This window comes from Lonchura striata, chromosome 28 (assembly GCF_050655825.1).
Source record: "Lonchura striata isolate lonStrDom1 chromosome 28, ASM5065582v1, whole genome shotgun sequence".
Classification (NCBI taxonomy): domain Eukaryota; kingdom Metazoa; phylum Chordata; class Aves; order Passeriformes; family Estrildidae; genus Lonchura; species Lonchura striata.
The window spans coordinates 6,035,368-6,242,707 of NC_140730.1; the positions used below are offsets into that span (position 1 = coordinate 6,035,368).

The 207,340-nt window shown below is 55.5% G+C and overlaps 5 protein-coding genes and 1 pseudogene across 11 annotated transcripts; 4 read left to right on the forward strand and 2 right to left on the reverse strand.

Annotated features, from left to right (window-relative positions):
* Nucleotides 1-17,999: 17,999 nt before the first annotated feature.
* LOC110469472 (AN1-type zinc finger protein 5) lies at nt 18,000-27,590 on the forward strand. The gene is made up of 7 exons (XM_021528241.3): nt 18,000-18,116; nt 18,391-18,668; nt 19,726-19,899; nt 20,920-21,013; nt 21,812-21,930; nt 23,355-23,465; nt 25,192-27,590. The coding sequence occupies exons 3-7, from the start codon at nt 19,749-19,751 to the stop codon at nt 25,338-25,340; spliced, it is 624 nt and encodes a 207-aa protein (XP_021383916.1). The 5' UTR covers nt 18,000-18,116; nt 18,391-18,668; nt 19,726-19,748; the 3' UTR covers nt 25,341-27,590.
* LOC146765068 (protein FAM32A pseudogene) lies at nt 26,227-29,133 on the reverse strand (annotated as a pseudogene). The gene has a single exon (XR_014950297.1). The product of XR_014950297.1 is annotated as a protein FAM32A pseudogene (transcript).
* A 1,181-nt stretch (nt 29,134-30,314) lies between these two features.
* Nucleotides 30,315-37,097, forward strand: ABHD17A (abhydrolase domain containing 17A, depalmitoylase). The gene is made up of 5 exons (XM_021528300.4): nt 30,315-30,389; nt 32,485-32,991; nt 34,324-34,518; nt 35,126-35,305; nt 36,152-37,097. The coding sequence occupies exons 2-5, from the start codon at nt 32,687-32,689 to the stop codon at nt 36,375-36,377; spliced, it is 906 nt and encodes a 301-aa protein (XP_021383975.1). The 5' UTR covers nt 30,315-30,389; nt 32,485-32,686; the 3' UTR covers nt 36,378-37,097.
* A 9,803-nt stretch (nt 37,098-46,900) lies between these two features.
* On the forward strand, nt 46,901-92,654 carry REXO1 (RNA exonuclease 1 homolog). Of its 2 annotated transcripts, XM_021528240.3 has the most exons (16): nt 46,901-47,201; nt 62,839-64,595; nt 68,100-68,201; nt 70,496-70,697; nt 71,335-71,498; nt 73,559-73,696; nt 75,528-75,651; nt 76,725-76,838; nt 78,702-78,839; nt 80,802-80,915; nt 81,511-81,584; nt 85,155-85,265; nt 85,578-85,693; nt 85,876-86,014; nt 89,173-89,293; nt 90,283-92,654. In XM_021528240.3, exons 1-16 carry the CDS (start codon nt 47,012-47,014, stop codon nt 90,369-90,371), a joined length of 3,693 nt encoding a protein of 1,230 aa, XP_021383915.2. In that variant the 5' UTR covers nt 46,901-47,011; the 3' UTR covers nt 90,372-92,654. The 2 variants fall into 2 exon arrangements, 1 of the variants encoding a protein (XP_021383915.2); XR_014950298.1 differs by lacking the exons at nt 80,802-80,915; nt 81,511-81,584.
* Nucleotides 92,655-99,917: 7,263 nt separating this feature from the next.
* On the forward strand, nt 99,918-128,475 carry ATP8B3 (ATPase phospholipid transporting 8B3). Of its 4 annotated transcripts, XM_085562607.1 has the most exons (29): nt 99,918-100,105; nt 100,710-100,865; nt 104,663-104,734; nt 105,243-105,334; nt 107,855-107,968; nt 108,776-108,874; nt 109,266-109,327; nt 109,882-109,954; nt 110,045-110,115; nt 111,249-111,331; nt 112,123-112,281; nt 112,872-112,960; nt 113,518-113,711; nt 114,426-114,634; nt 117,860-117,894; nt 118,733-118,889; nt 119,491-119,679; nt 120,077-120,189; nt 120,595-120,759; nt 121,021-121,132; nt 121,394-121,469; nt 121,864-121,996; nt 122,408-122,672; nt 123,136-123,359; nt 124,210-124,293; nt 124,698-124,940; nt 125,148-125,286; nt 125,526-125,656; nt 127,415-128,475. In XM_085562607.1, the coding sequence occupies exons 3-29, from the start codon at nt 104,683-104,685 to the stop codon at nt 127,826-127,828; spliced, it is 3,777 nt and encodes a 1,258-aa protein (XP_085418733.1). In that variant the 5' UTR covers nt 99,918-100,105; nt 100,710-100,865; nt 104,663-104,682; the 3' UTR covers nt 127,829-128,475. The 4 variants fall into 4 exon arrangements, with proteins under 4 accessions (XP_085418733.1, XP_085418732.1, XP_085418730.1 ...); XM_085562604.1 differs by lacking the exons at nt 99,918-100,105; nt 100,710-100,865 and having other exon boundaries at nt 102,496-104,734; XM_085562605.1 differs by lacking the exons at nt 99,918-100,105; nt 100,710-100,865 and having other exon boundaries at nt 102,499-104,734; nt 124,701-124,940.
* Nucleotides 128,472-166,098, reverse strand: ONECUT3 (one cut homeobox 3). 2 transcript variants are annotated; one of them, XM_021528239.2, is made up of 2 exons: nt 164,885-166,098; nt 128,472-138,396 (listed from the first exon to the last, which is right to left on the reverse strand). In XM_021528239.2, exons 1-2 carry the CDS (start codon nt 165,912-165,914, stop codon nt 138,104-138,106), a joined length of 1,323 nt encoding a protein of 440 aa, XP_021383914.1. In that variant the 5' UTR covers nt 165,915-166,098; the 3' UTR covers nt 128,472-138,103. The 2 variants fall into 2 exon arrangements, with proteins under 2 accessions (XP_021383914.1, XP_085418734.1); XM_085562608.1 differs by lacking the exon at nt 128,472-138,396 and adding an exon at nt 160,331-161,256.
* Nucleotides 166,099-207,340: the final 41,242 nt, after the last annotated feature.

A 207,340-nucleotide genomic window follows, 5' to 3' on the forward strand; every position in this document is an offset into this window, starting at 1 on the left:
CGCGAGGATCCCAAAAAACCCCGGCAGGACAGGACAGTGCCGGGGCCCTCTGCTGAAGGGGCAGCACCCGGCACCGGGGGCTGTGGGGAGCACGGGGACCCCCGTGGGGCTGCCCAACGTGCCCATGCCAGGGTGCAGATGCTGAGGTCTGGGGGCACATCCCTCCCGGGAGCCCTGCGGGTCGGGAATGGAGCCGTGGAAGTAGTGGGAAGCTTTGAAGCTGGCAGGGAGGCATTCCCACCCCGTCCTTCATGCTGGGATAGGCACAGGTGGTTTTGGGGCCTGGAGTTGTGCCCTGGGTAAGGGACACTGCCTAAGACGTGCAAGGAGATGGTGGCCTCGCCGTGCAGAGCCCGAGGTATCGGCATGGGGCAAAGTCCCCTGGCTGGGGTTTGTGGTGCACCAGGTCACCAGAGTCTCCCTGGTGCCACATCACAGGGGTGGAGGCAGCTGGTCCTGGTAATGTTGGGCCAGGGCTCAGGTGCCAGGGTCAGTGCCCAGCAGTGCCCAGAGATGCCTGGGGACAGTGGCACTGGCCTGGAGACCTGATGTGTGTGGGGAAGGCATCTGCCATAGGCATGAGCACTGCTCCTACTGCAGACACAGATCTGGCATCCACCATGGGCATGGATTTGGCATCACCACGGGCATGGATGTGGCATCTGCCATGAGCATGAGTGTGGCATCTGCCATGAGCGTGGCATCCACTCGTGGTCACAAGCATGGCACAGCCACACCAGCCATGGACATGGACACAACATCCATAGAGGCACAGATGCAGCCACCATCACCATCCCTACACATGGCATCATTGCCTCCTCCCTGGATACCCTCGCAGCTGGGCCCTGAGGGGACACCTCAGCCCCCCAACGCTCAAATCAAACAATTTAATGGCAACTGAGGGGGGGCAATTCCATCCCGCATCCATCCCAAACGCTGAGCCGAGCCGGCGTGCAGAGATGCCGACGGGCCGCTGGCAGAGGGGTTGCCCTGCTCTTCCTGGAGCTGTCCCCTGCTGTGGCAGAGGGACGCTGGCGCTGAGCCGTGGTGGCACTTTGCGTGCTGCCAGGCCGGCTCCGCGCCGGGGGAGGGGGCCGGGGCCGGGGCGCGGAGGGGCCGGGCGCGCTCCAGCGCTGCTGTCTGACTCGATCTCGCTGATGGCGATTGGGAACGGGCTCGCTGCTCTCGCCGGTCGGATTCGCTCCTTCCTCCCGGCTTCCCTGCCTGCTCCGCATGGATGGGCACGCAAGACGGGACGAGGGGCGACGTCTCGCCTCGCTCTTCGCAGGCTCTGCTTGCAGCGAGCGCAGCCCCGGATGGAGGCAGAGATCCCAGCCCGGTGCGCATCCCGAGCGGCCCCGGTCGGGGTCACGGGAGCTGCCCGAAGCAGGTCACCCTCATTAGCCCCATTTCAGATGGGGAAACTGAGACCGGGAGCAGCGCGGTGACTCCCCGCGGCACGCAGGGTCCGGCCCCGGCGGCCTCGCCCCTCCCAAAAGGCGCTCGCCGATTGCTGCTGTTGGGACAGTCGTGGCTGAATCGCGCCAGAGCGAGAGCGAAAATACTCCCGAGCGCTCAGCGCAACCCAAAAGTATGAGGTTACATAAGCGGCACCACACCTGCCGTGAGCAAGGCGGGACCCACGCAGCCATCCACGCACCCCTCCCGCCGCCGGCCCCTTAACCCTTCGTGTGCGGTGCCCGCCCCGGCGCCCACAGGTTGGGCATGGCCCGGGGAAAGGCCCAGGGCAGACGGGGATGCTGCAGGGTTACCTGAGCATGTGCTGGCTGCTGCAGATCTGCGACTCAGCCCCACGGTTTGGGGACCACCAGGGTGGAGGTGGAGAGGCTCTAGAAGAGCAGGACCTGTTTTTCTTTTGAGTGGGGTCTCACCCCGTGGACTTGGCTGGGTTTAAATTGGGGTCCTGGTCCCAGGAAAGCCAGAGCGAGGTGGAGCCGGTGCACTGGTGGCTGAGCCCCTGGAGTAACATTTGTTCCTATGAGAGGAGCAGCCTTGACCAGGGCTGTTTCTGCCGTGGCAGCAGTGGAGGGACAGAACGTCCCCTAAACCCCCTTTGCCCCTCCCCACGCAGTGACAGGAGCTGGTGCAGCTCCCTTCAGACCCTCAGCCCAGTATCTCCTGGTGCTGCTCCTGGTGATGGGAGCAGTGGGGCGGCAGGGCCAGAGCTGCCCTTGGTTCCTGCGTGGTGCCAGGCCCAGACTCGGCGCCAGCAGCTGCACCCGCTGGGGCAATGCTGGGGGACAGGTCCAGCGGGGCTGGATCCAGCGCAGCCCAGGTGGCACCAGTGGCAGAGGAAGGAAAGGGCCACCAGGAAGGGATGAGGAACCAAAAACTGACACTTGCCACTATCCAGCCCTTCTCCTCCTGCCCCAGCCTCGCTGCCAAATCTTTATGACCAGGGCCAGGGCAGACGGCGGGGCCGTGCCAGCCCGTGGCAGCACTGAAGTGGGCACCGCTGGCACGGCTGTGCCGCCAGGAGCGGCGCAGCCGGCCCCGGCCGGCCCGGAGGTGAGCAGGAATTCCGGATGACACCATCGCGCCTTAATCACTGTTTGCTCTCCCTCGAGCCCCACCCAGCGAGAGGGGAACCTTCTGCCAGCATCGCTGCCCCACACCCACCGCCCCTCACCCTGAGCCCCTCACCCAGCTCGGGGACCCCCACCAGGGCTGGGCCAGCAGCCCCGAGCTCGGCGAGCCCCGGGCTGGTCCAGCCGGACCCGGCGGTGTCCCGGCCCTGGGCTCCCTGCCAGGGGCACTGCCAGGTGCCTGCTGTGACTCAGTTTCCCATCTGGAATGGCTGACCTGCCCGGCAGGCAGTGGGTCACGGGGTGAACCCACCGACAGGGGCCACAGCACTGGTGTCCCCGCATCTCATCCTCAGCTGGGGGACATGCCCCACAGCAGCCCCCAGCCTCGGGGCTGGGCAGGAGTCCTGTCCCCCAGTCCCAGGGCTGGATCAGGGTCCTGTCCCCCAGTCCCAGGGCTGGATCAGGTCCTGTCCCCCAGTCCCAAGGGTGGATCAGGTCCTGTCCCCCAGTCCCAGGGCTGGATCAGGTCCTGTCCCTCAGTCCGAGGGCTGGATCAGGGTCCTGTCCCCCAGTCCCAGGGCTGGATCAGGTCCTGTCCCTCAGTCCGAGGGCTGGATCAGGTCCTGTCCCCCAGTCCCAGGGCTGGATGGGGGTCCTGTCCCCCAGTCCCAAGGGTGGATCAGGTCCTGTCCCCCAGTCCCAGGCCTGGATCAGGTCCTGTCCCCCAGTCCCAAGGCTGGATTGGGGTCCTGTCCCCCAGTCCCAGGGCTGGATGGGGGTCCAGCCATATCCCCCCATACTGGGCTGGAAGTGGGGGTAGCAATGGGGGGCAGGGGGGCTGCAGGAGATCTGCAGCACTTGCAACCACTGAGCCTTATTGTGCCCCCCTGGCTGTGGGGGTGATACAAGGGGCACCCCCTGCTCAGGGGTTGGGTCCCCACTGCTTTGTCCTCTGCAGGGTGTCAGTGCCACCCTTCCTCCCAAGCCTGCTGCTGAGGTGCCTCAGTGGTGCAGGATGAGGCTCCCTCAGCTGTGCCAAAGCAAACAAGGCAGTGCCCTCAGACATGGGGATGAGATGTGGCTTTGCCAGCTGTGCCAGTCCTGGCAGCCAGTGGGATCAGGCATGGTGCTGGGCACGTGGCCTCGCTGCAGTGCTGTGAGTCACTGCACCTCGCTGCTGCTTGTGCAAAGGCTGGCGTGGGCACGGGCTGTGCTGTGGGGCTGTGGGGCCATGGAACAGGACTGTGGTGTGGGGCTGTGGTGTTCAGGGGCCATGGCGTGGGGCTGTGGGTCCATGGGGCCTTGGGTGTCATTTGGTCACACTGTGAGTGCAGAGCATGGAGAAGGGGGAAACTGAGGCAGCAGTGGGGTGCAGCCCTGAGTCGTGCAGCCCGTGCAGGGCTGTCCCTGTCACAGCCCGAGGCTGGGAGCTGGGGGGCATCAGGGCCAGGTGTAACTGGAGCCCCGGGCTGGCCTGGCTCGCTCACGTAACGCCTGCCCAGCGCTTATGCAATGGCTGCTGCCATGTGGCTCTAAGGGACACCAAACGCCGGGCAATTACCCGGCCCCTAATCAGCAGCGACGCAGGATAACCAGGCTAATTGGAGCCGTGGCCAGCAGAGCTGCCGGGGGAGGAACATTCATTCTCCCCCCACACCCCGAGGGGTGTCCCAAGCAATTAGTGACTGCTGAGCCTTCCTTAGGGGCTGGGGGGGAAGGAACCATGGCCAGGCTGGATCCCACTGTGCCCTGGACAGCGGCTGTGGGTGTCCACTGGGGTGGAGCATGGCGTCCCCATCCCTGCCTGCATCCCTGTCCTTACCATCATCCTCATCTGTCTGCATCTCCATTCCCCTCTGCACCCCCATCCCTGCCTGCATCCCCATCCCTGCCTGCATCCCCATCCCTGCCTGCATCCCCATCCCTGCCTGCATCCCTGTCTCTTCCTGCATCCCTGTCCATCTGCATCCTCATCCCTCTCTCCATCCCCAACCCTGTTTCCATCCCTGTCCCTGCCCCTCTCTCCATCCCCGTCCCTGTTTCTCTCCCCATCCCTGTCCCTCTCTCCATCCCTGACCCTGTTTCCATCCCCATCCCTGTTTTCATCGCTGTCCCTCTCTCCATCATCCCTGTCATTGTCTCCATACCTATTTTCATCCCCATCCCCATCCCCAAGCCCATCCCCATCCCCATCCCCATCCCATCCCCATCCCATCCCCATCCCCAACCCCATCCCCATCCCCATCCCCATCCCCAACCCCATCCCCATCCCCATCCCATCCCCATCCCATCCCCATCCCCATCCCCATCCCCATCCCCATCCCCATCCCCATCCCCAACCCCATCCCATCCCCATCCCATCCCCATCCCATCCCCATCCCCATCCCCAACCCCATCCCCATCCCCATCCCCAACCCCATCCCCATCCCCATCCCTGTCCATCCCCATCCCCATCCCCATCCCCATCCCCATCCCCATCCCCATCCCCATCCCCATCCCCATCCCCATCCCCATCCCCATCCCCATCCCATCCCCATCCCCATCCCCATCCCCATCCCCATCCCCATCCCGCACTCCCGTGCCTCAGAGATGCTCCAAGTAGGTCAGTGGGCCGCGGCGTTGGGTGACTGTGGGTGGCTGCAGGGGGGCCCTGGGGGCTTTGCTCCCCTTGCCCCTGGTTTTCCGGGCCCTTGGCTGAGCCCACCCCCTGCTCCCCCCCGGGCTCTGTGGTCCCCAGGAGGGGGCAAAGGCGGCGTCTCGCTGGCCCGGGCTGCAGAGCCCCGACTCACCTCATTGCACGAGTGATGCCCAAACTGGCACATGAAGGAGGGTCCTGGCTCCCCCAGCGCCGTCCCCTCCCTCCCTGGTGCCCCAGGGGGCTCAGCCCAGCAGCGTGGGGTGCAGGGGCCTCCCCGGGCAGCCCCCCTGGCACTCGCCCCCGGCTCGGGCAGCGCCGCCTCGCCTTGGCACCGTCCCGGGCACCGCGCGGCGCTGCCGAATCTCCAGCGTAATAATTAGGAGATAAACAGGAAAGAGGAAAGGGGCAGATTTCATATTCCAACCTGATCCCCCCGGGACAGATAAAAGCGGAGTGGGGGGACTCAAGGGGGCTTTTTTCCCACTTGTTTCTGCTGAATCAAACATTTTTCCTCCTGCTTAGAAGATTTCCTGACTCCCCCCGTTCCCCCCGCTCCTGCCTTAATGAGGTTTTGCTGTAAAAGTCTCCGAGCCTCAACCATGGCCTTGAGTTAATCTCCAGGCACCTTCAAAGCTGCGTTGTTCCAGCCCCTCCTTCACCTCCATCTTTTTGAACTTCCCAGCCACAAAATCGCTGAGTTTCATGTGATGCTGCTTCTCCCGTGCCCGGCGTCGAGCACGGGGGTCCCGGGGCAGATGGGGGCACTTGGCAGTGACACAGTCCCTAGGGCTGGGGCAGGATGTGGGATGGTCCCTCCAGGTGGAGAAGCCACCTGCCTTCGAGGGGAATCTCCAATCTGGGGTGAAAAAGATGTATTTGGAGATTTTATTTTGCCCCCATATTGGAATGTTGTGGAAATACTGATAAAAGATAGCCCATGGCTGTCTTTACCACCAGCACTGAGGCTCTGGGGGCTGGTGGCACTGGGGCATCGCCCTGTGGGGCAGGCAGAGGATGTGGCAGGGTGTGGTGGCAGGTGCCAGGAGCATCATCCCCCCTCCAGGGCTCAGCTGGGGATGACTGTGGGACCCCAGGCTGGGCTGGCAGCAGGAAAATGATGCTGGTCAAGGTCTGGTCCTGGCTGCCACCCAGGGCTGTGCCACGGGAAGCAGCTGCTCCCTGGGGAAGGGGCTTGGAGGCTGTACAGCCCCTCGCTGGCATCCCTGCTGCCAGGACAGACCCTGGTCCTCAGAGCGCCCATCCATCCGTGCTGGGGGGCTCTGGGCACCCCACCCTGCCTATCACCCGTGCGGGTGCCCAGCCCTGACCACAGCAGGTCCAAATCCCTGGCAATGGGAGAAGCAGGAGCGGAGCTGAGAGCGGCTGAGCTGCTGGAGAGTGGGGTGCTGCCCCGTCCCACCCAGCGGGCACCGCCGGGCTCCCTCCTCCTGCCCCGCTGCCCCGGGCTGCCCGGGGTGCCCGTACCTGGGCGTCCCGGTCCAGAGCTGATCTGGAGGCTTTAGTGCAAGTTAATCCCAGCAATCCTTTAATTCCAGGGACCGAAATAGGAAAGATCAGTAGGTCAGTGGGAAAAGCTCTTGGCCAAAGTTAACATGTTAATGCAGAGAGAAGGTGAGGTAAGGAGCAGGGAAGAGGAAAGTGCTCAGAAATCCGCTGCTGGCCCTCCCCGTGCCCGGGCTCTGGTCACCCTGCGTCCCACTGGTTTGGGGATGCCAAGCACTGGTGGCCCAGGAAGGCTTGGCAGCTCCCATCTGGTGCAGTTTTGGGAAGGAAGGAGGGATTTTCCCTCAGCAAACCCCCCAAGCCCAGCCCCCCGAGGCGATCCCAGCGGGTTCGGTCCCGCTCTCCGGGGGCGAGGGCTGTGCATTAGCGCCTGCACCGCTGAGCGGCCCTAATGAGGGCTTGGCACGCGCCTGCCCTGGCCCCGTAAGCACCTTTTTGGCTGCTGCTCTGGAAAAAGCTGTGCCAGAGGGCTTAGCTTTTAATACAGCCAAAGCCCAGGTGAGCCACCCGCCGCTGGCCAGCACCAAGGGGCCGGTGCCAGCCCCGGCTGAGGGGCTCAGCTCTGGTGATGGCTCCCAACTCCAGCTGTGACCTCCAGGGGCTTCACCTGGTGGCCCCACACAAGACCCCCAGCCCTGTGGCAGTGCTGCTGCTGCTGCATCCCAGCTGGAACCTCCCAGGGCCTTTCCCTGCATCCTCAGCCGTTTTCCCTTGGGTTGGGTGCTTTTGGGCAATAATATCGCTATGGGAGCAGTTTCCTTAAATCCATCTTTGTTACCACAAGCAGCTTAGCACCAGAAACTCTCTTCCTCTCTGCTCTTTTAATACGATCCCAGCTTAGCAAAGCCCTGGGCTTAGCCACTGCCCCTGCAGTGCAAGTGAGGAGAGGAGAATTAAATAATATGAAAGGAGAAAACAAAGGGCTCTGCTTGGTTTAAGCAGCTGGAGGGGGAGTGGCAGCAACCCAGCCCTGCCTCAGGAGAGGCACTGGGGTTACCTGAGGAGGGGGATGCTCGGTGGGATGACACAGGGTGGGGTCCCTCTGGGATGCCTCGTTTTTACAGGTCACTGGGTCAGGGATGCTCTGATACTCTCAGCCATTGCTCTTGCTGACAGATCCCAAGGGAGACAAGGTTCCTCAAATACCTCACCACAATGGCAAATATTCCCATTTTCTAGAGCTCTTCCCTCTTGGACTCTGCCAGAACCAGTGAATGGCTCAGGAGAACTCAGTGGCCCTTGCAGGGGCAGCATCGCAGCAGGACATGGGCCTTCCCCACATTTCCCACCGCACCCGAGCGGGCTGGTGCTCCCTGGCTCCGGGCAGACCCTGACTCGCCCTGGGCTGGGGGTTCCTGCTCATCCCTGGCTCCCAGCTGGCCGGGCTGGCTCCCATGGCTGCCACCGTGGCTCACCTTGGACTCCGCTCCCGGCACAGCCCAGCGCCCGCCTGGGTTGCTGGGGAGACGGGCTGGTTTATTTACCATCGGCTGTGCGATAAGGAGTGTGAAAGGAGAGGAGGAGCACATGGTGTCCAATGTGCCTGACCCACTTTTCCATCGCCCGGGCATCGCTCGCCCTCGGCGATTGGATTGCAGCGGCCGCGGAGCCTCCAGGGCTTGGGCATCCTTCCTTCCTTCCTTCCTTCCTTCCTTCCCTCCTTCCTTCCCTCCTTCCTTCCCTCCTTCCTTCCTTCCTTCCTTCCTTCCTTCCTTCCTTCCTTCCTTCCTTCCCTCCTTCCTTCCCTCCTTCCTTCCTTCCTTCCTTCCTTCCTTCCTTCCTTCCTTCCTTCCTTCCTTCCTTCCTTCCTTCCTTCCTTCCTTCCTTCCTTCCTTCCTTCCCTCCTTCCTTCCCTCCCTCCTTCCTTCCTTCCTTCCTTCCTTCCTTCCTTCCTTCCTTCCTTCCTTCCTTCCCTCCTTCCTTCCCTCCCTCCTTCCCTCCTCCCTCGCTCCCGAGCCCCTGGGTGGGTTGGGAGCAGAGATGCGTCCCCGGGCTCCGGGAGGGCCGGGGATGGAGACCCTCGTGGGAGCTCCGTGGGCCATCGGTGGCTGCCGGCGGCGCTGGCCCAGTGGCCCAGATCTGCCATTCCGCATGGCTGGCCCGCTGTCCCCGGGGCCCGGGCCGGCAGGCAGGCCGCTCGCTCGGCGCCTCGCGCGCCCGCCCGCTAATCCGACATGACTCTTCCATTAGAGACGAGATGCCGGCAAAGAGCTTTTCGGTGTAGGAATTAACTCCTTCTCCCAGCCTGCAGCTCCCTGACCTGGAGTGTGGGCTCCAGCTCCGTGCCCGTGTGGCCCGGGGTCTGTGGTGGCCGACTGCCCGGGGGACCTGGCCAAGCCTGGCATGTGCATCTCCCATCCTCCTGTGAGAAGGTGGGATGCCAGCAGAGACCCGGCACTGAGGTGGCAGAGGGGGCCAGAGAGGGGCTCCGTGGACCCCCTGAGTGGCAGGAGGGGCCCCAGCCCAGTCCCTGTCCCTGGCTGCAGCACAGCTGCTTCCCTTATCGATCTTCTCTTGCTGTTAATTATCAGCTCCAATCGAGCCTGATCAGAGCCACGGCTCCCTGTTGTGGTTTTCACCATTCCTCCCCTGCCCCGAGGTGCTGGGGTTGCTGGGGAGCAGATGGGACCCAAAGGGGAACCTGGGGAGCTGAGGGCAGGGGGGATTTGGGGCGCATCCCTGGCCGGGGGGACCGGGGACACAGTGGGGACTGAAGGAGAAAAGCCCAAGGCAGGAGCCAGCACATGGACCCCTGAATGGCCCAAATGTCCCAGAGCAGAGGTGCCAGCACCTCACATGTGGCACTGGGGGACAGAAGGGTGGCTCCAGCACAAAAGGAGTTCACAACAGTGCAGGGTTCATTCTCCAGGACCAACCACTGCCCCAAGGACAGCCACCTTCCCACACCGGGGCAGAGCTGTCCCTCATGTCCCTGTGCCCCAGGAGCCATTCAGGGGAGGTGACAGCAGTCCCCAGTCCCCTGCTCCAAGAACAAGCCCCAACATCCTTCCAGAGGGGAAGCAAAGCTGATCCTGCCTGGTGCTGAGCTCAGGGGAAGCGCCCACACTCTGCCTCCTTGTGCTGCTCCATCGGATGAAGAGAAGGACGGGCACTCCTGTCCCCTGGCCACCCTTGCCATCAGTGTGCTCAGGGCTGGGGTCTGTCCCTGGATGGAGCCAGGAGCCCACTGATATCCCGTCCTCTTGCCTGAGGTCCTGGAAAATACCCTAGACAGAGGGCTTATCCCCAGGATACAGAGGGGAAACTGAGGCACGGAGTGAGGAGGGGACATGCACCATGATGGGCTCTGCAGAGGTGGTGGCTCTGCAGGAGCCACGAGGGTGCTTGAGCCCTACCCCTGCCATGAGGGGCTCTGCTGCCCTTGGGGGGTCCAGCTAAGGGGGCTTCAGAGGCAGCCACCCCCCAGCAGCCCCCAGAGCTGCTGCAGAGCAGGCAGGGAGTGCTCAGGAAGGGCTACACCGAGGGGCTGGGGAGGGGCTGGGGAGGGGCTGGGGAGGGGCTGCTCTCCCCCGATGTTCTCGCCATCACGTCCCCCCAGCGCGGTGTCACCGCTCTGGGGACCTTTTGCCATCCCGGGCTGGGTCAGTTTGGGTCAGGACCCTGCGTAACGCTGGCTGTGAGCTCCTGGCTCACCGTGGGGATGTCCCAATGGAGAGCTGACCTGGATCCCAGCCACCCCTGTGGCCATCACCTCCCACGCCTCCACACGGCCCTGGGACAAGGGCCTCTAGCAAGGAAACAACCCTGCAGCAGCCAGAGAGGACAGGACTGGGGACAGCTCCTGTCTCTGTCCCTTGCAGTGACATCAGGACAGCCCAGCCCAGGGTGGGCACTTGAGGCCCCTCTGTGGTGCTGTGGCACTCAGAGAGGGGGACATTCACCAAAGCCAGTTTGGGAGGTCACCCTGGAGACCCGAGGTCTCCTGATCCCCCAGAGCAGAGAGATGCTCAAAAGGACATGACCTCTCCTCCCACCCTGGGCAGGGGCCGGAACATGCACGGATTATTTCTGAGGGGCTCTTTGGCTGCAGATCAGGGTAACATCACCCTTCCTCCACACCGGAAAGCTCAGACTCTATGGCAGGGTGGGGCTGAGGTGGCAGTGGAGGAAACCATCCCCAAAATCCCAGTGCAGAACCCCCCCCCACAATGAAATATTCAGGCTGCTCTGCACAATTCCCACCTTGCTGCTGTCGAAAGCACCATGAATATTGCAGGTGGGCATTAAAGTTTCAGGGCTGCCATGTTTCAGGACACTGTCACCACAGGAAGTCCCTCCACCGGGACATGCCACACCTTTGCCAGGCTCCAGTGACCTCTTTCTCCCTGGTCTACCCCAAAAACTGGTGGTGGTGATGGGCTGGGTCCTTGAGGTGCTACAAGAGCAAACCAACACGAAGCTCCTCGCTGTGTCCCTGGAATGGATTGGCACAGTTCAGGGAAGAATTGCAGGAGGTCCCGCAGGACTGGGAAAAGCAGAGGTCGTGGTGACCCCAGCCCAAGGCTCAGCCATGGTCCCCACTGTCCTGAGAGCAGCATGGCCCTGCTCCTTCCCACTTCCAGGCACAGAAGGATGCCCTGAGCATCTCTGAGGGTCTCATCCTCCATGTCACGAGCTTTCCAGGTCAGTCCCCATCAGAAGGGACCATTCCCTTCTCATCCGCCTGCTCTCATAACTTGGCTCTTCCCGTGTTTATATAACAGTGACGTCTCCTGCGGACTGGGGAGAGAATTGGCCAGGGAGAAATAATGAGGATAATTCAAGTCATTTGGGAAGACGAGGTTTTCGAGGTGCCCAGCGTCTTCCACCTTTTACATGTTGTCTCTAATCATCCGCAATCGCGGATGGCCATTGATGGAGCTTGTTGCTGTGGTGACGGATGAATAGCCCTGGGATTGTACCATGCCAAAAAAGTGCTGTCCTTTCCATCAAAACAACAACAACAACAAAAATATCATTTTGTTCAGGAAATTAAGCAGTTTGCAACCAAATAGCAGAATCTGAAAAGGCTCCTGCGTCCGTCCCTTCCTCCCGGCTCCCGTGGCTCTGTTGGGTTTGTCAGGAACATGCCCAGAGCCCTGGAGGGTCCTTTGTGTGCACCAGACAAGGAGAAGGTGGTAATTGCAAGGGGGTTTCTAACCCACTGAGCCTTTGAAAAGGATTTGATGCCCCCCTACACCTCTCTGCTCGCCCAATGTGTGTCACACAGGCAGGGAGCGCGGGGCCGGGGGCTGGCGCAGCACTAGGTTAATGTGTTAGCTGTGCACAGCCAGGGAAGTGTGGATGACCAGTGACCAGGCAGGGTGTCGGGGCTCAGGTCCTGCTCGTTCCCCAGGGAAGCAGCAATTCTCAGTGGAGAGAGCCAGCAAGAGGCTCCTGAGCGGCAGAGAAGTGTGGCCAAGGTTAGACAAGGAGCACAGGGCTCCTGCCATTGTCAGCCTCCGTGGTTTTCCATATAAACTTCCTCCCAGGCAACAGGACCAGAGCCCAATTTTCGTTCCTCCCCAGACGCTCAGGAATCACCTTCTGGTGTGGCTGCTGGAGATGCTGCTCTCAAGCTGTAGCACTGGATGTGGATAGTGCAGCCCTTGGGGACAAGGCTGCCAGGCTGGGAGGGGGAGGCTTTGGGGTCTGCCCAGGGATTGACCCGGCTGTGGGTTGACCCTCCTGCTACTGGAATCACACTGGAATCACACTGGAATCACACTGCCACCTCTCAAGCCATTCACTGCAGGTGTTTGTATAACCCCAGCCTGCCTTGGGTTGGGAGGGACCTTAAAGCCCATCTCATTCCACCCCTGCCATGGCAGGAACACCTTCCACGGTCCCGGGTTCCTCCAATCCCTGGCCAACCTGGCCTTGGACACTTCCAGGGAATCCAGAGGCAGCCACAGCTGCTCTGGGCACCCTGTGCCAGTGCCACTGGGTCACTGTGCTGTGACACAGTGCATCGCCCACGTCTAACCCCCGGTACTTCTCTGAGCTGCATTTTGAGCCAGAGGTCTGGTTCCTGCTGGCATCTTTGGTGCTCCCAAGCACCACCCACCACTGATGGAATCATAGAATCATAAAATCCTGGAATATCCTGAGTGAGAAAAGACTAACAAGGATCATCAGCCCAGCCCCTGTCCCTGCCCAGACCCCCCAACAGCCCCACCCTGAGCAGCCCTGAGAGCGCTGTCCAAACGCTCCTGCAGCTCTGGCAGCCTCGGGGCCGGGACCATTCCCTGGGGAGCCTGGGCAGTGCCAGCACCCTCGGGGGGAAGAACCTTTCCCTGAGCTCCATGCCAAGGCCTGGCACAGCTCCAGCCCTCGCTGGGCTCCAGGAGCTGTCCCAGAGCAGAGCTCAGCCCCTGCCCCTCTGCCTCCCCTCGGGAGGAGCTGCAGCCCCGAGGAGCCTCCCCTCATCTCCTGTGCTCCAGCTGAACGAGCCAAGTGACAGGGACGGTGTCATTCGGAGCTGTGTGGCTCCGACGTCCATCCTGCAAGAGCATAAGAAGCCAAAACCATGCACAGGGCGAGTGCCCAGCTGGCAGCCTGGGAGAGCCCCGGGGCGCAGCGGGGTCGGAGGAGGGAGAAGGAGGGATGGGCACACGGAGAGAGAACATTTTAGACGACCCGAGGAGGAGAAATTCACGAAGTTCCCGCAGCTCCAGCCCCTCGTCGGGTGAGAGCCCAGGGCAGTGCTTTGCCAGCTGTCCCCAGCGCCCTCCACCCTCCCTGGGCTCAGCCAGGGCAGATGGAGGCACATCCTGGCTGCACGGGGAGCGAGGCAGCGCAGCGGGCCGGGGAGATTAACTCCACGGGGAAAAGAAGCTCGGCAGACGCCGCGGAGCTCAGGACCCCTCTGTGCGTGTGTGCGTGTGTGTGTGTGTGTGTGTGTGTGTGAGCACACACGTACAGAGGGAACGAGGCGCTTGGATGTGTTTGTGTGTTTGTGTGTGTTTGACAGAGCTGGTGAGCCCGCGCCTCGCCTCGAAGGGGCAGCCGGGTATTGGCGATGTGGCCTCATCCTTTAATTGCTCTGCTTTGATAACAGTGATAATTGGCTGGAAATCGATACTGTTTTGCTCCTGTTTTTCCCATCCTGTCTCACCCAGCCTCCCCTCCCTTCCCGGACGCTGTCGTGCTCTCTTTAGTGGGTGACATTTAAAGGCTCTGCCACAGCCATTAGATAACCCAGGCGGAGAAGATGCTGTGGAGAGGGCTGATGCCGGCAGGATGGAGGCAGCTCCCCTCTCCTCTCCCACGGCTCAAGGACAGATGGAGACGATGCTCCAGCAACACATCCTGGTGCTGTGGGAGCCACAGGGGTGGGGACACCGGTGGATCTGGGGGTGAGGGGAGAGTGAAGAGGGAAAGAGACAAACCCAGGCTGTGTCCCCCAGGATATTTGGCTCTGAAAATTGTGCCAGAACATCACAGGAAAACGTGTATTAACATCACACTGCCCGGCCTGGCCTGCTCTGCATGCCCCCGCCTCCCCAGCACGGTGTCCCCAGCTCCTGCCATGCTGCCCCAGCCACAGGTGGGACCTCAGAGCCCCCAGGGTCAGGGAACTCCCAGACCCCTTGCCAGTGCCCTCAGAGCAGCCCCTGTGCTCCACCTGCCCAGCTGGGGCTGCTGGGACTTTGTTCCCCAGTAGGTGCCCTGATCCCCAAAGCTGAAGGGCCTGGGGAGCAGGACAGCAGCACCAGAGGGTGCATGGGGAGCCCCAGGAGCCAGGGGCACATTGGGCTGGAGCTGGCACCCCAAGGCCCCTGGTCTGCAAGAGCCAAGGGACCTCCATTAGCCAAGGGAGCCTTGTTAGCTGAGTGACCCTCACCAACAAGGGCTGGCTGCAGCATGGGCTGGCAGTGAGTGAGGGATGCCTGGGAGGCTGCAGGTGTGTGAGTTACCTGTGCCCTCACCTTCCATGGGCACCTCTACACCCACCCCCCCAGTTAAATGTGCACACATCTTCCCTGGTAACTCCTGCACACACCTGCCCAGGGTACCTGTGTGTTCACCGTCCCATGGACCTGTGTGCCCACCTTCTGTGGTATCTGTACACTCACCATGGTGGGTATCTGTGATTTCACCTTCGCCAGGTACCTGTGCAGCCACCATTCCTGAGTACCTGTGTGCCCACCTCTCTGGCTACCTGTGCAGCCACCATCCCCAGGTACCTGTGTGCCCATTGTCTGTGGGTACCTGTGCAGCCACTGTTGCTGGGGACTTGTGTGCTCACCATTCCTGGGCACCTGTGCACCCACCGTTCCCAGGTACCTGAGAACTCACCTTCCCCAGGTACCTGTGCACCCACCATCCCTGGGTACCTACCCACCATCCCTGGGTACCTGTGCATCCACCTCTCCGGGTACCTGTGCACCCACCATCCCTGGGTACCTACCCACCACCTCTGGGTACCTGTGCACCCACCATCCCCGGGTACCTGTGCACCCACCGTCCCCGGGTACCTGTGCACCCACCGTCCCTGGGAACCTGTGCACCCAACTCTCCAGGTACCTGTGCACCCACCATCCCCGGGTACCTGTGCACCCAACTCTCCGGGTACCTGTGCACCCAACTCTCCGGGTACCTGTGCACCCACCGTCCCCGGGTACCTGTGCACCCACCGTCCCCGGGTACCTGTGCACCCACCATCCCTGGGAACCTGTGCACCCAACTCTCCGGGTACCTGTGCACCCACCATCCCTGGGTACCTGTGCACCCACCTCTCCGGGTACCTGTGCACCCACCGTCCCCGGGTACCTGTGCACCCACCACCTCTGGGTACCTGTGCACCCACCATCCCTGGGAACCTGTGCACCCAACTCTCCGGGTACCTGTGCACCCACCTCTCCGGGTACCTGTGCACCCACCATCCCTGGGTACCTGTGCACCCACCATCTCTGGGTACCTGTGCACCCACCTCTCCGGGTACCTGTGCACCCACCATCCCTGGGTACCTGTGCACCCACCGTCCCCGGGTACCTGTGTACCCACCATCCCTGGGTACCTGTGCACCCACCGTCCCCGGGTACCTGTGCACCCACCACCTCAGGGTACCTGGGCACCCACCATCCCCGGGTACCTGTGCGCCCACCATCCCTGGGAACCGGTGCACCCACCGTCCCCGCGCACCCACCCTCCGTGCCCTCACCCTCTCCGGGTTCCGTGCCCACGTCCGTGGGTTCCTGATGCCACCTGGCGGCCGCGCGCCCGGCCCGGGTGGGTGTCGCTGGAAATGTCCCAGCCTGTCCCCGCAGGGACCTTTGTGCTGCCCCAAAGGTTCCCCCAGGTCCCGCCCGCGCCTCTCTTCAAACCAAACCCGGGCCGAACCCCGCGGCCCGGCCCGCCGGAGCTCAGGGCAAAGCTCTTTGTGGAGCTTTGGGCAGGGAGTGTTGGGGAGATTCCCGAGCAGAGCTCGGCCGTGCCTCCCCGGGGGCTCCCCAGCCCCAGCACAGCCGGGAGTGGGAGTTTTCTCCTGCGGGTTTGCCCCCATGGCAATGGCAGTGGGGAGGGCTGGACCCCGGCATGGGCTCCGAGGAGAGTCCTGGACCCCAGCACGGACACACGGGTGTGGAGGGGAGTCCTGGACCCCAGCAGGGACACAGGGGTGTGGAGGGGAGTCCTGGACCCCAGCACAGACACACGGGCTCCGAGGAGAGTCCTGGACCCCAGCACGGACACACGGGTGTGGAGGGGAGTCCTGGACCCCAGCAGGGACACACGGGCTCCGAGGGGAGTCCTGGACCCCAGCACGGACACACGGGCTCCAAGGGGAGTCCTGGACCCCAGCAGGGACACACGGGCTCCGAGGGGAGTCCTGGACCCCAGCACAGACACACGGGCTCAGAGGAGAGTCTTGGACCCCAGCAGGGACACACGGGCTCCGAGGGGAGTCCTGCACACAGGCCTGGGCACACGAGCTCAGAAGGGAATTGGCCCCATGACCAGCTGGGCCTCCTGAGCAGAGCTTTGATTGAATAAACCCTCACATCACCCAGTGCTTGGTGAAGAGCAGCAGGAACAGTTTGTAGCTGGGAATCCCATCCAGCTGGAGGCCCCTGGAGCATCCCACCTTCCACACTATGGATGGTGTATGGCCCCAGAACCCAGAGCTGGGGGCCCCAGCCCCCCGCATGCTGCTGGGGCAGAGCTGGCTGCATCCTGCCCGTATGGATGAGGTGTGAGCAGAGCATTATCCACCCTCTTCCCCAGCAGTTACAGCCATGCCCCCAGTCCCCTGCCCTACAGCTGAAGCCCCCACAGTGTCCCAGCCTCTACAGCCAAGCAATACCTGTGTCCCAGCCCCTATAGCTCGGAGGACAAGTGTCTCACCCCCTTCCTACAGCCTGGGTCTGACTGTGACCCAGGTTCCCAGACTCCTCTCTCTGCAGAGGACTCTGGCTGTGTCCCACACTATGTCCCCACATGAGGGTCTCAGCCCCTCAGCTGCAGGTGGGGCACATCTGTAACCCCAGCCCTACAGCCAAGGGGGTCAGAGCTGCCTCCCCTACGGTCAGGGCACCCATACACTCCATTCCCTGCAACCAGGGGGTCACAGCCCTCATGTCTATTGCTGAGGCACACCTACACCCCAGCCCTGCCCTATGCTGCAGTCCCCCGGCCGGGGCAGGGAGGGCTCAGAGCCCTCTCCGCTATTCCTGGAGCCCACCTACACTGCTGTTCTCACAGCCAGGGGGTCACAGCCCCTCCGCTATTGCTGGAGCACACCCACACCCACACCCCAGCCCCCTCCCCTACACCCTGCCCGTGTCCCGGGGGTCTCACAGCCCCTGCCCCCTCCCCAGGGATGTCAGAGCCCCCTGCCCGTGTCCCCGGGGAATGTCACAGCCCCTGCCCCTGCCTGGAGGTCTCACAGCCCCTACCCGTGTCCCCAGGGAATGTCACAGCCCCTGTCCCCTCCCCGGGGGTGTCACAGCCCCCGCCCGGGGGTGTCACAGCCCCTCCCCGGGGGTCTCACAGCCCCTGCCCGTGTCCCGGGGGGTGTCACAGCCCCTGCCCGTGTCCCCGGGGAATGTCACGGCCCCTGTCCCCTCCCCGCCCGGGGGTCTCACAGCCCCTGTCCCCTCCCCGGGGGGTGTCACAGCCCCTGCCCGGGGGTGTCACAGCCCCTGCCCGGGGGTCTCACAGCCCCCGCCCGTGTCCCCAGGAATGCCACAGCCCCCGCCGCCCCCGGCTCCGCCCGCCGCCCCGGCCCGGTCCCGGGCCCGCGTCCCCCCCGTCCCGTCCCCCCCGTCCCGGGCCCTCCCCGGGGGAGGCGCTCGGGGCCCGCGCCCGCCATGTTTCCCGGCAGCGCTCCGTGCCCGCCGCCCGCCTGAGCCGCCCGGGGCCGGCCCGGCCCGGCCCGGGGCCGCCCGCCTGCTCCGCCGCCGGTGAGTGGGGCCCGGCCGGCGGGGCCCGCCCGGCGCTGCTGCTCGGCGCAGGCCGCGGAGCCCCGGCCTCGATTAGCGCCGCGGGCCGGCAGCGGGGCGCGGGGCCCGGCCGGGGCGGCGGCGGGCGGGGGCGGTGGGTCTCTCCGCGGCCGGGCGGGGGTCTCGGCCGCCCCGGGCCGCCCGGGCGCGGCGGCGGCCGCGGCTCGGCCCGTGCGGGCGGCCGGGCCCTGCGGCGCCCGGGGAGGGCTGAGCCCGCGGCCGCTTCTCTCTGCAGGGACTCCATCGACAGCAGCTGCCCGAGGTTTGTCCGTGTGGCAGCGGGGCCATCCGCGACCCCCGAGGGATCCTCCGCTACCGGGGCTGCCCTGGCTGCGAGTGCCCGAGGAGAGGCCGGTTCGGGCCGGGAGGGTCCCGGGGCGGCGATGGCAGCGCTGGTCTGAGCTCCGCGGGGCACCCCCGGGTGCGGAGCCGAAACCGCATCCCCCAGCTGAGGACGAGGAGGGATAAACCAGAGGTGATCCGGTTCCGGCCCACGGGAGCGCTCCTGGCAGGGTAATGATTTCGTGTTTGTCTCCTTTATTCCCTCGGTGGAGCAAGTTTTGTAGGAGCAGGAAGGGAAGCGGCAGGGCTGGCTGGGAGGTCGTGGGTACTTGGTGCACCCCACAAAGGCAGCACTGCTGGGAGCTCCTGCTACCAGCGCCGTGGCTTTGTGCCCGAGCTGGAGCCACCCGCGCCCACCATGGTCCTAGGCACATCCTCTCCCCTTGTTCTGTGTCAGACTTGGACTGGCTGCAGCCACGTTGTCCACACTCATTGGAATTGTGTGTGGTTTTTGTTTGTGCCTCATGGTTCTCATTTGGAGCACTGTGGTGGGTTTGGCCCTGTAAATGCTACACCATGTGTGGATGGAAGGGGCCAGTTCCTGGGGTTGAAGGTAACTGCATGTGATCCAGAGAGAAATTATTAAGATTAAATTTAAAATTAGGTTTCAGCATGTCAGCTGTTTTCCCCGGGAAGGTGTTCTGGAATCGCATCTTCCTGCTGGAAAGAAAACCTTATCCTTATTTCCAGCCTAACCATGCGAACGTTCCCCTTACCCACGTATGTCAGAGCAGAGCGTCAGTGGGTTCCTTCTGCATCGCTTGCGTCATCTTCCTGAGAATTAAAAAACTAAACCAGGCTCGAAATGAAAACCAAAATGTGACTGACTGGGCCTGCACTGGGCGTGTGAGGTGTGGGTGTTCAGAGGGGGCATCAGTAGTGCTGTGGGGGCACATTTGGTACCGCTGGAGAGCGGATTGTTGGGGTCTGACGCGCTCGTGTGTCACCGGGAGTTTAGGGAGCCTCGTGGTGCAGCAGGGAGAGCCGGGAGCCAGTTCCTGTTGGCTTTCCAGTCTGGCTCTGAGCAGCTCGGGGTGGCTTAGGGCTCCAGGACATGGATTTTAGGAGCCCCCAGTGCTCGAGGGCCTGGGGTCGTGTGGCTGTGCACGTGCAGGAACCGAGCTCTCTTGGGATCCTTTGTGCTCCTTCCTGATCAGCTGCAGCACACAATGCCCGAGCGCTCGGCCCTCACAGCTGTCCCGGGTTTATTTCTGATTCCTGGCTGCAGCTCGGTGCCTCGGAGGGGCGAGGATGGCTCAGGAGACGAACCAGACGCAGGTGCCTCTGCTGTGTACCACGGGCTGCGGGTTCTATGGCAGCCCCCGGACCAACGGCATGTGCTCCGTGTGCTACAAGGAGTTCCTGCAGAGGCAGCAGAGCAGTGACCGGATAAGCCCTCCAGGTAGAGGATTTTTTCCTGGAAATCTGTCTTGAATGGGTGTCTGGATACAAACTGTGTCCAGCATGGCACTGGTACCTGGCCACCAGCAGATTTACCCCCTCCTAGAAAAGTCATCTTTCCCTTTCCATGGATACCCAAAGCTCTAAATCAAGGATCCAAGCCCTCAAGCATTTCTATTCCCTGTTAGGAGGGGCACTTGCTTCCTTCCCAGTCTCACCAGTTTGTGAAGCCCTGTCCCAGCCAGCACCTTCCAGTAAACTGTAGAATTTCACATGTGCTAATGGTGATCCCAGCTTTCAGCTATTTCCTGCTCCCTGATTAGATGCTGACTGCTGGGAACCATGACAAAGCCCCACAATGAAATTTTATTTGGCCTATTTTTATAATATTCTTATCTTAACAGTGTGATATCTAAAAGCCATGACTTACAAGGTTTGTTTCCTGCACTTGGAGTGGGAGCAGGGGAAGGATGCTCTCTGCAACGTGAGCAGGGATTTCTTTTGCTGGGGGTTGTGCAGATGCCACATGTACAGAGTGAGAAATGCCTCTGAGAGTTCTTCCACAGTTTATTCCTGAGGGTCATGGAATTCATCATGGCTTGCCTTGAGTCACCCACACAAAATATGCTCAGGAACATGACTTTTCCTGACAAAGGCTTTTCCTAAGACCCCATCTTAGATCCTCAGCTGACACAAACCCATATGTGTCTGTTGAAGCCCGTTCCTTTCAGCAGATGAGGATCTGGTTCTTACACCTTGGAGAAGTTTACACAGTGCCATTGGGTGCAAGATCTAGACAGCCCTGGTGTCCCACGAGTCTAATGCACAAATTTGGAGAGGAGAGTGTAGGAACAGGGATATGGGAGTGATCCCAACAGGAGTGTGCCCTCCCAGCTCCAGTAGGGAACAGGAGTGTAAAGCCTGCTGGAAGTGCTTGTCCTGCTTTCTCCTTGGCTGTCAAGCACCTGAGGAATGTGCTGATATTTCCAGAGACTTGACCAAGCCTGCTCTTGTCTCGTAGCACCCAGCGGTCCCAGCAGCAGCCCCATGGCTTCCGAGGCCATCGCGGGACAGTGCGTGGAGGGAGACTCCACACCTGAGGATGCAAAAGCCAGGTAGGGGAAGAGTCTGGAGGGGAGGGGATCTAAACCCTGCTAAAATCCAGCTCTGGGACACAAGGGACAGGCTGTCATCCTTTATATGTCTGTGAACAGGCTGTGTCAAACTTTGCATTGTGTCTCTGGTTTATTTGGAAGATTGAGATGTCCCTCAATCTGCTGCTGCTGATGTGTAGAGTGAGGTATCAGAGGGTTGGTAGTAAGTTAAATGGCATCTTGGTTCTCCTGCAGCCAGTGCACCTTGTCTGTCCCTGGCTGTGTTCAACTGTTCAATTTCTGCTCAGTCCCAAGCAGTCGGATTTTTGGGGTTTTCATGTGCAGGGCCAAGAGTTGGACTTGGAAGGATCACGAGGATCATCAACTCAGAATGTTGTGTGATTCTAAGTGAAAGCACCTGCTGATGACCCAGTCTGAAAGCTGTAACAGCAGGATTAGAGGCCTTGGGCCTGTTTGATGGGAAGGAGGACAGAGCTGCACGGAGCTCTACCATCACATTACAGCCCTGACTCATAACTGTGTTTCCCTGCCCCTGGACTTGTTTGGATAGGCTCTTGCCTTGCTTTGAGATATAATTGGGTGCAAAAGGAAACTGAGATCATCACAGATTCATTCCATTTATGTCTATAAAGAACTTTGATCCCTGATCTCAAGGGGAATTGACCTGCTGTGCTCCTGACCTACTTTTGAATATAAGGAAATAAACTTTACGGGCTGAAGGTCTCTCCCACATAACTGTCTATCAAATGAAAACAGTTGTGTTTTCTCTTTTTGTTTGTCTGCTGCAAATGCTCCCAGTGCTCAGACTCCTGTGACCCATCAGATGACGGCCATGAGCATATCCAGAGAGGAAACCAGCAACGAGACAGAGGAATTCAGCAAGACAGATGAAGCTTCATCAGCTTCTTCCTCATCAGGTAGGGTGCTTGGTTTGTCCTTTGCACAGGCCTGAGTGACACTGAGCTCAGGAGTCCATTGGAGCAGCAGGGACAGCTGCTGACCCTGGGGTGTGTCCCCTCCTGGCAGTAAAGGCACACCTGAGAGCTGAGGAGGAAGCGTGTTTTGGTGACAGGGAGGAGAGCAAATGCTGTGCTCGAGGGCAGGCTGATAGAGATTGCTCTGTGGGCTGAGGGCTGAGTGGCTGCCAGCCCTCGAGTGGCTGGCAGGAGGATAATCTTCCATGACGCCTCTCCCAGCGAATGGCAGCGAGCCCGGAGCGTCCCACAGCCTGACGCGGCGGCTGCTGGCGGCACTCCCCTGCCAGCTCCCGAGGGGGAGGAAGGGAGATGGATCCATCCCAGGCTTCGAGAGAGGTGACTCGGTTGTGACAGTGCCTGGGGGTAGTGGAGGCCTGTTGTTGTCACCCTGTGTGATGGGGGAACCTGTCCCTTGGGGGTGTTACACAGCTAGTGCCCTGATGTGATTGAGGGGCAGCAGAGTCAATGCCCAGTGTGGCACATCCTCCAGCTGATGCCATAAGCAGGTGATCTGCATGCAGACACCCTCCTTTGCTCAGCTGACAGCTTCCTTGCATTGAAAGCTAAAAAAATCCAGGAGCTGTTGGTTGTTAATGAGCTAGGGCTTTAGTCACCACACATGGCTGGGCATTTTGGGTTAGGTAATCTCTTGCCTGCAAGCCCAGGAGACGATTTACAACAGGCAGGTGAGAGACTGTTAAAAGAGGCTTGGGAGAGCCTGCCCCTTTCATCTGCCTGTGTAATTTTGAGGAGGTTGTTTAGGGTCAGCTTCACAAAGCTGTCTCTGTTTTGTCTCCTCAGAGCAGCCTGCACTGCAGGTGCTCCAAGGAGCAGTTGGAGCTCCTCCCTCCTGTTGACTTCTCTAACCTGCTTAGGTACTGGAGGAAATCCTGCTAAGCATCAGTGACCTTTAACAATCTGGCTTTGAGAGCTCAGTTTTCCCTTTGGTAGATTAGAGGCAGTGATGGATATCTGTGTAAAGCATTCTAAGACCTACATTTGAGGAACACTTACATAAGAGTCAGCAAAAATAATTAGTAGTACTTACAAGGGGTTAACTTTTTTCTCCCTGTGAAGATTAACTGTGGGCTCAGCTGGCAGCTGTATTGCTGTACAGCAGCTGAGCTGTAGTGACTATCTAGTCACTGCCCAGTGACCACCTCAGCTTTGGATTTAAGACATTTGAAACAGAGAGAAAGCTGTGAGGTGGAGATCTCGGTGGAACAAGGCAAATCTCACAGTTTGGGGTATGTCAGCCAGAGCAGTGTGCACACAGAGAGTCATCAGAGCCTCAAGCAGCTCCTGTGATAAAATGAATGCTTGGTTTATCAAGAATGCCAGCAAAACTCTTGCCTCTGTTTCAGGTACCCTGCTTGAGATATCCCAGAGCACGGCTGAGGGCAAGACGGCTTCGGAAAAACCGAAACCGAAGAAGAATCGCTGCTTCACCTGCCGGAAGAAGATTGGGCTGACTGGTAAGTGCCTGGCTCTGGGAAAACTTCCCCGTGCCCTAAGCAGTCCCAGGGGAGAGCCCTGTGAGCACAGTGCTGTGGTGCTGCTGGGTTTGGAGGGTCAGAGGCTGGAGGTTTCCCCAAATCCATCCTGGAGCTGTGGTGCTGCAGGAGAGGAGGGAGGAGAACTCCGACCTGCAACAGCGCTGGTTGAGGCAGCAGCCTGGGGAACATCCCACTCACTGCCAGGGTCCTGGCAGCCCTTGGGAGCAGGATTGGATGTGGCAGCACCTCTTGGTTGTTCCTGCTTCTTGGCAGAAGCTGCTGCAGAGGAAGGCAGAGCTCACTGTGGATCAGAATCCGCTCCCGGTCAGGTCCGTGGTAGAGCTTTCGTAACAGTGACATGAACTGAGGTAGACCCAAATGGAAAATCCCTCTCCAAGACTCATCCCATTTGTTAATGCTGCCTGATTTCCACTGTTAGCTTCCTGAAAGTAGGATGGCTCTCAGCATGCAGCCTGTAAAGCTGGAGAGAGAAGTGCTGGGATGGTGTCAGGGCACTGCTATCAATGGGAAAACAGCTTCTGGAAAGTGAAGCAATTAATTTGGCTGTAGTTTGCTAATAAAAACATCCTTCCATTAAATTATCTCTGGCATTTAGTACTTCTCTGGAAAAAAGTTAACTCTGGAGCTGTGCAGGTCATGGTGTTCTGGCAGAGTACTTGCTTCTGTAGCCTGCTTGGGGCATCCAGCAGCCAGGGACTGGCTGTTTTCATGGCTATAAGAGGCTTTGGCAAAGTCTAGACTGGAAAGTTTGAACCTGAGCTTGCCTGGAAATCCATGGGTACTGTCCTAGAATAGGGGGTGGGTTTATAAACCTGGATCAGGGTTGGGCACTCTGTGCCCAGCCTTCAGGGTGCAGAGAGGATTGTTTTCCTGATTGAGGGTTTCCTTACAAGCTTTAAACTATGAGAAGTTCTCTTCTTTAGGATTCAACTTACAGAGAATTCCTGTGAATTCAGGGCATTTAGGATAAAATGAGTTTTCTCAACCAGGAGTAAACTGGCACCTTGGAGCAAGGTGTTGGTGGGCTTTACAGCCTGTAGTTAGAAAAAAATGAAGGGACAGAGCATGATTCCCTGCCAGCAAGATTTCCTGCTGTCCTGCAGCACATCCCCTGCTCGCTCCCTGCCTTGCTTTCCCAGTGTGCTGTGTTAATGGTAGCACTCTGAGCATTGTCTCAGAGTGAAGTGACTAAAGTGGGAGTTTTGAAGCCTAAATAGCTCAAACATAATCCTAAGGTGGTGACAGCTCTGCTGCTTGCTGCTGGTCAGTCCAGCTGCTGCTGTGTGACCCTGGGGAGCTGGACTGGCTCACAGGGCTGAGCTCCAGCTCGGGCTGCCTGGGGAGCCTGGTCTGGATTAGCAGTCTGGCACTCTGCAGTGCCTGGCACGTCCCTTGTCCCCAGGGAGCACGGACAGCAGCTGCTCTGGGAGCATTTCCCACATGACAGCTGGGGCTGCCCAAAGCACACGGAGCTCCTGAGCCAGAGGAAAGCAAAGAGCCACCCATGGTCTTCCCCAAATGAAGAGTCCCTTTGGCCTGTGGGGAACAGCAGGCACCCTCCCTTGCCCCTCTCTCTGCATTGGTGGCATTTCCTGGCGTGGCAGGAAGGAGCCAGGCCCTGACGCCTTCCTGCTCTGCTGGATGGGGTCTGATGTGGCTTTGTCCCCGCTCTTCCTCCCCTCAGGCTTCGACTGCCGCTGCGGGAACCTGTTCTGTGCCATTCACCGGTACTCTGACATGCACGCCTGCCCCTACGACTACAAGGCAGAAGCTGCCGAGAAGATCCGCAAGGAAAACCCCATTGTTATCGCCGAGAAGATCCAGAAGTTGTGAAGGGGTCCGAGCAGCTCGAACTGCAGCCAGGCCGCCTGGTGCTCCTCCCCTTCCTCCCGGCCTTCCTCCTCCTCCTCCCAGCCCCTGCGGCGGTGCGAGGGTGACTCCAGCAGTGCTCACAAACCGGCACCTGGACACGGGGACTCCTCGCACCTCTGGCAGTCAGCTGGTGTTCCTCCTCTCCCTTCCTGCCTGTCCGACAGCCACAGCTCAGCTGATGTGTTCTCAACCAGCTTCCCAGAGGAAAAGGGACCGTCCTGCCCCGCTGCTCCGGCGCTAAGACCTTGGCACTTGCCTCTTGCCGGGCAGTATGAGCGGCCGGGCTCTGCCGGGCAGCCTTTCCCTTCCCGGCGGCTCCGAGTCCTGCAAAGCACCCAGGGCTTGTGGCTGCAGTCCCCGAGCAGCTGCTGGACTCTGTTCCCTCTGCCTGCAGTCCCGGGAGCTGGGGGATCCTGGCAGCCAGGCTGCCGTCTGCTCCCCGGGAGGTGTTTGCTCTCAGATGCACAAAAGTTGATTCTGTAGTTCAGCACCCCAGACCCCTCTCCCCACCCTCTGCTGACGCTGTTGGAGAAGCACCAAGGGGGTTGAGCAGTGATGCTGGCACAGGGAAGTTATATTGTGGCTTGAAGTGATGTGGGCAGGGCAGGACCTTCCAGGAGGTTCTGCTTGCTGCCTTGTGCCTCTCTCACAGGGAGGCAGCCAGGGACACCCCTGCTCCAGCCTCCTGCTTCAGCACCCCTGGATAACCCCGGCTGCTTTCCCAGCAAGGTGTGTGTCCCTCAGCACTGCCTGTGCCTGCTCTCCTCTCTCCCCTCTTTCCCCTTTCTCCTCTCCCTTCTCTCCTCTCTCCCTGCCTTCTGCCTTACACGAGTCGCTCTCATCAGGGTTGTGCACAAAGCTCAGGTCCCCACGCCTCTGCTTCTGGACCTGTCCCTGCACCCAGGTGACAGTGGGGTCCCCTCCTCCCATGTGGGCCATGCTGGTACTGGGGAGAGCTCGGGGAGCCCACCCAGCTGCCCTCCTCTGCCTCCTCCCTCCCTGTGGGATGAGAGGCAGGGCCAGGTCCCCAGGAGATGCTCTGCAAGCCAGACAGAGGGAACTGGGGCACAGGGAAAGTCACGAGGAGGGTCCTGGGGTGCCCAGAAGTCCAGGTGGGGGCTCAGAAACGCCCATGGAGAGACCCAGGGAGCAGGGAGAGGTGCTTGGAGGGCTCTGGGCTCACTGAGACTCAGAATTCCCTGAGGTGCTGGAAGGCCCAGGGAGGGCTCTGGGGTGCAAGGAAAGGCAGAAGGAGAACTTTGGGGTACAGTGAACACGCTCAGAGGCCTCAAGCACCCTAAGAGGCACGTGGAAGGCTCTAGGGCTGCTCTCACGCACTCACACAGGAAGGGAGGTGTGGGAAAAACCAAATGCCACTCAGTACCACTCCAGAAAGAGCACCTGGAGGGCTCGGTTGGGAGGACCTGGGGCTCAGGGGTGCAGCACAAGGCAGGCAGAGGCTCCTGGGGCACAGCCACGGCCTCCTCCATGCCCAGGGGATTCCTGGGAACACCAGGAGCGGGGCTGTGGCCACGGAACTCTGGCTTTCTCAAGCAGAGAAACCCGGATGTGTCCCGGGGGACAAGCAGCAGCCTCTGTCCCACTCTGCTGGCCATCCCACGCTTTGGAAGCATTTCCCTTGGTGTCAGCACAGCTGCAGGGCCCAGCTGGGGGAAACCATAGCAGCTCCTTCCTTCCAAAGGCTGTTTTCCTGCCCTGCTTGTGGCAGTTCTGCCCAGGTGCTGGAGTGTTTGGTTTTTGCAGTCTGCTCCAGCCAAAGCAGCGTGTGCTCTGTGCCAGCTGCTATCCTGTGCTGCTGCTGGCAGCATCTGAACCTCCCAAACTGCTGCAAACCCCCCTGCAGCACAGAGAGGAGCGAGGCTGCCTCTTGCCAGCCTTTTCCTCAGGTTTTTCCTTCTGGATAACACTGACATGTCTGGAGCATGCAAGTGGCTGCACGTGTTAGCCCTGGACACACCTGGGCCAGCACAGAGCTGGTGGCCAGGCTGGGTTTGGCCCAGCTGTTGGCTGAGGATGATCCCTCACCCTCAGGGGATGCAGGAATTTTGGCCACCAGCCCCGAGGAAGTGCAGCAGCTCCCGTGGATCCTTGGGAAAGGCCACAGCCACCTGCTTCTCCAGCACCGCCCTTTTCCCTGTTCCTCCCTCCCTGTCCATGAGTGTAAATACAACACAGTCTAGTTTGCTTGGATGCTGTGGGTGCTTTGTTTCAGGCAGGATGCCTGGGGGGCTTGGCTTGGCTCTTTTGGGGTGGCTGTGGGGCTCTGTGCCTCAGTTTCCCTGTGGATGATCATTCACAGTACCTGGTGCTGGCTGGGGATCAGAGCACCCCAGACCTGCACCCCCCTGATCTCAACTCCACCAGGGGCTGGGCTGGATCTCCAGGGGTCACTTCAGCCCTGACAAGTCTGGGATTTTGCCTTTTGGCTCAGTAGGGAGCCCTGGCTGGGTCTGAGGGGCTCCGAGGTTCTCCCGGGTTCCCTCCTGTCTGCTGTCACCTCCGTGGGGCAGGAAAGGGAGTTTGGGACAGGCCCCCAAAGCCACCCCCCTCCCCACGTGGGGGCATTTGGGCAGTGTTTGGCACCAGGACTGACTTCAGCAAGGCTTTGGACGCTGCCTCCCGTGACATCTTTGCAGGTGGACACGGGAGATGTGGGAAAATGGAGTGGGGAGGGCCTGGCTGAGTGCAGAGCTCGGAGGGGCCTGGAAGCACAGCAGAGTTCCCAGAGATCCGTGCCTGCTCCAGCCCTGCTCAGTTCGTGTAGCAACCTGCGGGGGATAGAATGGACTGATCAGGTTTCAGGGGAGTGACTGACTCTCCTGAAGGCCCCTGAAGGCCGTGCTGCCATTCAGAGGGGCCTGGGAGGGGGCAAACCCAAGGGGGTTCAACAAGGGCAAGTGTAGGGTCCTGCACCCGGGGAGGATAAACCCCAGGGGCCAGCACAGGCGGGGGGTGACCCACTGGGGAGCAGCTCTGCAGAGGAGGGCCTGGGGCTCCTGGGGGATGACAAACTGTCCCTGAGGCAGCAGAGTGTCCTGGGGCCAGGGGGACACTGGGACCCTGGGGGCATCGGGAGGAGTGTGGCCAGCAGGGCAGGGAGGGATCCTGCCCCTCTGCTCGGCCCTAGTGAGGCACATCTGGGCTGCTGTGTCCAGTTCTGGAGAGGAAGGACAAGGAGCTACTGGAGAGGGTCCAGTGGAGGCCCCAGAGGTGATTTGGGGCCTGGAGCTTCTGGTGAGGAGAGACACTGGGAGCTGGGCTTGGTTAATCCAGAGTAGACGGAGAGTGTTGGATGTTTGGTTTTTTTTAAAAAAAAAGACTATAAGACATTATGAAGTCATAAAAGCTCAGAAGTTAAACTCAAGAATATAACTACGGAGAACAGCCAGACTGACATTGACAGAAACCAAACCCAGCTCCGGAGCCGTGCCGAGCAGCCCGTTCATTCCGTGCCGCTGACTTTGGGAATGTGGCAGTGCTCACTGTGCCTGCTGGACTCCTCCTCTCGCTGCTTGTGGCTTTCCCACGCTGCCTTCAGGATCCGCTCCATTTGCTGCTTCTCCTGCACCGGGGTCCGCTTGTCCAGCCCGCGCTTCTCCTCCTCCTCCTGCTGCTGCTCCTTGCTGCCCGGGATCTGCTCCGGGATCTGGGCTTTGTCTTTCGCCTTCTTCTCCCGCTTGCCGGCCCCCAGGGAGCCCCCGCTGCCCTTCAGCCGCAGGGGACCGCGCTCCATGATTTTTCTCAAACTCCTAGATTTTTGTCAAATTTTATACGGTCCCAAACCCATAGAAAAATCCATCGGTTGAATGTTCATTGGTCCCAACTTGTGCAGTTCTTAATGCTTGGTTTCCTCTTGGATATGGATTTCCTGGCCTCTGATGTTACCTAGTTCTTCACTCCTAATTTGCATTTCCTTATCGGCCTTTTCCAGGTGTCTCCAGCCGTGCCAGGGGGCAGGTGTGGAGCAGATGGTGGCAGATGTTTCGCCAGTGGCCCTTCATAGCCTTTATCTCTTGTGTATCTCTTGTGCCGCTCTCAGCCCCGAACTCCTCATTGCTCCTGGTGGAACAATGCTTTGGAGGGAAACTTCCCATCCCCCGGGGCCAAGGCGAACAAGGGGCCAAGGCAAACAAGCGTGACTAAAGTTAGGAAATAAAAATTTTAAACTTGGTATATTTTCCAACAAGAGGCGATCTCGCCAATCCGCATAAACATCTCCAACGTGAGCACCAGGCTCCTTGCAGTGCTGCAGTGGCCATAAACTAAACTAAACCACCAGAAGTCCCACCTCAAGGTGAGGAAGGGCTTCTCACTGCGGGTGGCAGAGCACTGAGCAGCGAGGCGGTGAAGCCTCCCTCGGGAGACACTCCAAGCCCACCCGCTGCAGGAGTGAGGCTGGGCTGGGTGATCTCCAGAGGTGCCTCCCAGCGCCATTTGGGATTTTGTGGCACAGGAGCGAAGCCGGGCTGGTGATCTCCAGAGGTGCCTCCCAGCGCCATTTGGGATTTTGTGGCACAGGAGCGAAGCCGGGCTGGTGATCTCCAGAGGTGCCTCCCAGCGCCATTTGGGATTTTGTGGCACAGGAGCGAAGCCGGGCTGGTGATCTCCAGAGGTGCCTCCCAGCGCCATTTGGGATTTTGGGGGGGAGCGAGGCCAGGCTGGGTGATCTCCAGAGGTGCCTCCCAGCGCCATTTGGGATTTTGGGGGGGAGTGAGGCCAGGCTGGGTGATCTCCAGAGGTGCCTCCCAGCGCCATTTGGGATTTTGGGGGGGGAGCGAAGCCAGGCTGGGTGATCTCCAGAGGTGCCTCCCAGCGCCATTTGGGATTTTGGGGCGCGGGAGCGAGGCCAGGCCGCGCTGCGCTGTTCCCATGGCAACGGGCGCGGGGCGATGGCGTCACTTCCGGCCGGGGGGGCAGCGCCGCCCCCGCCTGGGAGGCCGCAGCGGCCGCGGGGCCTCGGGCAGCGGCAGCGGGGCCGGGGATGCGCAGGTACCGGGGCTCGGGGGCACACGAGCACGGCACGGCACGGCACGGCACGGGGACAGCCTGCGGGGGGCGGGCTCCGCCGGCCGGGCGCTCGCGGCGTGCAGCGGGGGGTCCCGCCGCGCGGCCGGAGGTACGGGAGGCCCCGGCACGCGGGGGAGGCCGTGCTGGTCAGTGAGGGGGGACACGGGGGTCAGTGACGGTTTGGAGGGGACACAGTGGGCAGTGAGGGGGGACACGGCGGTTAGTAAGGGTTTGGGGAGACGGTGGTCAGTGAGGGTTTGTGGGGACAGTGGTCAGTGAGGGTTTGGGGGACAGTGGTCAATGAGGGTCTGGGGGGACGCAGTGGTCAGTGAGGGTTTGGGGGGACACAGTGGTCAGCGAGGGTTTGGGGGACGCAGTGGTCAGTGAGGGTCTGGGGGGACGCAGTGGTCAGTGAGGGTTTGGGGGGACACAGTGGGCAGTGAGGGTTTGGTTGCTGGCCTCCGGGGATACCCGTGCTGGAGCTGCGGCTGGCAGAGCCCAGGATTAACGTTACTTCCGTACCCGTGTCCCAGGTACACGGTGGTCAGTGAGGGTTTGGGGGTCACTGTGGTCGGTGTGGGTTTGGGGGGCCCACGCGGGTCGGTGGGGGTGTGGGACCCCCCCAGCGGGAGGTGCAGGCCGGGCAGGGTGTGTGAAACCCCCCAGAGGCGGGAGAGGCTCCCGGTGGGCGGCGTGGCCCGGGGCAGGGGCAGAGCCACGCGGGCCAGCCCGGGCTCATGGAGGAGGTCGGGTGGGGTCTGGGGACTTACACGGGCCCGGTGGGGCTGTGGGGACACGCACACAGTGATCGGGGAGGGTCCCACTGCTCCGTGTGTGTTTGGGGGTCCCTCAGCGATCAGTGAGGGGCAGTGTGAGTGGGGGTCTCCATTCCCGTCTGCAAGGTGGGAGGGCCGCGATGGACAGGGAGGGGGAGAACTCACCGCTCTGGGGTGGGGGTGAGTTGGGGGGAGGGGTCCGTGCTGGGGGTCCCGCAGCAGGCGATGGAGGGAAATGTGTGTGCGGTCAGGGTGTGCGGGTGGGGGTCCCACAGCCCCTGTGCGGTCAGGGTGGGGGTCCCACAGCCCCAGCCCGCTCAGCGTGTGTGGGGTGGGGGTCCCGTGCCTGTCAGAGGAGGGGGGAGCACCCACCAGTCCATGGTGGGGGCCGCACAGCGGTCAGTGGCTGGGTACAGCACGGACCCCCCTCGATGGGTGTGGGGTCGGCGTGTGTGCGTGGGTCACGCCCCACAGCAGGCGTGGGGCGAGGGCAGGGGCCGGGCGGGGCTGGCCACCCACGACGCGGTGTCCCCGGCCGGTGCCTGGCTTTGTCCCAGCGTGTGCGTGTGACACACGGTGTTAGTGGCCCCTGGTGCCACCTCCCCGCGTGGACCCCACGCAGGTGCGAGGCCACCGGACTCCCCGGGAGTGCCAAACCTGGGAGGGACGCGGCTGCCACGCGCCAGGTGTGGCACCGGCCCTGGCCCTGCTGTGGATGGTCACCGGCCCGAGGGGGCCTGGCTCCTACCGGGGCACGGGGCATCCCTTCGCTCACAGTGTTTTGCCATATTTCAGTGCCATATCCCAGCTTCAGTGCCATATCCCTCTTCCACCCTTTCCTCCCCTTTCCCAGGCCTTCGGAAGCAGATGGAGCGAATTCCTCGGGGTGTGGGCTGGTTTGACATTCCTCAGCTCAAGCCTGTGCCCAAACTTGCAGAAAATAGTTGCGTTTTTTTTTTTTTTTTTCCTCTCTCCTCTTTTCCCCTTCCTCTCCCCTTTCCCCTTTTTCCCGGGGAGCTCGGCACTCCCGAGCGCCTAGGTGGCCCCGGGGGATGGGTGTTCTTTGTCCCATCAGCCGTGTGGCTGCTGTGGGGGTGGTGTGTGTGGGATCCTGCTCTTGTCCTCGCCCCCTCCGCGTGGGCTGCCCGCGGGGGCTGGCGAATGTGGCAGGAGCTGGGACTTCGCGGGGGCTGCGTGTGCTGGGTGGGGGCTGCAGAGGTGCTCGGGGGGGGACACTGCGGGGAGCACGTTTGTCCCCGGCCGTGGGTGACAGAGCCCTCAGAGCCGCCGCCTGCCCGCAGGCCCCCGCCGCCGCCGGACGGACCGATGGACACGGCAGCCCCGCCGCCCGCCCCGGGCCGTGCTGCACGGCCGGCGCCCGCCGTGCCCCGGGCCGGCTGAGCACGGCGCGTCTCCGGGCCCGGCGTCGTTGCCGGCCTCTGTCCGATTGGGATCCTCCCTCGCTCCGGGCGCGGCCGCCTCCCCTCCCGCCTCGCCGCCGTCATGAACGGGCTGTCGATCAGCCAACTCTGCTGCCTCTTCTGCTGCCCGCCCTGCCCCAGCCGCATCGCGGCCAAGCTCGCCTTCCTGCCCCCGGAGCCCACCTACGCCATGGTGCCCGAGCCCGAGCCCGTGGGCAGCACGGGCTCCCTGCGCGGCGCCGCGGGCCGCTGGAAGCTGCACTTGAAGGAGCGGGCGGATTTCCAGTACTCCCAGCGGGAGCTGGACAACATCGAGGTGTTCGTCACCAAGAGCAGCCGGGGGAACCGCGTCGGCTGCATGTACGTCCGCTGCGTGCCCGGCGCCAGGTGAGTCACTGGGTGTGAGCTGGGGCACTGCTTTGCCCTGGAGCTGCCCTGGGGGCTCCTGTCCCCTTTTCCCCCTCAGCTGGGCCTCGCTGGAGGAGCTGGCCCTGCTTTGGAGGTGTCAGGTGGGATGGGCGAGCTGGGCTCCCCGACCGGTCCGGCTTGTGGCCGCACTGGGAGTGGGGCTAAACAGGAGCAGAGGCAAAGCCAGAGGCTGCAGGGGTGTGGGGATTCCCCAGGCCGTCTCACAGTCCCCTGCAGTGCTCCAGTTGTTTGCTCAGGGGACACCAGGGTGCACCAGCTGCTTCTGCCCATCCTCAGCCCTGCGGTGACCATGGGGATTGGGCAACTGCCAGCCAGGGGAACCTGGTTTAGTCAAATTCACAAGGACTTTTGGTTCCTCAAGGAAAAGAGTGATAGGAGTGAAAGCCAGGAGGGGTTTGGTCACTCTCGTGGGTCAGTGGCACCCTGGGGTGTGAGATGGAGACCCCCTCCTGCTGCCACTGCCTGGGCAGAGGAGACAGGAGGGGACTTGGCAGCTGCTCCCTGAGCAGTGGCACAGTTTGGGGGTTCAGGTGCAGAGGGAGGCCAGGTCACCCCAGCTGACCCCTTTGCTGTGTCTTCCCAGGAAAAACAGGTCCTCAAAGAGCAGCATCCCAGGCTGCAGGGCTGGAGGGGAGAACCTGGGCTGGGGGAAACCAGGCCTACCAAACCGTGGGGTATCAGGTGCTGCTGGATGTCTGACTTCCTGCAGCTCCTCCTGTCACTGACTTCCAGCTGGGGCTCCCTGGGCATCCAGGCCAGGATCGGAGGCTCAGCCTGGCCACAGACCACTCAGACCAGCTGCAGGGGCTCAGCAGGGAGTGGGTCCTGCTCCCTCCCTCTGGCAGAAGGGAGCCAAGCTCCCATCAATCTGCTATTAGTGTTAATTTTTATGATTAACATTGTTTTTCCCCTTATGGTGGTAATTTCTTGTGCCTTGTCACTCCCACAATTCACTTCTCTCTCAGCATCTGGTGTCTTGCCAGGCTCAGGAGAGAAAAAACCTGCTGTCAGAATTCTTACTTGAAATCCCCATTGGGCAAACAGCCCCAAATCCTGAGCTTTTAACCAAAAATAGACTCAAAAACTTGAACAGAATCATCATCCTGCCTTCATGCTGCCTGTTCCTGCTGGGAGCGAGCCCCTGGCTCTGGCAGCAGGAGGGTCTGGGTGTTCCTGGGGGTGTCACCAGGTGGCTGGAGGGGTGTTGGCCCTTCGTGTCCCGGGGTTTGGTTGCTGGAGCTCCGGCACGGCGGCAGAGCCCAGGATTAACGTTCCGTACCCGTGTCCCAGGTACACGGTGCTTTTCTCCCACGGCAACGCCGTGGACCTGGGCCAGATGAGCAGCTTCTACATCGGGCTGGGCACCCGCATCAACTGCAACATCTTCTCCTACGACTACTCGGGCTACGGCGTGAGCACGGGCAGGCCCTCGGAGCGCAACCTCTACTCCGACATCGACGCCGCGTGGCAGGCGCTGCGCACACGGTGAGCGGGGCAGGGAGCTCGCCCTGCTGGCCTCAGGAAAACCCTGTGCTCCAGCAGGCAGGAAAACAGGAAATCTCCCAGAAGGGGAACCCTGGGCCGCTTGAGGCAGGAAGAGGTTGTTGGAAAACTCTAGAGGGAGCAGCTGGGGGATGCAAGGGGCAGGGATGCTGCGGGGCATGACCTTGGCACAAGCTGTGCTTCCTGTCTCGCTGTGCCAGGCTCAGCTCTGGTTCCCCTGCCAGGTTTGGGGTGCAGCCCTGTGCCAGGCTCTGCCTCCTCTTCCTCAGGCCTGGTTCAATGTGTGACCCAGAGCTGGAGCTGCCCACATGGCTGCAGTCCAGGGTGTGAACACCCTATAACCCTGACCTGGTGAGGGCCTTGACATCCCCCAGAACTCAGCTGGCAGTTTAGCCCTGTCTGCTCCCTGGTGCTTCGGGAGGACAAGGAACTACTCTGGGCCCAGCCATGAGCGGCTGGGGGAGGATCAAGGGGACAGACCCCAGACCCTTCCAGGAGCCTTGTGGGCGCAGTGACCGGAGCAGAGTAACCCCATGGCTGTATCTCCTGGTGATGTGCCTGGCCCCTGAGCTGCCCTGTCCTCTGCCAGGTACGGGATCAGCCCGGAGAACATCATTTTGTACGGACAGAGCATTGGCACAGTGCCCACAGTTGACCTGGCCTCCCGCTACGAGTGCGCGGCCATCGTGCTGCACTCCCCGCTCACCTCCGGCATGCGCGTCGCCTTCCCCGACACCAAGAAGACCTATTGGTTCGATGCCTTCCCCAAGTGAGTGCCCCGGGCACAGGGCATGGGGGGTTTGGAGGGGCAATGCCCAGACCAGCTCTGGTCACAGCCAGGGGACATGTGACAATGTGAGCCATTTTTTGTGGTAAGTTTAAACATCCCCCTTGGCATCTTCTTGCCATTTATTTGGTGCCCTCCGGGAGTTGTAGCTCTCCCTGGGGTCACTGTGCCCCCTCCTGAGGGCTGTGCCATGTGTGTACCCCAGTCCCCAGGCATCACCTCCTGGCCACATTGTCCCAGTGACTTTGCCCACTGGCTTAGGGGCTGTGCTGCTGGCTCCTTGTCAGGTGTCACAAGCCCTGGGTGTCCCTGGGACCCCTCTGTCCCCCAAGAGTTATTCCTTGGGGATTTTCCTGCTCTTCAGATGGCAGGAGCAGTGCTGTGAGGACGAGCTCTTCCTTTGCCTCTCCCTTGCAGCCAGGCCCGTGGGGCCCAGGGGACAGTCCCCGGGCCGGAAGCTGTGGCTGGGAGCCACCAGCCCACGCTCTGCATCCTGATGGCCTCACATGGCCTTTGGGACTGGGCTGGGACCAGCCGTGCTTCCCTTCCTCAGAGCCTGACAGGGAAGGGCTGTCCTGCAGCAGTTCCCATCAGCCCAGCTGAAGTCCCACAGGGATGTTGTCACTGCTGTCTGCTCCTTGTCTGTCACACCGGGGCAGATCTTTTCCTTGGCAGAAGCTCTGTGTCTCCCCCTCTCCCTGTGCTCTGCCATGATCAAAGAGCGTTTCCTGGTCCCTCTCCCAGGGGATGTTTTGGGGGCAGGAGGAGTGGAAATGTCTCATTCCCTGTGCTTACCCCTTCTCTCTTCCCCATCCACCCTCTTGGCAGCATTGAGAAGATCTCCAAAATCACCTCTCCTGTCCTCATCATCCACGGCACAGAGGACGAAGTCATCGACTTCTCCCATGGCCTGGCGCTGTTCGAGCGCTGCCCCAAGGCCGTGGAGCCGCTGTGGGTGGACGGGGCCGGGCACAATGACATTGAACTCTACAGCCAGTACCTCGAGCGCCTTCGGAAATTCATCTCCCAGGAGCTGGCCAGCCAACGCAACTAGCCAGGGGGCAGGCAGGGGGGTTCTGCTTGTTTCTCCAGTTCTCCCAGTTGCTCTCCCCGGTCCCTGCTGCTGGAGCTGTAACAAGTTTGTTCAGCCTCGGCTCCGGGCTCAGGAGAGGGCGGGAGGCCCTGGAATGGACGGTGTTTGCCCTCGGACATGAGCACAGCTCTCCTCCCTGCTGGTGCCAGCCCCGGCGCTGCTGGCACCACCGGCCCGGCTGGCCAGAGACGGCAGCTCCCTCCTTGCCCCTTCCCAGAGACATGAGCCCACCCTCCGATGGTGGATCCTTGGCTTCAGACACGTCCTCGTCTCCTTCCCAAACCGGCGAAGTCCCGAGTCCCTCCCGGCCGCTCTGCTGCTCTGACCATAGCAATAAGGCGAGTTGGAGAGGGGCTGGGGCCCCGGCCCCTCCCCGCTGTCCCTGTGGGTGGGACACAGGAGGTGGCAGTTCCTGCTCTCCATGGAGCTTTCCCGGGACCAGCGCTGGTGGTGCCCGGTGTTCACCCCGCGGCTGGGGCAGAGCCGTGTCCCCACGGGGACTATGGGGATGCATGGAGGAGGTGCCCCCTGCCCCACACCTCCTCCAGTCTGGCGCTGCTCAGCCTTCCCAGAGCACTCCTGGTGCTCAGGTCACCCCTGGAAAACCTCTCTGGCCCACTTGCCCGGGGAATGGGGTGAGGGAAGCAGGCAGCAAATAAAGAGCAGAGGTTTAACGTTTCACCTGTGTGTGCCCTTTCCATGGCTACCCCTGGGGGCTCCTGACCCAGCCCCAGGATGTCTGGCCCCCTCTTCCCCCTGGTCAGCACCTTCCCTAGATTGCCCCGGGCCAGATCCCCAGTGCTTGTCACCCTCCTCTGGGGACTGGGCAGCCCCAAGGTGCCCACGGGAGGGGGAAGATGCCCTGGCTGCAAAGGCCTGTGTGACCTGGGGGCAACAGGAACCCATTCCCCTGTCCCGTGTCATTTGGGGGTCCCATGGGATCACGGGTGCAGAAGTAGAGGATGGCCTCAGCCTTCCAGGAGCTGGGGGGAGCAGGGTGTGCCACGGGGGAAGGGAGACATCCCCATGGCCTGCTCTGTACCAGGCCAGCACAGCAAGGGTGGATGCAGGGTGGTTCTGGGGTACGTGGGCTGGTCCTGGGGAGAGCAAACCTTATTTTTGACCTGCTCCATGCTCAGTTCTGACCAGAGCTGTGTGGGGACTTGAGTGATTCCGGGGGTGCACTGGTCATGGGGGCAGGTGCAGAGGTGTCCCACAGAGTCCTCCCGTCAGCACATGGGAAATTTGCCCCAGGGGAAGGCAGAGGCTCAGGTTGGTGATTTTTGGGACAGTGCGTGTTCTTACACCCCAGGAAGAGCTGTTTGTGTGTTTTCCTGCCCCTGGGACATCCCTGGCCCCAGCCCAAACAGCAAAACACTGCTCTGCCCTTCCCCTCCCTGTCCCTGTCCTCCCGGTGTCCTGTCCTGACACGAGGCCCTGGCCAGGCTCATGTGAGGAGGGATTTAATCTCCTTAGGGGCTCAGGGGCCAGGCAGGGGGGCCTCACTGCACCCCCACGCTCCGAGCACTCCAATACAGCTATTGTTTGGGACGGGGGGCTGAGGTGGGGGGCACGGGACCCGGGACCCCCTGCTTCCCACACATCCCTCCTTTCCCCCAGGAGAGGAGGGGGAATGGCCCTTCCTTGGTGCTGGGGCTGTGCAGGAGCTGGAAGAGGAGTGGATGACTCTGGAGGGGGCCTCATTCATTTCCAGGGGGATTTTGGGGTCCAGGAGCTGGGATGTCTGGCTTCTCCCTGCACATCCCCCCAGTCCTTCTTCCCCATCCCTCTGCCAGCAGTGGCCAGGTGGTTTGGGAGCCTTGGGCTCACAAGGGTGTGGGAAACCAAAGCTCCCCAGCCTGGCTCCCCCTGGCCCCACTGTCCCAGGGCTCCCTAATCCTGGCACAGAGACGTTCTGTGTGCACCCAGGGTATTTTTATCCTCTTACTGCTGCCTGTTTCCTGTTGAGCTGCAGATGCTTCAGACCAGCTCTGCCTGGCCAGCAGGATAGCTCAGAGTTTGTTGGGTCTGGGGGGATGTTGAGGTGGCTCGAGGTTGTTTTTCCTGTGTCTCTGTTTAAAACAAAGGCAAAAGGTCAGTAAAGTTCAACCTGATCCTCAAAGTCTAGAGCCAGGTCGGGAATATGAGAGTCCAAGGAGATGGACATTGCTGGGTGCCACCTCCATGGTGGGGAGCCCTGATGGGATCAGGGATCAGGGCTCTGGGTCTGGATCTGTCCCAGCATGGAGGCTCCATCCTTACTCAGCACCTGGAGCAGGGAGGGCCAGAGGAGCACTCACCCCTACGAGAGCTGTGGGGATCTTGCAGGACGTGGGCTGGGGGCCCTGGGTACAGGAACCCCCAGCTGGGGCCAAACTGGGCCACGAGTCACTGGGACAGCACTTCTGTCCCCTTTGGGATCACACTTCTGTCCCCTTTGGGATCACATTTCTGTCCCCTTTGGGATCACACTTCTGTCTTCTTTGGGATCACACATCTGTCCCCTCTGGAATGACAGTTCTGTCGTCTTTGGGATGGCACTTCTGTCCCCTCCACTGGTGCTGTGGTTTGGGGTGAAGGAAGGGCACTGGGTGCGGGACAGGGCTGGACAGTTTTGGTACCTGGAAGGGGACTCTGCAGTGTCCTTTCTCTGGAGGGGACAGGGAGAGCCAAGGCCCTGAGTGTCCCCAAAGTCCCTCCTGCAGCCAGAGCAGAGCAGGGTCAGGGCAGGTGTCCCTCTGACCGGTTTGAAGCCTCCAGCCAAGGGGGGCACAGGGGCTCAGGTTGGGCATGGGGGACATCGGGTGACCGGCCAAGAGGGGTTTAAATCTCATTTGGGGCATAAATGAGGCTTTTGATGGCCAGGGCCTGCGTGCCACAGTCATGAGACCTCGTTCAGAGGCCGAGCTCAGTCATGGGATCCAGGAAACTGAATTAAAGCATCTTAAGGAGCTTTTTCCCGAGCTCTGCTCTGGTTTTCCACGTGCTTGTCATATGAACAAAGACAGTATAAAAGGGCAGAGGGGAAGGATCCCATCGGTGGTCGGGCTGGGAGAAGGGACGGCGTTGGGAAAGGATGCCAGGGTGAGGGGCACAGCACGGCGCTGGCTGAGGTGGAAGGAAGGAGGCAGGAAAGGACAAGGAGAGGGGCTCTGCTCTGTCTGCTGAGTGATGTGGAGGCCTTGGAGACAGCAGGGACAGTGGGGACAGGTAGGGGGACAGATGTGGGGGAGCAGAGCCGGTGTCCCCCCGCCCCGAGCAGCGCAGAGCTGTGAGAGCCCGACACACCCACGGCTGCACCGCGACACCAGCGGCACCTCCTTGGTGAGACCCGGGCACGGGGACAGGGGGCACAGGGGGCGGGGGCACCCACAGCCCTGGGGACACCACAACCCTGGGGACACCCTGAGAGGGCACCCACAGCCCTGGGGACACCCACAACCCTGGGGACACCACAACTCTGGGGACACCCTGAGAGGGCACCCACAGCCCTAGGGACAACCAGAGCCCTGGGGACACCCACAGCCCTGGGGACACCACAACCCTGGGGACTCCCAGAACTCTGGGGACACCCACAGCCCTGGGGACACCCTGAGAGGGCACCCACAATCCTGGGGACACCAACAGCCCTGGGGACATCCTGAGAGGGCACCCACAATCCTGGGGATACCACAGCCCTGGGGCCACCCACAGCTCTGGGAACTCCCAGAACTCTGGGGGCACCCACAGCCCTGGGGACACCCTGAGAGGGCACCCACAACTTTGGGGGGGACAGCCAGAACTCATGAGTGGCACCCAGAACCCGGGGGGCACCCGGCCCTGCCCTGCTGGCTGGGGATGGGGACAGGGGGGGCAGGTGGTGGCTCCTGGGAGCCCCTGGGCTGGGTTGGGACCCTGGGCCTGGGCAGGAATCCATGGGATGGCCCCACCCGGCTCTGCCTGTGCACATCTGTGTGCACACAGCACACACGTGTGCATGCACAGGTGTGCACACAGGGATCTCTGCACACGTGTGCACACACTCAGGAGTGTGCGCACCCTGCTGAGACCTGCACACATGCACAGATACACAGGTGTCCACAGACACACAGGGACCTGCACACGCAGATGTGCACTCACACTCACAGACACAGACGTGCACACACACAGATATGTGCATTCACACACACAGATGTGCACTCACACACACAGAGGTATGCACTCACACACACACAGATGAGCACTCACACACACAAACAGATGTGCACTCACTCACACACACAGATGTGCACTCACACACACACAGATGTGCACTGACACACACAGATGTGCACACACAGATGTGCACTCACACACACACACAAATGTGCACTCACACACAGATGTGCACTCACACACACTCACAAACAGATGTGCACTCACTCACACAGATGTGCACTCACACACACACACACAGATGTGCACTCACACTCACACACGCACAGATGTGCACTCACACACTCACAAACAGATGTGCACTCACACAGATGTGCACTCACACACACACAGATGTGCACTTGCACACACACACACACAGATGTGCACTCGCACACACACACACAGATGTGCACTCGCACACACACACACACACACACAGATGTGCACTCGCTCACAGATGTGCACTCGCACACACACTCACACACTCACAAACAGATGTGCACTCACTCACACAGATATGCACTCACACTCACACACAGATGTGCACTCACCCCCGAGCAGCCCCACACCCCTCCAGCCCCTCTCCTCACCCTCGGGTTCCAGAGCAGTCCCTGCACCTCACACCCGCCCATCCCAGCCCCCAGGGACCCAGCACTGCCAGGGCTGTCCTTGCACCAGGGACCCAGGGGCTGCTTTTCACCTCCTGCAGAGGTGGAATCCCCAGCTCCCTCTGGCCCCCAGCTCCCTGGCTCCATGGGATCCCCGGGATCCCTCAGTTTCCTGGGATTACCCCAGACCCCCGGCTCCTCAGCTGCTGGGGATTTCCCAGCTCCCCAGAATCCCCAGCTCCCTCGGACCCCCCAGCTCCCCCTGCTCCTTGCTGTCCCCTCACGTCTCTCCTCTGTCCGCAGGCGCTCTCGGAGGAGTGCGGGGCCGGGCCCGCTGCCCCCTGTGAGCTTCCCTTTGTCATCCTATGCCTGAGCGATGCCTGGAGGCTGGGACGGCCAAGGGAGGCCCACGGGCTGCCACCCACAGCCCCGCGGTGCCAGCGCCTGGACAGCACACGTGGGACACCCTGTGCATCTGGAATGTCTGCTTGGAGGGCCAGAGCATCCCCGTGGGGGGCTGGGAGCAGCCTCTTGGTAGCAAAGCATTGTCTTGTAGGGGCCAGAGCATCCCCTCAGGACACCAGGAACATCCCGGGGGATGAAAATCCCATAAAGGGACCAGAACATCCTGGAGGAGGGCCTGGGATGCATCCCCTTCACGTACCAGGAGCACCTGTGGGGACCTGGAGCATCCCCTGGGGCAGGCAAAGCATCCCTTTGGGGTGCCAGAAGAACTGTGGGGAGGTGGAAACACTCCAAAGGGAGCTGGAGCATCCCCCAGGGTGGCTGGTACCCCGTGGGCTGGGGCTGGGGCTGGGCAGGGCAGGAGGCAGCAGCCAGGCCATTGCCCCAGGATGTGGATGGGATTATGGGGTGTCACAGAGAACCCCTGTCTGGGAAGGAACTGCCATGGGAGACATGGACAGTGGGGTGTTATATGTAGGGTGGTACCAGGATGAGGTACTGGGAGTACTGGGAGTGATGTCACCATCCCTGTGAAGATGTGCCCCCATGTGAGGAAGGCCCTGTTCTCCCAGCTCTGTTCCCTTCTCCAGCTTCACAAACCCCACCAGGCACCTCACGCTGAGGATGGAAAAGTTCCCATGTGGGTACAGAGAAAATCTCCCCCATGAAGAGCAGGAACTCTTCCTGGGTGCTCAGATGGGGTGATGCAGAGCAAGGAGCAGGGAGTGCGGGTCTGTGGGGGAGGCTCTGGTCACACCAGCATCTGGTTTCCATTTTTTGGGTTCTTCTCCCAAAACTCGACCCCATTCACCCAGCTGGGGGTTGATGGCAGGGCTGGAGGGTGGGGACGAGATTCCAGGGAGAGCCCAGAGCCCCAGGGCTGGATCTGGATCCGGGAGGTGACCCAGGAGCACTCCCGTGGCAGCCTGGAGCTGCTCCTGGGTCACACCTCGTGGTCCTGGACGTGTGGGGGACACCCAGCAAGGCCTGGTGAGGTCACCCTGGCACCATGGCAGGTCCCTGTGTCCCCCAGCACAGTGTGGTGTGTCCCTGTCACTGGGAACAGGTCCCTGTGTCACCCTGCGTCCCCCAGCACAGTGTGATGTCTCCCTGTCACAGGGGACAGGTCCCTGTGTCCCCCAGCACAGTGTGGTGTGTCCCTGTCACTGGGGACAGGTCCCTGTGTCCCCCAGCACAGTGTGGTGTGTCCCTGTCACTGGGGACAGGTCCCTGTGTCACCCTGTGTCCCCCAGCACAGTGTGGTGTGTCCCTGTCACTGGGGACAGGTCCCTGTGTCACCCTGTGTCCCCCAGCACAGTGTGGTGTGTCCCTGTCACTGGGGACAGGTCCCTGTGTCACCCTGTGTCCCCCAGCACAGTGTGGTGTGTCCCTGTCACTGGGAACAGCTCCCTGTGTCACCCTGTGTCCCCCAGCACAGTGTGGTGTGTCCCTGTCACTGGGAACAGCTCCCTGTGTCACCCTGTGTCCCCCAGCACAGTGTGGTGTGTCCCTGTCACTGGGAACAGCTCCCTGTGTCACCCTGTGTCCCCCAGCACAGTGTGGTGTGTCCCTGTCACTGGGAACAGCTCCCTGTGTCCTCCAGCAGCAGGAAGGGCTATGCCAGGGGTGGCTCTGGCCCCGATGTGGTGACATCCCCCTGCTTGGCTCTCCTGGGGAGGCGAGGGCCATCCCCCTGTCCCCAGTGTCCCCGCAGAGGTCAGTGACACCCCGCCCTGTGCCCACCCTGCCCCAGCTCGTCCCCCCCTCACCTGAAATCAGAGGCTCTGGCTGGGGGTCCCTCACTTCTCTGCAGAGGAGCTCTGAGGTGTTGAGTCAGTTTTGGGGGTCCCTTGGTCAGTCCAGGAGGCTGGGGGGTTTAGGTGCTGAGCAGGGCTGGAGGGATTCCTGTGCAGTGCTGAGCAGGATGGGGGAATCTGGGGGTGCTGCTTCCAGAGGAGCGGCCTCGGTGTGCAGAGGGACCCTCGGGACCTTTCCCAGTGCTCTTGACTGGGAGCTGAGTGGGCATCCCAGTTAGGTGAGCTCAGGTGAGGAGGCAGAAGCAAGACCAGCATCGATTTTGGGAAGGTTTTCCATGTGGGGTCCTCCAGGTCTGGGCAGAAACAAGTATTTTATTTTATTTTATTTTATTTTATTTTATTTTATTTTATTTTATTTTATTTATTTTATTTTATTTTATTTTTTATATTTTAAAAATTTTATTTCTTATTTTATTTTTTAACTTATCTTATTTCTTTATCTAATTTCATAATTTATTTTATTTATTTACTCTTTTTATTTTATTTCTTATTTTATACTTAAAAAATATTTCTTATTTTATCTTATTTTATTATATTTCTTATTTTATCTTATATTTATTTTAATTTACCTTATTTCTTTATCTAATTTAATAATTTATTTTATTTTATTTCTTTTAACTTATTTTTATTTTATTTTATTTCATGTTATTTCATTTGATACTTTATTTTATTTTATTATATTTTGCTGGTTTGTGAGTTCAGGAAGCACAGGATGAGAATGATAAAGCAGGGAAATACCCTGCGTGTCTGCACTTTTATGCGTGTGTCATTCTTGCAGCTTCTCTGTTACAGCTGAAGTTCTATAAAATCGATTTAACCACACCATACAAATAAAACCACTCTGTTTTTGTGGGGGGAAGATGAGCTTGCTCTCCCAGGCCTGGTGGGAGAGGGGAGGTGAGGCTGGGGGTCTCAGCACAGCCCTCCCCCAGTACCTGCAAAGCACCTCGTGCCAGGGCCAGGTTTCTGCCCGAGGGAAGGCCACTTGTCTCCTGGGGTTTCCTGCTTTTTAGAAGCTTTTAATGGATTGTTCAGGTGTCCCAGGGTCAGCAGCTGCTGGTTCTGCTCAGTGTTGGGTTCCTCTCCTCCTGGGCTCTGCTGGGATGCCGTGGGAGCGATGGGCAGGGAGGAGGCAGCAGCATGTGCCCAGTTTGGAAAACAAAGAGGGTTTTTTCACTTAAGACTATTACAAAACACAACTTTTGCAATCTTTCCCTTGTCCCTCCCTTTGGCCAAGGCCAACTCATCCTTGTGCACCTTTCTCTGCATCATGCAATTGTTCCTGGCATTGCCCTTGAGTTTCCCATCTCTCCTTGCACAAGTGGTGAGGCTCTCCTGGATCATCCTGTCTCTCCAGGCTGGCGTGTCCGGTTCCACTCCATGGGGTTTCCCCTCGGAGGGCTTGGTCCTTGCTGGCCCGAGAAGAGCCTCACCTGCTGGAGGTGGAGTCTCCCTGCTCTGAGCAGGGAGGTGTTGGGAAGGATGGATAAATATAATTATTCATAAATAACACAGCCAGGATGAGAACGATCCTCCCTGCTAGCTGGACAATGCCCCTGCCTACGGATGGGTCCAGGGGTCAAGTGGACTGTTCCATCTCACCCCCCAAAATGTACATTCACCCTGCACCTGTAACCCTCCCCTAAAACATCAAGTGCCTGTAACCCCATTGGCCCAAGCCTTGTTCCGGCCCACCTTGAAGCTCCCTGAGAAGGGGTCTCCGAGGGGCCACACCCTCTCTTGGATCTTCCCCCTCATAGGACCTCCACCCTCTCCTGGAGCATCCTCTTGTCTCTCCCCTCACCCATCCCCTCAAGCCTCGCCACGTGCTGCGTCTGGCAGCTCGAGGCAGGAGCTTTCTCCATCCCTAATAAACCTGATATCCCAAGAGCAGCCTGCAGAGATCTCTCATCTCCTTTCACCTAAACTGTCCTGGAGCCCAGCGCTCCCCGCAGGGAGGGGCAGTGCCAGGTGATTCCCAGGAGCTGTGGATGCCCCTCACCTTACTGATCCCCACAGGGCTGGCTCCAAGTCCCTGCTCTGGCACAGGCTCGGCTCAGCCAAAGTGCTGTCACTGCGTGCCTCAGTTTCCCCACTGGTAAATGCAGGTGTGGTGACTACCTGGGGCAAGGAGGGGGCTGGGCCCTCATGTGGAACCAGTTCTTGGCCTGGCCTCGGATCACTGCCCAAACCGGCCCAGTGTCCTGCTGCTCTCCAGGAGGCCCAAGCACTGCTGGGGGAGCAGGGAGCTGGTCTGAGGTGGTCCATGCTGGGACTGGTGGTCTATGGTAGCCCAAGCTGGGATATGCTGAAGCAGTGGGGTGTACTAAGACTGGGGAAGTGGTCTGTGCTGGGAAGGTGGTCCATGGTGGCCCATGGGGATTGATCGAGGCTGGGGCTGGTGGTCCATGCTGGAGGCAGCAGGCTGGGTGCTGGGCCAGTGGTCCATGGTGGTCCATGGTGGGAATATGGGAATGTGCTGGGCCAGTGGTCCATGCTGAGATCTGCAGACTCTCCTGCTGTGGTCCACGGTGCTCCCCCATGATCTGTGCTGGCGATGCTGGGCTGGTGGGCCACCGAGCAAGGAACCCATGACCATCACTGTGCCCACAGCCGGGGGTGCTCAGCTGCAGGATGGATGAGGTGGCTCCAGCCCTGGGGTCGTAGCCCCAGCCAAACCCGGACGAGCTTGGATTACAGAATCCTGGAACATCCTGAGCTGCGATGGAACTGTAAGGATCATCGAGTCCAGCTCCCGGCCCTGCAGACACTCCAACAATCCCCGAGCATCCCTGAGAGCGCTAGCTCCGGATGGCGGCTCTGGCCATGCCCCGAGGGAACGGGAGCGCCGCAGCTCGGCTGGAGCACAGGAGCCTGAGGGGAGGCAGAGGGGCAGGGGCTGAGCTCTGCTCTGGGACAGCTCCTGGAGCCCAGCGAGGGCTGGAGCTGTGCCAGGCCTTGGCATGGAGCTCAGGGAAAGGTTCTTCCCCCCGAGGGTGCTGGCACTGCCCAGGCTCCCCAGGGAATGGTCCCGGCCCTGAGGCTGCCAGAGCTGCAGGAGCGTTTGGACAGCGCTCTCAGGGCTGCTCAGGGTGGGGTGTTGGGGTGGCTGAGGGGACAGCCCCAGGTGCGGTTGTTGGCTGTCAGTGAGGGGTCAGCCCCAGGTGCGGTTGTTGGCTCTCAGTGAGGGGACGGCCCCAGGTGCGGTTGTTGGCTCTCAGTGAGGGGACGGCCCCAGGTGCGGTTGTTGGCTGTCTGTGAGGGCACAGGGCTGGATCCCGCCTCGCCGCGCGTTCCCCTCAGGGCGCTCCCGGCCCCCGGGGCAGCTCCCGCCCTCAGCGCCGCCCCGCTCTCAGGCGCGCCGCGGGCAGCCCTGTGCGGGCAGCGGCGTCGCGGGGTCCTCGCTGCCGCGCCCGGCGCTCCCAAGATGGCGGCGGGGCCGGTACCGGCCGTGTGAGGCGGGAGCGCGTCCCGGCCGCCCGCGGCTCCTCCGCCCGCCCGGCCCCGCTCCCGCCCCGCAGCCGGCGGGATGCTCAGATCCACCGGCTACTTCCGCGGCATCGACTGCCCGTTCCTAAACGCCGGGGGGTCGGGGCCGGGCCGGGGGTGCCGCAGGCCCTACTGCCACTTCCGACACCCCCCGGTGGCCCCGGCGCCGTGCGGAGCCTCCGGAGCCTCGGGCGACCCCAGCGTGGGGCTCCCGCTCGGACACGGCGCAGGTACGGCCCGGCCCGGCCCGGCCTCGGTGCCCCCTCAGCTTCCCGCGACCCCGTCCCGGGCTGCGGCTGTTCCCGTCCCTGCTGCCCCGGCCCGGTTGTACTTTCTCCCCCCGCCCCGTGTGTTTTCCCCCCGGCGAGGGCAGGCCCGTGCCTGGCCCGCTCCTCTGCCGCCTGCCCGCCGCTCAGGGCCCGGCTCAGCGCCCAGCGCCGCGGGATCGCCCCGCCGGCCCCTCCGCACTGCGGTGCTCCCGGGGGCTGTCGGTGCCACCGGCGGAGCCCGCCCGTGCCTCGGCTCCGGCTGCGTGTGCCGTGCCCAGCCCTGCCCGGGTCGGGGCTGTCAGCTCGCCCTCGGTCCGGGAAGGCTTTGGAGCAGCTTTGCGGCCCCGGCGGCGGTGGCTGGGCTCGGTGGGCCCCCGCCGTGGCCGCTGCACGCCGGGTGTTGGGGAGCAGCTTCCCGGGGGTCCGGAACGGCGCCGGCTGCAGGCGGGTTCTGCCCTGATCCCGTTCTTCGGCGCTCCGGGCACCGGGCTCACGTGGCGCTGGGTGTCAGCGGATTCCAGGCGCTGACAGCTCCCGTTAGATGCCGTCAGGAGCTGCCCGCCGCGGGGCGGCACGGCCCTGCCGGGCTCTCCGCGTTCTCTGGGGGGCTGCGGGCAGCCAGACCCCCCCATCAGGAGCTTGTGGGGCACGGGGCTCTGCCAGGCTTCTCAAAGGCAGCCTGGCACAAAAACCAGCGAATCAGGCAGTCCTGGAATATCCTGAGTTGGAACGGACCCACAAGGATCAATAGTGAGCTATTGTTGTCCGTTCTTCCAGCAGCCCTTGTCATTTTATTTATGCACATTATTTGCTGTTCTGCTGATTTATTGGGAGAAGAAAGCCTTCATTCTTCTCCCCAGAAGAACCCTGTTGGTTTTCATTTTCTCAAAGCTTTGTTATTTCTGTTAGGTATAATGGCATAATAATGCTGGTGTTGACAGTCTCAAATAATCTGAAGCAGAGATTGCCAAAACAAAGCCTAGCTTGTGTTTTTTGTGTGCTTACTTAACTTTGGGTTGCTCTCAAATTTGGAAGAGGATTAATGATTGATGTCTCCTGGTTACCAGGCCAGCTTACCACCACTACTAGTTTAGTCTAAAATCAGAGAAGCATTCTCAGGGCTGTCACAGGCAGATAATTGTTAGAAAGACAAAGGTTTTTTTGCCAATTTTGGTGTTCTTTTGAATTTTAAAAGGTCCCTAGAATGCTTTAGGATGGTTCTTTAGATGATGTTATAATTATCTTTCAGTATGCTCTTCCTGCATGTTTTTAAATATCTGAGTGGAGTGTCAGTTTTGGAACTGGAATTGCTGATTTTGGCCTGCACCAAGTGCTGCTGTGCTTGATAACAGCTGGGGCTGGGTTTGGAGTTTGAGGTGGGGAAGGGAAAACCTCTGTGTGCCCCTGGGAAGTGTGTGAGGCTCCCAGAGCTGCCTGGAAGTGCTGCTGTAAGCTGAGTGTGAAAGGCAACAAAAATGCCCCAATGCCTCGCTAGGCTTGGCCTGGGCGTGTCAGACACAGGAGAAGAAGCCTGAGTTTTGAGGAGTAAGAATTTCCTTACAATCATGGGATTGTTAAGGTTGGAAAAGCCTTCCAGGTTCATCAAATCCAACCTTCAACCACTGTGGTCACCACTAGCCCATATTCTCTAGAGCCACATCCACACGTTGTTTGGACAGTTCCAGGAATGGGAACTCCACCACTGCCCTGGGCAGCCCTTCCAGTGATGGACAACTTTTTCTATGAAAGAAATCTATTTTCTTAATTCTGTGAGAATTAAGAAATTCTGACAGGATTTTAATAGAATTTTAATAGAATTTTAATAGAATTTAAAATAGAATTTAAAATAGAATTTTAAATAGAATTTTAATAGAATTTTAAATAGAAATTTTAATAGAAATTTTAATATAATTTTTACAGACTTTTAATAGACTTTCATAATAGAATTTCTCAATAAAAATTCTTGTTCTTATATTCTTAATAGAATATTATTTTCTATGCATATTTCTTAATAGAAGTTCTTATATAGACTCTATTATATATTTTCTTAATAGCCAACCTAATCTACAGCACTTAGAGAAGAGGTTTTTTGGCAACTAAAGCCCCCAGTGTGGGCCTGGTTTCCCAAGGGGAAGTTTCTGCACTTGTGAAAGAGGCAGGATGATGAGGCTGAGCTCAGGCTCTGCCTGCTGCTCCCTGCAGCCAGCTCAGAGCATTCCTGCCTCTTTCCCAAACTCTTGGCATCCAGCACATGGCCTGGCTGGCATTACAGGGATCTGTAGTTCTGTCTCAGCTCAGGGCTCGCCTCCAGACATTTTTTAATGTTGCATTTCTGTTGGCTCCCACCTGCAGAGCTGCCCCAGCCTGGGGAACAGCAGCAGGAGGACGTGGAGCTGCTGGAGCCAGGCCAGAGGAGCCACGGAGATGCTGCCAGGGCTGGAGCCCCTCTGCCATGGAGCCAGGCTGGGTGAGCTGGGGGTGCTCCCCTGGAGAGGAGAAGCTCCAGGAGAGCTCAGAGCCCCTGGCAGGGCCTGAAGGGGCTCCAGGAGAGCTGGAAAGGGACTGGGGACAAGGCCTGGAGGGACAGGACACAGGGAATGGCTCCCACTGCCAAAGGGCAGGGCTGGATGGGAGATTGGGCAGGAATTGTTCCCTGGCAGGGTGGGCAGGCCCTGGCACAGGGTGCCCACCCTGGATCCCTGGCAGTGCCCAGGGCCAGGCTGGACGGGGCTGGGAGCAGCCTGGGACAGTGGAAGGTGTCCCTGCCATGGCCAGGTGGCACTGGATGGGCTTTGAGGTCCCTCCCAACCCAAACCATGCTGGAATTCTGGGATTCTAATTGAGAAATGGGAGATGAGCAATGGACTTGCTGCAATCTCAGGCTTTTAGAACAGACTCCAGCAGGTCACAAAATGTTCCTGATTCCTGTAGGAGCAGGAGACACTTTTGCAGTTATTTTGCAGTGCTTGGCTCAGCTTCCTTGGAAGGATTCTGGTTGAATTCTCTCATTCCTTGCCTGCCTGAGGCTCCTGGCCTGGAAGGATCTGTAGGATTTACACTAGAGGGTGTAGTAGCTCAGCCAGAACCAAGCAACCATCTTCTGGGAGCAGGTTCTCCATCCCCCAGGGCTGCTCCCTGCCAGGGGAACTGCCTGTCTTGTTTTGAAGTAGCCTCCTAACCATGCACGTGGGCAGGTCTGACCTATTTAATGATATCACTCGATTGAGAAGCTTTAAAACTGTCATTTTTTCTTGCCAAGGCAGGTGGGTTTCTACACCAAGAGCTACAGCACAGATTGGTGTTTTCTGGGATAGTGCCTAGAAAAAAAGATAACATCTAAAGGAGCAGCCTGCTAAGCATATTGATTCGAGGCTGGGGCTGGCTTTGATGTTTGAGGATCACCAGAGGATTGGCAGGAACCCCAAAACTCTTGGTGCAATTTCGTAGCTTTGAAAGGAGCTTTTGAAAACTGCAAGTGGAACTGGCCCTGGCAGGTTGTGGGAGGGGGGACCATGGACACGTGCCAGATGGAGCAGAGAGGACGTGGAAAGAGGAATTAGTGGGATGTAGCACTGTTCTCCCCCCTTTTTTTGCCCACCCTCACCACTCCAGACTTCCCAAGGTGTTCATGACATGATCCCTGTTTTGCACACACAGTACTGGTGTGCTCCCAGGCACTGGGGGACAGTGGTGCAGAGCCCCTTGGAGATCTGCAGGAGCAGGACTGGGTTTTCCCTGACTGCTGCTGGATGTGGCAGGAGTTCCCTTTCCTTCCTGTCTGGAAGAAGGTCTGTAAATACAAACATGTTGAGTGAGGGGCACGTTTGAGCTGGTGTCTGAAACATGGAATGCTTGGTGTGGGAAATATATTCCCATGTTTTATTGCAGGGATCTGCCTGTGTGGTAACAGAATGTGGGTGCCTTGGAGGTTTGTGAAAAATCTATGCTGGCTGAGCACTGAGGCTGATGGGGATTTCTGTCCGGGACTGGGAATCTGGAGACTGCAAATTCTCATCCTGACTTGGTTGAAGTGCTTTTTCCATCTCTGAGATGACTAAAACCCACCTGCTTCAGAGCAGGATGAAAAGATTATTGAATGTGTGTGAAGTGCTTTGAAAGCTTGCGCTGTAAGGAGGAGGGAAGAGCTGCCTTCAGTCCTAAAAGCGTCTTTTCAAGAGCTGTAGAGGGGAAAAATAGGTCTCTCTTTAAAGTCGAGGTCCTGAGTATGCTGAAAGACATAAAAGAGGTATAATACAGCTCTTCATAAATATCTTAAGGTAGGCAGCCCTGGTTTGCTGGTTTGATGCTGTCAGGGGCTGTTTTGGAGGTGGATGTTTTTGAACCCAGAGCAGAAAGCTGCTTCCAGGCCTGGAGCTCTGAGCTCTTTTGTCTGCACTGATCACAGAATCCTGGAATGTGCAGAGCTGGAATGGACCCCCAGGGATCATCAAATCCAGCCCCTGTCCCTGCCCAGACCCCCCAACAGCCCCACCCTGAGCAGCCCTGAGAGCGCTGTCCAAACGCTCCTGCAGCTCTGGCAGCCTCGGGGCCGGGACCATTCCCTGGGGAGCCTGGGCAGTGCCAGCACCCTCGGGGGGAAGAACCTTTCCCTGAGCTCCATGCCAAGGCCTGGCACAGCTCCAGCCACTCCCTCAGGTCCTGATCCTTGTGTTCTTGTGGGATGGGAAGAGCCAGCCAGGCTTTCAGCACCCTGCCTGAAGTACTTTGTTCTGCAGTGGAGTGTACTGAGCTGCTCAACAGTTTTCTGATGTGGTCCAAAGCTTGTGGAGCAGTTTTCTGGCTGTGTGGTTTTTCTGTCTGGGTTACAAAGCTTTGCTGGTTAGACTGGGATCAAATCTGTGGAAGGTGTCAGGGACAGAGCTGTGCTGCTCTGTGTGATTAACACAGTGAGCTGCTGCAACACTGTTGGGCTCAGGTCAAGTGTGGAGAAATCCTTGGGCTTCCTCCCCAGCTTTAACCCTTGATCCTGTCACTGGAGGCACTTCACCTCTCCCTTCTGCCCAAAAGTAGCCACCGAGGATGGCTGTGACCAGGATGATCCCCCCGAGGGTGCTGGCACTGCCCAGGCTCCCCAGGGAATGGTCCCAGCCCCGAGGCTGCCAGAGCTGCAGGAGCGTTTGGACAGCGCTCTCAGGGCTGGGCAGGGTGGGGCTGTTGGGGGGGTCTGGGCAGGGACAGGGGCTGGGCTGATGATCCTTGTGAGTCCTTTCCAGCTGAGGACATTCTGTGGTTCTGTGCTACTTGGTAAAACTTAAAGAGGCTCTTTAGAAGTTAAAACCCAACTTTAATCACCCCTCACTCAGCACGGGGTGAGGGCCATTGTCAGGTTTGTCACACAGCACTCTGCTGAGGGGCCGTGCCTGTTGGGTGGGAGCAGCCTTGGTGCAGGCTGGGCTTTAGAGCCTTGGTGTGACTCACATTGCAGGCCATGCTCACACTGTGTTGTAGAGGGCATGAAAAAACGTCTTTCCCTGTGCGTTTTCCTTCCTGGAACTGATGTGCAAGATCATCTCAGCAAAGAGCTTTTATTGCTGTATTTGCTACTGCAGAAGTGGAAACCAAAGTGTTTTCAGTATCATTTCACTAACAGAGCAAAGCAGATGTTCAGTGTTGGGTGCTCCAGTCTGTGAACTGGGAGGGGACATCAATTCTGCTTTTCCCGCACATCTGTCTTTAGGAGAATAATTACCAAAATGCCACCAGTGGATTTTATTTTTAACCAGGTTTTGAAATGAAGAGTGAAAAACCAATTGGTGGTGAGGTGGGGATGTATCTTTTCAGCAGTTTGGGATCTGTGGTGATTTCCCTGCACTGTCAGTTGGGGCGTTCCTGTGGGTGGGCAGGTGCAGGTGCCTTTTGTGCCGGGATTTCAGTGTGGCCTCACAGGACACTTCCCATATTTGATTTTTTAGTGGCTGTGGGAAGATTCCGCCCCACATCCGAGTCTCCCCACGTGTGGCAGTTCCAGATATGTGAAAAGCAGGAGGTGGGAGCAGATCTCCATCAAGCTAGCCGGATTTTGGGTTTGGCACAGCTGGAGTTGTGCCAGGGCTGGTGAGTCCCCAGCTCCTCTCTGCCCTCCCAGGAGCCCTTTGACTGCTCTCCTGGGACCTCCTTCTCTTCCCTGACGCTTGAACACTTCTCTGATTTATGTTTTTAATCTCCAGCCAAGCCCGCCACGCCAGTGGGAAGCACAATTCACTAATCCAGGGCTTCCCGGAGCGCGTTCTGTGTGCTGGGCGAGGCACCGGCGCCGGGTGGCTCCCGTGGGCTGGGGCAGGCAGCGACAGACAGGGCCGGGCTGTGTCCCAGCCCTGCCACCTCTCCTGCCGGCCCGGGCTGTGTCCCAGCCCTGCCAGCTCCTCTCCTGCCGGCCCGGGCTGTGTCCCAGCCCTGCCAGCTCCTCTCCTGCCGGCCCGGGCTGTGTCCCAGCCCTGCCACCTCTCCTGCCGGCCCGGGCTGTGTCCCAGCCCTGCCAGCTCCCCTCCTGCCGGCCCGGGCTGTGTCCCAGCCCTGCCAGCTCCTCTCCTGCCGGCCCAGGCTGTGTCCCAGCCCTGCCAGCTCCTGCCCTGCCGGCCCAGGCTGTGTCCCAGCCCTGCCGCCTCTTCTGCCGGCCCAGGCTGTGTCCCAGCCCTGCCACCTCTTCTGCCGGCCGGGGCTGTGTCCCAGCCCTGCCAGCTCCTCTCCTGCCGGCCCAGGCTGTGTCCCAGCCCTGCCAGCTCCTCTCCTGCCGGCCCAGGCTGTGTCCCAGCCCTGCCAGCTCCTCTCCTGCCGGCCCGGGCTGTGTCCCAGCCCTGCCAGCTCCTGCCCTGCCGGCCCAGGCTGTGTCCCAGCCCTGCCGCCTCCTGCCCTGCCGGCCCGGGCTGTGTCCCAGCCCTGCCACCTCTTCTGCCCTGCCGGCCCGGGCTGTGTCCCAGCCCTGCCAGCTCCTCTCCTGCCGGCCCAGGCTGTGTCCCAGCCCTGCCACCTCTTCTGCCGGCCGGGGCTGTGTCCCAGTCCTGCCAGCTCCTGCCCTGCCGGCCCTGGCTGTGTCCCAGCCCTGCCAGCTCCTCTCCTGCCGGCCCAGCGGAGCTGGGGTTTCGGGTCGGGCAGAAGGCACGGCACGGCCGGGGATGGATGTTTGGGGAGCCGCTGCGCACTCCGGTGAGTGGAGCTCAGACCGAGCCAACAGCACCCGCAGGTGGGGAGTGGGGAGAGGAGGAGGAGGCGGTCAGGAACTCCCCCGAGGTGAGGCAGCAGCGCTAGGAAGGAGGAACGGGCTCGGGGGAAGGGGAAGCGTTGCCGGCTCTGAGCCCGCCGCGCTGGGAGCGCAGGAGGGCGAAGGCGGGACCGGGCGGGTCCTGCCCCGGTGCCCGCGCAGCGCTGTGTCAGCACCGCGTGCTGCCTCCAGCCCGGGCCGGGCTGTCTCGGCAGCTGCGGGCAGCTCCAGCATGAACAAATATCTGCAGTGTTTATCCACCCCGGGCAGCTCAGGTAACTCTTCTTGGAGTTTTCGGCGGGGTGAGGTCGAGGTTTGGCGGTGCGGCTGGGAAGGAGCTGCTGGAGAGAAGCGATTTCTCCAGGGAGGCTTTCACGTGGTCACCATTCACTGAGCAGGAGTCTGGGGTCACCTGCCTCTGGAATATGTGCGCTGTGCAAAAAGCCCAGATTGGCTTTGGAAGGTTTGGTTTACGAGGCTTTTCATTTCCCTGTGGATTTTGGATTTTTACTGAAGAGAGGATTGTGCTGGGGTGTTGGGTTCTGTGGTTGAAAGTGGCTGTGGAGCTGCAGGTGTCCGAGACCTAAAGGAGCTGCAGAATTTTAATTCCAGCTTTTGAATTGTTTAAAGCCAGACAGGTTTTAAAAACAGTTTAAGTTTTGCTTTTAGCTTTCCATACATCACAGCTGAAGTATTTTAATGTAATACAGCTTGAAAGCTGTTTTTCTTTAGCTTTTAACTTTGTTTTCCAAGTGTGCAGTTGTGACTGAGTTGAAATAAGTTTTGGGGTTGTTTTTTTTTTTGGTTTTTTTTTTTTTTTTTTTTTGTTTTGTTTTTTCCTTAAGCAGGAATATATCACCCACAGTAGTTAAAGAATCAGACAGGTGTTGAGAAGATAACTTATCTGGAGCATGCCAGAGAAAGGCTGGAAAATTAAAGGACTGGTTGGTGTTGCTACTTGTGACTCTGCTGGTTGGAGTAAGTCTTTAAGGTGAAGTTGAATGGAGAGGAGTCACCAGAATACTTGAAATATTTAATTTTTTTTTCTTTGAAAAGAAGACTCGCTCTGCTAATTGCATTCTTGAGTAGATCCTTAGTTTTATCCAGCACTTTACATAGGAGATATGGAAATTGTTTCTGGGCTTCTTCTCAGAGCTAAAAAACAAGTATCTGTTAAGTTTATTTTGTTGGATTTTTTTCCCCCAAACAGAATTTCAACTTTTACTCTATTTGGAGGAGTAACTTTATAGCTAAAATGACAGGGGAAATGATCTCCAAAGAACCGAAACACTGAATATCCAGACTTCCATAATGGTGAGACTCCTTCCAGCCTGTGCATGACAGGGGTCAGGGTGTATTTTAGGTGCCAATCTTTGTCCTCAGCCTGTCCTGGCCAATTCAATCAGTTGGATTCTCACATTCTTTCCTAAGTTATGGGAGAAATATGCCAGTGGTGTGATTTCCTCTTGGGAAAATGTCTCACAGACCTTGTGCTCTTTGCTGTTTTCCACCAGAGCGGGTGGGACTGTCAGTGATTCTGGGCAGAGAGGGAAGGCGGGGGTGGGCTGCTGTGGGCCAGGTCATCGTGTCCTGGCTTTGCCTCCCTGGATTTGAGTGGTGTGAGGCAGTGACAGCCCCAGGTGTCCTTGGGGACTCCCTGTGAGGCCATCAAGAGGGTGAAGCTGCCATGCTCAGTGGCTTGAGGACCTTTCAGATTCTTGTTTTGCTGCACTGGAGACAAAACTGCCTGTGAGAAATGATACTCACTTCCAAAAATTTAACAGGTTTATTAAAACCTTATCAAAAATACAGCAGCAGACTGAATAGAGAAAATATTACGGCACCAGGAGCAGAGGATTTTCCCACCATGGGCTCACCCACACAATGGAGGTTTTACCTTTTAACCCTTTGGTCCCTCCCAAATTCTGTCCATCAGCTCCTCCTTCTCTGTCCCGTGGTGGAGATCACTGCCTTAAATCTCCATTGTAGGTCAGGTGCTGCCATAGTAACAACTGACCCTCCCAAATGTCCCAAACGCAGGGCACCCCTGATAACAACACAAGGGGGGTAAAACACAACTATAAATCTATAAAACTTCCCTTAACACATATACAGGATATTTGCCTTTTAATGGTGAGAGTCAAATATTGCATTACTCATCTATCACATGCCCAAAGTTGTGTTGCCTTGAATAAATTAAGGAGGTGGGTGCTGCATCTCAGTTTGTTTCTGTCTGAGCTGCTTTGTGGGATGTGCCCTGATGAGTTTCCTGCTGAGCTGTTCCCACTTCCAGCTTTGGAAGGGCACTCTGGAGCTGCCCTGGCTGGAATGAACCCCCTTGGGCAGGCCCCTATCTCAGGAGGTCAGGACTTTGGACAAGGCTTGGAGGGACAGGACACAGGGAATGGCTCCCAGTGCCAGAGGGCAGGGCTGGATGGGAGATTGGGCAGGAATTGTTCCCTGGGAGGGCAGTCCCTGGCACAGGGTGCCCAGAGCAGTTGTGGCTGCCCCTGGATCCCTGGCAGTGCCCAAGGCCAGGCTGGACGGGGCTGGGAGCAGCCTGGGACAGTGGGAGGTGTCCAGGAATGAGATGGGCTTTGAGGTCCCTTCCAACCCAAACCATTCTGGGATTTCTTGCTGGGCATTCCTGCCCTCAGTCTGGGATGGTTGAGCTGAGGAGACAGCTCAGAGTACAGTACAGAGGTGGTGTCTGGCTGCTTTTGTCCCTTGGTGTGACCCCCTCCCTGTGCTGTGTCATCCCTGGGCTTCAGCCCATGGGGACAAGTGGCCCCTTGGCCACAACACCTGGAGAAACCAGCACTGCCCTGCCTGGGTTCCAGCAGGGCTAAAAATACCTTGGAGTGAGAGATGACTGTTCAGACTTTTTTCAGCCTTGCTAATATCAGACTTTCTTTTCTCATATTTGCATTCTTTTTTCCATTAAAGAAATGACTCTAGAGTTTCATGATGTACTTTGAGGCTGTGGCACTAAATACCTCCCCTGGAGGAACAAATCAAAGGAGTACACAGTGATTCTTCTGCCTCTAATGCCTCTCAAACCTTGCTTCCTGCTGTTCTTTGACCAGCACAAGGTTATCTCTGCTTTTAACACTTAATTTTATAAGTAGATTTACTTTTCAACAACAACAAAAAAAAAGGAGCAAAACAAATCCTTAGACTAGGGTTGAATTTAAAGTTGAAGAAACATTTCTCTTAGTTCTCCTTCCCTGCTCTCTTAACCCATTTCCTCTGGATGATTATTTGAACTGTACTATTTTAAATCTCAGTGTTAATTATTTCCAAGTGGTTGCCTATTATTGTTAAATTAATTGTTGGAAATTTGCTTTGGGTCCTGGCAAATGAGATCTGTGCCAAAACCTGCCATTTCTTGTGTGCTCTTTAATTCTGAAGAGTAGCAGAACTCAGGCTGCTGGTAAAACCTCTCTGAAACATTTTGTTCTTGAGGCACCACTGTCCCTTCTGTGAAGTGATAAATGCAAAGCTCAGAATGATTTTCCAGTGGTGATAATTTTTCTGCTATCACAGAAGTTGTCCCTTTGCTGAGTGCTGGCACTGTAAACACAGCGAGCTCTTAAGCCAACAAAGCTGTTCCGATGACGTGAAATACAAATGCCTTTATTTTTTCCTTTTCCAAAGAGTCTCCAAACAGCTTTCACCTTCCCCACCTCCCCATGAATGCAGCTTTTGTTGCTGCAGGTGACCCAGGGCAATGGGTGACTTCAGCAGCAACAGCAGGGCTTGGAAATCAAAAAGAGCTGTAAGATCATTGAGTCCAGCAGTCGGCCCAGCCACTATGGTCACCACTAAACCAGGTCCCCAGGTGCCACATGCACATGGTTTTTGAACACCTGCAGGGACAAGGACTCCATCAGTACCCTGGCAGCCTCTGCCAATGTCTGACAACCCTTTCTGTGAAGAAATGTTCCCAATAGCCAATCTAAACCTCCCCTGGCCCAGCCTGAGGTCGTTCCCTCTCCTCCTGTCCCTGTTCCCTGGAGCAGAGCCCAGCCTCCCCAGCTGTCCCCTCCTGTCAGGAGCTGTGCAGAGCCACAAGGTCCCCCCTGAGCCTCCTTTTCTCCAGGCTGAGCCCTTTCCCAGCTCCCTCAGCGTCTCCTGGTGCTCCAGACCCTTCCCCAGCTCTGTTTCTTTCCCTGGACACGCTCCAGCCCCTCAGTGTCCTTCTTGTGGCTTCACTATAAGAAATATTCAATGTCTTTTGACCCGTGCTGGTCCCTCTGCAGCTTGGCCAGCAAAGCCTTTTGATTTGAATTCCTAATTGCTGTAAAAGTGAAAGTTTCTAATTTTTGCAGCCTTTTTGTCTGGCAGCAGCAGCTGTTGGATCTGGAAGAAGCAGTTGTCATCCAGTTGTCCAAAGCAGCTGTGACTGCTGCGTCCCTGGAGGTGTCCAAGGCTGGATGGGGCTTGGAGCAGCCTGGGACAGTAGAAGATATCCCTGCTCATGGCAGGGGTGGCACTGGATGAGCTTTGAGGTCCCTTCCAACCCAAACCAGTCTGGGATTCTCTCTCCCACATGCATTCAAGTGCTGGACTCCAAAACCTGCAGGTTTGCATGAGCATTACAGCTCACCTGTCACACATTTGGGCTTTTCTGTATTTAAAGCATCTCAGCTATGTGCTGTGGAAGGCCTGGACAGAAAAAAAAAAAAAAAAAAAAAAAAAAGACTTTTCTCTGGAATGATTCACTGTAAAATAAGTTTTAGCTTCACACAGGTGACCTTGTCCTCCCACTCTTTAATGTCAGCTTTGTTTACTGCCCTTGCCTGTTGCCCAAACTAGAAGGACCAGTGAGGAGTCTGGCTCAGGGAAGCTTTGTAATAATCCAGTTCCACCTTGGAACTGAGGCCTCATGTCCCTCAATCAACATGACAGTAACCAGGAAAAAAAACCATCAGCCTGTTTTTTTAGGTAGAATATTGTTCTGTGTTTCTGTATTTTCTGTGCTGCAATGGCTGATTTAAGCACAGCTCAGCTGGGTGTGTTCTAAAGCAGTTCTGGGTTAAATGTAATGTTCATTGAGGTTCTGCATAGAGATCTCTGTGTCTTTATTAATCTAATAGATATAATTATTAATTATATATTAATAACATTAATGTTAATAATTTATTTTCTGTGATATTGATGGTAGCCTCACTTTTTGTTTCTCAGGATGGTTATTTCATATGTCTGAGGTACACTAATTTATTAAAATAGTTTGTACTTTGAAAAGTGTTTAGTTCACAATCCTTCAAGGAGTTGCCATCTCAAGTCTCATTATCTCCTGATTCCCAAGGGTCAGAGCAGACTCTGCTTTCCATCCCTCCAAAAAGAGTTATTTCCCTGTGAGTGCCTCTCAGTCCTTTTGCTCCCTCAGGAGCTGCAGCCATCTGCTACACCAGAGCAGCAACTCCAGTGCAGCTCATCCTGTACACCCCGAGTGCCCAGGGTAGTGAAGGGAGGAGGAATAAAGGAAAACACGAAGCAGACTCCTTTGAGTGTCAGATCCCAGTGGCAGGAAGATCCTTCCCTTTCCTGCTTTCTGGGAGTGTAGTTTGGCAGCTGAAAAGTTGATTTCAGAGGCAGGTTGAACATCTCTGGTTTGGAGACTTGTGTGTTTATGCCTCGTCATATCTGTATGCATATAAATATATATAAAATAGATACAGATACAAATATAATATACAAAGACAAATATATAAACATATTTTTGTAGAAATAATATATTAAAAATATAAATGTTATATATAAAAAGATATATTTTTATATATATGTTTTTGTATAAATAAAACCTCTCCTGCCATGTTTCTGCTGCATTGTCTGCAGATGCCTCCTGGCCAGAGGGGATGGTGCTGATGGGCATCCTGGAGCCACTTACACAAGTCTTTCATGGCCAGGCAGCCTTTGATCAGCAGTGCTGGAGAATCCATCAGGCCTCCCTGACACTTCCACTAGAGCTCTTTCCCTGCCCTGTCTCACAGCCTGTGGCATGTCCTGAGGTTATAATGTGTGTTTTCATCATTCCAGTCACAGAAAATGTGCCAGCAGTTTTGTGTAGACGTGAACAGCAGCCACCACGTCTGTGCTGGGGTTGCCCTCTGCTTTCCCTGATCCTGATATATTTAAATAGTTTGGTTTTCTGCATGTACAAAATGGCTTTTGTTTGGTTAGGGTTTGTTGCCTTTTTGTTTTGGCAAGTCTCTAGATCCAGACTCTGTGTTCTCTGTTTGCAGGCCATCTGATATTTAGCTCTGCATGAATTATCAGGCTTTCAGTTGTTCCCTTCAAATATTTGTGCTGAATTTTAGGTCTCAATCCAGATTAGAGAGTAGTAGCTGACTCCTGCAGGCTTCAGTGCACTGGTCCTTTCTGCCAGTGTGGAGCTGATGTTTCACACCATGGTCAGAGATGAGCTGTCTGCTCCTTATCACTTCTTAGCCTGATACTGCCCCTAACAATTCTGATAATCTGTACATAGCCTTGCCTTGATGCTGCTGCTGTTTGCATATGGGTTTGTTCATGTTTTTACCTTGTTACCTGCTTTTCTTCAAGGTTTCCAGTCAGGAATTGCTCTGTCCAGTGCCTGCTCCCTCCCTGTGTCCCTGGCTGTGCTGGGTGTCCAAGGGAGGAGCATGCCCTGGGTTTGGAAACACTCTTTGTGTCATCATTACAGGTCTCTGCAGTAGCTGGAGGGGAGCTGGTTTTAGAAATAGCACCTTGTTCCTCTTTCCCCACGTTTCTGGCTCTGAGCAGGGCTCACACAGGCCTGTGGAAGGTGGTGACATCATGCTGCCATTGCCCAGAGTCCCTGTTCAATCAGGAGCTAATTGATTTGGCAAAAAACCTTGCAAACCCAAAGGGATAAAAAGTATTTTCTGAAACTGCTGCCTTTATTTTAACCCAGCCTCTTTCATTCTGCTTCCTTGGGGGCCAGTTCTGCCAACTGCTAGACAGATTATTTTCCTATTGCCAAAGGAAGCTCTGCATTTATGTATCCTCTCTAAAAAATCCCAAACCTACCCCTGCCTCCTCCCCAAAAACCCCAAACTCCTCAGTCTCACGAGAATGGTAGAAAAGCTCTTTTAACACTGTCTGTTTCTGACTGTTACAAGAAATTCTGTCATCGCTCTTATACCTGAGACGTTTTTGATTTTCTGTTTTCTGTCTCTTTTGCTTTTTGTTTGGTTCTTATGCATATCCATGCTGGAGAGCCAATTTTGTACTGTCCTTGTAGCAGAGAACAAAAAGCTCCTCTGGAATGTCAGCATCCAGAGATTCTGTGATAAAACAAGGATTGAAAACAGTTCAGAGTCAAAAAGCAGCTGTTAATGTTCCTGAAGCTTCTGTCATTGTTAGAGTCCTGGAATGGTGTGGGTTGGGAGAGACTTTAAAAATCATCCAGCCACCCCCCCACCATGACCAGGGACACCTTCCACTGTCCCAGGCTGCTCCCAGCCCTGTCCAGCCTGGCCTTGGGCACTGCCAGGGATCCAGGGTGGGCACCCTGTGCCAGGGCCTGCCCACCCTGCCAGGGAACAATTCCTGCCCAATCTCCTATCCAGCCCTGCCCTCTGGCACTGGGAGCCATTCCCTGTGTCCTGTCCCTCCAGGCCTTGTCCCCAGTCCCTCTCCAGCTCTCCTGGAGCCCCTTCAGGCCCTGCCAGGGGCTCTGAGCTCTCCCTGGAGCTTCTCCTGTCCAGGATGGATGTGGAAGGAAGGCCATCAAAGGGACTTTTCTGGAGAGGGGAGTGTGGAAAAGGGAGATGTTTTGGGTGTTCAGTGTTCTTGGTGGTTGCTCTGAGTGGTTGAGTTGTGTTGCCTGTTGTAGCTTTTCCTTCCTACCAGCAGCTCTCAGTTTTTCAGTTCAGATCAGAGTGGTTTTCCTGCAGCTGCCATGAGAAACACTGAGCCTTGAAGAATACTGGAAGCTTTCGGTGGCCTTTACATGTTGGCATTGGGAAGTGAGAACCTAATCCACAGTTTCTCACTGGAATCCTTTTTCCTCCTTGGTGGCTTCATTGAATTAAGCAGATAGTTCTGTGCACAGTCAGCTCCCCTTGGGCTTAATAGAGTGATTATTCTTTGACGCCCTGAAGAATATTTAATTTATAGAGCTTTTCCATGAGTCTTAACAGCATTTTGTTAACAGATCTTTAGTCCTGGTAGTAAGTTGTACAATCTGGTTTAGGCCCAAGAACATCACTGGTGGCTTTTGGTATCCAACATTATTTATTCTGTGGTGCAAGAGTGTGGCTTTTGGTTGTGTCATTCAGTGTTGGGGTTTGATCAGAGCAGACCTCAAAAGGACCTCTTTTAAATTTTACTTGAATTGCTGGCAGTAAATTATTCTTTTTCTCTTTCCAGAGCGAGGCTATGATCCCTACAACCCTGAGCTGCCCAGGCCCTCGCTGGAGGTGGAGGATGGCTTTCTGGCTGACATCACAGATGTCACACCTGGAATTCTGGAGCTGGAGCTGGTCAACAAGGCCATTGAGGCAGTGAAGAACGAAGTGGAGAGGGAGCAGAAGAAGTATGAGGAGCTGCTGGAAACCACAAAGGAGTTTGGTGCTTCAGAGGGCTCCTCACTCATTTCAAACACACCTGTGTCAGCTGCTGGGCCTCAGAATGATTCCTTTGCCTCATTGGAGTACAATCCAGGGAGCTACAGCTTCAATAATAACTCAGACTACAACCCCACTCCTCTGGCTGCTGCTGGCCGATCCAGTAAATACACTTTGGATTCCTCCCGCTCCAAAGGGAGCTCACTGGAATATGTCCCCAAGGCTGTAATACAGAATAAAAAATACAGCAGCACTGTCACTAACAACAAATACGTGATTGATGACTCCAAGCCTTCCACAGACTTGGAATATGACCCCCTTTCCAATTACTCTGCCAGGCTGTTGGGCAAAGCCACAACCAAGGGCTCCAAAAGGGAAAGGGCCTCTGATTATGAGGACTCCTACTCTCCATCACGGAAGAAGCTCTGCGAAGATCCCGATGATGACGAGGTGTTGGCCAGGTTCTCCTCCTCTGAAGATGAGGCTGAGGTAGAATATAAAACAGCTTCTTGTAGTTCACCCTCAAAAGCTAGTTCTGAGAGTGAGTCAAACGAGTTCTCCAGCAAAGAGCAGAGCACAAAAGTGGATGGCTCTGCTTCCCAGGAGAGCAAAGAAGCAGCACAGCACAGGGAGGACCTTCCAAATTCACAGAAAAACCTTGCCAAGAACTCGTCCGATAAGAACTCAAAGGCAGCGAAGTTGTGTTCTGGTAAGAACAACAAGGAAATTGAAAATAAAAACAAAGACTCCAAAGACAAAACAAAAAAGAAGAAAAACGATGTTAGTAAAGCACCAGGCCTCGGTGAGGCTGGGAAGAAGGAGAAAAATAAAAATGCAGACAAAGACAAAGCGCTCAAGAAAGAAGAAAAATTAAAAACCAAGAATGAAGAGAAAAACTGCAAAGACAAAAGCATCAAAATGAGAACAGATGGGAACTTAAAGAAACCTGAAAAACAGAAGTCAGAAAAAGTGGATGGGTATAAGAAAGAAAAATCCAAGTCCACCACCAGCAGTTCAGGGAAAAGCAAGAGTGAGGGTGTCACCAAGGGCACAGAGAAAGTGGGGAGCAGCAAGAAGGATTCGCAGAGCAGAACAGCTGATGTGAAAAATGGCAAGGAAAGCTCTGGTCGTAAAAACAAGGAGAAAGGAACCAAGACCTCCCTGGAGCGAAAGAAAGACAAGGTCAGTTGTGCAGGAGAAGGAGACCCCAAGAAGGGTCGGAAGCAGCAGAGTTTGAGCCACGTGGACCTGTTTGGAGATGAGAGTGGAGATGAGGATGACAAAGGCCGGCCTTTGTCTTCCTCGTTGCTTGATGTGAGCTCGGACTTGGATGGGACTGACTCTGGCTCAGCCTCTGACAGTGACAAGGACAGGAGGAAGAAAGTGAAGCGCTCAAAGTTGTCCAAGTCATCATCATCTTCCTCAACATCTGATGACATTGATTATTCCATCCTTGAGAAAGATGTGGACTTCGAGACGGATCCCATGGAGGAGTGTCTCAGGATCTTTAATGAATCTAAAGATGTGAAAACTGAAGACAAGGGAAGGCTGGGCAAACAGGTAATGCTGGGTTGGGGCTGTTGGTTCTCTCCCCTCCTAAGGTGGAAGGATTCTGGTTTGGTTTAGTGGTGCTGCTTGTCTCAAGCAGCTGAAGAGGGAGACTCCATGTGTTGGAAGAATGTCTTCCTTGTTGTGACTGAGTGCTTGGAAGTGAATTTGCACCTGCTGGATTGAAAGCTGCTGTGAAATGCAAGGGTTCAGTCCCCTTTCATGTGGAAGGCTTTCAGCTTTCAGGGATATCAATTACTTCTGTCTCCATCTGGCCTGAGAACCTTGGGAGTGTGGATGGCTGGAGAAGAGGCTACAGGGGAGTGAGTTTGGGGGTTTCAAAGCCAATTTAAGGTTGCCAGTCTGGGCACTGCCTTCTTGTTGCAGCAGAGTTTAAGGAGCATGGGGGGCAGGTAGAACCTGACAGGTTGTTGATGCAAGTCCAGTATTTGTCAGACACTTTGGAGACTCCCCAAATTCATCTTTGCTATTCTAAATGCATACTAGAGGTAGTTCCTCAGGATCTCTGGTACCTTGTGGGTGGTGCAAGCAAGAAATGGAGGGCAAAATTTCTTCAATGGTACCAGGGCCTTTAGACTAAGGAGGTAAAAAAGACAGTATTGACATAAAAATAAAATAGTTGAAAGACACATAATCTGTAGCAGGAATTACTGATCAGTGAATTCAGAAAGTGCAGAGCCAGGGACTGCCACTCACAGCCAACAGTGAATTGTGGCCTGGAGTGACAGAGCTCAGCTGTCAGCAGCTCCTTTGCATCCCTGTGCTGAGGTAAGGAGGCTCACTGCACCCAGCTCACAGGGATCCTTCTTTGGGAGATGGGTGTCTGGGGGTGGGATTGGCCATGGGGCATTTTTTTTTTGTTTATGAAATGATTTCCTAGATGGACCCATTGTGGTTTGACACTGGCCAAACACCAGGCACCCACAAAAGTGACTCCCTTGCCCTGCCCTGCTACAGCTACATGGAGGAGAGAAAAAATTCAAACCAAGGGTTCATGAATTGAGACAAGGACCAGGAAAGAACACTCTGGGGGCAAAACAGGCTCAGCTTACAGGTCCAGAGTGAGTTTATTGCTAACAAAATCAGAGGAATATAATGAGAAATAAAATAAGCCCTTAAAACACCTTTTTCCACCCCAGCCCCTCCCTCCTGCCCACTGACAGCACAGGGAGACAGGGTATGGGGATTTTGTTCAGTTCATCACCAAGATTTTCTTCCACTGCTCTGGGAGAGGAGTCCCTACCCTGTGAGACTGTGGGGCCCCTCCCAGGGGAGACAGTTCTCTGAACTTCTCCACCGTGGGTCCAGTCTCATGAGCAGCAGCCCTACCACACCTGCTGCAGTGTGAGTCCCTGCCATGGGCACACAGCCCCCCAAAACTGCTGCAGTGTGGTCACTCTCCCTCAGCGTGCACTCCTCCAAGGACAGGCTGCTCCAGCCTGGAAGCAGGGCTCTCTCTCCACAGGGTTTCCACTGGAGCACAGCCCCCTCCAGGTACCCACGGCTCTGGTGTGGGCACCTCTGCCAGGGGCTGTGGGTGGATCTCTGCATCCCCTGGGGATCTCTGCATCCCCCTGGATCCCCAGGGGCTGTGCATGGATCTCTGCATCCCCCGTGGATCCCCAGGGGCTGTGAGTGGATCTCTGCATCCCCCGTGGATCCATGGGCTGTGCATGGATCTCTGCATCCCCCATGGATCCCCAGGGGCTGTGGGTGGATCTCTGCATCCCCCGTGGATCCCCATGGGCTGTGGGTGGATCTCTGCATCCCCCATGGATCCCAGGGGCTGTGAGTGGATCTCTGCATCCCCTGGGGATCTCTTCATCCCTTGGGGATCTCTGCATCCCCCATGGATCCCCATGGGCTGTGGGTGGATCTCTGCATCCCCCGTGGATCCATGGGCTGCAGGGGCACAGCTGCCTCAGCATGGTCATCACCATGGCCTGCAGAGCAGCCTCAGCTCTGGTGCCTGGAGCACATCCTGCCCTTCCTTCTCCCCTGACCTAGGTGTCTCCATGTTGTTTCCCTCACATGTTCTCACCTCTAGCTGGAATTCAAAATGCATGCCACACTTTATTTTGATTTTCTTCTTAAATCTGTTATCACAGAGGTGTTACCATCTCCTCTGATTGGCCCAGCCTTGACCAGCAGCAAGTCCATCTTCAGAGCCACCAGGGATTGGCTCTGCTGGACATGGTGGAAACTTCCAGCAGCTTCTCACAAAAACCACCTCTGTGCATCCCCCCACTACCAAACACCAGGCTGTGCAAAACCAACACAACCCTGTGTTGTTTGGTCTCGGTAATGTGCCAGGCCTTGGCATGGAGCTCAGGGAAAGGTTCTTCCCCCCGAGGGTGCTGGCACTGCCCAGGCTCCCCAGGGAATGGTCCCGGCCCCGAGGCTGCCAGAGCTGCAGGAGCGTTTGGACAGCGCTCTCAGGGCTGCTCAGGGTGGGGCTGTTGGGGTGGCTGGGCAGGGACAGGGGCTGGGATCAATGATTTTTGGGGGTCTCTTCCAGCTCAGGATACTCTAGGATTCTGTGATTGCATGTGCTTTTCTGCCTGGGAGAATTGCATTGTGAGAGAGTTTATTTGGAGTGTAAATGAATTAACAGACTCTGGGGTTCCTGGGGAGCCAAGTGATTCAGGGTGAGCTGCTCATCCATAGTGCCCTTGTGGTAATGAACACAGCCTTATCCCAAGTGGTGCCTGAGCTCATCCCTGAATCTAGCCTTGGCTCTGTTGCTGAATTTCAGAGATTGTCAGGCTCATGTCAAAGTTGCCAGGAGTTGTTTTGAGAAACTGAAAACAAGATGTCTGGAGAGCAGCTGGAGTTGTGAGAAAGAAACTTGTGAAGTGTTTGTGTCAATTAACAACTGAGTCAAATTTCAAGCAGATTTCCAAGTGGTTCTCCTTGTTCAGGAGCGTGTGTGAGGTGTCAGCTTGGAGTAGCTTTGGCTGGAGAGGTGCTTCTGCCTCCTGCTGAGTTTCTGGATGTGACCTGGGCTGTGTCACTAGAGTCTTCCTGGAGTGACAGCTGTGACTGAACCTGCAGAAAATGTTTCCCTAAATGTGGGGTGAGGGCAACATGGTTTGGTGTTGAGCAGGTGTCAGCACCTGCCCAGGGCAGAAATGAGTCAGTTCCCAACTTCTTAAAAAAACCAACCCACCCCAAACCCTCTGGAGTGTGAAAATGCCATGGGAGGTGAGGGGTGTGAGTGGCTGGCAGGGGAGGGCTGTTCCAGGCTCCTGTGGCAGGTAAGGCTGATCCTGCCCCATGCCAGCTCACGGAGCTGCTGCTGGGGTGGGAATGTCCTGCTGCTGTTCCCTGGCTTCCTTGGTGCTCCTGGGCTCACAACAAGGTTCTTGTCAGTGGCCCAGCAGCTGGCCACGTGTTCTCACCTGTTCTCTTCAAGGTTAACCCAAGAGGAGACTTTCCACATCTCCCTCTTGTGAGGGATCTTCAAATCTGTTCTCCTGCTCTTTTGTTTTCCAGCCTTCCAAAGAGGAAGCAAATGAAGAAAAGACAGAAGATAATTTAACTACCTTGTTTCCTGGACAAAAAAGAAGGATCTCTCATCTTGTCAAACAAGGAAATGTAAGTGCAGATTTAGAGGCAGATTAGTTTAAGTTGTTCCAAGTGAGGATTTTCTGTCCTGACCCTGGAAAAGGCTGCACTCCCAGGGCCAGGCAGCAGTGTGAGAGCTGTTTGTGCTGGAATCAGTCTATGGCAGTTGTATTTCCTCTCTTTCCAATTTCTCAAAAAACTCCCATGTTTAGGATCTGTTAAAAGTGGCAGCAGAACTGTCAATCAACCTTCCTAAAACCAAGGGTAGGCTGGGAAGAGTGGATTGTGCTCTTGATAACCCCTTGGGATAGGTTGGGGTGTTCATTTTTCTCCAGTATAGCTTAATTTAGAGTTTTCAGTAAAAATCAGCTAGTCACAATGTCACTCTGTGCCTGCTGGTGTTTTTCTGTGCCTTGTGGATCTAGAAGATACTGCAGGAATTTGGTCAGATGTTTAAAACCATTACTTTACATCTACTCTGAATCAGCCAAGATCTCAGCAATATTTGTTTGGATATTCTTCTTTCCCATTTGTGCAAATACAGAGAAAAAGAATTAAAAAAAAAATGCCAAGAATACATTCTGATTTTTTAGTCCTTTCTCCCTGGGATTTTAATTCATGTTTTCTCTGAGGGTTTAATGTGTTTCCCTCCAGGTGCTGATCACAGATTAGTTTTATGTTGCAGCAGGATAAGAGTGGAGGCTTGTGCACTAATTTGAGCTGGGTAGTCCAAATTAATTGTTCTGCCTTTCCTCTCTGTCTAGGGAAGGTTTTTTTGCCTTTAATAATTTGAAGTCCTGGAGTCAATACAATGGGTTTTATTTAACTGCATATCTCCAGCCAGTTCATGTGGTTTGATAAGGGCCCTTTCTTCCAAAGTGAAGAGATAAGAGACTGAAGCAAATGGCTTGGAAATTCATTAACTCAAATATTTATTGCAAAGAGGTACCTTTTCGACACGTACAAATCTTTAAATATGTTTTTTTAATGTGACAGCTGATCCCAAAATGCTTTCCAAAGATGGGAGCCCCAGCACAGCCTTTGCTTGGGCAAACAGAGCTGATCTGGTGTGCTCAGCTGCCAGGGCAGCTCCAGGACCTGCATTCCCTGCAGTATCTCAGCTCAGAGCAGCTCCCAGCTTTGCCCAGGAGATGCTGTAACACCTCAGCTGCCACTTTTCACATCAGAGTGTGCTTTGCTGTGTCCCTCCAAGTGGAATATTTGCTCAGTCTTGCTCATGATTTATGGCTCAAGGACTGAGCAGGAGAAGGGGAGGGAGCTGAGTTTGGGGTTGATTGCCAGGGGAAATGGGGGCCAAAGGAATTGCAGGTGATGCAGAAAATGAGTGGCCTGTCCTGCTTGGAAGTCTGTAATTATAATTTAATGTCTGACTGCACCCAGTTTGGTATCCAGAAGCTGTCAGCATCAGAGGCCAGGAATGCAGGAGGTGCCAGCTTGCCCCCAGGTGTTGCACTGGGCCATCCTCCTCCAAGGGGATTTCAGGAGGGGAGGCCTGTTCCTCACATTTCAAAGGCTGTTAAGTAGAGGGAGAAGTTTGTACTACTGCTGCTTCTCTTGCACTTCTGGTGCTAGGAAACTTCTCTCTTTGCTGACATAAATTCTGGCACTTTTCCTGCAAAGCTAAATTTGGCCATCAAAGGAAACGCGTGTGGAACCTGTTTGTGCTGTAACGGCCGAGGCAGTGAGGTGCCTCCAGAAATGGGCAGGGACAGAGCCTGTTTGAAATTCAGAACTCAGTTTATGTAAGGCTCTGATCCCATAAATACTTCTCTGTGAGGCTTTTAAACAGTTCCAGGGCTGCAGAGAGGTGGGAGCTGCTGTGGTGCAGAAGTGGATGCAGGGGTTCCTCAGGGAGAGAGCAGTGGAGCTCAGTGTCGTGTGGCAAAGAGGAGTGGAGAATTATTGTCACTTTTTTATTGCAGTAGAAAGCAAAGTAGGCAGCACAGGGCTAGGTCAGTGTGCTAGGGCAAGGCTGAGGGTGTTGGTAGAGCCCAGGGCTGGGTTGGGCACAGCCACGGGGAGCATCACACCACTAAAAGCAGTTCACGAATCCCACCTGCCCATTGAGGAACGTGCCAGTGAGCTGGGAGGCCTTCCCAGAGCGTGAATCATTAATGCCGTGTTTGTTGAAGGATGACTCCTAATTATTTTGTTCTGGAGGACACTTGGGATCTTGTCCTCTCAAAACCCTGCACTTGCTAAGGGAGGGGTTGAGGAGAAGAGACCTTTCTGGGGTGAGTGGAGGGCAGGGGGTGTGGATGGAGCAGGGGAGCTGCTGGCCCTAATGCTGTTTGTCTGTGCAGGCAGAGGCCCCGAGCAAGCCGGTGGTGCGGCCCTACCGTCCCCCCACGGCCCAGGAGGTGTGTTACCAGAGGATCCAGCTGGCTCAGCAGCAGGCAGCACAGCTGGTTGGGACTGTTCAAAAGACCTCTCTCTGTTTGCCAGGAGAAAAGAGGAGGATTGCTCACGTGCCAAATGCAGCCCTCACCGCAGCAGCCAAGCAAAGTAAGCCAGCGGCGGGATTTGGGATCGCTGTCCTGTCGTCCCCTGGTCAAAGACTCTGCTGTGTGCTTACATTCCCCCTGAGCACGTGTGGAGCTGTCAGGGGATGTGTAGGACTGGCCGTGACCTGAATCTTTGCTGAGGGTGTCCAGTGGAAATTCCACCTTGTTGTGAAAAGCAACGGGTTAGATGTGTACAGCTGCATCTATCTCACACAGCCTCCCTCACTTCAGCTCTCCTTTTTCTGTTTCTTCCTTGGATTGTGTTTGCTCTTCATTCCCTCTTCCGTTTAAGCCTGGAGGTGGCAGGAGCAGGAGGGAAGTGCTAATGAAGGCTCATTGCTCTGCCTTTGTAGTGGAAGGACTCAGAGCTGACGTGTGGGGTGTCAGAGCCTCCAGCTGACAGAGTTACCTCTGCTGACTCAGTCACCCCAAAACAAACCCAAATGAGACACGTTTCCTGGCAGAAGATTTCTTCATCCTTGCCTGCAAGGTGGCAAAATTGCCCAATTTGTATCCCTTTGGAGACCTGGATTTGAGGAAATCACAGCTTGCAGTACTGGCCTTTGATAGTGAGTTCATTCTGGCAGCCTGAAGCCCCGTGGCAGGATTTGCACCTGAGTGTTTTGTGTTCCCTGCAGGCCTCGGGAGCAGTAAGGTGACTGTTGGTGGCAGGAGTGTCACACCTTCCAATGACTCTGAAGCCCCCACCCTTCCTCTGAAGCCTTGCACCTTGGCTGGGATGGCTTCCAAGACCACCAGCACCATCGTGCCCAAAAGGGTAGCACATGTTCCCTCCTTACAGGTAAGGGGGATTTGAATTCTTTCTTGTCGTTCCCCAGGGAGGGTGGAATGTTTGATCCTGCTGTTCCAAACTTAGCACTCCCTGAGAGTGGTGTTTTGATTATGTTGATTGAGTGGGTTTGTTTCTTCCTGTGGTTTTCCTAGATAGCATTGTATAAAAAATTAAACACTCAAGGCGTAGGAGCTTAAAAAGGTAGAAATGCTTAAATGCTGCTCTGATCTCTGTGAATATTGATCACTTGTCTCCAATTTGAGCCTTCTCTTGTGCTGACTGGCCTGGGTGTGTCTGGGTCAGGGGCTTGGAACCTCCCGTGCTCAAAAGCCAGGGATGGATTCATGGCCTTCCCAGGCTCTGTGGGCCACACTGGTGGTGATGAATAATGTCCCTCTGTGACCTAGATAGTAAAATGTGAGCACTGAACTTCGTGCTGCTGCTGGTGTTTAAAGAAAAGACTATTTTGTCTTTGTTAGTTGCTTTTGTTTTGTTTCTCTTTATCCACTGGGATCTCTGCCCAGCCTTTGGGTGCCTTTGCTATGAATTCCTCAGCAAAGTGACAGGACACAGGGAATGGCTTCCACTGCCAGAGAGCAGGGACAGATGGGATATTGGGAAGGAATTCTTGGCTGTGAGAGTGGGGAGGCCCTGCCCCTGGATCCCTGGCAGTGTCCCAGGTCAGATTGGAGGGGCTTGGAGCAACCTTGGACAGTGGAAGGTGTTCCTGCCCATGGCAGGGGGTGGGAATGGGATGATTTTTAAAGCCCCTTCCCACCCAAACCATTCCATGATTGTGTTAAGTCCCTCCTTTCCACGAGCACTGGGAAGCTGTTACTTGCTAAGACAACTGAGAGCAGATTCCTCCTGGAGCAGCCTGGGGATGGCATAAGGAGCTGTTTGCTGGAGTGGATGGCAGAACTGGGTAGTGCCAGGACTTGATTAAAGATCCCTTTATTGATGATGGTTTGTGTCAAGATGTGTCAGAACTTGCTCTGATTATTTCTGGAAGAGTGAAAAGTAATTCTTTTCCTTTCCCATCCAAACTGCCGCCATAGTAATGTAGAACTTGAAGCTGATTCAAAATAAGAGAAATAACTGAAAGGATGAAGTATTTAGCAGAGTTACAGAGGTGCTTAAGGGTATAATGTTAGAGATTGAGAATTTATATATTTAATGAAAAGGACCAAATCCCCCTGAACAGGGCATCAAGGTGAGAGTCTGGGGAAAATGAGCACTTTTCCCATTAAGATAGGACCAGTTGCTCCCCTTGGAACAAGCTCACATCTTCCACAGAGCTGTCTTTGTTCCAGGTTGCATCAGATGGTTTGGTTTATGGATATCTCTTGGGTGGGATGGAGAACAACTGACAAAACAATTGGGTATTTTAGAGATGAATGAACATTTTCCTCTCTGAAAAAGAGGCGAGTGTGCTGTGGTGTGGAGGATAAACTAGTGTGAAATGGAAAGCTGCAGTGGCTGGTCATAGCTCAGTCCAACATGCAGCTTTTGAGGAACATGCTATTAAATTGAAGGGGTAAATCCTTCTAGGATTTAAACATCATGATTGGCATTAAAAAAGGAAGAAAATCCCCAATGCAGTCAATTTGTAGGAATGCCTCAGGAAGTGGGGGGTGGGATAAGTGACAGGAGGGGCCTCCTGTTCTCTCTTCACAGCCAGAGAACCAAACCTGTCTGTGCAGCCCACAGCTGGTGTTGTGTGTTCATGGCTCCAGCTCAGCCTGTGGTGCTTGGTGCCATCCTAACCTTGGATCTCAGTGGAAATGTCAGCATTTTCTGCTCTGGAATGCTGTGTGTGGCTAATGCCATTGCATCCTTGGCTCCTGCCTGACTTCAGAGTGAAATACAGCTGTTTCCTAAAGGAAAACACTGAAGGTGGTGAAGCCTCAAGTGGTATTTTTAGTACCAAAAGTGCTGCGTGTTAAGTTTGGCTTTGGGCAGATTTTCGAAAAGGAAGTCATCCCATGATTAGTAACAGGAAGTGGGAGAGCCTCAGAGCAACCTCCTGGAGCCTGACCAGCCTCTTTCTCTCTCTGTCTCACCTCCAGAGCACCACTTTACAGAGGCCTGTTATTCCCACAGAATTTGGTGCTAAAGTCCCAACCAACATTCGCCAGAGGTATCTCAATCTCTTCATCGATGAGTGCCTGAAATTCTGCTCCTCATCCCAGGAAGCCTTCGACAAGGTCTGTACAGATCCTGCTTCTCAGGAATATCCTTTGCAGCAGGGAATGACATCCTCTGCCTTGGCCAAGACCTGCTACAATGGTAGCAAATCCAGAAAACTGAATTGGACTTATGTTTGCAGAAACTTGGGGGTGGGAACTAGATGATCTTAAGGTCCCTTCCAAGCCAAACCATTCCCTGATTCCCTGAAGACTCCCCTATCCACAGCTGAGGAAACTGGCATTAAATATTACCAGACTGGGCAACAGAAAGTGTCATTCCAGTGGGGGCTTCCAGTAGGAAATCCCATCTTTCCCTTCATTTGGAAAACTTGCCTGATGCCTTTAATAACCCCAGAAGAGGAGTGCAGAGGAATGTGCATTGTGGTCAAAGATGTTTTGCCCTGCTGCAGCCAGAAAAACCTCCTGGAATCAAAGTGTTGAGCACAGGAAGGTGTTTGGGATAGATGTAATTAGTTGGGAATTGGTTCTTTGCTGCTTCTGAAGGCTATTAAGGAGACTTTAAGGAACCTTCTAGCAGGAGGGACAGTATAGTAGGATTTCCAAAAGCAGAGTGGAGAGAATAATACATTTTATTGGAAAAGCTTGGCTGTTAGTTGGGTAAATGTGGGACATTGTGTGGTGTGTTCCAAAACAAAGCAGACACCACAAGGATTTCTTTTGTGGGATTCCACCTTCCCAAGGAGTCACCATTTGCCAAACCTCCTTTTCTTACCAGTTAAGAACTTGCACTGCACCAAGGTGAGGAAAGCAGCCTTTCCCAGGCAGTTCCAAGAACAAGAATTACTTGATGAAAACATGGCAAGATTAGATCTTCCTGGGAGCAAGAGCAACTCTGGAATACTTAAGCCAAGGTGGCAGCAGACTTTATATTAGGAAAAAGAGAAGGGATTCTACCAATTTAAAATACGTTTAAGCTTGAAAAAAAATTTTTTTTGCTAATTAGGAAATTTTTGTTAATCTCTTTGGGAAAGTTTCACATGAAGAAAAAAAAAGTGTTTTTCCAGCACTTTGTTTAAAATAAAACAACTTTTTTCCTCTTACTTTCCTGAGCAAGTACATATTGGTGCCATGTTCTGATTTATTACTCAGTTCCTTGTCGTGCAGCTTTTTTTTGGTTGATGCTTTGTGCAGGCTGACCTAGAACAGAGACTAGCCAGAGCTAAAGAATAAAATAGGGATTTATTAAAAGGCCTCAGTGGATCTACCTTGGGCAGCACAAGAGCCCAGCCAGGGCTGCACCCAAGATGAACCAAAATGGTCACAAAATGCACAACTGCTCACAGGGGCTCTCACTTTGATCAGTTCTGCTCCATTTACACTTTGGAGTTCATTGTCCAATTCCAGCTCCAGCCCAGGCAGTCCCATCCTGCTTGTTCTTCTCTCTTCATTCCACGTTGTTTGTGCTCTTGGGCTGAGATTTGGATCATTTGTCCTTGGTGCCCAGCTGGAGCAGGAATTGTTTTGTCTCCCTGCTCTGTGCAGAGAGTTCACCATCCCCTCATGTGAAGCCCAGACCCACACACTAAGCACACACACTAAATAGCTTTTCTATTTTTCAGCACAGAACCTGAAAAATAGAAAAGCTAAATACTGAGCATCACTACTTGGAATCTGTATTTAAGAGCCAAACACTTATTTTCTCCAAAAGCAATGGAAGCTGTGGCTGCCCTATCCCTGGAAATGTTGAAGGCTAGGCCAGATGGGGCTTGGAACAACCTGGGATAATGGAAGGTGGAAAAAAGTGATCTTTGAGATTCCTCCAACCCAAACCATTCTGGGGTTCTGTGGACAGTGGAGGGAGTGTGGTGATGACTTGTGCTGTTCCCAGGCCCTGGCAGAGGAGAAGGTGGCCTACGAGCGCAGCACCAGTCGCAACATCTACCTGAACGTGGCTGTGAACACCCTGAAGAAGCTCCGCAGCCTCGTGCCCAACTCCCCAGCCAGCACCAACAGTAGGTACCTTGCACCTGAACAGCTGGAGCCCTGCTGGGGTTACAAACCACAGAGAGAAACTTGTCTGAAAAGCCAGAACCCATTTCTCAGCAGCATTATGCTGAAAGGCAAACAGCTCCAGTTTAGCTTTTTATAGCCTGGCAAGCCTTAATGGGCCTTCAAGAGGCAGGTCCTACAATGCTTTGTTGGCTTTCTCAGCCTAAATGGAGATAATGCCACACGGGTGGGTTTTTTTTTAGCACAAGTTCTTTCAAATGAAAAGCCCTGCTAATGGAGTAACTTTCACATGATGCCTTCAAAGTGATAGACTCGTCCATCACCACAGAAATCTGCTACACACATTAAGCTTCAAGAGAGAAACGAAGAGGGTTAAGACATTTCATTATTGGCTCTCGAGAGGGTACATTAAACAATCAATTTGTGCTGTTCTTGTGAATTTTTTTTCCTCTGGTCTCTTCCTTTTTCTCCCCTCTGTCTTCATTACGTTCCTGGCCATTAGGCAGAGCAGCTGAACTTGGAGGCTGGCCTTTAGGAGAGGGCTGCCAGTTAATGATTAGTAAAAAGCCCCTCTCTGCCATTGTCTGATGTGTTGAGCATATTCTAGAGCTCTGAAGCTCCTTTCTGAAAGGAGCTGAAGGATCCTGCGTGGGAGGTTGGTCTGCAGGGCCCCAGAATCAAAGCTGCTTCCTGGGGGTGGGTGATGCCCTCACACAGCACATGAAGGGGTCAAGTTGTTCCTGTGCTGGCTCCTCTCTTTTGGTCAGTTGGAGGGCTGGCTGTGCAGAGTGAGCAGGGAGAGCTACAAGTTTCTAGCAGAACTGGAAAAGTGTCTTTGCTGCTCTTAAAATTGCTGTAGGCTGACAGTGTGAGCGGAATACTCTCTGTGGTGCTGGAATGGAAATGCTGGGCCAGCATGTGACACAAAGAATCCATTTCTGGAGCAAAACATGAGTTAAAGAGAACAGACACAGTCCTCCCTCCTCTTGCCCATGTATAGTGTCCCAAACTAGGACTGAAGTCACCCACTGGGTGCCTGATCTCTGTCCCCTGTGCGGTTCCCTTCTCCTTGCAGAGACAAGTAACAAGAAGGTGGTGTCCCACGAGGCTGTGCTGGGAGGGAAGCTTGCTGCCAAGACCAGCTTCACTCTGAACCGCTCAGGGAGCCTGAGAGCCGAGGATCTGACAGGTCAGACCCTGCTCCTGCTGGGCTCTCACTTGTGAGGGGGGAGCTGAGCTGTGATATTGATTGGGGGGTGCAGGATCGGGCTGGTGGCTCACCTCGACTTGTGGGGGCAGTTTAGCCACCACACTGTCAGAAGGATCTAAAGCTGTTGGAGAGTGTCCCAAGGAGGGACACGGAGCTGAGGAAGGTCTGAGGAGCGGCTGAGGGCACTTGGCTCGTTCAGCTGGAGCACAGGAGATGAGGGGAGGCTCCTCGGGGCTGCAGCTCCTCCCGAGGGGAGGCAGAGGGGCAGGGGCTGAGCTCTGCTCTGGGACAGCTCCTGGAGCCCAGGGAGGGCTGGAGCTGTGCCAGGCCTTGGCATGGAGCTCAGGGAAAGGTTCTTTCCCCCGAGGGTGCTGGCACTGCCCAGGCTCCCCAGGGAATGGTCCCGGCCCCGAGGCTGCCAGAGCTGCAGGAGCGTTTGGACAGCGCTCTCAGGGCTGCTCAGGGTGGGGCTGTTGGGGGGTCTGGGCAGGGACAGGGGCTGGGCTGATGATCCCTGAGGGTCCATTCTAACTCAGGATTTTATGACCTGAAGAGCTGGGATTTCTCTGTTCTCTGGCTGCATCACAGAGCTGCAGGGTCCCTTGGGGGATGGTGACACCACTGACCAGTGCCCTCCTTCTGTCCTCGCTGGGGCTCTGAGGTCACTGCTGCAGCCTGGCTGGCTTTGATGGAGCATCAATAACCATTCAGAGCTGCCTCTTGTGCTTTGGGCATTATCTTACTTCAACTTTCTTGCCCTGAAGCACTTCTTTACAATGTGCCTGTCAGATTAAAAGGCACACTTAAAAATCTCCATCTCTGCAGTGCTCAGTTTCACTTTTACCAATGTCACAGTAAGGTCGTATCATAGCCAAAGGGTTGTGCCACGAGCATTTTTCATGTGGGCTCAAATCAGTTATGGGTATTTTGGTTGCCAAGAGATGTAGGCAGATTGTGGAGGAGATCAGAGAAGAGCCAGGGAGGCCATGGAGCAGAAGGAATTGACATTGAGAAAGCTTAAAAGGGCCAGTATAGCTCAGCTAAGCAACATCAAAGGGCACCCAGGAATATTGGAAGGGTTTAATGCAGCAGCCAAAGGAGATATTGAGCAGAGTGCAAGAAGTTATTATTATTCTGTGAAACAAAACAAGCAGCCTGAAATCAGTAGCAGGAAGAAACTCCTGATAATGAAGTTTTTAGGGAGTTATTCATGGCCTTTGAGGGGTATTTGAGGGTTGTGTTACCAGTTATCAGCTGTTGAATTTAAACATTCAAATGGGAGAAATTTCACATTTAGTGACAGGACAAGGGGGAATGGCCTCCCCTGCCAGAGGGCAGGGCTAGATGGGATATTGGGAGGGAATTCGTGGCTGTGAGGGTGGGCAGGCCCTGGCACAGGGAGCTCAGAGCAGCTGTGGCTGCCCCTGGATCCCAAAGCCAGGTTGGATGGGGCTTGGAGCATCCTGGGATATTGGAAGGTGTCCCTGCCATGGCAGGGGGTGGAATGGGATGATCTTCAAGGTCCCTTTCAACCCAAATCAGGTTGGTTCTATCAGTATCAGCAAGGCTGAAGATGGGCCTTTTGGAGGAATTCTGTTCTAGCTATGCTTTCCAGACTTAATGCTCCTTGTTCAAGGAGTTTAAAAATCAGCTTGTACAATAATGGCCAGATTTTAAAAATGACCACCCAACACCTATTCCTCTGTCCATCCTGAGCTGAGGCAGTAGAAGCAAGTTCAGAATAGGGAGGGAAGTTCAGTTTATCAAGGCAGGAGACTTGGTAAAGGCAGAGAAACAGGCAGTGCTTTGGTGATGAGAGCTGAGCTCTGTGTTTGTGTGCAGGAGCTGCCCTGTACCGGCGCCTCAAGGAGTACCTGATGACTGAGGAGCAGCTCAAGGAGAACGGGTACCCAATGCCTCACCCTGAGAAGGCTGGACGTGCTGTGCTCTTCACTGCAGAGGAGAAGAAAGTGATTGACTGTAAGCTCTGCTGCCTCTTTCCTTCTGCAGGATTTGCTGGATACAGCAGGAGCTGCCCCTTGGTCCTGTTGTGATGGGGAGTGTGGCTGCAGAACTCTGCTGCATGGAGAGTTTCTTCAGCTTTCACATCCTGAGAATGCTGGTTTTGGGTTTATAGTCTATGGTGCTGAGGGAGGTTTCTAATTTCTAATTCCCAGGTTACAAGCGACAGAATAAAAGGAAACAGCCTCAAGTTGCACCAGGGAAGGTTTGGATTGGATATAAGGGAACATTTCTTTGTGGAAAAGGTGGTGAAGCATTGAACAGGCTGCCCAGGGCAGTGGTGGAGTCATCTCCCCGTAAATGTTGAAAAAATGTGTGGATGTGGCACTTGGGGACATGGTTTAGTGGTGGCCATGGTGGTGGTGCTGGTGTTTGGATTTGATCTTAAAGGTCTTTTCCAACCTCAGCAATTCCAGGATTCTGTGCTGCCAAGGAACAGCAATCGAACAGGTTGGAAAGAGGCTCCTGTTCTGCACTTGGTGACCCCCCCTCTCCCAGGGGAAGGATTTCTTTTCTGTCTCTGTCTGTGTGAGCTGCTCTTATGGTGGGATAAGGACTGACACTGGGCCAGGCTGGCTTTGCAGTGGCTCCTGCTGTGATGCTCTGAATTGCTGAGTTTTCTATTTGATCTCATGGCACTGCTGGGCCAAATAGTTCCTCAGAGCCCTTTTTGCAGCTGGACAAAATGATCATAAAATCACAAAATAGTTTGGATTGGAAGGGACTTTAAAGCCCATCTCATTCCACCCCCTGGAACACCTTCCACCAGACTGGGTTACTCCAAGCCACGTCCAACATGGCCTTGAACCCACAGGTTTTCTCAGGACAGGATGGGATCTTCCTCTGAATTTTCTGAACTCATGCAAGATTTCTGCTCCTCAGCCCGTTAATGAGGCAGGCTGTGCTGCAGCAGGGATAAAATCCAGACTGGTGATTTCTGTTGAGGTGCTTTGCCACGCTCCCCTGAGCATCTCTGTGGAGAGACCTCAGTAAAGTGTGTTAAGTGCTCATCCATGTTAACACCTTGTGCCTACATTTGTCCTGTGGTTGCTGAAGCAACCTGGGCAAAAGCTCTCTTGCATTAACACTGTCAAGTGCTGTATTTGTGAGAGCCCTTTTTTCCCAGGAACCAGCCAGCTCCTTTATATGAACCTGAGCTCGTGTTCCTGGTTTTGTTCCTGTAGTTTCCTGCAGATGTTGCAAGATCTTTGAATTTCTTCTTGTTTAACTAAAGCTGTTGCTGCCAGTTGTGACCAGTTGGGCAGGGCTGGGAATGTGCTAACAGCTTTAATGCTGACACCAAAACTCATGGAATTGTATGGAGATCAGAAGCTAGCTAGATGATAGCTCCTTCCCAGTGGCTTTTTGCATCTCCCTTCCCCAAATTTTGGGCAGTAAAAGCAGAGGTGGTAGGAGGGAGCAGTTGCCAGGCCCTGCCCTATGTGCTTCTGTGTTTAGCTGCTGGAAAATCCTGACAGAAAAGCTGTGCCCTAGAAGAGCTAAAATGTCATTTGGAAGTGACAAGGCACAGATCCCCTGGAAACCAGGCTTCATTAGCTCTGGTGTCCAAAGAATGACTTATTTTTCCTGTTTCTTAAAATAACTGTGTTAGACTCCAACGTAATTTGCTGTGCACAGAGAAACAATGCAGCAAACCTTGACAGAGCTGGGGGCAGCTTATGAGGACCAAAGCCACTGGAGAGTCTTTGTGTTTGCCTCTGGGAAGTGATTTCAGAGGGATTGCTGTGCCTTTATAGGAGTTTGCAACAACATTTGGAATCCTTTTTAACAGAAAACATCATTTAACAGCATTTGAGGCTTGAGTGATTGTGATTGGCTTTGTTTTGGTCAGGTTAAGGAGGTGAGGGGTAGGAAGGGCTGCTTCCAGTGACCTGGCTGTTGTTTCTCTCCTGTCCCAAGCCTCGTGCAGGATCTGCTGTCGCTGTGGCACCGAGTACATGGTCTCAGCCTCGGGGAGCTGCATCCGCAAGGAGGAGTGCGTGCATCACTGGGGGCGGCTGCGCAAGCAGAGAGGTACAGCCCTGCCAGGGGGATGGCCCGTGCTGCCTGTGCTCCAGTCCAAACACAGAGTCTTCCTCAGCTTGGAGCTCGATTCTGGGGCGTGTCACGCTCCCAGGTGGTGGCAGTTCCTGTGCCTGTCACTGCAGTGACCTCACAAAGAGCCGCTGGGCTTGGCGGTCCTCAGAATGTGGCACTGGGGCTGCAGCAGAGCTGCTTCATCCTTGTTCAGAAAAGTGAGGGAAAAAACCTTCCTGTGCTTTTTGAAAAGAATCAGCCTTTTAAAAGGCTGACTGGGAGCACTAGAGGTCTGTCACTCCCAGGAGAGTTCACTGATCTTGGCTGAATTCATTTGCAGCAAGGCACTAACCTAGTTTGAGCTCTGCTCTGGTTTTCCACCAGAGCATCTGAGTGGCTTCTGGAGTTTGTCTGGCTGAGTACCAGAGACTTAAACTCTTTAGATTGCTGCCTATGAATCCACAGTTCCTTTTCCCCTGTGTCTGACACATTACTGTCATGCTTATCCAGGGGATCTGCACGTGAAAGTCAAAGTTCAGGTCTCTTGTTAACAAGAGTCTTCTCCCTGACCCTTCATCTCTTACTCTTTCAGTGCCAGGTGGGTGGGAAACCCACTACAGCTGCTGCTCTGGAGCTGTGGGGTCACCAGGCTGCCAGGTTGCTAAAGTAAGTGATGGAACAACACCTTTTTATTCTCAGTGACATTTGTGCTCTGCTCACAATGGCAGTGCCTGGGAAATCCTTGCTTAAGCCTTTAGAAGAACAGTGGGTTCCCTTAAGGGGATAAAACAAGTGCAACTTAAATTGTTTTGCTCTGAAATGGAAGGGAAATCCAGTGTTTGACACTCAGCTGTCTGGAGTGAGCTGGGTTCATTTATCCTGAGCTGCCCAGCTCATCATAGAAAAGCTCATGTTCTTTAGTGAATCACCAAAGGAATGAGAAATAAGGGATTTCCTTTTAAGAAGCAGTCTCAGGGCCTTGGCAACAGTGTGCCAAACTATTTTTCCCATCTTTCCCTTTCCAGATTCCCATGCTAAGGTAATTTTATCCTGGTGGACAAATCTTTTCTGACAAGTTTTCTGTTTGTTGCCTGTCCTTGGTTGTCATGAGGGGAGGAATCTTTCCAAGGAGCCTGTTGTAACACCACAGTATCACAAAACTTCTTTTGAGGGAGCCCAGCATTAGAAAAAAGAATGAAGAACCCTCTCAGATGTGGAGTTAGATAGAGCAGAGCACTGTCTGGGGTACCTTAGCACAGGTGCTTTTTTCTTGCCCTTAGGCAGCAGGAGAGTTGGTGTGCCAGCCCAACATCCCCAGTCTGTTTTGTGCCTTTTCTCAGGTCTCTGGGCATGCTCCTTGTCACTTGTTTCAGTGGCATTTTTATATTTGGCAGCTGCCACACAGGGGAGAACCAAAAGCTAGAGGTAGAAGTTGATTCTGAGCAAAATTCAAGGTTTGTTGCAATAGGAAGAGTTGTCTGGGCACTATAAGAGCCTGCCCTGCACAGTTGGATTGGATGGGATTGGATTATTATTTTTCTTTTTTTTTTTTTCCCAATGAGTTTAGGATTTTTTTTTTTTTTTAATCAGCTGCTCTGGGCACCCTGTGCCAGGGCCTGCCCACCCTCCCAGGGAACAATTCCTGCCCAATATCCCATCCATCCCTGCCCTCTGACAGTGGAGCCATTCCCCCTTGTCCTGTCCATCCATACCAGTATAAAAAGTCCCTCTCTTTCCTTTTTATAAGCCCCCAGTTTTCACATCACCCTTTGGTAGATTTAAGGTTGAATCCACAGCCTGCTCAGCATCAGAGCATGCAGTAAAATTTTGGGATACTGGGGAGCACAGAATCCTTCAGTGTTGAAGAAGGGCTTTGAAAGCAGAAAATATTTGTAATGAGACACCATTCTCAGTAACTGGAGCAGTAAGCTGTTTAGAAAAGCTCATGTGTGTGTCCAAGAACAGGGTGGGAAATCCTTGCTTAAACCTTTAGAAGAGCAGTGGCTTCCCTTAAGGGGATAAAACCAAGTGCAACTGAAATGGTTTTGCTGTGCAGTGGTGGGAAAGTGCAGTATTTGACACTCAGGTGTGTGCAGTGAGCTGGGTTTGCTGCAGTTAGGCAGCGAGGCAGGAGATGGCAGGAGGGAGCTGTGCTGCTCCAGGGAGCCTGCAGCGCCTGCTCTTTGTGCTTCCTCGGCTCTCAGAAACAGGAGCAACTTCCCTGCCCTCCTCCCAGCCAGGAAGAATTGGGCACTTTCAGGACAACAAAAATACCTAATAGGGTTTGTTATACCTAATAGGGTTTGTTTGTTTGTTTGTTCGGTTGGTTGGTTTTCATTTCACTTCTCAGTTCTGTTGTATTACCCAGGGAGGGAAGGGCTGAAGCTGCAAGGGAGAAGTGTTTGGTGTCTCCTGGCTGCTGAGCTGCTCTCCCCATTCCCTCAGCAGAGCTGCAGAGTGGACAAGTGCAGCCCCTTGCACCCGGGCAGCAGTGATCCATGAGGCCTTTGAGCAGTGCTGGCTGTGGAATCAGGGAGAGACTGGCCTCAGTGTTGGCCCAGCTGCCTCATTAACTTCAAATGATGCAGTTCCTGTGCTCTGGGGTCACCTGCAGTAGTGACCTGTGCAGGAAAATATGCAAATCCTGCTTTGGTTTCCTCTCTGCCCACACATGTCAGCTTTGCAAGGGCCTCAGTTCCTTGTCTCTCCTGCCTTTAATCCTGAGACAAACCAGAACAGTTTCATTCTTTGTAGGGTGAGACCTGTGGGAATCCCTGTACTGTGCTGGACACTGCTGAGGCCCCACCTCAAATCCTGGGGTCAGTTTGGGGCCTCTCACGACAAGAAGGACACTGAAGGGCTGGAGTGTGTCCAGAGATGAGAAGAGAGCTGGGGAAGGGTCTGGAGCACCAGGAGCAGCTGAGGGAGCTGGGAAAGGGCTCAGCCTGGAGAAAAGGAGGCTCAGGGGGGACCTTGTGGCTCTGCACAGCTCCTGACAGGAGGGGACAACCGGGGGGGTCAGGCTCTGCTCCAGGGAACAGGGACAGGAGGAACAACCTCGAGCTGAGCCATGGGAGGTTGAGGTTGGGTATTAGGAAATTTCTCCACAGAAAGGTTTGTAAAACATTGGAAGGGGCTTCCCAGGGCAGTGGTGGAGTCACCATCCTTGGAAGTGTTCAGAAAACATGTGGGTCTGGCACCTGGGGACCTGGTTTAGTGGTGACCATGGTTGCTGGATTGACTTGATGATCTTGAGAGTCCTTTCCAACCTTAAGGATTCAGTGATTCCACGACTTTGAGCATGGTGAAGGAGGCTGTGCCCAGATTGCTGTGGTTGTACACAAATACATGGAGATTTTGGGACAGACAAAACTTAAAGACAACAAAAAACCTCACTGGGGAATAAGGGAGGGAGAACATCACTTCTGGGTGTGGTGCAGGTTGGTTTTACCTAAAGCCATGTCAGCAGGCAAAAGGACAGTCCCAGCTCTGCCTTGCTTTCTGTTACCTGTTCCTGCTTCTTCTCCTTTAAAGTTCCTCCAGCGTAGAACCCCTGCTTGCCAGGAAGGTTTCAGGGTAACCAGTGGGATCTGTGCTGTGGAGGAGTGTGGGAGTACCTGTGTTGCAACAGCAGCTCAGTCATGCACTGGCTAAAACCACTTGTGAAAACACTCCCTGAGTTTTCCTGCTGGATCTTGTTGACCTGGAGCTTTAGCTGGGAACAATGCAGAGTGCTTGGAAATGCCCTTTATTGCCTCAAGTGCTGGTGGGCTGGAGCTCCTGTGGGTGTGGACTGGCTGGGTGTGGATGCACACATTGCTCTGGAGCTGGCTGTCTGCTCGTGCTCACCCAGGGATGTCTGGGGTTGGGATCCTGCACCTGGCCTTGTCTTGGCCACAGGAACCAGGAGCTGGAGTTACACCAGAGTCAGGCCTCAGTGTGACCCTTCCTGACTAATTCTGCTCCATGTTGAAAGCTCCTTCTCCCCAGACACGTGATGTCCTGATCCTCTATGTGCTGTCAGTACGATGCCACCAGCCCTGATGTGCCAATGGAATTAGGACTGCCCTTGGCTGTGTTTGCTGTGGTTGTGAACTTCTCAGCCTTACTGCAGGCAAAACTTATTCCTCATTAAGAAATGATTAAAACCCCACTTTTGTTGAAGTGGAGGTTTGTCGGAGTGGGCTCTTTGGGTTCTTGTTCTGATCACCAGCTCTCCCTGTCTTTTCCTTTCAGCAACACGTGCACGACGGGCGCAAGGAGAGCCTGGATGGGTTTGTGAAGACTTTTGAGAAGCTGCCCACGACTGATGGCTATCCTGGGATCTACGCCTTAGACTGTGAAATGGTGGGTCCCAAGCCAAAATAAAGCTTTTTGGGACTGGCTGAGGTGTGACACAAGTGGCTGAAGGGAAGCTGTTTCCTGACCTCATTCTCTCTGTTCTGAATATTGGTGCTGGAGGTGTAAATGAGCTCTTATTGATTGGTGTGTTTGGCTTGAGGGCTGTGCAGCCCTGGCAGGCTCTGACTGGCCCATGCTGTGCCTGGCCTTGCTGCACCAGATGTGCTGCATTTTGGGAGCTGCAGCATGGGGTGAGGGGCTCCACAGATCCACACTGTTTTGGCTGCACCTCTTACCACATCTGTCCTGTCCTTGCAGTGCTACACTAAGCAAGGACTGGAGCTGACAAGGGTAACTGTGATCAACTCGGAGCTGAAAGTGGTGTACGACACCTTTGTCAAGCCAGACTCCAAAGTGGTGGATTACAACACCAGGTGAGGGCTGTAACACCAGGTGAGGATGGTCTTCCTTGGGACAGAGCTTTGTGCTCTCTCAGGAACTTGGTGTGGCTTGCAGCACTTTTTGAAACTCCACTGCCCACCACTCCCTAAGGGCTTTGGGCCTTGAGGTGTTTCTTCAAGTGAAGGACCCCCACCTGTGTCCTGTTGCTCTGCAGATTCTCAGGTGTGACAGAGGAGGACCTGGAGAACACGAGCATCACCCTGCGGGATGTCCAAGCCGTCCTACTGAACATGTTCAGTGCAGACACCATTCTCATAGGGCACAGCTTGGAAAGCGACTTATTTGCACTAAAGGTAACCTGGGCTCTTGCCTTCACATCTCCCTGTGGTGCTTTCCCCCCCTGGGAGGTGTTGGATGTCTCCTGCAAATTTAGGAACTGTTTCTTTCCAAGGACCAGCAGTTCACAATAGTGGGGTGGCCTCACCTTAGGTTCTGTGTGCTGTTTTGGGCACCACAATATAAAGAAGCCATTAGAGAGTGTCCAGAAGAGCTGTGAGGATGGGGAAGGGTCTGGAGGAGCCTCATGAGGGGCAGCTGAGGGTACTTGGTTTGTTCAGCCTAGAGGAGACTGAGGGGAGACTCATCATGGTCTTCAGCATCCTCCTGGGGGAAGAAGAGGGACAGGGGCTGATCTTTTCACTCTCATAACCAGGAACAGGACCCCAGGGAGTGGCTGGAGCTGTGCCAGGGCTTGGCATGGAGCTCAGGGAAAGGTTCTTCCCCCCGAGGGTGCTGGCACTGCCCAGGCTCCCCAGGGAATGGTCCCGGCCCCGAGGCTGCCAGAGCTGCAGGAGCGTTTGGACAGCGCTCTCAGGGCTGCTCAGGGTGGGGTGTTGGGGGGTCTGGGCAGGGACAGGGGCTGGGCTGATGATCCCTGAGGGTCTCTTCCCACTGAGGGCATTCCAGGATTCTATGGTTTGTTCAGTCTTTGAGCCTGTGTGAAGCTGGTTGTGGTGGAAGTGCAGGGGAGTGGGGTCATGTGTGTCACTCGTGGTGTCACCTGAGCTCTTAGTGGCTGCTGCTGCCCTGGACAGAGCTCTGAACAGCCTGGTCTAGTAGAAGGTGGAACAAGATGGTCTCTAAGGTCTCTTCCAACCCAAACCATTCCATGATTCTATGACTGATCCCAAATCATTTGCCTCTCACCACTGCCTGTTCTGTTCTCTGTTCTGTGCCAGCTTTTCTAGGAACTGTGGTGTTGCTTTGATGAAGTTATGCTGACCTTTTACCTGTCCTGTTTCCTGCCTGGCCTGGTGTGCCCATCCCTCTGCCAGCTCTGCTGTCCTGCCAGGGTGTGTGTCCTGCCCTGAGGCCCCAGGGGTTTGTCCTGGGTCACCAGGAGAGCGTGTGGCAGGCAGGAGCCAAGTCTTTGTGCTCACATGCCAGAACTTCCCTCAGCCATTCTTTGTCCCACAGCTCTCCTGCTGAAGCCTGTGTGGCTGCCAGCTCCCAGGGCTGGGTTGGAAGCAGGAGCTTTTAATGCCTGTAAAACACTTTACCTCTCCGTGGCACCCTTTATCCCAGCCTTGGAGAGGCTTCATCATAATCAGAAAGACATTATTTCCAGTTGGATCAGCTCGAGATGACTGCCTTGGCCTCTTAGAGGCTTGATTTTCTCTTAGCACCACAGCTGCTGCCAAGAGGAGCCCAGAGCAATCCAGCAGAGCCGTGGAGTGTCACAGCAGAATGGCCGAGGGCTGTGCCACTAAAGCCATATCTCACTAATGGCTGTGGCAACTTCCAAGTGCTGATGACATTTCAAGTTTTATTTAAAGCTTTATTATCCTGTTTCCTCACTCTTCCTGATCTACATAAGTAATTACCACTGTGTCTGGGAGGGTGCCAGGGCTGAGTGCAGTCCAGGGGAGATTATCCATAACGTTGGCAGTTTTATATTCCGAGGAGTGGAGCAGGTTGTTCCTGTTAAAGTGCAGCTGTTCTGGGGCAGTTGTGGAGCTGTTACTGATGGAGTTATGGGTTGTCCTGCAACATGGGCTGGTGCCTGGGGGCAGAGAGGAGAGGGGATTATCAGGGTTCTGTTGGAGTCATGTGTATTGGGACAGGATACAGGTTTATCTCTGAGGCCCTGCCCTTCACTCCTGTGCTTGGGATATGGGATTGCCTCCATCCACATTCCTTCAGCTCCCACTGAATGCAGCTCATGACAGCAAAGCATTCATCTTGTCTTAGCCTGAGAGGAGGAAATCAGTGTTAAAAAGAGCCAGCCTGCCCTATGATGATTGGCTTTATCAGGAGGGGCCTTTTGGCTGTCCCCAGCCCCTGGTGCAGGGCCTGTTCAGCATCCTCAGTTCCTCCAGCATGGTGACAATTCATAGCTGAGCTGTTGGATTAGAGGGCTGAAGCCCCTCTGCTCTGGAGCCAGGCTGGGAGAGCTGGGGGTGCTCCCCTGGAGAGGAGAAGCTCCAGGGAGAGCTCCGAGCCCCTGGCAGGGCCTGAAGGGGCTCCAGGAGAGCTGCAGAGGGACTGGGGACAAGGCCTGGAGGGACAGGACCCAGGGAATGGCTCCCAGTGCCAGAGGGCAGGGCTGGATGGGCAGGAATTGTTCCCTGGCAGGGTGGGCAGGCCCTGGCACAGGGTGCCCAGAGCAGCTGTGGCTGCCCTGGATCCCTGGCAGTGCCCAAGGCCAGGCTGGACAGGGCTGGGAGCAGCCTGGAACAGTGGGAGGTGCCATGGCAGGGGATGGAGTAGAAGCCCTTTAAAAAGTCCCAACTTGAAACACTCACTGATATGATTCAGTGATAGAATTTCCTTGTCCCATTCTACCCCTGCTGAGCTGGTGCTGGTTAAAAACTTCCTGTTGAGTCACTGCTGGGAGCTGGGAGGATTTGGGGTTGGTCTGCACCCTAAAGGCCAGGCCTGCCCTGCAGCAGCAGAGGGATGTACATCCTGCCCACTCCTGTCCCCATCTTAGAATCCCACGATGGTTTGGTTGGAAGGCACCATCAAGATTACCCAGTTCCAATCCTCTGCCACGGGCAGGGATGCCACTCACTGGACTGGGAAGCAGTTTGAAAGGTCGCTACAACTCACAAGGGGCTGTTGTGCAGTCAGCTGGTTCTTCAGTTTAGTTTTTAACTGGGAGAAACTCCAGAGCTATTCCTACTTCTCTGGGCTGGGGGCTTAAGGAGTTATATGAACAGGATCAGCTCCAAATCTCTGCTGGGATTCAGGAAACCTGAATGTGAGGTTGCAGGGCTGTGGGGGCAGGCCTGTGGCTGGCACAGCAGTGGGAATGCCATGTGCCCACACCCTGCCAGGGAATCATCCTGGATGCAGCCAGAGCCTCCTGCCAGACTGGTTGGGTGGGAAGCTGCCATGGGCGCTGCACGCAGCCCAGGGGTGACCAGGAGGTTCTGCAGCGTGGCAATCCCGAGGAGTGCCTGTCCCTGTGGGGCTGGGGAAATGACCCTGTTGCTCTGCCCCTCCCCAGCTGATCCATGGCACCGTGGTGGACACAGCCATCGTGTTCCCCCACCGCCTGGGGCTGCCCTACAAGCGGGCCCTGCGCACGCTGATGGCCGACTACCTCAAACGCATCATCCAGGACAACGGTGAGACCTGAGGGAGCCGCTTCCTCCTGCTTGGGCTCTCCCCAGCCCTGCCTTCCTCTGCTCTCCCCAGTCCTCTTGCTCCTGGTGTTCTCTGCCCTGCGTGTGTGTGGTAGATGGGAATGTGCTGGCGTAAGAAGCCTCAGCCGCAGCTTCAGTGTGAGCCCTGTTCTGAGGGCAGAGCTCTCCCTGCTTCCCTCCCTGTGCTGAGTGGGACAAAGGACGTGGTGTGGGAGGGCTGAGGGAGGGTGGCTCTGCCAAGGCCAGGTCCTGCCCTCCCTTCTGTCTCTGGCCAGCTGAGAAGGGCTTTGCTGTTGGAAGTGGGGCCTGTCCCCTCCTGTCTTCCCTGACCACATTGTAAACACTGCTGGGGGAGCTCCCATAGATGATGGTGTCAGGCTCAAGCCCAGAAAAAAGTGTGGGTTTAGTGGAAAAATATACACGTTTAACATTGGGAGTGTTCAGCCTGGAGAAGAGAAGGCTTTGGAGACTCCTTAAAGCTCCTTGCAGGGCCTGAAGGGGCTCCAGGAGAGCTGGAGAGGGACTGGGGACAAGGCCTGGAGGGACAGGACACAGGGAATGGCTCCCAGTGCCAGAGGGCAGGGCTGGATGGGATATTGGGCAGGAATTGTTCCCTGGCAGGGTGGGCAGGCCCTGGCACAGGGTGCCCACCCTGGATCCCTGGCAGTGCCCAAGGCCAGGTTGGACAGGGCTGGGAGCAGCCTGGGACAGTGGAAGGTGTCCCTGCCGTGGCAGGGGTGGAATGGGATGAGCTTGAACAAACCATAAACCACAAACCATTCTGTGATTCTGTGGAATTCTTTAAATCCCTACCTGTGGCTCGGGGTGCTCCCAGGTGTGGCTGTGGCTGCAGGGGCCAGGGAGCAGCTGGCTCTGCCTGGGCAACTCCCTGTGCTGAGCTGAGCTGAGCTGAGCTGAGCTGAGCTGAGCTGGCAGAGGGGTCACTGCCACGCCTGTGTTTGTGTCCCCAGTGGAAGGACACGACTCCAGTGAGGATGCCAGAGCCTGCATGGAGCTGATGGTGTGGAAGATCAGAGAGGATGCCAAGGTGAAGCGATGACCTGCGTTGTCTTTCTGCTGTTCTCCTGCACCTCTGTGAAGAAGCAGTGCAATAAATGCCCACAGCCACCCTGTCCCCGTGCCAGCATGTTCCTGCTCCCCAGCCATCCCAGCAGGACTCCTGGGCGCACACCTGCAGTCCCCCTGTCCAAGTGGTGGCTCTCGGATCCTCAGACTCCACCTGAGGGATTCTCTGTGCTCCAAGCACTGCCTTTTGGGCCTGGCAAGGTGGTTTTGAGTAGCACAACCAGAACTTCTTGGTTCCTAGGAGAAGCTTGTTAGAGGTAGGTTGGAGATGTGCAGAAAGATCTTTCTGGTTCAGTTAAAGGTAGATTGTTTACTACTTTTTTTTTTTCTCCCAAATATAACTTAAATTGCCTCTGTACTCCAAAGCAGTGTTTGGAGAGGGGGGAGATGGAAGAAGGTTGGGCAGGAAGCTGTGAGTGGATTGTGTAGCTGGTGTGGGAAGCAAGAGCTGAGGGTCAAGCACTTGGGAAGAGATCCTGGTGCAGTCCCACCGTGGAACTGCAGAAGAGGGAGGCCAGCTCTGAGCAGCTGGAGGGAGAGGAGTGAGGTGGGATCTGGGATTTGCCACCTGCTGTAGCCCAGGTGGTCCCCTTGCTGAGAGCTGGCTGGCACCTGGTTCTGCAGTCAGTGCAAAGGGGGAAACCACGAGTGTCCCACCTTGCCCAGACCTCAGGGAGCCACGAGGCAGGACAGGGACAAACAGCTCCCAGAGCCAGGGAGAGCCTGCATCCCATGACTGCAGGGTAGGACAAGGGTCCTTCCCTGCCCCTCAGCTTCCAGCAGGGCCCCAGTGAGCTTGTGTTCAGGGAACAAGGTTTTTGGGTGTGCAGGTAAGGCTGCACCTAAGGGTGGCCTCAGCAGCCTGTCCCTGCTGCAGGGATGTGGTCCAGGCAAAAGCAATAGGGGAAAATCCTTCATTTCACCTCATTGACATGTTGGGAGTTGTGCAGAAAGCAAAGGACTCAGCTGTGTGTCTGGCACCTGGACTAAAGCAGCTGCTGAGTGTGACTGTCACTGGGGTGGCTGGGTGGCACTGGGGGGTCCCTCTGCCCCACCCCTGCTGCTGTCTGGGACAGCAGAGCTGAGGGGAGCAATCCCCATGGACCCCGTGGAGCACCTTCACCCCAGGGCAGTGACCCCCCAGCCTCCCTCAGCACTGGGGTTGTGTCCCTTGGTGGCTGCTGTGTCCCTGTGTCCGTCTGGGGCACTGGGGCAGAGGAGCTGCTGGGCTTTGGCTCCTGTCAGAGCCAGGCCCTGCTCACTCCTTGTACCCCTGCTGGGCTCAGGGTCTGGGGACAGCTGTGTCCCCTGCGTGTCCTGCTGAGCTGTCCCAGCCTGTGGCAGGAGTGTTGGCCGGGCTGTGCTCCAGCACAGGGGTGTCCTGCTCCAGCCCCCCGCTGGCCCTGCTGAGCTCTCCCCATCCCGCTCTGCCCTCGGAGGCAGGGACGTGGCTTCTCTGCCAGGAGCCACCAGGAGAAGTGGGGCTGTAAAGACTCCTGCTACTGCTGAGCCCCTCTGTGTTTGCTCTGGCAGCAGTTCCTTACCCCAGTTTTGGGGATGCTGCTCCCCCAGTGCTCCACATCCAGCTCTGCTCCTTCCCTGCCGTGGGGCTCCCACCCCAAGCAGCCTTGGGCCACCTTGGGCTGTCCCCTGTCCCCCTGCCTGCAGGGAACACTGCTGGTCCTGCCAGGCTGTGGGAGAGACAGAGTTCAGCACTTCCCAGCTGGGGAGGGAAGGTTTGTTCCTGCTTCTGCCTCTTTCCCATGTTTATCCCCCATTTATCTTCACCCCTGGCTGCAGCGGTGGAATGTCCCTGGAGCAGCCACGGCAGGCTCCGATCTGGCTCTTGCCTCTCTGCTGTTCCTCAGCAGGCAGCCCCTGCTTCCAGCTCCTTCCCTGGGCCTGGCCACGCTGTGCTGCTGCCCTGCTCCGGGGCTGCTTGGCTCCATCCCCCTGCTGGGGCTGGGCAGGCAGGGCTTCCTCCCGGCCATGGCACCTCCCTCATTCCCTTCGTTCCCCACGCTCCAGCCTCAACTGAGGTTTTGGGGTGGGGGTGTGGGGGGGCTGCCCGTGTCAGGGGATGTCCCTGGGAGGGTGGAACCATATCCAGCCACACCATGGGTGTGCTCAGAGCCAGGCCTGGCCCCGGGCTGCCATCACATCCCCAGGCAACAGAGGTTTGGTTGGGTTGTACAGAACGATTGTAACCTGTAACTTTTTGTAATTGTTTTTAATAAAAGAGTGTTGACTAGATGCACATTCCCGAGTCTGGGACTGCTCTGCCTGTGGATGGGTTGTGGAGGGGAGGTGCTGGAGAGGCTTCCCAGGGGATCCTTCCACAAGCTGGAGAAGGTCCAACACATCCAAGGTCCTGTACATGGGTCTGGGCAGCCCCAGCCCTGAGCACAGACTGGGAGATGAACACAAGGAAATCAGCCCTGGGGGAGGGTTGGGGTGCTGGTGGGTGAGAGGCTCAGCCTGCCCCGGCCATGGGCACTGACCCCAGAGCCCCCCTGGGCTGGGCTGAGCCCAGCGTGGGCAGCAGGGGAGGGGGGATTCTGCCCCTCTGCCCCGCTCAGGTGAGACCCCACCTGCAGAGCTGCCCCAGCCTGGGGAACAGCAGCAGGAGGACGTGGAGCTGCTGGAGCCAGGCCAGAGGAGCCACGGAGATGCTGCCAGGGCTGGAGCCCCTCTGCCATGGAGCCAGGCTGGGAGAGCTGGGGGGGCTCCCCTGGAGAGGAGAAGCTCCAGGGAGAGCTCAGAGCCCCTGGCAGGGCCTGAAGGGGCTCCAGGAGAGCTGGAGAGGGACTGGGGACAAGGCCTGGAGGGACAGGACACAGGGAATGGCTCCCAGTGCCAGAGGGCAGGGCTGGATGGGAGATTGGGCAGGAATTGTTCCTGGCAGGGTGGGCAGGCCCTGGCACAGGGTGTCCACCCTGGATCCCTGGCAGTGCCCAAGGCCAGGATAGATGGGGCTTGAAGCAGCCTGGGATAGTGGGAGGTGTCCCTGCCATGGCAGGGGTGGCACTGGATGGGCTTTGAGGTCCCTTCAAACCGAAAGCATTCCTTGATTCTGTGACAGTGGTGGGGACAGAACCCCATTCTGCTGCTTGGGGCTGGGGGTGACCCTGTGGGATCCCCACTTGGCCCCTCAGGTGTGTGTCTCCCCCCCCCCCGCCCCCCCCACTCTGGCCCAGGGTGAACAGGCACCCCCCGGGCACAGGCTGAGGGGTCAGTGGGGTCCCAGCCTGTTCCCCCTCTGCCCTTTTGGAGCCCGGCTGCTGCCCAATCCAAACCATTCTGTGTCTCCTGACCCCTTCCATTCATAGCTGCTGGTCACAGAATCACAGAATCACGAGGTTGGAAAAGACCTCCAAGATCATCGAGTCCAACCCAGCCCGAACACCTCAACTGAACCCTGGCACCCAGTGCCACATCCAGGCTTTGTTAAACACACCCAGGGATGGTGACTCCACCACCTCCCTGGGCAGCCATTCCAGAACTTTATCACCCTTTCTGTAAAAAAACACTTCCTAATATCCAACTTGTATTTCCCTTGGGGCAGCTTGAGACTGTGTCCTCTGGTGATATTTCCCCCTCTCAGCCCCCTAAATTCTCAGGCTAGCCCAGAGATCCGAGGCTTTGAGGGGAGGAATATCAAGAGATGGCAAAGATTACCAAAAGAGGCTCTTACCCTGATATATGTTGGTGCAGCTCTCTTTATTCTGTGATGTCCATGGGGAGAGCGATGCAAAGAGGACGAACAGGAAATGTCAGGGGTTTATCCAGGCTTTGGACAGGGTGGGCTCCTTGGCTCTCCACCAGCCCTGTCAGGGCAGGAAGGAGGGTCCAGGGTTATCTGATCAGAGCCACAGGGTCCCGGGGAATGGGGAAAAGCCTGTCCTGAGCGCACTGTAACTCTGGTTCTGTCCGTTCCCTGCTGTGTGTGCCCCGGCCCAGCCCAGCCCAGCCCGGCCCCTCCAGCACATCCCTCCCGCCGGGTGAGCCGGGGAACCGGGATGGAATCCGTGCCACTCCTGGAGAAAACCCCATCCCAGCGCCCCGGGCTGAACGAGGAGGGCTGGCCGTGGCCGGACCCCCGCTCTGTGCGATCCCCCGCGCCCCGAGGGGTGCCCGGGCACATCCCGGCTCCTCCTGCCCCACCCCGATGGAGCCTCGGCATCCCCCAGCCCCGCCAGCCTCCCCCGGGCCCCGATCAATCTCCCAAATGGGGCAGGAATTCCAGCGCCAAACCGAGGAGCTGATTCAGCACGCAGGAAGAGGTGAAGGTAAAAAGTTCAAATAAAAAAATAATGGGCCATTAGATGACCTCACTGGCAATGTGTTTTATTTAACGCCGCTGATGGCTCGGCGGTGGCAGCGCTGCTCCGAGCCGGGGAAGTCGCGACTTTCTCGGTCACCTCCGCGGCTCCGGTGGCCCCGGCTGCTCCGGCAGCGACCCCAGTCCCACCCCAGCCCCGAGGGTCCCTTTGCCCCTCCTTGCAGGTCACCGGATGGCCCGAGGTGACATTAGGGAACCCCTGCAGTGACAAAAACATTTTGCTTCTTTTTTTGCTCTTTTTTTGCCTTCTTTTCCCCATCTTGGAACCTGGAGGGTGACAGGGACGCTTCGAGTCTCCTCCAGGGTGAGGGTGGAGGCAGGTGGGAATTTTAGGGTTATAAGAGCCCAGGTGCCAAGGGAGCAGCACTCACCCAGCCCCATGTGGAGGGACAGGAGGACACAAAGCCAGGCTGGAGGGGGCTTGGAGCAGCCTGGGACAGTGAAGGTGTCCCTGCCATGGCAGGGGTGGCACTGGGCGGGCTTTGAGGTCCCTCCCAACCCAAACCACCCTGGGATTCGATGACACCAGAGCCAGTTCAAGATCTGTCCCAGAGCTCTGTCCCTCCTGGTTCTCCCTGGAAGATCTTGTCTCTGGGCACTGCCAGGCTTGGGGCATCACCAACAGAAGGGGTTTTCTTCCCTCTGAAGCCTTTCCCCCTTTTGGGTGCCTTTGCCTCTGGCTCTGAGCGTGGCTCCAGGGCTTGGCACTGCCCTTCCCCACCTTGGTGTTCAGATGCTTCAGCTGAACTGGGGAAGCAAAGGAGCAGAGAGAACCCCAGAACCCCATTCCTTCCCCTTCCCAAAACCCTCAGGGGTGAGCTGAAAGCCGGGAGATGAAAGGGAGCAGCTTGCTGGGGAAAAGGCTCCATTTTCACCCCAGCAAGAGGAGAGGGGTGAGCTCAGAGGTGCTGGTGGCTCATGAATCCTCCCACAGAATTCACGGAATTCACAGAATTCACAGAATCACAGAATCACAGAAACACAGAAACACAGAAACACAGAATCACAGAATCACAAAATTCACAGAATTCACAGAATTCACAGAATCACAGGATTCACAGAAACACAGAATTCACAGAATTCACAGAATCACAGATTCACAGAATCACAGAATTTACAGAATCAGAGATTCACAGAATCACAGAAACACAGAATTCACAGAATTCACAGAATCACAGAATCACTGGGTTGGAAGAGACCTCCAAGATCATCGAGTCCAACCCAGCCCCAACACCTCAACTGAACCCTGGCACCCAGTGCCACATCCAGGCTTTGTTAAACACATCCAGGGATGGTGACTCCACCACCCCCCTCAGCAGCCATTCCAAAACTTTATCACCCTTTCTGGATATGCAAACTATATTTATTTCCCTTGGGGCAGCTTGAGGCTGTGTCCTCTGGTTCTGTCAGTTCCTGGAGAAAGAACCCAACCCCACCTGAGCACAGCCACCTTTCAGGGAGTTGTGGAGAGTGATAAGGTCACCCCTGAGTCTCCTTTTCTCCAGGCTGAGCACCCCCAGCTCCCTCAGTCATTCCTCACAGGGTTTGTGTTCCCAGCCCCTCTCCAGCCTCGTTGCCCTTCTCTGGATGCACTCGAGCGTCCCAACGTCCTTCCCAAACTTGTCCTGTGTGGGAATCCAGAGCTTCCCTCTGGCTGCCCTGGACCCTGGCAGGGCTCAGGAACCCCCTGGACAGAGCCCCCAGAGACACTGGCTGTGATCTCTGTCCATGGAAAAGAGTTTTCAATCTTACAGGGTGAATTACCAGCTCTGAGTGTTTGATATCAGTAATAATTAAGTGTGGCACAGGTGCAAAAGTAAAATTTTAGGGTTCTAGATAAGGGGTCCAAAGGGGACAAGATGGAGGAAATTGGGTGTGCCTTGTCCTTTTTCTCCTTCTTCATGCCCTCCATGTTTCACTGTGGTGTTGGCATTTTTCTGTTGGTTCAGGCTGGGGACACACTGTCCAACGTAGGTGACAGATATTGGCACGTTCTTGTAAATCCAGCCCAGGGAGTTTCTGGTATTTAATGTTTGTAAATATTTTATTTTTATTTTTATTTTTATTTTTATTTTTATTTTTATTTTTATTTTTATTTTTATTTTTATTTTTATTTTTATTTTTATTTTTATTTTTATTTTTATTTTTATTTTATTAATTTCCTCACGAACGGGGCTTTGGAGCTGCTCGGCTGCTCGAGGAGAAGGAAAAACCTGGCTCAGAGGTTGAACCCTTCCCTGGGAGCGCAGGGGCTGCCAGGGGGAACTCCTGGAGAGGGGACACACCGGGACAAAGCCCTCGGTGCCGGGACACACCGGGACAGCCACCGTGGCACCCCAGGGACTCCCTCTGCCCCGGCCTCCCGGCGCTCGCTTAATTACACTGGACGGGAGGGGGGGTCAGCTAATTGCAGAGGGTGATTGATTGGGAAAATGTCATCTTCACTGGCCTCGGTTGCCAGGGTGACCTCGGCCGTTCCCGTTCCGGGCACCCAGAGCCACCCCGCCCGCGGGGACACGGGAGCGGGATGGGAAATTCCTTCCTTCTCCAAAGAGGGATGGGGAAATTCCTTCCTTTCCCCAAAGTGCGGGATGGGAAATTCTTTCCTTCCTCCAAAGTGCGGGATGGGAAATTCTTTCCTTCCTCCAAAGCGGGATGGGGAAATTCCTTCCTTCCCCCAAAGAGGGATGGGATATTCCTTCCTTCTCCAAAGAGGGATGGGGATATTCCTTCCTCCTCCAAAGAGGGATGGGGATATTCCTTCCTCCTCCAAAGCGCAGGATCGCGGCGGGAGCGCCAAGCGGTGATGGGGAGGAAGGAAGGACTCCAGGAAGGACTCATATGGGGACATGTATGAGTTGTTTTCTGTAGATTTGGTTTTTTTTGTTGTTGTTTGTGTTTCTGTGTAGAATTTTTTGTCTTCCTTCTTCTTTGTAATAATAGAAGTGGTTAGAGGTGGTGTTGTAGTAGGAGGTTGGTAGTTTTGATAGTTACAAAATGGTGCTGGAAGGAAGGAAGGAAGGAAGGAAGGAAGGAAGGAAGGAAGGAAGGAAGGAAGGAAGGAAGGAAGGAAGGAAGGAGCCAGATTAGTGGAAGGTGCCCCTGCCCACTGTCGGGATGGGATGGGGATGAATTGGGATTCAATCTAGGGACGTCGGGACATCGGGACATGTGTGGGGACACGGGTACACATCTGGGGGCATTGGGACATGTGTGGGGACACAGGGACACATGTGGGGACATTGGGACATGTGTGGGGATGTGGGGACACATGTGGAGATATCAGGACATGTAGAGGGACACAGGGACACAGGGACACGGGGACATGGGGATATGTGTGGGAACAGGGGGATGTGAGGGCATGGATGGGGACACAGGCCCATCAGGACACATATGGGGACATGTATGAGTTGTTTTCTCTAGATTTGGGGGTTTTTGTTTGTGTTTCTGTGTAGAATATTTTGTCTTTCTCTTTCTTTGTAGCAACAGAAGTGGTTGGAGGTGCTGCTGTAGTGGGATGTTGGTAGTTTTGATAGTTACAAAATGGTGTTTGTGGCGCTGTGCATGCTCGTGTTGGGGGTTGTTATTTTGTTGTGTGGTAACTCTTTGTAAGGTGCTGTTATTTTGTTTTAAGGGAGTGTGTTTAGTAACGATGCAAGGTTTTGTATAACAGTTTTTTTGGTTTGGAGTTGGGACTTGTAAGTTTTTACTGGAATTTTCAGTTAAAAGTTCAGGAGGTTGCTGTTCGGTTTAGGACTGTTACTTTGGATGTAAAGTTCGTGTACAAGGCTGTACATGTGGACAAGGGGACATGTGTGGGGACACCAATGGGGACACGGGGACACCAATGGGGACACGGGGACACCAATGGGGACATGGGGACACCAATGGGGACACGAGGACACAGGGACAGAGCAGGCAGCGCTCAGGGAGCTCCTGGCTGTGCTGTAAATGCTTTACGGGCTGCGGGGCTGGCGCTGGGTGATCGCCTCCAGGTCCCTGCGGCTAATTGCAGGCAGTAATTAACGAAATGACGGCAATGGCAGGACCACTGCGGGTGTGCAGGATGCGTGGGGGTGGACACCAGGCTCTGGCCTCATTAGCTGCCGTCACTAACGAGGTGCCCTCTGTCCCCAGCTGCGCTGGCAGTCCCGGTGCGGGCACTGCCCGGAGTGGCAGAATCCCAAAGGGTGGAAAAAGGGACAAGATTCCATGCAAGTAGTAGGTGCAAAAGGAGAGGGGTTCAAAGTCTCAGTTATGAAGGAAGTAAAGTTTGAAGGGGCAAATAAAGTAGGAATTGGGGATGTTCTGTTATTTCCAGAAGCAGGGTGCCATCTATTAGGGAGGGATTACAGGTGCAGTTTGACATTGGAGTACTCCTAGAGGAAGGAAGAATGGTGGTTAAGCTTCTCCAGTTAAGGGAAGAGAATGAGGACAAAATTCATGAGATGGTGTGGGCAAAACTGAAAAATCGAGGTAAATTGAACATAGTAATAAAAAGAGTTGATGAGAGCCATCCAGTTCAACAATACCCTCTTTCCCTGGAGGGGAGACGAGGACTGCAGCCGGTGAGCCAGGACCTACTCGAGGAGGGGACCTTAGAACCATGAATGCCCCCCATAATACACCCAAATTAGCAGTAAAGAAGTCAGATGGGACTTCCAGGCTTGTCTAAGATTCAAGAGAAGTAAACCGAAGATCAGTGAATCAGTACCCAGTAGTGCCTAACCCCTGTGCACTGCTGAGTAACATCCCCCCAGCACACCAGTGGTTTAGTGTGAGGGACCTAAAATGTGCTTTTTGGGCAGGTCCACTGGCAGGAGAAAGTCGGGATATATTTCCCTTTGAACGGGAGGACCCCGATTCAGGGAGAAAGCGACAGCTGCGGTGGGCTAGGTTACCACAGGGGTTTCCGAATCCCCAAACCCATTCGGTCAAGCCTTGGGAGAAGTACTACGAGTGGCTGATGTGCCTTCGGCCTCCTCTTCCTCGCTGTCCCCTTCCCCTCGGTGCCCAGGGCACGGCCCGAGCCCCCCGAGCTGCTGCCACAGCCGGGGGCACTCGGGGCCCGGCGCTCCCCAGTGCCCCCAGTGCAGTCGGGGGCTGCCCGACCCTGCCCCGTGCCCACCGGCCTGTCCCCGGGACGGCGGCAGCGACACCGTGACCGGGTCAGGCCCGGGCAGGCCCCGCGGCAGCGGCTCGGGTCGGGCAGGGCGGGCGGGACGGAGGCGGGCAGGTCCCGGGAGGTGTGGCATGGGCTGTGCCCACGGTCCCGCGTGGGGCAGGACGGTGGCAGCAGTCCCGGCTGCCGGCGGAGCTGGCAGGAGCGCGGCGCTGCCCGGGGCCGTGCCCGGGCACCGGGGCAGGTACGGGGACCGCGGGGGCAGCGGGCACGGTGACAGCCGCGGCCGTGGGGTCCCGGGAGGAGCGGGGTGCCGGGGCCGCTGCCGCCCGGGCACGGAGCAGCGTTTGGGGATGGCGGAGCGATCCCGGAGCGCATCCAAGCGGCTGGAAAGCAGCGAGCGGAGCGAAACTGGCGGCTCGGGCACGTCCCGGGAGCCGGGCAAACAAGCCCGGAGAGGCTCTAACGATCCGGGGAGCGCGGGGGCGTTTCCGGCGTGCCGGGCACGGGAGGGGACAGGGGGACAGCCGCCCGCCCGCGCCGCCCGTCCCTCCCGGCCGCTGTCGCCTGTCGCCGTGCGGGACAGGAGCCGGCCGGGCCGCGGGGCTGGCTGGGGTCCCACCGGGACACGGGGTCAGGAAAACAGCAGCAGCACCCCCGGGACCGTGTGCCAGCCCGGGAGGGGACCGAAGCCAGGCTGGTGCCGTCCCCGCCGGTTTTGGCGTGGGAAGGAGCGGGAGGGCACAGTGGGCACCGGGAGCTGCGGGCACTGCCCGGCGCTCCCAGAGCTCTGCACGGAGCGGGAGCCCGGCGCTGAGCCGGTGATTTCAGGAACAAAACCTCCACAGAATTCCCGTGGCAGCGCTCGGAGCAGGCGGGGACATAAATCTCCGCGGCTTTCACCAGCCTGCGCCAAACCTTGGTGGCGCCGTGCCCGGCCCTCCTTCAACCCGACTTCTGCTCAGCCGTGCCAACCTCCACCAGCCCAGAGCGGCACTTGCGGGGTGAGGAAGCTCCGCTTTGGGGCGTCTTAGCGCCCGGCAGCACCGCGGGGATGCTCACAGCTGGAGCCCTCCGGGATGGGACCGTCCTGAGGGATGGGACAGACACTCCGAGATGGAACCTGCGGGATGGGACAGACCTGAGGAATGGGACCTGCGGGATGGGACAGTCCCTCTGGCATTGGGACCGTCCCTGTGGAATGGGACCTGCGGGATGGCACCTGAGGGATGGGACAGTCTCCGAGGGATGGGACAGTTCTGTGGGATGGGACAGTCCCTCCGGGATGGGACAGTCCCTGCGGGGCCGGGCAGAACGGCGGGTCCATCCCAGCTGTTGATCTGGGGGAACATCCCGTGGGATGGAAGTCCCAGCTGGGCTCGCTGAGGCGCGGGGCAGTGGTGGCAGGATGTCCCGTGCCTTTGGCCATCACCAGCCCTCCCTGGCCCCCGGGGAGCCCCGGGCCGGGGCCAGAGCAGGGTTTGGCTGCCCAGGCTGTCCACCCGTGTGGCTGGGGCTGGCAGGGAGCCCTGACACCAATTCCAGCCTGTTCCCGCCTCCCCAAAGTGCAATTTTTACCTCTAATTACTGAGCTGATGAGTGACCTTTGTCAAGAGCTTTCTTGGAACTGAAATTTCTTGGATACCTCCTTGAAAATATTTTTCCAGTGCTTTGATTCACCTTTTTTCCCCTTTCCCTCTGCTCCAGGCCCTGGCAGGAGGCAGCACTCCCGGCTGCCTTTGCAGGGCACAGCCCCGTGGAGTGTCCTGCCCGTGCCAGCTGCAGGTGCCAAACAAGCTGTGCTTTTCTTTGGCACCGTTTGGGACCGGGGAGGCTGTGGAGCTGCTGAGTGCAGCCCGGTTGGGCGTCCTGGTGATCCTGACCGGGCACAGAGGGGCTCAGAGATGCCCCTTTGTGGGTGGGGCATCAAGGGTCAGCATGGTCATGGTGGGGATGTGATGGATCAGCAGCTTGAGGCCTGATCCTGAGCACGAGGGGACCAGGATAACCACACACAACGCCAGGAATTCCAGTGTGGAGCTCAGGTCTGCAAGCAGAGCCCAGGAAAACACCTCGGCATGTCTCACTGTCAGCCTCACCCTAAATATCGTGTCCTGGAGTGAGGGCAGGGGATGCTTTGAGCCACTGATCAGAGCTCCCCCAGGGCACAACCAGGGTCACTGGGCCTGAGCAGCCCCCTGGGACCCCCACCCATCCCCCTGGGCTCGGGAAACTCAGCCAGGGCTCAGCTCCAGACCAAGCCCCCAGGGTGGGTCTGGCTCCAGCCTGGCCACACGCTGGGCTGGAGCTGTCCTGTCCCAGTGGATGGGCCGTGTCCCACCTCAGCCTTCATCCCTTTGCAGTCCTGGCTCGACTTCCCAGCCTGAGTCTGGACCTCTCCATCAGGAGCTGGGCTGAGGCTCAGGGCTTGTCCCAGCTGCCACCCCTGGCTGGGACCTTAGAATGGGTTGGGTTGGACCTTAAATCCCATCCCATCCCATCCCATCCCATCCCATCCCATCCCATCCCATCCCATCCCATCCCAACCCATCCCATCCCATCCCATCCCATCCCATCCCATCCCATCCCATTCCATCCCATCCCATCCCATCCCTGCCATTCCAGGGACACCTTCCACTGTCCCAGGCTGCTCCAAGCCCTGTCCAGCCTGGCCTGGGACACTGGCAGGGATGGGATCAGGGTTTGTGAGCAGGTGACTCAGTGTTCTCCACCCTGATGCCCTGAGGTCCATCCTGTCTCCTGCAGGATTGTCCCTGTGGAGCAGCTGCCTCCACTGGGCCTGTATCCCTATTTATGGTCTTGGAGGAGATCCCCACATCCCAATCCCAGGGGAGCCCACCCCTCTGGAAGGAGGAGAGAGGGCAAGGTTCTTGCCAGGAGCAGGGGCTTTGGTGTCCCTCCTTTGTCCCTTTGTGCACAAAGAGATAGTAAAACACATGAAAGCCAGCTGTAAACTCTATAACAATACCTTATAAATAATTTTTATCACAAAAATCAGTGATTCACACGATACAATCAATATATTAGCAGCAAGAGTTTGAACGGTTAAGACAGAATTTTGTAAACATTCATGTAATATTAACAACAATCACTATTTATGGGTATTACCTACAGAAAACAGAAACAACAGAGGTTGCAAGCTCACTACCAGCAATCCCCAAAACTCTGAATCACTGGGGGGCCAGTGCAGATAGGATCTGATTAAAGTTCCCCAAATGTTCTATTTTCAGAGACATTTTGGGTACTTGAATCATCACTAACACTTGTATCGTTACATGGTGGTTTCACTTGTTGTGAAACACTTTTCACAGTAAAAGATTTCCATCTCTGTCATATTTGGAATGGCACTGATTTGCCAAGTGTCTCCTTTTTCTGCACCTTGGGCAACAATTCAGTGCTGTCACGTTTTCCTCAGACCCTGGGCAATATTTTGTTATACGCCCAAATTTTCCACGCTTTAAATGCGGCCTCTTGGCGAGTGCTGCTGCCGTTGTTTCTGTGGAATTGTCTTGTTGAGGAGGTCCATGGAGAGCTGTGAGGGGATTTTTGTCCTGCCTTTGTCCCCCTGCAATCAGATCCAGCCCTGTCTGTGCAGGGAAGGGTGTCCCCAGCTGGGGACAAGGACAGAGTGGGGCACAGGAGGGAGGAGGGGGATTTTGGCATTGCTCTGTGTCAGATTGGGCACTGAGGAGCTTCTGAGGGATTCCTGTGCGGGAGAGATCTCATCCCTCCAGGAATCCCCCTGCTCCTCCTGCTCCCCCTTACCTGTGGGACAAACTTTTGGGAGTGTCCCACCACCCCAGCAGCTCCCTGAAACCCTTCCTCCCTCCTCAGCCGTGCTGTGAGATCAAAGAAAGCAACATTTGGGGTCCAGATGTGCCCAGAGCAGCTGTGGCTGCCCCTGGATCCCTGGCAGTGCCCAAGGCCAGGCTGGACAGGGCTGGGAGCAGCCTGGGACAGTGGAAGGTGTCCCTGCCATGGCAGGGGTGGCACTGGGTCCCTTTGAGGTCCCTCCCAACTCAAACCATTCTGGGGCTGTGTGGGCTGAGCTCAGGGGTGTCATTTACACTCCCAGGACAGGGACAGCACCAAGTCCTGGCTGGTGAAGAAGGATTTTGTGGATCAGAGCTTCTCCTGGGCAGGCTCTTGGCCGCAGAGGCCGAGGTGCTGTTGGTGTTTGGGTCTCTTTGACCTGGAATGAGCATGGATGCCCAGCCAGTGGCATCTGTGAGGTGTTGGGACAAACCAATACCCACAGGAGCAAGAGGGAAGTTGGTACTTTGGGTAAAAAAAATGGAAAAAATGATCAAAGGAGTGAGAGAAGAAACAATGGCAGGGGCTGACTTGTGCTGGGATTATTTAATAATAAGGTAATTAATGCTTTATCCCTCACTGCCTCCTTTCACGTGAGGATCACAAAGTGCTTCACAAACTTAATTAATCTTTCCTATCATCCCTGCAGGTAGGTCCCGGGGCCACCAAGCGTGAGGGAAATCTTGTCATTGCTGGAGGTGGCTGCTCCCCCAGCAGGATGGGAGCTGGGGTGGGGTGGCAGGACAGGGAGAGCTCCAACTCCTCACCGGTGACTTCAGGGACCTCCTGCAGCTTCCCCAGAGGGCAAAAATGTCTCGGAGCTGTCACAGGCAGCTGGGATGGGAGAAGGCTGGTGGGAGAATGTCCCTCGCACAGGGTGTCCTGCCCTGGAGCCTTGGGGAGCTGGAGAATCCCAGGGGATGGTGCTGCTCAGTGTTTCACAGGCTGGGGTTGTCCTTGTCCCCAGGTCCTGGCAGCGGTGGCAGCATGGCTGAGCAGGACCCAGCCACAGGCTGCCCACGCGGGGAGCAGCAGCCAGGTCAGTGTGACGAGGGCGTGCTTTGGGGATTTTCCTGCTTTCACTTGGTTTATGGGCAAGTTGGACGTGGCACACGGGTGTGAAATGGGGAAGAGAAGATTTGGGGTGAGCAGGGACCGTCAGCTGGGGCAGGTGCCGGGAACAGGGCTGGGATGTTCCCTGCTTGGAGGGTCTGCGCTGGGATGGCAAAAACGGAGCTGGGAGAGGGAGAGGAATGACCTGACCAGAACCCCAGAGACTGGGGCTCACCCTGCACCGGGCTGAGCCCAAGGGGCGACCCTGACACTCGGGGGAGGCGTGGGCAGCGCTCCTGCAGCCCTGGGATGTCCTGCTCTCCCTGTCACTGTCCCTGTCACTGCCCCTGTCACTGCCCCTCAGACCCAGCTGTGCCCGCAGCCCTCGAGGTCCCCGTGCCCCAGGGAAGCCACCCCAGCCGAGGCCACCACGGGTCCCTGTGCCCTGCCAGGCTGGCCTGGCTGCCACCGGCGATGTCCCCTTGCCTCTGCAGCTGCCACCTGGGAGGTGAGGGCCAACGACCGCTCCTACCACAGGCAGGCCAGGAAGAAATTCGCCTTCTGCCTGAGCAAGAGGAAATACTCAGTGAGCGCCGAGCCTCCCTTCCCTTCCCTTCCCTTCCCTTCCCTTCCCTTCCCTTCCCTTCCCTTCCCTTCCCTTCCCTTCCCTTCCCTTCCCTTCCCTTCCCTTCCCTTCCCTTCCCTTCCCTTCCCTTCCCTTCCCTTCCCTTCCCTTCCCTTCCCTTCCCTTCCCTTCCCTTCCCTTCCCTTCCCTTCCCTTCCCTTCCCTTCCCTTCCCTTCCCTTCCCTTCCCTTCCCTTCCCTTCCCTTCCCTTCCCTTCCCTTCCCTTCCCTTCCCTTCCCTTCCCTTCCCTTCCCTTCCCTTCCCTTCCCTTCCCTTCCCTTCCCTTCCCTTCCCTTCCCTTCCCTTCCCTTCCCTTCCCTTCCCTTCCCTTCCCTTCCCTTCCCTTCCCTTCCCTTCCCTTCCCTTCCCTCACGCAGCTCCCAGGGACGACTTTGCACTCTGCTGGTCTAATCAAAAGGTTTTTCAAAATGTGTTGAGTGAGCAAAACCAGATTTATTTTTTATTTTATTTTATTTTATTTTATTTTATTTTATTTTATTTTATTTTATTTTATTTTATTTTATTTTATTTTATTTTATTTTATTTTATTTTATTTTATTTTATTTTATTTTATTTTTATTTTTATTTTAATTTTATTTTATTTTTTCAGCTAAACAGCATCGAGGTCAGTGAGCTGGGCTTAGATCAGAGTCAGAGTCACAGAATATTTTGAGCTGAAAGGGACCCACAGGAATGCAAAAGTGCAGCTCGTGTTGAACGGCACATGGGGAACGAAGCCACAAGCAAATGGTTTTATTCTGAATTTTATGCTGCCCTTGGATCAGATAAATCCATTTTCCTGTCAGAACCCGAGATTATGAGAATTTTAAACTTTGTCTACTCACAAACATTAACCCCCCAAAAACCTCTACATTTAAGCTAAAGCCGTAAAAAAAGCTTCCAAAGTTAAATAATAAAATGAAGATTATAAGTGCGTAGTTTAATTAAAAGTGTGCAATATCACATAGTAGAACACTTAAAGTTTAAAGTTTTAAAATATAGTAATATATATAAAACAAAAGTTTTAAGGCCAACTTCATAAGTTGAAGTAGTATTTTGGAATTAAACAGAAAAGTTCTCCTTACAAGACATCAGTAATTAGTTAAGTTAAAAGTAAAAATAATCTAAGTGTAATTTCTTAATTAAATAGTTTTTCTTTAAAAAAACTTATAAAAATAGACACAAAGCTATTTTGTAGCTTGTTAGTAAAATATTATAAAATTAACAGCTTGTAAAACTATAATATAGATAAAAAATAATAAACATCTAAATCTGAGCACAAAATACCATCTCAACACGTTCACTCCCAACCCTAACCAAAGCAGAAAAAGAAAATTAAAAATCAACATTAGCGGTGGCCCATGTGAGGGAAAAAAATAATATTAAAATAATATAATATAAAAATAGTATATAATGATATTACAATTAAAAATAAGAAGAAAATAATATATTTAAATAAAACTATTAAAATTAATAAAAAGTAATAAAACCCAAATATATGTAATATATATGTGTATATATTATATATATTAAATATATATATGCATAATAAAATAAGATAGAAAACTAATATGTATAATAAAATAAAAATAAAAATAATATACAAATAAAATAATATATTAAAAATAAAACTGAATAGCGATAATAATATAAAATGTATAATCATATTGAAATAAAAAGAATATTTTAAATATTAAAATATATAACATTGATGATAATAATAATAATTATTATTATTGTAGAAGTCAACATTTTCTATTTTATTTTAGAATAGCAATAATAATGAAATACAATAATATTAATGTTATTAATAATATTGATAATATTAACAATATTGATAATATTTATTATTATTATATTTTTATTTTTATTTTTATTTTTATTTTTATTTTTTATTTTATTTTATTCTAATTTCAATTTTAATTTTAATTTTAATTTTAATTTTAATTTTAATTTTAATTTTAATTTTTATTTAAAAAAATTTTTTAATTTTTTTTTTATTTTTTATTTTATTTTTATTTTTATTTTTATTTTTATTTTTTTTTTTATTTTTATTTTTATTTTTATTTTTATTTTTATTTTTATTTTTATTTTTATTTTTATTTTTATTTTTATTATTTCTATTTTTATTTTTATTTTTATTATTTTTATTTTTATTTTATTTTTATTTTTATTTTTATTTTTATTTTATTCTAATTTTAATTTTAATTTTCATTTTCATTTTTACTTTTATTTTTATTTTTATTTTTATTTTTATTTTTATTTTTATTTTTATTTTTATTTTAATTTTTACTTTTCTTTTTATTTTTATCATTATCATTATCGCTATTGTTATTATTATTATTTAGGAACCAACAAGGTCGATTTTATTCTTTAGACACTTTCCCTTCCAGCTCTGCTATTTCCCGGCCCTTTGCCCGGTGGGGTCCCGGGGCGCGTTGGCGCCTCGGGCGCCCCCGACGCGTCCGCCCGTCCCCGCAGGGCAACGCCATCAGGACGGCCAAGTACAGCGCGCTCAGCTTCCTGCCCCGCAACCTCTGCGAGCAGTTCCACCGCGCGGCCAACCTCTACTTCCTCTTGCTCATCCTCCTGCAGGTGGGCACCGCCACATCCCGCCTGGCGGCTCCCCCGGCGCTCTTCCACCTCTCGGGAATTTCGGACGGGTTCGACCGTGCCCAGAGCGGCCACGGGGAATCCCGGCCCCGCAGCGGCGGCGGGACGTGGAGCTGCTGGAGCCAGGAGATGCTGCCAGGGCTGGAGCCCCTCTGCCATGGAGCCAGGCTGGGAGAGCTGGGGGGGCTCCCCTGGAGAGGAGAAGCTCCAGGGAGAGCTCAGAGCCCCTGGCAGGGCCTGAAGGGGCTCCAGGAGAGCTGGAGAGGGACTGAGGACAAGGATGGAGGGACAGGACACAGGGAATGGCTCCCAGTGCCAGAGGGCAGGGCTGGATGGGAGATTGGGCAGGAATTGTTCCCTGGCAGGGTGGGCAGGCCCTGGCACAGGGTGCCCACCCTGGATCCCTGGCAGTGTCCAAGGCCAGGCTGGATGGGGTTGAAGCAATCTGAAGTTGTCCCTGCCATGGCAGGGGTGGCACTGGGTGGGCTTTGAGGTCCCTCCCAGTCTAAACCATTCCTTGATTCTATGAAATGGGTTTGGTTTGTATAGAGGGGAAGGTCAGATTAACCACACCAAAACAGAAATTCATCCCTGCACATTCAGAGATCCAGGAGAATTTCACACGTCTAAAAGAAGTGGAAACCCACCCAAAGAGGTGTCTGTAGCAGAGGTTTGGTGATTCTGAGATGGGTCCCTGCCACCCTCGGGCTCTGGGAGTCGCTCAGTCACCTCAAGTGCCCCAAGGTGGGACAGGAGCTTTGTCAGTGCTGTAAAATCCTCTCTCTCCAGACCTTCCCTGAGATCTCCACGGTGCCCTGGTACACTCTGCTGTTCCCCCTGAGCTGCCTTCTCATCATCCGGGGGCTGCGAGACCTCGTGGATGACATCGTGAGTGGGGGTGGCCCTGGGGACACGGGCGGGGTGGGGCCCTTTGCTGCGAGCTGGGCTGAGCAGCTCAGGGGCTGCTGCCATCCTCACTCCCTACTCCACCACATCCAGAGGGGTTTTAATTTTCCTTGGGAAAGCTGTGACACCCTGGATGCTTCCCTGAGGTCCGAGCCCTTATTTCTGTCACCTTTAATACCTTGGTAGTGCCAGTTGGGTCCCCAGAAGCAGCTGGGGGGAATTCAGCCTCTTTATTGATCAGAACACGCCTTCCCACGGCTCAGAACGCAGCTCTGGCGCTGAGGAGGGAGGTGGTGGCATCAGGGGGTGTTCTTGTGGGACACCACAGCTGGCATGACCCATGCCTTCCCCTGTCCGTCTCTCCCGTGGGCAGGGCCGTCACCGCAGTGACAGGAGCATCAACAGCCGGCCCTGTGAGATCCTGGCTGGGAGGAGGTGAGCGGCTCGGGGGCTGTGCCTGTGTTTGCCAAGCCGGGAAAATCCGTGTTCCATCGAGCAGCTGAAGTGCTGGGAACCCTGGAGCAGCTGAGGAGGGGTTTGCTGGGGCTGTCCCGGGCTCTGCAAGATTCCATCACCTCCCGAAACATGCCACAGGTCCTCCTGTGGGATTGGTGGTGTTCCAGGCATGGGCAGCAGGCCTGAAAATGCCCCAGTTTGCTGTGAAGTGCTGGGGGAGGTTTCCTGGGCCACAGAATTCCTCCAGGCCATCAGCACGGAGCCGTGTCCCTGCTCTGCACTGCTCCAGGGAAAGATGAGCTTTTCCCAGCTGTGCTCAGGGTGCTGAGAGCCCCTGTCACCTGTGGGTACAGGGACACGGATGTGGCACGCGGCTCCTGTGCCACCCTCGGTGCTCTGCCCTCGCGAGGCGGCACAAGAACCCGGAGACCCAAATCCTGCAGGAATTTGGGGCAGGCATGGGCTGAAACAGCCAGAGCCCCCAGTCCCACTGCTCTGCAGGGACACAGAGCTGTCCCCTGGATCCCCCACAGGTTCTGCTGGCAGGAGTGGCGCGACATCTGCGTCGGGGACATCGTGCGGCTGCGCAAGGACAGCATCGTCCCGGTGAGGGGAGCCCAGAGCTGGCTGTGCCCTGGGGGACATCTGTGACCAGGGGCTCATCCAGCTGCTCTCTCCTGCTCTTTGCTCCCCAAGGCTGACCTGCTCCTGCTGTGCAGCTCCGAGCCCAGCAGCCTGTGCTACGTGGAGACCGCTGACATTGATGGGTGAGGACAGGGACAGGGACAGGGACAGGGACGGGGACAGGGACGGGGATAGGGACAGGGACAGGTACAGGGACGGGGACAGGGACACAGACCCCTCTGGCCATGGGGGTGATGCCTTAGGGAGCTGGAACAGAGGCTGGATGGAGTTCAGAGCAATAAAACTGATATTTTTTGCAGTCCCTTCAAAGGCCACACCCTGGCAGTACCACAGCCACAGCCCAGATGGCTCCAAGATGGAAGCAAAAAGGGCTTGGTCATGAGATCTCACATTTTTATAAGTTTTAGTTCATTTGCATTTCGGAGTTAACTGTCTAATTAATAGCTGCAAATGATGAAGGTTCATCCTCCTTGCTTGCCCACCCTCCTCTTTTCATGCTGTTCATGTTTTGGGCCTGAAGTTTGAAGAGATTTTCCTTGAGTCTCCAGCTGGAATAGGAATGGTTTTATATTCATCAACCTGTGAAAAGATCCTAGTATCAATCCTATATCCCATTATATATTCTATATATAGGAGATATATATATATATAGGATATATATAGGACATAGGAGATATATATATATATACACATATATATATATATCTCCTATATACCCTATATATATCCTTAATATAAAGCTAAAAGCTGCATATCAAAACAGAACAGAAAAACTTAAAACTCAAGGTATCAAGGGGACAGGGCCAGAGACCCTGGGGGTCTTGGGGACCCCCAGCGCTGGGGGGGTTCAGTGAAAACCACAGGATTTGGGAGATCCTCCAAAACCCAAACCTGCAGACTCCCCAGAAATGCGGATTTGACCCAGAAGTTTTGAAAGTGGGAGTCCAAAAGTTCTGGTGAGGGTTCTACAGAGCAGCTGGTGACCGAAGGCCAGTGTCTCCATCTCCCAGCTCCCTCCTAGCCCGTCCTCCCTGTGCAGGATGATTTAAGGGCAGGGTCCCCAGGCCAGCCTCTTCCTGCACGAGTGCTCCATGTCTGGCATGACAGGTTCCCTCTCTGGCATTTCACTGCCACCTCTTGTGTAATTAGCTGATAATTAATGGCTGGCTGTATCCCGTGGGCCTGACAGGAGGATGAACAGCTCTGTCACCCCACAAAGTTATTTTATTTTCCTTTCCCTGGCTCCTGCTCACAGGGAAACCAACCTGAAGTTCAGACAGGCCCTTCTGGTCACCCACCAGGAGCTGGGGAGCGAGGAGAGCATGGCTGCCTTTGATGGTGAGTCTGCTGGCTGGGGAGGACGTGGCCAGTCCCACTGGGATGGGATCACTCAGCCTTGGGAATTCTCTGCCCCCCTGTCCCCATCAGTCCAGAAAAGGCACTTCCCATCACTTCTGTGGTGGATCCATCAGGGTTGGGCACCTTCCCCCTGCCCTGGATCTTGATTTTCCTGCTGGAAGCAAGATCTTGGTTCCCAAACCTGAGCTCAGCCCCTGCTGCTCCTCCACAGGAAGCAAAACTCCCCTCTCCAAGGCCTTGGGCATGAAGGGGGTTGTGTTTGGACCTTCCCCAGTGAGGTTCCTGCACTGACCAACCTCCCAGCACCTCCATTAGCCTTAATCTGAGCCATCCAAATCCCACCTAGAGATGCCCTGACAAACCCTGGATCTCCCTGAGGCCCTGAGTGTTGGATTATTCTCAGCTTTTTACAGAGATGGGGTAACTGAGAGGTGTTTGAAAAGATTTTATTCCATTATCAGTCTTGATGAAGGGTGAGACATAGGAGATGTACGCCATTCCATCAGAAGCCAACATATTTCTTGGTTATAATGATTGATACATTTATGTTAAAATTATAATTTTTTTTAAATGTTATAATATTTTATAACCTTTTCAGCCTGTCACCTTTTGCCACACAACCCCGCTAATACTTCTAACAGCAATAACCTATATTTTTACCATTACAAACCCATCTCTCGCATCTTTGGGGGGGGGACGGACACGTGAGGCTGAGCGGGGAGGAAGGCTCTCGCTGTCTTCCCCCTGTCCCCTGACGTCCCCTGTGGCAGGGCGGGTGACGTGCGAGGAGCCCAACAGCCGCATGCACAGCTTCACGGGCGTCCTGCGCTGGCGGGGCCGCACGCACGCCCTGGATGGAGACCGGCTCCTGCTGCGGGGCTGCCGCGTCCGCAACACCGCGCTGTGCTACGGCCTGGTGCTCTACGCAGGCGAGTGGCGCTGCCCGGGCCGGGAAGGGCAGGGATCCCCGGGCAGAGCCGGGATTTTAAGCTGCCCAAGCGTTTCCAGCACCTCCAGGTGCCCTTCGCAGCTGGCACGAGGTGGAGGAGCTGCCGCGGCGTGTCCCGGTGGTGCTGGGGTCAGTGGTGGGAGGTGAGGTGGTACCAGAGGTCTCCTCATCCCGGGTTATCCCCCAGCTAAAACCCAAAATAGCTTGGGTTTAACATGTTCAGAGAATCAGAGAATCCCAGACTGGTTTGGGTGGGGAGGGACCTCAAAGCTCATCCAGTACCACCCCTGCCGTGGCAGGGACACCTTCCACTGTCCCAGGCTGCTCCAAGCCCCGTCCAGCCTGGCCTTGGACATTTCCACTCATCCTGGGTCCAACCAGGATGGGAGAGGGGTGAGAGCTGCTGAGATTCACATTTTGGAGTGTGCAACCACAGCTCCATGGACACCAATGGAGGGAGGGTCTCCTCACGGGAGGGGACGTGTCAGCATGGAGGGAAGCAGCCTCACTGACCTGCAGGTGAACCTTCAGAGGACTTGTATTTTTACTTTGGAAATGTTTTCTGCCCAGGGTTTGATTCCAAAATCATGAGGAACTCTGGGAAGATCAAGAGGAAGAAAACCAAACTGGACCATCTGATGGACCGGCTGGTGATCGTGGTGGGTGTGGGGCCAAGACTCTGCCCTGCTCCTGGGCTGGCCCACAGGGCTCCTCATGAGAGGCCTCTTGCTTGGGTGGTGCTGCTTTTCTTCACCTTGCAATATTCGGTCCAAAATGTCTTGGGTTTAACGTGCTCAGAGAATCCCTGAATGGTTTGGGTTGGGAGGGACCTCAAAGCCCATCCAGTGCCACCCCTGCCATGGCAGGGACAACTTCAGATTGTTCCAAGCTTCATCCAGCCTGGCCTTGGGCACTGCCAGGGATCCAGGGCAGCCACAGCTGCTCTGGGCACCCTGTGCCAGGGCCTGCCCACCCTGCCAGGGAACAATTCCTGCCCAATCTCCCATCCAGCCCTGCCCTCTGGCACTGGGAGCCATTCCCTGTGTCCTGTCCCTCCAGGCCTTGTCCCCAGTCCCTGTCCAGCTCTCCTGGAGCCCCTTCAGGCCCTGCCAGGGGCTCTGAGCTCTCCCTGGAGCCTTCTAGAGAAGATTCTGGTGGGCTCTGTGATCCTGGGGCTTTCTCATCTCGGGACCTTCTCATGCTGGTTTCCCACCAGATCTTCTTGCTGCTGTTGGTGACATCCCTGGGCCTTGCTGTGGCCTCTGGGTTCTGGGCCAGGACGTTCCAGGAGAAGCACAGCTACCTGGCTGCCCTCTACCAGCACACCAGCCCTGCCCAGCAGGCCTTCCTCAACTTCTGGGGCTTCACCATCCTCCTGAGCATCATCATTCCCATGTCCATGTACATAACGTAAGGACCACGGAGCTTGGCAGGGACCAGGGCCCAGCACCCACCCCCTGCCCTCGCCCCTCACCTGGAACTGGGTCAGGGCCCCAGAATGAAGGTCCAGGTGTGGCCAGGTCATTCCCAGGTGCTCTCTTAGCCAGGAGAGGGGAAGGGTGGGTGGGGTGTGTATCCCACAAACACCAAGGGTGTGCTTTGAGATCTCCCAGGGCAAAAGCAGAGCAGGGATGCAAGCCCTGGGCATCCCTGGAGAGGGATTTGGGACAAGGGATGGAGGACAGGGCACAGGGAATGGCTTCCCTGTGAGAGCAGGGATGGATGGGAGATGGGGAATCATGGGCAGGCTGAGGATGGCTCTGAGGAAGGTGCAGCTCCCTGGGAGCAGGATCTGAGATATTCCTGGGCTTCCTATGGACAGCAGCAGGGATGGGGAGGAGAAGAGCACAGCTGCTCTGTGCAGCCAACAATCACAATTTAGGCTGGAAAAAGCTGTTTCCAAACTTTTGGGCCCTTTACTGGACCTCCAGATCGGTGAATTTGGTCACCAAGGGCCACAATTCCAGAGAGAACCAGTGGGTGATGAAAACCCTCTGGCCTCACCCAAACCCAGAGCAGTGGGGATGTCCACCTGCCTTTCCTTCCTGCCTCAGGTCCCCAGCACCCTGGGCTGTGAGGAACACTGCCTCCTTCTCCCTGGTTTTCTCCTCCTGGACTCCCTAGGTTCGAATTCATCTACCTGGTGAACAGCTGCTTCATTAACTGGGATCTGGAGATGTATTATGGTGCCAAGGACATCCCGGCCGAGGCCAGGAGCACCAGCCTCAGCGACCAGCTGGGCCAGATCCAGTTCATCTTCTCGGACAAGACGGGCACCCTGACCCAGAACATCATGAGCTTCAAGAAGTGCTGCATCAACGGCACCATCTATGGTAACCACAGCTGGGATGGGCTTGTGGGGGCTCAGAGGAGCTGGAACTGGCTCTTTCCACCCCTCCTGAGTGCTTGGGACAGGGGGATTGGTGTTGGTAGGAATTATCCTTGTCCTCATCCCCCACGTTTCTGGGGCTTTGCAGGTGCACTGTTTATTATTGTGTCTTGGTTTGAACAGACAGGTGTCTGCTAAGCAAGGCAGGAGCCTTCCTTGAAATGCAAAATGCAAACCCCCTCCATCTGAATTATTATGATTTTGAAATTCAGGGGCTCTCAGGTGAAGATATGGGAGTAGGAATAACAGTTCTTTATTAGGGAAGAAAAAAAAAAGATAAAATAAAAATGCAGCAATACAAAACAACCCTGCCAGAGTCAGAGCAGCCCTGTCCCCTGTGGGTCAGGGAGGTGGCTCAGCCCCATCCCAGGGGGGCTCAGCCCTCCTGCAGTGCCAGCTGTGCTTCTGCTGGAGCAGGATCCTGCACAAGGGGGGAGTTTTCCTCTGGAGCTCCAGAGCTGGGGGAGATGGGCCTGGGCTCCTCTGGGAATGCAGGGGGAAGGAAGCTGCTCCTCTGGGAATGCAGGGGAAGAAAGCTGCTCCTCTGGGAATGCAGGGGGAAGGAAGCTGCTCCTCTGGGAATGCAGTGGGGAAGGAAGCTGCTCCTCTGGGAATGCAGTGGGGAAGGAAGCTGCTCCTCTGGGAATGCAGTGGGGAAGGAAGCTGCTCCTCTGGGAATGCAGTGGGGAAGGAAGCTGCTCCTCTGGGAATGCAGGGGGCAAAGGCTGCTGTGCTGTTCCCAGGTCAGATTGGATCCAGGTAGGAATGTTTGGCTCCTCTCCTGGGCGGAACCTCTCCCACTGGGATGATGGAATTTTCTCAGCCATGCAGGGACACTCACTGGCCCATGGAGAGAAGATAATTAATAATTAATGGCTCATTAACAGAAGGGATCTCCTGGAGGGAGGATTGTGTCCTAGACCGCAAGGCCAGATGTGCTCAGTTGCCATCTGTTAGAGGTGTGGCAGTTGTCTTCTCCTAAGTGGGCACTTTCCTTCATCTCTTCCCCAAACCAATCCTCTGTTCATGGGCTATTGAATGTCACTGTGTGACTGATAAAAGCTGCAGCATCCCACTGGGAGATGCTCTGCCCAGAGGGAGGAGCCAAGCGTTCCTACCTGGATGTAATCTGGAGTTTCTGGAGCACCAGCCCGGCTTTTCCTGCCCTGGATTTCCCAGAGGAACAGCTGCCTCTTCCACTGCAAGGAGACCACCCCCTTTTCTACAGGATCACTGCTCCAACAGAGCCACACCTGACACTCCCGGGACTGCAGCCACAATTCCCAACTGGACTGCAGCCAACACCCTGTCCAACAGGGTGCCAGGCTGTACCCTGACTCTGTCAGTGTTGTTTGGGTTCACTGCGTTGTTTATTTTATCTTTTTCTTTTCTCCCCTAATAAAGAACTGTTATTCCTGCTCCCATATTTGTGCCTGAGAGCCCCCCTTAATTTCAAATTTACAACAATTTGGAGGGAAGGGGTCTACTAATTTTTTTTTTCCATTTCAGGGGAGGCTCCTGCCTTCCTTAGCAGACACCTCTCTTTGCAAACCAAGGCAACTGGTTGTGGGAGAGATAAAGAAAGCTGCCAAAAACCCAAAAAAACCAGAAGAGAACTGCCCCACCCCTAACAGATGGCAATAGAATTCACACCCCCAGCCACGTCTTCCAACCTAAGACAATTGTTGTTGTTTTAATGAAGGAAAGGGATAATTGTTGGGTTAAGAATGCTTTATTCTTTAGATAAATATTAGTTTTAGAGGTTGTGAGATTTTAAAAGGGTAAGTAGTTATAAGGTTTTTGTTATAATATATAATTTCTAACAGATAGTTGTTATAAAGTTTATTTTGGGTTTGTTTTACTATTTTTATTTAATTTTGTTGTACTGTGGATATTTTGGTTTAATGGGTTATTGTTATGTTTATATAGATGTTTTTATTATAATTGTTAGTTTTTAGTTTATTTTAAATTTTTATAGTATAAATTTAAAATTATTTTATTAATATGTTTTTATTACAAGATAATATATAATTTTATAATTTTTATATAGTTTTTGTAAGGCTTATTTTGTTTTTAAGTTTGTTATTTTTATTTAATTTTGTTGCATTGTGGATATTTTGGTTTAATGGGTTTTTGTTATATTATATATATGTTTTTATATATATAAAAAACTATATATATGTTTTTATATATGTTATAATTTTTAACATTTTAGCTTATTTGATATAATTATATTTCTATATTATAATTTTTGTTATTAATACAGTTTTTATTTATTTAAGATATAATTTTATTTATAATTATAGAAGTTTAAGTTCATGATTTTTTATTTAATGTTTGTGTATTTTATTTTTCTATTAATCTAAGGTTTTTTAAGCTTGTAGATTAATTTTTTTTCTATTTGTGGAAGTTTTTATTTTTTATTTTATTATAAAATTATAATTGTCCTTAAGCTATTCAATTAGAGTGAATATATGTAATTGCCTTTTTTTTTTTTTTTTTTTAAATTTGTCTGGTGGGGTTTTTTGAGTTTATTTAACCTTTTTTGCAAATTTAAAAATTTATTATTTTTAATGATTCTTCTCAGTTTTCCCCATAAAACCTTGAAAACTGCCACATCCTTCCTCTTCTCATTGCTGCACTTCAGCTCTTGGCTTACTTTGGGAGCCATCATGATGCTTAATTAGTGAAATTTAATGAGCAGGACAGGCCCAAGCTTTAGCCTGAATCCCTGTTTTCCTGAGATAAGTACAATGTGCTTGAGACAAATGGACTGGGATAAAAAGAAAAATGAAGGCAAAAAATCCCTAGCATAGCTTTTAGGCAGGAATAAACCAAATTTTCCCTGCCTGGCGTAGCCCATCCCACCCCTGTGGAGCAGCACGGCCTCATCCCAGCGGGCTTTGGCCAAATGCAGAATCTCCCAGGAAATGCAGCTGAAAGTAGACCTGAATTTTTAGCATTAAAATCAGGGTGAAAATCTGAACAAAAAGCCAAGAAGATGAGGATATCTGCACTGGAGATATCCCAGTGGAGTCTGAGCCTGAGCAGATGCTGAGCTGGTGCCCTTTGATTGCTCTTTGGCCAGCAGGAGCCGGAGCCCCTCCAGAGAAGCTGCTCCGAGCTCCCTGCCAGCCCTCCTTTAACAGGATTATTTTTATTTTGGCAGGTCCAGGCACAGGCCATGGGAACAAACAGGCACCGGTGAGTAAACCCCGCTCCCAGGTGCCATGGGGCTGTCACTGGTGACACTGGTGACACTGGTGACACTGGTAATTCTGGTGTTTCTGGTGACTCTGGTGACTCTGGTGACACTGGTGACACTGGTGACACTGGTGACACTGGTAATTCTGGTGATTCTGGTGACTCTGGTGACTCTGGTGACACTGGTGACACTGGTGACACTGGTGAATCTGGTGACTCTGGTGACTCTGGTGACTCTGGTGACACTGGTGACTCTGGTGACTCTGGTGACACTGGTGACACTGGTGATTCTGGTGACACTGGTGACACTGGTGACACTGGTGATTCTGGTGACTCTGGTGACTCTGGTGACTCTGGTGACACTGGTGACACTGGTGACTCTGGTGACACTGGTGACTCTGGTGACTCTGGTGACACTGGTAATTCTGGTGTTTCTGGTGACTCTGGTGACACTGGTGACTCTGGTGACTCTGGTGACACTGGTGACTCTGGTGACACCAGGCACAGCCTGGTATTGAGGAGCTCAGCTGGCTCCCAACAGGGTCCAGGCTCTCAGAGGAGCCTGGTGAGTTTGCCCCTCCTCAGCTGCCATTCAGGGTCATGAAAGGATGCAGTTCTATTCTGAGGGTTTTTTCATCCCCAGCTCTTTTACACACACCCCCTTGGCGTGGGCAGCGCAGAGCTGGGCTCAGCCCCTGGCCGGGGGCTGTGCCCAGGGGGTCTCACACTGGCAGGGAGGGGAGGACACCTTAGGACACCAGAGTCACATCCTGGTGCTCCTGGGGACACGGAGTGCTCGGTCCCACCGGGCTCCTCCATCCTGCCCGTGCCTCTGCAGGGCTCGGGGCTGAGCCGGGAGCTCCCTGAGGAGCAGAAGTCGGATGCTGGCGATGTGACCCTGCTGGAAGCCGCCCGCAGGGACGAGGACCCGGTGCTGAGGGAGTTCCTGAGGCTGCTGGCCCTCTGCCACACCGTCATGGTGGAGGACAGGGGCGGTGGGTTGAGCCGCCCCTCGGGGCTGTGGGGCCAGCTGTGGGGGGGGAGAGCCCGTGGGTGGCTCCTGCCACTGTCCCTGTGCCATGGATTTGTGTTTGGGGGTGTTTTAAAGCTCACGGGTGGGAACAAAAGCACAACGGGGATAATCCTGGCTGGGGCAACAAGCAAAAAGGGTCAGAGAATCCCAGAATGGCTGAGGTTGGGAGGGACCTAAAAACTCATCCAGTGCCACCCCTGTCATGGTAGGGACACCTTCCACTACCCCAGGGTGCTCCAGCTCCAATGTCCAGCCTGGCCTTGGGCACTGCCAGGGATCCAGGGGCAGCCACAGCTGCTCTGGGCACCCTGTGCCCTCCCAGGGAACAATTCCTTCCCAATATCCCATCTAAATGTCACTTTTTCAGTGGGAAGCCATTCCCTGTGTCCTGTCCCTCCACCCCTTGGCCCAGTCCCTCTCCAGATGAGATGAGCAGGACTGAGTTTCCCCAGCCTGGCAGCTCAGGCTCAGGGTGTCACAGCTGGGCAAGAACGGGGCACTGCAGCTGTCCCAGAGGTGTTTGCTGGGAGTCTCTGTGCCATCCTCCTCCTCCTCTCCTGCAGACCAGCTGGTTTACCAGGCAGCCTCCCCGGATGAGGAAGCGCTGGTGCTGGCAGCCAGGAACTTGGGCTACGTCTTCCTGGCCCGGACTCAGGACACCATCACCATCAGGGAGCTGGGCAGGACCAGGACGTACGAGGTGCTGGCCATGCTGGATTTCAACAGCGACCGCAAGAGGATGTCTGTCCTGGGTGAGCGGGCTGGGCTGGGCTGTCCCAGGGTCCCTCTGTGCTCAGCCCCACAAGGGGTGGCACTGGGATGGCTGCAGCTGGCCACAGCTGGCTCCTAAGGGTCATCCTGGTCATCCCTGTGGATTTGGTCAAGGCAGCCAAGAAGGGTTTGAGCAGCCAAGAGAGAGGAATTAAATCCAGGGCTCAGAGGAGCTGTGTGAGGAGCTGACAGTCCCTGATTCTGCCCCGTGCTGGTGCAGATCTGGGGATATTGCTGTGCTTCCCATGGCCGCAGATGGAAAAGCACCAGCGAGCCTCTGGTGCCTTCTGGGGCCAGCACGGGCCAGCACTGTGTGGGGACAGCCACGAATGGGAGCCGTCTCTGAGGGGACCTGAGGTGTCCTTCCCTCCCTGGCAGTGCGAGACCCCCAGGGCACCATCCGGCTCTACACCAAGGGTGCTGACACCGTCATCCTGGACAGGCTGCGCAGGCGAGGGCCCGAGGAGACCCTCACCGAGAGGGCTCTGGATGTGAGTGCCACACCAGCCCGGGGTGACAGGACTGCTGTCCCTCCTCCTGGGGTGACAGGACTGCTGTCCTTCCTGCTGGCTTTGGGCTGGGTGTCCTGCAGTCCGTGCCCTGCTGCTCTTCCTCCCTCTGTCTTAGCGATTTTAGTTCTGCCTTCTGCTCTAGGAGCCTCACCTGCTTGTGGGATGGGGATAAGAGGCATGGAATCCACCTCTGGTGTTCTGCATCCAGCTGCATGCAGGGATGCTTGTGGGGATGCTGCAGGATGGGGGAAGGGAGAGAGACGCCCAGGTCCTGGAGTGTCTCTGGCTCTGCCCATGGCTGGCCTGGGGTGATGCCCTGGTCCTGTGAGGGTCTCACGATCCTCTCCTGGGGAGGGAGGAGAGTGCTGACGTGTCCTCCCTCAGCGCTTTGCGGAGGAGACGCTGCGGACGCTGTGCGTGGCCAGCAGGGAGGTGAGCGAGGCCGAGTTCCGCGCCTGGAGCCGGAGGCACCGCGAGGCCGCGGTGCTGCTGCAGCACCGTGCCCAGGAGCTGGACAGGCTCTACGAGGAGATGGAGCAGAACCTGCAGGTGGGATGGGGCTGGGGTCAGGAGGAGCTGTCTGCGCCCCAGAGCTCAGGCATGTGGGGTTTGGCTCTCCAGAATGAGGAGGTCCAACCCAACACCCATTCCCCGGAGGGAGGAGTTCTCCCTGAGGGGTGACTTTGTGACATGCCAGTGGACACTGGGGTGTCAAGCTGTGTCTACCCCCGGCTGGTTGGATCCAGGGGTGATTCCCACCTCCGTGTCCTGCCCTGCCCCGTGCCATGACACCCAGTCACCCCCCTCCAGCTGCTCGGGGCCACAGCCATCGAGGACAAGCTGCAAGATGGAGTCCCCGAGACCATCCAGCTGCTGAAACTGGGCAACATCAAAGTGTGGGTGCTGACAGGAGACAAACAAGGTCAGTGGAGGCACCCCCAGACCCCTCAACACGTTTCACTTCTCCCCTAACCAGGACCAGAGAGGAGAAAGGCCACTGGAAGTAGGCAGGAACTGGTCATGCTGCTCCCTTTACCCTCCAATAGCAGCACATCCCACCCGCCAGGGGAAACTGAGGCAGGGGAAGGAGCTGCTGCCCACCAAGGGCTTTTGGAGCCAAGGGCTGGGGGCTGCCCTGGGCTGGGGGGCAGCACCACGGACCATTGAGAGCTGGGTGTTGCAGAGACGGCGATGAACATCGGCTACGCCTGCAGGCTGCTGACGGACGACATGGAGATCCTGGAGGAGAAGGAGGTCAGGTGAGGAATCGTCCCCTCCTGGCTCACAACATTGCTGTCCCTGCTGGGGACACCCTAGGGCAGAGGAACTGCGACAGGGTGGGCAGAGCCTGACTCAGCCAGAGGAACTTCTTCCCTGTGCCAGCCTGGATGCCCATGGTCTTCCTCTGGTGTTTTTCCAGGTCTCCCCACCTGTTTCTTCTCCCACCCCACGCTCCTCCTTGGCAGGCTTTGCCCAGAAAGGCTTTAAGCTTCTCTCCAGCCTCTAAACCAGGCTGATTTCTGATATGAGTGAACCTCCTCTTTGTTCTTCCTGTTCCCACCACAGTCCCACCTCCCTAGCTTTGAGATGCCCAAGGCCTCACCAGCATTCCCAGTTTCCCCAGCTCACGTCCAACCCCCCTTCCTCCCCCAGCGAGATCCTCCAGGCCTACTGGGAGAGCAACAACAACCTCAGTGGTGGTGGGGACGCCCCGTGCAGCCTCTCCCAGCAGCGCCCAGAGACTCCGTGCCACAAGAGAGCCATCATCGTCAGCGGGGACTTCCTGGTAAGGTGGCACCTGGATGCTGTTCTCCTGCCTGATGGTTGTTCCTGCCCTGTGGTATCACAGTCCTGGCTGGCACCAGGATGTGGTTCTCCTCCTGCCCAAAAAGTGGGAAAAGCCCATTTGGGGCTGGGGAATGAAGGGTGGAGAGGAAAAGAACCTTTCACTGAGCATTTGGTGCTGGGGGGCTTTGGCCAAAGCTGCCCAGGGTTGAGGGGTGACGCGGGCTGGGTGGTGACCTCAAGCTCTTGTGGTCACACTGGGACATACTGGGCTCATGGTCACAGCACCCCCTGTGAGATGGGCTTGGTGAAAGCCAGAGCCACTCTTTGGGGGCACTTGAGAGCATTGCTGAGGAGCTGAGGGCTCTGAGGGCCGTGGGTGAGGTCCCAGCCATGTCTGCTTTCCCCCAAGGACAAAATGCTCCACACGGGAGAGGTGCTGAAGGAGAAGGGGTGGCCATGGCGGTGGCTGCGCTGTGACGGGGCCAAGGCCTCGCAGGACCAGGGAGGTCTGGTGGAGAAGGCCTTTGTGGACCTGGCCACCAGCTGCCAGGCTGTGATCTGCTGCAGGGTGACCCCCAAGCAGAAAGCCCTGATGGTGCAGCTGGTGAAGAAGCACAAGAAGGCTGTCACCTTGGCCATCGGGGATGGGGCCAACGATGTCAACATGATCAAAAGTGAGGCTCGGCCAGGGGGAGGTCTGGGTTCTGTTGGTGTGTCCCACTGGTGATGGTGGTGCCCCATTTGTCATCTCCACCATCTCACCCTCCCCTTTGGGGTGAGGAACTGGGAGGGGAGCCCCAAACCTTGCTGTGCTGGGAGGGGAGCAAGAGGCACAGGACACGGGCCAGCCCAAGGCAAGTGCAGGGTGGCCCACGTGCTTTTGGCATCTGGGATGAACCCTGATGAACCTTCAAACCCCAGCGTGGGCAGCTGGCAGAGCCACCCCTGCCCCTCGCAGCAGCCCTGACACGGGGCTGTGCTCTTGGCACACCACGCCTGGAATATCCAGGACGTGGGATAGAGGGGGCTTGTTCCCTTTGTCTGTCACTCCTGGATTCACATTCCTGGGGACGACCCATGGGGAAATCAAGCCCCCAGCTCCCTCCAAACCTCCCGATGTGCGTTTGCCACCCGCAGCCGCGGACATCGGGGTGGGCATCAGTGGGCTGGAGGGGCTGCAGGCCGTGCAGTGCAGCGACTACGCCCTGGCCCAGTTCTCCTTCCTGCAGCGCCTGCTCCTCGTCCACGGCCGCTGGAATTACCTGCGCATCTGCAAGTTCCTCCGCTACTTCTTCTACAAGACCTTCGCTGGCCTCCTGGCCCAGGTGTGGTTCGCTTTCCACAGCGGATTCACGGCCCAGGTGAGGGGTGCAGGGGTCACATCCATCCTGTGGAGGTCTCTGCACCAGAGTTACAACTCCCCTGCAGGGATCGTGCCTGGGGCTGCCTGGAGGACATCACCACCTTGGTCCCCTGTTCTCCCTCACCATGTCCAAATTCTGACTGAGACACAACTGGTTATCCGTACTGGTTATCTGCTTTTTGCCTGGCTGGACTGGGAAAGAACCTCAGGGAAACTCAGGATCTCCTTGTGTGTCGTAGTTGAGATGGAGACAATACAAAGCAACACTCCATTTTCAGAAGGCTTCAAAGCATTTTTTATTATAACATGCATGCTTTTTATACGTCCTTAAAAAACTCATAAGTTTACACTGTACTCATTGGTCAGGAAAGACAAACAAAGTTCTTATTGGAGTAGACAGCTGCAGGTTTTTCTTATTTATCCTTTTTTCTTTCTTGGTATCTCTGTCAATGTCCTTGGTAGGAAATTCTTTGAGGGGTAAATATGGATCCTCTTAACAAACTCCTCTCTGGCTCACAGAACTGGCTGTAAAACCTCTTGCACACTTGTGAGCTGTAGTTCAGTCTTGGACAGATGCAGGATCCCACGTGCATTAAGCTGCTCTCCTCCAAAATGGGAGCTTTGATCTCAAGGGCCAACATCAAGTGTGACTTGACCAGCAACATGTGGAGCTCCAGCCCCATCTGTGTCTGCAGCATGACCCTACAGACAATGTGGGGCTGATGCAGGGGATGGGGGATGTCCAAGGGGACTTCCCTGTTTGAATCTGAGCGTCCTGGGGCCTGGACATCCTTTGTGAGTCTTTCCAAAGCACCTCCAAGCTCACAGCTTCTCCCTGTTCCCTTTAGCCTCTGTATGATGGCTGGTTCCTTGCACTCTACAATATTTTCTACACTGCCTACCCCGTGCTGTCCGTGGGCCTTTTGGAGCAGGTACGGCTTCCCCGGGCTCACCCAGCCCTGTGCCACCCTCGGCAGGTGGGAACCACCCAGCAGTCCCTGCACCCACCTGCACAGCCCTGTGTGCCAGCACACAGCATTGGCAGCTGGGTGGGCATTTGGAGCTCACCCTCCATCCTGGGGTGCCTGTCCCCAGTCACCCCAGAGCCACTGGGCAGAGGGTGTGTGGGGTGGGGTGGCCCCATCCTGCTCCCCCAGTCCCTGCATCCCCTCTTGGATTCTCTCCCTGTCCCAATCCCTGCATCCCCTCTGGGATTCTCTTCCTCCCCCAGTCCCTGCATCCCCTCTGGGATTCTCTCCCTGTCCCAATCCCTGCATCCCCTCTGAGATTCTGTCCCTGCCCCAATCCCTGCATCCCCTCTGAGATGCTCTCCCAGCAGGACGTGAGTGCCAAGAAGAGCCTGGAGTTCCCCGAGCTCTACGTGGTCGGGCAGCAGGATGAGCTCTTCAATTACCGCGTTTTTGGTGTCACCCTCCTGCACGGGGTGGGCACCTCCCTTATCAGCTTCTACATCACACTCTGGGCCTTTGAGGATCGTGTTGGCACCAAGGCCGTGGGTGACTATGAGTCCTTCTCTGTCACAGTGGCCCTGTCAGCGTTGCTGTCGGTCCTCGTGGAGGTGAGCACTGATCTGCTCTTCCTCATCCTGCCCCACGGCAGATCTTCAGGGTCCCTGGGCTCTGGCACTATCCCCAGTGCCTCCATGGCTGGGGGAATGATCTCCCTGGGATGGAGGAGGGATTTGGACAAAGCAGCTGAATGGAAGAGGGTCACCGTGACCCTCATGAGACTGTGTGCTCTGCCCACTCTGTCCTTGTCCCCACAGATTGTCCTGGACACTCAGTACTGGACAGTGTTGTCCTTCCTGATGGTCACAGCCAGCCTGCTCTTCTTCTGCCTCTTCTCCTTCCTGACCCAAAGTGTTGATGCCTACAGGATAGCCCCTGCCATCTTCCGTTTCCCAGGTGAGTGCCCTGGGGACCCCTCGGCCCTTCCCTTCCCTGGCCTTGGTGCTAGGAGCTGTTTCCCACCCTGCAGATCATCTCCCCGTTCTTGAACTGCTGTCTTGACTTTTAACTCCAGTCTTGGTGCCATCTCCTCTTTAGAACCCTCAGCACCTTCCTGGCTGGGGGCCTGTCTCCCAGCACTTGTTCCCTGCTCCCTCTCCGTGTTCCCTACCCAAACACCACAGCTGTGTTGACAGATGCCAGCTGGAATGCCCTGACCGACCCCTATGTCCTGCTCGTGGTCCTGCTGGCCCTGGTGGTCAACACCCTCCCCTCGCTCACCGTCCACGCCGTCCGTGCCACCCTGGGCACAGCCACCACCCAGCAGGTGAGGGCTGGGGACACTGGCAGGGCAGGGCCCTGCTTCCCAGGGCTGCTGGTGTCTGGGATTGGTGATGCCAAGGGGAGGTTCCCCAGGGAAGCCTGGACTGTAGTGCTGGGACATGTCCCCTCTCCTTGGTGGTCCCACTCATGGTGGTCCTTCATGACACTGGTACAACTCTGACTCCAGGGGCCTCTCCCAAAATTGTTCCATGGTTCAGCAGCAACAAGGGCGAAGACAGCTGACCCAGCTGTTGGAGAGGGTCTGCTTTTGGCTGCAGTAAGGACTTGTCCTCCAGGACCCCCCAGGAGGGTCGGGGGTCTGCTGCAGGTCCCCAGCCCTGATGGAGCTCACCCCCACCAGGGTTGTGGGTTATACCTTCAAAAGAGTCCAGGTGGAAGCAGGGCTTGAGATTGTGCTCCAGAGCTCTATGAGCTTTGCAGCCCCCTGGGAGAGCCCCCACATCCCCCATCCCCTCATGGAAAAGGATCCATCACGGTGGAGCTGGGATCCAAACCCTGTCCTGGTGGGGACACCTTGTGAAGGCTGAGCTAGAACAGAGACTGACAGAGCTAAAGAATAAAGCAGGGATTTATTAAAAGGATCTCCTCCATGGATCCACCTCGGGCAGCACAAGAGCCCAGCCAGGGCTGCACCCAAGATGAACCAAAATGGTCCCAAAATGCACAACTGCTCATGGGGCCTCTCACTTTGATCAGTTCTGCTCCATTTGGATATTTGAGTTCATTGTCCAATTCCAGCTCCAGCCCATGCAGTCCCATCATTCTCATTTTTCTCTCTTCATTCCACATTGTTTGTGCTCTTGGGCTGAGATTTGGATAATTTGTCCTTGGTGCCCAGCTGGAGAAGGAATTGTTTTGTCTCCCTGCTCTGTGCAGAGAGCTCGCCAGCCCATAACGTGAAGCCCAGACCTGAACACTAAAGCAGCACAGAACCTGAAACATAGAAGAGCTAAACCTGAGGCACCAATGGAGGGTGTCCCTGTGCCTACTGTGTGTCCCACCTTTGGCTGAGGGCTTGCCTGGGAGGTGTCCACAGCCCGTGTGGGAGCAGGCGCTGACACTGTGCTCCAGAGCTCCCGGAGCTTTGCAGATCCCCTGGAGAATCCCCACATCCCTCATCAAATGGAAAATCAGGTCATTGTAGAGCTGGGAGCCAAGCCATGCCCTGGTGGAAGTGCCCCTACACTCCCTTGATGCCTCAGGTTTGAGCTTTTCTATTTTTCAGGTTCTGTGCTGCTTTAGTGTGAGGGTCTGGGATTCCTGAGGGGATGGTGAGGGGGTGGGCACAGGGCAGGGAGTCAAAACAATTCCTGCTCCAGCTGGGCACCAAGGACAAATGATCCAAATCTCAGCCCACGAGCACAAACAACGTGGAATGAAAGAAAAACAAGAAGGATGGGAGTTCATGGGCTGGAGCTGGAATTGGACAATGAACTCCAATGTGCAAATGGAGCAGAACTCCAAAAATAAAATAAAAGTGAGAGTGATAAAAGTGAGAGACCCCATGAGAGGTTGTGCATTTTGTGACCATTTTGGTTCATCTTGGGTGCAGCCCTGGCTGGGCTCTAGTGCTGCCCAAGGTAGATTTATTGAGGCCTTTTAACAAATCCCTGCTTTATTCTTTAGCTCTGTCAGTCTCTGTTCTAGCTCAGCCTTCACAAGGCATCCCCTTCACGTCCCCCCTTGGGCTGAGGGCTCTGCTGGGAGATGTCCCCACCCTGACCTCTGTGTGTCCTTGCAGAAGATCCACCTGAAGGCCAAGCAGGAGTCCCCGGTGGAGCTGCGCTCCCACGTCCCCCGTGGCTCCTTCCGCCGCCGCTCCGGATATGCCTTCTCCCACCGGGAGGGCTACGCGGGGCTGATCACCCGCGGGGACAGCCTGCGTGGCAGGGACAGCCTGTGTGGCAGGGACAGCCTGCGTGGCAGGGACAGCCTGCGTGACAGGGACACTCTGTGTGACAGGGACAGCCTGCGTGACAGGGACAACCTGCGTGACAGGGACACTCTGTGTGACAGGGACACTCTGTGTGACAGGGACAACCTGCGTGACAGGGACACTCTGTGTGACAGGGACAACCTGTGTGACAGGGACACTCTGCGTGTTGGGGACACTCTGTGTGACAGGGACACCCCGGCAGCACCACGCGTGCCCTGAGCCCCTGCAGGACCCCGGCCGTGCCCTCCGTGTGCTGCCCCTCGGTGTAACTGCTCCTTGGTGTATCTGCCCCGTGGTGTAGCTCCTCCTCAGTGCAGCTGCCCCCTGGTGTAGCTGCCCCTCGTTGTAGCTGCTCCTTGGTGTAGCTGCCCCTCGGCGTAGCTGCCCCCTGATGTAGCTGCCTCCTGGTGTAGCTGCCCCCCGGTGTAGCTGTCCCTCAGTGTAGCTGCTCCTCAGTGTAGCTGCTCCTCAGTGTAGCTGCTCCTCGGTGTAGCTGCCCCTCGGTGTAACTGCTCCTTGGTGTAGCTGCCCCCTGAGTGCAGCCCCTCTGCCCTGCTCGTGCCCACCCATGGGGACTGAGCTGCAGCGCCTGCAGGGAGAACCTGTGGGACTCAGATTCAGTCAAAGAGAGAAACGGAGAGTTTCTGGCCAGGCAGAGGCCTGGGAAAGAGCTGGGAAAGAATGTAAATAATTCTTTCTCTCTCTTGTTTTTCACATTGTTTACAGTTAAGTTCTATCACTGTGCCTCAAGCACTCTGCACCAATGCTGTGGGTTGTTTTCACTTCAAAACCAATGGATTTGGTCCTTGTGAAGCTCTGTATAAAAGAGCAGTGTATTTTGAATAAATCTGAGTTTTACTCTCACAGCCTTCTGAGTCAGAGTCTTCTCATTCCCGTCCTGCCTCGACAGCGACAAGAACCTTGCTTTGTGTTCTCCACCAAGGCCTGGGGTCAATCCTGTGCCTTTTCTGTCAGGTCACAGGATCCTGGAGTGGCTGGGGTGGTGTTGGATTAAGGGGTTTTTTGTTTGTTTGTTTGTTTTTTGTTTTTTATTTTTTGATTTAGAGATGCAGTAACTGAGAGACATTTTTTAAACTTTCATTCTATTTTTAGTCTTATGAGAAGAGTGAGACAATACAGATGTTATAATTTATGCTATTACAAACAGAAGCCGACTATTTTGTAATTACAATGGATTATAAGCGTTTCTTGGTTTATCAGCTTTTGCAACATTCTGTTCTAAACGGCTTTAGAGCCAATCATCTAAATTACTCCTCGTGGGTCTTATTACAATGCATCTTTCATAGTCCTATTTCTTTGAAGTATCTAGTCTTATTTGAAAGGCTATCCTTTGAAACTTGTTTCTAGTTCTATTTTTCTCTTAACAACGCCTGTCCCATTCCATGGCATTTCTAAGTCAACATTTCTTACCTCAAAGTTTGCATACACGTGCACACTATTTTCTACAACTTTATTTCCCACATTGTGGGACCTTAAAGCTCATCTCATTCCACCCTCTGCCACGGGCAGGGTCACCTCCACCAGCCCAGGTGGCTCAGACTCAAGCAGTGTAACTTTAAAATATCTCCTAATTTCTGGAGAGGCAGCCAGCTATGATTGATTGATTGATTGATTGATTGGTTTTTCTTCTCCAGCCAGACCAGCCTGGCTCCTGCAGCCCTCCTGGTCACTCCCCAGCCCTCCCAGCTCCTGCCTTTGCTGTCCCTGCACAAGGGGCAGTGTCCTCTCTGTGCCCTGCCCCACCTCCACACCACTCCCCCAGGTCTGGTGTCCCCATCTTTGGGGACAGCTTATGGTCACGGGCTCTGCAAAGTCCCAAAAAGCACTTTTGGGGGGGATGTGGAGAAGTGCTGCCTGCTGGGCACAGGGGACATGTCCCACAGAGCCAGGGCCACCAGCAGTGGCTGCTGGAGATGTGTGAACAACTGACTGGTGACTGGGTCACCCTTTTTATGGGTTTTGGTTTTTAATTAAAAGGACTTTTTAGCTTTTCTCTCCTCTCCTGGAAACCTCTTCTGTGCCACGAAGGGTGAAAGCAGCACTGAAAGGTCCCGTGGTCCCTCTGCCTGTGCCAGCTGTGCTCGTGTCGTGGCAAAAGGCACAGTAGGAGAAGGAATCTGGGTAAAAATATGCACAATTAAATCGTCCACGGGTGCTTGGCCCTGCCTGCAGCACACGTGATTCCATGGGTTTGTTTTACAAGTGCTTTGGCCTCATCTGCACCGGGTTTGTGAGAATTAAAGTGTTTCCCTTGGGTTCTGGCCAGAAGGGATTGGATGGTGCCAAGAAATCAAAATCTTTCCTTTGGGAAAGCTCTCACTGCTGCAGCTGCCAGGGGGAAAAGAGGGGGAGAAACTTTCCCTGGCATGATCCCGGAGCCTCCCAGGCCAGGAGGAGTGAGGTGCTGGAAGGGGGCAGGGGAGGGAAGTGACCCCTCACCACCACAGGACACCACACACGCCAGGGTGAATGACTAGAAAATAATTTATTGAAGAAACAGAAAGCTGCAGAAATACAACACAGTCATGACCAGTAGAGGATGAACAAATAGAGATGATTTTTTTTCTCTCTTTTAAAACCTGTTGACAGGCTGGAGTTGAGTTTCCTGATAGCTTCCCCTGCGTGACTCATTGCAAAGAACAAGGAACAAACTCCAGAGCACACAGCACATTTTGGATAAAGTGCCTGACACATAAGACTCTTTTTTATTTTTTTTTCTTTTTTAACGTTTGTAAATAGCTTAAACAAATATAGTTGCAAGACACAGAGGAGTAACAATTGCATTTTGCTGTAGAATAAAACTTATCCCATGAGAGTAACAATGAAGCAGCAGCAAAAAAAAATTAAATTAATTTAATTAGAAGGAAAAAGTCATTTAAAAACTCAGAGATGTGGCCCTCAGACTGCATGGGACGAGGACGAGCATCACCTATTGCTGTACAGAAAAATGAGCAATGTTTTCTGGAGGAGGCTGGGCTGGCAGAGCCGAGGTTGTGAGTTCTCCCTGGCCAGGCTGGATTCTGTCTGACTCCTTTGTTTCCTTTAGAAATCAAAGGGAAAAAATACAAAGAAACCAAACCAAAACAAACCCAAATTTTACTCTTTGCATTTTTAATCTCCTCTCTTTAAAAACGCCAAACAAAGATGTGAGAGGAAGTGGGTTCCTTGTGGCAGCTCCTGCAGGTCCCCACGGCTGGGTGTCCTCTGAGACAAGGTCCGTGCTGGGGACATGTGGTGGGGACAGGGACAGGCAGATGGGGCAGTGACAGCCCAACAATGCCCACGAGAGAGGTAAAGTGTGGGTCTCAGATTCAGTCAAAGAGAGAAATGGGAGTTTCTGGCCAGGCAGAAGCCTGGGAAAGATCTGGAGAAGAATATAAATAATTCTTTACCTCTCTTGTTTTTCACACTGTTTATAGTTAAGTTCTATCACTGAGCATCAAGCACTCTGCACCAATGCTGTGGGTTGTTTTCACTTCAGGACCAATGGATTTGGTCCTCATGAAGCTCTGTATAAAAGAGCAGTGTATTTTGAATATACAGTTTTACTCAGCAGCCTTCAGAGTCAGAGTCTTCTTATTCCCGTCCTGCCTCAACAGCGACAGTAAAGAGGAGCTCCAAGTCTTCCCCACCCAGACTTGGGATGTTTAGAAAAAGGGTGAATGGTGAATGGTGAATTTTTGGCAAAGCCACTTCTCTCACCCTGTGCTGATGTCCTACCTGCACAGCTGATGTTAGAGCAGGGAAAGATTGGCTCTGAGTGGGGTAAAAATGTTCAGAACCGACCCCAGGAGCCTCCTGCTTTCCCAGTGGGACGAGGACGGCGCTGCCCCACTGCTGGCAATGGGGTTTCAAAATATAAAAGCCATCGTTGGAAAACTTCCACTCCAGGAAGAACTGGAGTGACTGGGGGCATCACAGGTCATGGTATGACCCAAATCCCTGAAGACTTCCACAGTTCAAGCAGGAGACACTGGCCAGGATGAACCAGTGGTTTTAGTGGGAGATCCCAGGTCTCCTCCTCTTCCATCACCCTCGGAGGTGTCCCCAGGGCCCCGTTTTTGCTCCTGCTCCCCACAGCACAAAAATGCCCTTTGGGTGCAACCCTGGTCAAGAGAATTGTCTTTAGGACAGAGCTCAGATTGTCATTACCTGCAGGGGAAAAAAAATCTTTGGTATCGTGGCAAGTTGCTCCTCAAGGCATTTTGGTTGGTGTGGGCAGCAGGCACGGCCAGATCCGGGGTGGGCAGGGCTCAGCCGAGGCAGAGTCCTGGTGGGCCAAAGGACAGGGAAGAGGGCTCAGATCTTGGCTTCTCCAGGCTTTCCCAAGCCATCACTCGGGATGGAACCCAGCTGGTCTCTGTAAGCTCCAAGGACCTGTGACTGGGGCTGTGTCCAAACCTTCTTGCAGTTTAATTGAGGTCTTGGCCTTCAAGCTTGTCATGGTGGAAAAGGTCTTGGAGGAAGAAATGGGGCATGGTGGAGATGCTGAGCTCCCCAGAGGACAGAAGGGTTGGTCAGCAGATGGGTGGTGCTGCTGGCACCAACATCTCCTCCTAAAAGCCAGGTCCTTGGTCAGTGGGTCTTCCACCACCACCTGGTGCTGAGCATCGTGGTGCTGGCATCAGACAAAGGCTGCAGACTGCAAAACACCTTCCTTGGCTTTTGGGGGCCACTTTGGTGGGGCCTGAAGGAGCTGAGATCTCTTTCCTCATGGTGAGCTGAGCTTTGGGTCCACCTTGAATGGTAAAGAGGTTGGGAAGGTCTGAGGAAGCGGCAGTTTCAGGGAAATGCTCTCCTCCAGGTCCCCATCACCCTCCTGGCCCCCAAAGATGTGGCTTCTCAACGCTCCTCTGCTCCTGTCTGTAAGCAGGGAGAGAAGGAGGAGCAGGGGGAGGAAGGAGCCACTCAGGGGTGGAGTCTGGGCATTCCAGAAAGCCCCAAAGCCCTTCCAAAGTGCCCTGAGGCCATCTGGTGGGTTGGGGTCCTCCAGGGGCTCTTCCACTGCCTGGACTCTTCTTCTTCCACCAGGGCAGGTGTCTTTGCACAGAGTGAGAGCCAGGCTGGTGGCACAGAGTGCTGGTTGTGCCTCTGACCCAAGCCACATTGCTGAGGCCAAAGACCCCAGAAATGGGTCACTCCAGCCCATGCCTGGCCAGCTGGGCCTTGGTGCAGCAGCACTTTCAGCATCTCTTTCTGTGACAGAGGCAGGGCTGTGAGGTTGTCCCAAGGACGGGGATTTGGGAGCATCACCTGGAGAGGTCTCACCCTGAGGGGGGTTTTGGGGTGCCCAGGGCTGTTTCCCTTGTCTCAGAGGACACGAGGAGCCCCATGGCTTTGCCAGCTCAAGTCATGGTGGTGGCTGATTGTCTCTCCTCCTCTTGGCTGCACTTGGGATTTGACCCACAGAGCTGGAAAAGCAAAAGAACCAAACCCAAAAACCACAATCTCCCCCCGAAACAAACAGAAACAAAGCAGAGTGAGGAGCCAGACCTCAGGGGGAGGCAGGAGGGGCGGGTGGGCACAGCAGGGTCCCGTGTGCCAGATTCCCTTACCCTGTTTGCTGGGCACGGGGCCAGGCTGTGCCCCCCGCCCTGCCCGGGGGACCCCGAGCAGCCCCCGCCTCCCCCGCGGCTGCCACGCGATTTTCAGGGCGAGGAAAAGAGCAAAAGAGGTGAAGGAAGAAACCGAGGGGGTAAATGATGACTTTCCCGTGGTTGTGAGTTGGAACAGAACCATGATCCATGCAGAGAAATCTTCATCAACCAAAAACTCGTGGACAAAAAAAGCACAGTTTGTCCCCTCCCGCTCCCACCCGACCACCCCTCCCGCAATAATTATTACATTACTTCAAGAAAGAGTATATTTTTTTCATGCATAAATCAAATTCTCATCTCGTCTTTTTTTTTCTTTTTTTTTGTCTTCTTTAAATTACATTTGAACACAGAACACATATAATAAATACTCTCATACGACATGACTCAGAGAAAAGTAACACATCTGAACGCAAAGGTATCGTCATCATTATTAGTTTTTCTTTTTTTTTCTTTTTTTTTTTAAAAGGACTTGTTTAAATATGAAATCTGTAAACTCCAAGGGTCCTTTTTTTTTAATCTTTCTCTCTCTCTTTCTCTCTCTCTTTCTCTCTCTTTTTTTTTTAAATCGTGAAACTATCCAGCTTTCATTTCCTTAACATTCAATATGTCTCCCATTGAACGCATCAAAGAAATAAGAACATGCCGTCTTCTGCAAAATTATAATTTAACAGTATAAAGCTTCAAGTCACAAATTCCAAAAACTAGCTAAGTAATTTTTTTTTATCACATAAACTATACATTAAATATTTTGAGGTATTTCAGAGAACATTGTCAAAGGCTTGTAAGGTCTGTGCTGGGTGGCAATGAAGGCTTTCTCCTGCATAGAGAACATCTTTGGTATCACAAGCCAGGTGGGACTGGGGACAAGGGGGTGGCGTGGCCAGGAGGGCAGGCAAGCCCTGGCCAAGGCAATAGTGTGGAGGTGGACAGGGGGGACAGGGAGGTGACAGGGAGGTGACAGGGAGGTAACAGGGAGGTGACAGGGCCCTCTCAGGCTGCCCAGCAGGATGGGTTTGCTCTCACCAGGGCCGTTGGAATCCTGGAATAACTTGGATTGGAAGGGACCCCCCAAGGATCACCAAGTCCAGCTCCTGGTCCTGCACAGGACAACCCCAAGAATCACACCAGGGTTGGCCCTGGGCAAGTTTGGTCCAACTCAAAGGAGTCGCCTTGGCTGGAGCCTGACCCAGGCAGGTACAATTCAACCCAAGTTTCCCTAAGCTGGGCGTTCTGGAGATTGCTGGAGAGCTCTGGCAGGTCCTCCTCTGCCTTCTGCTGAAGCCAAGGGGCAGAATGGAGCAGACCTGGCTGCACAGGACTTCCCCAGTGAGCCAAAAACACTCCTCTGAGGACTTAGAAACAGCTCCTGCTGGAAGGATTCACTGCTCCAACCCTTCCCTAAGGGAAGAGTTCGGAGAAACCTCAGGCTGAGGCTTCCCACTGCTCCTGCCTTCATCTTTCCAAACAGAAATGCCACAAACTGTGCTACCAAAATTGGGAACCGAAGTTCAGGTCTGAGCTGAGTGAAGCAAGAACACCCTGTGAGGAAATTCAACTTTGTCACTTCATGAGGAAACTCAGCTTTGTCACCTCATGAAAAAACTCAGCTTTGTCACTTTGTGGGCTTCTGCAGGGTCCAGCACTGAGGCTGGAGAAGGACATGGAGCAAAGCCTTTCCCTGGCAGCAGCGTCCCTGGGCACCAGGTCTGTGCTCCTGGGGCAAGAGGGGCTGCACGGAGGGACCCTGGGGACCAGGTTGGGGGGGCACAGGGACATCTGAGAGGGGGGGACATGCTGGGGAACCAGCACCTTTCCTTCAGCCAAGGGGATGTTTTGTCTTCAGCTGGGACAAGGGTTGGGTTTTCTTTCCTTCATCCCAACACCCAGAGACTTTGAGAGCCCTGGGAATCTGTCCCTGCCGAGAGCCGAGGTCACACTGAATCTTTAGGATCAAAGCAGAGGAGCAAAGAAATGGCCACACACCTTTGGTACAAGAAAAAGGCACTCATCTACCACGCTGCCATCCCGGGGTCGCTCGCTCGCCTCCTCCCTCGCTCTCGGGGACTGGACAGGGCTGGGGCTGGGGCTGGGGGTGGCCAGGGGCTCTCTCGGCCAGCCCGGCCACGGGGAGCAGGGAAAGTGGCGTTTCCAGCACAGACCAGACAAGGCAACAAAATCTTTGGTATCAGACGTGATTTTCAAATCACAAAAATTGAAAACTCAAGTGAGGTAGCCTTTAGTCTCGGGTTCTCACTAGAAATGTCTTTGCATCCTTGAGGGCCTGTGGCATTTACTCTTTTTTTTTTTCTTTTCTTTTTTTTTTCTTTTTCTTTCTTTTCCTTTTTTTCCCTTTTTATTTTTTTTTTTTTTCCTTTTTTCCTGTTGTGTTTTTCACTTCCCAAACCAAGGCCCCCTTCCTGGCTTTGCAGCCCTTGAATACTACTCGATGGGGTTCGGGAATCCACCACCATCATCACCACGTCACGACAAGACGAAGAAACAACATTAGGGGAAAAAAATCAGTGGCGGGGAACGGGGTCCTGGGGGGGATGAGATTCCCATTAGGTTTTGGGTTCTGGTTGGCAAAACACGCTGCGGCACCTGCCCCTCCCCGCTCTGCCCGCTCTCCTCCCCTCTGTCCCGCCCTCTGTCCAGCAATGTTGGTCAGTTTGGTGTGACCGTGTCCATCTGACACCCCCAGCCCCTCCACCGCCCACCTACCCCAGGAGCTCTTTGGTTCAAGACGTCCTCTGACCCTGCCCGCTCAGGGATTCGTGTGCAGGGCTTCTTTCTTTCTTTCTCTCTTCATTCTTTTGTCCTTTCTTTTCTCTTTTTTTTTTTTTTTCTTGTGGGGGGTGCTTCTTTTTTTGGTTTTGGTTTGTTTGTTTTTTTTTTTTTTGGTGAACACATACCCTTTTCTTTTTTCTTTGTTTTCCTTCTTTTCAACAAGGTGCCTTCCTGTGACACAACTGATCACTCTCAAAGTAAAGTGAATCGAAGAAACCATAGAACACAGATGGTACTTTTTACCCGCATAAATTCAAGAGTGTCCCTTTTTTTTTTTTTTTTTGGTTGATGGTTGGTTTTGGAGGATTTTTTTTTTTCCCCAACTGGTGGGGGGAAGAAGGGGACCTTGCCTCCCTCTTCATCCCCAAGCCTCTCCCAGCCCTTCCCTGTCCCCAGCGGCACCTCCTGCTCCTCCCGAGGAGCCCTTGGGGGCTGGGAGAGGGCTGATTGTAAAGGTTTGGCCTCGTGATTGCTTTTTTATATGGCACAAGTCACCATCGAGAGCTCGGAGGAAACGATCCCTTTGAAGCTAAGTACCATTGCTCCAGAAATTCGCGTTTAAGGCAGGTTGTTAATTGGCACAAAAAAAAAAAAAAAAAAAATCTGGTGTCTTTTTGGTAAGTTGCCGGTCTTTGTTGAGCTTGTTTGGTTGTGGTTTCTGTTGTTATTCCCTTTTATTTTTTGGAGGAGGGTTGGTTTTTTTCCCTTTCAATCTCGTTGGGGAGCTTTCCCCCTTCTCACACCCAGGGCTGGATCTCACCACCAGATCCCTCGGATTTTTCTTTTCCCACCGTGCACCGATGTCGGCTCCCAGGAGGGAAATTTTATTTGGTTGTCGTCGTCGTTGTTGTGTTTTTGGTTTTGTAATTTCTTTGGTAACAGAGATGAAGAGGAGGGATGGGAGGGGGCAAGAGTGTGTCGAAGGGTGGATGGGGTGAGAGGCAAAGCCAACACATGTACTTTGTCTGTGTCCATTCCTCAGCCGAAAAGTGAGCCAGAAATCCAGAGGTGAAAGGTGGAGCCAGTCACCAGGAAAGAACAGATCCTTCGCTCCGAGTCTCTCCTCCCGTCTCCTCTCCAACAATTGTTATTTTTAAGTACCCGATTTCTGTAGCTAAAATGTGCTTCTTGGACCTGCTGGGGCGCCGGGCGGCGCAGAGCAGTGGGGTCCCCTCGGGGTGGGGGTGCTCGGGTCCGTGGAGGCAGGAGGTGACTCCTTCACCACAGAGCTTCTCTGGGAGGGATCTGGGAGCAGGGTGCTCTCGTGGGTGGGGGGCTGCGAGGGGCCTGGGCTGTGGGTGCTGCTGGGGGTGTCCGGGGGGATCAGAGGAGGATGCCCATAGAGGAAATGGGGGGTTCAGGGATGTCCTCAGCCAGGTTTCCAAAACCCTCAAGGGACAGAAGTGCCACGTGGCGATGGCACAGAGGGTCTGGCTGCCCTGGGGAGCCCACTGCACCTGAGCAGGGAAAGCCTCCAGCAAGGAGACCTGGCAGGAGCCCGGGAGCCCTCCAGGCACGCCGGGAGCTCTTCCCCTGCTCGGTCCCCTTTGAACCACGGCAGGTCTGGCCCTGGTGCAGTGGGGCTGTGCCAGAGCCCGGCCTGGGACACTGCTCCTTGTGTCACCCCCACCTCTACCCCTCCCCTGTGGGAGCCACAAGGATGGCTGGGACAGAGACCAAGGCTGGTCGAGAGGTCAGCACAGGCCCCTCTCCCCCAAAACCTTCATGGGCAGGGGGAGACGGGGCTCTGTGCTCCCCAAGGACCAGGGATGCTTTCTTCCGAAGGGATGCCTCCATCCCACACCACCCACGGGTTTCCTCTGAGCCCTCCCGGGGATGGAGTGACCTGGCCACAAACCCTGTCCCTGCGCCACGAGCTGGCAGGAGCTGGCAGCAGGAACTGGCAGCAGGAGGTGGCAGCAGGAGGTGGCCCGAGGCCCACGTCCATGGGTGCCACCCAGCTGAGGGTTTGGGAGGCGAACAAACCCACCCCGAAAGCACCCACCCCGCTCAGGCCGTGCGTGCGAGTCTGGGGTTGGCTTTGTCACGAGGGGGACATCCAGGAAGGGGCAGGGAGGGCTGGGGGACATCATGCTTTGGAGAAAGTGCTTGTAGACGACGAGGGGACCCCGGGGTTGGCGCCCGGCTCCTCCTGCCAGCGGTTCATGCACCGCCGGCGGGCGTTCATGAAGAAGTTGCTGACGGTGTTGAGCTCCAGGCCCAGCTGCTGGGAGATGGTCATCTGCATCTCCTTGGACGGGCGCTTGTTCTCCTTGAAGATGGCGATCAGGGTGCGGCGCTGCAGGTCCGTGAAGACCAGGCGCTGCTTCTTGGGCTGCAGGCTCCGGTCCTTCTGCTGCTCCTGCTCCTTGCGTTTGCAAGCTGGAGATGTTCAAAACAGAGGACAGGGATGTTAGTTTGGGGTTCCCCACCCTGGCCCGCTTGCAGCTTGCCCAGCTTGCCTCCCGAAATCCAGGCCCTTCCCACCAGGAAACTCGCTGGCTCGTGTCCCACCACTCCCTCCTCTTCCTCCCTGTGCCTCCTGAGAAGGGACAATGGCCTCTTGTGACAGCCCAGGAAAAGTCTCAGCATCTCCAGCTGACCCTGGGACTGAGGAAAGCCCTGGACTGCTCTGTTCCCAGAGACTGTCTACTGGATTCATCCCTAAATTCTGGGGGTTATCCTTCGGCCTCACTCGCCTCCTCATCACACCTGTGGATGGCCCTGGAGGACTCAGGGAACCGGTGGCTCCTGGCCACCACATCCAGCTGCCAGCCTGGAAATGCAGGGCAGAACCAGGGACATTATGGAGAGGTCGCTCTGCAGCCTTAATCCCACAGGATCAGCTTGGCAGGACCAGTCATGGACCCACCTGCTCTGGGAAGGGTTTTCCTGCCTGAGTCACTGGAGGCTCCAGGAAATTCTGTCTCCCCTGTGTGCCTTTGCTACCGGATCCTCTGGCACATTTGTCAGCACTGAATTAAAAGCCTTCCCCACAGGTTTGGCTGGAGGCAAAGGTCAGCACAGAGGGGCTGTCGTGAGGGAAAGCCAGGAAAGCCCCCCTGACCCCAGCACGCTGCATGAGGGCAGAGAGGGAAGTGAGTGAAATAAATAAATATATGAATTTTAATTGTGGGGATATCAAGCACACTGTTGGTGGAAGAGATGGGACAAGGGGACCTTTGCTATGATATTTTCCTAGAAAAGCGTAAAATGGTGGAGGTGGCTGATCCAGTCCCTGCTCAAAGCAGGGCTGACCCTGAAGTTGTCAAGGTTTGATCTGAGTGATCAGGGACTCGAACAGACACGGAACTGCAGGAACCTGAGATGCCATGGACAAGGCAGAGCATGGACCTGACCCTACAGGGCTGGGGACAAAGCATTTCCTCCTGGGAAGCTCAGCAAAGAGAGAGCAAACTGTGGGCTGAAGACTTCCCAGAGGAAGTCTCACTTTTGCCTGGGGCAGCAGCAGTGTTCAGCCTTTGGGCTTTCTGGGTTCAGATCTTCTGAAGGATTTTGCAGGGTCCCTGAAGACATTTGCTGTCTGGGTGGCAGATTTCAGCTTGCTTCTCTCAGGCACTTGAAGGCACTTGAACCTCTTTGGCCTGGAGGGCTCAAAGTGAGTTCCAAGCTCCAAGCACAGAGCCCAGAGGCTCCAGAGGCCGAAATGCTGCAGGGGCACGGGACAGGTTAGGGTCAGGGTCAGGGTCAGGGTTAGGGTTAGGGTTAGGATTAGGGTTAGGGTTAGGGCTAGGGCTAGGGTTAGGGTATTCCCCTTGGGCTAAATTCCTCCCTGCTCTCCAAACACGTCCAGAGCCACAGGGAAGGCAGGGCTTAGTTCAGGAGTAGTGGGTGGGTGTTTGGAGTCATTTCTTCCTGACTGGAAAATAAGCAATCTTCTCCTCCTGCAGTTTTTCAGCTGCCTGCACTATAAGCCCTCTTCACTTCAATTTGAAGTGAGTGGGAAGGATGACTTCCACCCGTTCCACCCAGAGCTGTGGGACTCTGGAGCTCACTGAAGGATACCAACTCTGCAACAGACTGAGCTCTGTGTCCCAGCTGCTGGGCTCAGTCCCCACGCCGTGCTGGGAGCCACCAGCTCTGCTCCCAGTGGGCAGGGGATGGGAGGCACCGAGCTGGACACCACCAACCACTCTCAGTCCAAACCAGCCAGCCCTGGTAAAGCCACTGGAGAACTTCCCCTCCCCTTCTCCCCCCTAGTCAGGGTTGGCTGCTCACCACCATCCTTAGGGACAAAGGGACACTCTGAGTGACGCCAGGGGACCCCCTTACTCAAACAGCCAGCAGAGAATGTGGAAACCTACCCTATGACCATCAGATGCTTGCAAAAAGAACAAAAAAAAAAAAGCCTTTATAGAAAATTTGACTTTTTTCCCCCCAGACATGAATTTAAAGAAAAGAACCCACCCTAAACATCCCCCCAAACCCAAAAACAAACAGAAAAACTCCCCCACACTTGTGCCCCAAGCCCACCCTCCCCAAGCCCTCCCAGCACCCCGGCATGCTCATCTCCTCCTGTGTCCAGGGTGGGCTCCTCACACTCCACCACGGGGCTTTTGCCCTGCAGGATCTGCCGTGGAATGTCTCCCATGTGGATGGGAGATGTGACCCAGCGGTCACCCTGGCAATCCTTGCTCTCCTTTCTGCTGGCACCCACTCCCACCGCTGTGCTGGACATCCAGCCCAAGGCCCAGCCTTTCAGCCTGCCAGCCTCCCGTTCCTTTTTTAGCAGTGATTATTACACCCCAGTCTCCCATTAATAACCCTGAGCTCTGAGGCAAACACAACCCATCAGGGTAAAACTGGGCTCCTGCAGCAGAACCGGTGCCATTATCCAGGCACAGGTGACACCCTGCTCCTCACCCCTGCTCTTTTGGGTTATTTCTGGCCTGCGCTGCTGCTGGCGGCCGCATCCCACATTTCCTGTGCTGGTTTGTTTATTTATTAATTTCCCTTTCTGCTGACGCAGCCCCACGGCCCTCTCCCCCAGCTCGATCTAATTACAGCTCCGCACAGCAGCGATCGATGGCCACGCTGCTCTGATCTATTTACGGCAGCCATCAGCCCCTCGGCGGAGGATCTTTTTCCCATTCCCCATCCCCTGGGCGCTGCTTTGCCAGGCAGGCTGGCCGTGGCTGTCCCCACGTCCCCGCAGCAGCCAGGGCCGAGGGGCAGCCAGGGGCACGGCTCTGCCTCCCTCCCGTATCAGCCGTGGGTGAGGTGTTTTCTTTGTGCTCCAAAATCCCTTTTCCCCCCAAGTTCCAAGAACCAAACAGCCCAACCTTGGGTTAATGTTGTTCCTCCATCATGTCCTTCCCAACTCTCTGGAGTTGGCTGTGGGGATGGGGACATTTGATGGGGACATTTTCCCCCCTGCCTGTGTGTGTGTCCCCAAAGGCCGGGGTTTGCTTATTGCTGCTTCTCCTGTCCTCCTGGGGCACAGAGGGACCTGGCAGCACCAGGAGCAACCACCCCGGCCCCGAGGCTCCAGAGCTGCAGGAGCGTTTGGACGGCGCTCTCAGGGCTGCTCAGGGTGGGGCTGTTGGTGTTACGGGTAGTAGATATAACTCGCGCCATTTCTAGTATGATATATGTGATATTGAATATTTGTTAGAGTATACACATTTGTATTAGGATTCCCCCCCACCCTCGCAGGCAAAACTGGGTGTATATTGGAAACTGATTTACAAGTAAGAAGGTGTGGCTCGGCCAGGAGATGGGGATGAGCCATGTCTGGAGAGATATGAGGACCCCAGGCACTGATCGTCACGTGAACGACCCAAGATGGATCTCATGGAAATCCTCGGGCAGATCCATGTGAATGCAGCGTTCCCATACATTTCATCAAGGGATTTAGCAACTCTGGACACTGAATTGTTCTCCCTCATCACCAAAAAAGAAAATCTTATTAACTTATAAATTCTAAATGGAAGAAAAGACTGACTGCCGAAATCTTGGCCTCAGGAGGAATTTTCCCTTTAAAAACCACTTGCGCCAGGATGGAGGTGTGGGCACAGAGGAAAACCTCTGCTGAGGCTGACTTCTGGTGCTGACCCCAGGCTCGGCTCTGTTCTTTCCTTGTGGCTGGCTAGATAGAATCTGATTGCAAAATAAATGTTTTATTTTTTCATATTAATTTGGCTGGACAAATTTTCATGTATAACATTGGGGTGTCTGTGCTGCTCAGGGGCTGGGCTGATGATCCCTGTGGGTCCCTTCCAGCTCAGGATATTCCAGCCTCCCACGGCTCTGTTGGCCACCAATGGGTTGGGCTCACCCACAGGGGGGTTTGCTCCTCTATCAAACCCTCCCCTGCTCCTTTCACGCCCTCCAAACCCAACCAAGGAGCCCAGCAGTGACAAGGGGGGATGGCAGACGCAGTGGGACGGGGTTGGTGGCGGCACAGATCCCTCCACACGCCAGGCACAGAATCCAAACAATCCATCCCCAAGGCGGCTCTGAGCTGGCTGCAGAAAAAACGCAGCGAGCAAAGCCAAGGAGGAACCTCGAGCAGGGAAAACAGGAGGAGAGAGCTCCAAAAAGCAGAGGCATCCCACCCTCCTCCCCCCCAGAGCATTCTGCCCGGGTTTCTGCCTCCCGGGAGCCTCATGTCACAGGCAGCGCGTTTTCCTTGACTTAACCTTGACAGCTCTGAGCAAAACATCTCCCAAATCATTTCAGAGGGGACATAATGGAGACAATCAAATGGCTGCTGCTCAGGAACTGCGATTATGCCTCGCAGCGTGAACCCCGCCAAGCATTTAACTAATACCTGATGGCTTTGCAGGCTTCCACAGCCTGTCAGACCCTGCTTTCTCTATTATACCAGCAAACCTCTGCTTTTCGGCCCCAGCGTGCTCTTCCCTCTCCATTCACTTGCAATACAACCTGTAATTTTCTGCCCACTTTGCTTAAGTGCTGGTGATTTGTTGAAATCACAAAAGACAGCCAGGGGCTTTCAGAGCCAGCACGGCGGCTGTAAGCAAGGTTGAGGGGGGGAAATTCTGCACAAAACCCACCAGTTTCTCACTTTTTCTCCTTGTCAAATCATCTCCCAGGGGTGGAAGAGGACTGAGGAGCATTTATGGGCTCAGAGGGAGGTAGAGGAAGGGATGGAGAAGGGGAACCTGGATGTGGTTGGCCAGGTGGGAACAGGTTTCCCTAGTGCAAAGATGGGATGGGCTGATGTGGGAAATGGATTGATAGAAAATTCTCAAAGCCTGACAGGAGGCACACACAGAGTGCACCTGTATGCAAACCTTGAGACAAGAAATGCTGACTTAGAAATGTCATGGAACAGGACAGACATTGTTGAGAGAGAAATGGAACTATAAAATTTCAAAAGGTGGCCTTGCAAAAAAAACCCAAAAAACTAGATACTATAGAGAAATAGAACTATGAAAGATGCATTGTAGTAGGACCCAGAAGGGGTAATTTTAGTTGATTGGCTTTAAGGTATCTACACCATAGTGTGGCAAAAAGCTGATATGTCAAAAAACACTTGGAGTATATTGTGATTAGGAGGCTGGCTTCTGATTGTGATGGTGTGAATTATAACATCTGTATTGTCTCACCCTTCTTATGACACTGAAAATGGAATAAAAGTTTTTAAAACACCTCTCAGTTGCCCTCAGTTGCATCTCTGGGTCAGAAAAGGAGCCTGGAATCCAACAGGCTGATTCCACTGCTGGGCACTGGGTGGGAATGGCCCTGAGCAAAGCTGGCTTCTCTCTGTGCCTTCACAACCCACCCAGCCTCAGTTCCTCCCTCTCCTTGAAGCGGCAGAGGGATCTGAAAGGAGGTTGGACTCAGGTGGGGCCCAGTCTCTTCTCCCAAGTGACCAATGGCAGAAGGAAATGACCTCCAGTTGCACCAGGGGACGTTTAGATTGGATATCAGGGAAAATTTCTTCATGGGAAAGGCTGCCCAGCCCTGGCACAGGGTGCCCAGGGGAATGGTGGAGTCACCATCCCTGGAAGTGTTCCAGAAAAGTGTGGATGTGGCACCTGGGGCCGTGTTTTAGCAGGGAACATGGCAGTGCTGCTGGGTTGGGGGTTGGACTTGATCGAAGAGGTCTTTTCCAGCCTTGACAATTCCATGGCTCTGTGATGTCACTCCCTTTCCCAGAGAAGGGGGCTAGCTGCTCTGGAAGGTTTTGGGAGCTTCAGCTCTGAGCAAACAGGGGTGAGCCCAGAATGAATCTCATGAATGAACCCCGTGGTGTTCCCTGGAGCAGAGCTCAGGGAGCTTTATCTCAAACCAGAAATCCTTTGGTTCACAGTGGGGCTGGCCAGGTGCTGGGGCAACTCTGAGAGCTTGGTTTGATTTCTCTTTGCACCGCAGGAAAAAGGAGATTTGTCACAAATAGAGGTCTCCAGCAGAAATTCAGCTCTTCTCCAGCTGGGAGAACACAATGCTGACAGGACAGGCAGCAGTACAGAACAAAGGAAAAGTGCTCAAAAAACAAACCTCAACTTTCTTTTTCCCTTTTTTTTTCCTTGAAACCCCACTTGGTTCCAAACACAGACAGACAGATGGGCACAGGGGATGTGGTGGTGGGATAGATGAGTAATGTGGACTCTCACCATTAAAAGGCAAATATCCTGTATATATGTTAAGGGAAGTTTTATAGATTTATAGTTGTGTTTTACCCCCCTTGTGTTGTTATCAGGGGTGCCCTGGGTTTGGGACATTTGGGAGGGTCAGTTGTTACTATGGCAGCACCTGACCTCCAATGGAGATTTAAGGCAGTGATCTCCACCACGGGACAGAGAAGGAGGAGCTGATGGACAGAATTTGGGAGGGACCAAAGGGTTAAAAGGTAAAACCTCCACTGTGTGGGTGAGCCCATGGTGGGAAAATCCTCTGCTCCTGGTGCTGTAATGTTTTCTCTATTCAGTCTGCTGCTGTATTTTTGATAAGGTTTTAATAAACCTGTTAAATTTTCGGAAGTGAGTATCATTTCTCACAGTGCCAACCATGGAACGACCTGCAGAACCTGCCCTGCAGTGCCCACTCCTGGGATCCCCCAGCCTTCAGCTGCACACGATTATAAAATCACCCCCTAGGCCTCCAAAACTTGTGGGGAATTTTGGATGCCGTGGTCCCAGAGTGAAAAAAAAAGATACCAGAGGCCACTCAGAGTCTGAGAGATGCGGTCAGGAGCTGCAGAGCATCCAGCCCTGCTGGGCAGGACTGGCACGGCTCAGCCAGAGCTGCCAGCCCCACTCGTGTCCCCGTGGCACGTGTCCCCTGCTGGGCCAGGGATGCCACGTGTCCCCTGGTGTGGCCAGGCTTCCCCGCCGGTGTCCCTGGGAGGATGAGGAGAGCCCCTGGTCATTGGTATGCAGCCAGCGCTGCAGGGGAGCCGCTTCCCCAGCCCAGCAAATTCAATCTTCCTCTGAGCGCTGAGAATGAGGAGATGAGATGAGATGAGATGAGATGAGACAAAGCACTGCCAGTTGTGCTTCCCTTCCCTCCTGCACTTCCCTGCTCTTCCTTCCCCTCCTGCACTTCCCTGCATTTCCCTCCCCTCCTGCACTTCCCTGCTCTTCCCTTCCCTCTTGCACTTCCCTGAATTTCCCTCCCCTCCTGCCCTTCCCTACTCTTCCTTTCTCTCCTCACACCGAGGTTTTGGTGGCTCAGCTCAGGGAGCAGCTCTGAGCTGGATCTGGCATTCTTTTTGCACTATATATTTTTCTATGTGTACTTTTCTTAGAGGTTAGAAATTTGTTATCGACCTTAGCAGGTGATCTTTCGGTTTTAAAACGATGATAGGTGGTGAATTCTTGGTTGGAGACTTCGCAAGTGAAATTTGCCTATGAAGTTAGGAAATTAATGTTCTGTGCATGTGCTAATGGACCTAGGATGTTAAGATGATTATATTCTTTGACTCTTCCACTTCGATCTAGAAATAATGCAATGAATCTGGCTCTGGCAGCCGCTCACACCAACCACCCCACACATCCCCCACAGCCCCAGGAGCTGGCAGGAAGGAAGGGGCTGCAAAGGGAATCCCCTGCTCCGGTGACAAGGGTCCTTCCCGAGATGGGGGTCCCGATTTGGGGTCATCAGAGCTGCCCCACCACGCAGAAGAGCCCCCAGGAACAGCTCATTTCCTCTCCTGCACTTCTCGAGCTTGGCCTGCTCTTCCATTGTTGGAACTCAAAATGTCCCTCAGACATTTTTGGAGGTTCCAGGCCCTGGTCAGAAGCATTTGAGACCCTGGCAGGCAGCTGGAAACAGCTGTGATTTTGAGTTTGAGCCATGGAATGAGTTACCAGCTTTGGAGGTGGAACAAGCAGTCACAAAAGGTTAGATAATATAGTAAAAGTAGTTACAAAACAGAGGGGAAAAATTTTTAGTATTGTACAGGGGGGTTTTAACACTTGTACAGGGGGGTTTTTACTTTGTACATGGCCGTCAGAAGTTCTAAGATGGAGGAAAGTGGGCTGATCCTGTTCTTCCTCCTTCTTTTTCCTTACCTCCATGTTCTTGGTGATGTTGGCACTCACAGATTGGTTTAGAGTAGGAAAGCACTTTGTAATATAGGTAGTAAGTATTGGGGGAAAACTATAAACATGTAATACGTAATATATCATATAAAAGATAGCAGCAGCCCTGGGCGGGGGGAGAGAAGAAGAAGACACAGACAGGGAGGATGTCAGGGGGTGTGTGTGCCTCTGCCCAGGCCGCTGACCAAACAGCTGCAGCCTGAGAAGAAAATCTTTTAGATAACTCGCAATAAACTGCCTTGAGACCGAACAGCAAGAGCCTGCACAGTTTTTCTTTGGAAGCACGGGTTGGAGGAGAAATTTCACCACCATATGGGAGCCCAGAGCAAGGCTGGGGTTCCCACATTCCATGGGTGGCATTTTCAGCTTTGCCAGCACTGAAGCAGAGGAGTTTGCGTGGTTTGAGGGCAGCTGAAGCGATACAGAAGAGCTGTGGCTGCTGCAGCTCTGCGTGGCTCCATCCCTCCACATCCACCCTGGCTTTATCCTTGTCCTCTCCTGGTGAGCTGTTCTGGCCCTGGTGGCAGCCACAAACCCCCCTCAGGGACACCAAAACAGTTTCACATGACTTAAAAAGGCGAGTTTGCTGTTAAAAGCATTTCCTCTCTGCACAGGTTTCATTTCCCAATTGCTTTTCCAGACACCTTTGTGAAGGCAGACCTGGTGCCCCTCTCTGCTCTCCCCGCACCCAGGGGAACCGGGATCATCTCTGCTGGGAAATCGCAAATCGCTTCGCCCATTTGTCCTGTTTCCTCCCCTTCCAGGCCTTCTTTTGGACCAGGATCAGCTGCTTTTGTTGTTCCGGTGGGGAGCCGGCCATGGGGGGCTGCAGGAATGGGGCTGGAGCGGCCGCTGCGCTGGGGCAGCGCCGGGCAGGAGCCCCGGAGCGCCGGCGGCCGCTCGGATCTCCTCGCTCCTCTCCGAGTCAGCAGCACTTAGCGTGACGAGAGCAAATTGGTGCTAATGAAGTGCCGGAGTCAGCGGCAGCGCCCGGAGGGATGCAGCGGCGGAGGGATGAGGCTGGAAAAGCTCCATCCCCTGCAATGAGCTTTCCTTGGAGCCGGCGGGACTCGCTTGTGCTCAGCGTCGGTGCAAGAGCCCCAGCTACGGATTCTGGGGGGAAAAGGGGAGTTTGGGGGTTGGTTCGGGTCACGGCTGCAGCGGGGGCTGCTGTTGGGTCAGACATCAGGGAAAGTTCTTCCCGCGAGGGTGCTGGCACTGCCCAGGCTCCCAGGGAAAGGTCCCGGCCCCGAGGCTGCCAGGACAGCACTCCCAGGGATGCTCAGGGTGGGATTGATTGTTGGGGTGTCTGTGCAGAACTGGGACTGATGATCCCTTCCAGCTCAGGATTTTCCAGGATTCCTCCAGCCTGGGAGAAGGAGGCAATGCTGGACAAGGAGCCAGTGATGGGAGCCCGAGTGCATCCCTGTGACACTGAATTTTTAACCCGTGGGTTTTCATTCAGACTGATGGTGTTGCTATGCTGCAGGATGTGTTCTGCCAGCTGAAGGATCCACTTCCAAGTTTACTTCTGAAGGACCACTCCTGCAGTTTGAGTTGTTCCAGATAATATTTATAGAATAAGCCAATAAATTGTAAATTAATAAATTAAAGTGTTAATTAAGCACAGGGGATTCACAGATCTTCATATCAGCATTTGGTCTACGCACTCTGAATTTCAGATAAATGCAAACTGTGTGAAAGACAAACATTCGTGGCTGAGGGTCCTGGGCATTCCACTCTGTCCTCACCCCTTGACCCAGGAGAGGAGCAGCAGAGGGGAATCCTTTGGGATTCCCACCAGCCTGCTCCTCCAGCTGCTCCTGGAACCCTCAGCAGGCACAACGAGCAGTTCAGTGGCAATGGCACATCCTCATCAGCGTGTGCTGGCCCCGAGCTGCTGCCAGCAGAGCCGGTGTCCAGAGCGGGCCCGGAGCCATCATCAGCCACAAAACGTGTGCTGGATGTGGGAATCCAGAGCTTCCCTCTGGCTGCCCTGGACCCTGGCAGGGCTCAGAAACCCCCTGGACAGAGCCCCCAGAGACACTGGCTGTGATCTCTGGCCATGGAAAAGAGTTTTCAACCTTACAGGGTGAATTACCAGCTCTGAGTGTTTGATATCAATAATAATTAAGTGTGGCACAGGTGCAAAAGTAGAATTTTAGGATTCTAGATTAGGGGTTCAAAGGGGACAAGATGGAGGAAATTGGGTGTGTCTTGTCCTTTTTCTCCTTCTTCATGCCCTCCATGTTTCACTGTGGTGTTGGCATTTTTCTGTTGGTTCAGGCTGGGGACACACTGTCCAACGTAGGTGACAGATATTGGCACGTTCTTGTAAATGCAGCCCAGGGAGTTTCTGGTATTTAATGTTTGTAACATCCCACTGAGGGCAGAGCCCCACACGCTGCCCTGCAGGACAGAGCTGGGCAGGGCAGCAGAACATGTGAGAGATAAACAGAATAAACAACCTGGAAACCAGCACAGACCAATTATGGCTGATTCTTTGGCAGTGGGCTGACAGACAGAGACTTTCTACAGTCTCTGGATCATCAATACCACGGATTCCAACAGCTGGACTCAGAGAAAAAGCAGTGGAGGGAAAAACCCCAAGAGTTTCCTGCATGTCCTGATGAAATCTGGTCCCGGGTGCATTTATGGGGTGTGAGGTGGGTAAGTCCCTTGCTGCTGGGTTTTTCCCCGGGTGCAGGGACAGCCAGGACAGTCTGTAACCCTCAGGGTTCGTGTCTGCAGGGGGCAGGACGATGTGCACGGGGCCATCGCTGCTCTGGGTACCCCTGAGCGCCAGCAGCGCGTGGCAGGAGGGAGACCCAGCCCGGAGCCCCTCAAGGGGTGAGGCCCCACTCCAGGGGACCCCCGGGCATTCCCAGCCCTCTGCCAGCCCACGGCACAGCCCGGCTCCAGTGTGACCCCAAATCCCAGGTGTTCCCACCTGGCACAGAGCCAGCACAGGCAGCCCCAGCCCTGAGCACGGAGTGGGAGATGAACACAAGGAAATCAGCCCTGGGGAGGGTTGGGGTGCTGGTGGGTGAGAGGCTCAGCCTGCCCCGGCCATGGGCACTGACCCCAGAGCCCCCCTGGGCTGGGCTGAGCCCAGCGTGGGCAGCAGGGGAGGGGGGATTCTGCCCCTCTGCCCCGCTCAGGTGAGACCCCACCTGCAGAGCTGCCCCAGCCTGGGCAACAGCAGCAGGAGGACGTGGAGCTGCTGGAGCCAGGCCAGAGGAGCCACGGAGATGCTGCCAGGGCTGGAGCCCCTCTGCCATGGAGCCAGGCTGGGAGAGCTGGGGGTGCTCCCCTGGAGAGGAGAAGCTCCAGGGAGAGCTCAGAGCCCCTGGCAGGGCCTGAAGGGGCTCCAGGAGAGCTGGAGAGGGACTGGGGACAAGGCCTGGAGGGACAGGACACAGGGAATGGCTCCCAGTGCCAGAGGGCAGGGCTGGATGGGAGATTGGGCAGGAATTGTTCCCTGGCAGGGTGGGCAGGCCCTGGCACAGGGTGCCCACCCTGGGTCCCTGGCAGTGCCCAAGGCCAGGCTGGGCAGGGCTGGGAGCAGCCTGGGACAGTGGGAGGTGTCCCTGCCGTGGCAGGGTGGCACTGGGTGGCTTTAGGGTCCCTCCCAGCCCAAAGCAGGCACAGAGCCCGCTGTGCTGCCGGCCCGGCCCCTCAGCCGTGTCCCGCTCTGCCCCACGGTGACCCCGGCCCGCCTGAGGGTGAGGAGGGGTCCGGCCCGGCCCCCCCCGCCCCGCCGGCGCGCTGGTCGCGCCCGCTCCCCCCGCCGCCGCCAATGGTTCGCTCCGCAGCGCTCGGGGCCGTCCCCGCCGCTCTGGCGCCCCCCCGCGGCCGGCCGCGCTCCCCCCGCGGCGGGCGCAGTGGTACGACCCGCCCCGCCCCCGCTGCCCCATGGAGCGGCCCCGGCTCCCCCCGTCCCTCGGCGCCATGGGCCCGTCCGGCCGCTCCGCACACACGGGATGGAGCGGTCCATCCGCGCCCCGGGGGGGGGACGGAATACCCCCGGGAACCCGGGAATGGAACTGCCCGGCCAGGCGCGGGGCAGGGGAGCTCCGTGTGCCCCCTTTGCTGCCCCATTAGTGCCCCAGTACTGCCCTATTAATGCCCCATCCCTGCCCATCCCTGCCCATCCCTGCCCATCCCTGCCCATCACTGCCCATCACTGCCCATCCCTGCCCATCACTGCCCATCACTGCCCATCACTGCCCCATCACTGCCCCATCCCTGCCCATCACTGCCCATCCCTGCCCATCCCTGCCCATCCCTGCCCATCAGTGCCCATCAGTGCCCATCACTGCCCCATTACTGCCCCATTACTGCCCATCAGTGCCCATCAGTGCCCATCAGTGCCCCATTACTGCCCTATTAATGCCCCATTACTGCCCCATCACTGCCCCACTTCTGCTCCCCACATAGGAGCAGTAAAAGCACCCCAAAACCCCCACCCAGCCCCACAGCCGGCACCCCGCGCCCCTCCGGGACCCCGCTGTGCCCGGGGTGTCCCGGGCGGGCCAGGCGGCAGTGGCACGGCGGTGGCACGGCGGTGGCACGGCGGTGGCACGGCGGCGCTAAGCCAGTGACTCTTAATCCACCGGGCCGGCGTTATTAGTTCAGCTCCCCAGGCATTTCCCGCAGTAATTGCGCTGATCTGCCAGGGATTATGCGCTGCCACTGGAACGATGGATGATGTTTTAATTTGAGCTGGGCATCTCCGGGGAGGGCAGGGCAGGACCGAGCCCCCCTGAGCGCTGAGCCTTTCAAAGTCCCGCTGTGGGGCGAAGGGGCTGCTCGGGGCTGTTTTAGGGTGGGGGGCAGCCGGAACCCGCACCCTGGTGGTGCGTGAAGCGATGCCCTGGCTGGGAGCGGAGCCAGCACTGGGACCCCAGTGATCCCAGCTGGATGGGGATGGGGTTCAGCTCTCCCTGCGTGCCTGGGGAGGGCTCTTCCCAAATCCCAAATCGCTGCCGGGCTGGGGTGAACGATCACTGTCCCGGCTCTATCCTGCACAGAGGGAAACCCACGGGAAAAGGGCTCCTGCCTCCTCCCCTCCAAAGGCAGCAGAGAAACTCCCTCCTCAACGCTACCTTTAAAAATGACCCCCACCCCGCGCTGTTCCTTCTGGTAACGCAGCAATTAATCACGGCGAGGATGGGATAGATTTGTAATCAGCTCCCCGCTCCCACCGCCCCCATTTCGCAGCCCTGGGTGTTTTTCCTGCCCCCCCCCCCGCGCTCCCCCGCCCCATTCCGTGTGGGGATGGGGCCAGCGCAGCCCATTGATCTTGCCCGGTCGATTTTATTGAAACTCCCACGAGTGGCTTTAGCTGCGTGTTGGATATTGCTGGCACATCGCTTTGATGGCGACGTGACCGGCGGGAGCTCGCGGGCAGGTGTGCGGGGAGGGTGCGGGAAGGGGGATCCATCCCGCAGGAACTGCCCCATTCCCTGATGCCATTCCCTGCCCCATTCCCTGATGCCATTCCCTGCCCCATTCCCTGTCCCGTTCCCTGTCCCGTTCCCTGTCCCATTCCCTGTCCCATTCCCCGATCCCATTCCCTGCCCCATTCCCTGTCCTTATTCTCTGTTTCTGTTTCCTGCCCCATTCACTTCCCCCATTCTCTGCAATATTGTCTGCCCCATTCCCTGTCCCTGTTCCCTGCAATATTCCCTGTCCCATTCCCTGTCCCTACTCCCTGCCCCATTCCCTGTCCCCATTCCCTGCCCCATTCCCTGTCCCCATTCCCTGCCCCATTCCCTGTCCCAATTCCCTTCCCCATTCCCTGCCCCATTCCCCCTTCCCTGCCCCTTTCCCCATTTCCCGCCCCATTCCCTGCCTCTATTCCCAGCTCTATTTCCTGCCCCCATTCCCTGCCCCCTTCCTTTCCCCATTCCCTTCCCCATTCCCTGCCCTACTCCCTGCCCCATTCCCCGCCCCATTCCCCATTCACTGCTCCATTCCCCATTCCCTGCTCCATTCCTCATTCCCTATTCCCTGCCCCATTCCCCATTCCCCATTCCCTGCCTCTATTCCCAGCCCTATTTCCTTCCCCCATTCCCTGCCTCTATTCCCTGTCTCTATTCCCTTCCCCATTCCCTGCCCCATCCCCCATTCCCCATTCCCTGCCCCGTTCCCTGCCCCATTCCCCATTCCCTGCCCCGTTCCCTGCCCCATTCCCCTTTCCCTGCCCCATTCCCCATTCCCTGCCCCGTTCCCTGCCCCATTCCCCTTTCCCTGCCCCATTCCCCATTCCCTGCCCCATTCCCCATTCCCTGCCCCGTTCCCTGCCCCATTCCCCTTTCCCTGCCCCATTCCCCATTCCCTGCCCCATTCCCCTTTCCCTGCCCCATTCCCTGCCCCATTCCCCTTTCCCTGCCCCATTCCCCGTTCCCTTCCCCATTCCCCGTTCCCTGCCCAATTCCCTTCCCCATTCCCCATTCCCTGCCCCATTCCCCATTCCCTGCCCCATTCCCCTTTCCCTGCCCCATTCCCCGTTCCCTTCCCCATTCCCCGTTCCCTGCCCAATTCCCTTCCCCATTCCCCATTCCCTGCCCCATTCCCCTTTCCCTGCCCCATTCCCCATTCCCTGCCCCGTTCCCTGCCCCATTCCCCTTTCCCTGCCCCATTCCCCGTTCCCTACCCCATTCCCTGCCCATCCCCAGCGCTTTCCCCCCAGGGTGGGCCGGTGGAATGGGGCAGCAGAGCTGGGGAAGGGGCTCGGGATGGTTACAGGGAATGGTTTCTCTTGGAAAGGGGTTTGGGGTAAAATGGGCTGAGAAGGAAAGGAGAGAGTGAAGGGGGGAAAGAGGGCAGCGAGAAATGAGGCAAGAGGAAAAGGAATAAAGCAAAGAGAAAGAAAAGGAAGAAGAGGAAAAGGAGGAGTTGCAGAAGGAGAGAGAAAAGGGAAAAAAATAATAAAAAAAGATAAAAGAAAAGGAGAAATATAAAGAAAAGGAAAAGCTAGGAAAGGGGGAAAGAAAAAGGAAGAAGTAAAAGGGAAACAAAGGGAGAAAGAGTGAAAGAAAGGAGGGGGGAAGGGAGAAAAAGAAAAGGTAAAGAAGAAAGAAAATGGAAAAAGAAAACAAGGAGGAGAGGAGGGAGCGAGGGGACCCGCGGGTGGCACAGCTGTGCCCGAGGCAATGCCCAGCAGCCCCTTGTTTCCTCTTTCCACTCCTGCCTCTTGTCTGCTGTTCTTGCACAGCAGGAGACACTGCCAGGGCACTGCCAGGGGACACTGACACATCCAGGGCACTGCCAGGGGACAGTGACACTGCCAGGGGACAGTGACACTGCCAGGGGACTGCCAGGGGACAGTGACACTGCCGGGGCTCTGACAAGGGACAGTGACACTGCCAGGGGACACTGGCACATCCAGGGCACTGCCAGGGGACAGTGACACTGCCAGGGCACTGCCAGGGCACTGCCAGGGGACAGTGACACTCCCGGTGGTCTCTGCCAGGGGACAGTGACACTGCCAGGGCACTGCCAGGGCTCTGCCAGGGGACAGTGACACTCCCGGCGGTCTCTGCCAGGGGACAGTGACAGTGGCACTGCCAGGTGCTGCCCCCTCCCCCCGGCAGCATCCCGGGGGTTCCTGGGCTGGGCTGCAGCTCCGGGAGTGAATCCCTCATCCAGAGGAAGCACAAACCCTCCGCAAAGCCCCTGAGAAGTGCTGGGGTACGAGGCTGAGGGGGGTCTGAGCCCCCAGGGCCCTGAATGTCCCCCAGGGTCCCTCTCCCGAGGATGGAGAACCTGGCTCACCCCAGCTGAGCACAGCGGTGCCACCGCCTCGCCGTGTGGCAAAAACCAGAGCAAAGAAATCAGCTGGGTTCCTCGTGGAGATGGTGAAGGCAGAGGAATCGGCAGTTTGGAGTGGAAAAGGCTGTCACGGTTTTGGGTGATGCTTTCAGACTTTTTCCAGGAAAAGCGAGCTGGTTTGGAATCATCTTTCCCCAAATAAATGCCCTGATTCTGATGACTTGTTTTCAATTTCTGTTTTCTGGCTGCCTGTGTGTGCAGGGAAGTGAGTGGGTGGCTTTGGGCAGTCCAGGAGAGAAGCCCCCAGGGAAACACCAGGGTAGGGATTCGCTGCCTTCCACTTGAGAAATGTCACCAAAATCCTCCAATTTGGCCCCAAAAAGAGGATTAACATCAGGCATTGATCCAGGCATCCATTTCCAGAGGCTTTGGGGTGACTCTGAAGTCTGGCAGGGCAGTGTTGGCATCGCACTTTCCCTCTGTTCCTATTCCCTATCCCCATTCCCTGTCCCATTCCCTTCCCCATTCCTTGTCTCCAATTCCCTGCACCATTTTCTATCCCCATTCCCTGCTCTATTCCCTGTCCCATTCCCTGCCCATTCCCTGCCCCATTCCCTGTCCCGTTCCCTGCTCTATTCCTTTCCCCATTCCCTGCCCATTCCCTGCCCATTCCCTGCCCATTCCCTGTCCCATTCCCTGCTCTATTCCTTTCCCCATTCCCTTTCCCTATTCCCTGCCCATTCCCTGTCCCATTCCCTGTCCCGTTCCCTGCTCTATTCCTTTCCCCATTCCCTGTCCCGTTCCCTGCTCTATTCCCTGTCCCATTCCCTGCCCATTCCCTGCCCATTCCCTGCCCCATTCCCTGCTCTATTCCCTGTCCCATTCCCTGCCCCATTCCCTGCCCATTCCCTGCCCATTCCCTCCCCCATTCCCTGTCCCATTCCCTGCTCTATTCCTTTCCCCATTCCCTGCTCCATTCCCTGCCCCATTCCCTGTCCCGTTCCCTGCTCTATTCCCCGCCCCATTCCCTGGAGTTGGGGGGCGGATGGAGAAGGGACCCCCCATTCTGGGGAGACCCTGGAAGCACAAACCCCTTTGGCATCGAGCATCACATCCAGCCCCGCTGTGCCAGCTGCTGCTCCATCCCCGCAGGGAAACGCAGCCCAGATCCCCCCAAGCCGGGCTGGGATTTATCCGGGATTTATCCGGGATTTACCCCGGCATTTATCCGGGGGTGCCGCGCCAGGCCTAACAAGAGACGCTCGGAAGATGGGAAAATCGCGGATCTCTGGGGAAATGGCAGGGTGGGCGCTGTCGCTGCGCGGCCCCGCGCCGGAGCAGCGCCCGGAGCGCTGAGATCTGCCGGCCCCCGATGCCATGGCCCGGCAGCGGCTCCCGGCGCCTTGGCGAATTCAGCCCCGATGGAGAGAGAGACTTCGCTCCTTTCCTGCTCCTTCTCGGCCCTCGGCAGGAGCGCGGCTCCCACAGAGGGACCTGGAAAGGCGCCGGGGCACCGCGGCGTTCCTCGGTGTCCCTATTCCCTTGCGCCATTCTCTGCCCCTTTACCTTTCCCTATTCCCTTCCCCCGTTCCCTGCCCCATTCCTTGTCCTCATTCCCTGCCCTATTCCCTGTCCCATTCCCTTCTCCCATTCCCTGCCCTATTCCCTGTCCCATTCCCTTCTCCCATTCCCTGCCCTATTCCCTGTCCCATTCCCTTCTCCCATTCCCTGCCCTATTCCCTGTCCCCATTCCCTTCCCCATTCCCTTCCCCATTCCCTGCCCCACTCCCTGTCCTATTCCCTGTCCCATTCCCTGTCCCTGTTCCCCTGGCACTGCCAGAGCTCTGCCCCACGCTGCCAAAGCACCCTCATCCCCTCTGCTGCCCGGGGAAACTGAGGCACGAGCGGGGTTGTCACCCCATGGCTACCTCACTGCTCGTGTCCCTCCCACGTGGTGGCACTTGGTGTGGGGAGGCCTGGGGACATTTCCTGGGGTCAAAGCCACCCTTGCCATGGCCCTGGGACTGTCCCCTGCACTCCTCGGGGACACCACCCCCGTGGCCCGAGGTGTTTCCCCGCTGTTGATCCATCTGGGGGTTTTGTAGGGTCCCTGGCAGCCCAACCTGACATTTTGGGTTCCCGGTGGTGCCCTCAGGGCTGTGCCACACACCGAGCCCCCTCGGAGCACCCAACCCCGCGGGCCCAAATGTTTATTTTGGCTCTCTGGATTCGTTCTGCAGCAGGAGAGCTCCGCTCCCCTCCAGCCCGCTGGGAGAGCTGCAGCTCCCTGCTGAGCCCTGAGCTCAGCACAGTGGGCTTGGTTCAGACCAGAAAAAGCTGCAATTTGCTCTTCCTTTTTTTTTTTCTTTTCTTTTTTGGGTTATTTTTGGTTTTTGTTTTTGTCATGATTTTGGTTTTTTCTAGTTTTTGTTGTGGTTTGGTTTGGTTTGGTTTGGTTTGGTCAAGATGTTGGGATTTTCCTCCCTCCTCTGCAAGCAAGGAGAACACAGCCAGTCCCAGCCTTCCCACAGCCCCTGCTCCATGAGAGATTTTCCATGCCTTTTTCCCAGGCTGGGCAGAGCTGAGCCCCCCTCAGCCTGCCAGGGGTGACGAGGTCCCAAATCCCAAAGTGAACCCAAGCAACACGATCAAGCCTGCCAGTCTCAGCCCAGCATCCCTGCATCCCCCCTGGGCAAGGCGTTGACCCCCAGCACCTGTGGAACGGCTCGAACCCAACTCCTCCAGACATAAAACACCTTGAACCCCGTGGAACGGCTTTTAAATCACTGCTGACACCTTGAACCCCATGGAGCAGCTTTTAAATCACTGCTGAACCTCCTCTCCATGCACTGCAGAAACCACTGCTTTCAGTGTTTAGAGCATTGATGCAGACCTTTGATGGAATGTATATATATTCCATCATATATATTTCAAGAATGACCCTAATAACTTAGCAAATTTTTTTTTAAAAACCTTAACAAATTTATACATACATATATGTAAAAAATAACATAAATACACGCATACACACACACACACACATATATATATGTGTGTGTGTGTGTGTGTGTGTATAAAATTTTGCTAACTTATTAGAGTCATTCCTGAAATCCTACCCATGCTCTCAGTTTTCATATTTGGTCCTTATTTTTTAAATACCCTGGTCCCTCCTTCCAGCACCAGAGAACCCACGTTGTCTCTTTGCTTTGCTATTTTTTAACAACACCAAACATTTAAAAAATCCATTTCTCCAGTCCAAGCCTGACTTGCATTACGTCTTGCTGGATACAAAGATCTCCCAGTATCATCTGGGGTATTAACAAGATTTTTGGATTTCCATTAAATCAGCAAATTTTGCCTCTCAGTGGCCAAAGTCGCGCACGGAGCCAGGATTAAACCCAGTCCAAACGCTGCCAGGAGCTGCTGCTCGCCAGCAGCCTGCCCCAGCAATGCCCACCTGCAGGGAGCTGCTCTGGGCCCCACCCGCCCCAAGCCCTGCGAGCTGCCCCTGGGCTGGGCAGGAGCAGGGCCATGGCCAAGTGCTCATCCATCCCAGCTGGGCCAGACCATACCCCCGGCTGGTGGGACACGTCCTGGGCTGGTGGGACATTCCTGGGCTGGTGGGACACATCCTGGATTGGTGGGACTCATCCTGGGCTGGTGGGACACGTCCTGGGCTGGTGGGGCATGTTCTGGGTTGGTGGGACTCATCCTGGGCTGGTGGGACACGTCCTGGGCTGGTGGGGCATGTTCTGGGTTGGTGGGACTCATCCTGGGTCAGTGGGCCACATCCTGGATTGGTGGGACTCATCCTGAGCTGGTGGGACACGTCCTGGGTTGGTGGGACACGTTCTGGGTTGGTGGGACATTCCTGGGTCGGTGGGACTCATCCTGGGTTGCTGGAACACGTCCTGGGTTGGTGGGACACGTTCTGGGCTGGTGGGACACGTTCTGGGCTGGTGGGACATGTTCTGGGTTGGTGGGACATGTTCTGGGTTGGTGGGACTCATCCTGGGTCAGTGGGCCACATCCTGGATTGGTGGGACTCATCCTGAGCTGGTGGGACACGTCCTTGGTTGGTGGGACACGTTCTGGGCTGGTGGGACATGTTCTGGGCTGGTGGGACACGTTCTGGGTTGGTGGGACATTCCTGGGTTGGTGGGACTCATCCTGGGCTCCCTTAAGCCTCAGCTTCATGCTGAACTCCAGGAATTTGGACATCTCAGCTCAAATCCAAAAAAGCCAGGCCAGAGCCATGAACGTGGATTCGCAGTGAGAGCAGATCAGAGCTGCCCGATGCCTCCATTCCTACTCAAGGTGGGCTTCCCTCTGCTCGAACCTTTCCAAAAACCTCAGGGACCCTCAGGAGACCCTTCCTCTCCTGGGGAGGTGACTGGTCCAGTTCTGCCCGAGCCAGGGGAGCAGCAATTCCCGCAGGGAACACGGCCCTGCTGAGGCAGCAGCATCCCAAATCCCAGCCCAGCTCTGGGGCAGGAGGACACTCGGAATTCCCACCGAGCTGCCAAGGCTCAGCTCTTCCAGACCAGGCTCTGATGGAGCTGATTTCATTTCCAATCTTATTTTTCTGTTCCTGTTTCAGCCCTCGCCGCCCGCTCCGAGCCCAGGAGAGCCTCACAGCAGGAGCCCCTGTGGCAGGAGGTTTCTGCGGGGATTTTGGTTCCTTTACTCCCAGGGGCAGGGCAGGACATTCCCTGGGCAGGAAAACACAGCCGGGGCCTCTGCTCTTCTGCCGTCTCCATCCCTCTCCTGCCTCTGCAGCGATGGGAGCAGAGCTTCCTCCTCAGCCCCTCAGTGCGGCACCGCTGCCCCCCCAGAGCCACAGGGCCCCGCAGCTGCCTCTGAGCGGAATGAGAAAATATTGGATTTGTTTTGTGAAGGGAAAAAAAAAAAAAAGAAAAAAAAAAAAAGAAAAAAATAAAATCCAATATTCTGTCTGAGATCCCAGACTCCGTGCCTGGTTATGGCAGGAAAATGCTGTAAATCTCCCCTTTCCCCACCAGCTGGGAGAGAAAAACCCATTTTCTTTTAATATTCTTATTTTTCTCCTGGTCTAAGCCCCATCATTTTGCAGTCAGCTCTGCAATCTCTTTGTTGACCAGGGTTAAACCTGCTCTCCCGGCTCCCCCGACCCCGGGAAGTCGCCTCGCACACCCTTCCCAGCAGCTCCCAGGCAGCGGCAATGAGATTTTAATAGATGTATTTTCAAATTAGTTCTGGGCCTTTCAAGACTTATCAGTTAAATGAGGTTTTTCAAATTGATTCAAAGGTCACTCCGAGAGTTTTCTCTTCTCTGTTATCTCTCCCTTATGGTTTCAGTGGCGATTGACAGGACAAGGAAAAAAATTATCACCCGCGTGTTGTACACCCAGAAAAAGATAAACCCAACAAAAACCCACCCAAAATGCGAGCCCAAATTAAACGGAGGCGGCAAGAAAAGCCCGAGGCGTGGCCCCGGGGGCTGGGGCGATGTGCAGAGCCCGTGCGGGATTCGGGGAGCAGCGTCTGGGGGAGCAGAACCCCGCGGGCGCGGATGGGCGGCGGGCGGCACCCCCGGGGAAGGGAGGCTGTTTCCTGCGGGGTGGGGGCGAGGAACCCCATTTAATGTTTAACCCGCGGGAGGTTTATTGGCCCCTTCGGAGGCGCAGATTAGGAGCAAACAGAAAAACAGCCGCGGGCGGAGCGGGGCGGCCCCGCTGCGCTGATAAGGCGGCGGCGCGGAGCGGGGCGCGGAGGGTGCGGGGAGCTGCGGGTTCGGGCGGGACACGGGGTTCGGGCAAGGAGGGACACCAGGAGCTGCGGGACACGGGGTTCAGGCAGTGCGGGACACGGGGTTCGGGCAGTGCGGGACACGAGGAGCCGCGGGACACGGGGTGCGGACAGTGAGGGACACCAGGAGCTGCGGGACACGGGGTTCAGGCAGTGCGGGACACGGGGCTCAGGCAGTGCGGGACACCAGGAGCTGCGGGACACGGGGTTCAGGCAGTGCGGGACACGGGGCTCAGGCAGTGCGGGACACCAGGAGCTGCGGGACACGGGGCTCAGGCAGTGCGGGACACGGGGTTCGGGCAGTGCGGGACACCAGGATCTGCAGGACACGGGGTTCGGGCAGTGCGGGACACGGGGAGCCGCGGGACACGGGGTTCGGGCAGTGAGGGACACCAGGAGCTGCGGGACACGGGGTTCGGGCAGTGAGGGACACCAGGAGCTGCGGGACACGGGGTTCGGGCAGTGCGGGACACGGGTGCGGGACACGGCGCACGGAGAGGAGCGGAGCGCGCAGCGGCCGCCCCCGCGCAGCCGGGGACACCGGCGGCAGCCGCTCCGCCCGGGCGGCTCCGCACAGGCGGAGAAAGTCGCCCCTAATTCACGGAATCCTAAAACGGGTTGCTTCAGATGGGACCTTAAAGCTCATCTCGTTCCAACTATATTTACGAGCTAAAAAAAAAATTTTTTTAGAAAAATCAAATAGTGATTTAAGGAAAAAATTAAGAAATTCAAGTTTAAAAAAAAATACATATAACCCAAACCAAAACAAAAAAACACCACACTTGTTAAGGTTTGGTTTGTTGGTTTTTGTTTCCCAACTGGGACAAAGCTTTGCCTCCTTTCCCGAATCTTTCTCCGACTCCCTGCGCGGGCAGCTCTCCCAGGCTGGGAGGAACCACTGCGAGCCGGGACCCCCAAAATCTCGTTTTTGCCCATTTTACGGCGATAAAAACAATTGTCTCCCGGTCTTCCAAAGCTCCCCGCGGCTGCTGCGCCTTTTCCCCGTCGCCTGCGGCCACGCGCGGATCGAAAGCAACGAAACCGTCCGCGATTTTCTGCCGCTCTCCCGGGCCAGAGCCGGGCCGGGGCCGGGGCCGGGGCCGGGAGGAGCCGTCGTTGGGCCAAAGTCGTTTGAAAGAGGCTGAAATTAAAACAAAACTCGTGAAAAAAAAAATTAAATATATATATATATATATATTTTTCCAAAGGTCTTATTCAGCGCCATCTTGTCCTTTTTTCTATCAAGTCTGTGTATTAATTCGCGGTATTAATTAGTGACATTAATTATTGGTATTGTCAAAGCTCTCAGGCATTTGCCTTGACCCAGCCCCGCGGTCGTGCTCACAGTTCCGGGGTGATTTTGGGGTTTGTGTTGAAAAACGACACTTGGGAGACAGGATTCATAGGAGGAGAGGAAGAATTTAAAAAAGAAAGGAAAAGGAAGCAAAAGAATGGAAAAGAATGGAAAAGTAAAGGGGAACGAAGGAAGGAAAGAAGGAAAGAAGGAAAGAAGGAAAGAAGGAAAGAAGGAAAGAAGGAAAGAAGGAAGGAAAGAAAGAAAGAAAGAAAGAAAGAAAGAAAGAAAGAAAGAAAGAAAAGAACCAAACAAAACGAACAAAACCAAGTTAAACCAAAAAATAATTAAAATGGAGAACGAAAAAGCGGGGCTGGGGGGTGAGGGGTGGAAGTGCTAATGGAAAAATAAAACGAAAGGTTGGAGAGGGAAAAGGAGAAGCGAATGCAGAAGCAGCAGGAGCTGCCCAGCTCTGAGGGCTGCCCGGGCCCCACGCGCGGGGTGAATTCCACGCACAGCCGGGGGAAGCACGGCAGGAGACCCCGAGCGCCCCTCGGAGCTGGGCGTGAAGGAAGCGGCGCAGGGAGCGCCGTGCCACGACGGCGTTGTCGCCCTCCCGGGAAATAATCACGAGCGAATTTCCTGGTCCTGAGTGTCGGAATAAATCCGTGGCGGGCAGGGGGTTCCCGCTAGAGGCGGGGAGCTGGGATGGGAGCGCATCCACAGCCACGCGAGGGACACGCAGGGCGGCGATGCACCCCCTGCGCCCGCGGACACGCGGGGACGGAGGTGCGGGAACGCTCCCGCCGCCCCCAGCACCCCTCGGGTGCCTTTTCCGCCCCCGGGGCACGAGGGGGTTCAGCGGGTGGGGGTCACACCCGTGCAGGGACCCCAAAAGTGCCACCGTGGGAGCTGTGCGTCACCCACGGGCCCTCGCAGGCCTCGCGGGGCGGTCACAAAGTTGGTGGAGATGAATCTGGAGCGGGCCCGGGGGTCGCGGAGATGAATGGCCCGGGGGGACGGGCTGGGCACCGCCAGCTGCTGCCCAGATGTTTCTCCGTGGGACCCCTCCTCTTCTGCGGAGCCCCTTGGGGCGAGCGGGGCCGGAGGGAGCCCGGGGCGGCCGGAGCTGCAGCCCCCTCATCTCCCAGCTGAATAATTAATGGTTCATCTGCGGAGGGACGGGGGGAACTGGGGTGGAAAGAGGAGAAAAGCGGCGGGTGCCATTTCTAGGGGCCCGGCGTGGTCATCGATCCGCGACTCACTGACTCGGACTAATCCATCAGATGGACTCCTGCGGCCCCGGACCGGGACCAGGGCTAGGATCAAAAATAGGAACAAAAAAAAGACAATAGGAATAAGAATAGGACCGCGACCAGAACCAACACCAAGAATTGGAATAGGAATAGAACCAGGAGCAGAACGAGGAATAGGACCAGAAAGAGAAACGGGAATAGAACCAGGACAGAAGCAGGAATAGGATCAGAATCAGTACCAGTCCTTGCCCCGGCCATGCCATACGTCGAACAATTTTTTTTTTTTCCCCCCTTTTACCAGGAAGGAAAAATTCCTCTCGCCGCCCAGGTCCCTCCCTGCTTGCCGGGGGGCGAGGGTAGCAACCATCCGGACCCCTCCGGGCCGGGGCAGCGGGAAGAACGAGCGGGCTCACCCCGAGGCCTCGGGCCGGGCCGGGCCGGGGATTCACCTGCATCGATCGGGGGGCTCGGGCCCGGCCCCCAGCGCGACCCCGGCCCCCGATGCCGCCGCTCGGGGCCGCCGGGCCGGGGCCGGGCCCGGGGGGCTGGGGCGGGCCCCAGGAGCGGCCCCGGGCGGGGGAGACGGCGGCAGGAGCGAAACGAAAGCGGGACCCAGCGGGGCTCGGGGCCGGAACAAAGCGGCAGGACCGGGGGGGAGCCTCGGCCGAGCCCCTCCGGAGCGGCCCGAGCCCCCGTGGGGAGCGAGGCGCGGCAGGGCAGGCTCGGGACGGGAGCTTGGGCTGGTGGTGGGTGGAATTTTTCCTGTTTTCACGGACAGCAAATGAACAAACCCCGCTCCCCGGAAATCTGGGGGGTTAATTCCTGTAAATAATGGGGACATGGCGGCCCTGGCGTCGGAGGAAACGGCGCCGGGGAAGAAAACTAATTTGGGGCAGAATAAATCCCCCACGGCGACGTGAGGAGCAAAGAGGCGACAGCAGGGACAGGGACCCTACGAGCCGGTTCGGGGACAGGGATCCCTGACACGGGCCGGGGACAAGGACCTCTCGAGGCGGGCCGAGAAGAGGGTTCCTCCTGAGCTTCCTCCAGCTGCGGCCGCCTTTTTATCACCACCATCACGGTTATTTTCAATTATTATTACTATTATTATTTTTAAATTATTCATTATTATTTCCAATTCTGGCGAAGCAGAAGCCCAAACCCGCTGCTCAATTAGCCCAAACAACGGGGGCATTAAACGGCCGATCGCGGCAGTGTTTAAATCTTTATTTACCAGAACCTTGTAAAGCCAGGAACAATTTGCATTCTATTAACTGCTTTTCAATAGGGCATCGACTGGAACTAAAAGATGCCACTACCCTGCCCTAATTAAAGAGCAACTGAATTACACTAAATACATATGAACGCTGCTCTTCCCCATAAATAACGGCGGGTCCTCGTCGCTGGCTTTGCCCGTCCCCACGGGGAGCTCGGATTTCTTAAAAAATAAATTTAAAATCACTAACGCGTGTTTTGTCCGCCACGGCTCGGCCCGGCGGAGCCAAGAGCTCCAGCGGTGTCCGGGGGGAGCGGCTCTGTGCCGGGGCCGGCGGGGAGCACCGGGCACGTCCCCGCTCGCCGCTGTCCCCTCTGTCCCACCCTCCGGCCCTTTCCCCGCGACCCCCGCCCGCCCTCGGCACAGATCGCCGCGTTCCTCCAGCACAGCCCCGGCCCGAGCCCGCGGGCAGCGGCGCCGCGGGACCGCGACCCAGCCGGGGATTGAGACACGGGGCAGCCGGAGGGAGCGGAGCGCGGCCCCGGTGCCGCAGCCCCGGTGGGGTGGCCCGGAGATTGCCCTGAGCGCGGCCCCGGTACCGAGAGGCGGCGGCCGAAGCGACCGCGGAGGAGTTCCAGGGTTCTGCCGGCGCCACGGGGCCGGTTCGGCGGCACCGAGAGGGAAATCCCCGAGGCAGGGGGACGGGCGGCGGCGAACGGACGCCTCTCGGCTCCGTCCAGCCGCGATCCCGCATCTCTCGCGGGCAGCAGCAGGCCCGGAGAGGCGGGAGGTCGCCTTAGGTATAACTCACCTTAAATAAAAATTCCTTCCCTTTGGTCTTAAGGTCGCAAACCGGGTCGGTAACACCGCCCGGGCCCGACCCCAGTTCGCGACGGCAACCCCGGAACCCCCGAGGGTTCCCACGCGCGTTCGCAGCACCCCTTGACCCACCCGCCCGGGGGTACGGGGCAGGCGGCCCGAGCCGCGCCGCGCCGTGTCCTACCTGCCAGTCTGAGCGCCGACATCCTCTGAAATTCCGGCTCCTGCAACCATTTCCACATCCTGCGGAAAGTCTCCCGGCCGGACTTGAGCTTACTCCAGGGCTTGGGGTTCCGCAGCAGGTCCGAGAGGGTCCCCTGGGAGCGGCACAAGATCCTCTGCGCGAAGATGGCCTGCGGGATGCTGTACCGCTTCAGCTCGGCCGTGATCCGCTGGGCCACCTCCTTGGTGTTGATCTCCTCCACCTGCCCGGAGCCGCCGGGCTGGGAGCCGGGGCCGGGCGCGGGGCGCTCCCGCTCGCCCAGCAGCGAGGCTCCGGGCTGGCCGTGCGGGTGGCCGTGCGGGTGCATCCCGTTGAGCGGCGGCATCATGGCCGAGCTGGGCGCCGCCAGCCCCCGCGCCAGGTGCTCCTCGCCCCGGGACAGCATCGCGGCGTGCGAGTCGAAGCCGTTGGGCGAGAGCATCTTCTCGTTGGGCAAGTGGCCGGCGGGGCCGTAGGGGGCCAGCGGCTGCTGGGCGTTGTGGAGGCTGCCCAGCCCGTTGGGCAGCGGCGACAGGGGCTGCCCCATGGCCGGCATGTCCTTGGGGTAGTGGCTGTAGAGGTTGCCCATGGAGGCCAAGCTCCGCTCGTCGCGCATGAGGGTGAAGCTACCGCTGACGTTGCCGGCCAGGCGCTGGTGTGGGTGGTGGTGGTGGTGGTGGTGGTGCGGGTGGTGGAACTTCTCCGAGACGGTGGAGATGGGCGGCAGGTGCTGCAGGGGAGTCAGCGTGGTGTAGGTGCTGCTCAGGCTCATGCCGGAGGGCGACTCGCAGGACATGCTCATGGCGGGGTGCAGCGGGGCTCCCAGGCTGTGCTCGCCGCGGTAGTCCCCCCCCTCCAGGATGGAGGCCATGCCCGAGACCATGGCGGGCCGGCCGTGCGGCACCAGGTTGCGGTGCGAGCTCTGCCGCCCGTGCGCGGGGCTCAGCAGCTCGGCGGGCTGCGAGTGCGGGACTCCGTGCAGGCTGCCCAGGTTCTCCATCGCCAGCTCCATGGTGGCCGCCGGGCTCTGCCGCTGCCTCGCCCGCTCGCTCGCTGCCTTCCTCCCCCACCCCCCCGCCGCCGCCGCCGCCGCCTCCTCCTCCTCCTCCTCCTCCACCGCCGCCCCCCCTCCCCGCGCCGGCTGCCCGGATTAATTCAGACTCCGCGCCCGGGGATCGATGTCCGCGCCCCGCGGTCAGGCCGGCATGGCGCGCCCGCCGCCCGCCCTGCCGGGCGCGGGGCTGGGGGCGCGGGGCTGGCGCGGGGCGCGGGGCTCGGTGCGGGGCGGCTGCGGAGCCTCGGCCGCCGGCTCCCGGCAGCCTCGCTCTGGCCCGCGGCGTGACGTCAGCGCCGCCCCGCCCCGCCCCCCCGGCGGACCGAGCCGCCCCCCCGCCTCTCCCGGTGCCGCCGGGCGCGGGGAGCGCCTTCCCCGGAGCCCCGCCCGGCTCACCTTCCCCCGGCGCAGGGGTGACCCCTTTGACCCTCCCCGCACCGGCGGCCGCGCCCTCCCCGCCGCGCCCGGTGCCCAGCGCGCACCGCAGGTGGCGAGTGCCCACCTGAGCCCCCGCACATCTGGCTGGCCCCAGGCCACTCCCTGTGCGCGCAGCTGGCTGTGCCAGCCGCCCCTGGATGCGCCCGTGCCCCGCGTCCCCTGCCTCCCGCTGCCTGCCCCGTTCTCGACCCCGTGCCCCTCCCAAGGGTCTGGCTGTCCTGCCTACCCCAAATATCCTGTCCCGCAGCCCCGGGGTTCCCCACGCGTGTCCCCCCGTCACCACCTTTTCCCTGCCCCTCGGCGAGCGCTGCCTCGGGAATGGAGAGGTGGCCTTGGCACGGGGAGGGGAGGTGACAGGGACACGCTTGGAGAGACACACGGTGCTGCAGGGCCCTGAGCAGCGGTGGTGGAGGAGGAAGAAAAAAAAAGGAGGAAGGAGGGGGAAAGAGAAAGAATAAATGGAAATGGAAAGTGGAAAACGCGAGGGGAAAATGGAAAATGAAATGGGAAAATGGAGAACGGAAAGAGAAAATTGAAAGGGAAAAGGGAAATGGAAAGGTAAAGGAACGGAGGGTGAGGAAGACTGGATGAAGAGCCAACGGCAGCCGGTTTTAGGCCACCGGAGGGGCTGGTGCTCGGTCTCCTTCCAGAACGGTTTTCAGCTGCCCCCGGCCCCGTTATCCCGGGCTGGCTCCCCGGGCAGTTCTGGCCTTTCCCGGCCGTGTCCGCTCACCCAGGTCGGCACACGCCGGTTTCCCAAGCCTTATTGAACAGACCGGGAAAATAAAAATAAAATCCAGAGCTTCCTGCGGGTAGGGCCCTCCAGCCTCGCGTGGACTGCTCAGTTCCCGGCCACGGCCGGGCTCCAGGCGGCTGCCACAGCCGAGGGGCGGCCGGGAGGAGCTGGGAGCTCCGGTGCAGGGTGGCAGCGGCGGGAGAGCCGGGCCCGGCCCTCCCGGGGGTGTTCGTGGTGAGCCACCCGGCACCCGCCTGCTCAGGGAGCAATTCAGCCCAATTTCACATCTCGTCCAAATTCAGTGCTTTTAACACAAGCCATCTCAAGCCACCTCACCCCATCTCAAGCCATCCGTTCCATCCATCTCATCGTATCCCCTCCATCCCACTGTTTTCTATCCCATCTGGCAGCCTCTCCGGGAAGTCAATTAAGTGCCCAGTTCATTAAAATAAAGCCCCGCAAATTCCCGGGACGTGAGAGCAAGGGTAGATGACGATCGGAGGGGAGGGGGCCCTCCCTCCCCTCAGCCCATTTTCTGCCCCTTTACACCTCGAGCCAGCCCCTGGAGCCGGGACGGGCCCCGCGAGCCGGGATGTGGAAGGACTCCAGCCCCTCTTTGGCCTCCCCCTCGGTTTGTGCCTGCCTGGAGGGCCGGGGGGGCCCGGGCAGGACCCCCGGAACGGAGGGAACCAGCCGGGCGGGGGGCTTTGAGGCAGGTAACGGGACCGGAGCCGGGCAGGGATGGGCAGGGGAAGGCTCGGAGCTGGGCAGGGATGGGCAGGGGGCCTGGAGCCGGGCAGTGCCAGAGGGTGCAGAGCGGCGGTATCGAGGAGGAGGTGGGGAACAAACCAGGGATGAAGCATCCGCGTCTGGAAGGGTTTCATTGAGTGTAATAATGGCGATAGCGCATCGACCGCCCATCGATAGATCTATCCCTGCAGCTGCCGTCCCGCACCGCGGCCCCGTGCGGGGCTCCCGACGCCCCCTCCGTCCTCAGCCCCGCCCGGCCCGCGGCACCGGGAGCCCCCCGGGACGGGCGCGGGACTCTGCCCTCCGCCGAGCCTCACACCGAGCAAACAGCAAAAAAGAGAGAGACTTTTTAGTAATTAGTACGGCATAATTGAGTAATGCGGTAGCCCCGCGCCCCCCTCCTGCCCCCCCCGGCCCTTCCCCGATCGATGCAATATCATTAGGGCGAGAGGCACCGAGAACGCGGGGCCGGGGCGCGGGGAGGCGGCGGGAGCTCCCCGGGCCGGGGCCCCGGGCCGAGCCGCTGCGGTCCGTGAGAGCCGCGGGGTTCGCTGCCTGCGAGGCGGCTCCGGCCCGGGGAAAGCCCCTCGGAGCGCCCGGAGGCTCTGGCGATGGGCCGGGACGCAGCGCGGGGGAGAGGCCCCGGCTCCATTCGCCAGCTGGATGTTATTGATCCCTTCCCTCGCCACCTCTTTCTTCCTGAGCTCCCTCTCCCTATTTAATTCCCTTCCCTCTGCTCCTCCGCAGCCGCCCGGACAGCGCTCCGAGCGGAGCCGGGCAGTGCGGGCACCGGGGGCGCAGAGCGGTAAGTGCGGAGGGGGAGGGGGGTCGGGGCAGCCCCCACCCCCCCACATCCTCGCAGCGACCACGGAGCAGAGAGGCGCGGACCCAGCAGCCCCCTCCCCAACCTCCCGGCTCCCCAGAGCTGCGCTCGGTGTCCCCGTGCCTGCCCCGCTGTCCCCGGGCCGTGCGGGGCTCCTGGGGCGGCCCGCACCGGGGGCTGCGCGGCCCCAGAGCCGGGGCATTGCTGCCGCTCCCCTGCAGGTACCGTGCCCGCCGGTGCCGCTGCGCAGCTCCAGGGCTGTTTTGAGTTCAACTCTGGTTTGGCTTTATTTTATTTTATTTTATTTTTCTTTTTTCCCATTGCACTTAGGAACAGCACGAAGGCACAAACCCAGGACCAGCCCCAACGGAGGGGCCGCACCGCGGGCGGTGCTGCCGCCGAGCAGGCACCGGGCACCGGCCAAGCCGTCGGGTTTTACCGGGCAAGGGAAGAAAAGGAGCCGGAAAGTGGCTCCACGCACCCCGCCGGGAGCCAAAAAGTTCCTTAAAGTTCTCTAAGGCTTCAAAATAACAGCACCATCGCCTGGCAGGTGAATTATTTAGTGCCTATAGATCCCTCGCAAACCCTTTCATTTCGGTTCCAAACCTTCCCCAGCCCAGCCTTTGCCTATGGATGTCTCGATTTTCCAACAATCAAGCGGGAGGCAAAGAGCGTGGCAATTCCTGCTAATCGATTTTCCATACAATGGGCCCCAGATGATGTTTTAAAATGTGAGAAACTAAAATGTGTTGGTTTAAATAAGACTTTTGCAATCAATAGCTTTTAAAAAAAGAGTCTTTGATACCGGTTCTTGAAGGGGATTCAAACGCTTTCGCTTCCAAAACAAAACAAAGCAGGAAAAAAACCAGCCACGCCGGAAAAGTTCCGCCTGGATTTGGGGTCATTAAAGCGGGATATGGAGAAAGGTGCTCGGGGGGCGCGGCGCCGGCACCGCAGCCCCGGCCCCGCCGTCCGCACCGCGCCCCCTCCGCGGGGCTCCGCTGCCCCCGGCCGGCCGCGGGCTGGGCCAGCCCCGCGATTCTGCCCCTTTCCCTCCTATCCCGCCGGTTCGGGTGCGATTTTCCCTTCCCCGCTCTCCCGGCGGCGCCCAGTCGCGTTGCACTGTGGTTTGGTGCGCCCCGGGAAGGAATCCAGCCGAGAAAAAACTCCGGCCCTTTCCCCACCGACCGCTTCCTCGGCTTGAAATTCCGGCCCCCCTCGGCCGAGCATCGAGATCTGCACCCTCGCAGACTTTTTTTTTTTCCCCCAATTTTTTAAGTCAGTTTTAGCTGCAAGATCAGGCCCTTTCCCCACCCCTCCCGACTTCTTTTCCTTTCTCTTTCCCTTTGGCGGGATAGAATATAATTGTTTTAATGCCCTACCCGCGTGAAAATTTTCATTCTCTCCGCAGATTCGGCCGAGGAGCTGTTTAGTGACCGGGCCGGAGCGGGGGTCCGGCCGGGACCTGTCCCTCCCCCGGCCGGCTCCGCCGCCCGCCTCGCCCCGGTCCCGGTGGGTCGGGCCTGGCCCGCGCCGGGAGGGGGAAAAGCAGCAGCACCGGGGGGAAGCGGAGCGGGGGGTCGGGAGGGAGAGCTGGGGGGTGACCCGGCCCCTCCACGGCCTTTCCGGAGACTTTTCTCGTTTACCCGGAAACTTTGGGCGGCCTCGAAACTCGGCGGGAGGCAGCGGCGGGGTCGCGGCGGCGGCGGGGAGTGGGGACGGGGGGGTTCCCATCCGATTTCGCCCCTGGGGGGCACTTTGAGGACGGGCCGTGTCTCTTTTCGATGTAACCCCCGCAGGTTTTCCCCGAACGGAGCGGCCCCGCAGCCGCGGCGCATCCCGGGCCGGGCCGGCGGCCCCGGGGTTCCGCACCCACCTCGGCCGGGGAGCGGGGCCCGGGTCCCCCCCGCTGCCCCCGCGCCTCGAGCAGCCCCGGGAGCCTCCGGGAGCCTCTTTCAGCCGCAATTTGTTTTCAAAAGTTCCCCGCAGAGCACCGCTGAACTTTACACCCTGGCAGCGGCACGGAGAAAGCTCGACCCCGTCGGGACTTTCGGGGGAAAAGCGAGGAAATATCTCTGGGACTTCGCCCAGCTGCGAGATAGAGAAATTATACAATCGAATTTTTTTTATTATTTCTTTTTTTCCCTGATTTTTGCCCTTCCTCCCGTTGTCTGTCTGCCTATCCCCGGTCAGGCCCGGCCATCCCCGCGCCGGGTTGGGGTGCGGGTGTCCCCAAGTGGGACACACGCAACGAGTTCGCCCGTGATCTACGGGACGGGACCCGGGTGTCCCCCAGTCCCCGAGATGTCCTTGTTCCCCCTGCTCTGCCTTCTGCCACTTCTTGTTCCTTCTGCATTTTGGAAACCTTCCAACCCGCGTTTCTGAGCGCCCCAAAAGCTCTCGGGGGCTCGGGGAGTTGGAGACAGAAACCGGGGGGGGGGGGGGTGGGGGCCGGTAAAACATTGAGGGAACGGGAGGAACCGGGGGTTTTCTGCCGCGCCGCATCCCCCGTGCACCGCCAGCACACGAGCCTGGTGCAGTCATCTTATACACAATATCGGCAATCTATATCCTATACATAATATATATAGAAAGCGAGAGGATTTATTTTATATAAATGCGATTTTTAAAATACATACTATATACTTTTAATTTTCCCCTTTCTGTTTCTCTGTTTCCCGCAGATATTTCCCTGTCTCTTCATGCTGCTTCACCTGGCTCGGGAGAAGCCGTCTCTGCTTTTTCGCTAAAATCCCGGCTTTGGACTTTTCTCTCCCCGCTGCCGAGGGCAGAGGGAAGGCAGGGCCTTGTCCGATCTGCAGAGCTCCCGGGCCCCGCAACAGGTACCGGGTACCGGGTACCGGGTACCCCTCCCCGCCTGCGGGACCGGCAGGAAGGGCTGGGCAGGGCTGAGGGAAAATGGGAAATGAAGCTGAAGGGACAGGCAGGGACAGAGACAGGCACTGATGAGGGTGAGGGAAAACGGGAGAGGAGACAGAGACGGGGACAAGGCGAGGATGGAAGGGGACACGGCGTGGGGGGATAAGGAACATGGGAAATGATGCGGGAGTGATGACAAGGCAGGGATGGGGATGAGGGAAAGCAGCAATCAGCGGGGACGAAGCAAGGACAAGGCAGGGACCTGCCACCCCCAGCCAGAGCAGGCAGTGCCCCGGGGGACAGGCAGGGGGTCCCTGCAGGTCGGGATGCCCCTCGCCCAGCCGGGCTTGCTTGGGACACCGGGTGCTGGTCACCAGAACAGTCCCGAGCGGCTCAGAGCCCGCCGGGGCCGTTCCCGGAGCAGCCAGAGCCGAAACCACGGCACAGACCCGCCCGAGGGCACCGCGCCCCCACCGCCCCAAACCCACCCCTCCCACCGAACCCCGGCACCCCCCCGCGCACGAAGCCACCCCCGCTGGCAGATGCCACCCAAGAGCCAGCCTGGCTGGGGCACGAGGTGCTGGCACCCCTTTCCCCGGGAGCTCCTCTCTCCCTCAGCAGTAATTGCTGCTGTATTTATCCAAACTGGGAGGGGGTGCCAGAGAAAGACTTCGAAGAGTAATTTTCCGGGAATTCTCCTCGGTGTAATTGTCTTGATAATAAATCCAGACGCTTAGCCTGTGTATGAATTGCTTTTTACCATTTTCATTTATTATTGAACACAGTGGGGAGAGGGGGAAAACGCAACATGGCTCTTTCTTGTGAGAGAGAAGGGGCGAGGGGGCTGAGGAGACAATTTCTCTGCAGATCCGGGAAACCTGGATGTGTTCATCATCCTGCTCTCTGCTTTGCTGGGTTTTTTCTCCCCTTAATACTTAGCCCATTTCCCCACCCCCCACTTTTTTGGGGGGTTATTGAAAACTAATTAAATAACCCGTTAGCTAACACGTTAAATTAAGATCCACTCTCGGATTTAATGATGTCTCCGGAAGAATTGACAGAAATGTGAAGACAGACTGTCAATAGATTCCTTCCCCTGGTTAAAGTGTATAAATGTGATTAAAACAGATCTCCAAGAAGGGTGTCCCGACACACAGGGATGGAGCCAGCGGGGCACCTGTGAGCTCTGGGAGGAAACATCTCCTGAAGTGGCTGCTGAGCGGGGACGGGGATGCTAGGACATCCCGGGAGGATGAGAAACCACCCTGAGCCATGATTTGGGCCGGAGGGAGAGCCTGGAAAAGGCTCTGGAGGAGAAGGGAGCATCTCCCAGCCGTCCCCAGGCTCGGTGCAGCGCCGGGCAGCTTGGTGCCAGCAGCACGGACGCAAAGCTGAGCCCAGGCGTGCAAACAGCCGGCGTGGTGAGCACACACCCAGCCTTTCTGCCTAAGCTCTCAGGTAAAGGTTACCTTAGCATCCAGGCTGGAAAAAATCAATGCCTGATCCAGCATGAGACTCCGAGAGACAACATACATCTATCACTTAGGGATTCGATGGGCTTAGAATAGTCTTGTCAACAAATGATTGTTTAAACAGAATATCTCGACTGTTTATGGCACCCTTAATCCATACATCTGAGCACCGCTGGAACAAGTCGGGAGCGTGGATTGCTCGGTGCAAACCTCTGTCGTTAGGTCCGCGGCTGCAGAACACTTAAGCATGTGCTTAAGTCTCTTAGACTTCAAATTAATCATGCACTTAAGTGTTTTGCTCGGCCAGGCCTGGCTTAAGAACAGGGAAATACCTGTCATTCTGTTAATGGATGAAGTTTTTGTTTCCTGCTCTTCATTTGCAAAGGGCTGTGCTCACACGTGTGCTCCGGACACGGAGGCTCCTGGCGGATTTATCCAGTGTGCAAACAGAGCCGGAGCCACTCGGTTTTCCAGGTTATTCCACAGCTCTTCCTTCTCCGCCGGGCGCTGGGGTCCTTCAGGGGGCACCTCAGGGAGGCCTCGGGTCAGTGGAAAAGGGGGTGGTGGGAGAAAACCCCCCAGGGCTGGGAGTTAAATCATGTGGAGAGGGCTGCAAAAAAAGCTGCAGGAGCGAAGAAAGGAAAAAGAAGCTGAAAAAGCACCACAGACCTGGAGCAACAGCTTGGATGTTCACAGGAACCTGAGCAGGGAGAGAGAAGTTCCAGATCTATCCACCCTGGAGATCTTCTGTGGAACCCCCCAGAACCCCCCAGAGCCCCCCAGCCCCGGGAGGGACCCACTGGGGGCAGACAAAGCTGCTGAGGAGACGCTGGCACAGGGTCCTCGGTCCCCAGCTGGGTGTGATGCCTTGTGAAGGCTGAGCTAGAACAGAGAGTGGCCAGAGCTGAAGAATAAAACAGGGATTTATTCAAAGGATCTCCTCCATGGATCCACCTCGGGCAGCACAAGAGCCCAGCCAGGGCTGCACCCAGAATTAACCAAAATGGTCCCAAAATGCACAACTGCTCACGGGGCCTCTCACTTTGATCAGTTCTGCTCCATTTGCACATTGGAGTTCATTGTCCAATTCCAGCTCCAGCCCAGGCAGTCCCATCCTGCTTGTTCTTCTCTCTTCATTCCACATTGTTTGTGCTCTTGGGCTGAGATTTGGATCATTTGTCCTTGGTGCCCAGCTGGAGCAGGAATTGTTTTGTCTCCCTGCTCTGTGCAGAGAGCTCAGCACCCCCTCATGTGAAGCCCAGACCCACCCACTAAAGCAGCACAGAACCTGAAACATAGAAAAGCTCCAACCTGAGGCATCAGGTGGCCTGGCTGTGACGTGGGGAGCCCAGGGAAATGGCAGAGTCACTGCCCCTGAAAGTGTTCCAAAAACCTGTGCAGATGTGCCCAGGGTTTAGTGCTGGGCCAGGTTAATGGTTGGACTGGAAGATCTTGGAGAGCTTTGCCAGCTGAAATGACTCCACGAAGTGCCAGCAGTGCCACTCCGTGCACCCGGCCCCTGTCCAGCCTGGCACGGGGATCTCTCTGTGGGCTCAGCTCCCAGCACTCGTCTCATGTTAATCACACAACAACTCATCACCTTGGGAAGGTGAAGCTTCTGTTTCCTCCCTCAAGCTTCCAAGTGAATTTGAAAGGAGTCCCTCAGGTGTTCAGGGGCTTTGCAAGGGAACAGGAACTTTTAGAAACAGTGTCTGAAGAACAAAACCTTCAGTGTTACTCCTAAAAATGTGGAATGAATTTTCTTTTCTGCAAAACAATCTCACATTGTCAAGGGTCTCTCTCCTTCCCACTTGCAGCCCTCCTCTTCCTCCCTCTCCTTGATGTTCTCAGAGAATCCCAGGATGGTTTGGGTTGGAGGGGATGTTAAAGCCCACCCAGTGCCACCCCTGCCGTGGCAGGGACAACTTCCACTGTCCCAGGCTGCTCCCAGCCCTGCCCAGCCTGGCCTTGGGCACTGCCAGGGATCCAGGGTGGGCACCCTGTGCCAGGGCCTGCCCACCCTGCCAGGGAACAATTCCTGCCCAATCTCCCACCCATCCCTGCCCTCTGGCACTGGGAGCCATTCCCTGTGTCCTGTCCCTCCAGGCCTTGTCCCCAGTCCCTCTCCAGCTCTCCTGGAGCCCCTTCAGGCCCTGCCAGGGGCTCAGAGCTCTCCCTGGAGCCTTCTTTTTCCCCCAGTGAACACCCCCAACTGTTAAGCCAAGCTCCTGGTTAATGTTTCACACCCAGTGGTTTCACTGGAGGGGATTGGGGTAATTCTGTCCCAGGAGATCACCTCCCTCTCTTCCTACAAAATCCACATCCCCAGCTCCAACCCAGCAGCAAATCCCTGAGCCCATGGAGACCTTCACCACCCGCAGATGAACCCTGGGCTGGTGCCCATGGAGCCGGGGGGAGGCTGGGCAGGGATGGCCACAGTGGGGCCACACCAAGGGCTGGAGGCAGGAACCAAGCCCAGCCCCAGCCCTGGGATGCAGCAGCTGCTGGAGCTGCTCAGAGCCAGGGCTGGGAAAGGTGGCCAGGGGTGCTGGGCAGCTCCACCCTGCCTGCTGCTGCAGCTGAGGACCAGCCCTGGAGGTTCCCGGGGCAGGGAGGACCAGGAATGGTTCCTGAGACACCGCTCAGCTCTGGGGGCCGGCGCAGAGCTTGTCAGATATCGAGCAGGGCCGTCAGTGCTGCAGCTCTAAGTGGAACAAAAATCAGTTAATGGTGCTGCCGAGCCCTGCTCTGGGCGTGGGGAGTCCTCCCAGCACCTGGGGCGGGTGATTTGTGAGGGGCTGCTCAGTAAAGGGATCATTCAGCAGCCCTTACCCTGTGTATAAAACAAAATATCCCAAAATCCATTTGTGAGGGGCTGCTCAGTAAAGGGATCATTCAGCAGCCCTTACCCTGTGTATAAAACAAAATATCCCCAAAATCCATTTGTGAGGGGCTGCTCAGTAAAGGGATCATTCAGCAGCCCTTACCCTGTGTATAAAACAAAATATCCCCAAAATCCATTTGTGAGGGGCTGCCCAGTAAAGGGATCATTCAGCAGCCCTTACCCTGTGTATAAAACAAAATATCCCCAAAATCCATTTGTGAGGGGCTGCCCAGTAAAGGGATCATTCAGCAGCCCTTACCCTGTGTATAAAACAAAATATCCCCAAAATCCATTTGTGAGGGGCTGCTCAGTAAAGGGATCATTCAGCAGCCCTTACCCTGTGTATAAAACAAAATATCCCCAAAATCCATTTGTGAGGGGCTGCTCAGTAAAGGGATCATTCAGCAGCCCTTACCCTGTGTTTAAAACAAAATATCCCCAAAATCCCAGTGGGAAGAGGGAAATCACTGCTCTGAATTGAGGAAGTGCTGCTATTCATCAGAGCCTGTAAGTACCTGCTTAAACCTCCTGGGAATTTGGAGAAGAGGTTTGGGATCTGACAGGATCCTCCTTCTGTGAGGATTTATGGGAATTTGAACGTCTTCACACAGGAAAAAAAACCAAGAAATTGAATAAAGAAATTCCAACCATTACAGACATTGTCAATCAAGGCAGGGGGTTCTGACAGGCTTTAGAGTAGCAGCTAAATTTAAGTTTGGGCGGTTTTTCAAATTTCCTTTTAGTGTAAATTAATCATGATTTTAAAACAAAAATAAAATCACAGGGGGATGGAAGAGGAAAATGATTCCTTTGCAAATGCTGAAGTGGGATAATCTGATGACTCCTGATCTTTTCATATAGCCAATGAAATGTTTGAAAAGGGAGAGTTCGGGAAGCAGTGGCTTCTTTGGAAGAATGATTTCTTTTGATAAAGTGACATTTCTCTGATTTTCCAAACTTTTGGAGTATCCCTGACCTTTGCTTGGTGTGGGAAGGTTTCAGAGGTTCCCAGGGACAGAGTCCTGCATCAATGGGGCTCTCAACCGGCCCTCCAAGGTTTGTGTCCTGCCCTTCCTCTGGGTGGAAGAAATTAGTGCAGGACAAGGAAATTCCAAAAGGCAGCTGCAGAGGAGGAGAAAATCTGCTGCAGCAGAGCCAGGAGGACTCCTCACAACAAAGGATTTGCTTCCTTTGGCCACCCAGAATGGGGAATTCCACCCTGCCTGGATGCCTGGGTATAAAGTCTGAGTAACTGCCTTGGCCTGAGTTATGCTCAGCTCTTCAGGATGAAAAACGACTGGAATTTTTAATCTACATTAAGATAATAATTCATCTTTCAGTATAATAATATATCTTTAAAATAGGAGAATAATCTATCTTTAAGATGGGGTAATAATACTCATGTCCTCTGATGCTTCTTCCCTGGGCTGAAGGTCAGATGAGGGTCCATAAAGCTGCCCACGGTGTTCAGGGGTGCTGATCAAAGCCCCTCCAGGTGGATTTCTTGTCTCCACTGCGAGCCAGATCCCACCCAGATGTGAGGCAGGACCTTGTGGACTCACCTTTCTGTGGATATTCCCATTTTAGTCTGAGAGAAAAAGAGAAAGATTTCTGCCAGGCTAAGCAGAAAAGTCTGAGAGGAATGTAAACAATTATCTTGTTTTCTGTTCATATTCTTTATAGATATGTCCTTCCACACTGACCTAAGTCCAGAGTACCAATCAGGTGAAATGTTTTTATTTAACACCAATGGAATTAATGTTCATGATGTTCTCTATAAAACAGAGAGGTGCCTTTGAATAAACACTCATTTTGCCTGCTGAAACTGTGCAAGTAATTTCACCTGTCCCTGCCTCAACAGCGTCACCTTTCCAGCAGGAAAAAGCTTCTCCCCGCAGTTTGACCAGGAACTGCTGAGATGCAGAGCCCCAGAGTTGAGTGTTGAACCCTAAAATCAATCCCAGGGGTGACCCAGGGAACAGCTGTCCCAGTGCCAGTGTGGGGAGCCTGGGCTTTACTGGAGTCAGAGCTTGTGCTGAGCGTTGGGATCAGAACTCCCCCGAGCCAGCTCTGAGCTCCTTTTCCCTCTGGGGAGCATCTCGGGGTGTGAATCACCTCCTGTGCGAGCGGACCAAAGGGGATGGGTTGGATGGCCCCACAGAAATGTGGCTTTCCCCAGCTTTTGTGGGAGCCCATCTGCACTTGTGGAAATGAAGCCACTTCCCACGGATGTCTCCCAGGGGGAATCATCCACTTGGAGCACTTGTGGTCCAGTATTGACCCCTCTGTCCTTGTGAGATAATCACACCACCAGGGCTGCAAACCCTGCCAGGAGGAGTTTGGGCTCTCAGTGCCACCTCCTGCAGAGCCTGCAGTGACAAACACACACCAGGGCCTCCATCTGGAGCGGGGTGGAGCCAGAGCAGCAGCAATACCTGCGCAGCAAATGCTCTGCAGCACCTGGGAAAGCACCTCCCCAGCCCCGACCTGCAGCTGATGGAGGAGCAGCAAAACCTGGGCACCGCTTTTGGGATGAGCTGCAGAGATTTCACTGCTGGGGAAGCCGTGGAGCCAGAGCTCCGAGCCTCCCGTGGCCATCAGGATTTGCCTAATGAAGGGCTCTTTGGGAGGAGGGATGGACCTTGTCTACACACAAAATTGCAAGCCAAAATTGGTCTTGTGTAGACACTCTTAAATCATTTTAAAGCAGGTTGGTATTGGTTTGTATAATTCGATTCCTTTACCAAAGCGAAGCGAAATCGATGCAAATGGGGTTTACATTGATCCCAGTACATCCGCACAAAGGTTTTGCCCCAGTTTAATGAAATCAGTTTAAAAAGACACCTTTAGCTAACCTGGCATAACTTTGAGTCCAGCCAAGGTGAGGGAGACGGGGAGAAGGGAGGACAGGGGTGTGCTGTGCCCTCAAAGGAGGCGGCGACGGGAGCGCGCGGGCAGCGCGCACAGGCTGCGGCGGCGAGAAGTGATAAGGAATGGGTCAATAGAGTTTTCTCAAAGATTTTTTTTTTTAAAGAAAGGTTAAATGTGAGGTGATATCGATTTCCCTTTTCTCCTCGTCCCTCCTCTCGCCACCCCCCCAGCCCCTTCCCTTCCTCCCTGCCCTTTCCCCACCTCCCCGGCACGCGGGGCCAGCCTTGGAGGAGGACTGGCAGCCCAAAGTGGCCAAGTGACCAGGGAGGACCACGGCTCGGCCGCGGCGCTGGCCAATGGCCATCCCAAGGAGCCCCTGTTGCTTAGCAACCCGCGGCGGAGAGAGGCAGGGAGCGCAAAAAGATGGATTTTCAGATTGCAGCAGCCAAGCAGATCAATTCTGCAACATGGGCTACAGTGGCCAAGCGGAATCTCTCTTGCTCCCAGCAGGTATTGATCCAGCCATGCTATAGGCATTGAATGAGCTCTAATAAGTCCTGAGTAAACAGGAACAAGGACTTAAGTGATAGCCCAGCAGTCAAACATCAACTCCCTTTGTCTTCTTCTTCCTCCTCTTCTTCTTTTTTTTTTTTTTTTTTAATTGCTGAAGGGTTTGCGAGAAAAGGACAATAAACTTTATTGATAGAAAAATAGAGTCAGAATATCACTTCCTTCACAGCCTGGGAGGGTTTGGAGGGGAAAAAAGTCCCTGCCTTGAAATTCCAAGTTGGCTTTGGAGAGCAGTGACCTGTGGACACGCATGGTGAATGTGGCTCCCAGCTTCCCTGAGCTTCCCTGGGCATGGCCAAAACTCAATGGCAAGGTCTTTCAAAGGGAATTTTTATGGAATCCCAGACTGGTTTGGGTTGGGAGGGACATCAGAGCTCATCCAGTTCTATCCCTGTGTTGTGGATACCTTCCACTAGACCAGGTGGCTCCAAGCCCCATTTGGCCTGGCCTTGGACATTTCCAGGGATGAGGCATGGAAGTCATAATGGAAAACGTGGAATTTTTCCAGGGACAGCCTTGTGTCCAGAGTTGACATGGCAGTGAGCACATCCAGGAGTTTGGACTTCAGCTGGAATCTCCTCCAGATCTCCAGGGGAGGAAAGGGGTGGTTAAACCTCCTGGCAGGGAGATGTAACCCAGGCCAGCCTTGGGGAAGGGGCTGGGAGCAGGGAAGTGATGCCTTTGGAGATGCCAGGGCAGGCAGCAAAGCTGCCAAAGAGCTGGGAGGACTCGCCCAGAGCTGTGGGATGCTGAGGAAAAGGAAGCAGCCAAGTTGGCCTTGGCCATGAGAGACTTTGCTGAAGGGAGATGCCCAGTCTGGGAGTCTGGGCTGGTCCAGGACTCTGAGGTCAAAGAAAGGAGCCCAGGATGGCATTTGGGGGACATCTCTGACCTTGAAGGACCTGACTGTAAAGGAAATGTGTGGCTGAGACCGAGGAAAAGCCCTAGATAACACAAGTGACAAAAACTTGGCTTGGCAGCTCTCAGGCACTGGGAAAAGTGTCTTGAACAGTTTGACAAAAACCCTGAATTGTTGGACTTTCCCAGCTGCCCTCTAGTCAGGGCTGCAGTGCCCAGCCCTTGGCAGCCCAAGAGCCTGGAGAACAAACACCCCATGGCCAAGTCAAAACCTGCTGCCCTGTCCTTGTCCTTGTCCCTGTCCCTGTCCCTGTCCCTGTCCCTGTCCCTGTCCCCCCTCTGCTCCATTGCTCCTGTGCTGTAGGAAATGGATTTGTAAAGAATTTTTAAAGTTTGATATAAAGTTTTCACCCAGGTGCACACTCTGTGAGCTTTCTGTGGGGCTCTGAGAATTCTCTACAATCCATTTCCTACATTTCTCTCTTGAAGAGGGAAGAGAATAGACACAATCTTCTATCACAATTATCTTCTGATTGTGATGGTGTGAATGATAACATCTGTATTGTCTCACCCTTCACACGAGACTGAAAATGGAATAAAAGTTCTTAAAACACCTCTCAGTTACCCCATCTCTAAATCAGAAAAGATTAATCCAAGACCGTGCCTCCTGCAGTATCTGCACCCCCTTTTCCTTCCCCTCCCTGCTGTGAGGAGCCCCCCAGGCTCCGGACTCTCCATCTCCTGCTCCCTGGGCCTCAGCTTGACCTGTTTTCTCCTCAATTTCCTTAAATATCCTAAATTTCCACTTCCATCTTCTTGCAGAGCGAAGCTGCAGCCCCAGGGAGGACCAGGATCCCACCCCAAGGGCAGGATGCTGCTCTGCCATTCCCAGGTGGCACCAATTAAACACCTGGAGCTACTCCAGGTTCATCCTGGTGTAACTGTGTCATGGTTTTACACGTAAAATCCTGTACCCCCAAAAAACCATAATACCCTTTTTATACCCTTTCAGTTTCTCCAGTAAACTTATCACGTCGTTATTTTCATTGTAATGTTTTATTATTCCATTAATTACATTAATTAAGAGCATCTTTCTGTTTTCCTGTACCCCCACTACTTTATCTTTCTCCTAGTCCTAACTCACAACAAAAATCAGGTACATTAGTAATTAACCAACACCAAACCCACCACATACATTAGCTAAAAAATTAATACATTAAAATTTAAAAAAATTAATACATTAGCTAAAAAAAACCTCCACATTAACAAAATCTCAGATTAACAAACCAAAACCACGACAAACTGGGATCACAGGCAGGGCTGTCTCCTGCCATTATGGGACTGGGGAAATGAGAGCTCAGTGCTTGCACTCCTGAGCTCTCCCAGCCCACATTTCAGCAGCTTCATCCTAACAGGGCTGATAATGAATTGATCTGATATGAAGGTGGCTGCTGCCCGTGCTCCTGGCCACAGCTCAGCCCCGGTTCCAGGAGTGAATCTGAATTTCCTGAGCAGTGAGAGGGAGCCAGAGGGAGCCGTGGGCAGGTGCAGGGGTGTGTGGTGCCCCTGGGGATGTTTGGGAGCCCTGGGGCTGGCTTAATCCGGGGGTGGGAGAAGGAGCAAATAGCCAAGAACTTGCCCATCCCCAAAGATATTTGCCATTTGCCAGGATGAGGGAAGATTTAGTCTCTTTTTCTGCAGGTTTCTGCATTTCAAAGTCATATCAGAAGGGCTTGAAGCTTAATCTTTGTTACCCAGGAGGCTCCAGGAATCAGGAAAAGGGAGGGAAAAAATCGAATCAATCCTGCAGTATGAATTTATTCCCAGGGGTCCGAGGCACCAATATTTTCTCTCCCCTCCATTATAGGGGTGACACGAGCCCCACACAGAAACCCCTCACGTGTCAGCACAGGAGCTGGAACAGTGCCACGGGGGAGGTGAAATGGCATCACCTGGAGGGCTGGAAGGAGAACTCCTGATGGCACCAAATGTCCCCTTTTGTTTGCCAGGGCCTTGCTGCATCCCTGGGCTCTGCTGGAGACAGGAGGTGCTGGGAGAGGGGCTGGGATGCTGAGCAGGTGTCTTGGGTTGGAAATGGAGATGTGTTATTCCATTCCCATCTGTCAGAGGTGGGCTGTTATCTTCTGTTCATTGGGCAGTTTTCTTTATCTCTCCCACAGCCAATCCTCCCTCCAGGAGATCTCGTCTGTTAATGAGCCATTAATTATTAATTATCTTCTCTCCATGGGCCACTGAGTGTCTCTGCATGGCTGATAAAATTCCATCATCCCATGGGGGGATGCTCTGCCCAGGGGAGGAGCCAAACATTCCTACCTGGATCCAATCTGACCTGGGAACAGCACAGCAGCCTTTGCCCCCTGCATTCCCAGAGGAGCAGCTTCCTTCCCCTGCATTCCCAGAGGAGCAGCTTTATCCCCCCTGCATTCCCAGAGGAGCAGCTTTCTTCCCCACTGCATTCCCAGAGGAGCAGCTTCCTTCCCCTGCATTCCCAGAGGAGCCCAGGCCCATCTCCCCCAGCCCTGGAGCTCCAGAGGAAAACTCCCCCCTTGTGCAGGATCCTGCTCCAGCAGAAGCACAGCTGGCACTGCAGGAGGGCTGAGCCCCCCTGGGATGGGGCTGAGCCACCTCCCTGACCCACAGGGGACAGGGCTGCTCTGACTCTGGCAGTGTTGTTTTTATTGCATTTTTATTGCATTTTTAAAATTTTTATTTTCTTCCCTAATAAAGAACTGTTATTCCTACTCCCATATCTTTGCCTTGGTGCCCTTTAATTTCAAAATTATAATAATTCAGAGGAAGGGAGTTACGTTTTCCATTTCAGGGGAGGCTCCTGCCTGCCTTAGCAGACACCTGGCCGTGCACACCCACCCAGGTGCCAGGGCTGCTGAGCTGGAGGTGTGGGAGGAGCAGAACAGGACCACAGGGGCACACAAGCATCAAGGTTGGAAAGGGTTTCCGAGGGCATCGCACCCAATCCCTTCCCCAGCACTGCCAGGTGCACTGAGGTGCCTGTGGGGCTGGGATCCATCTAATCTGGGTGCTCTGCTGTGGTTCATTTTTGAGCTGTGTATGTGGGGCCATTGTCTGTTTTTACTCTTAGGGTACTCCCAATGAAGAAAAAGTTTGCAAAAAGTGTGGGTCAGTAGGATTGGCTGCTTCCCCTGTGAGTGCAGAAGTAAAAACTGCACCTGAAAAAATATTTGTAGATACATTTATATCTAGATATATGAATATTATATATAATTTTATATTACATAGATTACATATATATATAGAATTATATATATTACATAAATTTGTGTATAAATTCCTTTATGTACATGCATATTTTAAAATTTTCTAAAATATGGGTGCTTGCAATAACTGTTTGCTTTTCAGCTCTTTTCAAAAGCAGCACTCTGGCTGAGCCTCAGCTCCCTTGGTGGATCATGGTCTGCCAGAGGGGCTCATCCTGGCACAGATGCAGGGCAGGCAGGGGCTGCGGGCTCCTGGCAAGATCCTGGTCCAGCCGAACATCAAACCCTGAGCAGGAGCCCCAGGGGACCCCAGCAGCAGCCAGGGCTGAGCACGGTGTCCTAGTTTAGGGCAAATTTGGGGAAAAACCTCTGGAAGGAGCCCCCAGAAAACAAACCCCCACGGCCCCTCCCCACCCACCTGGTTCGGGAAGATATTTTCTTGGAGAGAAGTGGAAAAGAACCTGTTTATTTAACAAACAAAACCCTCCCCAGCACCAAAAGAAAAAAAAAAATTAACAACACCAGATGACAACAAAATTCTTTCACCACTCTGAAGAGATGAACAAATCCAGAAAGTCTCTCCTGGGAGTGGTCGCTGGGCACTGGGAATGGCTGCTGCAGATCACAGAGCGCAGCTCTCGGTGCTCCTCGGTGTTTCCAGGTCCCAGTCCGGAGCAGGTTGGATGGTATTCGGGAAAGGGAAAGGGAAAGGGAAAGGGAAAGGGAAAGGGAAAGGGAAAGGGAAAGGGAAAGGGAAAGGGAAAGGGAAAGGGAAAGGGAAAGGGAAAGGGAAAGGGAAAGGGAAAGGGAAAGGAAAGGAAAGGGAAAGGAAAGGAAAGGAAAGGAAAGGAAAGGAAAGGAAAGGAAAGGAAAGGAAAGGAAAGGAAAGGAAAGGAAAGGAAAGGAAAGGAAAGGAAAGGAAAGGAAAGGAAAGGAAAGGGTCCAGGTAAAGAATTGGACTGCTGAGCTAAACACACTAAAAAGCAAAGGCAAAAGCAAGCAAGCAAAGCCAGGCAGCACCAGCCTCTTCTAGCCAGCGACCATGGGGGGAGGTGAGCCGGCTGGTAACAGGACAAAACAAAGCTTCACCTTCAGAGTCGGTTCTGAAAGCACAGAACAGAATATCAGACATAAACACACAGACTGGGGACACAAACAGCACAACGTCAGCCCAGGACACCGGCCGGGCAGGGAGTTCCCAGCTGCTCAGGGCTCAGTTCTGCCCCCGAAGCCGTGTCCGGGCTGCGATCCTGCCCCGGCGCTGCAGCTGGGCAAAGCACAGACCCGGCACAGCAGAGCCACCACAGCTGCACCTCAGCCCCTGGCAGGCCTGAGAAGCTCCTGGTGTCCCCTCCTGGCATGAGCTGTGTTGGGGAGGGGGTCCTGGGGATAGTGATAGTGATAGTAAAAGGGGATTTAGGGTTAAAAGGAAAATTAAGCTTAGTAGGCCCTGAATATATATAATATTATATATAATATATATAATATTATATATAATATATATAATATATATAATATATAAATATATATATAATATATAATATAAAATATATATATTATAGATAATAGATATAATATATTACATATATTATATATTATATATATAATAGAGATATAATATGTATAATATATATAATATATACATAATATATAGTAGGCCCTGAATATATTATCTATTATCTATAATATATATAATATATAATGTAATATATAGTAGGCCCTGAATATAAATACCCTAGGTACATGAAGGCCTTGTACCTCGCTAGAACTGCACCTGTGTAGCTAGTACATGATAAATGATATAATTGTTAGATGTGATGTTGTTTAGTAATTAAATAGAATTACTGTTTAATCGTAAGAATAATCATGAGAAGCTGTGGTCAGGGGCCTAAGAAAGATCACGAGAAACTCATGTCAATGTATACAATAGAACAATATGAGTTTAATAATGAATATGTAAGTTATATAAGGACAGAATATAAAATACGTTCAGCTCGAAAGCCATGTCAGAGTCAGATTTGGGGCTGATTCCCAGAGCTCTCAATAAAAGCACCTGCATATAATAATATCCTGTGATTATGTGTGTGAAAAACACAAATCGCTTGGTTTTTAAAATTTTAAAAGTTTAATAATAATAAAATGGTTATAAAAAAGTGGACCAGGGAAAAGGGCTGCTGTTTTTCACAGTAATTAAATAGAATTACTGTTTAATTGTAAGAATAATCATGAGAAACGGTGGTCAGGGACTTGAGAAAGATCACAAGAAACTCATGTCAATGTATACAATAGAACAATATAAGTTTAATAATGAATATGTAAGTTATATAACGATAGAATATAAAATATATAATGATAGAACTTATAAACAATATAGGTTTAATAATGAATATGTAAGTTATATAAGGATAGAATATAAAATACATTCAGCTCAAAAGCCGTGTCAGAGTCAGATTTGGGGCTGTACCCCTGATTCCCAGAGCCTCAATAAAAGCACCTGCATGGAATCACATCCCGTGATGATCTGTGTTCCTGTGGGTCCCACCTGCTGCAGGTTATTGCTGTTGGAAAGGCCTGGGGAGATGTGAACAGCTCCCCGGGGCCTGCTGGTGGCTGCTTTGCTCTGGGATCCTCCTCCCCGAGCTCTGGCTCTTCCTCACCAAGGGCACTTGGTAAAACTTCCCTTCCTGCCCTGGGAAAAGAACTTCTGCAGTCCCAGGAGGGAGATGCATCCTTCCCTCCGTGCTGCAAGGGCTGGGCCATGGCTTCACACAGCCAGGGGCAGGGTTAGATGGGATCCTGGGGGAATCCAGAGCTTCCCTCTGGCTGCCCTGAGACCCTGGCAGGGCTCAGGAACCCCCTGGACAGAGCCCCAGAGACACTGGCTGTGATCTCTGGCCATGGAAAAGAGTTTTCAATCTTACAGGATGAATTACCAGCTCTGAGGGTTTGATATAAGTAATAATTAAGTGTGGCACGGATGCAAAAGTAGAATTTTAGGATTCTAGATAAGGGGTCCAAAGGGGACAAGATGGAGGAAATTGGGTGTGTCTTGTCCTTTTTCTCCTTCTCCATGCCCTCCATGTCTCACTGTGGTGTTGGCATTTTTCTGTTGGTTCAGGCTGGGGACACACTGTCCAACGTAGGTGACAGATATTGGCACGTTCTTGTAAATGCAGCCCAGGGAGTTTCTGGTATTTAATGTTTGTCACATCCCACTGAGGGCAGAGCCCCACACGCTGCCCTGCAGGACAGAGCTGGGCAGGGCAGCAGAACATGTGAGAGATAAACAGAATAAACAGCCTGGAAACCAGCACAGACCAATTATGGCTTCTGCTTTGGCAGGGGGCTGACAGACAGAGACTTTCTACAATCTGGGGATCATCAATAGCTCAGATTTCAACAGATACTGGGGGAAATTCTGCCCTCTGAGGGTGGGCAGACCCTGGCACAGGGTGCCCAGAGCAGCTGTGGCTGCCCCTGGATCCCTGGCAGTGCCCAGGGCCAGGCTGGACAGGGCTGGGAGCAGCCTGGGACAGTGAAGGTGTCCCTGCCATGGCTGGGGTGGCACTGGATGGGCTTTGAGGTCTCTTCCAACCCATTTCTGTGATTCTGTGAGTCTGTGATTTCCTTTTTCAAGCAGCGAGGAAAAAAAATCCAAAACCTTTTCACTCGTTGCACTCGAAGCTCAGGCTTTTCCTTCACAGGTCAAATTTAGAGCATCCTCAGGAGCTGCATTAAAAAACTCATTAAATCCACCTGAGCAGCAAACTGGGTGCTGCAGGGGAGCTGCAGGGGAGCTCTGTGGTCTCTGCTGAGTTTTGGGGAGGGCAGCAGGGCTGGGACAAGCAGCCCAGGGTATTTATGGCTCTGACTGCAGGCTCCAAGCAGCGCTATCAGCTTCCCACCACAATGCGCCCAATCGTTTGAAATTTAAAACAAAATGTAAAACAAGGAATAATGGTAACAAAAAAGGCTTAATTAATTGAAGTAAATTGCATCACAATAGCGATTTCTCAGTAACTTGGCTAAGTGCCCCATTATTCTGATTTCACTCAGTATTCATGGATACTAAATAAATCACGGGCCCTGCACTTACAGCCTGTGCAGAGGGGCAGGGGATGAGGTCCTGCCATCTCCTCCTCCTCTCCATCGATATCCCAGCACTTCCCAAGTGTCTGCCTTAAATGGCAGCCAGAGAAATGACCATCAGAAGGAATTAATTGTACAGCAGGCTTTCTGGGGGGAGGTTCTTTTTCTTTTTTTTTTTTTTTTTTAACTTTTGCAAAAAATTTTCCCCGGAGATTTACCGGGAATGTTTTTCCCGGGTTGTTTCCCCCCAGTGCTGCCCTGCTCTGGTTATCAATATCCTATTACTGCCAGCTTATTTGAAATCATTTATTTTCTCACTGCTTGAGCTGCCTCCCAGCAGTGATGGGCTGGCACCTCCCTGGGCATGGTTGGGTTTGCTGGAAGGGGTCAGTGAGCTGGTGAGGGCCAGGGACAGCAGCGGGGTCACTCAGCAAGAATTCCTGCTGCTCCTGCCCATATCCATGGTTTTCCAGGGCTGGGTTTTCCTGCTGCTCCTGCCCATATCCATGGTTTTCCAGGGCTGGGTTTTCCTGCTGCTCCTGCCCATATCCATGGTTTTCCAGCTTCGGGAGCAGCCTGGAGCCTGCTGAGTGCCAGCCTGGAGCAGCTCTGAGCTGCTGAACGGCTGGTTTGGGTGTTTGATGAGATGCTGAGAGGGAAGGATGCCCCAAAAGCTGGGCAGAGGAGGATGCTGTACCCCCATCCCCGCAGCCACCGCCGCCGGAGCCAGGTCCTGCACCCGGCGCTCCCAGCACGAGCACATCGGGGCACCACGGGCTTTGTTCTCCTCGCTAATCACTGCTGGATGTACCAAGCCTGAGCAGCCCAGAGGCGACTTCTCCAGGAGCCCGACGATGGAAAAACCCCTCCGAAGTGCCGCAGCCCGTTCCTCCTCCCCGCCCGAGCGGGGCTTGGTACGGCCAGCATTGATCCGATCGCCGCTCGATGGGATCAGCAGCAGGGAGGCTCGGGGGGGACAGACCCCGCACAAAGAGGCTTCCTCAGCCCCAGCCCAGCGGGATCCTGCTCCGGGATGGGCTCCCAGCATCTCCTCGGTGTCCCCAGCTGCTGCGTGCTCCCCTGTGTGCCGCGGAGGAGCCGGTGCTGCCGCCTTATCCCCCTTTTCCTCCTCTCTTCCCCTCAAAAGCATCACCCCAACCCCAAATCCCAGGCAGGGCCGGCCCAGGCACCTCCCCACTGTGCAATTCCCGCGGAGCGGGGCCGCTGCCAGGGGCCGAGGAATCGATAAATCGATGGCAATCAAGATCCCAAGGTGCAATCATAATTAATGTTCATCCCTGATGGATCATGTCACGGTTCTGCCGCGCTCACGTGAGCCGGGATGCTAAACCCGACTGTTCAATGGCGTTTTGCACATCCCCTCCCGTTCCCTGTCCTCGGGGTGTCCCCACCCGGCAGGAGGGACACAGGTGACCCCGAGAGACCCCAAGAGCCATTTGGGGAGAGGGGAGGCGCGGTGGAGCCTCGGAGGGGCTGGATGAGCCGGGAGCAGGCGGGCACAGCGAGCTCGGGATCAGGGTGGGCGGGCTGGGCCGGGCCGGGCCGGGCTGGGCTGAACTGGGCTGAACCGGGCCAGGCTGGGCTGGGCTGGGCTGGGCTGAACCGGGCCAGGCTGGGCTGGGCTGGGCTGAACCGGGCCAGGCTGGGCTGGGCTGAGCCGGGCCGGGCTGGGCTGAACTGGGCTGAACTGGGCTGAGCCGGGCCGGGCCGGGCCGAGCTGGGCTGGGATGGGCTGGGCTGGGCTGGGGCTGGGCTGGGCTGAACTAGGCTGGGCTGGGCTGAACTGGGCCGGGCTGAACTGGGCCGGGCCGGACCGGGCTGGGCTGGGCTGGGGCTGGGCTGGACTGAACCGGGCTGGGCTGGGCCGGGCTGGGCTGAGGTGGGGAGACTGCTGGGCTGTGGCTGGGCACGCTGCCACAGCGGAAGGCACCACGGCGAGTGGGTGTCACCGCTGGGTGCCACAGGCACACCAGGAGCTGTGGGGAGCTCCTTGCCCAGCTCGGAGCTCCCAGAAGCGCTCCCAGCCCTGCGGGGCTCTGTCCAGCCCAAATCGCTGCCGGGGCTCCCTGCGGCTGTCACAAACCGGAGTAGCCCGGCTCGGATCGGTCCATCGGTGCGCGGCGGGGCCACCGCTCCAGGGCGATGCCTTTGTGCCGCCCTGGGGCCGCGGGGACAGCGCCGTGGCACGGGGGGTGCGGAGGCTCCCTCGGGCTGGATGAGCCCCGGCAGCAGCTGTGCTTTCCTCCCGAGGGCAGAGGGAGCGGGACGAGCACAGGGATGCCCTGCCGGTGCTCCGCTCCCCGCTCCGCGCTGCCCGGTGATCCCGGCTCCCTCCCGGGGAGCAGCCCCGCCTCCCGATGGATGCTCCCCTCCGCAGGGATCGGGGCTGGCACTGGCTCCAATCCTGACCCCGTGTGGGTCGTGGCTGCTTCCTCAGCACCCTCCACAGCCAGCTGGAGACGTGCAGCGGCCGGGGCTCAGCTCCATCCCTCCCATCCCGCGGGGATCCAGCCCCATGCGAGCCCCCTGGAAAACTCCGAGCCCTCCGCAGCCGCAGATCTTTGTCTGCACGCCAAAATTCCTCCTTTCCCACTCTGGGGGAGCTGTCCGGGGCCACTCCAGAGGGTGCAGAAGTTGGGAAGCGCCCGGGGAGCGCAGCAGCAGCAGCAGGGCCCGGCGGGAACCCACGGAGCAGAGCCGGGTATCGATTTCCCATTGATCCCATGCAACCACATTCTGCAGCGGCTGCTGTCCTACATTTCAATCCCACACCTTCGCCTCTGACTTTAATGGGCTTCATCACAGCCCAAAGCTTTATTTAACCGAGAGGGGAGGGAACGGCAGGCGGCTGCCAGAAATCAGAGCAGCCGAGTGCCGGGTGGGCACAGCTGGGTCCGCTGGGTCCCTCCCAGCTCCCAGACAAATTCTCTGGGTGTTTTGGGGGATGTGGGTGCCCCCCAGCCCTGAGGAGAGGTGCTCCGGGTCCGCTGGGTCCCTCCCAGCTCCCGGACAAGTTCTCGGGGTCTTTTGGGGGATGTGGGTGCCCCCCAGCCCTGAGGAGAGGTGCTCCGGGTCCGCTGGGTCCCTCCCAGCTCCTAGACAGGTTCTCGGGGTGTTTTGGGGGATGTGGGTGGTCCCCAGCCCTGAGGAGAGGTGCTCCGGGTCCGCTGGGTCCCTCCCAGCTCCTAGACAGGTTCTCGGGGTGTTTTGGGGGATGTGGGTGCCCCCCAGCCCTGAGGAGAGGTGCTCCGGGTGTCGGGAGCAGCACCCGGCTCTCCAGCGACGCTGCCGCCTCCAGGTCTCCCTGCAGCCCGTCCTGGCTGTACCTGCCCGGCTCCATGTCCCGAACAAAGGGCTCGGGCCGCTGCCGAGGGGCGAAACGCAGCTCCACCTTAGCGGGATCCGCGTAACAAGGCGTGCGGGAGCGCTGCGCCGCCCCGGAGCCCAGATGTGAGCCCCGAGAGCTGCCAGATGAATACGGAGGAGCCGGCTCCGGTTAGGGATGCCTGCGTCTGCCATGGGCGTTCCTCGAGGAGCCATCAATGCAAATCGATGTTACGGCGGTCCCGAGCGCTGGGATCAGCTCCTGCCAGCAGCCGGGGGCTGGAAGCAGGGAGACAGAGCAGACAGAGCAGGAGAGAAGCAGCTGAGCATGGGGTCATCCCTGGGAGCCGGGACGGACAGGCCAGGATGGGCAAACCCTCCTGGACAAGGATCCTGAGACGGGAGAAGGAGCCAGTTATTGTAAATGCAGGGGAACTCATTGGGAAGAAATGACGATGTCTGATTCAATTCAGAAGGCTGAATTATTTCTTTATTATAACTATGCTAAAATATATTAATATACTATATAAAAGGAGGATACTAAAACTACATAGGACTTTCTCTGACTAACACAACTCATGATTTTCTCTCGAGAGTCCAGTCCCAGGTGGGTTGGATTGGCCATCAGGCTCAAACAATCCTCACCAGAATCTAAACAAGCACTCACTCTAAGTAAACAATTCTCTAAACACATTCCACATAGGAAAAACAAAGAGTAGAAATAGAAATGGTTTTCTCTTTCATTTCTCTCTGTGCACCTCTATGAAAAATCTTGAGAGGGAGAAAAATGTGCCAGTGGCATGGAGGGATGGTTGGTGCTCCAGACCTGCTCAGGCAGATGGCCCTGGGTGAGGCAGGGCAATGTTCTTGCCATTCCTCCTCCTTTTCCAGGCTCTCCTGGACTCTGTGGGTGCCAGGCTGGTGAATTCCCCCAGCACCATTCCAGCAATTCACAAATGTGTCTCCAGAGGCTGCCAGCAGCTGACGAATGGCTGGGAGCAGGGGGAGATGCAGGACTCGAGAGCAAGAGGGGTGCAGGACCTGAGAGCAGGAAGACCAGGGAGCAGGAGAAATGGGGGACCTGGGAGGGGGAAGAATGGAGAACATGGGAACACAAGGGATGGAGGACCTGGGCACTGGGAAATGTCCAAAACCCCTTCAGGCTCTCCTGGTGGCAGCAGATGGACAGCCCAGCTCCACTGGCCCCTTCCAGGTCTCCCCTCAAGGAGCCTTTTAGTGCTGCTTTCAATGGGAGAAGCTCGAAGCCAATGCCAGCCTCTTCCAAAGAGCCCCTGCTGCCAGCCCACCCTCCCCTGCTCCAAGGCAGCTCCCAGCCCACGCTCCTGCTCCCACCCTGGGCAGAAGATGGATGCTGTGGGGGTTTTATTTTATTCATACCGAGCTGAAAAAGAAATATATTTTCTTCAATTATTAATCAGTGAGGTGTGAGAGGGGGGCAGGAGCTGGAATTAACTCCCTCACCTTTCAGGGTGGGGTTTTGGCTCCCTGCTCCCCTCCAGTCCTGAGCCCAGCACGTGTTCCCAGTCCTCTCAGCAGAAATGGGGAACTTGGTCCCATGGCCAAGCCCCTGGCAGATGTCCCCAAGGTGTTGAGGGTGTTTAGATGATGGGACAGTGTAGGACACAGCCTGCCCAGGCTACGGGGACACCCGGAGTCATCCTGGTGTTCACACCCACCCCACACACGGCCAACCCAAGCCCAGAGCAGCTCAAGGCTGTGGATCCACCTGTCCTGCTCTGCTCCATCCCATCACAGCTTCCTCAGCGCCTCTGCTCACACAGAATCAGAATCACCTTGTTTGGAAAAGCCCTCTGAGGTCATCGAGTCCATCCTGTGCCCCATCCCCACCTTGTCCCCAGCCCAGAGCACTGAGTGCCACACCCAGGAATTCCTTGGACACCTCCAGGGATGGGGACTCCAAACCTCCCTGGGCAGTTCCAGGGCCTGACTGCCCTTTCCATGGAGAAATTCCTCCTGATGTCCAATGTGAGCCTCCTCTGGTGCAGCCTGAGGCCATTTCCTCTCCTCCTGTCCCTGTTCCCTGGAGCAGAGCCCGACCCCCCGGCTGTCTCCTCTTGTCAGGAGCTGTGCAGAGCCACAAGGTCCCCCTGAGCCCCTTTTCTCCAGGCTGAGCCCCTCCAGCTCCCTCAGCCTCTCCTGGTGCTCCAGCCCCTTCCCCAGCTTCATTCCCTGCCCTGGACACGCTCCAGCCTTGATGTCTGTCCTGCAGTGAGGGGTCACACAGCACTCCAGGTTTGTCCTCAGCAGTGCCCAGCACAGGGGGACAGCCCCTGTGGCCCTGCTGGCCATGCTGGTTTTGATACGAGCCAGGTGCCATTGGCTTCTCGACCACCTTGGCCACGCACAGGTCCTTGGGCAGGGTGGGACACCCCAACCCCACCTCTGCCCCTACACAGCCACTCCCCTGTGGAGAGACACAGCAGGACCGAGTCCCCCACAGCTTCCCACCCTCCTTTGGGTGGCCTCAAGGGGCTCCCAGCCAGGACAGAGACCACATTTCCCTCTCCCTCCTTTGGCTCTTGCCTTCTGCTCTTGGCATTGGGTGGACGACCAGCTTTAGATATCTGAGGAGGCTTTGGAAAGAAGGCGGCTGGGCAGGAACGAGGAGATTTTTGGGGTTCTCTTCCACCCTCCTGCCTCAAAAACACCCCCTGAGCCAAGGCCCAAGGCCAGAGCTCAGCCTGCCTTCCTCAGAAGGGTGGGGAGGCCCCGAGCCCAGCAGGACCAGCAAAGTTGGCCTTGGGAAGTTGGAGCATCTCCAGCGCAGGCGCGTTCCGGCTCCCTGCCCCCTCCCGTGCCTCCCTCCTTCCCTCCCTCCCCGAAAGCAGCACTGCGGCAGCAGCACCAGCAAACTGATCAAGGCGAGAGGACTGATCAATAGGTGTATTGAGCACTGCTCAAGGTACGCTGAGTTTTGCGGATTCAGTGCTAACCTCGCGCCGGAGCCCCCAGCTGCCTCCTCTCCCCTGGCACCGTCACCCCAGCACTGCCTGGGCCACCCCCTGCAGCACGTGTCCCTCTGGGGACAGCGCCCAGAGCAGAGACCTTCTCGAGGCGCTGGTGGCACCTTGAGCCGGAGGGAGAGGGGACAGTGAGCAGCTCCCAGGGCACTTCTGCACAATGGCTTCATGGCAGAGTCTTGGGGAAACCTTGTTCAGGGGGTCCAGGCACTCTCAGACAGGAGCATCCAAGCTGTGAGAGTCCCAGGGATGGGGATGGAGGAGCTGGGGTCATTCTGAGGGTGGGAAGAAGAGAAAGACAACCTCAGGCTGTCCTTGACCAGAGTGTGAGAAAGGAGATTCTGCCCCTCTGTCCCGCTCAGGTGAGACCCCACCTGCAGAGCTGCCCCAGCCTGGGGAACAGCAGCAGGAGGACGTGGAGCTGCTGGAGCCAGGCCAGAGGAGCCACGGAGATGCTGCAAGGGCTGGAGCCCCTCTGCCATGGAGCCAGGCTGGGAGAGCTGGGGGTGCTCCCCTGGAGAGGAGAAGCTCCAGGGAGAGCTCAGAGCCCCTGGCAGGGCCTGAAGGGGCTCCAGGAGAGCTGGAGAGGGACTGGGGACAAGGATGGAGGGACAGGACCCAGGGAATGGCTCCCAGTGCCAGAGGGCAGGGCTGGATGGGAGATTGGGCAGGAATTGTTCCCTGGCAGGGTGGGCAGGCCCTGGCACAGGGTGCCCAGAGCAGCTGTGGCTGCCCCTGGATCCTGGTTGGACAGGGCCTGGAGGAACCTGAGACAGTGGAAGGTGTCCCTGCCATGGCAGGGTGGAATGGGATGAAGTTTATGATCCCTTATGCCCAAACCCTCCTGGGATTCTCCAAGAACCATCCACAGCTTCAGGCTGATCTGAAGGCACCGGTGGGAGGGGGACCCCTCCAGCAGCTCAAAGCTCCCAGCAGAGCTGGGATGGAAAATGTAGGATGATCCCAGACATGCTCCGTGCCCCGTGGCCTGGCAGGAGATCCTCTGGAAGGGCTCTCTGGACCCTGGCTGGCCGCTCTGGGCTGCAGCTCCCGGGAGGAGCCCACGGGCTGCGCTCCTGCCTCAGGGGCTGCCCGCAGCCCCTCGGCACCGCCGCGCGGAGCCTTTGATGGAAAAGGATTTTCACATTCCGCATCCCCCGGCTCGCTGACAGCCACGAGGGGAGGGTGGGGAAGGCAGATAGCCCGGGGAGGCTGATAAGGTGCTGGGAAAGATAACACAGGAATTGAACAGAACTTCGTGTGAAGAGCTGCTGCTTTAAACCTGTCCCAGCCCCTTCGCTACCGAGCACAGAGGGACATCACACCTTGTGAGGTAAAAATAGCACATTTAATGAAGCTGGGAAAACGTCAATTGTATTTGGTTGGAATTGCAGAGACCTCATTTCCATGTTCCCTGTGAAAATGCTTCGGCTTTGGAACAGATATGAAAGCTCCACATGTTGATCTACAAAATGAGTTTGAGCCAGAAAAGCAGCAGGATCCAACCACAAAACCTTGTCCCACACCCCCAGGTTTGGCCATTATCACTCACACGGCTCAGGGGTTCAGCTTTTGGCCACCTAAGGGAAAAAAACCTCCACGATTTAAACATGCTAAATTTGTGATAGAAATTTGCCGTCTAAGCTGAATTCTGCTCCAAAATTGAGGATGCTTTGGAGTGAATGTTGAAGGGAATGGGAGACCATCCAGGCTGCAAATGCATTTAGGGGAGAAAGAGATGGACCATTGGCTGGCTTTGATTTAGGAGGAAGGGAAATGTCTGTCTCTGGAGAGGAAGGAAATGTCTTTGCTCACTTTAACTGGAGGCAAGGACGTGTCTGGCCCCTGTCCCAGTGCCACTCTGGCAGGATGGGGCTGGTATGGATTTTTGAGGGAGAAGAGCAGTGGGGAACGCCACTGATGCCATTTCATTTCACCCTGCAGCACTTGGCTCACAGGCTCTCCAACGAGCCCATCCGTCACGCTCCTCGTTAGAGAAAATCTATTCCAAAAACCTCTAATTTTTATTTTAAAGTCTAATAGAGCACGGTGGTAATTTTCACTTTAAATAACGATTACACACTTGGAAGTACAAGGTGTGCCTGAGTGCCCCTGCCAGGAGTGAGCAGCGGGGCCTGCTGCTCCCTTCCCTCTGAGCAGGACCCAGCGATGCTGCCCAGCGCTCCACAAGTGCAATTCCTATTTGCACCCCTTATTTAGAAGGAGGGATTTGGGAAAACTTTTCATTGGCAAGTGCTGACGTCAGGCCTGAAGCAGCTCTTGGAGTGAGGTGGTGACACAAACTCCATCTCTGCTCACACGGGGGCTTTGGGAAGGAGCAGCTCTGAAACTCAGGGTGAGATGTGGCACCTCCCAGGCAGAGCTGGTGGGCTCCTAAAGCTCCCTGAGAAGCAAGGTGCACGACAAAAGGGGCTCAGCCCCTGAGCTTTCTCACCCTGCTCCCATGACCTCCAGCTCTCTGCTGATCCCTTCCTCTGCCAGCTCCCATCTCCCTGGCCCCAAAACGTGACCCGGGGGCCACCACTGCACACCTGGAGAGGCTGGGCTGGCTCTGCAACGCCCCTGGAAGAGTCCTCTGCTAGAGAGTGGCATTTCCCACGGGAGCTGCCAAGGATTCTTGCTGGGAGCATTGTCTGCCACGCCAGCGTGTCCCTGCCCAGCCAGGGAGCTGCAGATCCCAAGGGAAACACAGGGAAGAGCTGAGCTCTGCTGAGGAAGCTGCACGCCTTCTGCAGCCCTGCAGAGCTCCCACAGGAACTGGAGGCCCTGAGCGCTCCTGAGCTGGAGCTGGAGCAGAGCACTCGGGAGAGAGTCAGACACTCACTGGGCTGGAGCTGGGACAGCCCCTGGGATTTGGGCAGGGCTGGGAAAACTCCAAGCACAGGAGCTCCTCTGGAGCCTTTCCTCAACTCCTCTTCCCTTCTCATCTGCTGAGTCGCTCTCCATCCATGCATCCATGCATCCATGCATCCATGCATCCATGCATCCATGCATCCATCCATTCATCCATCCATCCATCCATCCATCCATCCATCCATCCATCCATCCCAGAGCTCCATCCATCCCTCAGTTCCATCCATCCCAGAGCTCCATACATCCCTCAGCTCCATCCATCCAGCCCAGAGCTCCATCCATCCCAGAGCTCCATCCATCCATCCCAGGGCTCCATCCATCCATCCTAGAGCTCCCTCCATCCATCCCAGAGCTCCATCCATCTATCCCAGAGCTCCATCCAGCCCAGAGCTCAGTCCATCCCTCAGTTCCATCCAGGCCACAGCTCTATCAACCTCTCAGCTCCATCCATCTCCATTCAGCCCTGACCTCCATTCAACCTGAGCTCCATCCAGCCCTGAGTTCCATGCAGCTCCATCCATATCCATCCAGCTCCATCCAGATTTCAGGTCCATTCATCCTTGACATCCAACCATCCCTAACTTCCATCCAGCTGTCAGCTGCATCCATCCATCATCTATCCATCCATCCATCCATCCATCATCCATCCATCCATCCATCCATCCATCATCCATCCATCCATCCATCCATCCATCCATCCATCTATCCATCCATCCATCATCCATCCATCCATCCTTCCATCCATCCATCCATCATCCATCCATCCATCCATCCATCCCTGAGCTCCATCCATCCATCCATCCATCCATCCATCCATCCATCATCCATCCATCCATCCATCATCCATCCATCCATCCATCCATCCATCCATCCATCCATCCATCATCCATCCATCCATCCATCATCCATCCATCCATCCTTCCATCCATCCATCATCCATCCATCCATCCATCCATCCCTGAGCTCCATCCATCCATCCATCCATCCATCCATCCATCCATCCATCATCCATCCGTCCATCCATCATCCATCCATCCATCCATCCATCCATCCATCCCTGAGCTCCATCCATCCATCCATCCATCCATCCATCCATCCATCCATCATCCATCCATCCATCCTTCCATCCATCCATCATCCATCCATCCATCCATCCATCCCTGAGCTCCATCCATCCATCCATCCATCCATCCATCCATCCATCATCCATCCGTCCATCCATCCATCCATCCATCCATCATCCATCCATCCATCCATCCATCCATCCATCCCTGAGCTCCATCCATCCATCCATCCATCCATCATCCATCCATCCATCCATCCATCCATCCATCCATCCATCATCCATCCATCCATCCTTCCATCCATCCATCCATCCATCCATCCATCCATCCATCATCGATCCATCCATCCTTCCATCCATCCATCATCCATCCATCCATCCATCCATCATCCATCCATCCATCCATCCATCCATCCATCCCTGAGCTCCATCCATCCATCCATCCATCCATCCATCCATCCATCCATCATCCATCCGTCCACCCATCCATTCATCATCCATCCATCATCCATCCATCCATCCATCCATCCATCCATCCATCATCCATCCATCCATCCATCATCCATCCATCCATCCATCCATCCATCCATCCATCCATCATCCATCCATCCATCCATCCATCATCCATCCATCCATCCATCCATCCATCCATCCATCATCCATCCATCCATCCATCCATCCATCCATCCATCCATCATCCACCCATCCATCCATCATCCATCCATCCATCCATCCATCCATCCATCCATCCATCATCCATCCATCCATCCATCCATCCATCCATCCATCCATCCATCATCCATCCATCCATCCATCATCCATCCATCATCCATCCATCCATCATCCATCCGTCCATCCATCATCCATCCATCCATCCATCCATCCATCCCTGAGCTCCATCCATCCATCCATCCTTCCATCCATCCATCATCCATCCATCCATCCATCCATCCCTGAGCTCCATCCATCCATCCATCCATCCATCCATCCATCCATCCATCCATCATCCATCCGTCCACCCATCCATCCATCATCCATCCATCATCCATCCATCCATCCATCCATCCATCCATCCATCCATCCATCATCCATCCATCCATCCATCTATCCTCCATCCATCATCCATCCATCCATCCATCCATCCATCCATCCATCCATCCATCCATCCATCATCCATCCATCCATCCATCTATCCTCCATCCATCATCCATCCATCCACCCATCCATCCCTGAGCTCCATCCATCCCATCTCCAGCTCCTCTCCCACCCGGCCGGGCTGCCTCGAGCTGCTCAGAGCTCCAGGCAGACAAACTCTGCTCCCTGTCCCTGCTCCATCCATCTTCCATCCACCCCTGGCAGATTCCAGCTCCTCCTTGGCCTGCCCGGCACCCAGAGGATGCTCAGGGAGGCTCTGCTGAGGCCTCACAAACCCACCCAAGCAACAAACAGAGAAAGAGATGCAAGGATGGAAAATTCCCCTTCATAATTAATAAATGAAGAATATTGTTGTTAATCGATGTAGCTGTGAAGAGAATATCGATTCCAGCCTCATGCTATTTTTTGTGCGGCTTAGATTTTTACACCTCATTTAGAGGCAGGTCTCTCTGGGGACCTCTTAACACCAAAAGATATTTGCAGGAGTCCAAAGTAGAAGGGAAGAAAAGGGGGAAAAAGATTAATTATTACCAGAGCTGGAGAATTATGTGTGTGTCCCATTGTGGCCAAGTGCAGCACGGATTTGAATATTTGATTAATAGCGATTCTAGCCAGGGCTGATAACTTATCTCCACGCTGGGTATTTAATAAACAAGTGGGAGCCATTAGAAACATTTTTAATATTAATCCCAGGAAATCATGCTGATGAAGGCCAACTCTTTTCCTGTTAGGACGATGCAAGGAGGATTCCCTGCTCGCTTGCCTCATTCCATCTTTGGGTTGTTTAAATCCCTCTGTGCCTCAATTGTTCTTTTCCACGCTGGATAAACCCAGGGGTGGAAGTGGCCCTGGTGAAAGCACGGGCGAGGAGCTCTCATTGGAGCCTAACCTTTAAGGGCAGGGACACGGTTGGGATGAGCAGGGGAGCAGCAGGCTCAGGGAGTTCCTGGGCGTTCTGCAAATCTCAGAGCAAAGATGGGCTCACCCCAGCAGGGATTGCACTGCAGCTGCTGGTTCCTGGCTCTGGGAGGAGGCTGGGCAGGAGCTGTGTGTCCCAAAACCACGTCTGGTGGGGACGTGGCCTGGCCTCCTGAAGGGTTAAGAATAGGTCACAGATCTGAGGAGCGGTGACATTCCTGGCAAGTGGCAAAATCCACGTGGGAGGCAGCAGGAGCTCCTGGGACAAGGCTCCTCAGGGACACCACAATTTGTCCTGGCTCCTCCAGCCAACCAGGCTGGGGATGTGCAGCCCACTGGGGCTGGAGGGTGATCCCAGGGCGATCCCGGCTGGAGAACAGGATCACAAAGTGCTGGGAGACAAGCCACAGATCCTCCTTGTGGCCATCAGGGATCCCTCCTGCTGAGAGGCTTCAGGACATGGTTGGAAGGGGAGAAATTAATCCCTAAATAGGAGGATGGTGACGGATCCTACTCCACACAGGTTCTGCCAGTGCCACCTGGAGTTTGGGTTTGGAGGATGTTCAGAGCAGACTGGTAAATTTAGGTCAAATTTCAGCCAAGTAAGGAGGGAAAAATGTGGGAGGGGAAAAAACAAAATTAGAAACCACCCAACATTTGGCTTTCCATTGTCACAAAACATTCCTGAGAGTGAACACGGAGTCCTCAGAAAGGGGAGGCTGAGCCTGCCTGAGGAGGGTCAGGCTCAGAATTTAGGCATGATGCTGATTCCCAGCAGGAGTGGGATTCTCCTTGGCAAGGCACGGGGAGCTCTTTAAAGTCCCTTCCAAACCAAACCATTCCATAATTCCATGAAAGCAGCAGGCCCTAGGCTGTTGGGGGTGCCCCAGAGTATTTGCTGGATATGAGACAGCAAAAGGCATTCTTGCCTTGTACCCTGAGGTACAACTGAGGAGGAATAACCCCGTGTTCTCAATAATATAATTGAGAAGGGCAAGGGATGAAGGAATGAGCACAGGGGGTGGGACAGCAGCCGCCGGGGTGTCCCCAAATGAGTCACTGCCGCTTTCCCTGGCCCTGCTTTGGGGACAGTCGTGTCACCTCTGTCATGGGAGCCTCGGGACAGGGAGGGAGCGGGGCAGCCGTGGGAGCCGGGCTGTGCTCCCTCCTCCACGCTCCAGCAGGGCTCACGCATCCATCTCCTGCTTCGGCCGTGATAGGCCCTGGTGCTGCAGATCCATGCAGATCAATGCAAAATTAATTAGAGTAATCAACTCAGCTGTACCACAGAGATCATACAGGCAGGGTTTTAGGTGACTAATTGGTGGAAGCTGACAGCCAGTGTCCCCGGTGTCTTAGAGGTATTAACACTTTTTTCTCTGTAGATTAATTACCTTTTTCCACCTTTCACTTGATGGGCCTGTCCGTGCTGTGCTGTTTGGGGGGAGCAGGGATGGAGGCCGGGCCTGAGGAGAGCAGTGGGTGGATTTGGGAGCAGGCAAGCCCAGGTTCCATCGAGGGGCACAGCTTTGGCACCAGCAGCTGGATTTTAGGGGAGGGATGGGTGTCCCTGTCCCCTGCTGAGCCTCCTGGCCATGGCATATCCCCACTCGTGCACATTTACTCTCCTGTTGTGCCCGTCCCAACAGACCCATGGAGCCTCCACATCCCTCCTCTTCTGCCTGGGATCAGGGTTGGCACCACTGGAACATCTTTTGGCCAGGGCTGCTGCCCACCCTGCTGGTATCAGGCTGTTCCACAGGCACATGAGGAGGTTAAAAGGTGGATTTGTACAAATACCAGCATAGGGGCTCTGGGATAGAAACCTAACGAGACTCTGATGCTGCTGGGATAGGAGCTGGGAGCCAGGCAGAGGCTCTTAATAGCCAGGGTAATTAATCACCAATGCTTATCCAGAGCCAGAGATGGGTGTTCCAGCACCTGCACTCTGAGTGGCCACTGGGCATCTTCCTGCTGAGTGCCCTGGCTCGGATGGAAATTATGGCATGAGAGAGAGAGAGGGACAAAATCTTGGCACTGCTGAGGCCCCACCTCAAACCCCATGCCCAGCTCGGAGCCTCTCACTGCAAGAGACACTGAGGGGCTGGGGGTGTCCAGGGGAGGGAACAGGGCTGGGGAAGCGTCTGGAGCACCAGGAGCAGCTGAGAGAGCTGGGAAGGGGCTCAGCCTGGAGAAAAGGGGCTCAGGGGGGACCTTGTGGCTCTGCACAGCTCCTGACAGGAGGGGACAGCCGGGGAGGCTGGGCTCTGCTCCAGGGAACAGGGACAGGAGGAGAGGGAACAGCCTCAGGCTGGACCAGGGGAGGTTGAGGTTGGAAATTGGAGAAAATCTCTTCATGGAAAGTGTGGTCAAGCATTGGCACAGGCTGCCAGGGCAGTGGTGGAGCCACCATCCCTGGAAGTGTTCAGAAAGCAGAGCAGATGTGGCACTGTGCCACATGGCTCGGTGGGCAGGGAGGTATTCCATCAAAAACTTTTCCATCCTCAGTGATTCTTTTGTTCTGTGATTCCACCAAGGTCCCTTGGGATGCTCCTGGTGACCTTCACCCCGCTGAGCCCAGGGAGTGAGAGGGATCTACCCTCTGAGCGAGGAGGGGCCAAAGCACAGGTGAGCAACCAAAGATATTTCCTGCCTTAAGGACACACACCAGAGGCACAGGCTGGACGTGGAGCAAGGCAGCAGAATCCTCCTCCTGCCCGGGACCTCAGCACTGAAACCCCACGAGCTGAGCCCTTGGGTGCCACTTGTCCCTGGAATCACTGGAGAGGTGGTGGAAGGAGACTCTGCCAGTCCAGGCCAGCAGCAGCTTTCCCACCACGTCTTCATCTGCCCAGAGGGAAGGAGTTAACTCCAGAGCAGCCACCAGGCTGAGGCCACCCGAGGAGGAGCTGCACCTCAGAGAGCCATGTGTCCCCTCTGATGTCCCACAGGCAGGATGGATGGTGCTCTCCAGGAGGAGAGATGTCCCCACCCAGCTGCCACAGCCACCCCACACTCATCCCACTCAGGGGTGGGAGGTGGATCCTGGCACCCAAGCCAGCGGGTTTCACTGGCAGGGATAACAGGGAGGGCAGTGCCAGTCAGGGCAGGGAAAGTCTCCGAGCCCAGGAGGTTCATGGGCACAGGCCTGGTGAAATGCAGGTGGTTTTTGGATCAGCAGGGAAGTGTGGGGTCGGCAGAAGGTGTCATTTGTTACAGGAGCATCCCTGTAATGGGGGGACAGGGGATTTATGGACAGGGGGGATTTATGGACAGGGGGGTTATGCCCAGGGACAGGACCTGCTCCAAGGGGCTCAGCAGCATGGACAAACAATGGATTTAAAGTGAAAGAAAGTACAGATAGATGGAATATTGGGGGAAGTTGTTTCCTGGCAGGGTGGGCAGGCCCTGGCACAGGGTGCCCAGAGCAGCTGTGGCTGCCCCTGGATCCCTGGCAGTGCCCAAGGCCAGGCTGGACAGGGCTTGGAGCAGCCTGAGACAGTGGAAGGTGTCCCCGCCATGGCAGCGGTGGCACTGGGTGGGCTTTGAGGTCCCTTCCACCCCAACCCACTCCAGGCTTCTGCACTGACAGGCAGGGTGACCTGCAGGACCAGTGACCCTGGGGCAGAGCCAACACCTGACTCCAAACCTCAGCAGCATCCGACTCACATCAAAACCTTGACCCCCCACCTTTGTGTTTATCTCCTGAAAATGAAAAAGCAAACCCCCTGTACCTTTCCTGCAAGATAAAAGGCAATTCTCCAAGAAAAGCACCTCTCTTTCCGTGCAGCTTCAGCCAGCAAAAATCAAATTTTCAGGTGTGGTGGCTTCCCTTGGGAAGTGTTTGGGGTGGTGAAAGGGGCACCACTGCAGCACCCCCAGTCCCCTGCCCCAGCAGGGCCTGGCCCCAGGACAGGGTGGGCAGAAGCTGCTCCCTGCCCACGTTCCCTTTTTGGCCCCCAAATCCTGGTGGCACCGGCTGGGTCCCAGCTCCCCGTGGACTCCCCAAGGCACCAAGCCCGGGGTGAGAATCCTCTGCTGGTCCTGCGGGACCCCGCTGCCCCTGGCAGGAGGCAGCTGAAGGAGGGGCATTATTCCCTGCTCGGCTCCCAGCACTTTAGAGTGCTTTCATCCCTGAAAGCTTCGGCAGGGAAGAAAGGAGAGTGGCCTGAGCCCCGTAAGTGCTTTCCTTTTTTAACAAAGCCCCGGCGAGGGGGAGCAGGAGCGAGGGCTGAGCAGCACCGGGCACGACCCCTCCCACCGTGGGTTATCGGGATTTGCCCTCCCTTAAAAATAAATCTTCCCCCGTTTCCTTTTATAGGGCCTTTCAAGCCCTATCCCCCAGCTCCTCGTGGAGGGTAATGAAGGCGCAAGGCAGGGCTCGGAGCTGCCTGAATTATTCATCAGGAATAATATTTGTGGCCCTTTCCTTCTGCTGGTGAATCGATGGAGAATTTACCGGCGAGGATCCCCACGGCTGGGGGCCACTGGCTGTGGGGGCAGCAGGACCTGCCAAAAACCAGGGCATGGTGATGGTGACAGTGATGGATTTGGGGATCCACCAGCCTTTTGGTGGGGTTTGGCATGGTGATGGTGACAGTGGTGGATTTGGGGATCCACCAGCCTTTCGGTGGGGTTTGGCATGGTGATGGTGACAGTGGTGGATTTGGGGATCCACCAGCCTTTCGGTGGGGTTTGGCATGGTGATGGTGACAGTGGTGGATTTGGGGATCCATCAGCCTTTCGGTGGGGTTTGGCACGGAGATCCCAGCCCGGGCACGGCCACAGGATCTCGCTGGTTGTTGGCCAAAGTCAAGCCCGGCCTTGCCTGGGGGAGGCACAGCAGCACAAGGGGAGGATGGTCTTTTGTGCCACTGCAAAAAGTGTAAGAGCCCTGAACATCACAGAACCTTGTTAACAAAAGCACGGTGTAAATCGTGTTACGGTTCAAAATTTTGTACAAGGTGTAATTTAAATGAAATTTTAATCAGCCTATCCCAAAATGGAATTTTAAAAAGATCAAAAAGATTGTACCTTAAATCAGAAACAATGCAGACCTAAGTATAATAATAGCTTTAAGATTTAAATTATAGAAAAAGATTCGCAACAACCTTCCTTCTATCTCAAACTACTTCAAAAACCATCTTAAAACAATTAAATCCACTAAATAATCTCATACCATTCCTCTTACACTAAACAATGTATTAACTAATATTCAAAGTGCAAGACACAAACTCTACAAAACAGAACAATGGATTTTTTATTAATACAAAAACATAAGTATAAAAATTTTAATAGTGTGTTTATAATTTAATAATATGAATACTATATATATAATAATGTGTTTATAATTTAATAATATTAATCATTCTAGCTATTTGATATCTACACATAAAAACATACAATTACAAAAAGTATAACCAAACTGAAAGTAAAAAAACCCATAATACTATAATCCATTAAATTAACTAAACCTTACACCAGTTAAAAAAAACTTCTGGAATTAAACATACACATATACTAATCATATATATACTAGTAATTATAATAATATTTATGCCTTATCTACTTCAATACATCCAACAAAAATTTAACAAAACAATCAAAACAGCATTAATAGCTCCAGCAAGAGTCCATGTGCGAGGGGTGGCTCCAGACCCCCCAGAAACACCTGAGCCAAGGGGAGCAGCCCATGGACCCCCAGGGTGACCTGGCCGGGCAGGACGTGGTCTCAGGTGTCTCCTCCCGTGCCCAGGGCTCCTTTAGGAGCAGCCTGGAGCAGGGGCTCCACGTGGGGAGGAAGGGACAGCAGGACGGTGCTCCAGGGCAATGGAGCCACTCCAGAGCCTCAGGGAACTGCTGAGGGGGAAACCAGGGAAAGCTCCAGCAGAGAACCTGAACCCCCTTCCCACCTTTCCTGCTGGCTCTGAGTTCCCCCTTAACCCTGAGCAGGGCAAGGGGAAATCACATTTCTGCAGCTGCAATGGTGCCATGAGCCCTGCTTCCCATCCCATCCCATCCCATCCCATCCCATCCCATCCCATCCCATCCCATCCCATCCCATCCCATCCCATCCCATCCCATCCCAAAGAAGTGGTTTTGAGAGCATTTTTGGGAGGGAATTGCAGCTTTAAACCCGAACTGGGTGGTTTTGCAGGGTCCATCCCATCTTTCTGCTTTTCCCCTGCCAGGGATGAGCTCCCCAGGAGCAGCAGCGCCCAGCAGAGGGGTGGAAGCTCCAGGGACAATTCTCCCTGCAGAGCCACTGAGGAGCTCTGGGGCCTTTCCTCAGCTGCTTTTGGGATGGGAAGATCCTTGCTCAGAGCAGAGGCACCTCACAAGGGACTGACTGCAGCTGGCTCAGAGCGGGTTTGGATTTAGAGAACAGCTCATGGAATCATGGAATGGTTTGGATTGGAAAGGACCTTAAAGCCCATCTTGTTCCACCTTCCAGTGGACCAGGCTGTCCAGCCTGGCCTTGGAGCCCGCAGGGATGGGGCACGCTCAGACCACGCTCAGCCAGGGGCAGACTGCACTGCCCACAGCGGGTCTGAGACCAGCCCTGGCTGCAGCAGCAATCCCCGAGATGGAGACTTGGCTTCTGCATCTGAGACTTGCACCTGCACCCCCTCCACCCAAACAAAACCCCCTGAGAGCTCCAAAAGAACTCCCTGAGGGCTCCAAACCTCCCCGCACAGCCCCCCCATCCCAGCAGCGGTGGGGCTGAGCCCGGGTCTCACCCTTTGTCACCCAGCAGCTCCAGGTGACAGCGAGAAGGTGGCTCTCGCTTGTCAGGGTGGCACAGTGTCACCCAGGCGATGGCCTGGGGCTGGCCCGGGGGAAGAAGAGCCCTAATGCAGTTTTGACAACGAGGCCATCAGTTAAGTGCTCTGTGTGGATATTTCCTCCTCTCTCTATTGTTTATTATTGGAAGTTACAAGTAGCTAAAGACCTCCCCAATTATCCGGGAGCCACTTAAGAGCAATTGAGCACCTGTCACCCACTGAATGGGCTGCCTCGCCCTAATGACAGGAGAGGAGAAAAGATGCAGGTCAGCAGTGCCGGGATGCCGGCAATTTACAGCCGAGACAGGAGAAAAACACCCCGAGAGGCAGGAGGAGAGGGAAGGAGCCGGGATGAGGCTCCCCAGGGCTCCCCCAGGACGGGCAGGAGCCTCGCTGAGCGCGGCTCCAGGGTCGCTGCTCGGATGTGGAGCTCTGCAGCACCCCTGGGGACGTGGAGCTGGCTCCGTCCTGTCAACAGGAAAGAAAAACTACCAGGAATCATCCACATAGTAAAAAATGACCTGGGTCTTTTTCCCAGCTTGGGGTGCCACACCTGAGTTTGGTTCTGGCTGCTGGAAGGGCTGGAGGAGGTGCAAACACCCAGCTCAGAGCCT

Bases quoted from the DNA above. Each gene is read 5' to 3' on its own strand.
- REXO1 (XM_021528240.3), top strand. From the start codon at position 47,012: ATGCTCAGATCCACCGGCTACTTCCGCGGCATCGACTGCCCGTTCCTA. The intron at 70,698-71,334 runs GTAAGCCAGCGG...TGTTCCCTGCAG, and splicing joins CACCGCAGCAGCCAAGCAAA to GCCTCGGGAGCAGTAAGGTG. The intron at 85,266-85,577 runs GTGGGTCCCAAG...CTGTCCTTGCAG, and splicing joins ACGCCTTAGACTGTGAAATG to TGCTACACTAAGCAAGGACT.
- ABHD17A (XM_021528300.4), top strand. From the start codon at position 32,687: ATGAACGGGCTGTCGATCAGCCAACTCTGCTGCCTCTTCTGCTGCCCG. The intron at 32,992-34,323 runs GTGAGTCACTGG...CCCGTGTCCCAG, and splicing joins CGCTGCGTGCCCGGCGCCAG to GTACACGGTGCTTTTCTCCC. The intron at 34,519-35,125 runs GTGAGCGGGGCA...GTCCTCTGCCAG, and splicing joins TGGCAGGCGCTGCGCACACG to GTACGGGATCAGCCCGGAGA.
- LOC110469472 (XM_021528241.3), top strand. From the start codon at position 19,749: ATGGCTCAGGAGACGAACCAGACGCAGGTGCCTCTGCTGTGTACCACG. The intron at 21,931-23,354 runs GTAGGGTGCTTG...CCTCTGTTTCAG, and splicing joins ATCAGCTTCTTCCTCATCAG to GTACCCTGCTTGAGATATCC. The intron at 23,466-25,191 runs GTAAGTGCCTGG...TCCTCCCCTCAG, and splicing joins GAAGAAGATTGGGCTGACTG to GCTTCGACTGCCGCTGCGGG.
- ATP8B3 (XM_085562604.1), top strand. From the start codon at position 104,506: ATGTCTCGGAGCTGTCACAGGCAGCTGGGATGGGAGAAGGCTGGTGGG. The intron at 112,961-113,517 runs GTGGGTGTGGGG...GTTTCCCACCAG, and splicing joins TGGACCGGCTGGTGATCGTG to ATCTTCTTGCTGCTGTTGGT. The intron at 125,287-125,525 runs GTGAGTGCCCTG...CTGTGTTGACAG, and splicing joins TGCCATCTTCCGTTTCCCAG to ATGCCAGCTGGAATGCCCTG.
- ONECUT3 (XM_085562608.1), bottom strand. From the start codon at position 165,914: ATGGAGCTGGCGATGGAGAACCTGGGCAGCCTGCACGGAGTCCCGCAC. The intron at 161,257-164,884 runs GTAGGACACGGC...TTTTAATTTCAG, and splicing joins GTCGGCGCTCAGACTGGCAG to CCTCTTTCAAACGACTTTGG.